We start from the raw sequence: 284,616 nt of genomic DNA, 5'->3' as shown, positions 1-284,616 counted from the left end.
TTATTACAGCATTATGGCCACATGTTGAAAGAGCTGTAAATTGAAAACTCCTAGTTTCCACAGACTCATTTCACTTCTCACTGATAGATAACCACCTGGTGATGTCACAAAAACAGTTTCAGATAAATGTGATGTGGAATTTCAAAATAAAATCCCAGTGAAATCTGTTATTACAGCATTATTGCCATATGTTGACAAAGCTGTAAATTGAAAACTCCTAGTTTCCACAGACTCATTTCACTTCTCACTTATAGTATCCCCCCTGGTGATGCCACAAAAAAAGTTTCAGAGGGATCTGATGTGGAATTTCAAAATAAAACCCAATTGAAATCTGTTATGACCGCATTATCGGCACATGTTGAGAGAGCTGTAAATTGAAAACTCCTAGTTTCCACAGAGTCATTTCACTTCTAACTTATAGAGACCCACCTGGAGATGCCATAAAAAAGTTTCATAGGGATCTGATGTGGAATTTCAAAATAAAACCCAATTGAAATCTGTTATGACCGCATTATCGGCACATGTTGAGAGAGCTGTAAATTGAAAACTCCTTGTTTCCACAGAGTCATTTCACTTCTAACTTATAGAGACCCACCTGGAGATGCCATAAAAAAGTTTCATAGGGATCTGATGTGGAATTTCAAAATAAAACCCATTAAAAGTCTGGTAAAAACGCGTTATCGCCATATGTTGACAAAGCTGTAAAATGAAAACTCCTAGTTTCCACAGACTCATTTCACTTCTCACTTATAGTATCCCACCTGGTGAGTTCACAAAAAAAGTTTCTGATAGATCTGATGTGGAATTTCAAAAAAAAAAACCAATTGAAATCTGTTATTACATCGTTATCGTCACATGTTGACAATGGTGTAAATTGAAAACTCCTAGTTTCCACAGACTCATTTCACTTCTCACTTATAGTATCCCACCTGGTGAGGTCACAAAATAAGTTTCAGCACGATCTGATGTGGAATTTCAAAATAAAACCCAATTGAATTCTGTTATTACAGCATTATCGCCACATGTTGACAATGGTGTTAATTCAAAACTCCTAGTTTCCACAGAGTCATTTCACTTCTCACTTATAGTATCCCACCTGGTGATGCCTCAAAATAAGTTTCAGATGGATCTGATGTGGAATTTCAAAATAAAACCCAATTGAAATCTGTTATGACCGCATTATCGGCACATGTTGAGAGAGCTGTAAATTGAAAACTCCTAGTTTCCACAGACTCATTTCACTTCTCACTTATAGTATCCCACCTGGTGAGTTCACAAAAAAGGTTTCAGATAGATGTGATGTGGAATTTCAAAATAAAACCCAATTGAAATCTGTTATTACAGCATTATGGCCAAATGTTGACAGAGCTGTAAAATGAAAACTCCTAGTTTCCACAGAGTCATTTCACTTCTCACTTATAGTATCCCACCTGGTGAGGTCACAAAAAAAGTTTCTGATAGATCTGATGTGGAATTTCAAAATAAAACCCAATTGAAATCTGTTATTACAGCATTATTGCCACATGTTGACAAAGCTGTAAATTGAAAACTCCTAGTTTCCACAGACTCATTTCACTTCTCACTTATAGTATCCCACCTGGTGAGGCCACAAAATAAGTTTCAGCACGATCTGATGTGGAATTTCAAAATAAAACCCAATTGAAATCTGTTATGACCGCATTATCGGCACATGTTGAGAGAGCTGTAAATTGAAAACTCCTAGTTTCCACAGACTCATTTCACTTCTCACTTATAGTATCCCACCTGGTGAGTTCACAAAAAAAGTTTCAGATAGATCTGATGTGGAATTTCAAAATAAAACCCAATTGAATTCTGTTATTACAGCATTATCGCCACATGTTGACAATGGTGTTAATTCAAAACTCCTAGTTTCCACAGAGTCATTTCACTTCTCACTTATAGTATCCCACCTGGTGATGCCTCAAAATAAGTTTCAGATGGATCTGATGTGGAATTTCAAAATAAAACCCAATTGAAATCTGTTATTACAGCGTTATTGTCATATGTTGACAATGGTGTAAGATGAAAACTCCTAGTTTCCACAGACTCATTTCACTTTTTACTTATAGTATCCCACCTGGTGAGGTCACAAAATAAGCTTAGATGGATCTGATGTGGAATTTCAAAATAAAACACAATTGAAGTCTGGTATGCACGCGTTATCACCATATGTTGACAGAGCTGTGAAATGAAAACTCCTAGTTTCCACAGAGTCATTTCACTTCTCACTGATAGTATCCCACCTGGTGATGTCACAAAATAAGTTTTAGATGAATCTGATGTGGAATTTCAAAATAAAACCCAATTGAAGTCTGGTATGCACGTGTTATCACCATATGTTGACAGAGCTGTGAAATGAAAACTACTAGTTTCCACAGAGTCATTTCTCTTCACACTGATAGTATCCCTCCTCGTGATGTCACAAAATAAGTTTCAGAGGGATCTGATGTGGAATTTCAAAATAAAACCCAATTAAAATCTATAATAAATGCGTTATCGCCATATGTTGTCAAAGCTGTAAAAGGAAAACTACTAGTTTCCACAGAGTCATTTTACTTTTCACTGATAGTATCCCACCTGGTGATGTCACAAAATAAGTTTCAGAGGGATCTGATATGGAATTTCAAAATACAATCCAATTCTAATCAGTTATAAATGCGTTATTGCCATATGTTGACAATGGTGTAAAATGAAAACTGCTAGTTTCCACAGAGTCATTTACCTTCTCACTTATAGTATCCCACCTGGTGAGGTCACAAAATAAGTTTCAGCACGATCTGATCTGGAATTTCAAAATAAAACCCAATTGAAATCTGTTATGACCGCATTATCAGCCCATGTTGAGAGAGCTGTAAATTGAAAACTCCTAGTTTCCACAGACTCATTTCACTTCTCACTTATAGTATCCCACCTGGTGAGTTCACAAAAAAAGTTTCAGATAGATCTGATGTGGAATTTCAAAATAAAACCCAATTGAATTCTGTTATTACAGCATTATCGCCACATGTTGACAATGGTGTTAATTCAAAACTCCTAGTTTCCACAGACTCATTTCACTTCTCACTTATAGTATCCCACCTAGTGAGGCCACAAAAAAGTTTCAGCAGGAGCTGATGTGGAATTTCAAAATAAAACCCTATTGAAATCTGTTATTACAGCATTATGGCCACATGTTGAAAGAGCTGTAAATTGAAAACTCCTAGTTTCCACAGACTCATTTCACTTCTCACTGATAGATAACCACCTGGTGATGTCACAAAAAAAGTTTCAGATAAATGTGATGTGGAATTTCAAAATAAAATCCCAGTGAAATCTGTTATTACAGCATTATTGCCATATGTTGACAAAGCTGTAAATTGAAAACTCCTAGTTTCCACAGACTCATTTCACTTCTCACTTATAGTATCCCCCCTGGTGATGCCACAAAAAAAGTTTCAGAGGGATCTGATGTGGAATTTCAAAATAAAACCCAATTGAAATCTGTTATGACCGCATTATCGGCACATGTTGAGAGAGCTGTAAATTGAAAACTCCTAGTTTCCACAGAGTCATTTCACTTCTAACTTATAGAGACCCACCTGGAGATGCCATAAAAAAGTTTCATAGGGATCTGATGTGGAATTTCAAAATAAAACCCAATTGAAATCTGTTATGACCGCATTATCGGCACATGTTGAGAGAGCTGTAAATTGAAAACTCCTAGTTTCCACAGAGTCATTTCACTTCTAACTTATAGAGACCCACCTGGAGATGCCATAAAAAAGTTTCATAGGGATCTGATGTGGAATTTCAAAATAAAACCCATTAAAAGTCTGGTAAAAACGCGTTATCGCCATATGTTGACAAAGCTGTAAAATGAAAACTCCTAGTTTCCACAGACTCATTTCACTTCTCACTTATAGTATCCCACCTGGTGAGTTCACAAAAAAAGTTTCTGATAGATCTGATGTGGAATTTCAAAAAAAAAACCAATTGAAATCTGTTATTACATCGTTATCGTCACATGTTGACAATGGTGTAAATTGAAAACTCCTAGTTTCCACAGACTCATTTCACTTCTCACTTATAGTATCCCACCTGGTGAGGCCACAAAATAAGTTTCAGCACGATCTGATGTGGAATTTCAAAATAAAACCCAATTGAAATCTGTTATGACCGCATTATCGGCACATGTTGAGAGAGCTGTAAATTGAAAACTCCTAGTTTCCACAGACTCATTTCACTTCTCACTTATAGTATCCCACCTGGTGAGTTCACAAAAAAAGTTTCAGATAGATCTGATGTGGAATTTCAAAATAAAACCCAATTGAATTCTGTTATTACAGCATTATCGCCACATGTTGACAATGGTGTTAATTCAAAACTCCTAGTTTCCACAGAGTCATTTCACTTCTCACTTATAGTATCCCACCTGGTGATGCCTCAAAATAAGTTTCAGATGGATCTGATGTGGAATTTCAAAATAAAACCCAATTGAAATCTGTTATTACAGCGTTATTGTCATATGTTGACAATGGTGTAAGATGAAAACTCCTAGTTTCCACAGACTCATTTCACTTTTTACTTATAGTATCCCACCTGGTGAGGTCACAAAATAAGCTTAGATGGATCTGATGTGGAATTTCAAAATAAAACACAATTGAAGTCTGGTATGCACGCGTTATCACCATATGTTGACAGAGCTGTGAAATGAAAACTCCTAGTTTCCACAGAGTCATTTCACTTCTCACTGATAGTATCCCACCTGGTGATGTCACAAAATAAGTTTTAGATGAATCTGATGTGGAATTTCAAAATAAAACCCAATTGAAGTCTGGTATGCACGTGTTATCACCATATGTTGACAGAGCTGTGAAATGAAAACTACTAGTTTCCACAGAGTCATTTCTCTTCACACTGATAGTATCCCTCCTCGTGATGTCACAAAATAAGTTTCAGAGGGATCTGATGTGGAATTTCAAAATAAAACCCAATTAAAATCTATAATAAATGCGTTATCGCCATATGTTGTCAAAGCTGTAAAAGGAAAACTACTAGTTTCCACAGAGTCATTTTACTTTTCACTGATAGTATCCCACCTGGTGATGTCACAAAATAAGTTTCAGAGGGATCTGATATGGAATTTCAAAATACAATCCAATTCTAATCAGTTATAAATGCGTTATTGCCATATGTTGACAATGGTGTAAAATGAAAACTGCTAGTTTCCACAGAGTCATTTACCTTCTCACTTATAGTATCCCACCTGGTGAGGTCACAAAATAAGTTTCAGCACGATCTGATCTGGAATTTCAAAATAAAACCCAATTGAAATCTGTTATGACCGCATTATCAGCCCATGTTGAGAGAGCTGTAAATTGAAAACTCCTAGTTTCCACAGACTCATTTCACTTCTCACTTATAGTATCCCACCTGGTGAGTTCACAAAAAAAGTTTCAGATAGATCTGATGTGGAATTTCAAAATAAAACCCAATTGAATTCTGTTATTACAGCATTATCGCCACATGTTGACAATGGTGTTAATTCAAAACTCCTAGTTTCCACAGACTCATTTCACTTCTCACTTATAGTATCCCACCTAGTGAGGCCACAAAAAAGTTTCAGCAGGAGCTGATGTGGAATTTCAAAATAAAACCCTATTGAAATCTGTTATTACAGCATTATGGCCACATGTTGAAAGAGCTGTAAATTGAAAACTCCTAGTTTCCACAGACTCATTTCACTTCTCACTGATAGATAACCACCTGGTGATGTCACAAAAAAAGTTTCAGATAAATGTGATGTGGAATTTCAAAATAAAATCCCAGTGAAATCTGTTATTACAGCATTATTGCCATATGTTGACAAAGCTGTAAATTGAAAACTCCTAGTTTCCACAGACTCATTTCACTTCTCACTTATAGTATCCCCCCTGGTGATGCCACAAAAAAAGTTTCAGAGGGATCTGATGTGGAATTTCAAAATAAAACCCAATTGAAATCTGTTATGACCGCATTATCGGCACATGTTGAGAGAGCTGTAAATTGAAAACTCCTAGTTTCCACAGAGTCATTTCACTTCTAACTTATAGAGACCCACCTGGAGATGCCATAAAAAAGTTTCATAGGGATCTGATGTGGAATTTCAAAATAAAACCCAATTGAAATCTGTTATGACCGCATTATCGGCACATGTTGAGAGAGCTGTAAATTGAAAACTCCTAGTTTCCACAGAGTCATTTCACTTCTAACTTATAGAGACCCACCTGGAGATGCCATAAAAAAGTTTCATAGGGATCTGATGTGGAATTTCAAAATAAAACCCATTAAAAGTCTGGTAAAAACGCGTTATCGCCATATGTTGACAAAGCTGTAAAATGAAAACTCCTAGTTTCCACAGACTCATTTCACTTCTCACTTATAGTATCCCACCTGGTGAGTTCACAAAAAAAGTTTCTGATAGATCTGATGTGGAATTTCAAAAAAAAAACCAATTGAAATCTGTTATTACATCGTTATCGTCACATGTTGACAATGGTGTAAATTGAAAACTCCTAGTTTCCACAGACTCATTTCACTTCTCACTTATAGTATCCCACCTGGTGAGGCCACAAAATAAGTTTCAGCACGATCTGATGTGGAATTTCAAAATAAAACCCAATTGAAATCTGTTATGACCGCATTATCGGCACATGTTGAGAGAGCTGTAAATTGAAAACTCCTAGTTTCCACAGACTCATTTCACTTCTCACTTATAGTATCCCACCTGGTGAGTTCACAAAAAAAGTTTCAGATAGATCTGATGTGGAATTTCAAAATAAAACCCAATTGAATTCTGTTATTACAGCATTATCGCCACATGTTGACAATGGTGTTAATTCAAAACTCCTAGTTTCCACAGAGTCATTTCACTTCTCACTTATAGTATCCCACCTGGTGATGCCTCAAAATAAGTTTCAGATGGATCTGATGTGGAATTTCAAAATAAAACCCAATTGAAATCTGTTATTACAGCGTTATTGTCATATGTTGACAATGGTGTAAGATGAAAACTCCTAGTTTCCACAGACTCATTTCACTTTTTACTTATAGTATCCCACCTGGTGAGGTCACAAAATAAGCTTAGATGGATCTGATGTGGAATTTCAAAATAAAACACAATTGAAGTCTGGTATGCACGCGTTATCACCATATGTTGACAGAGCTGTGAAATGAAAACTCCTAGTTTCCACAGAGTCATTTCACTTCTCACTGATAGTATCCCACCTGGTGATGTCACAAAATAAGTTTTAGATGAATCTGATGTGGAATTTCAAAATAAAACCCAATTGAAGTCTGGTATGCACGTGTTATCACCATATGTTGACAGAGCTGTGAAATGAAAACTACTAGTTTCCACAGAGTCATTTCTCTTCACACTGATAGTATCCCTCCTCGTGATGTCACAAAATAAGTTTCAGAGGGATCTGATGTGGAATTTCAAAATAAAACCCAATTAAAATCTATAATAAATGCGTTATCGCCATATGTTGTCAAAGCTGTAAAAGGAAAACTACTAGTTTCCACAGAGTCATTTTACTTTTCACTGATAGTATCCCACCTGGTGATGTCACAAAATAAGTTTCAGAGGGATCTGATATGGAATTTCAAAATACAATCCAATTCTAATCAGTTATAAATGCGTTATTGCCATATGTTGACAATGGTGTAAAATGAAAACTGCTAGTTTCCACAGAGTCATTTACCTTCTCACTTATAGTATCCCACCTGGTGAGGTCACAAAATAAGTTTCAGCACGATCTGATCTGGAATTTCAAAATAAAACCCAATTGAAATCTGTTATGACCGCATTATCAGCCCATGTTGAGAGAGCTGTAAATTGAAAACTCCTAGTTTCCACAGACTCATTTCACTTCTCACTTATAGTATCCCACCTGGTGAGTTCACAAAAAAAGTTTCAGATAGATCTGATGTGGAATTTCAAAATAAAACCCAATTGAATTCTGTTATTACAGCATTATCGCCACATGTTGACAATGGTGTTAATTCAAAACTCCTAGTTTCCACAGACTCATTTCACTTCTCACTTATAGTATCCCACCTAGTGAGGCCACAAAAAAGTTTCAGCAGGAGCTGATGTGGAATTTCAAAATAAAACCCTATTGAAATCTGTTATTACAGCATTATGGCCACATGTTGAAAGAGCTGTAAATTGAAAACTCCTAGTTTCCACAGACTCATTTCACTTCTCACTGATAGATAACCACCTGGTGATGTCACAAAAAAAGTTTCAGATAAATGTGATGTGGAATTTCAAAATAAAATCCCAGTGAAATCTGTTATTACAGCATTATTGCCATATGTTGACAAAGCTGTAAATTGAAAACTCCTAGTTTCCACAGACTCATTTCACTTCTCACTTATAGTATCCCCCCTGGTGATGCCACAAAAAAAGTTTCAGAGGGATCTGATGTGGAATTTCAAAATAAAACCCAATTGAAATCTGTTATGACCGCATTATCGGCACATGTTGAGAGAGCTGTAAATTGAAAACTCCTAGTTTCCACAGAGTCATTTCACTTCTAACTTATAGAGACCCACCTGGAGATGCCATAAAAAAGTTTCATAGGGATCTGATGTGGAATTTCAAAATAAAACCCAATTGAAATCTGTTATGACCGCATTATCGGCACATGTTGAGAGAGCTGTAAATTGAAAACTCCTAGTTTCCACAGAGTCATTTCACTTCTAACTTATAGAGACCCACCTGGAGATGCCATAAAAAAGTTTCATAGGGATCTGATGTGGAATTTCAAAATAAAACCCATTAAAAGTCTGGTAAAAACGCGTTATCGCCATATGTTGACAAAGCTGTAAAATGAAAACTCCTAGTTTCCACAGACTCATTTCACTTCTCACTTATAGTATCCCACCTGGTGAGTTCACAAAAAAAGTTTCTGATAGATCTGATGTGGAATTTCAAAAAAAAAACCAATTGAAATCTGTTATTACATCGTTATCGTCACATGTTGACAATGGTGTAAATTGAAAACTCCTAGTTTCCACAGACTCATTTCACTTCTCACTTATAGTATCCCACCTGGTGAGGTCACAAAATAAGTTTCAGCACGATCTGATGTGGAATTTCAAAATAAAACCCAATTGAATTCTGTTATTACAGCATTATCGCCACATGTTGACAATGGTGTTAATTCAAAACTCCTAGTTTCCACAGAGTCATTTCACTTCTCACTTATAGTATCCCACCTGGTGATGCCTCAAAATAAGTTTCAGATGGATCTGATGTGGAATTTCAAAATAAAACCCAATTGAAATCTGCTATTACAGCGTTATTGTCATATGTTGACAATGGTGTAAGATGAAAACTCCTAGTTTCCACAGACTCATTTCACTTTTTACTTATAGTATCCCACCTGGTGAGGTCACAAAATAAGCTTAGATGGATCTGATGTGGAATTTCAAAATAAAACACAATTGAAGTCTGGTATGCACGCGTTATCACCATATGTTGACAGAGCTGTGAATTGAAAACTCCTAGTTTCCACAGACTCATTTCACTTCTCACTGATAGATAACCACCTGGTGATGTCACAAAAAAAGTTTCAGATAAATGTGATGTGGAATTTCAAAATAAAATCCCAGTGAAATCTGTTATTACAGCATTATTGCCACATGTTGACAAAGCTGTAAATTAAAAACTCCTAGTTTCCAAAGACTCATTTCACTTCTCACTGACAGTATTCTACCTGGTGAGTTCACAAAATAAGTTTCAGCAGGATGTGATGTGGAATTTCAAAATAAAACCCAATTGAAATCTGTTATGACCGCATTATCGGCACATGTTGAGAGAGCTGTAAATTGAAAACTCCTAGTTTCCACACACTCATTTCACTTCTCACTTATAGTATCCCACCTGGTGAGTTCACAAAAAAGGTTTCAGATAGATGTGATGTGGAATTTCAAAATAAAGCCCAATTGAAATCTGTTATTACAGCATTATGGCCAAATGTTGACAGAGCTGTAAAATGAAAACTCCTACTTTCCACAGAGTCATTTCACTTCTCACTTATAGTATCCCACCTGGTGAGTTCACAAAAAAAGTTTCTGATAGATCTGATGTGGAATTTCAAAATAAAACCCAATTGAAATCTGTTATTACAGCATTATTGCCACATGTTGACAAAGCTGTAAAATAAAAACTCCTAGTTTCCACAGACTCATTTCACTTCTCACTTATAGTATCCCACCTGGTGAGGCCACAAAATAAGTTTCAGCACGATCTGATGTGTAATTTCAAAATAAAACCCAATTGAAATCTGTTATGACCGCATTATCGGCACATGTTGAGAGAGCTGTAAATTGAAAACTCCTAGTTTCCACAGACTCATTTCACTTCTCACTTATAGTATCCCACCTGGTGAGTTCACAAAAAAAGTTTCAGATAGATCTGACGTGGAATTTCAAAATAAAACCCAATTGAATTCTGTTATTACAGCATTATCGCCACATGTTGACAATGGTGTTAATTCAAAACTCCTAGTTTCCACAGAGTCATTTCACTTCTCACTTATAGTATCCCACCTGGTGATGCCTCAAAATAAGTTTCAGATGGATCTGATGTGGAATTTCAAAATAAAACCCAATTGAAATCTGTTATTACAGCGTTATTGTCATATGTTGACAATGGTGTAAGATGAAAACTCCTAGTTTCCACAGACTCATTTCACTTTTTACTTATAGTATCCCACCTGGTGAGGTCACAAAATAAGCTTAGATGGATCTGATGTGGAATTTCAAAATAAAACCCAATTGAAATCTGTTATTACAGCGTTATTGTCATATGTTGACAATGGTGTAAGATGAAAACTCCTAGTTTCCACAGACTCATTTCACTTTTTACTTATAGTATCCCACCTGGTGAGGTCACAAAATAAGCTTAGATGGATCTGATGTGGAATTTCAAAATAAAACACAATTGAAGTCTGGTATGCACGCGTTATCACCATATGTTGACAGAGCTGTGAAATGAAAACTCCTAGTTTCCACAGAGTCATTTCACTTCTCACTGATAGTATCCCACCTGGTGATGTCACAAAATAAGTTTTAGATGGATCTGATGTGGAATTTCAAAATAAAACCCAATTGAAGTCTGGTATGCACGTGTTATCACCATATGTTGACAGAGCTGTGAAATGAAAACTACTAGTTTCCACAGAGTCATTTCTCTTCACACTGATAGTATCCCTCCTCGTGATGTCACAAAATAGGTTTCAGAGGGATCTGATGTGGAATTTCAAAATAAAACCCAATTGAAATCTATAATAAATGCGTTATCGCCATATGTTGTCAAAGCTGTAAAAGGAAAACTACTAGTTTCCACAGAGTCATTTTACTTTTCACTGATAGTATCCCACCTGGTGATGTCACAAAATAAGTTTCAGAGCGATTTGATATGGAATTTCAAAATACAATCCAATTCTAATCAGTTATAAATGCGTTATTGCCATATGTTGACAATGGTGTAAAATGAAAACTGCTAGTTTCCACAGAGTCATTTAACTTCTCACTTATAGTATCCCACCTGGTGAGGTCACAAAATAAGTTTTAATTGGATTTGATGTGGAATTTCAAAATAAAACCCCTTAAAAATCTGGTATACATGTGTCATTGTCATAAGGTGACAAAGTTGTAAAAAGCTGGGTTTTAGTAATTCCACATCAGATCTATGTGAAACTTATTTTGTGATATCACCAGGTGGGATACTATAAGTGAGAAGTGAAATAACTCTGTGGAAACTAGCAGTTTTCATTTTACAGCTTTGTCAACATATTGCGATAACGTATTTATGCCTGAATTCAATTGGGTTTTATTTTGAAATTCCACATCATATCCTGCTGAAACTTTTTTTGTGACATCACCAGGTGGATATCTATCATTGAGAAGTGAAATGAGTCTGTGGAAACTAGGAGTTTTCATTTTACAGCTTTGTTAACATGTGGAAATAATGCTGTAATAACAGATTTCAATTGGGTTTTATTTTGAAATTCCACATCAGATCGTGCTGAAACTTTTTTTGTGGCCTCACAAGGTGGGATACTATAAGTGAGAAGTGAAATGAGTCTGTGGAAACTAGGAGTTTTCAATTTACAGCTTTGTCAACATGTGGCAATAATGCTGTAATAACAGATTTCACTGTGATTTTGTTTTGAAATTCCACATCAGATCTATCAGAAACTTTTTTTGTGGCCTCACCAGGTGGGATACTATAAGTGAGAAGTGAAATGAGTCTGTGGAAACTAGGAGTTTTCAATTTACACCATTGTCAACTTGTGGAAATAATGCGGTCATAACAGATTTCAATTGGGTTTTATTTTGAAATTACACATCAGATTTATCTAAAACTTTTTTTGTGGTCTCACCAGGTGGGATACTATAAGTGAGAAGTGAAATGAGTCTGTGGAAACTAGGAGTTTTTATTTTACAGCTCTGTCAACATATGGCGATAACGCATTTATACCAGACTTCTAATGGGTTTTATTTTTAAATTCCACATCAGATCGTGCTGAAACTTATTTTGTGGCCTCACTAGGTGGGATACTATGAGTGAGAAGTGAAATGAGTCTGTGGAAACTAGGAGTTTTCAATTTACACCATTGTCATTAGTTGGCGATAATGCTGTAATAACAGATTTCGATTAGGTTTTATTTTGAAATTCCACATCAGATCCCTCTGAAACTTATTTTGTGACCTCGCCAGGTAGAATACTGTCAGTGAGAAGTGAAATGAGTCTGTGGAAACTAGGAGTTTTTATTTTACATCTCTGTCCACATTTGGCGATAACGCATTTATACCAGACTTCTAATGGGTTTTATTTTGAAATTCCACATCAGATCCCTCTGAAACTTATTTTGTGACATCACCAGGTTGGATCCTATAAGTGAGAAGTGAAATGAGTCTGTGGAAACTGGGAGTTTTTATTTTACAGCTCTGTCAACATATGGCGATAACGCATTTATACCAGACTTCTAATGGGTTTTATTTTAAAATTCCACATCAGATCCCTATGAAACGTTTTTTATGTAATCTCCAGGTGGGTCTCCATAAGTTAGAAGTGAAATGAGTCTGTGGAAACTAGGAATTTTCAATTTACAGCTCTCTCAACATGTGCCGATAATGCGGTTATAACAGATTTCAATTGGGTTTTATTTTGAAATTCCACATCAGATCCTGCTGAAACTTATTTTGTGACCTCACCAGGTGGGATACTATAAGTGAGAAGTGAAATGACTCTGTGGAAACTAAGAGTTTTCAATTTACAGCTCTCTCAACATGTGCCGATAATGCGGTCATAACAGATTTCAATTGGGTTTTATTTTGAAATTACACATCAGAATTATCTGAAACTTTTTTTGTGAACTCACCAGGTGGGATACTATAAGTGAGAAGTGAAATGAGTCTGTGGAAACTAGGAGTTTTCAATTTACAGCTCTCTCAACATGTGGTGATAATGCTGTAATAACAGATTTCAATTGGGTTTTATTTTGAAATTCCACATCAGATCCTGCTGAAACTTTTTTTGTGACATCACCAGGTGGATATCTTTCATTGAGAAGTAAAATGAGTCTGTGGAAACTAGGAGTTTTCATTTTACAGCTCTGTCAACATGTGCCGATAATGCTGTAATAACAGATTTCAATTGGGTTTTATTTTGAAATTCCACATCAGATCGTGCTGAAACTTTTTTTGTGGCCTCACCAGGTGGGATACTATAAGTGAGAAGTGAAATGAGTCTGTGGAAACTAGGAGTTTTCAATTTACAGCTCTTTCAACATGTGGCCATAATGCTGTAATAACAGATTTCAGATGGGTTTTATTTTGAAATTACACATCAGAATTATCTGAAACTTTTTTGGGAAACTCACCAGGTGGGATACTATAAGTGAGAAGTGAAATGAGTCTGTGGAAACTGGGAGTTTTTATTTTACAGCTCTGTCAACATATGGCGATAACGCATTTATAACAGACTTCTAATGGGTTTTATTTTAAAATTCCACATCAGATCCCTATGAAACGTTTTTTATGGCATCTCCAGGTGGGTCTCCATAAGTTAGAAGTGAAATGAGTCTGTGGAAACTAGGAATTTTCAATTTACAGCTCTCTCAACATGTGCCGATAATGCGGTTATAACAGATTTCAATTGGGTTTTATTTTAAAATTCCACATCAGATCCCTCTGAAACTTCTTTTGTGACCTCACCAGGTGGGATACTATAAGTGAGAAGTGAAATGACTCTGTGGAAACTAGGAGTTTTCAATTTACAGCTCTCTCAACATGTGCCGATAATGCGGTCATAACAGATTTCAATTGGGTTTAATTTATAAATTACACATCAGAATTATCTGAAACTTTCTTTGTGAACTCACCAGGTGGGATACTATAAGTGAGAAGTGAAATGAGTCTGTGGAAACTAGGAGTTTTTATTTTACAGCTTTGTCAACATGTGGTGATAATGCTGTAATAACAGATTTCAATTGGGTTTTATTTTGAAATTCCACATCAGATCCTGCTGAAACTTTTTTTGTGGCCTCACCAGGTGGGATACTATAAGTGAGAAGTGAAATGAGTCTGTGGAAACTAGGAGTTTTCAATTTACAGCTTTGTCAACATGTAGCGATAATGCTGTAATAACAGATTTCAGATGGGTTTTATTTTTAAATTACACATCAGAATTATCTGAAACTTTTTTGGGAAACTCACCAGGTGGGATACTATAAGTGAGAAGTGAAATGAGTCTGTGGAAACTAGGAGTTTTCAATTTACACCATTGTCAACTTGTGGAAATAATGCGGTCATAACAGATTTCAATTGGGTTTTATTTTGAAATTACACATCAGATTTATCTAAAACTTTTTTTGTGGTCTCACCAGGTGGGATACTATAAGTGAGAAGTGAAATGAGTCTGTGGAAACTAGGAGTTTTCAATTTACACCATTGTCATTAGTTGGCGATAATGCTGTAATAACAGATTTCGATTAGGTTTTATTTTGAAATTCCAAATCAGATCCCTCTGAAACTTATTTTGTGACCTCGCCAGGTAGAATACTGTCAGTGAGAAGTGAAATGAGTCTGTGGAAACTAGGAGTTTTTATTTTACATCTCTGTCCACATATGGCGATAACGCATTTATACCAGACTTCTAATGGGTTTTATTTTGAAATTCCACATCAGATCCCTCTGAAACTTATTTTGTGACATCACCAGGTTGGATCCTATAAGTGAGAAGTGAAATGAGTCTGTGGAAACTGGGAGTTTTTATTTTACAGCTCTGTCAACATATGGCGATAACGCATTTATACCAGACTTCTAATGGGTTTTATTTTAAAATTCCACATCAGATCCCTATGAAACGTTTTTTATGTAATCTCCAGGTGGGTCTCCATAAGTTAGAAGTGAAATGAGTCTGTGGAAACTAGGAATTTTCAATTTACAGCTCTCTCAACATGTGCCGATAATGCGGTTATAACAGATTTCAATTGGGTTTTATTTTAAAATTCCACATCAGATCCCTCTGAAACTTTTTTTGTGACCTCACCAGGTGGGATTCTATAAGTGAGAAGTGAAATGACTCTGTGGAAACTAGGAGTTTTCAATTTACAGCTCTCTCAACATGTGCCGATAATGCGGTCATAACAGATTTCAATTGGGTTTTATTTTGAAATTACACATCAGAATTATCTGAAACTTTTTTTGTGAACTCACCAGGTGGGATACTATAAGTGAGAAGTGAAATGAGTCTGTGGAAACTAGGAGTTTTCAATTTACAGCTCTCTCAACATGTGGTGATAATGCTGTAATAACAGATTTCAATTGGGTTTTATTTTGAAATTCCACATCAGATCCTGCTGAAACTTTTTTTGTGACATCACCAGGTGGGATACTATAAGTGAGAAGTGAAATGAGTCTGTGGAAACTAGGAGTTTTCATTTTACAGCTCTGTCAACATGTGCCGATAATGCTGTAATAACAGATTTCAATTGGGTTTTATTTTGAAATTCCACATCAGATCGTGCTGAAACTTTTTTTGTGGCCTCACCAGGTGGGATACTATAAGTGAGAAGTGAAATGAGTCTGTGGAAACTAGGAGTTTTCAATTTACAGCTCTTTCAACATGTGGCCATAATGCTGTAATAACAGATTTCAGATGGGTTTTATTTTGAAATTACACATCAGAATTATCTGAAACTTTTTTGGGAAACTCACCAGGTGGGATACTATAAGTGAGAAGTGAAATGAGTCTGTGGAAACTGGGAGTTTTTATTTTACAGCTCTGTCAACATATGGCGATAACGCATTTATACCAGACTTCTAATGGGTTTTATTTTAAAATTCCACATCAGATCCCTATGAAACGTTTTTTATGGCATCTCCAGGTGGGTCTCCATAAGTTAGAAGTGAAATGAGTCTGTGGAAACTAGGAATTTTCAATTTACAGCTCTCTCAACATGTGCCGATAATGCGGTTATAACAGATTTCAATTGGGTTTTATTTTAAAATTCCACATCAGATCCATCTGAAACTTCTTTTGTGACCTCACCAGGTGGGATACTATAAGTGAGAAGTGAAATGAGTCTGTGGAAACTAGGAGTTTTCAATTTACAGCTCTCTCAACATGTGCCGATAATGCGGTCATAACAGATTTCAATTGGGTTTAATTTATAAATTACACATCAGAATTATCTGAAACTTTCTTTGTGAACTCACCAGGTGGGATACTATAAGTGAGAAGTGAAATGAGTCTGTGGAAACTAGGAGTTTTTATTTTACAGCTTTGTCAACATGTGGTGATAATGCTGTAATAACAGATTTCAATTGGGTTTTATTTTGAAATTCCACATCAGATCCTGCTGAAACTTTTTTTGTGACATCACCAGGTGGATATCTATCATTGAGAAGTAAAATGAGTCTGTGGAAACTAGGAGTTTTTATTTTACAGCTCTGTCAACATGTGCCGATAATGCTGTTATAACAGATTTCAATTGGGTTTTATTTTAAAATTCCACATCAGATCGTGCTGAAACTTTTTTTGTGGCCTCACCAGGTGGGATACTATAAGTGAGAAGTGAAATGAGTCTGTGGAAACTAGGAGTTTTCAATTTACAGCTTTGTCAACATGTGCCGATAATGCTGTAATAACAGATTTCAGATGGGTTTTATTTTGAAATTACACATCAGAATTATTTGAAACTTTTTTGGGAAACTCACCAGGTGGGATACTATAAGTGAGAAGTGAAATGAGTCTGTGGAAAATAGGAGTTTTCATTTTACAGCTCTGTCAACATATGGCGATAACGCATTTATACCAGACTTCTAATGGGTTTTATTTTGAATTTCCACATCAGATCCCTCTGAAACTTATTTTGTGGCCTCACTAGGTGGGATACTATGAGTGAGAAGTGAAATAGATCTGTGGAAACTAGGAGTTTTCAATTTACACCATTGTCATTAGTTGGCGATAATGCTGTAATAACAGATTTCAATTGGGTTTTATTTTGAAATTCCACATCAGATCCTGCTGAAACTTATTTTGTGACCTCACCAGGTGGGATACTATAAGTGAGAAGTGAAATGAGTCTGTGGAAACTAGAAGTTTTCAATTTACAGCTCTGTCCACATATGGCGATAACGCATTTATACCAGACTTCTAATGGGTTTTACTTTGAAATTCCACATCAGATCCCTATGAAACTTTTTTTATGGCATCTCCAGGTGGGTTTCTATAAGTTAGAAGTGAAATGAGTCTGTGGAAACTAGGAGTTTTCAATTTACACTATTGTCATTAGTTGGCGATAATGCTGTAATAACAGATTTCAATTGGGTTTTATTTTGAAATTCCACATCAGATCCTGCTGAAACTTATTTTGTGACCTCACCAGGTGGGATACTATGAGTGAGAAGTGAAATGGATCTGTGGAAACTAGGAGTTTTCAATTTACACCATTGTCATTAGTTGGCGATAATGCTGTAATAACAGATTTCAATTGGGTTTTATTTTGAAATTCCACATCAGATCCTGCTGAAACTTATTTTGTGACCTCACCAGGTGGGATACTATAAGTGAGAAGTAAAATGAGTCTGTGGAAACTAGGAGTTTTTTTCCTAAACATAAGTCAACATTACAGTAAATCCTCTTCAACATATGGTTTTAATTTCGTCTCTAATTGATAATTCACCTGAAACATATACTAAAATATACACATATAAATATATAGTTACATACAGGGAGGGGGGCTTATGTGTAAATATATACATATGAGTATAATGACAGTTTTTACTTTTTGCATTTAATCGAATGAAGGCTTTCTTGCAGTTACCGCAATGTATGTAAAAAAGCGGCACACCGTTTTCGAGAGAGGGCTCACTTGACAGCCGTTCGACGAGAGAGGGCTGGCTTGACACCAGTACATGGAAACATGATTATCAAGCAGAACTCTTTAAAATAATAAACCTGATCTCTCCACATTCTTCGTGTCTACCATCATTGATGCACACATCGCTCCATGCAGCGATCAGACCAGAACTTTAGCTGATAGCTCCGCCCATACGCGACCGCGGTATCAGGCTTTAAAGAACACAATTTCTAAGAGGCGGGGCGGGGCGCTGCACACCCCCAACAATAGGTGACAGTGGCCATTGGGCGTCTCTACCTGGTGCCTTCACGGAGCTTCAGTACATAAGACTCCAACAGCCGCACAGCCTAACGTAGTCCACTATTATATATTCATGAGATATTCATGGCAAAACTGATCCCGCAGAGTTTTTTTTTTTTGCTGCCCGCTCCCGCCCGCAGTACAATTCAAACCGCCCAATCCCGCGAGATTTGCGTTGGGTCCCGCGGGACCCGGCGGGACCCAATCCCAATGCAGCCCTCTAGTTCCAAGTACAAAGGGTTTAATACTCAAACAAAAGCGGACCAGCACAGAGGAAGGCAGAGACATGTATACAAACTGGACTGACGAGACAACGGCGAAAACCATAAGAGGAGATTGGGACTAGGGAAGTAAAAGTCAACACTACGACATGCAGGAAACCTTTAAATTAAAACAGGAAGCAGAACTAATGCAATAAAAAAAAACTAATCCTGACACTCCCACAGTCCAGGAGCATGCTTCATTTATTACTCTAAACTGTCTTTAGGTGTGTGTGTGGCCTGGAACTTCCTGGTCTGGGAGGAAACCAGAGTTCCTGGAGAAAACCCACACATGCACAGGGAGAAAATGCAAACTCCACACAGCAGGGACCTGGCCAGGATTCCACCCAGGGCCTTCTGTCTGAGAGTCACGAGTGCCAACCACTGCACCACCATGCAGCCCACCAATCAATCACTAAAAGAAATATCCTCACAAACTCTGACCCCACATGTCACCCCAGTCAGCATTAATAAAGGGAACGCTTTGATGAATGTTTGCGGCAAAGTGTTCTCATGGAGAACAGCAGAACGCATTTCTGCACATTTATGAGGCAACACCTCAAGTTCACACAGCAAGTTTTAAGCAAAATGCAAAAGCTTTAGCACAACGAAAGCAGCCAAGGTCAGATTAAAAATGGGAAATTCTGCTTCAGCCAGAGGTCCAAAGTTTTCATTAGACTGATGTTTGTGGAGTCCAGAGCAGGTGCAGAGAAAACCAGGCAGCCTTTTCACCTCCTCAGTCGCAGAGGCAGATGCTCAGGGAGACCAAGGGTTTGGGCTGCATGGAGGCCAACACCAGGTTCAATCAAAACACAAGGAAAGCAGTGAGACGGCAGCATTTTAAACACCTTTGAGGGATTTGTTGAGCAGCCTGACCCAATTAGCATGAGTGGGTCACGTGAACACTTGGGTCGTCATTAAAAGGAAAACACTCAAAGAACACAAATAAGAAGGAGGATGTGGGGGCCTCTTCACCCTCTTGAACGTCTTTTGTCATTTCCAGAGCTTTGCCCACTTTTCCCTCTGAACAGACTGTAAAAGAAAGAGTAGTTCCCAATTTTCTGATGTTTCACAGAAGTCCAGGTTTGTGTAGAAATATTTTCATTAGATCAAACAGGAAACGGGACTAGAGCAGATTATCCTCATCATTTTAAATTGTTAATGTGGAGGGTTAGGGTTAACACACGTGTGTGTGTGTTTGTGTTGCGTTGCGTTGTGTGATTCCGCCTTTCCTTTTGGGAACTCAGGCTTTGGTCAAATGAAGGATTGATTATGTTAATTCAGCAGAACTGAGTCCTCCAGCTCAGGTGTGATCCACATGCAGAAGAAAAGCCTCGTGATCCTCATCAGCGGGTCAGAAGAGTTATGGTTCTGTGGGTTTTTGACCTTGGACCCTCATCAGGTGTTGTCCTCTGAACCATAGCTAAACGACCCGCTGGCTGCAAAGACAGACACTGGTTCCTCTATCTTCATCCTGGTTGATCTTCTCTGCAGCCTTCACCAAATCCTCTGGCCGTCTGCTCTCTGTTACTTTGTCATTTGGTTTGCATGGAGAGCACAGTGCTGTGATCGCTTCTCGTTGGTCTTCAGATCAGCTAAGGTGCTGCTGGTTACAGTCTGGCTGGCAGTGAGAACGAAACAATATCTGCCATCTTGTGGTCATTTGAGGAACTGCAGCATCTGAAGCCTCTTAGTTTTGGGTGAAGTTCAGAAACAGAAGGATGACGAATCTGACATATTTAGCAGAACAAGCTCTGATCATCATGCCTGTCTCATGTCAGGCTTTGTGTTTGTGGAGTCTTCTGGCTAACATCAGAGATTGCCTGTACAGTGTTTGTGTGAGTGTGTCGATCATAGACTGTAAATGAGAACTGGACCGAGTGAGTGTGACGTCACCCATAGAAAATGACAGGCTCCAACCAAACGAATTCAGCGGACGTCTCATAATACGGACATTGCCGTGTTGGAACCGGAAATCCTCAGTAAGCAGTGATTGGTCCGAGTTGGTCCGGGTCATCGCTTCTCTGATAACCACTCTCGCCAATCAGGAGTGGGCTTGTTGGAAGTCCACACCCCTACTACTTGAAAGCAGGCTAGACAAAATCTGTCACACCTTTTGAATGTTCTAAGTGAGAACACATTCTGTTAATGGTCAGTTCATAGCTTGCACTACAGAAAAAATATGAACAAATGAGGATTATTATTAAAAAATGTATCAGAGCCACAATGGTTCTTCTGACCAATAGAATAACGGAGTATGAGCTGTTTATTTCTCAATAGACGTCTATGGGATTTGAGCTTTTTGTAGCCAGAGGTTACTCCCCTTTTGGAACTCAAAGGAGGAGGGGGTCACTCAGTCCAGTTCTCCTATACAGTCAACAGTGTTGATGGTACCAACGGAACGATGGGGTGTGTCCGGAAACATCCTCCGAGAGCTCCAAACGTGGACAATTGTCTCCTGGACTCCAGCATTTCAGACTCTGATGCTTCACAGGTCTGTCGGTCTGCGTGTTCTGGTACAAAAGGAAGAAATCCTGGTTTCCGTCTTACGGCACGGGTCTTCTTGCTGGATAACGACCCAAAACAGAGGCAGCTGAAAACACTGAAAAGAACAAAATAGACCGGTCCTCAACCCTGTAGAAGCTGTGTGGACGGAGCTGAAACGTCTATGATTTGATCCATGTCGAGCACAGGCCTCCACGACGGAGACAGACGCTCTGAACAAACATCCAGCGGGAGCACCATCCGCTTTAGAATGACTAGTAATTCTGTTAAACAACTCCAAAGCAATGACTGACTTCCTCTGGCTTTTTTCCCCACAGATTTTATTTATTACATTCATCAGTTTAAAACTTTAGAGACCATTTAGGGTTCTTCCATTGAGCCTGTTTACATGCCCGCTAAAGTCAGATAACTGGGAGTCGACGAACAATAATCAGCTGAAAATCAGAAATGACTTCGTTGGAAAGTTCCAGTCTGTTTGTTTTAATGTTTGTTTGGCAGATCACTGTAAAAGTCGCGAGTTTCAAACCGTTTCTGAGCTCAATGAACTGAACAATCTAAATGATCTGCAGCAGCGTGTCAACGCATCGCTGCTCCGCCAAGACCTTACAGCGGTTGCCATGGATACGCCACATCGCCAGTTCCCTGCGTTCGGTTTACACATGGGCCGATGTGAAACCGATAGAATCGAAGACTCGTGGACGCGCGCCGGACACGAGAACTCAACGTGTTACTCTGGAAAAAAAAAAAAGACACCGGATTATCTGACGACTGTAGAAATCCAATGAGGATCAGACATTTGCTGTTGGTACAAACAGGATCGAGAACTTCTTCGGGTAGTAGATGGATCCAGGAATGCAGTTTAGAAATAAAACTTTCCAACTTCAGAGTCCGGAGAAGTCTGCGTCACACAAGAGGTACGTTTTTAATAGGAGGAGCTCAAACCGGGTTCTTGTTGCTCCTCATGTTCCTGGTCTGAGTCTGTGTGGAGCGGCGCCGCCTCAGAGCGCGTCTCTGGACTTCAGAGCGTCTCGCACCATGGTGCTGTACACAGACCTGTACACCCTTAACACGTCGAGAGCCGAAGGCCGAAGCTTGGGGTCCTCTCTCTTGCACTCATCGTGGACCTGAAAGAGGTGGAAGTGGACCAGGTCTCCTCCTCGTACCGCCCCCATGATGAAGCGGGTCACGTCCGGAACCTTCCAGATGTCGGTCTTCTCGTCATACCCGGGCATGAGCTCATCGGAAAACGTTTTCCCGGTGTTCCTGAAGGGCCACAGCTGCTCTGGAGCCACAAAGTCTCCAGTGAGCTCGTGGTGTCCGCACTTCACCAGCAGGCCTCCGCCCACCTCCACCCTGGGCAGCGCGTCCAGGTCGTTGACCACCAGCCGGAAGTCGCTGGTCAGCAGAAACTGAGAGAGAGTCTTCTCCAGGCTGTTGGAGTCGCACATGACTCGCCGGCCCGCGGGGCTGTTATGGAGGAAGTGCAGGATGGACACGTAGTCCAGCGCCAGCCTCAGACGGATCTGCCACGTGTCGTGGAACCGGAACTGCTCCTGAGCAAAAACCCCCTCCAGGTTCAGCAGGGAGCCGTGAGGGTGGTACTCCGTCACGAAGGTGTGGTCCTCCGCACAAAAGCCCACCAGCTGCACCACTGCTGTGTCCTGCAGGGCCTGGAGCATGCTCAGTCCATGCAGGAAGTCTTCCAGGTAATCCTGAGAGGCCAGTCTGCACAGCGCCACCTTGTGGCCACTCCACTCTGCTAGATACACCTGAGGAGAGACGAGCACATTCAGGGGAGAACGATTCGGAAACCAACTTCCAGGAAAAAGGGAAAGATCCTGCTGCAAATCTGACACTATTGTTTTTTAACGTTAAATATGACGTAATTTACTTCCTGAATTAAAACCTAACCAATATATGCAGTTTATAAAGACTATTTATAAATCCAGTACTGATGGTTTACTAAAAATATTTTTCTTCGTATGAAAAATCGTTCAAACGCAATGCATTGTGGGCTATATTTGCCAATTTAGTTCGGACTGAGGCACACTGGTGTTTCGCAGAGACTTCTGGGAAATTTCTAGGTATATAGTGCACCAAGTAGGAAATCTGAGACAGACTTTGCCTCTTAAATATAAAGTGAACGTTTTTTCGTGATGCACGAAAGCTGGTCAGAAAAGGAAACATCAAAGAAACGTTCAAACTAAGAATTTTTTAAACTGAAACAAAAAAGAGATTTATATGGAAAAGACTGATTGTGACATTAGCATTGACTGTATATGAGAACTGGAATGAGTGAGTGGAAAATGGTTTCCTTCTGGTTCCAACCAGAAGAGGTCAATTCAGACCACATTGTTTAACGATACGGACGCCGCCACGTTGGAGCCGGACGATGTCGGTAAGCAGTCTAGTCTGAGTCAACATTTCTATGGCAACCACTCCATCCAATCAGGAGTGAGTTTGTCGGAAGGCCACACCCCTACCAATTGAAAGTAGCCTAAATGAAATCGGTCAATCAAACGTTTCGAATAATGAAGATGAGACGGCCTACTTTTAGTGAGTGATCTGATTGGTCAATGTATTATTTAGCTGGTCAGTTTATCAGATCCAGGACGGTTCTTCTGACCAATAGAATGACAGATTAACAGATGTTTACTCCTCTATAGAAGTCTGTGGGATTTTGGCTTCTTGGAACCCGCAGGTACTTCCTGTTTGGAATGCCAGGAGGAAGGGCCACTCAGTCCAGATCTCACATACAGTCAGGGGTCATCTGTAAAAATGTTTATTTCCTTTTGTTTTGCAGAAAGGACAAAAAAACCTGATGTTTCTGAGTCGTTACAGATGTTTCACCTGTGATCTCACCTTCTTCACGGCTCCTTGGCCGATCAGCTTCAGCTGCCGGACGTCTGCACGCACCTGGGCACACTGCAGCCAGGCTGCGCAGCTCTTCATGCTGGAGATTTTAAAGTGTCCTGGTCTGCAGGCGGTCTGAGGGTAACCGGCCTGCTCGGCCGCGCCCTGCAGGGAGTCCACATACAGGTAAATCACCCCAGTGCTGACGAGCAAGGCAGCAAGGCAGGTCATGAGTCCAGCCAGACTAAGGGAGGTTCTGCTGCGCTGGCCCGACAGACGGCCCGGCATCCTCTGCAGACACAAAAACAAAAGTAAGTGGAAACCAGAGAACGGAGGCTTAATTCTGACCAATGATTGGCTGCTGTCATCTATTACTCTACTCTTGGAAGGGATTACTGCTCAGCAGACTCTGCTCTCTTACTGAGGTTCTTGTGAACACGTGCACGTGATGTCTCTCTGCAGATGTGATGGCAACACGTGGAAGCTCCGCCCCCTCGGGGCTGCAGCTCCCAGCAGAAGAGGTCACTGCTTTAGAGGAACAACAGCAGTCAGCAGACAGAAAGATTAGGTCCGGCATTCGTAGTGGTCCAACACGAACACATCAGAACCACCAGAACCAGCCTCAACCTGCTGACTCAAACACCCACAAGAATGCTGAGGGTTTCTATCAGAACCATTGAGAGCTGTTCTGCGGGTGAAGCGGACCGTGCAGCTGATCCAGGACCAGATGTGACCTGCAGAAGCAGACTGCATCATTCTACCGCAGTGGCGGTCGGCAGCGAGTCTGCGTCTGCGCAGATGACAGAGGGGTGGATGGATGGATGGATGGATGGCTCCCTGCGGCTCCGCGGAACGACACGCGCTTTCACCGCACAACATCGACGGACATAAATACGCCGTCGCCAGGTAACGCAGTGACGTCACTCACCGCCATGTCAACAGTCTCCTCCCGCTCTTCTCCTCTTCAGTGTGCTCGCACTCCCGATCCAACGTGAGTTTTTCTCCTGGGTCTCTCATGATCCGGAAAGCTCCACGTACGCGCGTGTTTCTGGCATATCTGCCCCCCTCGGCGCGCGCGCTCACGAGCAGCTTCTTTTCTGCTATGGCGCTGGACGCGCGCGGGTTTCTTCGAGGCTGCAGCGCCCCCTGCTGGGCTGGTGGTAGAAGAAAGGCTTCATCCAATGAGCGATATAACTCATTGGCTTCATCCACCTGCACCACCCGGACCAGGGGCAGCCTGTGCCCTGCTTTTAGTCTGAAGGCAGAACATCAGGAACCTCTGGGACATCAAAGAACCTCAGTGTCCACGAGAAATGATAACGTTTACAACAGTTGTGGCAAAGGTGTAAAATCAACAAATGAGAGTCGGAACAGACGGAACAGAAAACATAGCAATGCTAAAGGGTCAATAAGAGAATTCACAGTAGGCCAAGTAAATGCATAATATAAGATAAAAAGGGGATATAACCTATAGACATGACAAGAAGCAGTTACAAATTAGGGATTATCCATAAACTGTAAATGACACATGAAATTTATAGCAGTTTTCTTTTCCATGATGGTAACAAATGAAAAAAGATGGTTTGGTATTAAGGAAACATTTGTGTATGTCCACAAAAACGGCCACTCCACGGTTTGTTCCGGTAGAAACAACATAAAACACGAGTGGAGAAACCATCAAATATGATGAAGAGCTTCGGCGTTTCCTCAGATGGACTGTGACTGTTGTTCATGCAGGAGCTCAAAAAGCTCCACAGATGGTGTTCTCCTCGTTTGCTCTCTTGTGATACAGAGACGGTTTGATTTGACTAAGAACATGAAGAATTTGTTTTTTCCTGCTCTTTGCTGAAACATTGTGATGAAGCTGCGATCCTTCAGTTCATCTCTGCGTTTCCTGGACAACGGCTGCAGTTGTGAGGACGTCTCCTCTATAAAACACGTTTCACCTCCAGAGCAGATGTGGTTTATTCAGCTGTTGTGTAAAGACTGCATGTCATGTGAGGTTTCTCAACCACATTTCTGACTTCTCATCTCAGAGGAGTTGGGAGAGTTAAAATGGTCATGCGAGGTCAGCGATTTGGTTATCAGCTTCCTCGCACACCAACATTGCTAGATAAAGAGGAAGCAGGTGACTTACGCTGCTGTGAGCTGATTGGTTTAGAGGGAACCTTTGGTGATGAAGCAATGACTCAACCAGAAAAACCCAGATGACAATGTGAAAAAAGTATACATTTTTATATCCCTTTCACATGTGTAGATATTTTACAAAACCTTCTCTTTTGCCTGTAGATTTGATTTTCTGTGTTGCTGCCAAATAAACACAAGTCTCTTTATTGTTTTTTCCCTTTTGAGTCGCTATGTTCTTAACCCCCTTGACACCTATTGATGCATATTTCTGCTCCAAAATTACCTTAGTTTAGCATCTACTTGAAAGCATAAACATGTGGTAAAACATCTGGAAAAAAATTCAGGGTTAGGGGCTTAAGCGAAGAGGACATTTCTCTTGCAGAACTGGGACCTCTTTGAAGTCAGTTTTCAAATCCATCTATTCTTTATTTTAACACTATTGCTACTTTTTTTTTGTTTTTCGGTGAAAGAAACGAGTAACGAAACATTCCCCAAAACATAGTAACAGTTCATTTCAGTGTGAATTTTGATTTTTGACAAATCACACTGTAACATTTATGAGAATTAAACTTCACATTCCCAATTTATAGATAAAGAGGTGCATTGTGGACATAGGCTGATTTATTTATTTACTTTACTCATTTAAAATGTCTGAAAATGTCATGGTCTACAATGAAACAAAGATATATGAAAATACAAAATTTTAACATTTTCCTGGATCATATACATTTTCAAAACAGTTGTCATGAATCATTCCAGATTAGAGTCCTTTATCCAATCCAATTATTCAGAACTCGTGCTTTAAATTAAATTTGGATTTAAACATTGAAATCGGTCATGCTTACTAAAGACTACATTTTTAGGTTGTTTTTCTGGTTACAAAAAAAAGCAGAAAATAAGAGGAAAACTGTCAACAAACAGCAAATAAGATGAAAACTGTCAGTTAACTAAATTTCCACAGAAAGTTTCAGACGTTTTGCATGTGAGTGGGTTCCGATCCGACTGAGTGTATTGTATTTTTTTTATTTATTACAGATAATCGAACCATTGTAACTGTGAAATGCTAACGATGCTAGCTAGCACTAGCTGCCGCAGCGGAAGCTGCTTTTATTCTGAAAACAGGAAGTGCTGGCGTCACTGCTGTTTTCAACAGACCGACGTCACAGGCAGAGTGGACGTGTGCGCAGACAGGTATCAGTTTGAACGTGCCTGTGGGACGTTGGTCCTCGAACTGGTTTACAAAGAGGCGCGAGCTCTTGTTCGTTTCCGGTTGCACGGTTCTGTTTAATTATCTGTCAAGAAATCGCGGAAACGACAAACCGAGGAGCTAAACGCTAGCTAACCTTGGGGAGCTACGTCACACAACAGCTCCGCATCCTGATCCTCTCCTCCTCTTCCTCCTCAGGTACGGCTCAGGTGTGTTGCAGCGCGGGTACCGCTTTCTTTTCCCGGGTTATCCCTGCTGATCGTATTTGTTCCGGTCCGGTTTGTTGTGTGTTCTGTGGTGTGGTGGTTGGTTCGGCTCCGGCTCGGTCCCCCCTCCCACTCCCACCCCCCACAGCGATGAGTCACCGAGAAGCGGATCGTGAGAACCGCTCTGCCTTCGGTCCCCATCGATCCTCACTGAGCCTCGCTGTCAGCCTTTCGGGTCCCCGGGGATCGGAAGGTCTGTGGCTGCGGACGACTTCCGGTCATAAACGAAGTTGAACTCCCTGCTGCTGCAGATGTAAACCTACTGTCTGCTGCAGATGTGGACCTGCTGCAGATGTAAACCTACTGTCTGCTGCAGATGTGGCCCTGCTGCAGGAGAAGTATATCCAAAACACAGGAGAAGAGCGTTTGGACTCTCCAGAGATCAGGTTTCGCTGCAGGCAGAACCTCTGAGCTTCTACAGTTTCTTCTCATTCAAGTTCTTCAACAATGAAACAGTCTCTGGAATAAAAAGACCACCTAAGACCATTCTGACACCAAAAAAGACCACAAGAGGAGCAGGACTGGCGGGTCGAGCATTTTGGGTCTGAGACTCCGAGCCTCAAAGGCCTTGAATGAATTATTGACCTCTCACCCTCAGAGGGGGAGCAGAACCCTCCCGCATCACGCTGTGCACAAGCTTCATCCTGTTAAAATGCTCCCAGTTTTCCTTCCTCCCAGATCCTCCTGGAGTTCAGGTAGGTAGGTCCTACCTAGGTAGGTCAGGTGAGACCAGCAGCAGCGTTTCAGGTCCTCAAGTCATGTTCTGCCGAGCTTCAGGCTCCAGGAGCACATCCACATCCACCAGGCTGCATCTGGACCTGCTCCGCTGAGCCGCCTCACGTGTGTGCAGCCGCAGACTTCTGCCGCTCTCAGGAAGTCACGTCGGCCTCCCCAGCTCACCTGTGATCAGGATCTGGTTTTTTCCCCCTTGAACAGGTATGATGGGAGCCTCTGTCCTCTTGGGACTGCTGATGGCCTTCGTCCTCCAGGGACACTGCACAGAAAGTCCCAGCTCCAGAAGGTCAGTAGTTTGTTTTGCATTCCTGAACCCCCTCCCAACCCTCCTGTGTCCCGGTCTAGGTCACCTAGAAAAGTTCTAGACTGATTCCATATAACTTAGGGAACTAACAGCAGAAGTCAGGATTCAGGTTTAATCTTCAGCCTCTCACCAGTTTTCTTTTTTAATCTTTAAAATCCAAAAATGTATGTCTTTCATTCTCTTTGTTTTTTTTGGTGATTTCTTCGCCAGGGGCTGGCGCTGGATCGCGGCTCACAGCCGGTCAGCTCATCCAAACTTTAATGTAATTTTAGGCCCTTGAATTTGGCGGTGCAGCACCTTTTGACACAGTGGCTTCATTTTGTCCCATCATATCATCCCGTACCTCTCAGTTGTGTGAGTTTTGCCGATAAGATGAACGGACATGTGGCAGGAGTGGCTCTGAGCCGTGACGTTCCGCCGCGCCATGGACTTTGGGTCACGGCTTACGCAAAGTCCGTCGCAGCTTTTATCGACTTGGAATGGAGAGGAAACGTCAGACATTCAGAAACAGCCTCTCTCATGCTCAGACCGGACGCATTTACCCCATGGTGTTCACACTGGACAAGCAGGGAGGGGCTTCTTCTTCTTGACAAGAAGAATGCCTTAACTTGTGATTATGTAAAGATAGATAAATTCAGCTCACAATTCTGCTCTCTGATGGCTTTTATTGCTTTTTTAGGGACATTGAATCAGAGATGAAAGCTTTGGTTTGACTAGAACACAAACCCTTTGTTCTGAACCAGAATTGCTCTGCAGATCGGGCTGGTCCTGCATCTTCTCTCACGATCCCACTCCTGTGTCTCCTCCTTTTCTCTCCTGTTCTGATTGTTCAGTTTTTGCACTCACACACAGCGCTTTGATGTTTGGATTATTCTGTCACTGAGACATCACGGCTGCACTTTGGTTCTGTTGTCGTGACGACAAACGGCCGCGTTCAAATGCATCCGGTTATTTATTTTTCATTTTTTATTCGTCTGCTTGTTTTTGTTTGTTTGTTTCTCAGCGCCTCTGCTGGATTGTAAACGTCGGGTTCAGATGGCGTCTAGACTTAAAGCATCGTTTTAGGTTGAGATGCAGCCGGATGCTGATGCAGCTGAGCTGCTCCGACCTCATCAGTCCCTAAAGCAGGAGGAGAGATGCTTCAGCCATCGCTGAGAAACGCATCCTCTCCCTCAGTATCAACTGTCAAGCAGAGTTGATCCCTTAACCTTTATGAGGATCTCTAAACTGCAGAAGTTCAAAATATGGTGTTATTCATTTTAGGGACACCTTTGACTTTATCTTGTTAAAAAGAAATTTAAAAACTGCAGATTTGTCGTTTGTTATCCTGGTCTAGGCCTGCACAATCAATAGCAAATTTATCGTTATCGCAATATCAAGCTGTGCAATATGCATATTGTAAAAGACGGCAAAAATCAAAATAAATGGTAAACTTAAATGTGATAAAACAATCTTATGGTGGCTTGAAATATTTAACCAATCAAATAAATCCATTTATGCATTTGACCAATCGGATGGAGCTCTTCTATGTAGACGAGGGTTAGCTCTTATTTAAATAAAACTGTTGCTGGGAAATGGAAATGATGTTTTTTGTTGTTTCGCTATTTGTTCATGCATCGCAACTTATATCGTCATCGCAATATTGATCACTAATATCGCACACTGCGAGTTTTCCTCATATCGTGCAGCACTATCCTGGTCCACTATCCTGGTTTTAAAATCCAATCAATATGATTGGATTTTAAAACAATATTGTTTCAAAAAGTTTTTAAAGATCACTTTTAATTTTCTAAAAGTGATCTTCAATCATCATCATCCATCAAAATACTAAATCAAATCAATTTGATTTACAATTTGGGTCCATTTCCTGAATATGAATTTTTGAATTAACTTTCATTCTAAGATGAAAAAGAATCATTTAAGAAGATAAATCAAAGTGAATCCATCTTTACATTTCTAAATTGACTTGTAGATGAAGTGAATCTGTGAAATCCTGATGTAGAGGTGGAGGTAGAAGGTAGCTGCAGCTGTAGTGTTTACAGACGTGCAGCATTTACGGGCGTGCAGCGTTAACGGCCAAGCAGCTGCAGTGTTTACGGGCGGGCAGTGTTTACGGGCGTGGAGTGTTTACAGACATGCAGGGTTTACGGGCCTGAAGCGTTTACGGACGTGCAGCGTTTACGGGAATGCAACTGCAGGGTTTCGGACGTGCAGCCTTTACGGGCGTGCAGCGTTTACGGGCGTGCAGCGTTTACGGATGTGTAGCGTTTACGGACGTGTAGCTTTTCCGGGCGTGCAGCTTTTCCGGGCATGCAGCTGCAGAGTTTGTGGGTCATGCAGCTGATGCGTTTACGGACGTGCAGAATTTACGGACATGCAGCATTTATGGGCATGCAGCTGCGATGTTTACGGGCGTGCAGCTTTTACGTGCATGCAGCTGCAATGTTTACGGGCATGCAGCGTTTACGGACGTGGAGTGTTTACAGACATGCAGGGTTTACGGGCCTGAAGCGTTTACGGACGTGCAGCGTTTACGGGAATGCAACTGCAGGGTTTCGGACGTGCAGCCTTTACGGGCGTGCAGCGTTTACGGATGTGTAGCGTTTACGGACGTGTAGCTTTTCCGGGCGTGCAGCTTTTACGTGCATGCAGGTGCAGAGTTTGTGGGCATGCAGCTCCACGTTCTGCTGCATCACTGTGTTCCTGTCATCAGGTTCTGGCTCCAGTTTGTTCCACTCCGTGTAAGGGTGTGCGCTTGTGTCCCTCTGTAGGTTGCAGGAAGGCGATTGCGCCTCCAGGACCAAACCCCCGCTGCTCTTCAACTCCCACAACTTCTCCATGGACCTGCGCATGCCGGGCGTGTCTCCGAGCAACGTGAGTCCGAGCGCCGCCTCTGTGCTCCGTCACACAATGATCATTTTTAGCAGAGATGTCTGTGTTTGGCTGTTCCCATCATCAGACTGTGACGTTAACTCTTTGAATCTTAACTCTGGGTCTCGTCCACGAGGGCATAGTTGTAGGTGGAGTTTAAACACACGGGGATGCTCAGTGTTTCTCCTTTGAGTCACTCTTTGAGGCGTGTGATTCGTGTTTGCGTCACATGTGTCATGTTTGTCAATTTTATGTTACACTGTGCATTTTAAAGAGTCACCAACATCCTGTTCCAACTACTTCAGGACAGTTTTGTTCTTGTTTCTGCTTTGATGTTCTTGTTCTACAGGGTTTCTATTCTCAGCATCTTCTTGCTCAACGTCGTTTGTTACAGCATGTGGAAAGATGCCAGATAAAACCCTTGGTTCCTGTATTTACTGTAAAAACTATATTAATTTTAAGTGGGTTTCAGTGCAGAATCAGGTGTGATCAGAGGTTATGATGGACCTGTAGGTCCTTCAGGAGGTGTAGCGGCTGCGGTGTCCTTCTCTGATCTGTCCTCCCTGCTGTCTTGTGTTCCAGTCGGACACCTACCTCTGCATGGCCTTTCCTGTTCCCACCAATCAAGACTCCTACATCGGTGAGTGTTCAGACGTCCTGCAAGCGTTGCTCCTCACTGCAGATAAGTGATGCACAACAACATGGAGGACAGCTGTTTATATCAGGGGTGCTCATCAGGGGTTGACATAGCCCAGAAATTTGCACTGGCCCACAGGGCCAGTAGTTTTTGAAACTTACTGGCCCTGCCTGAAAGTTACTGGCCCGACACCGCGCATAGCGGGACCCGCCGCTCCGCAGGTGCTGGCAACTTTAGGGGGGTCCGGGGGCATGCCCCCCCGGAAACTTTTAATATGGTGCAATTTGGTGCATTCTGGTGACATCACTTATTTCTACACTTTTCAATGACTGAAAATAGACCATATCAAACTTAAATCTGCTCTAGTCTGTTTCAGATGTTTTGAAGAGAGCACTGCAGTGTAGTAGGTAACACTAGTTCAGAAGTTTTCATGGTGCTTTTAACGGCAAATATCGCAATAAATCATAAACCTTAAATGTGTTAAAACAATCTAATGGCAGCTTGAACCATTTAACGAATCAAATAAATCCCTTAATGCATTTGACCAATCGGATGGACGCCTTCACATTGTTGACCAATCAGATGGAGCCCTGTTATGTTAGATGTTTGTAACCTATGTCAACGTGGGTCATTTGGAGTATAATTTTTAAACCGGGAATGGTTATTTGGTTATTTTGCTGTTTGTTTATATACCGCAAATTATATCGTTATCGCAATTTTAATCTCTGATATCGCATATTGCGAGTTTTCCTCATATTGTGCAGGTCTAACTGAGATCATTCAGCTAACTAGAAATACTTACTGCTTACAGTGTTGTAAAGAAAAACAAAATTAAGTAGTTTAACATTCTACTGCATTTGAGTCTGAGATTCAGGTATTTGGAGTTGCCTTTGATTCTTTGACATTCAGCTTAAAGCTTAGTGCATACAGTTTCATCTTCAATGCATTCATTAAATATCTTGCTGTCCATACTACTAATTATACCCACTACTCCATCCAACATATTCCTTTCTATTCCTGCCATGTCTTCCACATCTCTGACATGCTTCAGTCTCTCTTCAGTGACGGTGTCGGATTTATAATCAAATGTAATAATAACCCACTGGCTTGTGCCTTCGTTGTTGCTGTTTAACATTGTTTTGTATTGAATTGTTACATTCAATAAAGTTTGAAAAAAAAAGTAGTGAGCGCGTGCCGCGTGGTGCTCGGCAGTGAAAGCCGCATGCGCGCAGGCGGGAGAGAAGGAGAAGTGATCAAAGGTTTCCCATAGAAACCCTTGAAGTCTGAACACAGGACTAGCAGAAAAACTAAATTATGAAGACGAGGTAAATCTACACGTTTTCGCAAAATTTACTTTATTGAAAAAGGTGAAGAATGTATAAACCGTTAAATATTTTAGTGGCCCGAGCGGACAAGTGAAAAGTAAAGTCTTGTGGTCCGCACTGCTCGAAAAACAGGACCGGGCCAGCGGACAAATGGCTATGTCGAGCCCTGCTCATGATGTCGATCACAATCAGCAGATCGAACGTGAAGGACGTGGGTAGATTGTGATTGTGAGCCATCAGAGATAAACAACCAGGAAAAAGAAGGAAATACATATGTATAAAAGTTTATCTTTCATGAATGCTTTTATTTTATAATTTTGTTTGTTTTGTGTAGGTAGATTTTTTGGAGTTTGTTGTCTCAAAAATGGCTGTTATGCCAAAAAAGTCTGGGCGCCCCTGGTTTAAATGTTTACAGTCATGCAAATCTGAAATATGTCTCATTTCATATTATTATTATTACACAGAAAAAGGCTCAATAGTAGTGCAGTGTCTTTAGGAATTCTCTATCTTACTGTAAATAAATATGTTCCTCTTTCTACTGACAGATTTATTGTTTACATGCATAATTTCACTTGTTAAGGATGTCATTTCTGTCTCCTGCTACGGTTTTATATCAGTGTTTCTGGCTATAAACATGCTTTCATAGATTTGCGGTGTAGTGGAGGTTTCTGGCGCCCCCCATGCCTCCCCAGAGTGCACAGACCCTTGACCAGTTTTCGTCCTGCTCAGGGACTGATCGACGTGTCATAAAACATAGTGTGTCTTCTCTTCTGCTGCAGTGGACTTCATTCCTCACGCCAGCATGAACACGGTCCATCACATGATCCTGTTCGGCTGCCAAAGCCCCTCCTCCGCCAGCAGCTCTTGGTAACCCCCCCTCTGTACCCAGATTTACTGCATGTGTGTGTGTGTTCACCACATTTACTGGATGTGAGGTCTGGACTCAAATGAATTACTTCCTGTTCCGACCAAATAAGTCAATTCAGCCGCCATGTTTTTAGGATATAAAGGTGGCCATGTTGGAACCAGAAGTTGTCAGGTCCGAGTCGGTCTGAGTCAACACATCTATGGCGACCACTTTCCCTGATCAGGAGTGAGCTCCTCGCCACATCTTATTGAGCAGGAGGCGCCCAAAACCAGCCGAGCTAGCGATATGTTCAGAGACTTCCACAAAACGTTTTAAACTGACAGCAAGTTGTCTTAACGCAAACAACGACCTGCAAATGCATTTTGGCAGAGAAAAGATCAGGTTTTTGGTTTCTTCTGAATGAGAACGGCGCCTTCCTGCTGCCGACAGACAGAAGAGGATTTAAGCCCTTAAGATCCCATCCTTTTTTTGATTTCTCTTTGACCGAGCCGCAGTTTAGCAGAATTATCCGCTGCGGAGACAAAACCCAACGTGAGACGTCCATTCATGTGGACGCCAGGTCCAAAGAGGTTAAAATAAAGAATCCCAGATTCTCTCAAAACAACCAAAATCAGTCAGTGGTTCCATTGATGTGAGCTCTTCATGAATATCATCATCAAATTCATGGAACAAGAAGGATTTTACAAGAAAGTCTTCATTAATATTTAATGAAAATATGAATCATATCTGACTAAACATGTTTAAAAGTTTCTGTAGATACTAAAGCTTCAGTCACCAAACTTTCTCCACATGACTGATCCTCCGGCTAATAGTTAATTATTTTACTTGATTGCTAAAGGTACTTCACAGAAGTGCTCTGTTTAAGTGTTAAACAATAAAATAAGGTTAAAAATCAGTGACAACCTGGATCTGTGAATTAACTTGGTTTATTTTGTAAACGTGTTACAAAAGTAACGGATCGGGACTCGATACCGGCAGAAAATCAAATGACTCGGAATCTGATCAGGCCCAAAAGAAATGATCAGGACATCCTTTGGCTTCTTTCCTGTTTGGAACATTGGGGGGGGGGGGGGGGGTCACTCAGTCCAGTTCTCACATACAGTCAATGGTTCATAATCTCTTTATCTCCGGTTTGTTCAGAGAAAAAGTTCACAAAATAGGTTTTGCTTTACAGTAACCAGTAATCTGATTACAATTATGTTTACCAATACTGAACTTTGTGTATTAGTGATAGGTGATTTGTTTTTGAATGACTTGAAACAATCAATACGTTTATAAATGGGTTTTTCATCTGTCGGTGTGACAGCTGCTGGGATTGTATGTAAACAAACCCAGCTGTTTGCTGTGGGCGTGGCCACATAACCGCACAGACTGTCAGAGTCTTCTCGCCTCTTCATTCGTCCGATCAGCTCTGCTGCATCAGAGAATCTTACTAAAGAACTACACGGAGGAGAAACGGGGGAGGAACCAGGAACCGAGTTTTTTTTAGTTTTTTTTAGAGAACATCTGATGAGAGCAGTTAAAAAAGTCGGATGGACTTCCTGAAACTCTGGTGTGTGACTGGGAAGCAGATCCTGGTGGGATCGGACCTTCAGCCTGTTCGCCTCTGAGTGTTGTGTCTGTGTCTGCAGGGACTGTGGGGGGGCGCTGGGCACCTGCAAAGACGACCCCTCCATCATGTACGCCTGGGCCCGGAATGCTCCGCCCACAAAACTTCCTAAAGGTGAGTTTGGGCTGGTGGTGTCGGTCAGGTCCTTGTAGTGAAAGCAGGAGCTTCTGCCCCCCCGGGGTCACCTCTGACCCGGAGGCAGGGCCCGTCGGGTCTTTGCTACAGAATGTTCTGACATGAAATCTTGACAATGCTGCCCTCACACATGAAGCTGGTGTTTTCTCATCAGATGTGGGGTTCAGAGTTGGGAAAGGTTCTGGGATGTCGTACTTCGTGCTTCAGGTCCATTATGGAGACGTCAGCGCCTTCAGAGGTGAGGAAACCCTCCAGAAACGTGCACGGATGGAAGGACCCCCCCCCCCCCCCCCCCTGGGTGCTGGGTCGTGGTGTTTGTGGAGCTGGGATGTGGATGTTGAATTCTGGTGTTTTGACATGGTTGTGTGTTTGTGCAGACCATCACAGAGACTGCTCTGGACTCACCTTAAGGATGACCTCCAAGCCGTAAGTAGAGGCTGGTTTTGAGATGCATGCTGGGAGTTTTCAGGCCTGAATGAAGTGGACATGATGAGTCTCCTCTCTGTCCTTAAAAGGCAGCCCTTCGTCGCCGGCATTTACCTGCTGATGTCCGTGGACACCGTCATCCCTCCAGGAAAAACCGGTTGGTATTTGACCGTCTGATGCTCCGAAATGTTCAGAGTGAGCAGATCATTGCTGGCTTTTTGACCTTCTGTTTCAGAGCATGACTCGGCATAAAAGCCTGAAATGATTGAAGTGGCTGCAGCAGGGACAGGGTTCAGGGCGGGGCTAATATCAGGGACAGATGTGGTTCTGATCTTCAGCTTTTTGTCTGGACCCTGTTTCACTGATTTCCCCCTAGAAGGACAAACGGGCCTCGGCTCAGCCACTCGCTCTGGTCCTGGCACGGCAGCGGGTCACTGAACAAACAGACGTGTTTGCTCTCATGTGGTGACGCACGTCTTTACGACCTTTCCCATCTCCTCTTAGTTACGAATGCAGACGTGGCCTGTGACTACGCCTCCTACCCCATCTACCCGTTTGCCTTCAGGACTCACACACACCGCCTCGGTGAGTCGCCACCCACCCAACCCCACCCGAGCGTCTGTCTGATGGGACCACCCCTCATAACTCTCTGGATTCTCCCTCTCAGGCAAGGTGGTCAGTGGATACAGGATCCGCAATGGGAAGTGGACCCTGATTGGTCGACAGTCCCCTCAGTTACCACAGGTGAGACCCTGCCCAATGGGGGGCCCCCACCAAGGTCCTTAGAAAGTGAACCAAATTGGAACTAGTTATGCAGATTTTTCTGCATTTTCTGGCTGTATTTGACCACATTCTGGGTATGAAGGCCCTAAAATCTCTTGAAGTAGTTGGTGAATGTCGGTCCTATCTTCGGTTAAAGACCACACTGGCCAGCTGTGTCACCCTCTTACTTTCCGAACGTGTCGGATCAGCAGCAACGTCTCCTGTACTGAGGTCAGATCTGCCTCAGACGTGTGCGTGAGCAGTCTCTGTCCTCCACAGGCTTTCTATCCGGTCAACACGGAGCTGAGTGTGCAGTACGGAGACACCGTCGCCGCCAGGTGTGTGTTCACCGGAGAGGGCAGGACCTCCGAAACGGTCATCGGGTGAGTCTCTGCGGAACCTGTTTTTCTTCTGAGGTCTTTAAAGTTTGTCGATCGTACATAAGACCTCGCCGTGCACCCATGCGTGCTCCAGCTCATACGCATCCTTCCGCACGTTTGAAAGTAACGTGTTTGGTGTCTGCGCCTCCTCCTGCAGCGGCACCTCTGATGACGAAATGTGCAACTTCTACATGATGTACTACATGGACAGAAGGCACGCCGTCCCCTTCATGAGCTGCATGGAGAGCGGCTCCAGGGAGCAGTTCCGACACATTCCTGCGGAGGCCAACGTTCCCATCGCCGTCAGTCCGGATCAGATGAGCTCCATGATGCACATGGGACACGCTGCAGGTACAGTGTGGAACGCACTGCCATCTCTGCTGCCATCTCTGCCCTCCTTTCTTTTTGTCTTTTAGGAAACAAACTTCATTTAAACAAAACACAAAATGAACAGAAAATCAAGATTACAGAGGCTAAAGCAGTAAAAGTCAAAACCACCTGAATAAATGGGCTTCAGGAGCAAACATCACATCATCTAAAATGATCCTCATAAAAATAATTTCTTTTCAGTTCATCGTTCAGAGGAAAAACAGAAAAAAAGATAAAAGTGTCTATTTTTTCTGCTAAGATGACAGTGTGCTGCTGGACAAAAGAAGAGGAGGGCAGGGCGCCGATCAGGGTGAGTGTCATCATCTTTTTATCTATTTTAAAAGCGTTCCCATTGATCTTTTAATTATAATTAGGATGTTTTAGCCAAAATCAAAAAAACCTGTGTCCTTTTCTAGGACATAGTTTCAGCAGAGCGATCTCCCAACGGGACCGTTGGAGCAGAGCAATTCTGGCCCCCCCTTCACCTTCATTTGTTTACACACTCTTCTGCTAGCTTACAGGCCCCCACAATCCCATCCTAACATTAGCAGTGCAACGACAATGGCGACCAATTTAGGAGCTATCCAGCCGTACAGTTTAAATTCAGATTCCTGCTCAGACGAGGAAAACAGAATCCGCTCGAGCAGAGAGCATTACTCAGAAACATAATTTTAAGCTTAATTTTCTTGATACATGTCCTCCATCATCAGAAAAGTGCCACAAAAACACGTTAAAGACACCAAAACACTATCTTATTTTGGAGTGGTTCTTTAAGGTGTGTTATTCACCCTGAGGTGTGTATTTGTGTGTGTAGACTACCACCTGGAGCAGGTGACAGACTGGCCTGAGGGGAACCTGCAGCTGGGTCAGGTGTCGGGTCTGGCACTGGACTCGGACTCCAACCTGGTCATCTTCCACAGAGGAGACCATCACTGGGATCTGGAGTAAGCTTACCACACGTCTGCTGAGAGCTTCTGTTGATGAATAGTCACGTTTAAATACAGAAATGGTAGAACTCTGCTGGTAGGCTCACCTGTTGCAGGTGGTTTTCCAGTTGTTCCACATCAGGGCTCACCCGAAGCAGGTGGTTTTCCAGATGTTCCACATCAGGGCTCACCTGTTGCAAGTGGTTTTCCAGTTGTTCCACATCAGGGCTCGCCTGATGCAGGTGGTTTTCCAGTTGTTCCACATCAGGGCTCACCCGAAGCAGGTGGTTTTCCAGGTGTTCCACATCAGGGCTCGCCTGATGCAGGTGGTTTTCCAGGTGTTCCACATCAGGGCTCACCTGTTGCAGGTGGTTTTCCAGTTGTTCCACATCAGGGCTCACCCGAAGCAAGTGGTTTTCCAGGTGTTTTACATCAGGGCTCGCCTGATACAGGTGGTTTTCCAGGTGTTTTACATCAGGCCTCGCCTGATACAGGTGGTTTTCCAGGTGTTCTACATCAGGGCTCGCATGTTGCAGGGGGTTTTCCAGTTGTTCCACATCAGGGCTCACCTGATGCAGGTGGTTTTCCAGGTGTTCCACATCAGGGCTCACCTGTTGCAAGTGGTTTTCCAGTTGTTCCACATCAGGGCTCGCCTGATGCAGGTGGTTTTCCAGTTGTTCCACATCAGGGCTCACCCGAAGCAGGTGGTTTTCCAGGTGTTCCACATCAGGGCTCGCCTGATGCAGGTGGTTTTCCAGGTGTTCCACATCAGGGCTCACCTGTTGCAGGTGGTTTTCCAGTTGTTCCACATCAGGGCTCACCCGAAGCAGGTGGTTTTCCAGGTGTTCCACATCAGGGCTCGCCTGATGCAGGTGGTTTTCCAGTTGTTCCACATCAGGGCTCACCCGAAGCAGGTGGTTTTCCAGGTGTTCCACATCAGGGCTCACCTGTTGCAGGTGGTTTTCCAGTTGTTCCACATCAGGGCTCACCCGAAGCAAGTGGTTTTCCAGGTGTTTTACATCAGGGCTCGCCTGATACAGGTGGTTTTCCAGTTGTTCCACATCAGGGCTCACCCGAAGCAGGTGGTTTTCCAGATGTTCCACATCAGGGCTCACCTGTTGCAAGTGGTTTTCCAGTTGTTCCACATCAGGGCTCGCCTGATGCAGGTGGTTTTCCAGTTGTTCCACATCAGGGCTCACCCGAAGCAGGTGGTTTTCCAGGTGTTCCACATCAGGGCTCGCCTGTTGCAGGTGGTTTTCCAGGTGTTCCACATCAGGGCTCACCTGTTGCAGGTGGTTTTCCAGTTGTTCCACATCAGGGCTCACCCGAAGCAGGTGGTTTTCCAGGTGTTCCACATCAGGGCTCGCCTGATGCAGGTGGTTTTCCAGTTGTTCCACATCAAATCTCACCCGAAGCAGGTGGTTTTCCAGGTGTTCCACATCAGGGCTCACCTGTTGCAGGTGGTTTTCCAGTTGTTCCACATCAGGGCTCACCCGAAGCAAGTGGTTTTCCAGGTGTTTTACATCAGGGCTCGCCTGATACAGGTGGTTTTCCAGTTGTTCCACATGGGGGCACACCCGAAGCAGGTGGTTTTCCAGGTGTTCCACATCAGGGCTCGCCTGATGCAGGTGGTTTTCCAGGTGTTCCACATCAGGGCTCGCCTGTTGCAGGTGGTTTTCCAGGTGTTCCACATCAGGGCTCACCTGTTGCAGGTGGTTTTCCAGTTGTTCCACATCAGGGCTCACCCGAAGCAGGTGGTTTTCCAGTCCAGGTGTTCCACATCAGGGCTCGCCTGATGCAGGTGGTTTTCCAGTTGTTCCACATCAGGGCTCACCCGAAGCAGGTGGTTTTCCAGGTGTTCCACATCAGGGCTCACCTGTTGCAGGTGGTTTTCCAGTTGTTCCACATCAGGGCTCACCCGAAGCAAGTGGTTTTCCAGGTGTTTTACATCAGGGCTCGCCTGATACAGGTGGTTTTCCAGGTGTTTTACATCAGGGCTCGCCTGATACAGGTGGTTTTCCAGGTGTTCTACATCAGGGCTCGCATGTTGCAGGGGGTTTTCCAGTTGTTCCACATCAGGGCTCACCCGAAGCAGGTGGTTTTCCAGGTGTTCCACATCAGGGCTCGCCTGATGCAGGTGGTTTTCCAGTTGTTCCACATCAGGGCTCACCCGAAGCAGGTGGTTTTCCAGGTGTTCCACATCAGGGCTCACCTGTTGCAGGTGGTTTTCCAGTTGTTCCACATCAGGGCTCACCCGAAGCAAGTGGTTTTCCAGGTGTTTTACATCAGGGCTCGCCTGATACAGGTGGTTTTCCAGTTGTTCCACATCAGGGCTCACCCGAAGCAGGTGGTTTTCCAGATGTTCCACATCAGGGCTCACCCGAAGCAAGTGGTTTTCCAGGTGTTTTACATCAGGGCTCGCCTGATACAGGTGGTTTTCCAGGTGTTTTACATCAGGGCTCGCCTGATACAGGTGGTTTTCCAGGTGTTCTACATCAGGGCTCGCATGTTGCAGGGGGTTTTCCAGTTGTTCCACATCAGGGCTCACCCGAAGCAGGTGGTCTTCCAGGTGTTCCACATCGCCTATTCAATCATTCATGCCGATCTCTTCTTTTTGTGCTTTCCTCAGCTCCTTTGACGGCCGGGCCCGGTACCAGCACAGGTCCCTTGGACCCATCCAGCAGTCTGCCATTCTGGTGGTGGACCCGGCCAAAGGCAGAATCCTCAAAGCCTCAGGCAGGAACATGTAAGAGTCTCTTGTCTTTATTTATTTTAAACAATCAGGTTCTGCTCCGTGAACCAGCTGTGAAGCTCTGGACAGATGTGCAGACAGGTGTGCTTCAGGCGTCGCTTCCTGTCCATGATGTCAGACGTTTTCTTCCTCTGCAGGTTTTATCTGCCTCATGGGATAACTGCTGACAGAGACAACAACTACTGGGTGACCGACGTGGCTCTGCATCAGGTACGTTCTCCCAGCGCACGGCCACCCCTGTACATTTGTTTTTCACCTGTCCATAAACGGACCCCGCCCGTCATCAGGTTCTGAAGGTGAGCAGTGATGGCAGAGACAGAACCTTGCTGGCTCTGGGAGAAGCTTTCACTCCAGGAAGTGACAGCAGCCACTTCTGCCAGCCCACCGACGTGGCCATCGACCCGCACACCGGGAACGTCTTCGTGTCTGACGGATACTGCAACGCCAGGATCCTCAAGTTTTCCGCTGATGGAAAATACCTTTCCCAGTGGGGAGCAGGTACCCATCCCCACACACACAAAAAGGATGGACACAAATGACAAACAGGAAGTTCTCAGAGTTCGAAGAACATCTGAGGACTACGTCAAAATTAAAAAACACAAGACGTATGACTGTAAACGAACCAAACACTACAGAACACACACACACACACTTGTCTTCTTGTCTAACTTGTCTCATGGGTCTAAGGGATGTCTGATTTCTTCAATATGGTTACAAAAACCAGGTTACTAAGGAGGCTGGTGGTAACCAGCTTAGTCAAGATCATGAGAACCCACTGATGTGTTTTTGTAGTTCAACCTGAAAAGAAATGAGGTTTCACCAGAAGAGGTTGAGCTGGGCTTCACTCAGTTTGAAGGTTTTCACCTGGACGTCTGCAGCCGTGATTCTGCAGACTCAGCATGCGCTCTCGTGTGCGGCTGCAGGCTCGCTGGACCGGAGGCAGCGTGCACGTTTCCAGATCCCCCACAGCCTGGCCTTCCTCAGCGACAGAAGAGAGGTGTGCGTGGCTGACAGGGAGAACGGGCGGATCCAGTGCTTCATCGCAGACACCGGAGAGTTCGTCAAAGAGATTAAAAAGGAAGAGTTTGGAGGAAAGGTGTTCGCCATCTCCTACAGCCCTGCTGGAGGTGAGTCAGCTGCTCAGATTCACGAGACGCTGTCAGAGTTTAATCGGGTATCTTCTCTTCTGAAGACAGCAGTGGAGGGCCGCCAGGGCCTTCAAGGGCTTCTCTGAAGGCCTAAAACAGATCTGAATCATGTGTTAATTAGATTTTGTCCATGCATTCTCACTAAATCATTCGATATGGTCTGTCCATTCCTTTTTATTGTGTTTATGATAGTTATGCTGCTTCTAGACAGATGCATTTTCACATTGGAGCATTTAACCAATCACATTTCAGCTGTCCTTTGTTGCCAGGCAGGATAAGGGCCTTCAGCATCAGTTCTGAAGGTCCTGTAATGCAAAATCAATGTCAGACATTCATTTCCTTCAACCAATCAGATTTTGATTTGGTGTCAGCAGGGCCTTCTTGCAGGCTTAGGCAACGTCACAGTATTCAGACCTTCTGATTGGACAGATGGTTCAGGAAGTCACATGCAGCCTTGTCCAGTTTGACATGGAGCCACGGAGCACTTTTTGATCTGTCTCAGTTAAAAACAGAGCTGACTGTAATGTACGCCATGGAGGATTTAGCAGGAAGATCTCCCACTGATGTCCTTGACTTCCTTAATCAGAAAAATCTGAGTGAATCATAAAGCAGCTGCGCAGATTTGTGTTTGGAGCTGACGGTCCACGTATCCACTCCGTCTGTCGACATTTTCAGCTCCAAAGCGGATTAAAACCTACGTAGAAACACAACTGGACAGACTGGGCTCTCAGCACTGATGATGGAATAGAAAAGGACTTCTTGATGGAACTGAAGACGATAATCTGCATGACAGGTTGATGGACTGTTTAAGAGGAAAGAGGAAGATCGATTTTGTCTTCAAATAATCTGAATTTTTAATGAGTGAAACGATAAATATCGTAAGAAAAAATATTGCAAATGTATGGGGTTATTTTCAATGTTTTGTGCTGGCTGTAGTTGCATAATGAGATTTGTCTACTGTTTTATTTTTTTCAGTTTATTTAGAGGCATTTATTGTGGCTACAGGAATTTTCAATATGCAATGCAAAGCTGGTTTCTGCATCACAAAAGTGTTCATGAGGGGTTAAGTGATTCAGACGGAGCACCACTGAAGGCCCAGGTGTGTCATAAATGGTCCACCACTGGAAGAGACTAGACTCTTTAAGCTCCACCCCCAGATTTATCGGATCAGCGTTTGTCTGTAATGTCAGAATCGGCTGGTCTTTGCATATAAAGACCATTTTTGTAAAGCTTTGGCAGTTAAAGTTCTGCTTTGACCGAGCTGCGTTCTTTTTTTGTGGCGTTTGCATGGACTCCTGGTGCATAAGTGGGTTTTCCTCCAGCTTCCTCCCACAGTCCAAAAACATGCTGCATTGATGGATTGGTGACTCTCAAAATTCTTCCCATTTGGAGTGCGAGTGGTTTTCTGTTTCTGCATGTGATGGACCTGTCCAGGGTGCCCCCCACCCCACCCCCACCCCAGCCCCAGTTCTTTGAAAACAGGGACAGGTTGCAGTGACTCCTACAGAATACAGAAGATTGTTGTGAAAAAGCTTCATGTAATAATGAACCTGGAGGGTTTACAATAGTCTCCTGTGCTGCTTTTGTTTTGTAAACCATCTGACGAGTGTGTGTGTGTGTGTGTTTGGTGTGTGTGTGTTTGGTGTGTGTCTCTGTGAAGACGGCCTGATCTATGCGGTGAATGGCGACTCACCGTATCACTCGGCTCCACTTCGAGGTTTCGTCATCAATTACACAAGCAGGGAGATTCTGGACACCTTCAGCCCCAAAAGAAAGGTAACAACCCCCCCACCCCCACCACCACCACCACCCCCAGCTCTGGAGATCAAAAGTCTTTACACAAAAGATTGAGAGCAGATTCAAAAAAAGGGGAATTATGAAAATCAAAAGTAGAAAAATGGCTGCCCATTTTCAGGTTTGCCTTAGGAACTGCTGCAATACTTACTTATGCTTTACTAGGCCCAAAGCACTTTACAGTCACAGTCCTATTCACCCATCAACACACACATATTCATGACTACCCTGGTGCCAATGCAGGGTTTAGTGTCTTGCCCAAGGACACGTTGACACATGGGCAGATTGAGCGGGACCTGAACCTGCAACTTTCTGATCAGAGGTCTACCGGCCCCCCCTGCCTTTAATAAAGTTGTTCTTGATTTTAAAGGTTTTCTTTATCAAAGTTTCTGAAATGTGTGGTTTCTTCAGTTCAGTTCTATGATCAGGATCAACAATCAGAGAGCTGTCTTTGCAAGTTTTTAGCATAACAATTTCAGCCGCTCGTTCAGGACATTCAAAAGAATCTGTTCAACTAAGTCATTAAAAGAACAAGAAAGATGAATGTCATCTGCATAGAAATGCATTTATACAAAAAATGTTTTGACAAACTGTTTCTGGCGCGGCCGTACAGGACAACAAAGATTAAGGAACAAAAACTAACTTAAATTCAGCCAAACCACTGGGTCACATGACCTCCAGCAGGTCACATGACCAAAGGGTTGGTCCACGTTAGGCCTGCACAATATACCGCAAATTTATCGTTATCGCAATATCCAGCTCTGCAATATGCATATCGCAAAAGACGGCGAATATCGCAATAAATCGCAAACCCAAAATCTGTTAAAAAAATCTTCTAGCAGCTTGAAGCATTTAACGAATCAAATAAATCCCTTTATGCTTTGACCAATCAGATGGACGCCTATTATGTTAACCCTGGTCCTGAAGAGCCTCAACCCTGCCTGTTTCCCAGCTCTCCTTAACCAGCTTGCTGTTGATTGGCTGACTCAAGTGATTTCACATCCTGATTGACTGAACACACCTGATTTTGGTTATCATTATCGAGCAGTCTAGGGAGAATTGGAAACGGACAGGGTTGAGGCTCTTGAGGACCAGGGTTAGCCACCCTGACGTTTGTCCCCCATGTCGATGAGGGTCATTTGGAGTATAATTTTTAAACTGTTGCAATGAAATGGGAATGATGTTTTTGTTTATTTTTCTATTTGTTTATTTACCGCAAATTTATCGTTATCGCAATATTGATCACTAATATCGCATATCGCAAGTTTTCCTCATATCGTGCAGCCCTAGTCCACGTCTTTTACAGTCTGTAAGTTCTTGGTTTCCCTGTAAATTGGATTGCAGAGCTTCCAGAGGGCTCTGTGGATCGGCGGGAAAACCAAAGCGAATCAACCAAACAAGGCTCGACAATGACCCAAATGTTTTGAAGTTGAAGCCGTGTTGATGGTTTGGCACAAACGTTACACAGGCAACAAACCACTGAAGCTGCACTTTATACTCCAGGAAACTCTGTAGAGCTTTAGAACAGAAAACCATTCTGGTTCTGGTGAAGCGGGTTTCATCTCCATCCGTCTTCAGCAGGACTTCAAAATGCCTCATGACCTGGTTGGAGGCCCGGACGGGAGCGTCTTTGTTGGAGATGCAGGCAGTGAGGAGGTCTTCAAGTTCTCTGCAGAAAGTGAGTTCTTCTTCGTCTTCACATTTCCTTCACTGAACTTGATCAAATGACTTATAAAGTAACCTTTACTGTTGTGGACCTGTAGACTTCTCCTGAAGCTCTTGTTTTCCCACAGAGTCCCATCGCTCGGTGAAAAAGGCGGGGATCCAGGTTCAGGAGCTGGAGGGTCAGTCCAGAATCCTCAGATCCAGTTTGAGCTGTGTTTCTCCTGAGCTTGCTTGTCTGTGTGCTGCTGCAGACTGTACACATCAATGAGTTGCACATGAACAGCTGAAACATTTAGCCTCATGAAGGCCACACTGTCAGTTCTGGATGCTTTAACTCACAGAGAGACAAACCGGATCAGTGAAACGGAGACTTCTCCATCCTCAGATTCCAGACTCCCAGATGTCTACCGATCTGGTTCTGGGGGGTTCAGCTCCTGCTGTAGACAACACCACAAAGATACGTTATCACCATGAAGAGCGTTCACTCTGCCAGCATGACCTTGTCTAAACAGAGTGCAGTGTCTTCACCTTGAGAAAATCTTTGATGATAAAACCTCAGAAACCTCGGTGGCAGAAAGAAGCTTGAAGTCCCGGGTCCTCAGTAAAAGTAAAGCTCTGACAGGAACTCATGAATCCTGGAAAATGCCTCAAGTCATTTCTTCAAGCTGTGCTTAAACACAAGGAGGCATGAAGGCGTGTAGCAGCAAACATACTTTGAGTTTATTATGTTTCAGGGGGTAAAGGGGGTAAAGCTTTAAGGTCTCCGCCCTCCAAGACTAGCAGACTCGTGATTGTCTCCTTGATACACTTGACACAATAGACACTGACTTTTACTCCAAAATAGAACCATAAATGAAGTTTTTGTTTTAGATTGGTTAAAAGAATTAGATTAAAAAACCTATGTGGTCAAGCATCTTAAATATTACAGATGGAGTCCCACAGGGCTCAGTATCGGGCCCCAAACCCTGAAGACATTTGTGGTTGTAATGTAAAAAAGTGAAATAGTTTTTGTAGATGATGAAAATATTTTTTGCTTCAGAGAATTTGCAGCATTGGTGGGATCTTTTCATGGTTGAACTGAAGAATTTGGAAGTGTGATTTGATTGCAACTAATATCTTTATGCCATTGATATTCAGGAAAAAAAAACAATTTGAGGGAAATTTGTAATCATTGATACAATAACAATTTGTGCGGATGACCTCTGAGGGTTCAATTGACCACAAACTCATATTTCTGTGCAGAAGTGGAAGCATTCATCCAAACCAGGGTGAAGCCGCAGAGGAACACGTCACATGTGGCAGCAGCTGGACCGGAGAAGCAGACGGTGGACAAACCGAGTCTGCCGGTGGTGCAGGAGGAAAAGAAGACGGTGAAGGCCGGCAGGGAGAATGGCGCCATGGCGGCAGTGATCATCACGCTGCTCCTGCTGCCTCTGCTGCTCGTCGTCATTATCGGAGTCTTTGTGTGTTGGAGAAGAAACAGTAAGTCTGCTGCAGGGGGGAGGGCAGTCTTGCTATGGTTCAGCTCTCAGCGCCATATTGATGGACATTTGCAGGACACGGTGATCAGAAAGCAGAACCGCGCTCTGTGGTCGGCATACTGGGAAGAATAAAGGGTGAGTTTTGTTTGCAGCTGCAGTCGCGGGTGTGTTTGTGCAGGTGTGAGGTACTTGTTCTACCAGGTGTGTCTGTGTGTTGCAGTTGTGTTTGTGTGTTCCAGGTGTTGTACAAGGTGTGTTTATGTGTTGTGGTGTTCTCACAGGTGTCTGTGTGTGTTACAGGTGTTCCCACAATTGCATCTGTGTGTAAGTGGTGTTCTTACAGGTGTGTTTGTGTATTGCAGGTGTTCTTACAGGTGTGTTTATGTATTACAGGTGTTCTCACAGGTGTGTTTATGTATTACAGGTGTTCTCACAGGTGTGTTTGTGTGTTACAGGTGTTCTCACAGGTGTGTGTGTGTGTGTTACAGGTGTTCTCACAGGTGTGTGTGTGTGTTACAGGTGTTCTGACAGGTGTGTGTGTGTGTTACAGGTGTTGTCACAGGTGTGTTTGTATGTTACAGGTGTTTTCATATGTGTGTGTGTGTGTGTTACAGGTGTTCTCATATGTGTGTGTGTGTGTGTTACAGGTGTTCTGACAGGTGTGTGTGTGTGTTACAGGTGTTGTCACAGGTGTGTTTGTATGTTACAGGTGTTCTCATATGTGTGTGTGTGTGTTACAGGTGTTCTCACAGGTGTGTGTGTGTGTGTTACAGGTGTTCACAGGTGTGTGTGTGTGTGTTACAGGTGTTCTCATATGTGTGTGTGTGTGTTACAGGTGTTCTCATATGTGTGTGTGTATGTTACAGGTGTTCTCACAGGTGTGTGTGTGTATGTTACAGGTGTTCTGACAGGTGTGTGTGTGTGTTACAGGTGTTCTCATATGTGTGTGTGTGTGTTACAGGTGTTCTCATATGTGTGTGTGTATGTTACAGGTGTTCTGACAGGTGTGTGTGTGTATGTTACAGGTGTTCTGACAGGTGTGTGTGTGTGTGTTACAGGTGTTCTCATATGTGTGTGTGTGTGTTACAGGTGTTCTCATATGTGTGTGTGTATGTTACAGGTGTTCTCACAGGTGTGTGTGTGTGTGTTACAGGTGTTCTCACAGGTGTGTTTGTGTGTTGCAGGTGTTCTGACAGGTGTGTTTTTGTGTTGCAGGTGTTCTGACAGGTGTGTTTGTGTGTTGCAGGTAAGGCGGTCGGAGGCCTAAACCTGGGGAACTTCTTTGCGTCTCACAGAGGTTACACCCGTCAGGGCTTCGATCAGCTGAGCACGGAGGGTAGCGACCAGGAGAGGAACATGGAGGACAGCAGCGACTCGGACAATGAGGAGTACTCCGCCCCCCCGTTGCCCCCTCAGCCCGCCTCCTAGGTGGTCTGCTCTGCTTCCTGTGCTCACATGTGCTTACTCGTCATGTGTGTGACTGTGGTGTCAGCTGCCAGTCCTGCTGTTGTACATATTTCCATGTGTTCGTGTACATAATCAAATTCGTCTGGACTGGTTCCGTCCAGAGGCAGAGGTTTGATTCCCCTCACTGAATACAGACTCCGCCTTAAACAGGAGCAGCGGTCCACTCGCAGGTTTATGCTCAACAGGTGATGGGAGGAGCGTTGATGGAGGCGGAGCCTCTGACCTCAGACCAGCTCACTGCAGTCACAAGGCTCTTAGTGTTGTGCAGACCCCCCTCCCCCTCACCTTCAGGGTCTTGAGGAGAAGTTTTGGGCTCAGACCTGCTGACCACTCTGGGCTCAGAACTCGGTCCATCTCCTCATTCCGAGCCAAAACCCAGTCCAGGGCACTCAGGCGGGTCAGAAACATTTCAGGGCGTCTGGAGGTCATTTAAGTGCAGCTTCTCCAAAACAAAACCTCCTCATTTGGCTTCGTTTCTGCTTATGTGCCTTCAGCTCTGATCTTTTTCCAGAATTAGTCTGCAGAGATCAGACCTGCACAGCTGCTGTTCGCCACAATCTGGATCTGATTCAGGGTCTGCAGCATCTTCTTGGACCAAAAGCATTTTAAATGAAGAAACATTTATCAAGTTCGGCCTCCAACGTCAGCAGCTCAGCGTCCGATGGAGCTGCTTAAAGGAGACTGAATGACAAACGGCGTCTGCTGAGACGAGCTTTTCCACGTTTTGCAGGGATCAAAGCGCTTTGCAGTCACAGTCCGTTCAGAATCCAACCTTCGCTCAGAACCGAAGACTGAGGGGTGACCTTAAGGGTGGAGGAAGTTAAGAAGTCCTAAGTTTAAGTTGGGCGGGGACAGGCGGGTTACCAAGTTGAGAAAGGAATAGTCTGACATTTCATTTGTGGGGGGGGGGTCCTGCACCTAAACGTAAGTTAACTTTATTTAAAATGTAAAGATAATCCGGCCAAAATGAACCCGGCAATCGCAATCATCCGGGACGCTCTGCTCCCTTCCTCACGTGCACGTCATGCGCTCACACAGAAGCTCCCCTCACAGCTGGAATGTGGCAGCTGGCCTTCCTCTTATTTGCTGTTATACTGATTCTGCTGCAAGAGTAATTTTTTCATGGTATTTGTGTAATAAAGTGTTTGCAAAGCATCAGTGTGTCCTGTCATGTTGACTGAAAAACAAAATCTTTAAACAAAACACAGTTATGATCATTTATTTAAAGACTTATATGAGCACAAAAAGAATGTGAACATAAAGGAGAAACATGAAAGTTCTGAATAGGTAACGGTTTGTACAGCCTGAACCTGAACGCACCTCCACTCTCTGGAAACGACGTTCTGCAGCATCGGGCCAGCCGGCGTCGCGCTCAGCTCAGTGAAAATGACAGGAAGTTTTGGATGCGTGCACGAGTCTGTCTGAAAGAATCTTCCACTTCAGGAATTCTAAAAGCTTGAATTAGAGGTTTTTATTTCCACCGTTGGGGTTCATCTGTGCGGATCATTATAGACCTAACCCGCGTTCTAAGTGGGTCGACTTGCAGAATCCGGGCCTGACAAATCCGTTTTTGCTCCACTGTATCCTGGAGTCGCTGTAAGATTTGAACATTCAAACCAACTTCACAGACCAGTTAACCTTTGAAGGAAACGACTTCAGGGGCGGTTCCGGCTCAGACCCGCCCGCCCGCCCACCTCGACATGGATCAGAGGAGAGAGCAGCTCTTCATCAGAGGAAAACTTGAGATGGGAAACTCCAAAATAATCAGCCAGACAAAACACAAGAAGCCGACATGAGGAAACTACATTTAGAAGCAGAACATGAACCGGGATTAAAAGGTCACACAAACATTTATTCAAATCCAAACACAGTTGTGGTTTTAGAAATGTCTGGAGCTTTGGTCTGTGATCTACATTGGGGGGTGTCAGACTTCAGGTCTGAATAACCAACATCCTGCTGGTTATTCAGACACCCAGCCCTACCTGCAGCTGATTACCTGAATCAGGCGAGTTATACAAACAAGGAGCCTTAACGGCAGCCGGAAACATGTTGGACACCAGCCCTCCATGCCTGGAGTTTGGCCCCTGTGATCAAGACAAACCCGTCAAACAGACCGATTTTACACAAGGGCACATTTTCAGACACTTGTTATCCAAAGGATGAAGAACCGAAATGTCAGGGAGTAGAATTTTTGATGATGTGCAACCAGACGTAGAGAAGTTTGGTTCTTTTTGACCAGTAGGAGGTGGAGAGCTAAGCTGCAGGGGTGGATCTCAGTGATGGAGGGATGTGCAGGGGGTCAGGACTGTTGTCTTCTAGAGATACAAGATACTGTTCTCTGAGAGATGAAAACTGAGCGTCATCAGCATAGAACAGGACTTGATGGAGATCAGAGATCCTCTGACATTTTTTTTTCTGAGCAGAAAATGAACAGACTTGTTTTTGTCACATGTAACTTACATGCGTTGATGCTCATACACACACGTACACACACGTACACACACTATCAGCATCCACACAACTGTTTAGGAGTCTTAATCACATTATTCAAATTCACAGAACCTATAGAAGACTTCCTGTCACACAACACTCCGACCGGCCCCTCCTCGTGCACACAGACATGAACATATGGGATTGCAGGGGCAGGGCCATGCAGGGACCCGCCCCTCCCCACCAGGTCTCCCAGGCCCAGACCCAAGCCAACTTTTATGTCGTGTCCTCGATGGGAACCAAACATTTTGCTTTTTTTGTTGCCCTTTGACAACTGTCAGTAATTGTTCACACACACACACGTATGTTCATACACACGCTTCTATTTGAAGCCACGCCCCCCCCCAGAGCAGCTGTTGACTCCGGTTCATCAAAGCGTTTAGGATCAATAAACTAAAAAACAGACTGCTCTCTTCAGAGAGATTTCTTTAATCTAAAGGACCAATCTAAAATTTTAAAATAATCTGCATTAATGGGAGGGCGGGGTAGCAGAGATTGTTCAGTCCAGATCTCCACAGGACGTTTTCTGTCGAGCTCAGCTCCACAGAGGACCAGGATGGAATCACTGAGGAGGATCAGGATGGGGGTGGAGGCAGATGAAGGACGGCGATGCTGCCCGCCTCTCTGTGACCGCCAAGAGCAGAAACGATGAGGATGATGAAGGTCATCAGCCCTTCAGCGCCACCTTTCTGCACTCACTGTTGGTTTGTTGACATCTGTACAAAGACAACTTCCTGTTCTGAGGCAATAAAAGAACCTTAAATTAAACTGTCCTTCAAAATAAAAGACTCCCCCCCCTCCCTTTAAGGGTTACCTTACAGAGACAGTTAAGGGCTTCTGTCCATCATCCAAAGTCACTTTAAGGACTTCCTTAAGTGTAAAACAACTTTTTTTAAAACGCTTTGAAAGTTTCATTTCTAGAAAGAAAAACGTTGACACACTTTGTGTGTGCGTGTCTGTGTGTGAACACGAGTGGGAGGGGACTTCAGGACGCGCCCCCTCTCCAATGGTTTTCAGAAAGTGAACATTTAAAACCATGAAAGCAGCCGGCTGTCCACATAAAAAACGCCGATTGGTCCTCAAACTGGGGATGTGGTTCCACTCCTGTCCTCACGGCGGCGCCCTCAGTCCTCCAGCTGCCACTGCTGCTCCTGGGAGTCGCTGCATATCGCCATGGAGACGTGCCCCTTGGATCCCAGCGGCTGGGACACAGACAGGCACTGACCGACAGAGACCTGGTAGAGCCGGCTCGACTTCTGCGGAGACACGCCCACACGGTCACACAGCTGCGTGCGGGAGCGCCCCCGTCCGCGTGTACATGTGTATCTCACCGCTAAGCTCCACTGCTGGGACCCCCCTGATCCGTGGCACTTCATCAGCCTGGGGGGGTCAAAGGTCCTGACCTCTGACACGTCCAGACACAGCAGACCGGCGAGCACCAGCTGCCCCTCCTCATCGTAGCTCCACTCCTGCACACGAGTCACATGATCCGTTTGAAGCTCCTCCCTAAAACCTGACAGGCTGGGAGCGTACACATGACCTCACCTGTTCAGGGTCTCGGGGGTCGCACGGTCGCACGACAACAGCCCCGCCCTTCTGGCTAGCACGGCCCTGGGCGGTCAGGCAGCGTCCCACCGCCAGGTTACGAAGCTGAAAGACAGACACAGATGTGGGACTCTGAAGGCAGCACAGGAGTTCACATGACACCCACGATGCGTTCAGGTACCCGCCCTCGCTGCAGAACTTTGGGCCGTTTGAGGCCTTTGTTGACAAACAGGGGCGGCGGCCTGTTGCCACTGGCAACAGCCTGCATTTCAGGGTAGACGGTGTCCAGGTACCATCGAAAAGAGCGGCACTGCAACCGCTTCCGGAGCGCCACGCGCTCGCTGATGTCGCCGTAGCTGCGGTTCCGTAGCTCTGGTCGCAGGGAAAGGTACTGCTCCTGGGGGGGGGGCACAAAGAAGGTGCAATCAGAGCAGCCCCGCCTGCACCGGTTTGTCCGCATGTGGGGAGGTGTGTACCTTATACTCGTCCATCCACACGTGGGCCAGTCGAAGCGAGTTGTGCGCCATGGTGTCCTGCCCCCCCGGCGAGCCGTACGGCCGCCTCTTCCTAAAGATGTGTCCCACTCTGGAGCAGGGGATGATGAGCAGCTGACCCCCACACATCCAGATCTGGGAGAGAGAGAGAGAGAGAGACCCCACAGTTAGCGGCAGAGAGCCACGCCTACTGACAGTGAGCCACGCCTTCTGACAGAGAGCCACGCCTTCTGACAGAGAGCCACGCCTTCTGACAGAGAGCCACGCCTTCTGACAGCGGGCCACGCCTTCTGACAGAGGGCCACGCCTACTGACCCCCAGGAAACAACGATTCTCACCCTGAAGGAGATCTCCAAGTTCTCCCCCCCCCAGATGTCCATCCCTGGGTCGTAGCGTCCGAGCTCATTGAAGTACTCGCGGTTCATGGCAAACAGCCCGCCTGCCATGGTGGGGGACCTGTTGGGGGGGGTAGGCATGAGGACTTGTTTCAAGAACAGTTGATTACTAACAGGGGGTGGGGTGGTGTGGGGGGTCACCTAATGGGTCCGGCAGCCCCCTCAGGCCCACTGATCTCAGATGGGGGCACCGGGTCCCATTTGAAGTGCAGTCCCCAGTTGAAGCCCCCCCTCACGATGGGGGAGGACGAGTACGTGAGCGTGTCCGCTGAGATGATGTCGATGATGGGACACACGACGGTGCGGCGGTCCTTCTGGATGGGCGCCAGCAGCGGCTGCAGCCAGTCCTGGTTCACCTCGCAGTGGCTGTCCAGGAAGACCAGCACGTCCCCTGGACACAGACACAGGTAAGCTCCGCCCACGCCGCAGCGCCAGCAGAAGGCGGAGCGGGGATTACCGGTGGCGTGTGCAGCTCCGATCATGCGTCCTCTGATGAGCCCCTCCCTCTTGCGGTTCCTCACCAGCCTGACCTTCCCCTGTAGCTCCTCCCTGACGCAGCGGTCCAGCCCCTCCTTCAGCTCCTCTGAAACCACGCACACACGCACGGATGAGCTCCACGGGAAGCTCCGGGTCAGACTCCATGGGGACTGGGGGGCAGCAGTTACCGAGCTCGCTCTGGTCGTCCACCAGGATGATTTCGTGCAGCAGGTATGCCGGCGTCCGGTCCAGCACGCTGTGCACGGTCCTCAGCAGGGCGGAGAGCGCCTCGTTGAAGAAGCAGATCACTACGCTGGCAGAGGGTAGAGCCTGGGGGTACGAGCGTTTCCGACACCTGAGGGCCAGACCGGACGGTAAGCGTACCACAAACGAGGTCCCGCGCCCCGGCGTGACACGGAGCCCACTTACTGCTTGTCTCTGGTGTCGGGCAGCTCTCTGTGGGAGCCCAGACGGTTGGAGATCAGGACGTTGAAGGCGTGCCGATGGTAACCAGCATCCCTGACCTCCTGATCCGCTTCATTGAAGACCATCCCTGCAATTCAGGGGTGCAATGACTGATCAACTCGGTCAATGGATCAACTTATACTGCTAAAAACCTGCTTTCCTTTTGATTGAAAACAGAACATTTTACAGTTTTTATTTCAAAACTGCGGCTTTTGCACCAGTGGGTGGATGTCCCCCCCGGATCTCAACCACTGCTTCCTGATCCAGTAATGTGTGGAACCACTAGGGGTCTGCTGCCCCTACAGGGTCCCTCAGGATGCAGCATGTGCTGCAGAAGAAGTCTACCACGCTGCTCAGCACATCACTTCTGCCGTGGCTCAGAAGCCGATAACACCGTTTTGGCCTTCTTTAAGTCCATGTCTAATATGTCCATCATTAGATGGTGGAATAATCTACATGCAGATAAAGGTATTTAAGATCAAAAATTCTTGAAGACGCCCCAAACTGATTTCAAAATCCTCCACTGAACAGAATTTGCATCGCTGAGGGTTTCTAGTGGCAACGGATCCAGGAGGTCCTGCGATTATTGCAGTGATGGTTTTATCTGCTACGTTTGACATCATAGATGACAGGATCTTACTGCCCACTTGACCTGTTCAGATCCAATGTGAAGCCAACCGTTTGAACTTCACTTTGGCCTTTGAAAGGGACCGGAACTCCTCTTTTTCCATCAGACTGTCGTCGCTTTGGAGTCTCCGGTTCCAGAACGCTGCTGTTCGTGTCCAGGTTGGAGGTCATCACCTGGGCGACCGTGGTCGTCTGTGCTGTTCCAACATCCTTTGGGATTATTTTAATAGTTCTTTCATCCCCAAATGATCTGGGACCCACATGAAGCTCAGAGGAGAACTAGCCGTTTCTGTTTGGTCGAAGCTGTGGAGCGCTTCACCGCAGAACGTTTAACCACCATCTCAATGTTTAACACCCAACCAGGATTTTGAGGGAAGGGCTGTTCAAATGCTGTTTTTTTTTTTTTTACTTTTGAACCGTTTATTTAAATATCAAATTAAACTTCACGTTTAAAAAACCCACTATTTACATTTTTTTAAAGATTGTTTTTGTATTTTTAAGAATAAAGTTTTTTTTCTGTTAGTTTCATTGCAAAAGTTAATAAAAATATATTAAATGAAATTCCCTCTTAGTTCAGCTTAGATGTCTAATTATGTGAAATAATTCTTGTATTCAAAGTTTGTTCTAAAATGGAAAATGTACCCAATAAATTGACATTTTTACTGATTAAAAGCTAAGAAAGAGAACTGACGGGACGTTCTGATGCTTCCTGCTGTCCTGTTCTTCCTTTTTTTTTTTTTTTTTTTTTTTAACTTGTCCTGTCCAACAGCTAGGCAAACAGATGAGAGCTGAGGGCCTCTTGTGTTGGACATATTTTATTTTAACAAGAGGGGTTATTCATCTTCAGACAAACCAAAGGTATGTCTGAATAAACCCCTTTTGTAATTGAGGCCAAACTTTATTAATTTCAATCATGTTTGAAAATCTTTGGTGTTGGACCGGACGGAAAAGGAAAGAGGGGAAGAAGAGAGAGGGACGTTAGAGAGAGGGGGTGGGTGGTGGTGGGGTGCTCGTCTGGGGCTGTGGGCGTCCCTCTCCGGTGGGGCCCTGCGTTGGGCTCTTCCGGCGCGGCGGGGGGCTGCTTTCCTGGCTGGGCTGGGGCGGCGCTCTCTTTCCCTCTGCGCCTCCCTGCTCTCTGGCTCTGGGGGCCTCGCGGCGGTCCTGCTGGCCCTGGCCTGGGTGGCGGTCTTGGTCGCCCGGGGGGCGGTTGTTCCCTGCCTGTTCCCGTGTGGCGTTGGGGGGGCTCCGGCTGCCGCTGCTGCTGCGGCGGGGGTATGGGTGTGGGGGTGGCTGGGCGCTCCTCCTCCTTCTTTTCACATTCCACCATCCATTTTAGAAGAACATAAACACTCACCTGAGCACAGGTGTTAGCTCACCTTTGCACTAATAGTTTGCATGATTGAATGAATGAAAGATTTCACACTAGTTGGTTTAAAGGCATAGGTATGCGTTCGTGAACACTATCTGTTTTGTGTGCATGTTGACATGTGGACATTTTTGCGGCTAGCAGGTGTGTTGATAATATTTGAGTGTGTGTGAACAGGCCCCGCCCTTTTTGTACTACATTTGAACCGTACCGTAACGATAAACAACCAGTAAACCTGCCTGCTCTATGCTGCTTCATGGTCTTACCCCCCTTCCCCTCCTATTATCACCCTCCTACCCCCCCCCCTCTGTCCTGTTCTTCCACGCCCACATGGTCACTCTGAGATCAATAAGACGTGACGTTTTTGCTCATGCTGCTCTTTTTAGGCACTCACCCATCTCTGGAGGAAGCTTCCCCTCCCTTTTGGGCGGAGCCACGCCCTCAGACAGGCCTCTGGTGATTGGCTGGCTGCGGCGCAGCGGGAGCCGGCCCCGGCCGGGCTCCGCCTCCATGGAGAAGTAGAGGAAGAGGAGGACAGACCACGTGGCGGAGGTGACGAGGCAGCCGTAACAGAAGTACCGCAGGGTGACACTGGCCATGGCGGCCGAGCGAGCATTGCCTCACATTCCAGCACTGCAGGGGGAGAGAGGAGAGGAGGCGTCAGAGATGACAGCGTCCATCTGAGCCTGGGTGTTCAGGTTCTGCCCAAACAGTCGATATAGCCCCTCCCACCCCACCTGGTGCTGGCCCAAGCCCCTCCCACCCCACCTGGTGCTGGCCCAAGCCCCTCCCACACCACCTGCTGCTGGCCCAAGCCCCTCCCACATCACCTGCTGCTGGCGCAAGCCCCTCCCACACCACCTGCTGCTGGCCCAAGCCCCTCCCACATCACCTGCTGCTGGCGCAAGCCCCTCCCACACCACCTGCTGCTGGCCCAAGCCCCTCTCACACCACCTGCTGCTGGCCCAAGCCCCTCCCACACCACCTGCTGCTGGCCCAAGCCCCTCCCACACCACCTGCTGCTGGCGCAAGCCCCTCCCACACCACCTGCTGCTGGCCCAAGCCCCTCCCACATCACCTGCTGCTGGCCCAAGCCCCTCCCACACCCCCTGCTGCTGGCCCAAGCCCCTCCCACATCACCTGCTGCTGGCACAAGCCCCTCCCACATCACCTGCTGCTGGCACAAGCCCCTCCCACATCACCTGCTGCGATCACACGACCTTCAGACTCCGCTTCCAGCTCCTCACATGCCTGGAGTGATGAAGCAGCAGGATAATCATTGGCACGGCAGCTGCTGACTGAGCAGTACTGGAACGGACTCTTCTCTGTTCATTCATAAGTTAACAGCACCTGAGGACAGGTGTCAGGTGACCTGAAGTGAGCAGCGGTCAATTATTGATCTGCAGTTCTGAGCGGGCAGACCGTAAAGTCCTTCAGGCTCCCAAAGGGAAGGCAGGTGAGGATTTTTACATTCACTCACCTCAACCCCAAACCTAAACGGTCAAAACACGAAGAACAAAAAGAGAAGAGCGATTCCTCTGAGGAGATGACAGATAAAGACTTTTCAAAGGTTTTTTTTCGCACTTTTCTTGCTGGATTTAGATTTATAGAAGCAAAGAGGAAGTTTACAAAAATGGAGTAAACGGTCTCTGAAGCAGAAGTGATCTTCTGGTTTAGATTAGAGCTTTGCATCCTAAAAAGTCAGACTTACTCTGAAAAACATCGCTTCTTGGTTTCCAAAACACAAAACAGGACAATCTGCTTGTTTTTAGTAGAATTCTTTTTATCCTTATACACCACCATGAAAAAGAAAAATTACCTACGTGAGAATCAAAAATTATTAAAAGAAAAGAAAATACAAAAGTTTTATATTTAGGAGAAAAAAGTAACATTTTACAAAAATTGAGTTGTACAATTATGAAAACACTTGAAATGAAGAAAGTTGTAATTTTACAGTAAACTTCTCTAAACGATGCATTTAACAACGGATGAGCCTCCAGTTTTTTCTGGCCGATACAATAACCGATATTTCCCAGCAACTGTGGCCGATAGCCGAATATTTGCCGATACGCAACTCTCTACAGTAACACAAAGTTTAGATTTCCTTTTTGTGTCTTTATTAGAAATGCACAACTTTTCTTTTACTGGACAATCCCATCGTACTTGACTTTTCTAACATACAGCAAAGGATCTCATAGGAACAAGGATCCCTTTAAAACTGTCATGTAAATATATCTGAAAGCGTATTGGACATAACTATAAACCATAAGCTCCCCATTGATCTATTAGGACCAACGTGTATCTCTATCAAAAATAACATTTACCTGAAAACAGTCAGTGGCTGTGACTGTAAACAGAAGCTTCCCAATCTATTAGGAACAAGTATAAATTTAAAAAATAAAGTGTTTCTGAAAACAGAAGAATATCTGTAGATCTTACAATTTTATTTATTCGTTTGGCCCAAAAACCGTGTGGTTAATCATCTACAGATTATTAATTTTAAAAGCATTCGTGGAAGCTGCCACTGATCATCACACATCCCATCATGCTCAGCATCAGATACTACATCAACGGTCAGTATTATTAGGAATGTCACGATGAATCGATTTCTATTCCTAGCATCGAACCAGATCGATCTGTCTGAACTTGTTGTACCAAAATAATCTATAATCTATATAGGAGATAACATTTGGGTATATATGACAGGTTAGAATAGTAGTTCAAACCAACCGTTACAGCCCCAGCGGTGTTGTGCTAGTCTGCTCCAGCTGGAAGCAGCGTGGTTGTTTTCTCAGGTGGGACTGACCCTTTCTGGGCATTCCACGAGGGTTACCTGCGGTGCGCGTGCGCAGTAACGGAGCTACGAGGGTTACCTGCGGCGCGCGTGCGCAGTAGCGGAGCAGAGTTTACAGAAGGCAGCAGACTCCTCCGAGCCCGTTTAAAATAGGAGAAGCTGGCATTTTTGAGGCCGTCCGGGTTCGGCTCTGTTCGGTCAGACTCGGCTCGAATCTAAACGGCGGCGACAACAAACGAGCTTAAAACCAGGCCAACGTGAAGGGATTAGCGAGCCGGTTCAGACAGACCGGGCCAAACGAGAGCGGTCCGGTCTGAATGAGAGGTCCAGACTGGACTCCGGACACCCACCTGTCTGTCTGGACCTGACACCTGAGCGAGAGGCAGTGAGGAGCCGCTACAAAACTCTGTCCGACAGTAGAACTCGTTAGCTTAGCAGCTAACTAACAACATTCCTCAGAGATCAACAGTGAGAATCAGAAAACCACCTGAGTATTAACGGATCACATCTCTGACTCCTCCGAAACCCCGGAGTCCCGGTCCGTTAACCGACGTCTGTTTTGCTCAGCGGCACTCCGGTAAGCTGCGGATCATTACTCTCCAGCCACAGCGGCGACATAAAAACCAACACTACCGCGCATGCGCAGCTTCTGCCTTGAAACACGCGTTTGACCCGGTCACGTGAGGTTGTTGCTATCCGCCCCCGCAGCATCCAGCAGCTCACACAGACAGGGGCCTGTTTCAGAAAGGAGGTTAAGTGTAAACTCTGAGTGCATTAACCCTGAAATCAGGGAAACCCTGGGTTTTCCGTTTCAGAATGGGAGGTTTGTTAAACCAGAGAAAGCCGAGTAAGTCAAACCCGTTTCTGAAAGAGAGGTAACTTCTACTCGGAGTCCGTATCCATGGTTACTTATGCTGTGAACCTAACCTGGTCGGGAGCAGGTTTTATTCTCCAAACTCGAAGTTTCTGCTGGTCCCCTCCCCTTTTTAAAGACGAAGCGGTATTTTTCGCTTTAACCTTCGTTGCCCACATTTCCGTCACACAGAGACGGTCTAAGTGACAAGAATGGCTTGTCCTTTTCTGGAGGACCCAGTAGACGAGGAGGCTGCATTAATTCATAGAGAATTATATTTACCTCGTACGAGGATTTTGAGAAGACTCGATTTCTTTTTCACTTTTAGCTGCTGCCATGTTATTTTAATTCCTGCAGGATTGCATCTACATGAAAATGAAATCAGGGACATTGAATTAGATTAATGTAACAATTATTTTATGGAAACACAATTTGCTAGCACTGCTTACTTTCTTAATCCCGTATAAACCTATACCACTTGATCAATACAAGGGTAGTGTTGCAGCCTGTGTGTGCTGAGCGGGGTGCGAGCCACGAGAGACAAGGGGAGGGGCGATTGCAGGTGCAGATGGGGGGGGGGGGGGGTGATCACGAAGCGGAGGTGTGTGCGTTGTATATATTGTGTGTTCGGAGGACGGAGCACTTAGTTAAATAAAGAGAAGGTGTCATTCTCAGAATAACTGTTTTGGAGTCATTCTTAATCCGCTCTGGAGGTTGAGGGTTTCCAACGGGAAGTGAACCCCGAAGGAGAATTCCCTTCGGCCCTGAAGGAAATCTCCCCTGCGCTTCTGACCACGGTCGGTCGGAAAGAAGAGAGAAAAGAAAGGAGAAGTCTTCGCGCAGCGAAAGGTTCAACAGTAGACAAAAGTTCACTTTTAAAAACACAATTGCATGTATTAATATTAAACTGACCAACGTTTGCAAGAGGGGAAGGTTAACAAGAAAGTCCTCTAAACATTACCGACGTTAAAGGCATTTTTCCCCCTGATTGGTTCTGTACACTATGCAGCATTTCATGCAATTACACCAGGAATAACACTTCAAAAGTACTCCTAAATATCACCATTTTTTATTTCACACCGTACGCTATTTAAAAAGTTATTACAGCCAATATTTTATAACAATGATTTAAATGCAAACTTAGGCATTAACTTGAGCAGCTATGTTTTCCACGCTAACTGTCTCTGTTTTGCAGATGCAGCGGTGTTGCTTTTCTTCTGGAATATGTGCTCATATTCACTGTAACTCTGTAGCAGCACGTCAAGTTCAGCTGGCAAAAAATACGCAGACCTCTTTTTTTCCACGGTTGCCATGGTGACTCGTAATATCTGTGCTCCATTGATAATGGCTTCTTATAGTCGCGGTGCGCACGCTTAACTCCGAATCAGTCCACTCAGAGTTGATTGACCTAACGCGGATCAGCTTCTCTGAAACAGAAAACTCAGAGTTGTTAATCTCTCGATTGACCAACTCAGAGTTCAAGTTTAACCTCAGACTTGGTTGAACCTCCTTTCTGAAACAGGCCCCAGGAGTCTCTTTTATGGTAAAACAAGACAACACTCTTCAGACAGAAGCCATAGCCATGAACTTTATAATAATAATAAACAGAAACGTTTTCATCAACAAACTTGTAACTTTCACAAACAAAAACACTGAGGAAACAGTAATGTAAGTAATGTTTAAGTAATGATAGGTATTTTTTATGATTTTACACTGTAATATTCCTTATTTTTTAATGTTTATTGTTCATTGTTTTTAACAATACTTTACTTTTTATGATCATTTTTGTTTCCAGAGCTTCCTCTCCTGCTGCAGCTCTAAACGGGGACCTAAACTGCTGTGGGGAAAAGCTGGGGCCCCACCTATGATGCTGCACTTTGCTGCAGACACGCTTTTACAGTACAGACCAAAGGTTTGGACACACCTTCTCATTCAAAGAGTTTTCTTTATTTTCATGACTATGAAAATTGTAGATTCACACTGAAGGCATCAAAACTGTGAATTAACACATGTGGAATTATATACATAACAAAAAAGTGTGAACAACTGAAAATATGTCATATTGGAGGTTCTTCATAGTCACCACCTTTTGCTTTGATTGCTGCTTTGCACAATATTGTCAGTATTTTTACCACAAAACAAAACAAACAAAAAAATGATGCTGTGTAGACTGTTTCCCCAAATGTTACTTTTTCTTTTTTAAACTGTTTTCCTCATTGTAAAAGTAAAGAAAAGACACATAATCTAGTCACAGAGAGTCACAAACCTGTGCTCTTTACGATGCGGAACATTATTTTTCTTTTGCCTACTTCCATGCTGACATTTTCCGTACGCTGAACCAGAATGCGTGTATATTTACATGATTGGAAAAAAAGCTTTAGATTTGTTTCACATTTTAATAACAGAACAGTATCCAATTAATTATTGGACATTTTTTGTATTAAATGATTGAACTTGTTCACTTTCTAGTAAGAACAAATGAGGATCTTCTGTCTTTTCTTTAATTTGTCTGGTTTTACGAAAAAAGGGAAAAGAAACGTCCCCTTTCCCATCATCCCTTTGTTTACACTCTGTCCCGCTAACGTTCAGCCCCTCACACCCCCAGCCTGACATAATGGTGCAACAAGAATGGTGAGCTCAGACGAGGAAAACAAAGACGCACACAGATCTACTTTACTGCAAGTGGAAGAATCAGAATGGAGCTTGTGGCCCCGCCCACCGTGGCACCTACGTCACCACTACATGCTTTACATTCTCAGAAATGCAATTTTAATCTTAAGATTCTCCATCATCAGAAAAATGCTACAAAAACACGTTTAAAAAACAAACAAACACAATTTTCATTGGAGTGGGTCCTCTGGACTGGACTGGACTGGGTTTTGCCTGCTTTTAACTTGTCAGTTTGTCAAGGACTGTCTAGTATTAGTATATAATCAATGAACTGTTTTCTCTCCACCAGGGAGCCCCCTCCTCTTTGCTCATGACAATAACTGTTAAAAAGTTAAAAAAGAGTGGGACCTAGAATAGAACCTTGTGGTCCACCACATGTCTGTCTGACTCTAACTGAAGAATTTCTCCATTTCAATCAGGAATATAACTTACAAAAAGGATTTTGTGGTCAAACCAATTTTGATGGAACATTGTCTTCCTGTTTGTGGTAATTACTCTGTTGTTCCACAGGGTGGCGCAGTGAGGGGTGAAATTGTGACTAAATATAATTTTCCAGTGGAAAAGTACTTGTTTGTAAAATTCTGAAATCTTAATAGGAAGTTTGGAAATTTCAAAGTCACATCTCAGCAAAAAATCTAATCCACCTACTCATTTGAAGATGTTTTTGGGAATATGAAACCATATTGAGTCAGGAATAGCCATAAATTCTTTTAACCATTTTATTCTAAAGGTTCCAACCATTGATTCAAAATCAGTCATCTTTACACCTCCCAAATTATATTCCTTAATTAGTTGAGATTTTCTAATGTAATGTGTCTTATTTCTCCAAATAAATTTATAAATAACTGAGTAAATTTTTTGACATTCTTTGGGTTAATGTGGAGAGATTGGCATGGATATATTAATTTCGAAATTCCTGCAGATTTGGACAACAAATTTCTTCCAAAAAGTTTTAAATCTCTGATTAACCAATGATTTAATGATTTCTGCATTTGGTTAATTTTTTCCATTATGTTTTTTTCTTCTCTTTCTTTTTCATCTCTAATTAATTTAATTCCTAGATATTTCACTTCGTGTTTTACTGGGATTGAAAACATTTATTTTTCCAGAAAAGATTACAGGGGGCGTAAATTCACATTTTTGTAAGTTTAATCGAAGACCAGAAGCTTTTGAGAAAATGGAAATAATTTGCAGGGCTTTCGTTACCATGTTTTTGTCTTTTAGAAAAAATACTGTGTCATCTGCAAACTGGCTAAGGCGGAACTCAAAATCAAAAACCTTAATGTCTTGAATATTAGGGTTGTTCAGAATTAGGTACGCTAGGAGTTGAGTACATAGAATAAAAATTTTTGGTGATGTTGAACATCCTTGCCTTATTCCACATGTTACATTTATTCTGGGTGTTAATTCTGAGTTAACAGTGATGTAACTGTAAATTTCAGTATAGAACATTCTTATAATTTTTTTCCAAATCAAAAATGTTCCAGCGTTTGAAATGAAAAGTTGTGTTCTACAGAATCAAAGGCTTTGAAATAGTCAATAAATAAAATGAGACTTTCTGTTTCTATCATAGATTGATAATCCAACATGTCCAGAATTAGTCTAACATTATTATATATGTTTCTTCCTTTTATAAAGGCAGATTGAAAACTATCCACTACTTTGTCTAGAACCAGTTTAATCCTGTTTGCATAAACTAGTCACAATAGTTTATAATCATTACACAGCAGGGTGATGGGCCTCCAATTATCTAATTTTGTCAAGTCCTTATTTGGTTTAGGGAGTAAGGTTATCAGTCCAGTTTTCATAGATGGAGTTAGGCAACCTTCACGGATACAATCTTTGAAAGCTTTAATCATTAAATCTTTAATGTCCTGCCAGTCAGTCCATCTATTCCTGGTGATTTTCCATTAGTCATATTTTTCCATGCAATTTCAATTTCTGATTTAGTTACATCTTCTTCTAAACTAATTCTATCAACGTGTTCTATCTTTTGCATGTCTTCTTTAATTTGGGTAAAAAATATGTCACAATTTTCTTGGCAAAAATTTGAGCTATACAAAGTTGAGTAAAATGAAAATATTTCAGATTTTATTTGCTCTGAGTCTTCAATTAATCGTCCATTTTTGTTTATTTTACCTAATTGTTTTTTTTGTGTGTGTCTACATTTTTCTAATCCAAAGTGGAAGAAGATAGAAGTATGTTGTGTTTTTTCTCCCTCTTCAATCCACTTGGCTCTGGATCGTATAAACGCACCGTTTGCTTTTTCTGAATAAATCTCAACAAGTTGTTTTTGGAGCATGTTTAACTCGGCCAGATCATCTTCCTCTGAATGATCAGCCTTGTTGCATAAAATATTCATCTTTCTGACAATTTCATTACTGGCAGCAACATGGCACAGAGTTTCTGTTTGGTATCCATCCCAAGTAAAACCAAAGCAGGCTGTGTCCGAATTACCGCCCTAACCCCTAACTACTAAAACCCTATATAGTGCGGCACTATATAGTTCTCTATATAGTTCTCTGAATTTTCAAAGCAATTCGGACACCCGTGCTCACTAGTTTTCTCTTTCGGGTGTTTTCAAAAGGCGCTCGGCACGAAAACAAAGTGGCGCATTACCGCCACCACCTGGTCTGGAGGGGAACTACTTCTATTTAACGCGGAGAATGACACCCATTTGTCAAATTAAAAATATAATAAATATGAACATTTTATGAAGACTATTTATGAATCTGCTGTGTTCTGATCATGGAAAATGTGGCTGATTTATAAATAATAAAATTATAAACACATTGGTGGTGATTTTATGTATTTGTTGATAAATAACCCCCCATGTTATTACTCCATGGCAATATTTATTTTTGTGCCGCTGAACGATTTACGGACTCTTGCGAGGAGGCATTTTTTCCTGTAGTTTTCTCTTCTACCTTACTGAAAATAGCTTTATATATGAATCTGTCCGTGTTCCTGGCAATAATTCAACCGTTTTTCATGGGATCAAACCAAAAACGAGCAGATATGCAGCATCACAGGACGGCAAGGAGAAGCAGACGTCTCAGAAGATTTCCTCTGGAAGCCCTGGCCAGACATGAACAACCTGTGAGTTAAACTTAAAGTTTTTTTATTAGTTCAATTTAAGCATTTGTTACTAATTGTGCTCAAGGTTACACAGTCTGCTGGGTAAGAGTTAACATTATTTTTCAACACTGGACTATGAACTGTATAGTCTAACTACATGAAACACTTGTGGGATCAAAGTTTAGTATTTTTTATTCAGAGTCAAACCATATCACTTGTTTTAAACAAAAATACTTTAATTTTTAAATATTTATATAAAAATCCAAAAACCCAGCCAAAAAAACCATGAGATTTTCCAGCATTTATAAATACGTCATAAACTAAAATGTAAGACATCAGAATAAAGTGAAACATTCAAAAAAAATCAGATTTAATTTTCTCAATGAAATAATTATTTTTCTATTTTACAGGGTCTTCCACGTCTCTACTGCTTTGCCAACATAAAGGTGTCTGTCGTGGCCCTTCACGCTGACGCTCAGTCCGACACAAAACCAGACCGGCAGACCCGCAGATCGGTTGACCCGCAGGACCATTGAGCATCTGGTGGAGCAGCTTCGGGTTCCTCACACTCTGGGGGGGGCACAGGAGACTGAGGTCCTGGTGTTTCTTTTCTGGCTGGCGTGTGGCACATCATACAGTGTGGTAACCAGAGCTTTTGACATGCCACGGTCCACTGTAAGTGACGTTGTCCACAGACCGCATCCTCCAGCTGATGAGCAGGGTCACCCAGCATCCAGTGGGAATGAACTACCATAAGTCGCCTCAGGTTTTATAGCAGCTTGCTGAGTCTTCCACCTTCCAAAAGGTCGTGGGGAGCATTCAGGGCTGCCACATAAGAATAAAGGTCCTAAAAGAAAATGCAGCTTGTTATTTTAACAGGAAGCTTTTTTATTCCATTCAACTGCAGGCTGTATGTGACTAATGCCAAATTTAGAGATATTTTTGTTGGGAATCAAGGATCAGTCCACAGTTCACAGGTTCTACGTAAAAGCCCAATTTATGTAAATCAAACATTACCCACCTGAAGGATCCTTTTGGGTGATGGTGGGTATCCCTGCATTGGACATCCCATCACGCTGCTGACACCCTGTACAGGGAACCCATGAGGAATGCGGTTCAGGCCCGTTACAACCAGCACCACGCCAAGGCATGCTCTGTGGTGGAGAGAGAGCATTTGGCAAATGAGGAGGAGAGCAATACTTCTGGGGGCACTGGAAGTAAAACCAACCTTTGCAATGAAAATCATTGCCTGCAGTTCAGTTCTGCACAATCTGTGCATCAGCAAAGGGGACTGCTGGGAGCCACAGATGTTGAGCCACACCAGGAACCAGTAGGACGGGTAAAGTGGCGTCCGTCTGCGAGGACAGATCTCTGCTTTCCTTTCAGCTCCAACTGTGACACACATGACTCTAGAAGACCAGGATTATTGTTAAGATGTATAAAAATAAATGTTAACATATAAAACGAAAATGTAAATATGTACATTTGATATTTATATGAAAATCCTTTTGAGATTGTTAAAAATGGCTCAGATTTAAATAATACATGTAAATAATTCATTTTTGTTCATACATTTATTAAACAAATTGCAAAAACAACGACGACGTTACATTTTGTGAACAATATTTTAAACTCAGGTAAGCTTAACAGACTCTCCTGTCACTCTTTGTCCCTTCGTGCTCTTTCCTCCTCTCCTCTTTCAACAACAACCTTTACCCCAACATGACAACGATTACAGTTTAATGATAAATAAATACAAATCTGATCAAGTGTCTCTCTACTCCCATCCGGCACGAGCTTGCCTGATAACAAACAGGCTATCTTTCTCCATCCACAGATGGATCAGATTTTCCTCATCCTCGTCTGTCCCTACATATATAAACACATTTTAAAAATGTGTTAATAACTACGGTTAGAACTCACTGCTTTTTGATGTAATATCAACAGCGTTTGTTTTTAGCCTTCAATGCTAATTCGCGCTAGCGTTAGCTTTAGCATTACCGAAATTGATGAGCTTCAAAACAATGTAGATAGTCGATTGAGGAATATAACATATTAAACAAGTCATCTCACGTATTTACAAATATATTTTACAACATATACAAGATACTTTTAAATATACTTACATTTTTAAGTCTTCTTTCTAGCGCAACCGTCCGCCATCTTTGAATAATTCAAACGCAGTGTATTATGGGTCACACGCAATGCATTCTGGTATGAACGCAGTGCATTCTGGGCAATATTCGCCGATCGAGTGAGCATCGATCCACACTGGTTTTTCGTAGAGAATTCTGGGAAATTTCTAGTGCACATGATTTTTGAACTGTAGATTCGGACAGCACTACAAAATGGCGACCGCACTATATAGTGCACTATATAGGGTTTAGGGCGGTAATTCGGACACAGCCCATGTCTCATAACAACAGAACAAGCTGCCGGCTGCAGTCTTCCTGTTGTCTCTTGCAGAGTAGAGCTGCTCAAAGAGGCTCTGTGTTCTCTGCTGCCAACTAGCGGTCGGAGGGTGAAGTGGACAACAAGAGTCAGACACTGACGGACGCTCAGAAATAATTAAATAAATATCGTCCTGGCAGCATTTTGAATCGATACAATTATCGCCAAATGAACTATCGCGATATTTTACCGAATCGTTTTTTTTATTACACCTCTAGTTGATCTAGTAGATCACGTGATTGTCCTTCTGCGCGACATGACACGCGGATCCAGATTTTGGTGTTCACCTGGTCTTCTTGCTGCCTTGCTTCTGGGCTCCTGGCTGGGGTTCTTCCACAGGTTCTAGTCAAAGGAACTGGGGAACATTGACAATGAGTTCAGTGTTTCTGAATTTAGTAACAAAGAAATACTGAAATATTTCTATGAAAGTCACAGAGCAGCACTTTGTTTGTCTCATTTTCAAACATAATTGCCAGGGGGGTGTTCCAGAAAGCAGGTTATGCTAGCTCCCACGGTAAGTTTGAGGCTAAGGAAGTTGATAACCTCATCTTTCGGTTCCAAAAATGGATGGATGTTTCAGGGTATGTCAAGTTGCCATAGCAACTCATGTTCTGAACATAACCTGGTCTGGAGCAGGTTTAGTTGAAGGTCTGGACGGATTTGGATACAAGTGTAGGTTTTTGTCTAAATATGTTTAGTTGTAGCAGTTTTACTGTGTGTTGCAGAGTTATTTTCCCCTGTTATGTTTAATTCTTTCTGCACCATGAGTGAGAGGATGATGAGTTTATTTAGCACCACTAGTGCAACGTTATGGTATAAGAACTGAAGGTACAGTCAGAGTTATGATTATGAATCCTCGGTATACATTGTATATCCACAGAATCATTTCTTTTAATTTGATAAAAATGAGAAAATCTGCAGCCTCAAACTTAGACATATGAGAGTTCAAGAAGTACAATAAATTAATATGGAAATACATTTAATTGAATTGGAGTAATTTGACATTTAGATAAATATGTAAATTTGAGTTGTAACTACTGAGTTAGATAGACGTAAGAAATTAGGTTGAATAAATTTAACCCAATTACTTTTTACCAATTGAATTAATTCATTTAAGTTTTATAAGTTGTATATATATACCGCACAATGTGCGTTTACTCTGTCTATTCTTTTTCTCCAAGCAGAAACTCTTTTTGCTGATGATGCAGCCGTATTACTTTTTTGATGGGCGTATAATCTTCATACGCCGTCATTAAAATCTCAGCCTCCGTCTCACTGAAGTATAGGGATCTCTTTTGTTCTCCACGCGTTTCCATGGTGACTCGGGATATCGATCTATTGAGAATGTCTTTATGTACATGCTGTGCATGAGCATTAACCCAGGGTTACCAAGTAGAGCGTAATTACGCCAACTCATATCCGGTCTTTTGGAACCGACATTCCCAGAGTAAGCGAGTTCAGGTGGATTTCAGCCAGAGTTCAGGCTTAAAGTCAGGGTACTTTCAACGTGCCTTCTGAGATACCCCTCTGGTTTGACCATGAATGGAAATATTGTGTCTTAGAGACAGTCACTAGAATTGACCTCCAGGTCAGCTTTCTTTGTGCTCTCATCGTTGTTGATGGAATCTTCTTCTCTGTTCAAACCAGATGTAGGGATGTACTGATCAGGCAAAAAAAAAAAGAAATTAACTACTTTGAAAGCACGTTGTGGGCGGTGCCTTGGCAGCCGTGTCACTGCCGTCTGTCCAATTAATTCTCATTAAAAAGAATTTCTTTTTTATTCCTTTGAAGGTTTTTGTTTGAGTTAAGACAATCTAATAGAGACACTTGCTGTCAGTTTTAAATGCTCATTGAAAAGAGTTATTGATCTCGGAAGTTTGAAACTTTGAATATCCGGCTAACTTTACCAAATTGTTTTTATGTGTCTCCCGATCAAGCTAGTGTCGTTTTCCACTGTGTTTTACGGCAATAAATGTCTTGATCTGTTCACTATATGCAGACGTCTACTGGATCTTTTTTTTTTTTTAAATAACAAGCTTGAAGTATACAGCACTGGTTAAAATAAGTTTCAGACTCGATCTGATCCTGATCGAGTCTGAAACTATGTGATCAGGGACGGTTTCTGATCACTTCATCAGATCGGGACATTCCCAGTTTATGACTTTCTGCTGCATTAACTACTATTTGTCTCTCTCAATCTAGGGTCAGTTTAAATTGCATTTCATAGTTTTTATGTATGCTGTTTTTTTTATTACAGTTAGGGATGCGCAGTGTTTGATATTTCCAAACTCATATCATGTGAAAGTGATTTTTAGACTCCCTGTTTTCATTTGCTGAGTATAATATCCATGGCTGTGTCTGAATTCCCACCGTAACTCGTAACTACTAAAAAACTATTTTAGTGCAGCACTATCTAGTGCCCTGGATTTTAAAAGCAATTCGACACCATGCTCACTACTTTTTTTTTTCAAACAGCGGATATGACGTCATCAATTTCATGAAATTAAAATCTAATTAATATGAGTGTTTTACGACAATCATTTATGAGTCCGCTGTCTCTGAAGATAAAAACGTTGATGGTTTATTAAAAAAATACATTTAAACGATTGCTCCAACGCAATGCATTGTGGTCTATATTTGCCAATCTAGTGAGCATCAATGGTTTTTCGCAGAGACTTTTGGTAGATTTCCAGTGCACTCGATTTTGCAGTTGTAGATTCGGACAGCACTAGAAAATGGCCAATGCTCTAAATAGGGAGTAGGGGTGTTAGAAAACAATCACATCCGTGATATATAGCAATAGGTAATTTGGCGATACCCTTTATCGATTCAAAATGCTGTCAGGATGATATTTATTTAATTATTTCTGAGCGTCCTTAAGCGTCTGACTCTTTTTTTCCACTTAAACCTCCGACCACTAGTTGGCAGCAGAGCACACAGAGCCTCTTTGAGCAGCTCTGCACAAAACAACTACGATATTATGATCTCAGCGAGAAGCAGCTTGTTCTGTTGTTATGAGACATGAACCACTTAGTTTGTTGTTGGGATGGATACTGAACTGAAACTCTGTGCCACGTTGCTGCCCGTAATTTATAAAAACGCGGATTGCTGTGCTTTTTAGCAGCTCAGATTAGAACGAGTGAGGCATAGCAGCTGCACAGCAGCTAATAGGCTAAAGCACGGAGCATGGGCCAAAATGCTATGGGCAAGCCAAAGCGGGCCAAAGTTCTACAGAACCTCACAGCAAAAGATCCGGGTTAAGCGTATCGCCAGGCTCACGCCAATACACACCCCTAATAGTGAGTAGTGAAGGAGTTCAGACACAGCCCATGTTGTGCTGTGATCTCCGTGTTGCCTTTTTTCAGACTCCCGAATGACCAACGCTCAAGTTGCACCACAGGACCTCTGATTGCATCTGTATTGGCTTTGCATTGATATTGTGGAGAAGTAATCCACTTGAAAGATGAAGCAAGTAGGCATAACTAAATCGAGTTATTGTGTAATGGTGCATTTTTGGTTCCCAGAGCAGTGGCGGTTTTTGATATGGGCGATGTGGGCGGTCGCCCAGGGCGGCACTTCATAGGGGGCGGCAATTGCCGTGCCTGAGGCGTTACACATAATGTGCTACACACTATATTCAAAGAGGAAGTTTAGAGCTTTTAATTTGAAGTTGCTTCAGTAGCCGACACTTAATGTTTTTATATTAACACATCAGACTCTTAAAAATGTCTTCCTCCTATTTGCTCTTCACACTTATGGTGCAAAAAAAAAAAAAAAGAATACCTCAGAGTGAAACAACGTAAAACAGGCACATGAAAAGGAATTAGGCAGAACAAACATCCGTGCTCAACCCAATTTCGAAAAAAGCAGGCAATGGAGATTATTTCCCACAAGTCTTTGCTCCAACACAGCAGACCCGATGCGCACGTGACCACCGCCCTCTGCTGCAAGACGCTTGCGGCCACACCTCTTTGCGGTAGTCTTTGGAACATTAGTAAAAAAACTCGAGAGGGGAGCGCAACTCGCCGGTGGCTGGCTGAATCACACTAACAGGTGATTGGGAGTCTTTTTCTATCTGACAATCAACTCTGAGCCGCAGCTGCGCCTCCCGTCATAGAGACGGAGCCGCGTGTGTCAGAGGGAAGGGGAGGGGGAGGGGGGATGAGATCAGACCTTTTTTTATGGATTGAGTTTTTTTGGAGGATTTCTACTGTTGGTGTTGCACAAATTTAGGGAAATCCCAAATATTTTTGGAGTAATCCCACTGATGAGTTCTAAGATTTAGTCTTTAATGTTTTATAAGACCTAAACATATTAATCACAATAAGTTTTATTTTTAGATCTAATCCCTCTGATATGTTTCACAAAGACACACACAGGACGTCACACATTAAGAAATTATTGCTAAAAATGAAGCAGGAGTCCAGCTCTAAAAAAAATGCTCTAAAAAATGATGAAAGAGCAAAAAAAATGGAATTATTTGATATGTAATTTCTTATTATTATTTACAGGCTTTCTTTGTTTTGTCCTGCAGCATGTTCATATTTGTATAATTTTGACAGAATATATTTATATGGAGAACTCAACTCAACTCAACTCAACTTTATTTATAAAGCACTTTAAACAGAACAAGGTTCACCAAAGTGCTGAACAATACAAAAATTAATAAAAGCACATAAAAATATAAAGCATAAAACACATAAAATAGGTCCGGATCCCAACTCAGTTAAAAGCCAAAGTGAAAAAATATGTTTTAAGAGCAGATTTAAAAATACTGAGTGAGTTTATCTGTCTGAGGTACAGGGGCAATTCGTTCCAGATTTTTGGTCCGAAGACTGAGAAGGCTCGGTCACCTCTCCGTTTTCTCCTGGTCTTCGAGACGACCAGCTGTGTCTGATTTGTTGACCTAAGGGAGCGGGGGGGATTGTACACCTGAATCAGGTCAAAATATTTCAGGTTATTTAAGGTTTAACTTGAGTTATTCTGGATTAATGTTCCTGTTTTTATTCATATTTATGTTCAAAAAGGTCAGTTTAAAAGGTTTAAAAGTTTAGCTTTAGTGTGTTCAGTAAATGTTTATCTTCTTCGGCCCAAAACCTTAAGCGTGTTTTTAACTTAGGCCCCTGTGTGACTGAGTTTGACCCCCTGTAATACGAGTCTAGAAAATTCATGCATTTTTTGTGTAAAATGGCTAAATAGAAGATAGGGAACACAACAGGATGTTGTCAAATTTTGTATGTGTGCGGGGGGGGGGGCGCTGGTGGGGTTACTCGCCCAGGGAGTAAGTTAGTGTAGAACCGCCACTGCCCCAGAGCTTCGGTACTGATAGCAGAACCATTGAGGTCAGATCTTACGCATACTGCGGTCACGAAGAATGTTGCCCCGGGGCTCGTTCAATACCGGAGCTCGGTACCCATCCCTAGGAAAGGGGCACGGTGGAGAACAATCAGCGAAGCGGTCGCTTTGCATATAGCCAAAGACATGGTACCAAAATATACCGTGGAGAAGACGGGATTTTTTAATTTAATTAAAACCTTAGACCCCAGATATTTGCTGGATTGTTAATCCTTTAGAAAATGGTGCTACTCTCAGGGTGAATGTTTGTCTCCTTTTAGTCTACACTACAACATGTGACTTAAAACACAGCTGGGACTTTGATTCCAAGAGTGTGTTCATTTATTTATTATTCATCCCAGAAATGGGGGTTACATTTGTCTTGGGTTTAATTAAATAAAAGAAAAATTTACTTTACTTACTTACTTACTGTTACCTATTGCTTTCCTTAAGTGGGGGGGGGGGGGGGGGGGGGGGGGGATCGCAAATCGAATTAAATTAAATAAAATCGGAGATTTTATTTTTAGGCCAAGTCGTCCAGCCCTATAAGCAAGGAGTTGTTACATCAAAGACGGCTGACATAGTCACTCATGTTCACGGCACAAATCAATGTTTGCCCACATTTGTAGTCCTACTGTCACAAGAACAGGCAGACGGCTGGTTCCAAGTGCAGCAGGTTTATTAGCTCAGCTAAAAGTCCACAAAGCTGAATCAGGGTCAGGCAGGCAGGAGTCAATGACACGCATGAGAGCATCAGAGGAGAGACGGGTTACCTGCAGAACAGAACCAACCTAAGGATACTCCTGCGCACCCTTGGAGAACCTGTGTTCTCCAACACAGGTTCTCCAAGGTCCGATCTAAAAGCTCTGAGACACTAATGTCGAAGGAAGACTTCTGTTTGTCACATTAAAGCAGTGCTTCTCAATTATTTTTTGCCAGGCCCCCCCTACGAGAAAGAAAATGTTTCGCGCCCCAATAGATTAGGTCAGTATCTATAAACATTGTGTAAGTATACCTAAAATTGTATCTTCTAACATTAAAAAAAGAAAAAAACAAAATAAATCCACTTTCAACAAATATTACATTTATTTACCCACACAGAAACCCTGCTACTGTCTAAAACAGAAACATAGCTTAAAGTGCCTGAAATAAAAAATAATCTGTCATTCATTATTTAAACTAGAAACATTTTGACCAACTGAACCTTTTGATGCAGAGAAAATAATTCAATTAATGAATAATATTAAATCTAAATTGATCTGAGACATGAACAGAGCAGCACCAATAAATTTAACGTTTTTAGTCTGAAGAAATAGGTAAAAACATTGTGTTGATTTTTTCTAAATGATGGATTGTTTATTTTTTGATCTCATAAAGTGCAGCTGTTTTCTTGCATTATCTACTGCCTTTATGTCAAATACTGACACCAACTAAACCACAGGCAGACAAAGAAAACATTGATGGACATTAGGGGTGTAAGAAAGAATCGATTCGGCAAAATATCGCGATAGTTCATTTGGCGATACTTGTATCGATTCAAAATGATGCCATTTAATTATGTAATTATTTCTGAGTGTCCTTCAGTGTCTGACTCTTGTTGTCCACTTCACCCTCTGACCGCTAGTTGCCAGCAGAGAACACAGAGCCTCTTTGAGCAGCAACACACCACAGAAGACAACAGGAAGACTGCAGCCAGAGGCAGCTTGTTCTGTTGTTATGAGACATGAACTATTTTGTTTTTACTTGGGATGGATACCAAACAGAAAATCTGTGCCATTTTGCTGCCAGTAACAAATGAAAACGTGGATTGCTGTGTTTTTTAGCGGCTCAGATAAATACGAGTTAAAATGCTGTCGGCAAAGCGGGCTAAAGTTCTGCAGAACCTCCCAGCAATAGATCCAGTTTAGCAACCTGATGGATCAGAGGGATGTGTATAAGACTCTGAAAAAAGGCCGACATCGTGGCGAGGAGCGTTACCAGTTGTGTGAGAAGCGTGCCTGCAAAGGTGCAGCAGTCAGGGGCAGAGCAGACTGATATTTATGTAAACAAAGCACCTTTGTCACATTAAAGCAACTTTCCTTCGTTCTGTCAAGCTGCCTCATCATCATGCTTTATTATTTCTGGAAAGAATCAGTGTCCCCCCCACGCCACCCCTTCTTTTTGAAGCACCATTCAGGCTCCTGAACCGTTTTAAAGTACTGGAGAAGCTACATTAAGCAATGTTGAAAATAAACAACATTTTATTTCCCCAATAGAAACTTATTGGTTTAGACACATTCATTCTTTGTTTTTTTTATACTGAAAAATATTTGTTGTGGAAATCAGACAATGTTGACTGTTACCTTTCTATATTTTAACTTACCAAAATAAAAGCACTATGAATTTGCTTTGGTAAACGCAACTAATATATGAGATACAGTTGAAGTGCTTAACATTATGATCATTAAATAAACTGAATTTGACCATTTTAATATAGTGGAATACATTGAAATTCAGGTAGAGCTTTTCTAAGTCATATTTTAAAAAAAAGAAAGAAAATATGTTTTGGTAAAATATCGGGATACATATCGTATCGCCAGACTCTTGTCAATACACACCCCTAATGGACAACAAAGACACGTCATCAAAATGTCTACAATAGTTCATAAAGAATGACATTATTAGCATGAGCTGAGTAATCTAACGGCACGCCATGATCCTGCTGTGAGGCAACAGGCAGCGCTTCTAGCGCTCCTCCGTGTGCCCCGTTTCGCCTGGCAGACTGAGCCCACAGCACCCCTCCCCTTTCGTTCTCACACAAGCAGCTGCGCGTGTGACATGAGATGGGAACACGCAGCTGCAGGAACGGGGATTCAACTACTGCCCGCCCCCCCTGGCATCGCATCGGGCGCGCCCCATTATTTGAGAAGCACTACATTAAAGGGATTTGCAGACTGATCTAGACAGACAAGAAAGCGTGTAAAAGATTGTATACAAAAACAGGTTTGATGGGAATCCCTGCTGTGGTTCAGTGATGCGGTGGTCAGAACCTTCTAGGACCAGCAGCAGACGTAGCTGAAGTGCAGATCTGGCTATCAGTCCCTCTGATGGCACGACTCCAGATCAGCAGCTGTAAATAAATCTGAGTTATTGTTATCTGACTTTGAGGTTGAGTCTGCCAGACTGTGGCAAACCAACCACTCAACTGTTTCTGAATAATCAGCTTCCTCTTTTTCCTGCAAGCACAACTGTACAGAGAATGAGAGGCATCGAGTTTTTAGTCTAGGTTTCTGTGACTGGCATTAAGTGTGTTCAGGCGTGCTGCTGCTGCATGTCAGCATCCTCCTGTTTTTGTTCTCTTCAGATTTTCAGAGCCACTTGCTGACGTTGCCACAGAATCCGGTGATTGAGATCGGAACCAACTTCACAGCGACATGCCTGATCTCCAACACAGTGGAGGTCACTGCGGACGATCTGTACTGGAAACTGTCCAATGTGACCATTCCCAGAGATCAGTACCGGAAGGTCAACAGCACTGCCCTGAGCGTGACGGTCCCCATCACAAAAGACATATCAGAGGAGTGGCTGTTCTGTTACTGCAGAAAAAAGTCCAGTTATGTGGTTTTGAACGAAGGAAAGTTCATTCACGGCATCTCACTCGGAACCGGCTGTGAGTTCTCTCTTCTGCATTTCAACATAATAATAGCAAACATCAATGCTGGCTGTGAAATAATGTCAGGTCAAGCACTCTGTGCCCGCCGGGTTTCCACTATCTATGACCATGAGTATCAGAGAGGCTGCAGGAGAGTATCTGATGCAGTGCTGCTGTTTTCTGTGGTTCCAGATCGTCCGGAGAAACCGGAGAACCTAAGCTGCATTTCCTTCCAGAAGGAAGACAAATCCTTCCCGTCCCTGCAGTGTAGCTGGGGAACGACGAGACGTCAGACCCCGACTGTTCCTATACATTTCACACTCAGAGTGATGCAAGTCCTCAGGTGAGTGCAGGTTCCTGCCTAGTAGCTTGACTGGCTCTATGTGCTGTTGGAGGGCAGGTGGGGGCCCCCTTTCACCTGTGGGGGCCACTTCACCTCAGTTTGATAGCATTTGAACCCAACACAAGAGCTGCAGAGACACTGTGGAGGCTTTCATCTGAACGGTCTGATTACAGAGACTACCTGCCCCGGCAGCACGTGTGCAGGGAGGGGAGGGGGCATCATTTTCTGTATTAAATGGTGACGTTGTGGTGGGTTAGTTGGGACAATCCCCAGAGGCCTGTGAGAAAAAATCCTCCCGGTGATCTGACTGAGGCGTCTTCTGTTCACAGCAATCAAACTAGCAGTACCACCACCAATGATCTGAGGTGAAACTCAGCCCCTACCCCTTTCACATGGAGCTGGAGGTCTGGGTGGAGGCAGTGAACCAACTTGGAGCAGCAGAGTCTGTGCACCTCAGAAAAGAAGCTCAGCACTTCTCTGTGTGGAGGAGGAACAGCCCCGTTCAGAAAGCGGTGGTTGTACACTTCTTTAGCCTCAAATTTACCGTGGGAGCTAGCAAAAGCTGCTTTCTGGAATACCCCCCAGGTGTCCGGTAGCAAAACACACAACCACACACAGTAAACAACAGTAAAATGACAGTTCACAAAATAATATCAGTTCATATCAGGCAGGTTCATTAAAGAGCCTGATAGCTGAAGGGACAAATGATTTCTTAAAGCATTCTGTCCTGCAGCGCAGTGACAGAACTGTCACTGTCACTTTAAGCAGCTTTTTTACCTTTAGCTTGCGGTTCTCCTCTCCAGGATCCTGAATTCCCAAATGGGAGGATAACGAGATTTGACGTGAAGGTTGAAAAGCAGAGGGACAGAGCGTGGAACCAAAGCGGGGGCTGGAAGAGCGTCCTGGTGAACCGGTCTGAGGCAGAGGAGGGGGAGACGAGCATCACTCTGCTGGAACAGATCTCTCTGTCTAACCTGGAGTCGGTCAAGGTCTCCGTGGTGGCCGTCAACTCTTTGGGGAGGTCTCCAGAGGCCTCCTTAATCCTCCCTGTCAAACTACCGGGTAGGTGAGGTGTGATTGATCAACAATAGGAAATCTGCTCTGAAGTGTATTTTGTCAGTCATAATTGTGGAAGCACACGGCTGAGGCTCTCCCGGCGCCGCACAGCTCTGATCGTGTTTGTGTCGATCACAGACCACGCCCGTGTGGAGGAACTAAAGGTGTGGCCCCACGAGGGCCAGCTGGTGGTGGAGTGGAAACCCCTCCGCAACAAATTGCTGTCGGGGTATGTGGTGGAGTGGCTGAGTGACGGCAGGCTGGACTGGCGGCGAGTGATCAAGACGAGCAACCGCACACTCACAGGTACCGGCGTCCTGCACACTCAGACTGACACGACCACGTGCACTCTCTTCCCACATGCACGTTCCTAAAATACAGAGATCACGGATGACCAGCTCTGCCGGGTGACGTCTTTGAATAGTGGAGGAAAAGGCAGCAGTAATGGGCGGTTCCTCTCTTTGTGACATCACAATGTGAGGACCCGCCCATTTTTGTGGGTTGGGAGGGGCTGGTCCTCAGAAATCTGTGACTGGATCTTAATATATTTCATGAGGAAATAACATTATAATACATTTAAAAGCTCATAAAAGTGGATTTTGCATGTTATAGGTCCTTTAAAAAAAGAAATGAAATAAGTAAATAAAACAATGATCTCTCCAAGGCAAACTAAAAAAAAAAAAAAGGTTACATTGATATGATCCAGTTGTGAAAAGTCATCATTACATTCATGCTAAAAACGATTATGGAAGAAAGTTCTTGATTTCAATTGTAATGGAGAAATTAAATTAAAAATGGCTCTGAAGATCCTAAAGTCACCAAACTTTATCACCTTACTGCAACAAAGATTTCATAGAGAAAATGTCACTTCTATTAATTAATTTTTATTAATTATTCCAAAAGACCTTTCGTTTTAACGCAAGTTTCCAAACTTTCTCACATAGAAAAAAAAGTCTAGTTGAGAGTTGCAACTATTTTTACTTGATTTTTGAAGCTACTTCACAGAAGTGTTCTGTTTAAGTTTGAAATGATAAAAGAAGAAGAATGAAATAAAAATGGGGAGCAGCCTGGATCGTTTTTTTTAAAACTATCTGATCTGGACTGATTGGGACATCCCTGCTGTAAGAATGTGTAGCAAAATTCAATTAGAAATGTCTACTTTGACAATTAAAATGGATCAACAGAGATGCTTTTTCATTTTCAAAATAAAGCTGCTTTTTTTGACTCAAACTTCAAATGAAAAATCAATACTTCAAATGCTTTTTCATTTTATACTTAAAACCGCTTATACTGTGTCATAATTAAAACGAAAATGCAAAGAGGGGATTGCATTTTCATTTTAACATCCACCCTGCCAACATTGTCGCAATATTCATTTCGAAAAACAATCCAGCGAGGAGGCGGGGCGATGACGTCAGTGCTTTCTCTGTGTGTCCGGCTAATTATGCAGTTTTTTGATAAGTCAGACTGGAAGCAGTGGGTTAACATCTCTTCCCACCCCTCCAGGGAGGCTGGATCCCTTCGTGTGCTACACCGTTTCCGTCTATCCCGTGTTCTCCAGAGGGATCGGGAAGCCGGTTCAGATGTTGGCTTATGTGGAACAAGGAGGTGAGACTTAAAAAAGGTCTGGTGTTTGTTCTGTTTACACAGAGCCGTGATCTGACCTGCTTCAGCCACGGTTGAGCTGGTCAGAGAAAATCCCGATGTTTCTCTGTGGGGAACCGAGCCATTGTCCTGTGGTAGGGGACTGAGGGCTATTTCTTGGGCACTAAGTGGTATGAAGGGCGACACAGGACCTGTTTGCTAAAAACAATTTGACGACATCCTTTTGTGTGCCCTATTTTTATTTGCTCATTTTACACAAAAAATGCATGAATTTTCTAGACTCGTATTACAGGGGGGGTAAAACTCAGTTGCAGAGGGGGCCTACATCCAAAACACACTTTAGGTGGTGGGGCGAACAAGATAAACATTTATTGAACACACTAAAGCTAAACTTTAACTTAACTTTAACTTTTTAAGCGGGTTTGCAATGCGGGCACACGCACACGGACTGGCACAAACGCATTACTTAGCTTTACAACTTTTCAGTCAGAGCAGTTATGAACAGTCTTAACATCGTTAGCTGGAATGTGCGTGGACTTGGCTCTGGGCCAAAGAGATTGAACGTGTTAAATCACCTGTGTGGTCTAAAAGCAGATATAGCTCTACTGCAGGAGACCCATTTATCGAATTCATTGAGTCACCTCATGTGCTGCTTACAATTTCCAGTTATATATTCTGCCAGTTACAACTCCAAACGAGGAGTTGCTGTTTTAAATAATAAAAATCTTAATTTTACTCATAAGGATACAGTTACTGACCCAGAAGGCAGATTTGTAATCATTAATATATCCATTCAGAATAAGGACTTTTGTATAGCGAGTATTTATGGTCCTAATGTTGACGACTCTTCCTTCTTTCACAGATTCTTCACCTCACTCTCAGTTCACTCTGACTTCACAATCATTATCGGAGAAGATGTCAACCTTGTTTTGGACCCTGTACTTGACAGACTCAGCACAGCAGCAAATCAGCGTACATGGCGGTCTGCAAGTATTCTAAAGCAGTACATGAATGATCTGGGTCTCTGCGACGCGTGGCGCTCATGTCATCCAAGCACTAAAGGGTTCACCTTTTTCTCTCCAGTTCACCACTCACACTCCAGTTTACACTATTTATTAATCAGTAACTCTCTTTTAAAAAATATTCAAAGTTCCAATATCCATTCAATTATTATCAGTGATCATGCACCAGTTTCTGTAAATATCTCTAGGGAAAAATCGACACCCTCAGGTACAACCTGGAGGTTTAATACGTCTCTGTTAAAGGACCAGGAATTTCTAGAATTTTTTAAAAAAGAGTGGGCAACCTTTTTAGACTTCAACAATACTCCAGACACCTCACCATGCCTTCTTTGGGAAACAGCAAAGGCAGTCATGAGAGGGAAAATCATTTCTTATTCAACGCACAAAAAACGCAAAGAGAAAGCAGATTTATTAGAATTAGAAAATAAAATCAAAACCCTGGAGACTGCTTATGCTGCTTCTGCACAGGAGCACATTCTGGGAGATCTGAAAAATTTAAAGCTGCAGTTAAATGACATCATTAATAAACAAACACAATTTCAAATACAAAGGCTACGACTTGAAAGATTTGAAAACTCTAATAAATCTGGCAAATTTCTGGCTAATCAGCTTAAAATTAATAGAGAGAAATCATCAATCACCTCTATTATGGACCAAACAGGAAATGTCACTCGCGACCCGGTCAAAATTAATAACGCATTTGAAAACTTTTATAAAAATTTGTACACATCACAGATCAATCCGTCAGAGCAAAGTATTGACTCATTTCTTGATAATGTAAACCTACCCAGGCTAAATGAGGATCAAATCACAAACTTAGATTCTCCGCTCTCGTTGTCTGAGCTTCATGAAGCTCTATTACTTATGCCTAATGGTAAAGCACCAGGGCCTGACGGCTTTCCTGCTGAGTTTTATAAAGAATTCTGGGAACAACTGGCACCAACATTTTATAAAACTGTCACATCTATTAATGAGAGCCAATCAATGCCACCTAACATGAACTCAGCCAACATAATTCTTCTTCTAAAACCAGACAGAGACCCCACTAGTCCTTCAAGCTATCGCCCTATTTCTCTAATCAATGCAGATGTAAAAATTATCTGCAAAGCACTAGCACAGAGAATAGAAAAAATCACTCCTCACATAATTCACTTCGACCAAACTGGATTCATCAAAGGCAGACACTCTGATGACAATGTCCGCAGACTTGTTAATATAATACACTTTGCCACCATTGAAAACCAGGAAATGACGGTACTATCGCTGGATGCTGAAAAAGCCTTTGACAGAGTAAATTGGAAGTTCCTTATTGCTGCCCTCCATAAGTTTGGTTTTGGAGAAGCATTCATCAATTGGATCAAAATATTATATCACAACCCCAATGCATCAGTTAGAACTAATAAACAGACTTCAAACAGGTTTTTTCTTGGTAGAGGAACCAGACAGGGTTGCCCACTCTCTCTTTCTCTTTTTGCTATATTCATTGAGCCTCTAGCTGTAGCAATAAGACAGAATGAGAGCTTTAAAGGAATTAAAACCAAACACAGCCATCATAAAATTAGTCTCTATGCAGATGACATATTACTGTTTTTAAGGAATCTACATTCTGTAAATGAAACAGCAATGATCGTTAATGAATTCTCTTCCATATCAGACTATTCCATTAATTGGAATAAGTCTGTTTTATTACCGCTCAACAGGAATATGGAACAAAGGCTCACAATTCTAGTTAAAACAGGAAATGTCAAATATCTGGGTATTTACTTTTCCCCCAAACTATCAGAACTGGTGCAGCTAAACTACACCCCATTACTGAAAAGCATACAGGACGATCTAACACGCTGGACCAACCTGCCTCTGTCCCTTATGGGCAAGGTAGCCACGGTTAAAATGAAAATCTTACCCAAAGTTAATTATCTCTTCTCAATGATTCCCACACAACCGCCATTAAAATGGTTCAAAACATTAGACTCATCCATATGAAGCTTTTTATGGAACAATAAACCTGCAAGAATTAGTCTAAAAACTTTAAAATCTGCAAAAAGATGTGGAGGATTAGAATTACCTAATTTCCACAAATATTTTCTTGCAAATAGATTACAATACATCTTAAAATGGTTAAAAAATAATCCAGAAACCAACTCATGGTTAGACTTGGAACAGGTGTTATGTGGAAAGATCAACCTCTCAGAGCTACCATTTATTAGCCAAATAGTTAAAAAACAGGATTGTTTCAAAACTATTAATATAAACGCCACTTTAACAGCCTGGTGGGAATTTCTCAAAATATCAAAATCATCCTTGCCCTTCTGCCGTGGTTTGGGGTGGGGGTCGGTGCCTGGCCGGGCGGCGGGGGCTCCGTTGGTCGGGTGGTCGGGTAGTCGGGTGGTCGGGTCCGGTGCCTGGGTGTGGCGGGCTGGGGCGCGGTGTGGTCCTTTGGGCTTGGGTGTGGGGGGGGGGGGCGTGGCCTGGCTTGGCCTGGGGGGGGGGGGGGGGTCCCTTTGCCTGTGCTGGGGGGGGGGGGGGGGTTTGCGGGGGGCCCTGCTCGGGGGGGGGCCCAGCGGGCTGACCATCTACACCTGGGGCTGGGATCGGCCCTTCCCTGGCTCTGGGACGGGACGGGACAACCCTCTTGGGGCCCCCGGTCGCTCTGGGGGTCATCCGCTTCGGCTGCGGGGTCTGGGGTGGGGTGGGGTGGGGGCTTGTCGGCCCTGTCCTGTGGGGGGGGCGTTCTGGGGGAGGAGGGGGAGCCCACTATTGTTACGGGGCCTTGGGGGGTTGCCCCGGCCGGTTGGCTGCCTCGGTCCCGTCGAGGCCTGACCAGAGCTCTTCCAGGGCCGGCGCTTGGGGGGGGGGGGGGGGGGGCTGGGCTTGCTCCAGGGGGGGCGGCGCTTTCTGGCTCCTCTCTCTGTGTGGGGTGGTGGTGCTGGGCCTGGGGTGTCGGCTCCTCGGGGGATGGGGTCCCTGGGCTGGGGTGGCCTGGCCCCTGTGCTGGGGGGGGCTGGGGGACAGCTGTTTGACCACCGGGGGGACAGTCTACCAGCTGTTCCCAACCTACCCCCTTCCTCATACAACCTCATATTAGGGTGAAGGGGTGGGGGGTTTAGCCTGCGATGCGCCTTGGGGGGGAGCTACTTGGCAGTGGTACCCCTCCCATGGTTGCCGTATGGAGTGGGCCCCCCCTCTCTCGGTTTTATTTGCACCTTAGACATGTAGGGCCCCTGGTAGGGGGGGGTGCTTGGAAATCACTGCCAGCAAGCAGCGGATGTCCTCCTAGCACCCTACCTGCCAATTTTAATCGCACATTAGACATTTAGGGCCCCTTGGTGGGGAGGGTGAGGGGACATCACTGTGAGTAATCAGGAGATGTCCCCTCAGTGCCCTAACCGCCAATTTTACTGCACCCCCCTTAGGACACACACCCCTTCCCCCTCAAAATATACACTCCAACACATAACACACACACATGCACACACACACCCCCACAAACACACATACACGCACACACACATTTTGCAAGGAAGGTGGGACCTAGGACCATCTGCCCCCTACCCCTTCTCTGGTGGGGGGTACGGGTCCCTTGGCGGCGGCTGCCGTGTCCCCTGGGTGCCGGTCTCCTGGGCCCGGCGGTGCTCTCTCCGCTCAGGGGGGGGTTCACATTACACCTGAGCCGGGGGTGTCCATGTCCCTGGGGTGGGTTCGGGTCTTTGGCCCTGGGCGCTGGGCCCCGCCAAACTTCCAACAGTGGCCGAGCCTGGTCGGGCCATGTTTTCAACACCCCTTGTGGGCCCCCCTTTTTCCCCGGGGTGCTCCCCTCCGGGGTGAGGGTGGCTGGCCCCTGCCTTGCTCCTCCCTGGACCAACCGTGGGCCGGATGGGTGGCTGCCTGGAGCGCGGAGCGGGTCTCCCTTGGGGGGTCCTGACTCGTACCTGGGGTTGGGGCGGGGGGATGCCCAGAACTCCTGGGTGGTGATGTGGTGCTCGTCTGGGGCTATGGGTGCCCTTCTCGGGTGGGGCCCTGCGTTGGGCTCTTCCGATGCGGCGGGGGGCTGTTCTCCTGGTTGGGCTGGGGCGCCGCTCTCTTTCCCCCGTGCTTCCCTGCTCTCTGGCTCTGGGGGCCTCGTGGCGGTCCTGCTGGTCCTGGCCTGGGTGGCGGATTTGGTCGCCCGGGGGGCGGTTGTCCCCTGCCTGCTGCCATGTGGCGTTGGGGGGTTCCGGCTGCCGCTGCTGCTGCGGCGGGGGTCTGGGTGTGGGGGTGGCTGGGCGCTCCTCCTCCTTCTTTTCACATTCCACCATCCATTTTAGAAGAACATAAACACTCACCTGAGCACAGGTGTTAGCTCACCTTTGCGCTAATAGTTTGCATGATTGAATGAATGAAAGATCTCACACTAGTTGGTTTAAAGGCATAGGTATGCGTGTGTGAACACTATCTATTTTGTGTACATGTTGACATGTGGACATTTTTGCAGCTAGCAGGTGTGTTTATGACATTTCAGTGTGTGTGTGGACAGGCCCCGCCCGTTTGTACTACATTTGAGCCTTGCCGTAATGATAAACAACCAGTAAACTTGTCTGCTCTATGCTGCTTCATGGTCTTATCCCCCCTCCCACTATCACCCCCCCCCCCCCCTCTAACGTCCCTCTCTCTTCTTTCCTCCTTTCCTTTTCCGTCCGGTCCAACACCAAAGATTTTCAAACATAATTGAAATTAATAAAGTTTGGCCTCAATTACAAAAGGGGTTTATTCAGTCATGCCTTTGGTTTGTCTGAAGTTTAATAACCCCTCTTGTTAAAGTAAAATATGTCCAACACAAGAGGCCCTCAGCTCTCATCTTTCTGCCCAGCTGTTGGACAGGACAAGTTAAATTTTTTTTTTAACTTTTTAAGCATAAATATGAATGAAAACAGACAAGAATATTAATCCAGATTAATAAATATATTCTGTCAAAATAATGCAAATATGAACAAACAAAGCCAGGAAATACTAATAATTAGACATAATAAATCAAATTTTTCCATTTTCTTTGCTCTTTTTTCATTTTTTTAGAGCTGAACTCCTAACATCATTTTTAGCAATAAGTTCTGCTTGGTGTGTGATGTTCTGTGTGAGTCTTTGGTCCTGAGTGCGTCTTTGGTCCTGAGTGCGTCTTAGGTCCTGTGTGCGTCTTTGGTCCTGAGTGCGTCTTTGGTCCTGGGTGCGTCTTTGGTCCTGTGTGTGTCTTTGGTCCTGTGTGTGTCTTTGGTCCTGAGTGTGTCTTTGATCCTGTGTGTGTCTTTGTGAAACGTATCAGAGGGATTTGATTATTTGAAAACCTGTTATTTTGAAAATCATATTTAGGTTTCATAAAACGTTAAAAACTAAATTACAGAAACTCATCACTGGGATTACTCCAAAAATATTTGCCATTTTCCTAATTTTGTGCAACACTAACAGTAAAAATCCTCCAAAATTCGCAATATTTTCATAAACAAATGATCTATAGTTTATTTTTGTTCTGAAAAAGTGCAGCTGTTTTCCAGCCTGCATTACTGTCTTTATTTAAACGTTACTAAACGTTACCTAAACGTTACTATCACCAACTAAACAACCGTAAAAATAAATGGATAAGGAAAAAATACAGACCAGTAATAAAAACGTCAGCAATAGTTTGTGAAGAATGACATTATTAGAATGACTGAGTAATTTAAGCCACCCGATGATCCACGTGTTGCGCAATGATCTCCGTGCGCGGTTTTACCTCGCAACCTGCGCCCACAACCCCTCCCCTTCTCCTCACACACACGCACCTCTTTCTCAAAGGTGGGAGCGCCGATTCGCAAGTTTCAGGCCGTTCCATACCCTGCCATATATTTCACGATAGTTAACGATAACTAAAGTGCCACAATAACTAATAGCAAGCACTGAATCATCACCCTCTACTATCCAGGTAAGTACCGTTGCGCCCGAGTCTTAATTCACTATCTATCCTCTTACTTAGTAGTGACCACACTGGACATGTCAGAAACTGCTTCCCGTGCCCCATACAAAGCACAACCCCGGTTTGTTGAGAACGACACTCACATAAGCTAGCAGAAAATCATTTAATTTATTTTGTACACACCCACCACCAGCCAAACAGCATTAACCTCACTTCTGCTCACAGCTCCCTCACTTATGGTTAGCAATTTAACACACCCAAGATTCTCCACTTCCCATGAGTCTTAAAAGCTGAAGGCGGGGCTAACCCCAAGATCGCAGCAATATGTTGATTAGCTATGTGAGCAGTGCTATTTTTGGAGCATTCTCTGCAGGCGCCACAAGGGGTGCTTGAGGGCGCATGGGCGCCCGTGGGCACAGGGTTGGTGACCCCCTGTCCTGTGGGAAGCACAGAAATGGGATGGCGGCGGCACAGAGCTTCGTCATCCTCGGCTCTGTTTACCCTTTGCCAGCTGAGCTGAAGGTTTCTGATGAAGATGTCGTTTGCCTGCAGCTCCCCTGCGGGGCCCGACCGTCAAGCTGAACGGGAAACCCGGACACAACGAGGCGGAGCTGGTGTGGGAGGAGATCCCTCTACGGGACCGACGAGGCTTCATGAACAAGTACACCGTCTTCTACAAATTGGGGGAGGAGATTCGAGGTAGGACCTCTGCTGACCTCTGCAGCTCCAGCTCCCTGCTGGATCAGACTCTGAGCGTGTGCTGTGTTCCCTTCAGAGGTGCCCGTGCCCGCCAACTCCACGTTGCTTAAGTTGGAGTCTCTGATGGAGGACTCCCTATATGAGGCGTGGGTGCAGGCCTCCACCGCGGCCGGCTCTACCAACGGCTCTCACCACTCCTTCATCACCATGAAATAGTCAGACGCTGGCTGAATGTGGACGTTTCTTTACTGTTGGACGGTCTCTACGTGTACGGACGTAGAACATTTCAGCTGATGAGGGAAGCAGCTTCAAATATTACCTCACTTGCTCCAAAAATTGATTAGTTGATTCATGATTTTTCCTAATGTTACATAATTTTGCACATATTTTTAACTTTTGATGCTTGATCATGTTTTTTGCTATGAAAATTTCTGAAACAGTGTTATGTCTATTTTACTGATTTAGTATTATTTTTTAATCATATCAATGACTTTTATAAGTAACATAATCTGCATATATTTTGGATAACTGATCTGCATTTACCATGTTGATTTCTAAAAGTTATTTTTTACATAATTTAAGTAATTCATCTTTGTCATGCATGTGCTTTATTGATACTTCAGGATTCTTAATTCTGTCTGATAAAAGTTATAAACCGGATAATGATAAATCATGTAATAAAATGGTTACATTAGAACCGGGGAGGGACTATATAAATTCACTTCCTTCCAATCACTTTCAAGCAATCTTTATTAATATGTCTAATTATCCAAAGTTTGATACGTCCTTGTATGATTGTATAACTGATGATTGTATTGTTTTTATGTATTATTTTCATTTGATTGCTTGAAATACCATTGCAAATCAAAATCAAAAAATAGAAGAGCCACAAAAAAATACTTGATGATTCTGTCATGAAAAAGTTCTGTTGAGTGTCTTCGTTCTGGACTGTTCTGCCTTGTCAAACCCTCTAGGGGGTTCAGGTTCTGCCGTCCAACAGCCATCCGTCTAAAACCAAATGTTCAGGAAACCTCATTCGGGTGTTTGGTGGGACGGACCACCAAGGCTGCAACATTAGCCAGGGGGAAGGGAGGCGTGGCCAGAATCATGGGGAGATAGCTGGAACTTCCCTCAAGAGTCCTTGCAGGTGTAAAAATGCTAGATCCATCCATCCATCCATCTTCCTCCGTTTATCCGGTCCCGTGTCGCGGGGGCAGCAGACTGAGCAGAGATGCCCAGACTTCCTTCGCCCCAGCCACTTCCTCCAGCTCCTCTGGGGGGACCCTAGGCGTTCCTAGGCCAGAGACGTAGTCTCTCCAGTGTGTCTTGGGTCTTCCCCGGGGCCTCCGCCCAGTGGGACATGCCTGGAACACCTCTCCAGGGAGGCGTTCAGGAGGCATCCGGACTAGATGCCCGAGCCACCTCAACTGGCTCCTTTCGATGTGGAGGAGAAGCGGTTCTACTCTGAGCTCTCCACAGGTGACCGAGCTTCTCACCCTATCTCTAAGGGAGCGCCCCGCCACCCTACGGAGCAAGCTCATTTCAGCCACTTGTATTCGGGACCTCGTTCTTTCGGTGATGAAGCCATATCTCATGACCATAGGTGAGTATTGGAACGAAGATCGACCGGCAAATTGAGAGCTTTGCTTTTCGGCTCAGCTCTCTCTTCACCACAACGGACCATTACAGCGACCGCATAACTACGGACACCACTCCAATTCGCCTGTCGATCTCACGCTCCAGTCTTCCATCAGTCGTGAACAAGACCCCCAGATATTGAAACTCCTCCACCTGGGGCAGGGACACTCCACCCACCGAGAGATGTCAAACTACCTTTTTCCGGTCGAGAACCATGGCCTCAGATTTAGCTGAGCTGACCCTCATCCCAGCCGCTTCACATTCGGCCACAAACTGCCCCAGGGCACGCTGGAGGTCCTGGCTCGATGAAGCCAACAGGACAACATCATCTGCAAAAAGCAGAGATGAAATCCCGTGGTCCCCAAATCAGATCCCCTCCGGCCCCTGGCTGTGCCTAGAAATTCTGTCCATAAAAACTATGAACAGAACCGGTGATAAAGGGCAGCCCTACCGGAGTCCAACGTGGACCGGGAACAGGTCTGACTTACTGCCGGCTATGCGAACCAAGCTCCTACTCCGGTCACACAAAGACCGGACAGCCCTCAGTAAGGCTCCCCGGACCCCATACTCACAGAGCACCTCCCACAGGATACCACGGGGGACGCGGTCGAACGCCTTCTCCAAATCCACAAAACACATATGGACTGGGTAAGCAAACTGGTCCACTGTTCTACGACCAGGACGGAAACCGCACTGTTGTTCCTGAATCCGAGGTGAACCGCCACATTGACGTGGTGGGGGAGTTTGAGAGCCTGAGTGATCCCAGGAGCTAAGCTGTCTGTGGCTTAAGCCCCTGGTAGGGTCTCCCATGGCAGACAGGTCCTGGGTGACGAGCCAGACAAAGAGCGGTTCAGTATCCCCTGATGAAAGGAAAGATCAAGGACCCGATTACGTGGCCCTGATTGGCGTCACCGGGGCCCCACTCTGGAGCCAGGCCCGGGGTTGGGGCTCGCAGGCAGGTGCTTGGTGACCGGGGCTCGGTCGGGCACAGCCTGAAGGAGCGACGTGGGAGCACTCTCCCATGGGCCCACCTCCCGTAGGAGACCTCAAAAGGGGCCGGTGCATTGTGGTTTGGGTGGCAGTCGAGGGCGGGTGCCTCTGCGGCCCCAAACCCCGGTCATGGAACTTGGCTTTTGGGACATGCTAGATCCCTTTTTTTTTTATTCTGCCACATGAGCATTAGAAATGAAATGCTCAACTCAAATCAGCGAGGGGGGGGGCATCCTGCAGACAAACACCTACAAAGAAACTGGCTCACATGTGGACCTCCCCAGGAAAGGAAGACCAAGAGTCACCTCTGCTGCAGAGGATAAGTTCATCCGAGTCAGCAGCCTCAGAAATGGCAGGTTAACAGCAGCCCAGATTAGAGAGCAGGTCAATGGCTAACAGAGTTCTAGCAGCAGACACATCTCTACAACAACTATTCAAAGGAGACTGTGTGAATCAGGACTTCATGGTAGAATATCTGCTAGGAAACCACTGCTAAAGAAAGGCAACAAGCAGAAGAGACTTGTTTGGGCTGAAGAACACAAGGAATGGACATTAGACCAGAGGAAATCTGGCCTTTGGTCTGATGAGTCCAAATTGGAGATTTTTGGTTCCAACCACTGTGTCTTTGTGCGACGCAGAAAAGGTGAACGGATGGACTCTGCATGCCTGGTTCCCACCGTGAAGCATGGAGGAGGAGGTGTGATGATGTGGGGGTTCTTTGCTGGTGACACTGTTGGGGATTTATTCCAAATTGAAGGCATACTGAACCAGCATGGCTACCACAGCATCTTGAAGCGGCATGCTATTCCATCCGGTTTGCGTTTAGTTGGACCATCATTTCTTTTTCAACAGGGCAATGACCTCAACTCACCTCCAGGCTGTGTAAGGGCTATTGATCATCTTGATTATCCTGAGTTTGCACTGTTTGCACTGCTTGCACTACTTATTCTATTTATTGTTCTGACCATTGTGTCATTTTTCAATTTTGCTTACTGTTGTTCATTTTTCTCTATTCTTAAGTGTTTTATGTTGCACATTAGCATTCAATTCTGTGAAACTGCCCTGTTCACCGAAAATGGCAATAAAGAATCCTCGAACCACTTGACCAAGAAGGAGAGTGATGGGGTGCTGCGCCAGATGACCTGGCCTCCACAGTTACCGGACCTGAACCCAATCCAGATGGTTTGGGGTGAGCTGGACCGCAGAGTGAAGACAAAAGGGCCAACAAGTGCTAAGCATTCTGGGAACTCCTTCAAGACTGTTGGAAGACCATTTCAGGTGACTACCTCTAGAAGCTCATCAAGAGGATGCCAAGAGTGTGCAAAGCAGTAATCAAAACAAAAGGTAGCTACTTTGAAGAACCTAGAATATGACATATTTTCAGTTGTTTCACACTTTTTTTATGTATATAATTCCACATGTGTTAATTCATAGTTTTGATGCCTTCAGTGTGAATCTACAATTTTCATAGTGAAAAAAATAAAGAAAACTCTAAAAGAGAAGGTGTGTCCCAACTTTTGGTCTGTACTGTACCTCGAGAGAAGGGGTCTCAACTTAGCATTTCCACCAACCAGCCTTTCAAGTGTTCAGCCTGTTTCCCATTGTTTATCTCCATTGGTTAAAAGGGTGGGAGATGTGTGTATTTTTTAAAATAAACCTGGAGGTTTATTACAGCTCTGCTTAAAGACCAATTCTTTAAAAAAGAGTGGCAACCTCCTTAGAAATTAACAATACTCCTGACTTTTCCTCATGTGTTCTCTGGGAAACAGCAAAAACTAGGATGAGACGGAAAATCAATTTGTATTCAACATATACAAAAAACACAAAGAAAAAGCAGATTTTATTTCAGTTGGAAACTCTGGAGGCTGCTCGTTGCTTCTGCACAGGAACAACTTCTGGAAGACTTAAGCAAGCTAAAGCTTCTGTCAAATGACAAACACCATTTGATAGACAAAGACTTTGACTTGAAAGACTTGAAAACTCAAATAAATCTGCCAAATTTCTAGCAAATCGACTTAAAACCAATAAAGAAAAATCAACAATCACATCTATTATGAACCAGACAGGAAATGTCACTTTTGAACAGGTTAAAATTATTAATGTTTTTAAGACTTTTATAAAAACTTGTAAACATCACAGATCAATCCAGTCAGAGCAAAGTGTTGTCATGTCTCAAGTCTAACTTACCTCTCGTTCCAGACCTTCCCCTTCCTGCCTTGCCTGTTCCCCACACCTGAGTCTGTCTCATTATTTCCTGATCATTCCCACCTGTGCTTCCCTTCCTCATGTATTTATAGCCTGTGTTTCCCTTTGTCCTGTGCCTGTTTGTCTTGTGCTTTAACCAGTCAAACTTAGCCTTTCTCTTGAGCCACAGAATTAAAGTCTCTTTGAAACTCTGCATCTGAGTCCAGTCCTGTGTTCTGCCTTGTCAGTACAAACAGGCCAGAATGGACTCAGCAGAGAGCAGTGGATTAACATCTATCCTGCAACGCCTGGAAGCCCGCCTTTCTCATCAGGAGGACCTCCAGAAGGCCCTGGCGTCCCATATGGGCCAGGTCTCTACCCAAGTTCAAGACCTCCGTTCAAGTTCACTCTGGACCAACCCTCCCCCAACTCCTCCTACTCCCATGCCTGCCAGGAGCCTGGAAATCGAACTCGCTCCTCCCGATCGTTACTCAGGAGAACCTGGACTATGTAAGCCCTTCCTCACTGACTGTTCGATCCATTTTGAACATTCCCCCCATGCCTTTGTTTCTGACAGAGCCAGGATCGCCTTCATGATTTCTCATTTAGCGGGGAGGGCTCGTGCATGGGCCATGGCTGAGTGGGCTCGCGCCTCCCCGCTCTCCTCGTCCCTCGTAGCCTTCCAGGAGGCGCTACAGAACACTTTTGACCCGGTGTCTACCAGCCAGGAAAAAGCCCGTGAGCTCACCTTCATACGCCAAGGTGGGGACTCCGTCTGTGATTACGCCATCCGATTCCGCACCGTAGCGGCTGAGAGCGGGTGGAACTCGGTGGCGCTGTATGATTTTTTTCATGAAGGGGCTGGCTCCGCGCATTCAGGAGCAGCTCATTCCGGTGGACTTACCTCAGGATCTTGACTCCCTGATCGCTCTCGCCATCCGCACGGATAATCGAATCCGTGAACTGGTCTCCCGACGTGGCAGCGGATCATCAGGAGGCGGGTCGGCTCGCAGGGCTGCTTCCACGGAAAGAAGAAACTTCCGCCGCTCCACAGCCGACCTGCATCCCTCCGTCCCCGTGCACGAGGGACGGACACGTCTTTCGGCGGAGGAACGACAGCGACGCCTGCAGGAGGGGCGGTGCTTCTACTGTGGGGAGATCGGTCATCCCGTGATCTCCTGTCCCATGAAAAAAGCCACGTTGGTGAGTCAGATCACCGCTACGGGCAGACGCGCACGGAGCCTCACGTCATTAGTGGTAACCCACCATGGCTCTTCTATGACTCTCGTAGCCCTCATTGACTCCGGGGCTGATGTAAGCCTTATGGACTGGAAGCTGGCCATCAGCTTAGGTCTTAAGCCACAGCCACTAGACAGACCCATCCAGGCTCGGGGCCTTCATGGGAGGGGTCTCTTTGATATCACGCATGTTTCCGAACCTATCAAACTGTCCATAGACAACCATACAGAGGTCATGTCTTTCCACCTGTTTAGGGGCTCCTCTAGGGAGTTGGTTCTGGGATTTCCTTGGCTGTGTGAGCACAGTCCCAGGGTGGACTGGGCGACCGGGAAAATACTGGAGTGGGGGCCAGGATGTGACAGACACAGAATTTCCCATCCCGCAGGTAAACAAACCGTCATGAACAATAACCCTGTCCCTGTTCGTCCTGCTTCAGGTCCAGAGGTCCCTGACCTGAGCACTATACCCTCCTGTTACCATCATCTGGCCGAGGTCTTCAATAAGAACCGGGCTCTGAGCCTCCCGCCTCATCGGCCCTATGACTGCGCCATCGACCTGGTTCCGGGGTCCACCATTCCTAAGGGATACCTGTACTCGATCGCATCTTCGGAACGCCAGGCCCTTAACAAATACATTGACGAATCCCTGGCAGCGGGTCTCATTCGTCCCTCCTCATCTGCAGCTGGTGCCGGGTTCTTCTTTGTCGGGAAAAAGGATGGGACTCTCCGACCCTGCATAGATTACAGCGCGCTCAACAACATAACCGTCAAGAACAGATATCCGTTACCGCTCATGTCCTCTGTTTTTGACCAGCTCCAGCAGGCCCGGGTGTTCACCAAGCTCGATCTCCGTAACGCCTATCATTTGGTCAGGATTAGAGAGGGGGACGAGTGGAAAACAGGGTTCAATACACATAGAGGCCACTATGAATACCTGGTCATGCCCTTTGGACTTACTAACGCCCCCGCCGTTTTTCAGGCCATGATCAATGATGTCCTCAGGGACTTCTTGGATCATTTTGTGTACGTTTATTTGGACGACATCCTGATTTACTCCCCGGACCTGGACTCTCATGTCTCCCATGTCTCTGCAGTCCTCCAGCGACTTCTGGATAACCACCTCTACGTCAAGGCCGAAAAGAGTGAGTTCCACGTCACCACCGTCGCCTTCCTAGGTTTTGTTGTGTCCGCAGGGGCGGTAGAGATGGATCCAGCCAAGGTCAGCGCCGTAAAGGACTGGCCGACACCTGACAGCCGTAAGAAGCTGCAGCAATTCTTAGGCTTTGCGAACTTTTACAGACGCTTTATCCGGGGTTTCAGCTCCATTGCAGCGCCCCTCCATGCCCTCACGTCTCCACGGGTGCAGTACCGGTGGACGCCTGCGGCCGAGGCCGCTTTCCGGGCGCTGAAACACCGCTTCACATCCGCTCCGCTGCTCACTATGCCTGATCCTCACCGTCAGTTCATCGTGGAGGTGGACGCCTCCAATGAAGGGTTAGGGGCTGTCCTCTCGCAGCGGTTGGAGCAGGATGGGAAGGTTCATCCCTGTGCGTTCATGTCCCGGCGTCTCTCTCAGGCGGAACGCAACTATGACATCGGCAATCGGGAGCTGTTGCCGGTCAAGGTGGCTCTGGAGGAGTGGCGCCACTGGCTAGAGGGTGCGGAGCACCCCTTCATTGTCTGGACAGATCACAGAAACCTTAAATATAAGGACTGCCAAGAGACTAAATGCTCGCCAGGCCCGATGGCGGCTTTTTTTTTGATCGTTTTTCTTTCTCCCTTTCTTACAGGCCGGGGTCCAAGAACGTCAAGCCGGATGCCCTGTCTCGTCAGTTCGACCCCGCGCCTGTTGCCAAAGAACCTGAACGTATTCTTCCACTGACTTGTGTGGTTGGAGCGGTATCTTGGCAGAGAGAATCTGAGGTAAGGCAGGCTAACAGTGGGGTGCAGACGCCCAGTGGTTGCCCAAGGAATCGCCTATTTGTACCCCCGACACTGCGCTCAAGGGTGATCCACTGGGCCCACACCTCTCTGCTTTCCTGTCATCCGGGAGTAAGGCGGACCATGCACGCCATCTCTCGGAGGTTCTGGTGGTCTCGCATGGGGCCGGAGGTCCGGGAGTACGTTTCCGCCTGTTCAGTCTGTGCCAGGAACAAGTCTTCCACCAGTCGTCGCATGGGGCTCCTACAACCACTTCCCGTTCCTTCCAGACCGTGGGCAGACATTTCCATGGACTTCGTCACCGGGCTTCCCGTCTCTCGTGGACACACCACGGTTCTAACGGTCATGGACAGGTTCTCCAAGATGGTCCGGTTCATCGCCCTGCCTAGACTGCCTTCAGCTAAAGGTACGGCTGAAGTTATCATGAACCAGATTGTTAGGTACCACGGTTTCCCGAAGGACATTGTGTCGGACCGGGGGCCTCAGTTCATATCCCGGTTCTGGAAGGAGTTCTGCCGGCTCATCGGTGCTACGGTCAGCTTGACCTCGGGATACCATCCTGAATCCAATGGCCAGACTGAACGCCTTAATCAGCAGCTGGAAACCGGCCTCCGGTGCTTGGTCTCTCAGAACCCCTCAACATGGAGCAGGCACTTGATCTGGGTTGAGTACGCGCACAACACCCTGCCCACTTCGGCCACCGGCGTCTCGCCCTTCAAGTGTGTCTTCGGATATGAGCCTCCCCTGTTTTCGGCCTTGGAACCAGAGGTTGCGGTTCCGTCTGTCCACGCCCTGGTCCGCCGCTGCCGTCGGGTCTGGGCGGCAGCCCGGCAGGTTTTGGTTCAGCAACAGAACAGGGTCAAGGCGGCTGCTGACCGCCGGAGGCGTCCCGCCCCCACTTACCGTCCAGGTCAGAAGGTCTGGCTCTCAACCAAGGACCTCAACTTGCACCTTCCTAGCAGAAAGTTGGCTCCAAGATTTGTGGGTCCGTTTCCCGTCACCAAGGTCGTCAACCCTGCAACGGTCCGCCTTCGGCTGCCCCGGTCCCTCCGGATTCACCCCACGTTTCATGTCAGCAAGGTGAAGCTGGTGGTGGACAGTTCCCTGATGCCCCCCTCGGAGCCGCCTCCTCCGCCCAGAATGGTGGGTGGGGGTCCGGTGTACACGGTGCAGAAGATTCTTGCTGTCCGGAAGCGGGGCCGGGGTCGCCAATTCTTAGTGGACTGGAAGGGTTACGGTCTGGAGGAGCGGCAGTGGATACCGGAACACTTTATTGTGGACAGGTCGCTCCTGACAGATTTTTTTAGGTCTGGGGCTCCTGGACCGTCAGGAGTCGGTCCTTGAGGGGGGGGTTCTGTCATGTCTCGTCAAGTTTTCTGTTTTATTTTGAAAGTCTAACTTGCCTCTCGTTCCAGACCTTCCCCTTCCTGCCTTGCCTGTTCCCCACACCTGAGTCTGTCTCATTATTTCCTGATCATTCCCACCTGTGCTTCCCTTCCTCATGTATTTATAGCCTGTGTTTCCCTTTGTCCTGTGCCTGTTTGTCTTGTGCTTTAACCAGTCAAACTTAGCCTTTCTCTTGAGCCACAGAATTAAAGTCTCTTCGAAACTCTGCATCTGAGTCCAGTCCTGTGTTCTGCCTTGTCAAGTGTGAACTCATTCTTTAATAATGTAAACCTTCCCAGGTTAAATGAGGATCAAATCACAAACTTAGACTCACTGCTCTCATTGTCTGATTTTCATGAAGCTCTGTTACTTAATTATAAAATGTTCCCATTTATCAAGCCAATCACTGCCACCCAACATGAATTCAGTGAACATAGTCCTCCTTCTCAAACCAGACAAGGATCCAACAATCTCTTTGAGCTTTAGTCTCATTTCTTTTAACAACAGAGACCTAAAATTCATGTGCATAGCACTCGCACAGATAAAATATAAACAAATCACTCCTCACACAACTCACCTTGATTAAACTGAATTTAGGCCCTAATGGCGGCCCGTTCAGGCCACCCAACAGCAGCTCAGATAGGCTCCAGCAACGCTGTGGAGCCAGGTCAGAAGATCAAACTGGATTTATCAAAGGCAGAAACTCGATTGACAATGTCTGCGGACTTGTTAACAATATAGACTTTTCAACTATTAAAAAGCAGGAAACCACCCTATACCCTTGTTAGATGCTGAAAAAGCCTTTGACAGAATAGACTGGAAGTCTCTTCCCACTCATATGCACACATTTGGGCTTGGAGAATGATCCAGTCAGAAAACAAACAGACTCAATCAGAATGAACCTATGGCTGCTCCTATTGGACAGTAAGAGAGCATGAAAGGAATGACTGGCTCCTCTTGGTCAAGAAGAGTAAATTGGACCTGAAACAAGTCAAGCCTAACATGATTTGGGAGGCTGAACATCTGAAGAAAGAAAATATTATGTGAAAGAGGAAACTATGCTCAGCATGAATCCGCCATCATTGAGCAAAGAGAACCACTGAAAGAACCTAAAGAGGAGAAAAAGGCTCCAATGATTTGAAGAAACGTAGGGGAAAGAAACAGAAAATACCAATAGGAGTTAGAATTTAAAGGAAGAAAAAAGACAACAATGGTCGTCAAAGCTCACGGAAAAGGTTAGTAATGAAGTAATTTATTCAAAATCTGAAAGACCTCCTGCAAGAAATAGATAGAATGGAGAACTCAAAAGGCTAAGAGATGAAAACAGTCTCTGGACAGAACAGATAGGAGAAGTGGAACAAAAGTTCAAAAGGTCTGTTTGCACTAAAACAAGCAACTGCACACAATTCAAATTCTAAGTGATCAGAAAAGCAACTGCACACAGAAAAACAAAATAAACAAAAGCTCAAACTTGTCAAATACTGTTCAAAAAAGGGCTGCATGGTGAAGTTTGCATGTTCATCCCATGGACGAGTGGGTTTACCTCAGGGTGCTGTAGCACCCCCCTTACAGCCAAAATAAGAAACATGTAAATCAAGATCCTGCATGTGATGCTCTGTGGCTTCCCATCAAAGGTCTACAAAAATACAGTCAGTGCAGACACACAGAGGACTTCCACGTCTGCTATCATTCCTTTTAGATCAAATACACGGACTTCTTAAAAAGCAGGATCTGCCTGATGAAATGTACATGCTCCAGTTTACCCCCACCCCCCACCCACCCCTCCTCCACTCAAAAAACCAAGATGCTCCATATACAGCTGCTACGTGGGTCAATTACAGTGACTTTAACTCCAGCATCTTCAAAACTGATGTAAAAAAACAAATTAAAACAATATCAGGTTTACTTAGTAGATATAAACATTTTGATGTTATTGTCAAAAGAACATTATCCTTCAAAAACACTCTTAAAAATGGCCTGCTATCTCGAGTCGTCCACCAGAAGTAAATTTTCAACCAACACTCATCCAGAAACCCAGAAGGGGATCAGTCATATTCAACATAAATATGTAGGAGTTTGCTCCAAAAATCTACATAAATTATAAAAAGGGGAAAGTTTGAGGAAAGGGAACGTTATGGTCCACCTACCTGTCAATCAAAGGAATAGTCCTTATTATTTACAAGCTCTAATTAAACACAGCTGATGATTTCATGATTTGTTTTCTATTTGATAGTAAAATACATCAATAACTACCAAAAACCTTTTGAAAAATGATTGTACATACATTTATGAGTGTGGTAAAGTTGGACCTTTAAACATAAATTCTATTTTCCAATATTTATTAACAGGAGCTGCTTTATTGATTAGATTTTTATGTATGTTTTAAATTGTTTATATAATCAGTACTTAATAGGCAGTTTTGGTGCTTTTATCCACAAAACGTCCATTACAAACAAAGTCGATGGGATAATTGTCAGTATTTTCACCACAAAACAAAACAAACAAAAAAACGATGCTGTGTAGACTGTTTCCCCAAATGTTACTTTTTCTTTTTTAAACTGTTTTCCTCATTGTAAAAGTAAAGAAAAGACACATAATCTAGCCACAGAGAGTCACAAACCTGTGCCCTTTACTATGTGGAACATTATTTTAACATTAAATATACATTAAATAAACACGCATTCTACACTAAAATGCGTGTATATTTACATTATTGGAAAAAAAGCTTTAGATGTTTCACATTTTAATAACAGACCAGTATCCAATTAATTATTGGACATTTATTGTATTAAATTATTGAACTTGTTCATTTTCTAGTAAGAACAAATGAGGATCTTCTGTCTTTTCTTTAATTTGTCTGGTTTTATTAAAAAAGGAAAAGAAACGTCCCCTTTCCCATCATCCCTTTGTTTACACTCTGTCCCGCTAACGTTCAGCCCCTCACACCCCCAGCCTGACATTAATGGTGCAACAAGAATGGTGAGCTCAGACGAGGAAAACAAAGACGCACACAGATCTACTTTACTGCAGGTGGGAGAATCAGAATGGAGCTTGTGGCCCCGCCCACCGTGGCACCTACGTCACCACTGCATTTTTTTCATCTGCTCCTGATTCACACCTATTTAAAATACATTCTCAGAAATGCAATTTTGATCTTAAGGTTCTCCATCATCAGAAAAATGCTACAAAAAGACGTTTAAAAAACAAAAAAACACAATTTTCATTGGAGTGGGTCCTCTGGACTGGACTGGACTGGGTTTTGCCTGCTTTTAACTTGTCAGTTTGTCAAGGACTGTCTAGTATTAGTATATAATCAATGAACTGTTTTCTCTCCACCAGGGAGCCCCCTCCTCTTTGCTCATGACAATAACTGTTGCCGTATACAAGTTAAAAAGAGTGGGACCAAGAATAGAACCTTGTGGTCCACCACATGTCTGTCTGCAACTTTTGGAGGAGCAAGCATTTACATAAAAAGAAAGAAAAAAAAGAAAACATCAGTGATACGACAAAGTGAAAACAGTTCCAGGAAGACTTGAGTGGTTAGAAGAACGGTGTGAACACATGTGTCAGAGGATTCAAACCTTATCCTGTCTGCACTGACTCTGAGGTCACTGCAACCCCGTCCAGTTCCATCTCCGAACCACGACTTGAAACCACAGAGGAACTGAGAAAATATGTGGCTAATGAAGTTAAAATGATTTTGTTGGCTAAAATTTTCTATAGCAAAATCAAAAAAGTAGATATATTGATCTGTGGTTAAAATGTGAAATATCTTAAGTACTCTTCTTCGCAGTGGCTCTGGCCGTCTTTAATTCGGGGATTTTATTGTGAAAAACAATGCAAGCTATCTCTGGATTAGTTCTCTACAGAGCTGGAAGGTTTTGACTGAAATCTGGCAACTTCAACAATTCACCTTTCACCTTTCCTGTCTGCTTCTCTGCCTTTGCTGTGAGTAAAGTGAGCGCGTGCCCGCGTGCCTGTTCCAGTAAACCAGGAGGCGGAGTCAGACCGGAAAACAAGAGTCGAGCGCGTGCGAACTATGACTGTTTTGACTGACAGCAAGTCTGTCCAATGACTGCAAAGGAAGCTCTGTGACAGAAATCAGATCTATAATCGCTGCGGCGCAGTCGCGCGGCTCCGCCCCTATGTCTGCAGCCCATCCGCATGCTGTGAGATCTGCTGTCGTGTTTCTGAGACGGGGGAGTTCAGCCTGACCGGAAAAGGGCGGGTCTGTCCGCGAGGACGGGGCTACGGTGCAGACAGAGAGGGGGTCGCTGTTTTTAGGAATACTCCGAGTTCAGCTGCCATGGTCTCCTTGAGTTTCTGAGGTCAGTTCAGACTATCTGTGTTATGTCTACCGCGGTTCATAGCCGTAAACGGAGCGGCGGGAACTTTTCCTAATGAATTGTAGGTTATCGAATCATCGTGCGCGTGCGAACTTACTCTGTAGCTCGTTCGTGACGAGTTACGCTGTCATATATTTGTTCCACAGTGTCCGTGGAAAGTCCACAGACACTCAGCTTGTGTTGTTCATGAAACAGTTTGTTGGTTTTAACGTATTTGTATTCTTCTGTTTGTCCGTAGTCATCATGGGCGACGTGAGCGCGCTCCCGCTATGCGCGCTCCTCTTCTTGGCCTGTGGGATCCACGCTTATTCCAGTGAGTACCTCCTCACCCCCCCTGCCTTCTAGCTGTTGATCTAGTAGATCACGTGATTGTCCTTCTGCGCGACATGACACGCGGATCCAGATTTTGGTGTTCACCTGGTCTTCTTGCTGCCTTGCTTCTGGGCTCCTGGCTGGGGTTCTTCCACAGGTTCTAGTCAAAGGAACTGGGGAACATTGACAATGAGTTCAGTGTTTCTGAATTTAGTAACAAAGAAATACTGAAATATTTCTATGAAAGTCACAGAGCAGCACTTTGTTTGTCTCATTTTCAAACATAATTGCCAGGGGGGTATTCCAGAAAGCAGGTTATGCTAGCTCCCACGGTAAGTTTGAGGCTAAGGAAGCAGATAACCTCATCTTTCGGTTCCAGAAATGGAGGTATGTTCCAGGGTAGGTCAAGTTGCCATAGCAACTCATGTTCTGAACATAACCTGGTCTGGAGCAGGTTTAGTTGAAGGTTAGTTTGTTTTCAGAGAGGTGAAACAGCATGGCGTGTCCATTTGAAGATGATTTAGTGGATGAAGAAGCTCAGATAATACTTTTTCCACCATGAGAGGGTGATAAGACCACATATGGATGTTGGAAAGATTATTTTACTTTGATCTAACGCAATTATTTGATTCAGTTCAGATTCAAATTAATTCAATTAAGTAGGTGTAACTTTGGTGCTACTGTTAGATCGGCAGCGCAAGGAATTGTGGGATACCATTCCCTTTGCCTGTCTGGATGGATTTGGATACAAGTGTAGGTTTTTGTCTAAATATGTTTAGTTGTAGCAGTTTTACTGTGTGTTGCAGAGTTATTTTCCCCTGTTATGTTTAATTCGTTCTGCGCCATGAGTGAGAGGATGATGAGTATATTTAGCACCACTAGTGCAACGTTATGGTATAAGAAATGAAGGTACAGTCAGAGTTATGATTATGAAACCTTGGGATATATTGTATATCCAGACTATCATTTATTTTAGTATCATTTATTTTAATTTGGTAAAAATGAGAAAATCTGCAGCCTCTAATTTAGACATATGAGAGTTCAAGAAGTACAATAACTTAATATGGAAATACATTTAATTGAATTGGAGTAATTTGACATTTAGATAAACATGTATATTTGAGTTGTAAAAACAACTATTGAGTTGGATAGACGTAAGAAATTAGGTTGAATAAATTTAACTCAATTACTTTTTACCAACTGAATCAATTCATTTAAGTTTTATAATTTGTATATATATATACATCACAATGTAATTGGAAATAAGATCAGAAACTCGTGTGTTTACTTTGTCCGTTCTTTTTCTCCAAGCAGAAACTCTTTCTTTTGATGATGCAGCCATATTACTTTTTTGATGGGCGTATAATCTTCATACGCCGTCAGTTAAATCTCAGCCTCCGTCTCACTGAAGTATAGGGATCTCTTTTTTTCTCTACGCGTTTCCATGGTGACTCGGGATATCGATCTATTGAGAATGTCTTTATGTGCTTGTTTTGCATGTGCATTAACCCAGGGTTACCAAGTGGAGCGTAATTACGCCAACTCATATCCGGTCTTTTGGAACCGACATTCCCAGAGTAAGCAAGTTCAGGCGGATAACTTATAAAAACGCGGATTGCGGTGCTTTTTAGCAACTCGGATCAGAACGAGTGAGGCACTGCAGCTGCACAGCGGCTAATAGGCCGAATGATCTCCTAAACGTGCTTTTATTAATGTTAAGGTTATTATGAAGCGCCTGTTCGCTCATCATTTTAATTTTAATCCGTGTGGTCAGTGCTTTTTCTGTTGAAAAACGAAGCCGGAAGCCAGGATTAGCAGTATGCTAACACGGGCTAACAACATTAGCATGAACATAAATCCATGCGTGAAACGCTACAATCTGCATCTTGGCTGCACGTAAATATGTGGGAATAACATCAGCCTTTATTTTGTCGGGACACGATTGGAAACACAAATGTTTGAATGGTTTCTAAGGACTGAGCGGCCTTTCTGCTTCGAAGCTTACACACTGCGTTAGCTAGCGCTCTGAGCTCTGCCCTGACACACACTTTTACCGCAAGATCCGCTTCTCCTAAATTCCGGTTGCTCGTTCACGTAGAGCTGCGGGACGGATCACAGTCCTAAGTCTCCCACACGTAACAAAGCATCCTTACTTCCCCTCAAACACTAAACTGTAAGTCCGTCTGCTCTGCTAGAGACACGGTCACTCGCTCCACCGGTCTAATCAAACGCAGGGCCGGACCACTTTTCTATTTTTTTTTTTTTAAAAGTCACTTCCCTCAGTTTAGACTGGATCATCGCGGATGAGTCATTATTTGGGAAATAAAATAAAGTAAAATAACGAATAGCAATTATACATGAACGAAAAATTAAAAATAGCCCCCCACCCCCCACCCCCGCCCCACGATATCATCGTCCATCCCGATGGTTGACTGCGAACATCGTCAACTGCCAATTTAGGGGACATCGCCCAACCCTAGTTTCAACCACAGCAAAGACGCCCAGACTGGCTCTGTCACACTACTGTCAGGGCAGCCACATATCATCCAGGCAGGTCAAACCACAGTTCTGGATGGACGTCTGGTCAAAGGGTTGCAAGGCGAAAAAACGGTTCTCCTTGAGCATCCCCAGTCTGGCTCTTTACCCGGTGGGCTCATAGTTAAAAGCTGTCTCGTTAACTTGCCACAACACCGGCCATGTCACCTGCCTGTTGTGGTAAGCAATGAGTCCAGCCATGCCATCCAAATTCCTGCAGATGTCACAATAGCTGAAGCCAGCAACTATCAACATGTCATTTTTAAAGAGCAGAGCACTGCACCAACAATAGAACCAACTTCACAATATAACTTCAAAGACTCACCTATAAGCCCAGAATGGCGACAACTGATAATTAATAAGCTCAACAGCCTCCCTGAAGTCTTCTCAAGACATGATCTTGACTTTGGCAAAACTGAAAAAATTAAACACAAGATCAAACTTTCTGACCCAACGCCATTTAAGCAGAGACCCAGACCCATTCACCACCAAGATGTGGATAGCGTCAGAAACCATTTACAAGATCTGCTGGGATCTGGAATTATCAGAGAATCCACCTCACCATTCGCATCTCCAATTCTTGTTGTGCGTAAGAAGGATAGAGGTGTTCGCCTATGCATTGACTATAGAAAACTAAATTCACAAACATAAAAGATGCATATGCTCTGCCAAAGTTGGAGGACACATTCACTGCCCTCTCTGGGTCAAAATGGTTCACTGTCTTGAATCTAAAGTCTGGGTATTACCAGATAGAAATGGAAGAAGAGGACAAGGAAAAAACAGCTTCCGTGTGCCCCCTAGGGTTATGGGAATTCAATCGCATGCCCCAAGGCATTACCAACGCCCCAAGCACATTTCAACGCCTGATGGAAAAGTGCATGGGAGAACTGAACCTGAGGGAGGTACTTGTTTTCATGGATGATATTATTGATTTTGCTCCAACCCACGAAGAACACGAAGAGAGATTGATAAGAGTTTTAAACAAACTAAAGGAGTATGGTCTTAAACTCTCAATTGATGAATGCATCTTCTTCCAGACCTCTGTCAAATATTTAGGCCATATAGTTTCCCAAGACTGTGTAAGAACAGACCCAGAAAAAACTTCAGCACTCACCAGCTGGCCAGTACCCAAAACCCTGAAGGAGCTACGTTCTTTCCTTGGTTTCGCTGGTTACTACAGGCGATTCGTGAAAGGCTATTCCTTTATTGTTAAGCCTTTGGATGACCTCACTGCCGCATACCCAGCTTCTCAAAAGAGACAGAAACCCCTAATCAAGAAACAAGAATACCACAATCCAAAAGAACCATTTGGAGGTCGTTGGACAGTAAAGTGTCAACAAGCTTTCAACACCATCATCCAGAAGCTCACCTCTGCTCCTGTCCTGGAATTTGCAGACCCCCAGAAGCCCTATCATGAGCATGAGGGGAAGAACAGAGTGGTGGCCTATGCCAGTAGAGGCCTCACCAAAAGTGAATCCAGATACCCACCCCACAAGTTGGAATTCCTGGCCCTCATGTGGGCAGTATCAGAATAATTCAAGGACTACCTGTACGGAGCATCGTTCAAGGTAGTTACGCACAGTAATCCCCTCACTTACCTGCTCACAAGTGCAAAGCTTGATGCCACCAGTTATAGATGGTTGTCTGCTTTGTCCACTTTCGATTTTAAAATTAAGTACAGAGCTGGAAAACGGAACACAGAAGCTGATGAACTGTCGCGTCGACCACACGGTTAACCCTGTGAAGATCCTGTCTCCAACAAAGAGCTATATTGTATTCAGAGGTTCACCCAACATCATGTCAACAGTGACCAGTCCAGCATTGATCAAGCCATCACCAGAGTCATATATGACCGTCACGTGGTTTTTAATACTCTACCAGATCCAGACCGAGCTCTTGTGTTGTCCATTTCCCATAATGCGAACAGTTTGCCAGATGGGTTTACAAATGATTCTCAGTTCACGACCACTGCACTACCCCGGATTTCCACATCTGATCTTGCAGCTAAACAGTGTGCTGACCCTACAATCCAGCATGTCATTGCCCAGCTTGAACACGGACACACGCCACCACCAGCTGTAAAAGACCAACTCCCTGACCTGCCTTTCCTTCGAAGAGAAGTAAACAAAATGGTGCTCCTTAACACCCTTCTCGTAAGAAGACGACAGATCAGAGGGGACATCACCTACCAGCTGGTGCTACAGGAGGAGTTCAGAGCTGTGGTGCTATACCATCTTCATGTCAAGATGGGCCATCTCGGGATTGAAAGGACGCTAGACCTATTTTGCTCCCATTTTTACTGGCCCCGGATGACAGCAGCTGTTATAAATAAGATAGAAACCTGTGAAAGATGTGTCAAGCGGAAGTCACTTATGGAACAAGGTGCACCCCTAGTGAACATCAAAACAACTCATCCACTGGAACTGGTCTGCATGGATTTCCTCTCTCTCGAACCGGATGGAAAGACGAAGGACATCCTTGTAATCACAGACCATTTTACAAAATATGCTGTTGCTGTGCCCACTCCTAACCAGAAGGCCCATACCATTGCCAAGTGTCTGTGGGACAACTTATTTTTTCACTACGGCATCCCGGAGAAGCTTCACAGAAACCAAGGCACAGATTTTGAATGCCCAACCATCCGTGAACTCTGCACAGTGGCAGGAATTCATAAAGTGAGAAAAACGCCCTATTATTCAAGAGGCAACCCAGTGGAAAGGTTCAACTATCACTGTTAGACATGCTCTGAACCTGGTCCACACAAGAGAAACAACACTGGAAAGAATTTGTTAAGCCCCTTGTCCATGCGTGCAATTGTACTAAGAACGACGTTCCAGGATTCTCTCCCTACGAACTGATGTTTGGCTGTCAACCTCGGTTGCCTGTGAACTTGGCTTTTGGCTTGCCCCTGAAGGGGGACTGATCACCCTCCTACAGAGAGTATGTCCAGGTTGCTGAGATCACACCTAGATGAAAACCGACGATTAGCAACTGAGAACACCGCTAAAATCATGCAACGCAACAAAACACGCTTTGACCAACATGTTGTGACTGCAGATCTGGACATCGGAGAAAGGGTCCTCATCAGAAATGTGCGCCAGAGGGGTAAACACAAATTGGCTGACAAGTGGGAGTCAACAGTTTTCATCGTGGTAAGGAAAGCAGAAAACCTCCCTGTTTACACAGTCCGACCCGAAAACCAGCCCAAACCCCTTCGTACCCTACACAGGGATCTTTTACTGCCTGGTGGATTCCTACCCTCACCTCAAGAGAAACTCCCCAAGCAGCGTACCAGAGCACCCTCTGTATCTGCACCTGCCAGATGGGTTTACCAGTAAGCTCCTCAATTCTAGACACACCTGCCATCCAGCAACCAGATGTCAGGTTTGAGCCACCAGAAACAACCTTACCTGCGGAAAACTTGCCAGCTGTCGAGTCAACCGCTTTCTCAATACCCGCTGTTGCCGCTCTGTCACCTGAATCAATTGTACAGACCAACACAGAAGACGAAGTGACAGAACCCAAAGAAGAACATGTGGCTGTAGAAATTGTAAAACCAGACCCTCAATCAGAACCAGTTGACCCTATTGGGATACCAGATGCCATCACACAGATTTTGGATCCCATAAATCAACCTGAAACCCATGCTGAACTCCCCTCACTGTCTGTGTCCGAAACCTCTCAGTCCTGAACAGCCATCTCTCAGGCGGACAGAAGACAGAGACTCCAGAAGACAGCATGTGCAGGGACGTAAATGTGAACGGGTGGGGGGGCGTGTAACCCGGATCAATGTCCCACTTGCATCAACAGATTTGGAACACGAATAAGTCTTCTGTAGATTAGAGCAAGCTAAGCAAGAATTACACTTTGTTCAGACCCCCGAGTGACCAACACTCAAGTTGTGCCAAAGGACCTCTGATTGCGTCTGTACATTGGCTTTGCATTGAAATTGCCCCTGCTGCGCAAATCACATTCGATATGAATGTGACTTTATGGGTGGAGCAGATGATGGCAAACGGTCAACCCTCTGTGGTGCCGTCGACACAGCCCAGCTGTTGTGCTCTAAATGGGAGTTTTGTAGTTTTTCAGCAGATGAAGTTGACGTCTTTGAAGCTTTCTAATGACCCAGCGGACACTGGACCCTTTCCCCAGGATTTGTACATAATTGCAGTTCGGGTTTTTTGAGAATTGGAACCGTTTCCGAGTTCAAGATAGATTTTTCTTAAAAAAATATTTGGGGCTTAGAGTGATGACATCACAGTATAGGGGGGGGGGGGGCTGCCTTTTTTGGAAAGAATAGTAATCTGTAAGAGCTGTTGTTTCTCCAGATCATTTTGTCGTTCATTCAGGATAATTTTGAACGAAATAAAGAAAAAATTACTACCATAAAGCTTTAATTCACAAACATTTCAGAATTAAGTGCCCGTTTACCGCGTTGGCGTGAAGCCTTGGCGAACTGTTACAAACCTGGGGTTCTGCTCCTTTGTGGAGAAGTAATCCACTTGAAAGATGAAGCAAGTAGGCTTGGGCAAAAAAAATCGATTGAATGAATTAATTCAAAATTTTTATTAGGGGGATTTTAAAAAATAGCTAAATCGAGTTATTGTGTAATGGCACATTTTTGGCTCACCAGAGCTTCCGTACCGATAGCAGAACCGTTGATGTCAGATCTTACGCATACTGTGGTCTTGAAGAATGTTGCCCAATACCAGAGCTCGATACCCATCCCTAGGAAAGTGGCGCGGTGGAGAAAAATCACCGAAGCGGTCGCTTTGCATACAGCCAAAGACATGTTACCCATATATACCGTGGAGAAAATGGGGTTTCTTAATTTAATTAAAACCTTAGACCCCAGATATGAGCTGTATTGTTAAGCAAGGAGTTGTTACATCAAAGACGGATTCAGCTGACATAGCCACTCATGTTCATGGCACAAAATCAATGTTTGCCCACATTTGTAGTCCAACTGTGACAAGAACAGGCAGCAGGCAAGTGGGGCACGTTTATTAGCTCAGCTAAAAGTCCATAAAGCTGAATCAGGGTCAGGCAGGCAGGAGTCAATGACACGCATGAGAGCATCAGAGGAGAGACGGGAGTAGTCAGGATCCAGGCGGCCAGCAAACCGAGGCAGAGGCAAAACAGGGTCAGGAAACAGAAGATCAGGTCCAAATACATCGCTCAGTAATGGAGGCATTGCGGCACAAACAATACTTCACACTGAGTGAGGCTCGGGCAGTGCTTAAGTGTGCTGTGAGTGATTTGGCAAATGAGAGTCAGGTGTGCGGCATCCAGGAAGTGCACACTGGGGTTGCTGGGAGATGTAGTGGACAAGTGGAGACGATTCCTGCTGGTGACCAGAGGGGGAGACGGAGCTCTGACTTCTGGCACCTACCTGATGAGCAGCACAGCAACACGCATCAGTACCTGATGTTTATCCAGTCATGCTGCTCAGCCGAGGATCTGAAGGCTCTCAGGGGCCTGATCCAGGCCTGCATCCACCACGATTCCTGCCATGTTTCCCACAACGTTTCTGAGGAGTAAAACCCAGAGAACACATTTAAACACAATGGAACATGGCTGCAAATAGTTACCTACAGAACAGAACCAATTTAGGGATACACCTGCGCACCCTTGGGGAACCTGGTTTCAGACTCCAAGGTCCAATCTAAAAGCTCTGAGACACTAATGTTGAAAGAAGACTTCTGTTTGTCACATTAAAGGGATTTGCAGACTGATCTAGACAGAGAAGAAAGCGTGTAAAAGATGTATACAAAAACAGGTTTGATGGGAATCCCTGCTGTGGTTCAGTGATGCGGTGGTCAGAACCTTCTAGGACCAGCAGCAGACGTAGCTGAAGTGCAGATCTGGCTATCAGTCCGTCTGATGGCACGACTCCAGATCAGCAGCTGTAAATAAATCTGAGTTATTGTTATCTGACTTTGAGGTTGAGTCTGCCAGACTGTGGCAAACCAACCACTCAACTGTTTCTGAATAATCAGCTTCCTCTTTTTCCTGCAAGCACAACTGTACAGAGAATGAGAGGCATCGAGTTTTTAGTCTAGGTTTCTGTGACTGGCATTAAGTGTGTTCAGGCGTGCTGCTGCTGCATGTCAGCATCCTCCTGTTTCTGTTTTCTTCAGATTTTCAGAGCCACTTGCTGACGTTGCCACAGAATCCGGTGATTGAGATCGGAACCAACTTCACAGCGACATGCCTGATCTCCAACACAGTGGAGGTCACTGCGGACGATCTGTACTGGAAACTGTCCAATGTGACCATTCCCAGAGATCAGTACCGGAAGGTCAACAGCACTGCCCTGAGCGTGACGGTCCCCATCACAAAAGACATATCAGAGGAGTGGCTGTTCTGTTACTGCAGAAAAAAGTCCAGTTATGTGGTTTTGAACGAAGGAAAGTTCATTCACGGCATCTCACTCAGAACCGGCTGTGAGTTCTCTCTTCTGCATTTCAACATAATAATAGCAAACATCAATGCTGGCTGTAAAATAATGTCAGGTCAAGCACTCTGTGCCCGCCGGGTTTCCACTATCTATGACCATGAGGATCAGAGAGGCTGCAGGAGAGTATCTGATGCAGTGCTGCTGTTTTCTGTGGTTCCAGATCGTCCGGAGAAACCGGAGAACCTAAGCTGCATTTCCTTCCAGAAGGAAGACAAATCCTTCCCGTCCCTGCAGTGTAGCTGGGGAACGACGAGACGTCAGACCCCGACTGTTCCCGTACATTTCACGCTCAAAGTGATGCAAGTCCTCAGGTGAGTGCAGGTTCCTGCTGAGCAGCTTGACTGGCTCTATGTGCTGTTGGATGGCAGGTGGGGGCCCCCTTTCAACTGTGGAGGCCTTCATCTGAACAGTCTGATTACAGAGACTACCTGCCCCAGCAGCACATGTGCAGGGAGGGGAGGGGGCATTAAATGTTGACGTTGTGGTGGGTTAGTTGGGACAATCCCCAGAGGCCTGTGAGAAAAAATCCTCCCGGTGATCTGACTGAGGCGTCTTCTGTTCACAGCAATCAAACTAGCAGTACCACCACCAAGGATCACTGGGCTGAGGTGAAACTCAGCCCCTACCCCTTTCACATGGAGCTGGAGGTCTGGGTGGAGGCAGTGAACCAACTTGGAGCAGCAGAGTCTGTGCACCTCAGAAAAGAAGCTCAGCACTTTGGTGAGTGATGGTCTCCCTCTTAGTTTCCAACTGTGTGGAGGAGGAACAGCCCCGTTCAGACGTCTGCTCTGCTCCTGTTTCAGTGAAAACAAACCCTCCAGAGGTGACGGTCACCTCAGAGAAAAGCTTTCCCACCTCTCTGCTTCTGAACTGGACTCCCCCCGTTAATCAAGTTTGTGTCAAATTGACGTACCAAATCCGGTTCTGCTCGCCCAAATCTCCCGGCTGGTCCCACGTGAGTATGAGGCGTCAGCCAGAGAAAACAACTTCATTCTGGCTCCAACTAAATGAAGTCAATTCAGTCACCATTTGTTTTCACCGTGATGGAGCCAGGCCATGTCAGCGCGAACTTATTGGTCCAAATCGGTCTTAGTTTCTGTGGCAACTACTCTCACCAATCAGGAGGAAGCTTGTTTAAAGGCCACACCCCTACCACTGGAAAGTGGGTTACATAAGGGCCACATTTAAAAAGGCTCAAAAAGAACCTACACGACGAGACTTGATGGCTAAAATTCCTAAATTCAGAAAAAATCTCTGAAAACATGGATTTTTGATTTCTCTTTAGCAGCATTTATGAAAGTGAATGGAAATATCCTGTGGAGCGCAAACAAAAACTTCTGCAGTGCACCAACCTTTTAATTGCATCACTTCTCCTGTAATTTGAAACTTTGTTTGTCCCATCTGAACGCTCTAAAACATCCAGATGGGACAAATATACTTTAAAGCTTTTTATAATCTTAGTGGTCGCACGGCCGTCGGAGTGGAATCGCCACAGTTGCTGCAGGATGTGAGACCTGCTGGTGACGTAACCCGAGACTAAAATTTTACCGTGGAATCGCGTGCAAACCTAGTCATTTAACCTAAACTGCCGGGCCGTGGACTCGGACCGGTCCGTGGATCAATTGGCACCGGGCCGCAGAAGAAATAATTAATTATACCTGTTGTTGTTTTTTTTTCTCTTTTAAATCTCAACAAACTTTGATTTTGAAAAATCTTTTATTTTGAACAATAATCGGATTCCCTTAGCTACACTTTCAATCACTTGACTACGTCTGAAGGATCTTTTATTCTGAAACGTCGTTAGTTTTGAAGATGACCGGATTAATTTCAGTCACTCAAAGCAAGTGCGGCGGCGTGCAACACGGGAAAAGTTGTACGTGGAACGTTTCTTTGCAAACGGATGAAGGATAAGTGCAGGAACAGAAGAACAGACGGAAGAAGAGCTTTAAAAACAAAGAGGAGAACACTGCTCTGAAAGCTAGCTTAGCTAATGTTTTGATGTCATTTCTAATCAGTTCTTAGTTTTTAGGAATAACGTTCATTTCAATGGCGGTGTCAGAACTACTGTCCACACAAAAAGTCAAGGTGGTTACCGGCGGTCAGTCGTCTCAGAACCAAGTCACTATCCAGCAGCGTGTGGTCCCAGAAACGTCTCGCTGCTTTCCTGTGTCTGCGAGTGCAGGGGGGCTTACTCAGACATGATCTGTGTGTTTTGCAGGTGCCTTTACCAGACATTAATGACCAGACGAACTTCAGACTGCAAGGCCTTCGAGCTTACACGCCATACACGGTTCAGGTCCGCTGCAGAGACGTGGAGAACCTCCACGGTTACTGGAGCGACTGGAGTCAGAACATCACCACCACAACCCCAGAAGACAGTGAGTGCCCCAGCTGCACTTCAAAGCGCCACCCTAACCTCACTCCTCATTCATTTCTCTCCACTTTTGCCGCCGTTTGACCAGAACCATCAAGTACGCCGGATTTGTGGAGAACCGTGGTTTATAACGGCACCAGTGAGCGACTAGTCCAGATCATTTGTAAGGTAAAGCCCCCTGCCGCAGCCCGTCAGAATAATTATGAAGGAATCATGGCTGGAGTCCTCAGTTGAATGCTGGGTAATTGGCCAAAAACTTTGTTGGGAAGTGATTTGAGGAACACGCATGGGTGCAGATCTTCCAGGTGATCGGCAGGCAAAAAAAGGATTTCGGATATTAAAGGATATCGTAATTGACACGCACTTCTGACGCACAGGTGATGCTGCTGTACCTCCCGCTGCACGCGTCTTACTGACCAGGGTGTGCACGTGACACGTTAGTGCCCGTAGGATGTTTGTGACAGTCAGACAACACACAAAGCGCACACACTCGTCACATGAACAGCACCAATGTCCCTGTGCATTGTGCAGGGTTCAGGGGGGGTAGAAAAATGTGTATGACAGGTCTGCGTTTCACCTACTGCCCCCTTACTTACCACGATCTACCTCCACATTTCCTCTGGGCCCATTTTTGCCCCGCAGACAGCCCGTATCCACCCATAAGGGCAGTTGTGACGGAGGCTTTACACAACATTGTGTACTTCTTTAGCTTTTTTTGCAATCTGAAATATATTTTCTTTGCTTTTGGTTCCTTTATTTGAGGTATTTTCGTCTGTCCTCATTTACTCTGCAGAACTCTGTGCAGAAATGCTTCACTTCTGTCTAGCGCAGACCTTATATGGGCTTCCATGCACGTGTGAACACACAAACAGGCACTACCAACACAAATCCAGGCACAATTGTACATGAAGGAGACGCCTGCTGAGTTTCACTCCTGTTATTTTAGAAGTTTTTGCTGCGTTTCCTGTCAGCTCAGGACCTCCAGCACTATTTCCAGGCATAACACACTCCTGTTTGTCTTTGAGAATTTGTTTTGGTGCTGTTATCATTCAAATCTCTTTTTTCTTTTAAATATTAGGTTTTATGAGACGTGCCACTCTATTCTGTTTTTTCTCAGTTAACGTGGCCTTTACTTTGTAACTCTACTTATTCTGCAGCTTCTGGACTTGTGTTTCTGACTGCGCTCAGACTTGTGTGAACTCTTTTGTCCTCAAGCGGCTCTGAGTTTGTCTTTGCTCTGTAATCATTAACAAGCCGACTCACGTCTGGGCTCTACGGTGGCCCAGAGGGGCAAGACACGTTTACATGTAAGATACAACAACAACAAATCCCAGTACAAATGAACAAACATTGAGACACAACAGCAAATGACTGAACACATTACCAACTACTGAATCACCAAAAGCAATCCCGTTACAAATGACCAAATCCAGAACTCCGCAAATCCAGAGACACGGCTTCTAACAGAAAGTTAAAACGTCCTGAATCCTGGAAGTGACGTAATATAAAACCAATTTAGTTTTTTTTTTAAAGTTATTTATGACTGATTTCTTTATGTAGACATTATAAATACATAAAACGGTCGAACTGCATTTTTTTAAATTGGATTACGACAATAAAAATTACAGCAATGTTTAATTAGCAAGGTAAAGGTTTGACGTCTCTTCCATTATTGTTGTAAATTTTATTCTCGTGATACACTTTACAAAAATGCTTTTGGCCTGTTTCGTGTATTTATAATGTCCCCATAAAGAAATCAGTAATAAGTAACTTTTAAAAAAATCATACATGATTGGATTTATATAATGTGCCTTTCTGTTAGAAGCCGTGCCTCCGCTTTCGTTGTTGTGTGTCAGTATTTGTTCATTTGTACTGGGATTTGCTGTTGTTGCTGTGTCTTACCTGTAAATGTGTCTTACACCTCGGGGCCACCGTAGAGCTGTGAGTCAAAAGGACACAAAAAAAAAAGGTTAAAGTCCCGCTCTGATCAACTTTTGATTAATTGTTAAAGCCTTCCCATTGGTGTGGACTTAATCCATCACTTCCCATCATCCATTGGTGAACATCCTCTTCCACTAGCTTACAGCCCCTCACACCCCAACCTAACATTAGTGGCGCAACAAAAATGGCGAGCCATATCAGAGCTTTCCATCCGTCCAGTTCTGATCCAGATTCCAGGTCAGACGAGGAAAAACAAAGACGTTCATGGATCTGTTTGTCTGCTGGTGGATGATCAGAATGGAGAAGAGCAGCCGTGGAGTGGGTTTGCTCTGAAGACTCCTTTAAGCAGCTTTTTTACCTTTAGCTTGCGGTTCTCCTCTCCAGGATCCTGAATTCCCAAATGGGAGGATAACGAGATTTGACGTGAAGGTTGAAAAGCAGAGGGACAGAGCGTGGAACCAAAGCGGGGGCTGGAAGAGCGTCCTGGTGAACCGGTCTGAGGCAGAGGAGGGGGAGACGAGCCTCACTCTGCTGGAACAGATCTCTCTGTCTAACCTGGAGTCGGTCAAGGTCTCCGTGGTGGCCGTCAACTCTTTGGGGAGGTCTCCAGAGGCCTCCTTAATCCTCCCTGTCAAACTACCGGGTAGGTGAGGTGTGATTGATCAACAATAGCAAATCTGCTCTGAAGTGTATTTTGTCAGTCATAATTGTGGAAGCTCTGGTCGATGTTTTTGCATAATGCTTTGAGACTGCCTCGGTTTCATCTGGGACTTCAGAAATATCTCAGAACATGTAGACATGGAGGCTTTTTCATTGGTTCTGCGGTCAGATTTATTTGCTTGTTGCAACTGCGTTCACAGAGAACGCCGTTCGCGCTTGCGTTGACCGCCTCGACTTGGACGCACGGTTAACTCGCTGCTTGACGTCTATCAAAAAATGTGTTCATAAACAAGACGCCTCAGACAAGTGTGGGAGGAGCTACCGCCAAATGCTTTGATCCTGGTTCTTACCTGGAGCGGTGTTTGTGTTTATCTTATTTCCAACGCGTGGAAGGCACGGATGACGTTGATCAGATCAGGTTTACTTATTTGAAAGAATTCTACAAAAGCATCGGTAATCATTCAGAGTCTTGTCCGTCTCTGTGAGCCGGTTTGATGACCTGCTGTCCCGCATTAGTCTGAGGAGGAAAACAATTCAATTCAAACTAGAAGGAGCTGGATTTCCAGAAGAAAATACAGGGTTGAATGGTATGAATGAAAATGAAACTTAAAGGGTAATATTTGGCAAAAAAATAAATAAAGAAATGATTAAAGTTGACCATAAATTAAGTGAAAACATCACAATTACAAAAAAGATATTTCTGTGAGAAATGCCAGAGCCGGTATTGAACCAGCGAGCTTCTGCACCAAGGATTCTCCATGTGTTTCAATGGAGGCAGAAATCCTAGAATATCTTGAAAAGTTCAAGGATTTAAAGAACTAAAAGTCATAGCTGGAAAAAGATTAAAGATCTAAACATTTGAATAGTTGAATGGTTAAAATATCTGTAAAATTGTAAGTTTTTTTTAAGCAGCAAGAAATGGTGCAAGAGACTATAATGAAGAAAGAGAAACTGGAAAACGATGGGTTGAATGTTTCAGCATTTAACCCATTAGAGAATCTTTTTGTTATTTTTATTGTTGTCTTGGACAAGAACAATCAAATTCTCCTCCATGTTGGGTTTGGACTCCACCTACTGATTACATCATCAACACGTCACAGGCCAAAGCGGAGTTCCTGATTGGTTGACGTGTCTTCTTCACCAAAGCTCAGATACTTAAACTCTTGACCAAATTGCACCACGATGGAACGGCCTGCTGCCAGACCGCCGCGCTCGACGCTCAGATCGCACCGCAGGACCTTGGATCCCATCTGCGTATTGACGTAACGTTGACTAGACGCCCCTGATGTGCAAATCACATTCGGTGTGAACGCAGCCTAAGCCTGACATCAGCACTATTATGTGCCTCATGTTTGTTTTATTAAAACCTTTAGACATTTTTGTTGTTGGACGCTTTAATCAGAATAGAAAAGGGTCGATTGGCCTTCAAAGGTGTTGTTTTGGTGAAAAGGAAACTGCAGATTCTGTGAATGAGTGACACGCGGCTGAGGCTCTCCCGGCGCCGCACAGCTCTGATCGTGTTTGTGTCGATCACAGACCACGCCCGTGTGGAGGAACTGAAGGTGTGGCCCCACGAGGGCCAGCTGGTGGTGGAGTGGAAACCCCTCCGCAACAAATTGCTGTCGGGGTATGTGGTGGAGTGGCTGAGTGACGGCAGGCTGGACTGGCGGCGAGTGAGCAAGACGAGCAACCGCACACTCACAGGTACCGGCGTCCTGCACACTCAGACTGACACGACCACGTGCACTCTCTTCCCACATGCACGTTCCTAAAATACAGAGATCACGGATGACCAGCTCTGCCGGGTGACGTCTTTGAATAGTGGAGGAAAAGGCAGCAGTAATGGGCGGTTCCTCACTTTGTGACATCACAATGTGAGGACCCGCCCATTTTTGTGGGTTGGGAGGGGCTGGTGCTGAGAGATCTGTGACTGGATCTAAATATATTTCATGAGGAAATAATATTATAATACATTTAAAAGCTCATAAAAGTGGATTTTGCATGTTATAGGTCCTTTTAAAAAAACTAAAATGAAATAAGTAAATAAAACAATGATCTCTCCAAGGCAAACTGAAAAAATAAATGATTACATTGATATGATCTAGTTGTGAAAAGTCATCATTACATTCATGCTAAAAACGATTATGGAAGAAAGTTCTTGATATCGATTGTAATGGAGAAATTAAATTAAAAATGGCTCTGAAGATCCTAAAGTCACCAAACTTTATCATCTTACTGCAACAAAGATTTCATAGAGAAAATGTCACTTCTATTTAAAGAAACATGGATCATAATTAATCCAAAAGACTTTTAGTTTTAACGCAAGTTTTCAAACTTTCTCACATGACTAATTATCCACTATTTTTACTTCTTTGTAGAAAAAAAAAGTCTGGTTCAGTGTTGCAACTATTTTTACTTGATTGTTGAAGCTACTTCAAAGAGGTGTTCTGTTTTAGTTTGAAATGATAAAAGAAGAAGAATGAAATAAAAATGGGGAGCAGCCTGGATCAGTTTATAATGTTTTTCAAAAACATTATTGGTATCGGTTTGGGACTGATCCCTTTAAGGAGATGGTTGATGCAGACCCATTTCTCTCAGGACCTGGTGCCGTTCTGTGCAGACACTGCCCTCTGCTGGTCGCACGTGGCTTTGATTTTCTGTTTTTCTTTTAAAGCCCTACTCAGATCATCCATTGATCTTTGTTAAAACTGTTCCCAGTGGGTCTTTTAATTATGCAGTTTTAGCCGGTTGGTTGGAGCAGGGCAACCCCACCCCCACTTCCCTTCTCATGGGGGCGGGTCTTTACCAGAACAGCTGACCTCGTGTTTGCCTGTTCTTTGATAAGTCGGACTGGAAGCAGCGGGTTAACATCTCTTCCCACCCCTCCAGGGAGGCTGGATCCCTTCGTGTGCTACACCGTTTCCGTCTATCCCGTGTTCTCCAGAGCGATCGGGAAGCCGGTTCAGATGTTGGCTTATGTGGAACAAGGAGGTGAGACTTAAAAAAAAAGGTCTGGTGTTTGTTCTGTTTACATCTGACCTGCTTCAGCCACAGTTGAGCTGTTCAGAGAAAATCCTGATGTTTCCCTGAGGGGAACCGAGCCGTTGTCCTGTGAGAAACACAGAAATAGGATGGCGGCGGCAGAGAGCCTCGTCATCCTCGGCTCTGTTTACCCTTTGACAGCTGAGCTGAAGGTTTCTGATGAAGATGTCGTTTGGCTGCAGCTCCCCTGCGGGGCCCGACACTCAAGCTGAACGGGAAACCCGGACACAACGAGGCGGAGCTGGTGTGGGAGGAGATCCCCCTACGGGACCGACGAGGCTTCATCACCAATTACACCGTCTTTTACAAATTGGGGGAGGAGATTCGAGGTAGGACCTCTGCTGACCTCTGCAGCTCCAGCTCCCTGCTGGATCAGACTCTGAGTGTGTGCTGTGTTCCCTGCAGAGGTGCCCGTGCCCGCCAACTCCACGTCGCTTAAGTTGGAGTCTCTGATGGGGGACTCCCAATATGAGGCGTGGGTGCAGGCCTCCACCGCGGCCGGCTCTACCAACGGCTCTCACCACTCCTTCATCACCATGAAATACGGTCAGACGCTGGCTGAATGTTCACGTTTCTTTACTGTTGGTCGGTCTCTACGTGTACGGACGTAGAACATCTCAGCTGATGAGGGAAGCAGCTCCAAATAGAAAAGCCACAAAAAATACTTGATGATTCTGTCGTGAAAAAGTTCTGTTGAGTGTCTTGGTTCTGGACTGTACTGCCGTGTCAAACACTCTGGAGGGTTCAGGTTCTGCCGTCCAACAGCCATCCGTCTAAAACAGAATGTTCAGGAAACCTGGAGGGTTCAGGCTCTCATTCGGGTGTTTGGTGGGACGGACCACCAAGGCTGCAACATTAGCCAGGGGGAAGGGAGGCGTGGCCAGAATCACGCCGGTTCTGTAGAAATGCAGAACCCCTCTGGGTCATCGGCTCTTTCGGGCTCCAAACCAGAGAGGGGGGGGGCATCCTGCAGACAAGATCCTGGGGGCATCTATTGAGTCTCTTTTTTCCCCACAGCTGCTGGAACCATCGAGGCCATCTCATTGGGGGCCGGCCTGGTCATTCTTCTGGTTTTCCTGCTCGGCATCTACAAGAGGGAGTTGTAAGTCGTCTTCCACCCCCCCACCCCCCAGCTTTAATTATGATCTTTAGACCAGTGTTTTTCAACCTTTTCTGAGCCACGGCACACTTTAACCTTAAAAAAAATCCCGCGGCACACCAGCATCCAAAAAAAAAAAAAAAAAAGGAGAAACTCATAGTCTGTATTGATCTACAGTCCCTCCACAATCTCACATGCATTTTTGTGATAATTGTGGCAGAAAAAGCTGGAAACTGCAGCTGTTTTTTTTCTAAAAAATGCAATAAAAGTTAAGTTAGAAGATTTAAAAACAGATTGATGTGTGTTTGTTGTTTCAAGACGTTTAACAACAGATCTCCTTGTGCGCTGTCAATCTCATGACCCAATGCATCATGGGAGATGTAGTGCATAAAACGGCCGGAGATCGGTTTTCGGAGCTTCATTGTTTTGTTCACTTGTTCCACGGTCTGATACCGGATTCTGTGCAAAGCTACACCGCTAAAGACGAGCTTTAGCTGCTATTTTTGTTAGAACTGAGCGACTTTACGAGCTAAATCGGGACAAGGAAGTGAAGACTTTAACCACGTCTGATTGGTCAGACTGATGACATGTGATTAAGCTCCCCAAGAATGATTGGTGGAGACAGTTAAAGGGACGGGACTTTTCCAAAATACAGCCGAAGGTGCAGCTGAATCGCGGTACTGTACCGTCATTCTTATCAAAATGTCTTTAATAAAATAAAATAAACGCAAAGAAAATGTATTTTACATCTTTTATATTCCTAACTCCTCAGTGTTTTATCAGGGCCTGTTTGGATGAACAGAGAGCTAAAATCCTGGAGATGGGAAATGTTTTTAGATCAGTTAATGAGGGCAATTTCCCACGGCACACTAGTGTGCCGCGGCACACTGGTTGAAAAACACTGCTTTAGACGTTTGTGCACCTATGTTGGGCCGATGCAGGCGTGCACGGCTCTAATGACCTCTGTTCGCCTGCAGCCTCGTGAAGCGCCTGTGGCCTCGGGTCCCTGACGGCAGACAGAGCTCCATCGGGACCTGGTCTCCGGACTGCTCTATGAAGGTAGAGTCTGACCCGAGGAGACCTGCTGGTTCTGAAGCGGCGGGGGTTTGAAAATACCTCACCAGCTGCTGTCTCCGCCTCCCGACGCTGACGCGAGTCTGTTTGCTCCCCAGGCGGAGCCGCCAAAGGAGAGCTGTGTCTCTGGAATCAGCGTGCTGGTGTCCATGTGCGAGTCCCAGAGCGGCTTCGAGGAGGACAAGGCCAGCCTGTCCCTAAGGAAGGACAAGTACACGTCAGAGGAGCACAGCAGCGGCATTGGCGGCTCGTCCTGCATGTCTTCCCCCCGTCAGAGCGTGTCGGACAGCGACGAGGGCGCCGACATGGCGGACACCACCGCCAGCACCGTGCAGTACTCGTCCGTCGTGGCCTCCAGCGCCTACAAAGGCCAGACGCCCGGCTCTCAGCCGCAGCACTCGGTGTTCTCCCGCTCGGAGTCGACGCAGCCGCTGCTGGATTCCGAGGAGACCGTGGACATGTTTGTGCAGGAGGCGTCCGGACGCTTTGAGCGCCTCGCCCCGCAGGACATCACCTGCTCAGAGGTGTTCGGCCCGCCGGACGGCGAGCAGCTGGACTGCTGTCAGGAAGCAGACGAACTGCAGGCGGACGGGCGGACGGCGCCGTCCAGCTACATGCCACAGCTTGGGGGCTATAAGCCACAGTGAGGACCCCCGCCACTGGCCGGGGGCGTGTGCCTTCCGTGTTTAGCAGCGACAATGACTGCAGACAATGACTTGGCATTTAATCTCACCTTTGACTCAAACTCACCTCATGTGCACGCCGTCAGCCACACCCCGTGGAGGACAACCTTCAATCTGGGACACCGCTGAGCACCGCTGAGCAAGGCATTACTTTTAACCTGCACGGAAGCTTTCTTTCACTTGTAAACACTCCATTTGAGACGTGCTTGCAAAAGATCAATAAAAGGTTCTTTTAGCCATTTTCTGTGCGACTGTGGCAGCGTCAGAGAGGTGGCGCCGCTCCTTCCAGAGGTGAGCGTCTGCTGGGACATACCCGTGCTTCAACCCAGGACGGGGGCAGGTGGAGTGCGCCAAGTAGGTCAGATGAGCTCTGCCTGTAGAGCCTACTTAGCTCCGCCTCCACCTGCTGGTTCTCCAGACCATTGACTGTATGTGAGAACTGGACTGAGGGACCCCTCCACCCTGGCGTTGCAAACAGGAAGTACGCCGACTCTAAGACGCCATAATCCCAAAGACTTGTATAGGGGAATAAACGGCTGTGACTCTTTCTGTTGGTCAGAAGAACCATTCTGGCTCCGATACTTTTTGTCAACGAGTTCTTGATAATCCTCATTTGTTTGTTTTTTATGTAGTGCAAGTTATTCACGTAATAAACCGACCAATCAGGTGCCTCAATAAAAGCATGTGGTCTCGTGTCAAATGTTTGATTGACAGACTCTCCCGAGCCTGCTTGTAGTGGTAGGGGTGTGGCCTTCCAACAAGCTCACTGCTGATTGGCAAGAGTGATCGTCATAGAAACCTTCACTTGGTCCAATCTCTGCTTACTGACGTCCGGTTCCAACATGGCGACATCCTTATCGCAAAAAAAAAATGGCGGCTGATCCGCTGAATGGGTGATGTCACACCCACTCGGTCCAGTTCTCATTTACAGTCAATGGGACTCGAACCATCAACGAAGATGACGAAACCTGGTTTGTCTTTCCTTCAATGGTGTCAGATGTTTCAAAACACAGATTTATTTTTACTGATAAAAAAAATACAGATCAAATCGTTTCACTTGGATGAGAGGAAATCCGGGTTTGAGAGACAAAAGGATCCAAAGTGTGCCGTTATGTACTTTTATTTTATAACGTAATAAGCTGTTATCTAAATTCAGAGAAAGGATCTACAAACTTGTACATCACCTCCTCCCATTGACAGGGGCTCATTGCTTCTGTGGAGTTTGGTTCAAATCCAAAGGGAAAAGCAGCTTCTTACAAACCTTTTAACAAATGTTTAATTTAAACTCTAAAGAAGAATCTGGAGCAGAAACGGTGAAAAATAAGAAATTCAAAAAAATTGATATTTACATTCATAGCTGTGGGTTACAGTTAAAATAAATATTTGAATCTTTTTAAAGCTCCACTCTGATCCTCTTTCGATTAATTTTTCAAAGCGTTCCCCTCCGTCTCTTAATAAGGATTATTACGTTTTTGGCCAAAATAAATAAAAAACTGTCGTTTTCGAGGACATAGTTTCTGCAGAGCGGCAGGAGTTTGTCAGAAATTCACCTCTGAGTTATGGTGGGACCACTGGAATGGAAAACCCCGCCCCTATGCTGAGCAGGGGCTTGTGGTCCACCCAGTTATTTTTCGTCCGCTCCTGGTTCACAACGATTTGAATGTAAATACTCAGACATGAAACTTGAGCTGAATTTTCTTTATGACCTCCATCATGAAAAAAAAAACAGTATGTTAAAAACCCCAACGACGTCCTTTTCATCAGAGTGGCTCTTTAATTGAACGAATATTTTGTAAATAAACAAAAAGTCTGCCTTCTTTTTGAACACGTGGCGAATGACTGAACATCCTCCCACAAACCTGTCCACCGGAACACGCGACTTTAGAAGAGTAATCAGAGTATTTCTGAGAGTAATGGGCTGAACTGGTGAAAGGAGCGCGTGCTTGTTAACAGCTGGAGCAGAAAAACGTGCTCGTTTCTATTTTAAATGTGAGTTAGAAGCTGGAGGCCGCGTGAAGCTCCACGATGCCCTCGCGTGGAGCAGCTTCATCACCGGCTCCGTGGAGGATGCGCGTTGCAGATGTGCGTGACGCGGCTGCGGAGCGCGCAGCTCTCAGTCAGCGCTGACGTCGTGTCTCTGTAACGGAGGGCTTCTCGGGACGGGGAGGAGGGGGGGAGCGGGTTCAGTGAGTTCATTGGGTTCATTCTTGCCAGCACGGATCTGATCGCCGCCGTTAACGAGCCGCTGCGGCGCGGACAGCGGACGGACGATGGAGGGAGGGGTACAGCCGACACGGCCGCACGGTCCAGCTTCACTTAAGCGCGGAGAAGTGAGCGCATGAGTCCGAGGAAGCAGCCATTTGCAGGTGAACGTGCAGCAGCCGCTCCGCCTCTGGAATGGAGAACCCGCTTTGTTCTGCGGTCTGACGGCGGAACCGAACCATGATGGCCGATGGATTCTGCAGGGGCTCGGACAGGAGCAGGGCGAAGCCTTCGGCCGAGCCTGTGCCTAGGCAGGGTTACCCTGGGCCGTTCATGCCGGCTGCGGCGCAGCAGCAGCAGCAGCAGCAGCAGCAGGGGACCGACATCCAGGAGCTGGCCTCGAAGCGCGTCGACATCCAGAAGAAGCGCTTCTACCTGGACGTGAAGCAGAGCGTGCGCGGCCGCTTCCTGAAGATAGCCGAGGTGTGGATCGGGAGAGGCCGCCACGACAACGTGAGGAAGAGCAAGCTGACGCTGTCCATGTCCACGGCCCCCGCTCTGCGCTACTGTCTGGGAGACTTCATCGATTATTACGCGCGCATCGGGCTGCGCGGGCTGGCGGAGGAGCACGGAGAGCGCCGCCGGAAGGCGCCGGAGCAGCCCGCAGCGCTGTCCCCCGTGGGCTCCACGGGTTCCGACGAGCACGGACACCGCGTCCTGAAGAGCGAGTTCATCGAGAGGGACAACAGGAAGTACTTTCTGGACCTTAAGGAGAACCAGCGGGGCCGCTTCCTGCGCATCCGGCAGACCGTGGGCCGGGGCCACGGCACAATGGGGTACTACGGCCAGGGCATCGAGCAGACCATCGTGCTGCCCGCGCAGGGGCTCATCGAGTTCAGGGACGCCCTGTCGCAGCTCATCGAGGATTTTGGCAGCGAGGAGGCGGACGAGCACGGCCGCGCGTCCTCCCGCTGCCGCGCGCACAGCCCCGAGCTCCCGGAGGCTGCGTCCTTCCGCGTGGACAACAAGAGGTTCTACTTCGACGTGGGCTCGAACCGCTATGGCGTGTTCCTGAAAATTAGCGAGGTCCGACAGCCTTACCGGAACACCATCACGGTTCCGCTGAAGGCCTGGGCTCGGTTCGGAGAGAACTTCATCCGTTACGAGGAGGAGATGCGCCGCATCTTCTCCTGCAGCAAGGAGGGAGGAGCGGAAGCAGCCCGGCGGGACAGCACGGAGCATGAGGACTGACGTCAGGCGCGGGTAGCGCGCGCCGCCGTCAACACGCCTTTGGACCGCGCCGCTGAGTCGTGAACCGTCCAGGTCAAACCTGCCAAGAATATCCATCCGTCCACGGCCTTAACACCCCCCCCAACCCCCCCCCCAGCCACTCCGCGCGCCTCAGCCCGTTCTGCACTGGGCCAGGTAGGGCTCTGCAGGCCACGCCCCCTCTTTGCTGTCCAGGATGTGCTGAACATATCGTGTGAAGTTTAGTCCTTAGTTTTCCTTAAAAAACGATTAAAAAGTTAATGAAGACAATCCCAAAATGATGACCCACTTTAAGAATTTCCAATGAGGGGGGACTGATAGGGTTTTGGAGTCCCTTCGTCCCCCACGAACCCCTCCCTCGGATGTGAACGTGGCCTGAACACTGAGGGCAACAACACCTGAGCTCCGTTCTGTTGATGTGAAGGTGGAAGTATTACCCATCAGTCATTCTGGAGGGTTTCTCCTTTTTTGTGTTTCCTAAAAGTCTCTGGGAACGGTGGGGGGGGGGGGGGGGGGGGGGGGGTCCATCTCTAGGAATTTACCTGGAGGTCGTGGTCAGGCGTCTGTTCTCTGCTGCTCAGGCTTTCGGGCTTGGGGGAAAGTTCAGGGCTGTGGTAGGTCTGCAAGTCTACAGGTCTGCAAGTCTACAGGTCTGCAAGTCTACAGGTCTGTAAGTCTACAGGTCTGCTAGTCTACAGGTCTGCAAGTCTACAGGTCTGCTAGTCTACAGGTCTGCTAGTCTACAGGTCTGCAAGTCTACAGGTCTGCTAGTCTACAGGTCTGTAAGTCTACAGGTCTGCAAGTCTACAGGTCTGCTAGTCTACAGGTCTGCAAGTCTACAGGTCTGTAAGTCTACAGGTCTGCTAGTCTACAGGTCTGCAAGTCTACAGGTCTGTAAGTCTACAGGTCTGCAAGTCTACAGGTCTGCAAGTCTACAGGTCTGCAAGTCTACAGGTCTGCAAGTCTACAGGTCTGCTAGTCTACAGGTCTGCAAGTCTACAGGTCTGTAAGTCTACAGGTCTGCTAGTCTACAGGTCTGCAAGTCTACAGGTCTGCTAGTCTACAGGTCTGCTAGTCTACAGGTCTGCAAGTCTACAGGTCTGCTAGTCTACAGGTCTGTAATCTACAGGTCTGCTAGTCTACAGGTCTGCTAGTCTACAGGTCTGCTAGTCTACAGGTCTGCTAGTCTACAGGTCTGCAAGTCTACAGGTCTGCTAGTCTACAGGTCTGCTAGTCTACAGGTCTGCAAGTCTACAGGTCTGCTAGTCTACAGGTCTGTAATCTACAGGTCTGCTAGTCTACAGGTCTGCTAGTCTACAGGTCTGCAAGTCTACAGGTCTGTAAGTCTACAGGTCTGCTAGTCTACAGGTCTGCAAGTCTACAGGTCTGTAAGTCTACAGGTCTGCAAGTCTACAGGTCTGCAAGTCTACAGGTCTGCAAGTCTACAGGTCTGCTAGTCTACAGGTCTGCAAGTCTACAGGTCTGTAAGTCTACAGGTCTGCTAGTCTACAGGTCTGCAAGTCTACAGGTCTGCTAGTCTACAGGTCTGCTAGTCTACAGGTCTGCAAGTCTACAGGTCTGCTAGTCTACAGGTCTGTAATCTACAGGTCTGCTAGTCTACAGGTCTGCTAGTCTACAGGTCTGCTAGTCTACAGGTCTGGAAGTCGGCAGATCTGCAGCTTTCACGTCAGATACACTGATGGTGTGTTTCTGTAGCTCCTGACACCATCAGGCAGGAACCAGTGCCATCCCCAACTGGGTTTGGAACCAGCATCTTTTGATCCACGATGCAGTTTTAGCTTCCGCCTGTGGGGTCTGGAACATCTCAGCTGGTGGTGGGCCTCAGATGTCATAGTACCTGGGGTTTAATCGCGGTTCTGACTTAAGGCTCAGCAGGTCAAATCCACCTGACTGCTTCAGGATTGGGGTGGACCGGTCCTGATCTGGTATCTGCCAATACTCCCCTCACACAGTGTTTCTTGTGTCCTTTCTGATCTGGATCAAGATGTGTGGCATGTCCATTCATTCCCAGTGAACAGAACCACTGGGTTAACATGGTTAGAATAGTGACCTGGTTACTCTGCACAGGGGTCTGGATCAGCGCCACACAGACGGGTTGTTTGCACAAATGTTGCACAGAAGTTAAGACTTATTGTGACCTGGTCGGCAGTCTGGACTGTCTTTAAAGCTGTTGGTTCTGAGTCACATTTACCAGTGCGGGTCAGGCTGGGTCCGAAATATAACTGCTGAGTGTTGGACTTTAGAGCAGCAGAATGTGAACAGTAACCTCCATTTGGTGACTGGACCGACCAGACAGGTTTTTCCCCAATTCCGTCCTGACTCACCTTCTTCATGTACCCATTAGCACGAGCTGCCGGTACCAAACTCCAGCAGAGCGGTCCAGACTGGTTACTTTGGTTCCTGGTTATAATGTGCTGTGATTTGGTGGAAAAAAAGTTCCCAAACTGAACAGATTGGTTTGTCTGGTGTTCAGCAAGCGAAGCAGCTCAAAGCCTCTCACTGTCGCTGGAGCCTATCCTAGCCCTGTTGGACAAAGGCGGGGTACCGTTTGAACGGGTCCCCAGTCCATTGCAGGGTTATCTCAAACACTTGATGGTCAATGTGCAGGACATAATAAACAGTTCAGAACCTGAAACAATGGAGTTTAGTGGACTGACACAATCGGTACACGAGAGCAGAACCTCATAGATGCAGTTTGGGTGGAGCTGGACCTTCGTGCTCTTCTGAACACGACCAGTTCTGCTGACTGATGCATCAGGGGAACAAACAGGGTTTGGTGGGTCAGAGTTGTTTGAGTTAAGCTCTGAGGAAGACACTTTTTCTAATGAGGAAGATGACGGACTTCAGAGCAGGAAGAGCCTGTGGGGCGGAGCTTGAGCACTGACGGTTTATTGATAAACATCACGTTTATCATTGAAAGCACAACTTCCATGACCATGGTGGTGGAGTTTCAAGTGTGTGGGAGCTTCTCAAGGGACAGGTGTGTGTTTGCTAGGGAAGGGGGCGGGGCTTTAGACTGTCACACTTCAAAATAAAAGCACTTTAAAACAAGGCACTTTGACCAGAAGGACTCTCCATCTTAGAGTGCACGGTGACAATCACGGATGCGGGGTCGCTCAGGGTCCGTCATCATTTCCATGTGTGCAGCAGACCACATAAGACTCATGAAACCCCAGAGGGTGAACGGATCCGTTTGACCCGAACCAAGTCTAGGTGAAGTCTGAGGCGGAAACCCAGCCCACAGTTACCTTTAGGTGAACCTGAGTGAGAGACGAGCACAGCGGCGTGCGCGCTGGCAGGGGTCACACGCAGCTCGGAGCTCAGGCGGTCGTCTGCTGAGAGCTGCTCTGAAACCAGGAAAACCCAAAAAAGGAAGCACAGAACCGCTTCTGATTCTTCCCCCCTTATCACAGTTTCTGTGCACAGAGGCTCGTGCGTCAGTCAGGTGTGCCCGCCCGCCGTCCAGCCCCCACATGAAGTGGTGGCGGTCACATCGGGGATGAAACATTCCTCCTTGTCCTCCTCCTTAGGGTTCGGGCTGAATTTGTCTCAGACACTTTCAGCTGAAACGGTTTGTTGTTTGGAATTGGAACCAACTGCAGCATCTCTGCTGGAAACGGAAACAACCGGACTAAACCCAAAAATCATGGTAGCGCGAAAAATCTGTCTGTGTTTCGGAAGTTTGAAAGGGTCAAACCCAAACCTAAAAACCTTCAGAGGCTGGTCCAGATCATCTGGAATCTGAGAATGTCCCCATTTATTCTTCAAACATTCACAGATCCAACAGGTTTATTGAGTCTGCTTTAAACTTAGGAGGGGAGGGGCTCGGGATTTTTTTTTCCGAACTGCTGATCACGCTCAGTCTGGGATTACCCAAAAACTTTTCTCTATAATCTGTTGCAGGAAAATATTCAAACCCAGTTTAGATAAACGGTTCTTAGAAATCTGATGGTTGAAACCAAACTCTAAAAGAACTAACTAGAACTTTCAAACCGGACAGAAGTGTCTTGGTTAACGCCTCCCAGCCCCGGTCTCTGTTCTTGTTTCCCTTGAAGTAAAAGAGTGAGGTGGGTCCTGTGTGTTCGGCACGCTCATGCACGTTCGTGCACGCTGAGAGGTGTCAGTGCTGTGTGGTGTGTTGCCTTCAGTGTTGCACTGGCAGACGTGGAGAGTTTGCATTCTGCCTAAAATGAACTGAAATGTGATTTCCATTCGTGTGGTTTGCTGGTGTGCTTCGTAGTCCCGTGAAGTAAGACTTATGAAACAGAGAAATGTTGTACTCTAGCACTTTCTTTAACGTGTACTGTATCGAGCTCATCTCCATGTAAAGTACTGTATGACTATTCATGACTTGCCTTGTTGAAATGATGATATATTTAGACACGGTAAACAGGAGCAGAGTTCAAAGTGTGTGCATGCTTGTAGTTGGGTGCCAGTATAATAGGGTCAATATGAAAATGGTGCTATGTAATAAAGGTGCTTCAATGGACCCCAGATGAATGCATGTCAACCAGGATCTATAAAGAGAAGACACCGGGTGTCCCACTGCGTCCCAAACAAATCCACCTCAATTTGAACGCAGAATTCATGCTCAGAGGCTCGGCGGTGCCCCCCCTCATCACCACCACGACTGTTCTACAAGCCAGAAACGACGTCTGCCGTGAGACGTTCAGAGGACCGTGCAGGCAGCCATGGCAGCTCTGCGCTCAAACACTGCAGCAGACGTCAGCGGGGCCGGCCTGAAGGACCAGACGTTCCCGCGCAGAGGTCATCTTTCATGCAGCAGTTATGATGCCGCCAACGTCTCGGTCGGTCTGAATCCACGCTGGAAGCTGCTGGTTGTTCTGGTCCATGCTCTTTTTATGGTTTTCATTAAATGTTTTCAGGATGACAGAAGCTCTCCTTCTTCACCGAGTGTCTGTGCTTTATTTGTGCTGCTTTTACTGCCGACGTGGAGAAAGAAACAATTCTGAGGAGAATTGAAGCTCCTGCTAAAGGAAGCATTGGGGTCACAGAGGTCACATCCAAATCAGACCAGAACCGTCTCCACTTCAACCTACCCCCCAACCTGACCTCATTACAGCAACCATTTATGATTAAAGTGAAACAGTTGGGTAACACGCCCCCCCCCCCGCCCCACAATCATCATGTACAGAAAAGAAGCAAAAAAACTAATTAATGATAACGATTTTTTCAAACCAGACTGCTCACAAATTTTGAGTGGGGTGTAAAATTGGACTTTTAGAAGAGGGGTCAGTGGAAATTTGGTGGACAGATCTGGTGGACTTTATGAGAACTAAAACATTTTGTTGACTTTAAATGAGTGAGTGGAAGGTGGGGGTGTGGCCTTATGACATCCTCGTTTTTGAATTGGCAAATTATTAATTGACTAAATTAGGAAATCCTGTGCAGAATGCCATTAAAAACTATTGTTCCACTGAAAACTGCACTGGTTACCTACGGAGCCCCTAAACGGCCAGTGATGACAAAAAAATTGAAGTAAAAAAAAAGTTTTTTGAAGTAAAAAAAAAAAAGAAAAACTGGTGCGCACCTTAAACTAATTGGTGCGCACCAGTTAGTTTTTTTATTTTTATTTTTACTTCAAAAAAGTTTTTTTTACTTAAAATTTTTTTTTTACTGAAAATTTTTTTTCATCTATGGCCTCTTAGGGGCTCCGTAGCAAGCAGCTAAAAGAAGTTTTTTTTTTTTTTATCACAATGTACTTTAAAAAAAAAATAATACTGCACTAATTATAAGGGACTCTGCACAAAAATTTGAAAATGTCATAATACTGGAGAACATGCTCTGTGGAACATTAAATGATCTCGAACAAACTACGTTTTTTGACACAGAGGGCCACACAACCGGGAATATTCCACAACAACTTCAACACTATTTTCAAAGCGTCCCCAGTGGTCTTTTATTTATTAGTATGCTGTTTTTAGCCAAAATCAATAAATCCGTGTCGTTTCCTAGGACATAGTTTCTGCAGAGCAGCAGGAGTTCAGTAGAAATTCACCTCTGAAATCTGGGTGGGACTGTTGGCATGGAGTAAGCCTGCGCTCCTTTCCCATGATCCCTTTGTTTTCACTCTTACCCGCTAGCATACAGCCCCTCACACCCCCAGCCTATAGTGATACAGCAAAATTGTCGACCAATATTGGAGCTATTCCCAAGTACAGTTGGGATCCACCTTCGAGCTTAACTTCTTTATATATGTCCTCAATCATCATAAAAATGCAACAAGAACACGTTATAAATCCCAAGAACAGGATTTTCATTGGAGAGGGTCTTTTCTGACTGGAACCTGAGTGAAAAGCTTCAGGGTGAAAAGGATTTAAAGACCAACACTGAACGTCAGTCCTTTAATTAGGGCCAAAAAAAAGCAGGAAGATCTAACACGGTTACAAGAACACATAAAGAACTTAGGCCCCTTTTAAGCTTTTGACTTATGTGCATTTTTTTTATTAACCCCAGAATCCACAGATGTTCACCTTTCCTCACAGTTTTTTTACAATCGGGGTAAAACCTGCCGCTTAAAAACTTTATAAAGACAGAAATGACCCTAATTATTAAAAAAAAAACACACACACTTAAAACCACATTTTGATGGAATAAAAACTAACTTATGTAAAAACAAAAAATTTACGTCCACCATTAATGTCGTCCGCTCAAAGATGAAATTCCCAGAATGCAACGCCCTGTAAATGTTGAAAAACTGGCACATTGAGATCGACTGCTAAGACTTGTTTGTAGTAAAAAACAATATAATAAAATACTTTTACTATATTTTTGATGAAAGTTTTACATCACTGCCTGTCTAATTTTCGGTTCTCTAGATACGCCTTCACCTGTACACTCATCCGTTGTGACATGGCTGTATGCGGGTACCCGTCACAGATCGGGTAGCACCATCATATCACGCTCTTATCACGTACAGTCACACGCAGGAACGAAACAAGGTTGTGAAATTCAGGATTTTCAGGTAAGGGCGATATCTAGATCTACATCAATCCTGCTACCAGTCCAGTTTTTCCTGTCATTTTCTCTCATTACTGTGTTCTAGCAGTGGGAAATGGGTCCAATTCATTTTCCTCTATTGTGTGACACCAATGGTTTGGTCCTTATAATGTTGAAGACAAACTATTGACAGATTAAAACTCTTTCAAAGGGTTAAATGGTGTCTCTAATGGGGGAAATGCCCCGATGACATCTCGCTATAAAAAGGGAAATAATAAAAAGTTCCTACTTCATAAAATATGGACACTTTCCCCCTTTCCAGTTGGAGATTTCAAGTTTTTTTTTCATTTATGTGTATATTTAGTATTGTTTTTTTTCTAAATGTGTGAAGCACTTTAATTACAATTTGCTTGTAAAGTGTACCATATAATTTAGACTGAACTGGATTCATATTGTGTTATTCAAAGCAGTATTGTTACCAGAAAGACATGAAACCGATGTTCAATTTGTTTATTTGTAATTTTTTTTTTTCAGTGCAAGAATTTTTCTTTTTTTCTGACTCAGATATTACCTCCAAAAGGTCTTTTGGCTCATCTTTTTTTCTCCAGTCTCATATTTATTCTCTGTGTGAATTTTTAGATGATTCTTCTTTTCCAATTTTTTGATCTTCCATCTGTTTCTTGTGACGACAAGAACTGAATTTTCTTAGGAATCACTACACCCCCATGTGTTCTATCACCAAAGAGAGGTTCCAGCCTGTGTGCGGTTCGTGACATGCGGCAAGGGTCACGGCTGGGAGGGCAAGAAAATAGGTCCAAATAACTAAATGACAGACAGTGGCCAAAGTGTCGGAAAAACCACCAAAGCACCAAATATCAACCCGACAGTCCTCAGCCAGAAAAACGTTGCCAAAAGCCCACCAACACTGAAGACCAAAACCCTGAAAACCAGACAGTAACAGTGCAGGCAGCTCTGACAGATCCAAGGTACCAGAACCAGAAGATGGTGGGGAGAGGCCACCTGCAGGAAAACAGAACCAGGAATCAGAATAAAGAACCCAAAAAGCTAAGATGCAAACTACGACATCATAACAGATTTCTTTATATTCTGTGGACATTGTACTGCTGTCTCACTTTGGAAAAACAATGGAACACTCTACACCCTAACTCATTTAGCTAAGGAATTTCACTGCCATCCTCTGGTTTTATAGCCATGTTAGATCAGGAAATGTGAAAACATTGCAAGTTTGACTTCACTGAAATCCTAATGAGCAAGCATCCTTAATACTGTTGTGACATGTAGGTCAGTATTTAACCCCCCACACAGTAGGTGGCAGTATGTACCTCAGTTTGAATTTCACTGTTAAGTGATAAATGGTCAAAAATTTTGTCAGCTCTCTTGTCCTCTCGCTTGTTTTAATGAAAGCCAATTAAAATGTTTGGTTCAATGCCAGCAGTCTGCTGCTGTTGTGTCCTTGGGAATTCCCATCACCTTCCCTGCCTCCAGTGTGGCTCCACTGGTGTGTGGACCATCGGTGATGGTCAGAGGGGCCTCTGTCAGTCAAGTTTGAATGAGGATTGAATGAATAATGGAAACACACTGTGAGCGCTTTGAGCGTCTGGAAAAGCGCAGAAAAATCCAATCCATTATTTTTTAAATGGAAATGTTTTGCCTGTAGCAACAACAACCTACACTCTCTTTGATTGACGAGCTGCTTTGCTAAACTGACACTTGATTTGTCTCTGAGTTTTTACTGCTTCTGTCGTCTTATTCCCAGTAACAAGAAAAGAACCCGACTGTGGCTCACCATCACGCTCTTTAGAGTAATTTAAAGGATTTTCACGGCTTTGTGAAGGTTTGTTCAAAAAAGTACATTTGGTTTATTTATTGCCAAGTGTTCATGGGAGAATGGTAGATAGTTACATCTGCTTTCAGAAGAGTTATACCTACCCTTACCAAAAAATGTCTATTTAAGTATACTACAAGCAAACCAAGTCTATACTAAAAATGAAGTGGGACACTTGAAGTGTACTTTTTCCCACACATTGTGATATATTATATAGTAATATATATACATAGATTTTCAATTTAGTCTGAAGTATTCAGTTATACTTCCCACATGTCATGTACATGGTTTATAGCAGACTTGCTACATTTGCAATAATATTTATCCTAAAGTATAGATAGTACAATAAATGTCAGGTGTGTCACTGTATACAGCGAAGTAAAAATATTTATTAACGTATAATGAATTTACAGAAACAGTAGAAGTCAGTGAAGTTACATGGAACAAGGAAACCTCATCTAATGAGAAAGATTAAAATGATTACATTTCTTGTGGGTGATTCATCACAAAATTTAAAGCTAAAGTTCTGTTTTAAATTAATAAAACCATTTTAGAAAAATTCCAAGAAACGTGAATCAGAATTTAAGGTAAAAGCAGAACATTTAGAGTAAATATCAGGTGTTTAATGCTTGAAGTTTCTTTCCAGAAGGGAAACAATTGGAAAGTGAATTTCGTGTCTTTGACAGGAGTTTGGACCTTCTCGGCCACCGTCAGTGCAAAGTTTTTGTAGCAGCCAATCGGCGTGCTTTGTGCTGTCCCTGGAGGCGTGTCTCCCCGTGGAGGCGTGTCTAGCCGTGTTTGCTGCACAGACCAGACCGGCTAAGAGACGGGCTCGCGGCTGCGAGACGCACCCACGGAAACCGGCGTCGCCTCCTCTGGATTTGAACCGGCGACTCGAACGCAGGACGGTAAGACGCCGCATTGTCCGTCAGTCAAGTCTGTGGGACGCGGGAATCTGCGGTGCCGTCAGGACCGGCTGTTGTTGTTCGGCGGGCGGACTTCAGCTTCGTTCCAGCTAACCTTTTTACCTGAGCGCGTGACCACAACACGGGGCTCGTCTGTTGGTGCTTTTCTCCCGAAAAAAGTTATTTTTCAGAAATGTAGATGTAATATGTTCTCAGGTACGTTTGAGGCGATCACCTGTCCACAGGTAGACTGTTCCGTTTGCTAATAGAAGTGAATGCGCGCGCAGTTAGCGATGCTATTGCAATAAAATATACAGTTGGATTACTCTTTCTGCCACATAAAACCGATACATTGGAGTAATTAAATTACTGCTATATTCAGATCTTAGGAAACTAATCGCCAAAAAATAAAAAAATAAAAACAAAAATAAAATAACCGTGAAACCTCTAGTTTGTCTTCTTGGTCTCTAGTGGTCCTTCATAACTTACAGGTCAGCAACAGAGCAGAACCGGTTCCGATGGGCTTATTTGAAGGGTTCATTTGGCATTTATCCATCTGTGCGTCACTTCACTGGCATTTTCTGTTAATTTTATTGTTTCCTTCCAGTTTTATTTTACACATTTTCAATGAAAAATAATAATAACAACGATGATCGATTAAACATGTAAGGGCGCAGATAACCATCACACATCTGAATCCGGGTTCATTAAACTGTCCGCATGGAAAGTTTCACATGGATCTGAATCCTGAGGAGAAATCACAGCTTTCTGAGAAATCTCCATAGATTTAGGGATACATGTTTTTAGTTTGTGAATCGATTCCTGTAGTTTCTCTGTGTAATTTTATGTATGTGTAGTTTTCTCTCTCTCTCCGGCCCGGTAACTGTCCCAGAGACCAGTACCGGTCCATGGCCCGGGGTTTGGGGACCACTCATTAAAGGAACTGTGTGTTATTCCAGGTTGAATTCAACTTTAAATGCTTATTCCAATAGACTTCCCTGAAATCAGAGCTTTGTGGCTCTCATGATGTGATCTGCAGTTCATGGTGACATTGTGACTTTAGACGGAAAAGTTCTACCGTAGATGGTTCTAACCAGACAGCAGTTCTCCGTGGGGTTTTGGATCGGAGAACCTCAGAAGTGTTTTCACCGACATCACCATCACATTCATCAGGTTTCTGTCTTCCTGAACTTGTTTGTTTAGTGAAAATATAGATATTCTGAGCCGTGACTTGATCCTTGGACCAAACATTTTGATTTTTTTTTTAAGGATCTATTGAACCTTTTAAAAAATAACCATACAGTTTCTTTTTGGATGTATGGTCATTTTCTAGAAACCTTTATGACTCCTCGTCAGAAGCTCTATACAACCTTAAAGTAATAAAAGTCAATAACTGACTCTTGTAACTCAGCCCTCTTTTGTCCAAAACAACAAAGTTTTATTCCCACATACAGTGGCTTGCTTTCGTAAATCACTCATGGTCAATAAAGTTTGTTGGTTTGCGTACTTGTTCATCTTTGGCTGCCATCGCAGCACTGAATCTGTGGATAAGTCTTTATCAGAGTTGTGCACCTGCACACTGGAATGTTGCTCCATTCATCTTTGCAAAACTGCTCCAGTTCTGTCAGGTTGGGTGGAGACCGGGCAGGAACAGCTCCTTAAAGTCCAGCCACACATTCAGGTGTTGGCTTTGACTCGGCCCCTCCAGAACATTAACCTGGTTCTTTTAAAGCCATTCCTGTGTAGCTTTTGCCGTTTGCTTTGGATCATTGTCTTGCTGGAAAATGAACCTCCTCTCACGCCGTAGTTCTCCTGCAGTCTGAAAAAGATTGTCCTCCAAATTTTCAGTGTATTTTGCAGCATTCATTCTGCCCTCTATCTTTACAAGCCTTCCAGTGCCTGCTGCTGCGAAACATCCCCACAGCATGATGCTACCACCACCATGCTTCACGGTGGGGGGATGGTGTATTTTTGATGATATGCAGTCTTTGGTTTCTATCTTGTTTGATGGCCAAGAAGCTCAATTTTGGTCTCATGAGATCAAAGAATCTTCTACCACTTGATCATGGAGTCTTCCATTTGCCTTTTGGTGAACTCTAGTCGAGCTCTAGTCTGTATTTTCTTTAACAGTGGATTTCTCGTTGCCTCTCTACCGTAAAGCTTTGACCGGTGAAGAACCCGGGCAGCAGTTGCTACGTGCAGCGTCTCTCCAGTCTCAGCAGCTGAAGCTTTTATCTCCTTCAAAGTAGCCGTAGGGTCTTGGTGGCGTCTCTAAAGTCTCCTACTTGAACGGTCATTCCGTTAATGAGGGCGGCCTGATCTAGGCAGATTCACACGTGTGCCATAGTCCTTCCATTCCTTGATGATGGAGTTCACTGAACTCCGGGGGATGTTCAATGCCTTGGAAATGTTTTTGTATCCACCCCCTGACTTGTACCTCTCAACAACCCTGTCTCTGAGCTGTTTGTAGGGCTCCTCTGTCTTCATGGTGAAATGGTAGCCGGAAAAACCGCACCACCAGTATCTGGAGCCTTCATAGACAGGTGTTTTATAACCCCCTTGGGACACACCCACTCCACTCAGGTGATCTTCATTCCGTTAATTGATAGACTATTGGCACTAATTGGATGGACTTCTATTGAATTTAAAAGGGCTTGAATAATTATGCAAACAATCATTTCATGTTATTGTTTCATTGACATTACTTTGTAGAAATCTGTTGTCACGTTGACATTAAGGTTTTTTCTGTAGTACATTTTTGTGTGAGGAAAGACTAACTTTATTGACCATGAGTGATTTTTATCTATTTTTTATTTTGGAAGGTTCTGCAAATGATGAAGTGGAATTCCAAGTCTCCGTATCCACATTAACTTCAAGTATTCAGATTTAACACAATACATTCTGTATTAATAATCCTTCTGGGAAATCTCTAGGATTAAAATTCCAAACTCAGACATTTCTTTTTCTTATAATTTCCATGAACATTGTTCTTGTTGGTTCTCTAGTAAAGTGTTTTTCAACTTATTTGAGCCACGGCACACTTTAACCTCGACAGGAATCCTGCGGCACACCAGCATCCAAAAATGAAAAAAAGAAGAAGGAGAAACTCGGTCTGTATTGATCTACAGCCCCTCCACAATCTCACATACATTTTTATGATAATTGTGGCAGAAAAAGCTGGAAGTTGCTGCTGTTTTTTCTAAAAAAATGTAATAAAAGTTAAGTTAAAAGATTTAAAAACTGATGTGGTTTCAAGACGTTTAACAAGTACGACTCATTGTGCGCTGAGACGCTGTCACTTTAACCCAATGCATTATGGGAGATGTAGTGTGTTAACTGCCGCAAAAGGGCAGACACTCTTCTCTGAGCTTCATTGTTTTGTTCACTTGTTCCACGGTCTGACACCGGATTCTGTGGAAAGCTACACCGATAAAGACGAGCTTTAGCTGGTATTTTTGTTGGAACTGAGCGACTTTATGAGCAGAATCAGAACAAGGAAGTGAAGACTTTAACCACTTCTGATTGGTCGGACTGATGACATGTGATTAAGCCTCCAAGAATGATTGGTGGAGACAGTTAAAGGGGCGGGACTTTTCCAAAAACAGCTGAAGCTACGGCTAAATCACGGTACCGTCATTCTTATCAAAATGTCTTTAATAGAATCAAATAAACAGAAAGAAAAAAGTTTTTTATTATGTTTCATATTCCTAACTACTCTGTGTTTTATCAGGGCCTGTTTGGATGAACACAGAGCTGAAATCCTGGAGATGGAAAATGTTTTTAGATCAGTTATTGAGGGCACTTTCCGGATTTCCGCAACCCGGTTGAAAAACACTGCTCTAGCAGACATTAGATGAGAACAAATGACTAATTTTAGTTGTCGTTTAGTCCTTTTCGGGCTATTTAGAATGAAAAGAGGTTACCTTTTGATGCAGTTATTTGAAATTGGACATAAAAATAGAATTTTCTGCAGAAATGTGCGATTGCTTCAGCTGGATCTGAAGATGCGGAAGTTAAGAATAACATGGAAAATGTATTGCTAAAGCAGAAAAATGTGTCAACATTTTCTAATCCCTCAATGGGTATTTAATTGTCTAAAGAAACTGAACACGAATAAAAAAAAAAGATTGCAAATAAGTAATGATATTATCTGGGAAAGTGACCAAATCTGCTGCTCAAAAATGTTTGGTTATCGGTGCGCGAAAAGTCCCATATATAGTCAAATCTGCAAAAGAACAACTAAAAATGTGTCTGATATCATTCAGGAGAAGTGGTTAAAGCGTGAAGGTGAACTCCTGGATCAGAAGGTTCTTGACATGACGGCAGTCAAAGCAGTTCTGTCAAATGATCTTCCCTCTCAGTTGAGTCCATCCCAGAAGCAGCATTCATCCTCTCCATTCACTCTTCTGCCATCAGAGCAGAACCCACTGACCCGCCTAAGACCCGCCTCCGAGTCCCGGGCGACGGCGGCGGCGACGGCGTTCACTGTGGAGACGACCTCTGCCGCGGACAGACGGGAAGCGGAGCTTCAAACGTCCACTTAGACTCTTTTCCAAAGTGAGTGAAGTAGAAAAGCAAACACCGAGCGGTGAACCAAATCTGAGAGCTGAGCTGTAAGCAGAAGTGGAACAGCAGAAGCACTGAAAGCAGAAGCAGAGCACAGCGTTTACAGAGAGCCCTGCAGAAACCAGCCTGTGCACAAACCCTCACTCCTGTCCTCATCCAGGGCCCAGATACTGGTTGGAGCTTCTGCACACGCGTGTTGGTTCTCCCAACCGTCAGTGGTCACCTCAACCCCCCCGCCCTTCTGGAAGAAGCTCTTTTTTTTTGCTCTCAGAGCGTTTTGGCTGCAGGTTGAGTCTGTGCTGCAGAATATTTGAGGTCTGCTCTGTTTTTTTGTTTTATCTTTGCAGCATCTTAAAACTGTATGTGTCTGGGTTGCACAGCGGTGTAGCGGTCAGCACTTCTGCCGGGTTTGAATCTTGCCTGAATTTGCATGTTCTCCTTGTGCACGTGTGGATTTTCTCTAAGCAAAACATGCTTGATAGAGTAATATGGGTTATTAAAGACCCACTCCGATAAAAACGGTGTGTTTAACATGTTCTTGTGGCATTTTTCTATTGATGGAGGACATGTTTAAAGAAAAAAAAGAATAAACTACATTTCTGAGTGGATCAAACAAATTAAGTTTAAAGAAGATTGTATTGGTGACGTACAAAAATACGCTGGACGGGCCACAAGCTCCCTGCTCTGCTCCATTCTCATGGATCCACTGTCAGGTAAACAGATCCATGAAGGTCTTTGTTTTCCTGGTAGCTCTGATACTGCTCGCTATTTTTGTTGCCGGTAATGTTAGGTTGGGGTTCTGAGGGGCTGTAAGCTAGCAGGAGAGCATGTAAACGGAGAGCGGTCAGTAACGGGGAGGTTGAACTCTGAGGTGAATTCCTGCCGGTCTGCAGAAACTACGTCCTAGAAAAAACAAAATGTTTCCTGATTTATTTATTATTTTTTTTAGTTAAAAAGGCCAAATCATTAAAAGACCACTAGGAAGACACATGGGAGTGGGACTTTAAGTGTGAGCCTGTGTCCCTGTGATGGACTGAGGACCTCAGTAATCTGGATTCTTCCTCTGACTTTGCAGAACAGCAGAGGGACGTTTGTGTCTTTGCTTTGCCGCTGCGGTGCTGCACATTTGTGGTCACGATCTTCAGAATTGGCAGGTTTGGTCCTGGTTCACGCAGATCTGGCTTCCTCTGATGGTCCTTCTGTGAGGAAGACGCACAGGCGTAGTGTGAATGTGACGAAGCGGGAACCCTTAAAGGCCTTCTCGGTTACCGTGGCGATTAGCTGCCAGTGATTCCTCAGTAGTCTGACGGGACGCAGCTTTTCTTCTTCCTCCTAGTGGGAGCTCGTCTCAGAGGGTAGCGCCACCTAATGAGCAGTTGTTGGAACTGCAGGATTTTTAGCCAGTCTGGCTCATGACCAACTGGGGAGGGGGGGGGGGGGGGTATTCATCATCCACAGAACTGACCCAGGAACCGCTTCACTGTTTGTGTGCAGCAGGTGATGAGAGCTGGGAGGCTTCAGCTGAAGGCGTGATCATGGAGGAGGAAGGCCGGCCTCTGCTGAGCTCGCAGCACGCCGCCGACTCCCCCCAAGCCTCTGCGGGATCGGTGGACGCCAGGGCCAAAAGGTGGGACCGCCAGTCGTCTTTTCCCTTCACGCCAGACCCCCCCCCCCCCAGTGTGCTTCAGTGTTTGTGTTTCAGATGTTCCCTTCAGACTTTACAGCTGTTCAACGGTCACTCCCTCCATGTGACTTCGGTGGGATTGATGGGAAAATGGGATCGACCCTTGACCCCCCCCTCCCCCCGCTTCATCAGATCATTTTCTGTCCTCCATCAGCTGTTCTCTCTGACTCCACCCACTGTCACACTCCTGTGTTTTCTTAACATGAATACTGGTATTTGGGGGGGGGGGTCACATACAGGCTGACAGATTTTGTGGAGTTAAATGTTCCACTCTGAGCCCCCCCCCCCCCCCCCCACTCCTCTGGTCAGCTTCCTAGTGTTCACTTTGAGCGTGTACGCTAAGACTCAAGCCCCCCCAGCCTGGCCCCCACATAAGCAGTTTATGTGAATATCAAAGCTGTTTGGTATTTCACAGAGACTAGCAACCCCCCCCCCCCACACACACACACACACACACCCACCCCATTAACATCCTGCCACTGAAGAGGACGTTCCATGTTTGTGTTGTCATTTCTGTGAATCCATGTTGTTGATGCTGCAGTGGGGGGGGGGTGGATGATAATAGAGGCTGATGCTGCATATTTTCTCCTGGGGGGGGCAGATTTTTCTCCATGACTGGAAGAACTCTGTGCTCTGCATTTGTGGAAAAGCTGTGGGATCCAGGAAGAGGCGAGTCTAAAGGAAATGTTTCCGTTTTGTCTGCAGGTTTTCAGTCGGGCTGAAGCCAGAAATGAAGCTTTGATACGTTTTTATTCAGGTTCAAACACGGTTCCTAAACAAAACACATCTAAATAGCAAAGTCCCAATTCCTTTTTTTTTTTTTTTAAATAAAAGTGAACTTCTAAACAAAAAAGGCATAAATATAAAACGATACATGTCAGAAAATAAAAATTAAAAGTTTAATTTTTGTAAATGGGATTAACCCTTGTGCTATCTTAGCACATTAAACGGAACATTTTTTATATCAATGCGCTGTCTTCAAAGTCCCAATCTGATCATGTTTTGGTTTGGTTCCCAGTGGTCCCAGCCAAAATAGAAAAACTTGTTGTTTTCTAGGACATAGTCTCTGCAGAGCGGCAGGTGTTTGTCAGAAATTCCCCTCTGAGTTGTGGGCGGGCCCGTTGGTGCAGAGCCTCCCCACCAACCCTTATCAGTCTCCGAGGGCTCTCTGTTTACATTTTCTCCCGCTATCTTACAGCCCCTCACATTAGCGGCCTACATCACTAATGAGCTCTTTTTCTAAATGTAATTTTCTTCATCTGCTTCCAATTCACAGCGATAAATACTCATAAATGCAGTTTAGAGCTTCATTTTCTTTACAGTGTAAATATCCTCCATCGTCAGAAAATGTTGGAAACCCAAAAACAGCCTTATCATCACAGTGGGTCTATAAAAGCTAAACTTGGTTTCATTCTCAATTTCTTGACTCTTAATCTTTTTAAGTCATCTCCAGCTTTGGTGGATCATCATGTAGCTTCAGACACAAACCTGCTGAGAACTTAAAGTCGTCCCCCCCCCCAAGCAAGTGGTGGGACTGAAACCACCGGAACGCTGAAGTCATGAGAAACTCCAGGAAAAAGCTGAAGTGGAAGCCAGACTGTCTGACTGAAACGAGGTGCAGCACAGGACAGGCAGGAGTTCTAGGTGGAGGTTTAAAGCAGAACGACGCATGGGATGGGGTTTAAGGTGGTAGGACAGACGAGGCCGAGGTTTAAGGCGGAATGACGGATGTTGGTGACTCTGTCAGAATAAAAACAGATGTGTCAGAACCATAAACAGCTGCTTGGTCCGTGTGTCTCTCCAGCCTAACGTTATTGCAGCTGTAAAGCTGACGCTGCACAGGAAGATGTCCTCTGTCACGCTGACTCAGGAAACTTTACCCGTCTGAGCTGCTGACTCTGCAGAAGGTGTCTAAATAAGGGTTTCTTGTGCTCCCGCAGGCCTTTCTATGTGGAGCCTCGAAACATCGTGGACCACGACCCTCAGGAGAGGATCTCTGCCGAAGCCGCCATCCTCAACAGCAGACTGCACTACTACAGCCGGCTGACGGGCTCCTCTGACCCGCTGCTGGTGGGTTTGCTGGCACCACCAGAAAGATCAGGATCTCCGTCCTGACAGCTGCTCTAAAAACGCTTCGATGCACATTTGATCCCTTGTGCCATCTTGTGGGGTCCAGATGACCCCAGTCCCAACGTTAACGTGCCTCGGAGGCACGTTAACGTTGGGACTGGGGTCATCTGGACCCCACTAGACAGTGCGCTGAACCTTTTTTCTTCAATGATTTGTGATCTTTACTGGTGTCCATGGATTACATGAAATCTTTCCACCTTTATCCACCTTTGTCATGGTAGGGAGAACACGTCAATGTAAAGGTGGGGTCAATTTGACCCCGCAAGATAGCACAAGGGTTATAGCAGGAGTCGGTGTTTGTATGGAAAAGAGCTCATGAAGGAGAGATTTGTAGGGTTGAAGTCCACAAAACGACCCCCTGAAATCTTTTCAGCGTTCAGAAAATGTGCAGTTGATGTTAGAAACTCCACAGAAATGGAAGGAAGTGAAATCCCTTCAGTGTCCGGTGGGTCTGGGTCAGGAGGAAGACTCTCTGTCTGTGGCAGCTCTTCCTGGAGGACGCAGAGGTGTTCCTCAGCCAGACGTGGAAGTGCAGCTTCACGCCTGACTCACATTCCTCATCCGCCTCATTTTTTTACAGTTTTACAAAATCCTTCTCGCTTAAAAACTACAAATAATCGCCATATTCTTTATGTCTATGGAAGGGTTTTTGTAGCATAATTAAAAACAAGTCAATACCAGAAATGCTTTTTTATTTTCAAAATGAAGCTGCATATTTTTAACTTAAAATTGAAATGAAAAAACAATTATAGCATTAGGCTAATATTTGCTAAAAATATTAGCCGTGGAGGAACTTAAAACTCCGTGCGGGCAATGAGCATCATGGACGTAAATATGTGGGACTTGCATACATCAGCCTTTATTTTGTCTGGACACCACTGGAAACCCAAATTCATGTGATGGTTTAGAGCAGGGGTCGGGAACCTATGGCTCGCGAGCCATATATGGCTCTTTTGATGGTCACATGTGGCTCGCAGACAAATCTTTAATTATACTTTTTTATTCATTAGACCAGTCCTTCTGGGGCGCGATGCGATGCCAGAGGCGCGCAGTAGTAGCGGTGCTTGGAGAACAAAATCTACACCAGCACTATCAGTTACTATTATCTATTATTTCACAGAGTTTGTACCAGCCGGAAACCTGTGAATTGCCGTGCCTAAAACTGGGCGCTCCCGTCTTTGAGAAAGAGCGCGCAGATGCTGGGACGGGATGTGTGAGGAAGAAAGCAGGGGCGGGGGGCACGGCCAGTAAGGTGAACCGCGCAGGGAACCTTAAAAGAGGTTAAGTCTCCGTGCCTCAGTGTGGGAAAGGGACACTACATTAATGTATGGCTCTTTCGAAATTACATTTCAAAATATGTGGCGTTTCTTGGCCAAAAAGGTTCCCGACCCCTGGTTTAGAGTATCTCAGATCTGCGTAGCAGCACTTCCGTTCGGCGATCCGGCTGCCGGTCCGAAGACAAAGCTAGTCCTGGGGAAAGTTTCGACGGAACGCGGTGCGTCTGAAGGCAGAAATGCTGCGACGTAGTCCTGAGAAGCTGTGTAAATTCATCAGGAGTTCACAACCGTCACAGCTCCTCTGCCGCTAACACAAAGCTACAAGCCTGGCCGCACTGCTCCTCGCATAAGTCTCTTAGCAGCCGGACACACGGTTATAGCACTGACGTCATCGCCCCGCCTCCCCTCCGGAAATGCTAAGTCGACTGAATTATGCAACACTATTCGCAGGGTGGATGTGAAAATGAAAATGCGATCCCCTCTTTGCATTTTCGCTTTAATTATGACACAGAATAAGCGGTTTTTAAGTAGAAAATGAAAAAGCATTTTGAAGTATTGACTTTTATTTTTAATTATGCTACAGAATCGCTTCCATGTGTGTCAGAGTATTAAAACAAGATGACATTTTTTCTGGTCGTTGTTTCTTATGCTGATGTCAGGATGCTGTCAGATCACAGAGACAGAAAATCATGATGACTTTACAGCTTTCAAAGGCTCATCAATATCAGTTTGGCTCCAACTGACCCCCCACCCCCTCTGCTGATGTTTTTCCCAGAGCCCCCCAAACCATGTGGTCCCACAGCCTGAGGAGATCTACATCTACAGTCCTCTTGGTATCGCTTTCAAGATCCCAGAAGGAGATCAGACTTCCAAGAACTCCAGCCTCATATCCATGTGAGCCCCCCCCCCTCCCCCCCCGCCCCCCCCCCTCCCCCCCCCCCCCCGCCCCCCCAAGCGCCATATTCCTCCTCCCACAGCTCTGATGTTCCTTCTGGTTTTGCAGCTTCGCCATCTGGAACACGATGATGGGGACGTCCATTCTCAGCATACCGTGGGGCATCAAACAGGTGACGTCTTTTAGTTCCACCCCATGGAGCGGCTTGTGCCGTCTGAGCGCGCTCAGCAGCTGGAAACCTGTTTCTGTTCTGCACGCCTGAAGGCTTCCTGTCTGTCTGAACTCTGCTTGCAGGCTGGCTTCACGCTGGGAGTCGTCATCCTGGTGCTCACAGGGCTGCTCACTCTGTACTGCTGCTACATCGTCCTCAAGTCGCCAAGGACCATCAGTGAGTCAGGCCCCCCCCCCCCGTCAGCATTCAGGCCAGACTGTGATCAGATGCTAGATGTTTGATTTTATTTGTTTGGTTCAGAAATAGTCCAAAGTACAAACAAAGAAACTCCAACCTTTCTCTGTTTTCACCACGAGTCGAACGCCAAAACGGAGAAATCCTAAAACCCAGAAAAAAAAGTTAATTTTCTAAAAGAAACCAAATTTAAAGCCTCTTTTTCCAAGTGAATCTGTTTATTTAAACCCACAGATCAGTTCTACTTGGAGTTCTGTTCATTTTGGAAAATATTCCTTTGGTGGAAGCCTAATGGATCCAGTAAAACATTTGAGGGGGGGTTTGTCCTCATAAAGTTTAGCCCGTATGTCGGTGCCAAACGCTTCATCACCAAATTCAACACCTAATTCTGAAATTCTGATAAACATTGTCATTGAAAAAATAAACAAAAACAGGTTTGACATTTTTGTTTAATGGATCCAGCACTGATTTGATGACGATACCAACCAAAAAAAAAGGCCAGATGGATAGATGGGTGGGATTTAAAGAACATTTTTCAACATCAAAATACCCCCCCGGCCCGCCCCCAATAATATTCTGTACATGGCTCAACAGAGCTGCAACATTTGGCGGTTCTGGTAGTTGAGAATGGAGGGGGGGGGGCTTAAAGAAAGTCCTCAACAGCTGCTGTCTCAGATGAAAATCATGACGGTTCTACAGGATTTGGGCCTGAATGCTCGTCAGAGCAGATGCTGCCTGACAGTCTTAGGATTTTCCTCACCTTTCAGGTCCTTGAATCGGATGTTTTCCACGTGAAATGGCAGACCTTTGTTTTTCAGAAAGCGTGGATACCACAGACTGGGAATTTCCGGACGTGTGTCGGCACTACTTTGGAAAGTTTGGCCAGTGGTCCAGCCTCCTCTTCTCCCTGGTGTCGCTCTTAGGAGCCATGGTGGTTTACTGGGTCCTCATGTCCAACTTCTTGTTCAACACGGGGCAGTTTATCTACAGTGAGTGTCACACACACACACACACACACACACACACACACACACACACACACACACACACACACACACACACACACACACACAAATAAACAAAATAATAATATCAAAGTTTCCTGCAGGCGGAGAAAGTTTCTGCCGTTAGAATGGTTCTATGCTGGGATGGTTTTCTAGGTGCTGAAGTTCTTCACATCCTTTCTTGTTGTCATGGTAATTCTGTACCTTGTGGGGGCGGGGTGGGGGCTGGCCTTCCACGTTTACCTTTAGGCCTCATCGTGTTTTTCTGTGGTAGAAAGCAGATTTCCTGTGTCGTCTGCAGATCAGGCTCACAACATCAACGTGTCAGATTCTCAGTTTGGAAACAACGGCTCCGATCAAGGTAAGCGTTCCTTTTGAACGGCTAAATCATCGTTACATGAATCTTACTTAGTGGCATTGACTGTCATTTGTTTTTCTTTGGAATATTTTCTGATAGTTTTGATTATTAGTATGGACTTCCTTTGTTTTAAAAACTCATTTTCTGGTACTTTTCAAAAATAAAACGTCCTTTAGGATCAGATAAGACAAAACAAACATGTTACTTTTTTCTCTCTGCTGCCGTGTCCTTTGGACCGGTACCGGTCCGCTGGCTGACTGCGTCTGCTTGGACTGATGCGGTATCCCGTTGTTTTTGGTTTGCAGTCATCTGTCCGTACCCGGTCATACACCCGGAGGGGGACGACTGCGGCAGCGGCGGCGGCGATGCCGGAAACGACATCTCCTTTGGGCGCTACTGGAGTAAAACCAACACGGTCCCGCTCTACCTCATCGTTCTGCTCCTCCCACTGCTCAGCTTCCGCTCCGCCTCCTTCTTCGCCCGCTTCACCTTCCTGGGTAAGACAGATCCAGATCCATGGGGTTAGCTGGAGCGGGTTTCCCTCAGACTTTATGTGGAGCAGACATGGAGGAAGCGTGGCGTTTATCCGTTCAGACCTGCTTTTTCTGATGCTGAGCGGAGTCTAACGGGTCAGAGGGACGTCGTTTCAGTTGTTTGGTTGGAGGCTAGCCAGGTGACGGCTTCATCACTTCACATCGTCTCTTCCAGGAACCATTTCTGTCGTCTACCTGATTGTTCTGGTCACCATCAAAGCTGTGCGCCTCGGCTTTCACCTGGAGTTCCACTGGTTTGACCCCACCCACTTCTATGTTCCAGGTAAATCCTGTGCAGATGATGGAACGCTCTTTTATGTCTCCTGAACGGAGATCGCGCCTCTCCCTCTGGCGTGGAGGAGACGTTTTTATTTATTTATTTGTTTTATATATTTTATAGACAAAATGTCAGACAAGCAAAACAAGTAGTTCAGGTGCTCTTTTGACCATTACAAGACAGAATGAATAAAGAACAGTAAATATTTAATTGCCAGTGACATTCTATTTAATATGTTTGATCAGGCCGCCCAACCTTTTGGAGCACTGTGGTGGTCCTGAAGCTGATGTGGGGTCTCTCCTCCTCCTGTTTCAGAGTTCAGGGCGCTCTTCCCACAGCTGACCGGCGTCCTCACTCTGGCCTTCTTCATCCACAACTGCATCATCACACTGATGAAGAACAACAAGCATCAGGAGAACAACGTGAGCCGTCTCCGTCATCAAAGTCCTTGAAAACAAACCTATTGAATAAGTCTAGGCTGTAACTGCAGTTATTTAGGGACAGTAGGCCTCCCCGATCAGTAAGTAGCTGTTGGATGAATCTAATAACCTTTCTCTCTATTAACGTCTACAGACTCAGACAGATTTGGGTCAGACTGGACAGACGGATCATTTCATTCTATAGCTGCGTCTACATGGACAAAAGTAATCGGAATGAACGCCTGATCGGAAGGAAAATGCGTCATGTAAACACAGTGTTCGGAATACTCTGCTCCGATCAGACTCGTTTGGATCAAAATTCTTTCAGATAGGTGGGTTATGCCGACCGTTGATCATGTAAACGGTTCATTCCGAGCGTGTGTCACTGCTGCTCTGGTTTTACGTCACGCAGAGACGATCCTCCAGAGAAAGCTTTGGAGCGCAAACAGGACCGACCGGCTGGTCCGTGCGACTGAACCGCGTCTGTGAGCTCAGCAGCCGGACTTACAGCTTTGTGCTTACGGGCAGGGGGGGGGGCTTAGTCCTTAGAAACCGTTTCTAGTCGTGTCCTGACAAAATAAAGGATGATGTTATTCCCACCTATTTACATGCAGCCAAGATGCAGAGTGCTGCATTTCCCGCATGGATTTATGTTCATCGAAGGCTAAATGTTGTTGTTAGCGCCTGTTAGCCTTCAACTAACCCTTCTTCCAGCTCTGTTCCGCCACAAAAAAAGCACCGACCACAGGGATTACAAATAAATTGATGAGCGAACAGGCGCTTCAACATTAAAACCACGTTTAGAGGATCAATCTTTGATCGGATCAAGTTATTTCTTGCATGTAACCGTGGCTTATGATGAGGTTTTTTTTAAAAAATTTTAAAATTTCTTTTTGATGAGGTCTTTAAAGCCTGTCTGGAGTAACATGCAAACGGCGTTCCTATCCCAATTAACATTTTGAAAGTTTTTCTCAGTGTAGTTTTGCTTGCTTTTTTAATGTTTTTATTATTTTTTTTAATTTTGCTGCATCCCTGACTCTGTCATCTTTAAAGTCCACACTCTGGACTCTGTGTGTCGGTGCGTAAATGTTCTTCTCTGAGTGTTACTTTAGCGCCACCTTGAGGACCCAGAAAGAAATTCAGTTAATTTGAGATGGAAATGTGTCCAGACTGGACAGAAATGCAGAAAATCATGTTGACGGTGTTTGTAGATCCTGATAGTTTGGAATGCTCCTGTCTGTTCATGCTTCAGGTTCGGGACTTGTCTGTGGCGTATCTCCTGGTGGGGCTGACATACCTCTACGTGGGGGTGTTGATCTTTGGCTCCTTTCCTTCACCGCCTCTCGTCAAAGACTGCATCCAGCCGGTACGTTTTTTTTAGAGTCGTGGAAAAACGCACAGAGGTTGGTCAGATTTCCAGCAGACGGTCCAGCGCTGAGGGGCTGAAGGGGGGGACACCAGCTGCACACGGACCTCATTCTGGATGGAGACCCAAGGTTTCCCATGATCCTCCAAATCATTGCATTGTTAACCACCAAGAAAAGCTTTAGACCCTTAAACTGTTGAAGGTTCGCGTGGTTTTCAGCCTCCCCACATGCAGCTTTTCAGAACAGTTCCACAGTTCTGCTGGTGTCGGTTCTGTTGGTGCTGGAGCCTTTAATGGTATTCTGTATTATGTGTGAGGGTACCATAGTCTAGAGCAGCGGCTCTTTCCACATAGCTACATTCAGTAGCCAGCTAGTGAGAAATGATGAACTAAAATCAGGCCTTTTTCAAAAATCTCCAAACTTTTTTTTTTTTCCATTTGTCTGACTGAACATAGTTTTGCATTGACCAGTGGGTTTGCTAATAATTCAAAACAATTGAATACATCTAACACCTTTGTTTTAGCGGTGGGGTAAGAAAGTTTATGTATTTTCCAGATTCTGCAGCTTGTTCCGTGTCAAAAACCGAGTTTGGTCGGAAATGTTCATCATACAAACACTTCAACTATGAGAGACAGAATGTGGTAAAAGAATCCAGGATTTTAAATAATTTATTTGTATAAAGGTGAAGAAAATTGATATTTATCTCCCACAAACAGACAAGGATTCTGTTCCTCACAGACCTGTTTCTTATTTTATAAGAGGCTCTGCCTGTATTCATGTCACCAGTTAGAACTGGGTATCTGTATAAAGACAGCTGTCCACACCCTTAACCAGTCAGACTGTTGCCTCTCCACCACGACCAAAGAGCTGTCAAAGGACGCCAGGAACTAGACTGTAGATCTGGACGAGACTCGATGAACCAATCTACAATAAAACAAGCAGCTTGGAGAGAAGAGATCAAGGCAGAATCCAGATTCTTCCTCTGCTTCTACCCACCCCCTACATTTAGCCCTCCAAACGGAGAGTTATGGAAAAAAAAGGTGTCTTCTAATTCGGACGCCACTCTCTCTTGATGACGTCATCAATAGTCGCAGGTCATCCACATTGTGGCGTAGCTGCCAGCGCTCGGAAAATGCATAACCACATCGGTTTTATAACGGTAAAAAGTCTTGCTAAAACAAAAAAGTGATGACTTGCATTTAAATGTAAACTTCAGTGCTTCAGAGCAAACCCACATGAAGAAATGCGTTTGTCCTCCACGGCACAGCAACGCCGCAGAGGTTTGCTATTAAAAAAGCTATTTCGGACACCCCAATCCTTCTTGATACCCCTGCAGTTGAGGATAGGGAGAACCCGAAGGGGAAGAGTTCTGATTCGGCCCAAGAGTTGGAGCAATTATTAGAAAATGGAGGATCACAGACAATCTCCCTCCACCTGGAGCTCCGTTAAGATCTCACCTGGTGGAGAATAAATGAGAACGGTGGGGAAACGGCCCAGAGCGATGACCTGAAGAGAGCTGGGATCACGTGTAACAAAGGGCACTATTGCTGCTCCTTGAAAAGAAAAAAAAAAGCATGCTTATTTTCTGCACCGTTATACAAAGAAATTCTTTCCTGGATATTTTTTTTACATCTTTCATCTCTCAGACAAACAGACCAAACTCAGCTCTTTGTGTGGGAACTCCTGCAGAATGTGGGACTCAAATACTTTTTAGCTCCATTGTAGAGGAACCTGAAGTCACTGTGGTTTCCACCTTTTTTTATTTTTACTACGTCAAAATGCTGCTGCTGAACACTCACACACGTGGGAAAAAAGGTATCTTTAACCTCATTCAGGGCGTTTCATGATCAGCACGTGGTTTGATCTATTCTGACTGTGTAACAAACGCAGAGCGGTCAGAGTTTTTCAGCAGACTCCTGGCCGGTGTAAACACCGTCTGATGTGAGGAGCAGACCGCAGTCTGTTCCTGAACCATATGGACTTCAACCAAAGTAGTGTTCAGGACGGACGGACGGGTCGGAAGCAGAGAGAACCAGGTTCATTTTCAGGATCAGAGCTCAGACCGGATCTTTGTCTTCCAGAACTTCCTGGATAACTTTCCCAGCAACGATGTTCTGGTCTTCGTGGCTCGGATGTGCCTGCTGTTCCAGATGGTCACGGTCTATCCTATGCTGGGGTACTTGGTGAGGGTTCAGGTCATGGGTCAGTTCTTTGGAAACCATTACCCCAGGTACGATGCTGTCAGAGACCATGATGTTTGGTTTTCTGCTTCACTTAATAATAAATTCTCTGTGTCGTCATGAAAAGAAACCCAGTTAAAGCAAAGCTCTGAACAGAACCCGAATAATGTCATGTCAGAGGAACATGAGACCATTAACAGAGTTATATAAATAATGTCTGATAGTGGTTCTGCATTCTCTCCTCAGCTTCTTCCACGTTCTGGTTCTAAACATCTTCATAGTGGGGCTGGGCGTTCTCATGGCCAAGTTTTATCCCAACATTGGATCCATCATCCGGTGAGTTCTGATGAACGTGAACGCTCCCGGCTCAAAGCGAGGCCTCTGAGGGTCTCAACAAGTTCAGATGTTGATAAAAATGTTGTTTTTTATGGTTGTTTTTGCCCTTTTTTATTAAACCTCTCTAGTCTCCTGGAGATGGAGGGAGGGGGGGGGGGGGATATTCTTTCTTAGATTTGATGGGAAGTTCGTCCTCAAGTTCAGGGAAAAAAGACTGTAAAAGGTCAAAAGAAAGTAGTTAAGAAGGTCAATACTCTTCCTTTTATTAAATCAGTGGAAAGACAAAAATAATTCTAAAATAAGGCAAAAGTTGTTTCCAAATAATAAAATGTAAATGTTCAAACTGAGCATCTTTTGTTTACAGTCTTCGAGGTCAAACAGTAATCAGAGTAAATGTAACTGAGGGTAGAGGATCTTCATCATCTGTCTTCTTGAATGACAGAATCCTGAACCGTATTTAGCCCCTCCCTCCTCCATATGGGGAGCCGCTCAGCCGCCTCCATGTGGGTCCGGTCTGCGGTCCTGCAGGAAGATGCGCTGGAGGTCCCGGCCTCCGTCGTCTGCACGCTCTGAGGCCAGCAGCCCTCAACCCCCCCCCGAGCAGCAGGACCTCCACCGGGCCGCAGGTCCGCGTGCGTTTAGGGCGGGTCCAGCGGGATGCTGACGCCTCTCTCTCTCTCTTTCTCGCTCTCCTGCAGGTTCTCTGGCGCCATCTGCGGCCTGGCTCTGGTCTTCGTGTTTCCCGCTCTAGTCCACATGATCCCCCTGAAGCGGGAGGGCCGGCTCACCTGGCTGTCTGCCGTCCTCCACAGTTTTCTCATTGTGATCGGCGTGGCCAATGTGGTCGCTCAGTTCCTCATGTGAAAGGCCGTCAGACCCCCCCTCCCCCCGCCCCCTCTAGTCAGTTATGAACTAGGACTTTGAAGAGGAGAAGGGTTGTGATGAAGATCGAGTAACTTCGGAGCTTGATTCATATTTACGTTTGTCTTTGGTTGCTACACGCCGTTTAACAAAACCGTGCACGCCTCACATGCACACCTCACGAGCACATCACTGGCGTGACCTAACAGGAAAAGAGGCGGGACTCGGCGTGAATGCGTCTCCACTGAGAGGTTCTGAGCTCGTGTCCTCATCCGACCCGCTGAGGTCCTGCTGGACGGTTCTGAGAGGAGCTGCGTTCACCGTCACCACCGAGGACCCCGGGAAGACGACCTGTTGGCCTTTTTCAGGTCTGACCTTCTGCGTTTGTTTGAGGCCCGTTCATCCAATGAACCGTCCTCCCCGAGTTTTATGTTAGGATTGAAAAAAGGGAATTTTGTGAGAAAATAAAAAGTTAGACTTTAATAGACTAAGCGTCCTCATTTCCACTCAGACCATCAAGGTGAAGTTCAGCTCGGCTGGATCAGAAATGATTCCCTGGAAGGATCAAGTCGGACAAACATCGGTGTGACAGGAATCTTTTCTAACGTGCTTACTTTTGGAAATGTCCTGAATTCTCATAAAAACGTCATTGGTGAGGCAAACACTACTCCAACTCATCACAAGGGGGCGCCTGTGGACTGAGGTACTTTGAAGCTTTCATCCTATAACCCTTGTGCTATCTTGTGGGGTCCAGATGACCAGGAGTGGGATCATCTGGACCCCACAAGATAGCACAAGGGTTAAAGGGGATCTACCAAGTCAATGAATTTCAATTATTGTTTTATAATTGACGTTTTCTTATCGCTCTAGTAAATACATTAAAATTCCACCCGATGATCTATTTTCACCTCATTTCCCATCATCCCGTTATTTGCGCTCATTCCCACTAGCTATTTTTACGTTAAACATGTTAAAAACACTATTTTCATCAGAGTTGGTTTAAGACGATGTTATCATCCAGAAAATAAATTACAAAATATAATTAGAGATGCAGTTTTGACCCCAAATAAATTCCTTTGAACCTTTTAACTATTTGCACTGAGACTAAAGGAAGCTCTGGAGGTCAATACAACATGGAATTTGACTGAGAATCAACATTTAAATGAACATTTTTGTTTGAATTAAACAGTTGTGGAGATTAATCATGTGGCTCCACTGATTCTCAGGATTCTGAAAAGACTAAAAAACATTTCTCCTCCGAGCTGGACTTCAAAACCTGATCAATAACTCAGATTTTCTTCTAAAAAGGAATCATTTATAAGTATGTGGTTCACTTCCTCGGCCCTCCAGAGAACCGACACGCACACATTGTAGTTCAACAGCTAAAAGGAGTTAGAAGAGCCACAGGTTTCCCGTTATCTGCTCAACGGGACACAGCGCCCCCGTGTGTGTGAAAAGGGAAATGCATGTCACCGAGTTTTTTTTTCTTTCTTGGTTTGACATTTGCAGATTTTACAATAAAAAAGGTCAGGAATTGGCAGATGTTCGGGTCCAGACTGTCTTCATCTATTCAGCGGAACAAGAACACTTTGGGTCAACGGATGCGTTTCATGAACCAAGTTTGCAACCAGGCAGATACTCGCCCAAAATGCAAATGATAAACTTTTTATTTAAGACACTTTTGAACATGAATTTTTTTATTATGTTTTGAAAAAAACTGTTTCGAATGTAAGCTATAAAATATAAAGTCTAAATATTTTAATTTTTAATAATAGCATCTTTTTACTGTAGTGTATTACAAAAAATGGCTGAAGTGAATGAAGATAATGATGTATCTGCTAATTCATAGTAATTATTATTAAATGTTAAATTAATGTCAAAATAACACATTTGAATCGTGGACCTGCTGTTTAGGCGACACTTTGACCCACTAAGCTAGTTTGATCTCATCACTTTGTGTTCATATGTTGTGTCGCGACTTCATGTCATTTTTAGTCAGGAAGCTTCTAGTCCACGTGTCAAACTCGAGGCCCGCGGGCCAAATGTGGCCCGCCGTGTCATTTTATGTGGGGGCGCAGGAGTTTTTAATTTCTTAAAATAGAAAATAAAAATTGGTGTGTATTTATTCATATCTAGGGGGAAATGGACTTGAAATATCAGATTGGGCAATTTATACTTTAGGACTTAAACACTGTTCATATAACCTAACCTGACAGAATCAAATGTAAAAGGATTTATGCTAAAGTAACAAGCAAACATATGTTTTCCATGCAACTGTAATTTAAAAAGTTATAATAAATAAATAATGAGTTATTTAACATTAAGGAGTAGCTACCTTTATTTTTCATTACATTTAGTTACATGTATAAGTGATATCTGGTCCTTTGAGGACAGACACTATGCTGATGTGGCCCTCAGTGAAAATGAGTTTGACACCCCTGCTCCAATCTGTAAAAAGCTGGATTTCAAAATAAAATACCTGTTGGAATAGCTGCTCTTAAAATTTGCAAACACTGATCACAGTTGAAGCAAAACAAAAAAAACACCTAATATCGATAAAAGTGGGAAAACACGTTATATTGACAACAAGATCACATTAAACATCAACTAATTAACTACAATACAGGTTTTACATGTTCTTTTTTTTACAGTTTTAAACATATTTGTTCCATCATTAAGTTTTAAATAAAGGATCAGAGCAGAAGATGAAGCTGCACTGAAAGCTGACAGCAGAAACACAACGATACAGTTTCAACTAAACTAAAACGGACAAGAAAAGTTACACAAACACACTTTTCGGGGGGAAAGTCAATTTTAAACTTATTCCAGTTCAAACACTGTTTTTTCTGACTGCTGGACAGAAGGTTGAAAAATAAAAACTTGACATGAAACTGTATTTTCACAGCTTTTCAGAGACAGAACCGAAAACTGGAGGATCAGCTGATAAACAGCGTGGTGGATCCTCTGAGCCAGCAGGGTTCTGCAGAACTGTTGATAGAACAATGTCTGCCTCCTGCTTTGACATGCAGAGGAGCGGCTCTGAGGCGCTGAAGGGGTCATCATGGAGCTGCGTGGGGTCGGTTCTCACTCTTTGAGGGGAGGCCGTGGGGATTGGACGGGACGTCCACAGTCTGTGTTCTCTGAAGGACGTGTCCTCATGAGGAACTTCTGCCATTGGCAGCTGCAAACGACCCCCTAGTGGTGGTTTAAGGAACTCCAAAAGGTGCAGATGTTTTGCCTCCTGGAAAACATCAACATTTGTTTTAAACTTTCGTTTCCTGTAAAGAGGACCGAGTCTTGGTGTCGCGTTTGACAGAAGAATGTTGGTTCTTACCTGTAAAAGTTGCCTCATTTCTGGTCATCGCTGAAGCTGCAGAAGATCCGGAATGAGGCAGCCCATCCGGGTTTGGGTTTCTGTTTCCTCTGGAGTGGTCCCAAACATCTCAGCATCTCCTCTCCTCGTCTTGTGAAGTCACGGTAGAGGATCCGCCTCTCCTCCAGGAAACAGAAACGTGCCTCTGTAACGATTTGATTCATTCACAGAGACATTGGGTTTGTGCTGCTGACACGGTTGTCCAGGTTTGTTGTGTTGGAGCATGTGGAGCCAGACCGAGGGCTGAGGAAGGTCTGGAGCCGCTGAGAACCATGAACGAGAGGAACTCGCCATCTGTTGAGCTGGAAGGAAAGCTTTGTGACAAACGCACAGGTTCAGGACTTTGTTGGTCAGAAACCAAAGTTCTCTACTTTGCATATGAAGCATCTGGAACTGAGACGGGTTTGTGGTCAAAGTTCAGATAAAAGTTTGTCACCAAACTCAGCCTCCAGTGATGGAAGATCTCCTGGTTTGAGTTCAAACCTGCTTCACTCTCACTTTCCAACACTAACCTGAAGCAGAAAACAGAAAAATGCATTTTCTTATGTGTTTATATGGCTGAAAATGCGTTTTTATTGCTACTTTCCTTTGGATCCGTTTGAACTTGAACAGCTGAAGGATGGCGTGAAGGATGAAGGAGGATGATGATACAGGATGCTGTCAAGAGGAGCTAGAACACTGCTCCTCTGCACACAAACAGACTCCAGCTGGTCTGCTCGGTTCTGCTGGAGGCTCAGACCTGTGGAAATGGAGAACAAGGTAGAATTGGAAAAGTCGTCTCTGCTTCTTTAAATGTTTTACAATCTTTAAGCAGAAATAGAACGGCGGTGCTACAGCCTGGAGCTCACCATGACTGGGATCCAGGGTCTTTGATTGATTGATGAAGCCTTTGGGAACTGAGACAAAACTCTCATTCATTAGAAACATGGAACTTCCTGCGTATTTGAGTCTGTTGGGATTTCAAAATAAAGGCTGCCGTACTTACAGCATATTTCCAAGATGGAGTCATTTCTGCAGTGTTGGTGTTCACTTCACCAACACAGAGGACAAAAAGAGAACAAATCACAAAATATCTCCTTAATGATTATGAACACAATAACAGCAAAACCATTTCAAAATAAAAGCTACACGTTTGCAATGAAAAGGTTGAAAGAAATGGTGTTTCTACTTACTATTACTTGGTTAGTCTCATTCCAAATAGTAAATATGAACAACAACAAATAGTTCAAAAGGTTCACGTTAGTCATTTGAATGCAAAAAGGAAAAAACAAGAGTTTATTCTGAAAATGTTCCAAGTTATTAAACACATTCATTTCTAAGTTCCTGCATGAACAACAATAATTCTGATGATAATGCTGCATGATAAAAAAGACAAAACCAAAACTTTTTCTGTTATTCATCTATGTAAATTATTCAAGTTTGCCTCACCTTAATCCTGAAGAACTTTTAGTATGAAAAATAATTTGTCATTTTTGTTCTTTTTGTTTGTTATTTTGCACAAGTTTTCTTAAGGTTACAGAGAAGGGAACTTACTGTTTTTTTTAAATGAGTTTGTGTTTCTGCTACTCAACAGGAAAATATGGAGAATAATTAGTTTGAAAAAGAAAAGTTCACATAACCTAGAGGAAAAAACTACTTACTTTTTTGAGAATAAAAGGCAATCTACAAACTAAAAACTTCAAAAGTAATTAAAAATAAAATGGAAATAAATAAGGAAAACTTAAAAAATAAAAAAAAATCTTATTTCTCAGAGGAAAATGAAATAGGTAAAAGATATGTTGTTTTTTTATTCCCATTTTTTTAAGAAAAACCTAATAGACTAAAAGTAAAAAAAAACAAAAAACGTCGTCTTCATTCTCTTAATAGACTTGGAAAAACAGAAGTTATTTAAGAAAATAAAGTCAAATGTAAAAAGTGATTTTGTGTGTGTGTGTGTGTGTGTGTGTGGGTGTGCTTGTAGGCATGTTTATGATGTGTGTGTGTAGGTGGGTGTGGGTGTGTGCATGTGTGTTACATCTCCGAGTTGTATGGAGAGTCAGTCAGCCATCCCATAATCGACTCCTGAATGACCTGTACAGCGGAGTCGGACAACAGCGGAGGTTGGGGAGCGGCGGGCTGAACGTTCTCCTCGGGCTCCTGGAGGACCGGAGGCGGAGCCTTTGACAGACAGAGGAGGAGGAGTCAGAACATCCTTCACCTGCAGCAGGTGGAGGTGTGTGTGAAATCAAAGAACTCTTCCACAAACATCTGGATTGCTCACATCTGGCTCTGGAGCAGCGGCACTCGGACGCGGCCGTCTCTCTGGAGGTTGGTCTTCCCTTCCTGAGCTGCCGTCCTGCTGCTTCCGCCGTCTCTGGAAGACAAACCAACACAAAGATGGGATCTCAGAGAAAAACCACAGACAGATCTGGAAGTCAGAGGGTTTGGGAATCTCATCTAAACAATCGGATCACTGTGGGTCAACAAGGGAACAAATTTCAGACAGATAATGGGACTTTGTCACGAGTGAAACGCAGACTGCAGAGAAACAAACGGCAGGTTCAATGAACTAGAAAAGGTCAAATGTCAGAGCTGCTTCCAATCGAGACGCAGGAACGTTTTTACATAAATGTGCTGAGAAATGAGACAATCATCTTGGAAATTTTGAACCTAAAGTTACTCAAACACAGCTGGTCTTCCTGAAGATCTAACATGCACTAACCCACAGTGAGATCCAGCCAATAGCACAGAGATTCTGGGGCTTGATTAGTAACATTCAGCATCATTTCTGCCCTTTTCTCAACAGCAGATGTCTGTTTACCTTCCACCGCGGCCTCCTGCAGTAGCTGTGGTCCTGAAGATGAGGAAGAACTGGACACATCTGGAAAGATTGGCATGTAGAAGAGAAGAAAAGTACAGAATTAGCAAACGTTTCTGAATTTTAACAACTGTTTTCATCCACATAGAAACGCAAACGTTACCTTCTTCTCTTCAGCCAAGTCCTTTAAAAAGGTTTAGCACAAATCGATCAAGAAAAGCTCTTGAACTGATTAATGTGCGACCAGATATGTCAAATTAAGATCATGAAGTTAATGTGTAATATTATCAAAAGTAACGATAAAATATATCTAACATTATCTGAGCTGAATGCCCAGAAAGTTAAAAAAAAAAGAAGAAACTACAGACAGAAAAAAGCTCTAAACTCACCTTTCAGGTCTGAATCACTTCCTTCAGAAACTTAGGGAATAAATCTCTCAAGTCGCTTTTTGTGCCGTCTTTAGCAAAGTCTCAGCACAAAATAAAGTTAACCGATAACCGATTCCTTAAACCAATATAAAATGCGGTCACCGTGGCAACCAGTAGTTTGTCAGAAAACAAATTCACTCCAAACTGTTACAGAATAGAACAGCATAGAACGAACAGATTCTAGTGTATTCAATTCTATATCGAAATATCACGTGGTCACCGTGGATACCGATATTTTTTAAGTTAGCTAAGTAATTCTCATGTTCCGTTTGAGCTATTGTGTTGTTTTTTTTCATATTTGTGTCCCAGAAGTTATTTAGTGAGGAACTTTTCTGAGTAAATATGACGGAAACATCCACCTGTCTTTGGATTTCTTAAAACGTTATTTTTGATTTATTTTACCTGTAATTCAACTGGTGTTGATGAAGATTAAAAAAAATGTATTCAAATTTAATTCAGCGCAGAAGGAGGCTTATTTAAAGTCTTCACCTCATAAATTTGCACAAAGGGTTCAGAGATCTCAGAAAAAAAGATCGGTAACACTTTATAATAAGATTCCTTTACAAGCTTTGTTAACGCATTAACAAGCATTATAAATGAATTTTTAGGGTGTTAGTAAGACATTATTAGTACAAGAAGTCTAATAAGATTTATTAAATTACTTAGTTAGCACATTTGTGAGTGTTAATGAGCTTAATAAGATTTATTAACAAACTTTGTTAACAAATCAAGAAGTATTATTAATGTGTAAGATGCTAGAAAGATATTTTTTAGCATTATAGATGTCTTGCAAATACCTGATAGTATTAATAAGATTCATTAACATCTAAAGTCTTCAAAGTCCATATTACTAAACTGTTTACAAGCTTAACAAGTGTATTAATTAACTTTGGTAGCAGTTTATTGAATGTTTGGCTTATTTTAAACAAACCAGAGGTTGAAAGTCTGTGGAAAATGCAGCTTTTTTCTCCATGGAAACAATCTGTTTTGCTGCCCTGAATTTGATCGACGAATAAGAAATTAAGGAAGATGAGAAACTAAAGAACTACAAGTTGAGTGAGAAAGTTCTGTGGATTAACTGTAAACTATGTTGTCAACTCTCAGCAGGAATGTTCCCCTCACTAAAAAAAGTATTTTGTACGTAAAAACACACCAAATAAAATACTCATGTCACAAATAGTGAGAATTTGAAGTCGTGGGGCAGATGAAGTGTGTAACTCTGATGTGTGAACATGTTAACATTGTGAGAGAGTGATGCTTTTGCTGTGGGCGGGGCTTCCTCTGCAGGGAGTTCTTCTCCATGCAAAGCTGTAAATGTGGTTCTTGGCAAATGTGTCTCTATTATGAAGGTTGTTTGTACATATTGCATGTGATTCACCTTCCCGAATTAAAAAATCCATTATATTTATTCACAGACCCCTTCATCCTGTCACATCAAAAACCTCTTAGTCCTCTGAAATTCCCTGAAAAAAACAAACAAAATGTTTAGCAGACTTCCCCAAAGGAAGAACAAATTCCTCATTTCTTAATGTTTCTAAAATATCTTTGGTTGTTAACTGTTTTTTCCCCAGCTAATGCCTTTATCTGTTTTTCCTCATGTTTTAGTCCAGGAACAATTGCATACTTGCTGAATCAGTCATCAGGATGAATTGAACATTTGCTGGCGGTGTGTGTGAGTGTCTGCAGAGTGGATGGGTTGGCCTGAGCTGCCACATCTCTCTGACTCCCAACGGCGCCGTCTCTGTGACGGAGACCTGCTGCCCATAGACAGCAATGTGCCCAGCTTTCTAGAAAACTGCAGCAGAGTCAGAACCTGTATCCAGAACAGGAGTATTTTTGTCCTTCAGTGCTTCTGTTCTAGTCTTAGGAATCGGTCAGAAGAGCTCTGGTTCTCGACCTTTCCTGCTCCTGACACGTTCCTGCTGGTTCTCAGGCTAAGTTCCCTCATGGAATCCACCACTTGGAGAACACAGACCAGGGGTCTGTAACCTTTAGCCGTCAAAGAGCCATTTGGATCAGTTTCCCAAAGAAAGGAAAACAGAGAGCTGCAGCAGCCTTTGGAAAGACAGTGAACAGCATCATTTTACTGGTTTTAAAGTTTTCACTCGTTCATTCAACATGTAGCGTCTTCAGAGGCGGTCCTGGCTAGTTTGACGCCACGGGCGAAACAAAATATCATGTATTTTACTTTGTTATTAACATAAGTAGAACATACTTGTATAGTTGAATTCACAATTAAGACATCGTGTGTAGTTAGTTCACATTTAACATGCATCCATTTGTGTTTTCTTTTTGAAGGCTGGCTGGTTCTGGTGAAAACTGCCACATTTTTCGGATCTTTTTTTCTTGATCTGAATACAACCCTGAATTAATTAATTCCGGTCATTTCCGTTGGCTTCATGAATGAACATCAGTGGAAACTAAAGGATATATTCTGCTGGTTTCAGGGCTCCAGACTAACTTTTTTCACTAGGAGCACAGTGGCCCCTAACTGAAAATTTTAGGGGCACAACCAGAAAATTTAGGGGCGCATACCGTAAATCAACATGCTAACCAAATCTACTAATTTCCACTGTATTACTAATAAATACTTTAATAATAGATGCAGAAATTACAATGTGCTGTTTCAAATTCAGTGTCACATTTTAATCTGCACTTTTGAAGATGCAACAACAAGATAAACTAACAGCACCAACGCTGTCATGACAGAACAAATAGTAAAGAAAACTGATGGAAATTTATCTTGGTGACACCAAATAGGTGCAGCCAAGATGCACAATAACCGTGTTTGAGATCACCCAGGTGAACTCAACGCTGTGCAGATCACCTGGTGTGTGACATATATTTTTGTTTTTGCTCCAACATTAACTGTCAATTATCACAAAAATATCGCAAGAAAGGGGTGGGAGCAAGGGGCAAACCTACCCGGACACAGCTGAAAATTTAGTACTGAACTGACTGAAAGCTGCCCTGATGACTACAAAACAATGCATTATGGGACATGTGTCCTGATGGTTTTTGTAGTTAAGTGAGAAATTCAAATAATTTAAAATACCAATTCATTAAAAAAAGGCTACATACATTAAAAAACATTAAAATAATCATAAAATATATAATAACACAGATCATACTAAGGGGGAGAAGAATATTAAAACTAAATTGAATGTTAAGGACAACTCCAACTGTTGTCCTTCAGTCTTGCTGCAGGTTGACCTTCATCTCAACCCCCCCCCCCCCCCCCCCGCCTGGTCTCCCCAACGATCCAGGCGCGGCGCCGGTTCATGTCAAGCACGTCTATCGTTGCATTTTCCCCACGTATTTTCAGTGTGTCTAAAACTAATGTTGTTGTTGCTCGAGCGTGTTTAAAGTTCGAGCCCCGTTAGCTGTCACGCATGTAGGTGTGGGACATTTATTCTCCTCAGCTGACCCGACTCCCGCGGGAGCGGTGTGCTGCCGTAACCCGTTTGATCATGCGCCGTCGTAACCAAAACCTAAACCTTCCTACGGGTCTGTGTGACCCAGAGAAAAGTTCAGCACGGACTGCATGTATTTAGAAAATTACAAGCGAATAGATACGTTCTAAAAAAGAAAGTAAGGAACCCTCAAGAGTCATTTACCCCACTGTGATTGGTTAGTGATCACGACGATGAAAAAGTGTCATTCATACAAACTGGCGGCCTGCACTGCAGTAACATTAAACTTTCATATTAAGGCGGGGGCCGCAAAATATCATCTTGGAGACCGCAAATAGCCCGCGGGCCGCGAGTTTGAGACCCCTGCTGTAGTTCTGGCACTGGTCCACTAGCCGTAGGTCGGAAGAATGAATCAATAGTTCACTTACTCATAGTTCAGACGCACATATCAGGTTGTGACATTTGTCTCAGTTTCCTTCCCACAGATGTTTACGGCGCTCGATTATCTCTAGCCCCCCCCCCCCCCCCACACACACACGCATTTTAGCCACTTACAGTGGCTTTCCCTTTCTTCTCACACGCAGTGGCCGCCTCACAGACAGGTATGTGCGCGAGTGTGTGTGTCTGCCTGCGTGCGTGTGCGCTCGCGTCTCATTGATTATTTCATTGATCATTGACGTGCCCCATTCTACGTTTGATGTATAAAAAATACGGAAGGTGGGGGAGGCAAATTTACTGGTCGCACATGTGCGACTGGATATAAAATTCAGTCGCACACTCTCAAATTTTGGTCGCAAAATGCGACCAATTGCTCGCAGTCTGGAGCCCTGGGTTTTTGTGTCACATAAAACTGAACAGAAAAAGACAAATGATTGTGTTCATTGCATCTGAAGCATTGACTGTGTATGAGAACAGAGAAGCTCAGATGAAATCCACCAATGAGCTAATTAACAAGACTACTTTAAGTGGAAACCTTCATTAGCCAAATGTTGCTCAAACTGTTACTCCTCCAACAGTAAATTTGGTCGTATTCAGCACCTAGCAAGTTTAAATATTGTACACCGCCTGCATTCATTTATCTTTGGAGTGTTTTCTTCTTTCTAAACTGGATGCTGATGTTTCCTTTGATCTTTTGTCCATTTTCAACAACCTTGAAAAGACTTTTCTGTCTGTCAAACACAGAGTTTAGATGAGTGAGAAGATGGAAACAAATTCACTTTGAGGTAGACTCCTTTCTATTTTTTTCTTTAACTTTTCATAAAATCCAGTAAACCCAATAAAGTGTATTAAATTAAATAAGCAGACAAGATTTATCTTCAACCCACTCCTTTTAAACCACTGTGTGTGTTGATTTTTCATTTGTGTTTGAAATAAACTAAACTGAAATTTATGGATAACAACTATCTTGTATTAGTTTGTTGCGGGGTCTGGAACCATAAGAGGTGAGTCTAAGAAAATTGCGGCGGGGGTGGAATAAAAAACTGGCCTTTTACTGTGGGGGGTGGACAGAAATCCCATAATAGACTCTGGTCCACGTTCACAGCCGCAGACACGCCCCCTCTGCGTGTTCACGCTGCTCTTTTGCACATTCCGGGGGTGTTAACTCTTGTGTTATCTTAGATGACCCCCCCTTCCATTGACGTGTTCTCCCTACCATGACAAAGGTGGATAAAGGTGGAAAGATCTCATGTAATCCATGGACACCAGTGAAGATCACAAATCATTGAAGAAAAAGGCTTTAACACACTGTCTAGTGGGTCTAGATGACCCAACTCCCAACTCCCAACGTTAAAGTGTCTAGGATTAGTGTTAGGATTGTTAGTGCTAGGATTAGTTAGCACTAGTGTTAAAGGCACCACTGTGGTGCATCGCTGCCATCTTAGAACAACATAGTTCTTTTACAAAACCACAGAGAGCCGCAACTCAGGGATGAAAGAGCCGCATGGTGAACATTGGGTTTGAACAGGAGGTGTGTGACGGGGGGGGGGCGCTGCTCTGCGACAGACAGTCAGACTCTCACTGATAAGTGTCTGACAGACAGATAAACCATTAAAAACAGAGAATAAACAGGACAGAGTGTGATTGCTGCAGCCTTGGTGATCTGAGGCCTCAAAGGTTTTCCGCTGCAATAAAAACCTTTTCTCTCTTTGCACCATGTTTTCCCCCTCCTCTGTTAACCTCCACCGGCTGCATATCTATGATGTCCATCTCCCGTTCCACCACATCCCAAAGTTTCTGTATTGGGTTTTGGTGACTGTGGAGGCCGTTTGAGTCCAGAGAACTCATTGTCATGTTCTACAAAACCAGTCTGAGATGATTCCAGCTTTATGCGCCTTATCCTGCTGGAAGTAGCATCAGAAGATGGTCCACTGTGGTCAGAAAGGGATGGACATGGTAAGCAATAATACTTAGGTAGGCTGTGGCGTTGGAACCATGTTCCCACACCATGACATCACCACCACCAGCCTGAACTGTTGATAGATGGCAGGATGGATCCATGCTTTAATGATGTTGACACCCAATTCTGACCCTATCATCCAAATTTGGCAGCAGAAATGGAGACTCATCAGACCAGACAACGTTTTTCCATCTTCTATGGTCCAGTTTTGGTGAGTCTGTGTGAATTGTAGCCTCAGTTTCCTGTTCTTAGCTCACAGCAGTGGTACCCGGTGTGGTCTTCTGCTGCTGTAGTCCATCTGCCTCCAGGTTGGACGTGTTGTTCAGAGATGATCTTCCACAGACCTCGGTTGGAACCAGTGGTTCTTTGAGTTCCTGTTGTAGATTGAAAGCCCAGTAAAACCAGCTGACAGTAGAAAAAGAAAGAATGATGTGCTGAGCCTGTTCTTTCCAGCAGGTGGCAGTACCAACCTTATGTGTCAAAGAGCAGGAAGGAACTGATGGGAAAGAACCAGAAGACATCCCAACCAGACCACATGGATGCTTATTATGCTGTTATTAGTAGTTTTGATCAAAAAAACCTTTACTCGTATTATTTTCTATACATTTTTACAGTTTCTAACTGTAACTGAGGAGGAAATAAAAGTTACAACCAAAAGCTGAATCACATTAACTTTAGTACTGTGATCAGTGGCTGTTGAGGCTAAATCTTTGATTTTAGAGCCACCAGATCTGCAACTATTCTGAAAATATCAAGAGCTAGAAAAGAAGAAACTGCTTTAAAATGTATTGATTGTACACCTCCCCCCCTGCTGAAACAGAAATCTGAACCCTCTACCTGAGCGCATCAGCAGCATACCTGTCTGAGATGACGCAACAGATGCAGCCGCCGGCATTTGCAGCACACGTCAGTCGGATTGACGTCAATCATACAACTTTATTTTTAGAATTCAGTTGTAAGCAGAAAACCTTGCTGCCTCTGCCTGGGGGGTGGGGACTCCCCTGTTTTCCTCCTCCAGAATTCTTTTTCCAGCTAAACCTCATCGCCTTAGTAAAAATGTGTCCTTCAGGCATTTCCTGGGTCACTGGCTCAGAGGCAGGAAACCCTGAGAAGGTAATCAATACGTTGACCGCTAATTCAGAGGCCTGACAGGAAGTACACCCCCCACCCCCCACCCCCCTCCGGATAGCATTACTGGCATTAATTTTGTCTGAGGGTGGAAAGGGTCAGAAGAGTGTCAGAGCTCGGAGACCTGACCTTTCTGACTGTCCTCATCTCGTTTAACCCCCCCCCCCCCAACTCCCCCCACAGCAGCTGGATCACCTTGGATTGTTGTCCGGCCTGTTTGCCAGTGCGGGTGGGGGCTGGGAGGTTAATAGTCTTAATGATGGTCTGGGGGGGGGCTTGGTGTCGCATCTCGTAGAGGAGCCGTGACTTCTGAGACCAGTATAACCAGTTTAACCAACACCCTCGAGGACAGACTGGACACTAAGATTATTACCTTGGGGGAGGCTAAAGCTTAAGGGCGGGAGGGTTGGGTGAGGGGTGTTGAGACCACATCTGCTGCTCGGGATGTCCACCTATGTTTGATGGGGGAGATGTGACAGTTGTGGTTCAGAACTGAAGCTCAGACTCTGAGCACACGTGGAGTCACACCCTTACATGTTTCTGCATTCGTACACAAACTCCGGCTTCAGGAATGCCAATGCTTCAAGCTTTGAACTATTACAATAGAAATCCAGACAGATCCAACCATTCATCTTCTTAACCCGCTGAATCCCTTTTGGGGTCACGGGAGCCAAGCCCGCTAGATGAAGGTGGGGGGGAACCCTGGACAGGTCGCCACACAATCAATTAAAAATCATCAATTAACCCGGGAAGCATGTTTTTGGACTGTGGGAGGAAGCCAGAGGGCACGGAGAAAGCCCACACATGTACACAGATAACGAGCAGACCCCACACAGAGAGGATCCAGCTGGGATTTGAACCCCTGTGAGTCAAGAGTGCTAACCACTACACCACCGTGCAACTGTAACCGGATCACTTCTGCGTTGTGTTTGAGGAGTCAAAAGATGTTGGGACACAGCTGCACCCTTGGAGACCACCTCCATTTATTGCGGATCTGACAATTTTCTGAAAAGAAAATAGAAACCCGCATTAGCCCCTACATGAGGATGAGAGGCAGAGGGGGCTCAGCCAATTCCTCCACAGAAATAAACAGTCAACATCTACAAAGTCTTTGTATTTTTCATATCAGATTTCAAACAATAACAATATGTTGGACATAACTGACATAAAACGAGGATTCTCATTGCTAACGTTACAGGACACCCACCTCTCCTGCTGGACAATAATACAGAAAGGGGAGAGGGAAAGCAAGCAGCAAACAAATAAAGGGAAAACCAGCGAAGAAGAACACATTAAGGAGGAGCTACCAACCCAACACTGAATACAGGGGGGAAAGAAACTTAGGGACAACCAATATTTTGTGTAATTAAAACAAAAAGAAAGATCTCGTCCCGTCACACGACCATTTTACCACATCAGTGCTACCACACCTGATTATCTCTAGAGTTTTATCTTTGCCTTTCGGGAGCCGATCCTCCTGGAATTAAGTCCTGCAGCAGTTTGTATCCGCATGACTCCTGTCTGAACACACTCAGAATAATCCACAAGCACACGTCCAGATCGGGCCGATAACCTGGTTCCTGAGGGAATCAGCTCACAGCAGTAACCAGATTTCTTCACCGATCATTAGGATCGCACATCCTCTCTTTGTTCTGTGTAAAGTCTGTCTGGATTCACACTCAAGTGAAGCACACCAGGGTTCATCTGCAAGTAAACCGAGACTCGTGCCCTCAAACCAGAGGTCAGGTGAGATGTACACCTGAAAAACCAAGAGGACATCAGAGGAAGCCAGCTCTTGGTAGGATCAAACAAACCCTCACATGACAGGTCAACGCTGAAGAAGCTGGTTGGACATCGAGTGCTGCGTCCAGGTAGAACCACAACGAAAGCAAAATATGGTAGAAAAGGGGAACATCAGGAGAAATACATGCAGGATGAATCATCCATCCATCTTCTGAACTCACTCAATCCCTTTAGGGGTCAAGGGGTTGCTGGAGCCTATTCCGGCTGATATTGGGTAAAAGGTTGCCGTTGTGTCGCTGGGCCAAAGGATGAATTAAAGGTCATGAATTAACTTTGGAGGGATAAAGAGTAGTGGAGCTTTCTGCACTTATAACGTTGAGATTCTCCTCTTTTCCAGGACCAGGGGCCTCATTTATAAAAGTTTGCGCAGGATTTGCGTCAGAAGTGGCGTACGGATTAAATTTAGGACGTGCGTACGCACAGAAATATTCGGATTTATAAAACCGTGCGAACGCACATCCTACGATGTGTCACCCGGTGCCAGATGCACCGGGTGACAAGCGTGGTTCCTCCGAGTGCTCCTCTGTCCAAAAGCCCGCAGAGGTCCAACAGGACGGCTGGAGGAAGTCGGAACCGGCTCATAAGCCACTCGTCTTCGTTTGCCAGCAAGTCTTCTTGCTGTCTAAAGATGCGTTCTCTCCGAATTCTTCCATTTGCCACATCTTCCAAGAGCGCAAGATCAGCCATTGTGCGTCATTACGCATTGTGATGGGGCATTTTATTTCCATCCATTTAATTACATCTGACAAGCTACAGATGTCGGTAATAATCGACGTGGAAATGGGAAATTGATCAGCGCAAATGTAATTTCTTGTTGCTTTCTGAATGGTTGAGACATACGCCATACATTGTTTTATCAAAAATAAAACACTAAAGGCATATGCATGAATACCATAATTCCGTAGCTTATGAAGAAATGTTTTAATATGAAAACAACTTTCCCCAGTGGACAATTAGTGCGTCTGTCCGTCTGTCTGTCTGTCTGTCTGTCTGTCTAATTGCACCTATATCTGCTCCGCCAAACGGACACACTGACGAGAATATCAGTTTTGTACATTATTTTGTTCTGTTAACTATATTATTTGATTTGAATTTTTGATTTGAAATGGTTTATTTCAAGCAATCAAATAGAAATAATACACAAAAACAATATAATCATCAGTTATACATTCATACAGTAACTAATCAAACTTAGGATAATTAGACATAATTAATAAATATTGCTTGAAAGGGAGTGGAAAGAAGCGAACTTATATAATCCCACCCCGTTTTACTATAACCATTTTATTACATGATTTATCAATGTAATAATAATAATGTAATAAATAATTATTTATGAGGATGAATTGCACAACATGCCAATATTGCAGAACATATTTCACTTTTCTTTCTGCAAATAAGTGTTCATTTGAATTTCTGTTGTAATTTTCGTTTGATTTTTTTGTTTGTTTCACTGCTGATCGGTCAAGCGGGTGTTCGTGTAGGCTGTTCATTGTAAGACTTGCTTTGTGAAGTCTTCATGTTATTTATGAGAGGCAGTATTGTCATTTTCACTTTCACGTGTTTCTTCCATCTACCGACGGTGTCGCCGTTTCTCATTTCACCCGTTTTTGTGCGTACGCCTGGGTCAGAGCTTGCGTGAAGGACCGCCCATTTTCCCGTCAAGTTTGCTTTTTATAAATCTCAACTATTGCGTAGAGAGTGGCGTACGCCTTCTTTTGTGCGTACGCAACGTTTATAAATGAGGCCCCTGATCATCAGCTCTCATTCATGAAGATAGTTCTGCATGGATTGAGGACTTTTTATTAACCTTTTGCAGCTGAAACATTTGCTATGGGGAGATTTTTTTTATTTGCTTAGTTAAACCTGGATGCTGATTTTCTTTAAAACGTTGGTAGAAACCATTATTTGTGTGATAAATCTGTATAATTCTGAAGTTTTACTTTTTAAACCAAATGAATGTAAAAAAAATCAATTTTTCGGTTCAAATGTATTGAGATGCTCCTGTGCACACCCATGCATGAACGTTTCTGTTCTCACAAAGACCAACTATGTATGAGTAACAGTTACGTTTTTTTTTTTGGCCCAAACACATCAAAGTCTGTTTTTTAGAGGTTAAAAGTTAGTTTAGAAAGATGGAGGATGAGGGGCTGAAACCTGCACTGTCAGTGGAAAATCCCCACATCCATCTGAAATCCCCTGCAGTTCCCTCAGAAACAAAATTATTTTACTCCGTTCTGCGTCGGTGACTGACGGTTTCATCCCTTCTTGGCGGACGCTGTGGCCTGGTCCTGATGTTTGTCTGGAGCCAGAACCCGTTTGGGTCTCTGGTCCCGTAGCAGATGTGCTTCCTTTGCTCCTCCGTCTGACAGAAAACACTCCCTTCGGCCTAATCAATGGGGAGTGGTGCTGGAGGGGGCGGCTCCAGCAGCGGGCCTGCTGCTGATTCGCTGACGTGCGCTCTAATTGGATCAGTCAGGAAGTTGCTGAGCTTAATGCTTTGTGCGTGGAGGGCAGCAGCCTGTGTGCAGAGACAGCGAGGGAGGAGGCCAGCCTTCTTCAGCACTTTGAGAGGAGGAGTGAGGCAGGAAAAAGGGGAGTACTCAGCCTCCTCTGACCCTGTGTGCTGCAGCAGCCCCCCCCTCCCTTCCTCTGTGAAGCTCCTTCTTTCTCTTTCTCCTTACTCATCTGTTTCTGGGGCTGCACTGAGAAGAAGGACACCTGCCGCTCCCTGATGATTCAGCCTTTCTGCAGGTTGGGGCTCTTCACTCGAGGCAGCATGTCCCCCCTGATGCTGCAGTGCTCGGCCATCCTGTCCTTGAAGACGCATCTGCGACAGCCGGCCCACCACGCCACCACCGCCCCGCCTGTCTCCGTGTTCAGGTGAGTGCTGCAGCAACGCTGCGCGGGACTGCAGGCGCCGCACTCCCCTCATCGTCTCTCTCCCCACAGGCTGTCCGCCCCCCTCCTGCGGAGCCTCCAGGCTGAGCCTCTCTGAACGTTTTCCTCACCGCTTCAGGATGGAAAACCTCCTCTTGGACTCTGGAGGCAGAACCCCCCTCCTGTAATGTTCTGTTTTACTAGTTGAAGCTTCGTTCGTCCGTCAGTTCGAGAGCATGACTGAGGGAATGGAGGACATCTCTGCCGGGCCCGCTCCTTCTTCTGGAACAACCTCCCCCTCCTGCCCTGCTGCCGATGTCGGCTGCGTCCCAGAGGAGAAAGCTGAGGAGGCAGAGGCAGCTGGGGAGAGGGCAGAGGAGGCCGTCGAGGGAATTGAGGAGGGAGGAGGCGGTGGTTGCGATGGGGAGCAGGCGGGGGCTTTGGGAGTTGTGGCCCTGCCTGGGACCTGCTGCGTGTGCGTCGAGGAGGAGCGGATCAACCAGTGCCTGCACTCAGAGAAGATCTGCATCCTGCCCATCCTGGCCTGCCTGGTCAGCTTAGCTCTCTGCACCGCTGGCATCAAGTGGGTCTTCGTGGACAAGATCTTTGAGTACGAACGCCCCACCCACTTTGACCCCAAACCTATTGGACAGGACCAGATCATCATATCTGTCGACCCCACGCTGGGAATCACCGTCTCCATCCCTCATGCAGCTCCCTCGGCGGTCTCCCTCACCACCACCATCGCCATCTCCCCAGAGGTTTTATTGGAGGAGAAATCCACGAGCAGGCCGTACGCTCCGCTCCCCCCTCGAGTCACATACCCGTCCGTCACGCTTAAGTACAACGCTGAACGTCCAGCTCCTCCGAAGCAGAGTCCCCGCCCACAAGCCACGCAGGAGCTCAGCAACGACATCCAAACTGTCAGTGAGTATTCAGCACAGTTCTGGATGAAAATGACCCCGCCAACATGAAAAGCGGTTTGGTTGATACTGAAAACAGTTCTTCCCTGTGAAAAGTTTTAGACTTGGGTGTTTAAATATCAAGGTGACACCTATGAGAAGGTCATCTGCCTCCTCTGTGGGGTTCTGATGCGGTTCTAGGCTGCAGTCTGCAGGTCACTGCAGAGAGGCTCCATGTGAACGCACCTCCATCTTTACTTTATCACCTCAGATTGTGTTCACTCCCCTGTCATGTCTGCAACTGTTGTCCAACACGGCGCTGAGTTTTGCCTCAAGGACACAGTCAAGGGCCCAAAATCCAACCTTTTTGCGCAGACGGCTGCTCTTTCTGTACAGATGCAGAGGAGCAGCTCACTCTAAAAGATTCAAACATAAACCATCGTCTGCAGAGCTTCAGTTACTGTGCATAAAAATGATCCCTGTTTGGCTTTCAGCTTCAACAGAGTGAGATTTCCGTTTTTAAAAAGATCCAATAATCTTTGCTTCTGCTGGTCTGGACTGGCCTTCCGTCTGTCCTTCTACCATCATCTTTGTGACTCAGCGGTCGTGAAGCTCCGCCTTCAGCTGCCCATTTTTGTTGAGTAGTTTTCCCCTTAGAGCCTCAGAGCTGCCAGGTTCTGTCCAGCCCTGAAAACGTCCCTCCTTTTGTCCTCAGAATAAAGTTTCACAGTGGATCCACTCCTAGAGCAGCTTCATTTATTATTTACATCCTGTAACGAGTCGCTGTGGTCAAACGCAGCCTTTTCCTGCGTGCCACCCAGCTTTGGCGTCTGCTCCAGCAGAACCACGAGCCCCTCGTGTTCACAAAGCCAGGACATGAACGCCAAACTCCAAACCAAATCCTCAGCAAGTGACTGCAGGAAGTGGGCGTGTGACCTCCTTTAGTGTTCATTCATTTCTTCAGTGAAGAAGAAAAAACAGTATGTAGGCACGGCTATGGAGCCGTACAAACACAGAACACAATGGAAACCCTGCAGCTCAATATTGCTGATCAAATTTCTGCAGTGCATGCATGTGCACGTGCACGTGCCAAATGCAGAGAGGCTCAGCTTCAGGACCAGTGGAGATGCTGGGAATCTTAGATGAAGAGTTTTAGAGGACGAACACAAGCTCGGATTCAGGCTCTGTGGGTCAGAGCGCCTGCAGGCGCACACCCCCCCACACACACACCCACACACGCACACACACACACCCACACACAGACACATGCACACACACCGGTGTAGAGAACTACAGTGAACAGTGTGAAGCACATTTGTGGCGGTATGAATAAATGAAAATCAATAAATAATGCATGACACACCGAAACTCAGCTTTGATACACAGGGACTTCCTGTTTCCTGCCTTTGCTCCATTTCAAGGTCAGAGCTTGCTGGAGGCTAATTGATGACACCCCCCCCAGCCCCCACCTCATTGCCGCCAGGAAAAGTAACCTGCTATTACAGCGTGTCTGGCTGTGGCTCGCCACCGTAATGCTTGGGCTGTGGTCTCATGTGTGATTTACTGCCCTCTTACTGTCTGCTGGTTAGCTAATCTACTGTGATGGTTTCAGGTGTGCGTGTGTGTGTGTGTGTGTGTGTGGGGGGGGTCAAACTCCTATTATTACTATCATAATTCATTCTACTTGCTATGATGTAGAATGAATTAATGAAAACAGATTTTAGCTGAACTGAGAAGTCAACGGGATTCTCTTCCTGAACTCTCCACAGTTCTGATTACTTTACGTTTACAGACAGTATATACGAAGTATGCTAAAGGAAAAGTCAGAAAGCCACCAAGAAGACACCTTAGAAGCATTTTTACAGTTGAGATGTGTTTCTTAGGTTAGCGGCTGGATGGCTCAGGTGGCTGCATGTGGGACTCTGGTGCATGGGACATCAGGGTTCGGTTCCCAGGAGGCACGATGAGCTCAATCTAGTGTGGGATCTTGGGCAAGACCCTTCGCACTACTGCCTAACTATACGTACCCACAAGGGGACCCCGGTCTGGGCCCCCCAAGCCGGTTCTCAGTTTGGATTAGATACAGGGTTGTTTCAGGAAGGGCATCCGGCATGGAAATCTCTGCTGAACCACCTGTGAGAATGAATGAGAGATGATCCGCTGAACAACCAGATACGTTTCTGAGGATCTTCCACCTTCATAGCTACAACACTGTGATGCGTTTTTAGTTCTGCTGTGACCCGTTTGGACTGTGAAGTGCTCACAGCCCGACAGCATCTGAGCATCACTGTCAGTTTATTGAACAAAGAAAAGTTAGACTGCCTCATGTTCACCTCAACCTCTGATCCATTCATCAATCCTCTGAACCCATTGAATGCCTTTTGGGGTCACTGGCTACTGTTGGTTAAAGACAGAGTACACCCAGTCTGTCCCATCTAGGGACATCAAATGACCTAGAGGGCATGTTTTTGGACTGGGGGAGGAAGTCTGAGAAAACCCACACATTCACTAGGAGAACACGCAAACTCCACACAGTAAGGTTTAACTGGGATTTGAACCAGGGCCTTCTCACTGTGAGGACAGGGTGAAAACCTCTACCCCACTGTCCAGCCTCTTAATTTATGACGTTGATCAAATTGTAGACTTTAGAGAAAGTTGTGGTAAAACACCGGTCTGTCATATTTATATGGAGCCATCTGACTCGTTTTCATGTTTAATCACAGGAGTTTGCTCTGATTGAAGCTGGCGAGGCCTTCACTGCTTCACTGGTGTCTTCTCATAACAACAGGGAATCAGGTGCTTCATTCCCCTCTTTGAACTGTCAGAGTGTCATATGCTGAAGGTCTCAAAGCATGCTGGGATGCTGCTTGGTGAAACTCCTGGATGAAGGCTAATCATGGCGCTGAAATCCACACACCTGGGGTTAGAGCTGTTTAGGGTGACGGCTAGGGGGCCTATCACCCAGTCAGTCTCCAGTCACTCTGAACAGAACAGAAATAAACAAACTAACTTTGACTCAAACCCTTTTATCACTTTTCTGCTAAGACTGTGATACCTGTACAAGAGGTGAAATTTTATGAACGTCATGATTCTGAGTCATGTTTGATATCAACATTTAGCTTAATAAGATGGACCTTCTGATTGACAGGTGATTTTTCAGCTCTAAAATAACATAAATGACAAATACAGCCTGACCCATCCAATTAAAAAAAAACAATAGGTCACATGACCTCATTTTGGGTCCAGACTGTGTTTGTCTGTGGTCCAGACAGGGAGAGACCAGCACAAATAAATGTGTCCTGACTGACTCCATATCAGGTTCTCCTCCTGACAGAAGTGGAGTTTCAGTTTTGCTGGGTTTGGTCGACAGTTGCACTGAGACTGCTGACTTTGTGAGCACAGACGGGGGGCAGATTGTGTTTCGAAAGGATGGCAAAAGGTTTACATAAATTTGAATCCCTGACCCCTGACTTTGCAGTTCATTCCCCCTGGAACTGCAGAGATTTGATTTGTTCTTATCTACCGGTCCAGTAGCTTTAATCAGCGTTATGTGTTTGAGGCTTCTAGAGCTGTTTTTGAATCGCACTTGCTGAAAATCAGAGGCATCTCTGCATTTTTATACTCAGGCTCCTTTGCAAAGGGAAAGATTCAAACATAACTGAGTGCAGTTCATGGTTGTTGACACACAAACACTGGACTGACATTTATTTTGGGAGCAAAATTGAACTTTTTTACTTGGTAATCAGTGGAAACTGCTCACTACTGAACCACTCCTAGTGCTTATGGAATGTGGGGCTGCTTATTCTGAAGCAGAGTTTCTTTTTTAAAGAAGCTGAGTATGCAGCAACATGCATGTAAACTATTGGAGAAAGTAATGGCTGCTCCTGATTACCTGGATCAGGTGCCAATAAGCTTCAATGGCCGGTTAGTTGGAAATCATGTAGGACACCGGCCCTCTAAGTCTGGAGTTTGAGATATGTATACTGAAGTATCTGACAGTCACGTCACAACTTTGTAACCATTGTGCTATCCTAGACACTTTAACGCTGGGAGTTGGGTCATCTAGACCCACTAGACAGTGCACTGAACCTTTTTTCTTCAATGATTTGTGATCTTCACTGGTGTCCATGGATTACATGAAATCTCTCCACCTTTATCCACCTTTGTCATGGTAGGGAGAACACGTCAATGTGAGGGTGGGGTCATCTAAGATAGCACAAGGGTTAAAAAGTTTCCATTGTGATTTGGTAACACAACCTAAACACAAACACTAGCATCCAGAACTAGCTCTCACCTTCACTTTCACAATACAGATTCCCACTGAGCTTGATGTCACTGCAAACATAAAGATAATTGTTACAATTTGACATCAATTTGGGTCCTACATAAAAGTCACCAAGTAGTTATTTATTCATAAATGAATAATTTTGATCTAAAGGAAAATCAATTAATGGATTGGATGAGTCATCTATTTTTTTCCCAAATTAAAATGTCAAAGTATTGATTTTCTAAATCCAGTCCCCTTATGAGAACGCAGGTGCTGGAAATGATTTACATGAAACTAAATGTTTATATTATTGTATCTATTTTCCTTTATATTTTTAGAGGGGACTGAATTACATTTTAAACAAAATCTTTGTAAATCTAATGTGTAAGCAGTTATCGTCGAGCACAGCTTTACCCTCCAGCTTAGTCCTCATGACTAAAAGCTGTTAATTACCCAGCTCACCTGGATGGAAAGGTGGCTTCATGACAACCAATAGTCCTTCTGCGATAAATGTTTTGCCTTTAAAAGTCTGTGTTACATAAAGCATCTCTCCATAACCACACACAGCTGGTATGATGAAGCGTCTGCAGAGACATTTCCTCCTTTTAGGGTTGCTGATCCAACTATGAGGCACTGCAGAAAGGAAACCATCACCTCCAATGACATTTTCTGTGGAATGTATTGTTTTTTTTTAAATTACGTTTCATATTTATAACACCGTTCTTAATGGTTTTTAACATCTTTAAATGCAAAATAGCATTAAATAACACAGCAGGGATGAGTCTTTACTGTTCCTTTAGTGACTCAGTGAAACTCGTGCTCAGATTTAGCCTTTTCTTCAAGTCCAGAGCACAAAGAATAACGTCAACTTCCCAATGTGATCTGAAAGCGATGCACAGGCGATGATTTCTTTGCTTCAATAATGTCTTCATACAGCAATTCTGATTCCTCTTCTGCAGCTACCACCAGCACCTCCACCACCACCAAAACCTCCAGCCACATCACGCGCTGCAGCGACAGCCAGAGGAACTACTGTGTGAACGGAGGCGAGTGCTTCACCCTGGAAATCATGCCGGGAAGCACAAAGTTTCTGTGCAGGTAGGATGTGGACCCCCTCATACCATCTATCTATCTATCTATCTATCTATCTATCTATCTATCTATCTATCTATCTATCTATCTATCTATCTATCTATCTATCTATCTATCTATCTATCTATCTATCTATCTATCTATCTATCTATCTATCTATCTATCTATCTATCTATCTATCTATCTATCTATCTATCTATCTATCTATCTATCTATCTATCTATCTATCTCTGTCTTTCACTTCTGTCTCAAAAAACAAGAACAGCTGATTCGTCGAAATGCCTGAAATCCGTCTGATAAAAGAGAAAGACCTCTGACCTTTAGGACCACCTGGGTTGGTTCTGTCTCCAAACCCTCATGAAAGCGATTTGAATGTTACTTTATGTTTTTTCCGCTAGACTTTTTCTGCAGTGGCTCATTTGGTGGCCCTATTGCCCAAAACAAGCTCTGACCAGGATGTAAAAAGCTATTCCTGACTGTCATATGGTTTAATCAGATACTGCAGCTCCTCGCGCCGCCACTTTTACCCAGCAGACATTTTCAAACCTTTTCAGGATCCCTGCTTCTTCAGATTCACTCTGTGGCTGTTTTGCTTCTCCTCCAAACACACAGAGCTTACAGCATGTCCTATCTGTGGTTCTCTTGATCTTTTTGGTTTGTGGAAAGTCCGCCTGCATTCACACAGAAGTGAACCACACCAGAGTTCATTTGCAAATAAACAAAGACCCTCGTTATCAACAAAAGCTTTCACGCCTGCCAAACCAAGAGGAGCATTGGAGGAGACCAGCTCTGGATCAGAACAGAACCAGACCTCCAGAGTTGATGAATATTTCCGTTTGGTTCACAAGTGAGGCAGAGGCTGTGAGTGGGCATGGCTGACGGATTGGTGCGGCGTCTGCAGTGACTTTGCAGGGTCTGTTCTGATAAAGAGAGAGCTGAGTCTGAAAACAGAGCTATTAATCTATGATCACAGCCGGGGATTTTTTATCTCAAATATCCCGAGGACGCGTCAGTGTCTGTCGTGGACGACCAGGACAAGGTGACTGTGGGAAGGGAGGTCTGGAGCTGCTGCGTCCATGGCCTATGTAACCTGAACCACGACAGGTGGCAGATGGGGGACAGAATAGATAAATGGATGGTTGTCTATGAGTGTTTAAATCCCGAGTTCCTTATATCTATAGAAAAAGGTTGTTGAGGTTTTAGTCTTTTAAATCTAAGAGTTGGTTTTGTGCTGAGGGAGGTGGGGCAGCAGTAGAGGGTTAAGTTGAACAGACCATAGAGTAGTTATCCTACGGCCATCTATTGACTTCTGTTTTGTTTCTGGTTTTTATGAACTCTTTATTCATTTACTTGTGGAGCTCACACTTTTGCCATCACACATTAGACAGGTATATAGTGATGCAGGTTTTAGAGGATTTAAAGCCTCAAACATCAACCCATGCCATTTCAGACACAGCAATTCTGAAGCTGCAGAAAAAACAATCATTTCCTGGGACTTCACTCGAATCTTCTCTTTGTCTGGCAGTACTCCCCACACTGTGACATTATACTTATCTTGCTGTTTTTTTGAATAAATCATTTCAAGTGAAGATGGTAAATTACAGGATGGTGCCCTTTAGTTTGTTTTTCAGGAGTTTTCTTGGTTTGTCATGTTCTGTTTTCAGGTTTTGTGTTTGTCGCTGTCAGTCACACCAGGATCTTCCACAGCGGCCTTCATTTAGTTTTTTTTATCCTCATTGTGTTTAAGTGTCTGCTTTTCAGTTCTGCATTGTCATGTCATCTGTTTGCCTCTTCCCTGTTGCTCCCTAGATTCAAAAACTAATTATTAAATGTTAAAGTTCTTGCCACTGCGCTTGGTCTCCTACATATTGTGTTCTTCACAAGTGGCTCCTGAAACTTGATATAATCTGTTTCCCTGCTCTTCCTTTCACTTCACCCTTTGCCGCTGGCAACACCCAAATAACGCAACCTCTCTTACTGTAACTCTTCAACCGTTTCCGTGATCAACGTCAATCAGCTGATTGTTCTGACGTGGAAAAAAAGCAGCTCTTCACATCGGCTTTGCGCTGACATGCAACACATTAGTGACGTGAAGGAGTGTCAAACTCCAGAGCTGGAGGGCCGGCGTCCAACGTGTTTTCCAATTATCCTGCAATTGAAACACACCTGATCCAGGTGACCAGACGCAACTAATGCAGAGTTTCTGGAGAACCAGCAGGAGGCCGTCCCTCGAAGCCTGGAGTCTGACACCCCTGCCGTAAACACGTCATTACTGTAAAGTGTTACATGTCGGCACAAGGCTGCTTTACTCCGCTTCAGAATCTGCCTGAATTACGGTCATTGCATAAAGGGTTGCAGAGTTACGCTACTTGAAAGAATGTAAACACTAGACAAAAAGCTCAGGTGTTAAAGGGTTACCACAAGAGCATTTGCTGAGTGACTAAGTTATGAAAGAGATTTTTAATGTCGATGCTTCTTGTTTCCTGGTTAATTAGCCGTTGAGAGCCGTCACGCCGGCTTTTAATTCTTCATCCATCCATTTTTTGAACCCACTGAATTCCTATTGTCATGGGGTTGCTGGAGCCTATCCCAGCTACTGTTGGGTGAAGGCGGCGAACACCCTGTGCAGGTCCCCAGTCTGTTGCTCGGCCACACAATCAAACACACACACCTAGGGACAATTTAGAATCATGAGCTAACCTATGAAGGAGGTTTTTGGACTGTGGGAGGAAACACACACGTGCACGAGGAGAACAAGCAAAATCCACACAGAAAGGATCCAACTGGGATTCAAACCATGCCAGTCTCGATGTGAGGTGAGAATGCTAACCACTACCCCACAGTGCAGCCCAGTTTCTACACAGACCAAAAATATAAACCCAACACTTTTGTTACTGCTCCCATTTTTTATGGTATGAACTCAAAGATGTGAAACGTTTTTCAAAGACACAAAATAATCAGTTCTCTGAAATATTGTTCACAAATCTGTATAAATCTGTGATAGTGAGCACTTCTCCTTTGCCAAGACAATCCATCCCACCTTGCAGGTGTGCCATATCAAGATGCTGATTAGACAGCATGATTATTGCACAGGTGTGCCTTGGACTGGCCACAAGAAAATGCACGTTCAGGTCCTTTGTATCCTGACCTTTCTTTCAGTAACCTCAGATGAAGGACCCAATTTGCAGAAGACTAGGATTGGTGAATAAAAACCTTTTAGTTTAAGTCAAAAACACTGTCTGTCCGTGGCTCTTTTCCTCATATTAGCCTTTCATGACAGAATTTCACCTCTTTACAGAGGAAGAATGCCTCAGAACTTTTCCAGCAGCTTAACATCTATCAGCAATGACAAAAACGTTGCCATGAATGCTTTTTGTGGGTGAAGGGATAATCGTGCAGTTCTACTGTCAGGATTGTAAAGGACACAGTTTGCAGCTGTGTCTCCAAAAGACCCACCTTTTCAGGTCACTGGCTGATGAAAATGCCCACCATTGGGTGTCCTTTGTGCTGTGTTGTGTTGGTGTGCACGTGCTGGCTCTTCTGTATGTAACATGTAGGTGCTGTTCTTCTCTCTTTCCTTGTGTCCAACACCCAGATGCTTGGCAGGATTCACTGGGCACCGGTGTGAACAGGCTGTGCTTAAGAAAGTCTCAGATCCAAAACGTATGTGAACTCGCTGAACTCAGCCCCACATGTCACTGCTGGTGTTTTACTTCTGTCATGCTTCCTCTGAGAAATATTGCAGTGTTGAAGTCAAAGCCTTCAGGTCTGAAGACCTCTCCTTTGCAGAGTTGGGCACTGAATTTTGCATGCACTTCACTTCTCATCATGATTCATCTTGGAGGTCCAGACCAGTAATCCATGACTCTAAAGGGCTTGTTGTGTTCTGGAGCTAAGACTAACTATCGATCTTTCATTCAACCTAACCCCCATCTTCTGTGAACCCCCTCTGGTGGAGTTTTCTTTGAGAAGGCGTGGATGGTGACTCGTGCAAACGTTAGTCTTTGCAGAGTGAGAGTCCCGGCTGGAGCTTCTGTGCAGACAGAACCTCCCAGATCCTTCATTAGAACGATTAATGCATGAAGGCCTGGGATGATTGACGGCCTCACCTGCTCAGGCCAATTCTCCTGACACCAGTAATGACTGTTGGGGGTTTTCTGCTAATCCCGACTGAACTAACCCCCCACCTCTCCTCCTGTCTGCTCTGTTTCCCATCCAGGTGTCCAAATGAATTTACTGGTGATCGCTGCCAAAACTATGTGATGGCCAGCTTCGTCAGTACGTCTTTTATGTCCTCTTCTCATCTTAATCCTCCTTGTCCATGATGCTGTTCTGTTTTATTGTTATTTGGAGAGATCATTGACTGTATATGAGAACTGGACTGAGTGATCCCTTCCCTCTGGCGTTCCAAACAGGAAGTACCTGCTGGTCCCAAGAAGCCAGAATCCCATAGACTTCTGTAGAGAAATAAACAGCTGTTACTCAGTCGTTCCTTTGGTCAGAAGAACCAAACCATTCCTGATCTGATACATTTTTTTTTCAACATTTTCTTGATAATTCTAATTTTTTTCAGCGTTTTTTTTCTGTGAATGAAAGTTATTCAAGTTATCTATCAGACACCTCAACAGAAGCACGTGGTCTCATGTTGAACGTTTAAAATGTTTGATTGACAGATTCTCCTGATCCCGGTTTCAAGTGGTAGGGGTGTGGCCCTTCCAACTACCTCACTCCTCATTAGCTAGAGCGGTTGTAATAGAAGCGATCACCCAGACCAACTCTGACCAATCACCACTGAAAGCCATGTCACACAGCCGCTACGTACATTTTGCCCATTTTCCACGAGTGAAATTTCAGTCTTTTGTGATCCATGTGTGACGTACGTAGTTCATAAGTGTTTCTTGCCTTCGTCATTCGTCGTTGTGCGCAGATGTCCCTCCAGGGTTTCGGCCGACAAATCTTGACATAAATTCAGTTTTTAGCTGTCCAAAGTTTTTGGATGGTTGAGAATTACGCAGTTAATTTGGTTGGTGGGAATAGCCATTCTAGTTCGGGTCCATTTTATTACATGTCCTTAATAGTCCATATTTTCTTCATGATATACTTTCTGCTGTGCAAATTATTCAAGTTGTAAACTGATCAATCAGATGCCTCAACAAAAGTTTTTGGTGTCATGTTGAACATTTAAAATGTTTGAAACGTTCAACGTTTCTATGTCGCCCCTGGAAACCATTTTCCACGTGTGACATCGCACTTAGTCCGGCTCTCTCATACAGTCAATGTTGAAAATACATGTTGAAAATTTAACAAATTCTATCAATCTAAGATGAATTATTGTAAAAAACAGCCATTCTGTCTCAGTCAGTGGCTTCCTGTAAATTCTTGGGTGTGAATGACTTGATTTGACTGAAACGTTTTACAGTGAATGCTGCATTCAGCTTCTGTAAAGCTGATGATGTTAGACTGAGGAAGTGTCAGTGTTTCGATGAACAGGTGTGTGCCTGCATCGTTTATGACACTTGCAGCATCTCTCCTGTGTTTCAGAGACTGAGGGGTTGTATGAAAAACGCATTTTAACCATCACAGGAATCTGCATCGCCCTGCTCGTCGTGGGAATCATGTGTGTGGTCGCCTACTGCAAAACGAAGTAAATGCATCCACCCTTCACATTACAGAACCAGAACCACTCTTTTCTAAATCCCTCTGAAAGGTTGGGAATATTCCCGAATGGCCCAGAGGGTCAGGAAGAGTTTTGGATGTGGTGGTCTGGAAGGATTTTTGAATAATTCTTAAACTAATTGATTCTAAATGATCCAGGATCTTCTAGAGTGGTTCCTAAATTTGTTTATAAACAATGTAAGACTTGCATTGTTAGTCTTGAATTATTCTGATCGGTTCTTCTGGGTCCACAATGGTTCTAAACGTGTGTTTTGTTTTGGGACCATCAGTTTTGCTGTCTTTCTTGTTTTTACACAATCAGGAAACAAAGAAAGAAACTTCGTGAGCGCCTGAGGCAGAGCCAGAGGCATAAAAGGAAGTCCAGTACCAAGGCCGGTACCGGCTCCAAACCGGACAGCTCTGCCGCAGGACGCCGCCTTTCTAACGTGCCTCTTCAAGACCTTAAGATCAGCAAAGTAAGCTGCAGGGGTGAAACGGACGTCCTGAAACCTGGAACCTGAAGAAGTACTCAGTCTGTGTCTTTCCTTTGCAGTCGTGTAATGGGATGAAGATGCTGTACACAGATGACGACACGGAGGCCACCTTTCCCACGAGCAAAGACGCACCAGAACCCACCACCCTCACTCAAGTCTCCAGCCAAAGGTACGCTCTCTGGTGCAGCTTTGACTCCAGTGGTGTTTCCAGACCGTTTTGGTTTTGGACGCCATCGTGGCGAGCATGTGAAAACACAGAGTTGACTGCTGATGGACGTGAAAGTTTCCCCATCTGCTGCAGTGATCAGCTTTACTCTGTTAGTCAGGAATGATGGACGCTCTGTGCTCCATCCTGGGGGAACAGCTCAAGCACAGCAGCTTCACTGCTGCTTCAAATGACCTCCGAATCCAAAAACTTCCTATCCAGAAATGAACATCTCCCTGAGGTGTGACAACTTTTTCAACCCAGGATGTGATTCTTGACCTCCACTCATCATGGTTAAAATCAGAATTAAACGACTATATAATAAAACAAAAACTACGTCAATGTCAGTCATTCATGAGGTCTGCTGTGGTGCAGGTGGTATTGAACACCCCCGTCTGACAGGCTTTGAATGGTACACTCCAGAATGTCTCTTTAACAGGATTTAGATCACAGAATGTGGGATTCAAAAGCTGCTCTCTCAGCTAAAAGCACAGCTGCTTCACTGGGTTAAATAGACTAGGGGGCTTTTCTGCGAGCTGCCCCCCTGTAAATAACCCCCTCCCTGTCTCAACAGTTGGAGTGAGGATTGGAGTGTTCCCTCTGTCACTGAGTCTTTCTCTGTGCTGACAGAGAATAGCCAACGTGCAGCACCGGGCATCCGGGGTCGTCTCAATGCCACGGGGGGCACAAGTGACTTAAGTGTTTGTTGAGCCCCGCCCAACTCCAACAGGAGTTTCCTAAAAGCTGAAGGTAACCCAAAAGTTCATCAAAGGTGTAGAACACAAGGGAAGCAGTGAGAACCAGTGCTCCAGTAGAAAGAAGTTATTTTAAAAAGTATTCAAAGTGCTGGGTACCTTGTTACTTTATAGTAAATTTAATGAGAACAAGTTTATTTTTATTTTTGATCAAAAATTGTAAACTTTCAAAAGACTCACAAAAGTTTTATCATCTCTTTTTTAAACTAATAAAAAAATGGACAGAAATTCAGCTTAGAAACAATCCAAAATACCTGCGTAAGCCTGATGCCAAAACTTGTTCAAGTGACTTTTTTTGATTTGTCTTTGATTTATTGATAAACTGTTTGGTTTTAGGACGAGCGCGGCTGACCTCTGGGCCAGGTCGCCCTTGAAAGATACATTTTCAACTCAATGAATCTTTATCTGGTTGAAAAAAATGAAAGAAATAAAGCTGTGCACACACTGGCATACATATTTCTTATATTTCACTGAAGTAAACCTGTCATTCTTAAAAACATTAATGTAATATTTTAGACATTTAACCCTTTGAACAACAATCTAATTATATGAAAATGTCTGCATTTGTTAAATAATAAATAATAAATACTAGGTAGGACTTTGGACATAATTAGAGACATAAGTTTTAGAAAGGTCAACATCAAAATAGATTTGATTGGATCACTGGTTGGTCCTGTTTTTTACAGAGCACTAAATCCTCCCCTTGGATCCCTCAGTGGACAGAAAGACTACATGACTGGCGTGTACACCTTGTTTGTAACAATAATGAATAGATGATCATTTCTGTCTGGAATACTTTAAAGACCTTTTCAACCCCACTAAGAAGCAGAGCCGGTTAAATCAATTTAGAGCGGGGGCTGAAGATGTTTAGATATTGCAGGACGAACGCCGTGTGGACAGTGGGGGCAGCACCTCTGGTAACTCTAGATTGATACATTGGTTCCCCTCTTCGGAGAAGGTGTGTTCTCTGTTGGAGTGTATGTTGGACTCAGCAGGAAGTCGGACTCGTTGCGGAGGAGAGTTGGACTTTACTCGGGCTCTGTTGAAAGTAGACTAGATTTCTCTACAAAACCAAATGATGGAGGGGTTTGGCTTTGGGAGCCTTTCAGTCCTGCTGTTTGCAGATGATGTACCCGTAATCTTTTTCAACTTCTTCAACAGCAGAACTGTTGGCGTGAAGAAAAACCTTGCCCCCCCCTTTCCCTCTCAGTTGCTGAGAACTTGGAGCAGGAAGGTTGTGGCCTGTCCAGCACATTTTCTACACTACAAATAAGCTCTTCTTCACACGACCCTCAGTTTGAGTAACCCTTGTGCTATCTTAGATGACCCCACCCTTACATGACAAAGGTGGATAAAGGTGGAAAGATTTCATGTAATCCATGGACACCAGTGAAGATCACAAATCATTGAAGAAAAAAGGTTCAGAGCACTGTCTAGTGGGTCTAGATGACCCAACTCCCAACGTTAAAGTGCCTAGGACAGCACAAGGGTTAAAGAAACACTGTTATTGTAAGCTTAATTTTCTTTATATATGTCCTCAGTCATCAGAAAAATGCTACAAGAACGTGTTAAAAAACCCAAAGTCTTGACCAATGACTGTAGATGTTAAATGTAAAGTCACCAAAAAATGACTTACTTCCAGCTCTAAACCATGCAGTCACAATTTTATGCGATACAGAAGCTGCCATGTTGGAGCCCGATGACTTCAGTAAGCATTGATTGATATGGGTCAACATTTCTATGGCAACCACCTTCCAATCAGGAGTGAGCTTGTTGGAAGCCCAAACTCTTATCACTTGACAGCGGGAACACTAGGGGGGAGGGTCTCTCAGTCCAGTTCTCACATTCAGCCAATGGTCTAAAGACAAAGTCCTTCATTTTACCGGTTTATCTTTGTTCCCACTCTTACCTTTACCGATTAGCTGCGGGTTTTGATCAAACTGAGCCTCCTTTGCGTTGTGGCTCTCTCTGTGATCGTGCACAACGCTCGACCACCTGGGAAGTTTGGGTGTCTTTACCCAGAATGCCGGACAGCTGAAAAGCACTGGTTGAGAAGGAACCCTGTCACACTGATGTTGTTCAGCACTTGCCCTTGAACTCAGCGCTCGCTCCATAACCCCGACGCCGTCTGTCATCGGCTGGCTCCTCATTTTCTCCCGTTCCTGTTCCCTGTGTTTTTGCAGGCCGTCAGCCATAAGGAACTGGACTCCGCCTTCCGAGTCACAAACTGGTCCGACGTCTCCAGGCTCCCCTCGGTCAGAGATGTCGGCCCCCCTGTCCAGCCTGGCACTCTCCGTCCCGTCAGTCGCTTTGAGCCCCTTTACGGAGGAGGACCGGCCCCTGCTGCTGTCGAGAACCAGTCAGACTCCCTCATCCTCCAGGGCAGAGGAGCAGAGACGATGCTTCTCCCACTACAACCACGGCCTCATGGCGCACAGCTTACCCCCCAGCCCGCTGCTCCACGTGGAGAAGGGGAGCTCTGCACCCGCGGGGGAGCAGAGCACCTTTGCTGCCGGCCCTCACCTCTCTGAGTCCAGCAGTGAGGGCATGCCAGGGAGCGACACTGAAGATCCTCAGGAGGAGGAGGAGGAGGAGGAAGAGGAGGAAGAGGCAGGCTTCCTTTCCACAGACAGCTCTGCGGCACTCTGGACTCTGAAAAGCTGCAGGACTAACCTGGCATCAGCAAACCTCAGCCTGCAAGTGAAACCGTCAAACCCGTCCTCCATCAAACCAGATCCAATTGCTGTGTAACAAAGAACGGAGATTTGTGTTGAGGGAAAGAAAGGAGTTTCATGTGTAAAGACTGTTGACGAAACTTATTTTAAACGCCGTAGCATAAAGGTTTTATAGTAACAAATGTGTTTGAGGTAAAGTGCCATACGCTTGTCTGCAGCAGCGGCTCCCAGCTAATTCAGAGCAGAAAAACATCAACGTGCCTTTCCTTTGCTAGACAGGAACTTGTGTTAGATTCGACGTGCTTCCTGCAGGACCCGCTCAGATGACAGAACAAACACGATGAGGTTTTTATCACAGACGGCTCTGTCACAGCGTCACTCACCGAGACCCTTCTGAGGCAGAAACGGAGCTGCACACCTGCACTGATGCTTCTAACTTCACCCTCCAAGTCTTCACCTGCACCCGCGGCGATTTCAGAGAGGAGGTCCCTCCTGGACTCTGTAAATAAGCTTTGACATAAACGTGCAATCACCGGACTGATCATCCGATGCTCAGAAGCATAACACATCCCTCATTTAAATATGTACTAACAGTTTCAGATCCTGTCAATTATTCTAGAGGAGGCGCCCCCTGGAGGGCAGAAAGGTTTTAAAAAACTTTTTGAAAATACAGTTGCTGCTGCATCAGAAGGAGAAATCACAGAGGAGCTGGACTTTGTTTTTTTTTTCAGAGAAAATCAAGGAAAGAGGAGTTTGTAGATGTGTGCGATTAAACGTCCAAACACAACCCACAGTTTCATCGAGCACTTTGTTAATGTGAGAAGGACACGCTGTGGTCCACCTTTTGATTTAACCACGATAATGTAGTAAACAATATAAACAGGTTTTCACTGGGCTCTCCTTTAAATTAGAGGAGTAGATTGCTTGACATGTCAAATGATTCTTCCTGAAGGAAATCCGTTCACTGCTCCGATTAGAGCGTCCCCGAAAAGCTAGCATTAGCATTTAGCTCCCTCTTCACTTTTTCAAGGTTTCCTCCTCTTTCTTGACTTTTCAGATCACAGCGTTGTTACCCCATCCCGGTCAGAACCCTGTTGGTGCTTTTGGGTCCTCTGCTCTGAGACCCACCCCCCACCCCCACCCCAACAGATGACTGACGTTGAGCTTTGGAGAAGACCCGACTGTTTGTAGAGACTGAATCTTTCTGCAGCTGCTACCTACAGGACCCAGAAATGTATCTTCACATCTACGTATTTTTATTTTGGGGGATTGACAGGAATCCTTAAGACCCCCCCCCCTCCCCCTGGTTTTGACATTCTGTTCTGGATCACATCCAGGTCGGCGCTAACAACACACGACCCCGAAGTGTCGATGGAATCGGGTGCACCTTCCTTTTAGAAACGCACCCCCCCACCTTATGAGTGCGTGATAAGGTGTTGTTGGCTGCCCCTCCCTCACTTTTTTCACAGGTATCTTTTTTTTGTGTGTGAATGTTTTCAGCTGATGTTTGTTTCTGCAGCTGAAACTGTTGCTTCAACTTTAGTTGGTGGGGGAGAGAAGGTTTTATTGCGTTTTTCTTTCATAGGAAATGTTGCGGCTCACAAGAACCCCCTGGTAAACAGGTCAGGAGTCTTTGTCAGATTTTTCTCCCCATTCGGCTTGAACAGCTTGTGTAGTGTCATTGCGTGTACAAAATGAGTTATAACGGCATCTTCTGATTGTTTCCTAAACGTTTTCCCAGGACAGATTGAGGCAGTGTTTTTCAACCGGTGTGCCGCGGCACACTTGTGTACCGTGAGATGGTCCGGTATTCACTGATCTAAAAGGCCCTGATAAAACACTGAGTAGTTAGGAATATGAAAGATCATGAAATACTTTTTTCTTTGTGTTTTTTTTATTCTTTTAAAGACATTTTGATAAGAACGACGGTACCGTGATTAAGCCGTAGCTTCAGCTGTTTTCGGTAAAGTCCCGCCCCTTTAACTGTCTCCACTAATCATTCTTGGAGGCTTAATCACATGTCATCAGTCAGACCAATCAGAAGTGCTTAAAGTCTTCACTTCCTTGTTCCGATTTAACTCATAAAGTCTCTCAGTTCCAACAAAAATACCAGCTTAAGCTCGTCTTTAGCGGTGTAGCTTTCCACAGAATCCGGTATCAGACCGTGGAACAAGTGAACAAAACAATGAAGCTCAGAGAAGCAAGTCTGTCTGCGATCGGGTGCTGTTTGCACTACATCTCCCATGATGCATTGTGTTAAAGTGACAGCATCTCAGCGTACAATGAGTCTTCCCTGTTAAACGTCTTTAAACCACAATGAACACACAAACAGTTTTGAAATTTTCTTGATGAAATCCGAGGTCAACAGTTTAGTTCTTCTTCATGGTTTGTGTTTATTAACAGCCAAACGTCCCAGAGTTTGGCCCAAGTCATCTTCTAACTGAAACACTTTTCTAATAATGTCTGGATTATTTTAGATGTTAAACTTGAGAAGAAGTAATAACAACATATAAGAAAACAGGATTAAGGTGAAATTGCCAACAGATACATTTAAACTAAATTGAAACAATTTAATCTAAAAAGAAAAAAAAACATTTTTGTTAAAGTTTTCAAAGACTTCATCTTAGATTAAGACAATAAAAAACTAATAAAACTTCAACATCTTCATTTTTTGTGTAGAAAACAAAAATATAATTTTAGTCTTTTTGTGTAAATTTTAACAAACATATTGTGATCATATTGTTCAGAAACTACAGTTGCCTTTGCACCAACATTTAAAAAATAAATCACAATTTAGAAAGAATATCTTCGTTCTTTTGTGAGTTTACATAAAATTGCATGTTAATAAACTGAAGGGAAAAACAACTACCAGGGTAAAATTTCAAATAATTTAGTTAAAAATTATTACATAAAACTAACTCAATTTTTCTTATATCTTCTAGAAAAAACAGCTGCAACTTCCAGCTTTTCTTGCCACAATTATCAAAAAATGCAGGTGAGATTGCAGAGGGACTGTATATCAATACAGAATATAGAGTTTCTCCTTTTTTCAATTTTTGGATGCTGGTGTGCCGCGGGATCTTTGTCAAGAATAAAGTGTGTCTTGGCTTAAAAAAGGTTGAAAAACACTGGATTAAGGTAACGGAAATGTACGAGATTTTTAAAAAGGAATCACAGTTGGTAAATGTGCGTAGAATCAGATAATAGTGCTTCCTGCTGACTTTGTATCTTATTTAGAAGAATGTTTCTTCTCAGTCAGAAGGATGGGGAAAATGTTTTTGCTCAAAGATGAGTCGGAACTTGTCTGCTCTGTGATTTTCTGGTTTCTCCTGAAAAAACGTATATATTCAGCACTTCGATGCTTTTGCTTTTGCTTTTAGATCTGGAGTATCTTAAAATGATGTAAAAACACCATTAAAGCCTCCAATGCTGCTGTTTCACATGAAAAACTCTCATGTCTGTGTTTTTTTTAACAATGAGGCCTTCATTCAGTCTGGATTTTATCTAGAGAAGTAAACTCAGTAAATGTTACAAAGCAGATCCTCGTGCAAAACTCGGTGCTGAAATGACGTAGGTTTGTGTCTCTTCCCGCATAAAAAGGTCTTGGGTGTGACCAGATGAAAAAATAAGTAGAGACACAAAAACATGAAGATTTTTAAAAGTGTGGGGTGTTTGCTTTCACCCTGTTTGTGAAGGCAGGTGCAATGTTCTCACAAGCCCCTCCCTCATTTTTCAAAAGGGCCCAGAATTTCAAAACAACTGAAAAAATATTATTTTCTTTTCATGAAGTAGAAATACAAAGACATGTAGTGAATACAACATAAATATTACAACTTTAGAATGTTACACCTTCATGAAAAGAAAGGAGCAGCTTGAAGAATATGAAAACTTTATTAAGATTTTGTGAAAGATTTTCAAATTTTCTTCTTTTTTATGTGACATTTTAAAATGATAATTTAATTTTGGTCAGGTTTTTTTCTAAATTAACATTTTCAATTGTTTTTGAGACATAAACACATTAAAAAGAGAAATTAACTCAGCCTCGGATCCTTCCTTAAACTGGGATCAGAATGATCCTAATTTTCAGGATGAAAGTGATCAAGAATTCAATCCAAGGTTTTGGAATACCTAACAAAGGCATTTAATACGGATTACAAGTGAGATTGGATCACAAAATCTGAACAACAATCTTCAGAATTGAGTTTGGTTTTAAATACCCAATTTGAGATCAGGATTAAATCCCAGACTGTTTATTTATATTTATAAGCAGGTTTTTGTCAGCCAATCAGGAAACAGGCACTGGAGACATTGTCTGAAAGAAGAGCCAGGTCAGTGTGGGAAGTTAAGGAGTGGCTGTAACCCTTGTGCTGTCCTAGGCACTTTACCATTGGGAGTTGGCTCATCTAAACCCACTAGACAGTGCGTTATACCTTTTTCCTTCAATTATTTGTGATCTTCACTGGTGTCCATGGATTACAGGAAATCCTCTTCACCTTTATCCACCTTTGTCATGGTAGGAAGAACACGTCAATGGAATTATGTAAATTTAACGCAGTATATGCAGCGTATATGCGATATAAAAGTTACACATCAGTGGTTCTTGCGTGAAAAGTGGAAGTCGTGGAAAGACACAAATTTGTGTGTGGATGTCACAAAAATCATGCACCATTGCGTAAGATTAACATAATTATTGCATATAAAATATGCTGCATACGCATAAAATGCCTAATTCTCAACCGACCACAAATTTTGAACAGCTGAAAACTGAATTCACATAAGGTCAAATCCCTCGACAGACATCTGCGTACATCAACAAATGAAGAACGCAAGAAGCACTTATGAGTTACGTATGTCACGCATGTATCACCAAAGACCAAAATGACATACGTGGAAAATGTGCAAAACGTAAAAACTGATACACGGCCTTCAGTTTGGAGTGGTTGTGGAGGCTGACACAGTTGATATTTTTCTCCACTTTACTGGATCACGACTCAAGGATAAAAAATGACCATTCTGTGCCAGTTTGTCATCAGGCTGCAATGTGCAGCTTCATTGTTTGAAACCCAGACAGGTCTGATCTAAAGCAGTCATCAGTCTAAATCTGAAATGTCAAAAACTATTTCTTTAGATGTGTGACATATCAAACAAAATGTCCTCTGGTTCAGTGTCACTCTTTCAGCTTTCAGCCTGTCAGGTCAGTGACGGCTGAATAATATTTGCTGTGTCTTTTATCACGTTAATAAAAACTGAAAACTGAATAAGTTGTAAAAAAAAAAGGGGCAAGTGTCATGTGGTTAAGCCATCTATGTCGTCTTTGGACAGATTTATCAGCAGATTTCTTATGCTCCATCCTCACAGTCTGGTATGCATTACTGCCTTCATAACTTTACTGTAATAAGTTACAATAGTCCACTTCTACTCTCAGGTGTGTCATAAGGTTCTTAACCAAGAATGTTCTGAAGAGGAGCAGGAGCGCCCAATAATAAACACTGATGTTTTCCAACAATCTGTGCAGCAGCACAGACAGGAGCTGTCCGCGGTGCTGAATTCTCCACCAGGAGTCACTCAGCGAACATTGAAACGGAGCCGTCAGGTCAACAACGGCCCCACAACTACCACAGGGAAATTAAACCTATGGAGTCAATAGTGCCTCACCAAAACCCTCGTAGGGTGATGGTAGAGGTTTTTCAGGGTTTTAATATCCTATGGCTAAGCCTCTTGGGTTGAAAAGGAATTATAGAGTGGCCTACCTAAGAATAGGTTCATGTAACTTATTCAGTATAGCTTAATTGTATGGCAACCATGGCTGTGAAATAAAAATAAAGAATACTAAATACGCATGAATAAGAATACGTGTCCATGGTGTGTGGTAAGGATCCAGCTGGCGCCCCTTTTGATTTAAAAGAAGCAAAAAAGCAAAAAGCAAAAGCAAAACCAAAAGCAAAAAAACCGCCCCAATGCACGCTGGAGGTCCTGGCTCGATGAAGCCAACAGGACAACATCATCTATGAAAAGCAGAGAGGAAATCCTGTCCCCAAACCAGATCCCCTCCGGCCCCTGGCTGCGCCTAGAAATTCTGTTCATAGTTTTTATGAACAGAATTTCTGGAACCCTGTGATAAAGGGCAGCCCTGCCAGAGTCCAACGTGGACCGGGAACAGGTCTAGAGCAGTGTTTTTCAACCAGTGTGCCGCAGCACACTAGTGTGCCGTGGGACATGGCCAAGTGTGCCGTGGGAAATTGCCCTCATTAACTGATCTAAAAACATTTCCCATCTCCAGGATTTTAGCTCTCTGTTCATCCAAACAGGCCCTGATAAAACACTGAGGAGTTAGGACTATAAAAGATCGTAAAATACCTTTTCTTTGCGTTTATTTAATTTTATTAAAGACATTTTGATAAGAATGACGTACCGCGATTCAGCTGCACCTTCGGCTGTATTTTGGAAAAGTCCCGTGTTGGGGGGGTTAATCACATGTCATCGGTCTGACCAATCAGAAGTGCTTAAAGTCTTCACTTCCTTGTCCCGATTTAGCTCGTAAAGTCGCTCAGTTCTAACAGAAATACCAGCTAAAGCTCGTCTTTAGCGGTGTAGCTTTCCACAGAATCCGGTATCAGACCGTGGAACAAGTGAACAAAACAATGAAGCTCCGAAAACCGATCTTCGGACGTTTTATGCACTACATTTCCCATGATGCATTGGGTTGTGAGAGTGACAGCGCAAAAGGAGATCTGTTGTTAAACGTCTTGAAACTAACGAACACACAAACTGTTTTTAAATCTTCTAACTTAACTTTTATTGCATCTTTTAGAAAAAAACAGCTGCAGTTTCCAGCTTTTTCTGTAACAATTATCTCAAAAATGCATGTGAGATTGTAGAGGGGCTGTAGATCAATACAGACTATGAGTTTCTCCTTTTTTTTTATTTTTGGATGCTGGTGTGCCGCGGGATTTTTGTTAAGGTTAAAGTGTGCCGTGGCTCAGAAAAGGTTGAAAAACACTGGTCTAGAGAACTGCTTTCCCCTCCTGAGGCGCCGGATGGTTTGCCAGAATCTCTTCAAAGCCAACTGATAGTCCTTTTCCATGGCCTCACCGAACTCCTCCCAGGACCAAGTTTTTGCCTCTGCAACAGTCCGTGCCGCAGCTCACTTAGACTACCGATACCTGTCAGCTGCCTCTGGAGTCCCACAAGCCAGCCAGGCCTGGTAGGACTCTCACCATGAGCAACTCCAGAATAGTAGAGAGTCCAACCCCTCTCTAAGGACTGAGTTTCAGAGCCCAGGTTATGTGTGGAGGTGAGCCCGACTATGTCTAGACGGTCTCTCAACCTCTCGCACCAGCTCAGGTTCCTTCCCTCCAAGAGAGCTGATTTTCCATGTCCCAAAAGCCAAGTTCCATGACCGCGGTTTGGGCCGCCGAGGCACTCGTTCGACTGCCACCCAAACCACATTGCACCAGCGCCTTTTGAGGTCTCCTAAGGGTGGTGGGCCCATGGGAGAGTGGTCCCACGTCGCCCCTTCAGGCTGAGCCCGACTGGGGCCCGTGGGGAGAGCCCTGGTCATCAGGCGCTCACCTGCGAGCCCCAACCCCAGGCCTGGCTCCAGAGTGGGGCCCAGGTTGTCATGATTTTTTTTTTTTTCTTTACTTGTCCTGTCCAACAGCTAGGCAGGCAGATGAGAGCTGAGGGCCTCTTGTGTTGGACATATTTTACTTTAACAAGAGGGTTATTAATCTTCAGACAAACCAAAGGTGTGACTGAACAAACCCCTTTCGTAATTGAGGCCAAACTTTATTCATTTCAACCATGATTGAAAATCTTTGGTGTTGGACCGGACGGAAAAGGAAAGAAGGGAAGAAGAGGGAGGGATGTTAGGGGGGGGGGGGGGTGATAGTGAGAGGGGGGGGGTAAGACCATGAAGAAGCATAGAGCAGACAGGTTTACTGGTTGTTAATCATTATGGTACAGTTCAAATGTAGTACAAAAAGGGCGGGGCCTGTTCACACACACTCAAATATTATCAACACACCTGCTAGCTGCAAAAAATGTTCACATGTCAACATGTACACAAAACAGATAGTGTTCACGAACGCATACCTATGCCTTTAAACCAACTAGTGTGAAATCTTTCATTCATTCAATCATGCAAACTATAAGTGCAAAGGTGAGCTAACACCTGTGCTCAGGTGAGAGTTTATGTTCTTCTAAAATGGATGCTGAAATGTGAAAAGAAGGAGGAGGAGCGCCCAGCCACCCCCACACGCAGACCCCCGCCGCAGCAGCAGCGGCAGTTGGAATTCCCCCAACGCCACACGGGAACAGGCAGGGAGCGACCGCCCCCCGGGCGACCAAGACCGCCACCCAGGCCAGGGCCAGCAGGACCGCCGCGAGCCCCCCAGAGCCAGAGAGCAGGGAGGCGCAGAGGGAAAGAGAGCACCACCCCAGCCCAGCCAGGAAAGCAGCCCCCTCGCCGCGCCGGAAGAGCCCAACGCAGGGCCCCACCAGAGAAGGACGCCCACAGCCCCAGACGAGCACCCCACCACCACCAAGGAGTTCCGGGCATCCCCCCGCCCCAACCCCAGGTACGAGCCAGGACCCCCCAAGGGAGACCCGCTCCGCACTCCAGCCAGCCACCCACCCGGCCCACGGTTGGTCCAGGGAGGAGCAAGGCAGGGGCCCGCCGCCCCCGCCCAGGAGGGGGGAACCCCGGGGAAAAAACGGTGGCCCACAAGAGGTGTTATAAATATGGCCCGACCAGGCTCGGCCATGTTGGAAGTTTGGCGGGGCCCAGCGCTCAGGGGCAAGGACCAGGACCCAGCCCCCAGGGACACGAACACCCCCGGCTCAGGTGTAATGTGAACCCCCCCCACCGTGCGGAGAGAGCACCGCCGGGCCCAGGGAGCCGGCACCCAAGGGACACGGCCGCCATCGCCAAGAGGCCTGCACCCCCCACCAGGGAAGGGGTAGGGGACAGATGGACCCAGGTCCCACCTTCCTTGCAAAATGTGTGTGTGTGTATGTGTGTTTGAGAGGGTGTGTGTGTGCATGTGTGTGTGCTTATGTTGGAATGTATATATTGAAGGGGGAGGGGTGTGTGTACTAAGGGGGGTGCAGTTAAAATTGGCGAGTAGGGCACTAAGGGGACATCTCCTGATTACTCACAGTGATGTGCCCTCACCCAAGGGGCCCTAAATGTCTAAGGTGCGGTTAAAATTGGCGGGTAGGGTGCCAGGAGGACATCTGCTGCTTGCTTGCAGTGATGTCCAAGCACCCCCCCTACCAAGGACCCTACATGTCTAAGGTGCAAATAAAACCGAAAGCGGGGGGGCCCACTCCATACGGCAACCATAGGAGGGGGGCCACTGCCAAGTAGCCCCCCCCAAGGCGCATCGCAGGCTAGACCCCTATGGGGTTATATGAGGAAAGGGGTAAGTTGGGGACAGCTGGTAGACTGTCCCCCGGTGGTCAAACAGCTGTCCCCCAGCCCCCCCCCCCCAGCAAAGGGGCCAGGCCCACCCAGCCCAGGGGCCCCAGCCCCGGAGGCGCCGACACCCCAGGCCCGGCACCACCCACCCCACACAGAGAGAGAGGAGCCAGAAAGCATCGCCCCCCCGGAGCAAGCCCAGGCCCCCACCCCCAGACGCCGGCCCTAGAGGAGCTCTGGTCAGGCCTTGACGGGACCGAGGAGGCCAACCGGCCGAGGCAACCACTGATTGCCTCAGCGGAGACCCCGACCCGTTAGCCCCCCTGACCCGTACCAATAATGGCCCCCCCCTCCCCCCCAGAACGCCCCCCCACAGGACAGGGCCGACAAGCCCCCCACCCCACCCCAGACCCCGCAGCCGAAGCGGATGACACCCAGAGCGACCGGGGGCCCCGAGAGGGTTGTCCCGTCCCGTCCCAGAGCCAGGGAAGGGCCGATCCTAGCCCCAGGTGCCAATGGGAAGCCCATCCGGTGCTGCTGCCCCCCCCCCCCCCCCCCCGAGCAGGGCCCCCCGCCAACCCCCCCATCACAGGCAAAGGGACCACCCCCCCAAGCCAAGCCAGACCACCACCCCACACCCCCACCACGCACCCCCACACCCAAGCCCAGAGGACCACGCAGCGCCCCAGCCCGCCCCACCCAGGCACCGGACCCGACCCCCCGATCAATGGAGCCCCCACCGCCCCCGCCAGGCACCGGAGGCCCCGACCCCCACCCCAAACTACGGCAGAAGGGCAAGGAGCAGCGACGACCAAGCCCCCCCACCCCCTAAGTCATGGAGTCAACCACAGGAGACCAGAGAGATCGAATTCTTTCAAAGTTACTTGAACTTTGGGCTGACGTTTTTTCCAAGCTGATATGATCAAACAGCAGATTTCTGTGTTGACTTATGTTTATATTTTTCTTGTTTTTCCAATTTATTAAAATAGTTTTTTTGGCAATACAAAGAGTTATGAAAATGATAGATGCTAATCCTTCTTCTATATCGATGGCACTCATGTCACCAAGCACACAAAGTGACGGTGAGGCCGTGATTGAAACCTTAAGCCAGACTGATAAATCGGCACATACCTGCTGCCAGAGAGCCTGGACAGGAGTGCAGAACCACAGTGCGTGCATGTAGCTGTCGGGTAGATTATTATCACAGTGCTCGCAAATGTCTGAGTTACTGAGACCCATCTTGAACATCCTCTGTCCAGTGTAGTAAATTCTGTGAAGAGTTTTGAGATGGATTAGCTGCAGATTTGGACTTTTTGTCAGTTTAAAGGTGTTTAGACAGAGTTCTGACCAGAAGCTTTCATCTGTGCTGATGCTCGAATCTGCATCCCATTTTTTTGTTGGAAGGGCAATATTGTTATCTAAATTACATAAAAGTTTGTATATTTTGGAGAGAGTTCTATTCATTGAAAAATTAATCAGAGTGGTAACTACATCTGGTAGCTTTAAATCGTCGTCTTTAAATTTATACCTTTTAGTAATACTTGATTTAAGTTGCTGATATTCCAAGAAGTTATTTATTCCATGTTTGTCTTGAAGTTCCTGGGGAGTTATGAATCTTCTATCAATAATTACGTGCTCTAGTTGTTTTATGCCCCCTGCTTGCCAAGCTGGAAAGTGAATCATTTTTTTGTTAATAAAGATGTCCGGGTTGTTCCAGATGGGTGTCATTTTGCACGGTTGAATTGATGATTTTGATATTTTGAGAAATTCAGGTTGTCATGATTTGACGTAAGTTTAGAGTGACCCAATCGCTGGAACCCGGAAGGAGACTCGGACATGAAGTAAGTTTAGATGGTTTAATGTAGAGAAAGATAAGTATGGCTTCTTTCCAGGAGGAGGCGTGGCAGCTGGCTGGAGGAGTATTGCTGTGGAAATCCAAGGGCGAAAACACAGGAGACCAGAGGACTACGACCAGGTGAGTATCCGAGGAGGTTTTTTCCTGAGACAGAGCGAAAAGCACAACAAGTAAAGCGAAATGTGGCAACATTCAGGAACATGAGTTGACCAGACTATGCCCCATATGAGTAACAACGAACTGGCGTTGAATGATGATCCAGGTGCTCCTGAAGAAGGCGGCGGAGATGATGAGGTAAGTGAAAGCAGCTGGTCGCATCCAGAACAGAGAAAAAGGGGGAAGGCGAGAGTAGCTGACACGCAACATGTCAGTACCCCCCCCTCGGTCCAAGCCGACGGTCCGGATGGGCACGGTAGAAGTCGTCAATGAGGGTATGGTCCAGAATAAGGGAACAGGAGATCCATGAACGTTCGTCTGGACCATACCCTTCCCAATCCACCAGGAACTGCACCCCCTGACCACGACGCCGAACGTCCAAAATCTTGTCGACGGTGAAAGCAGGGGCGCCATCGATGGTACGGGCGGGTGGTGCGGAAGTGGACAGTGGGCACAACGGACTCTCGGTGACTGGCTTGATTTGGGAAACGTGAAACGTGGGATGAACCTTGAGGGCTGCTGGGAGACGTAGCCTGACACACAGGGTTGATGACACGGTCAATAGTGTAGGGCCCAATAAACTTAGGAGACAGCTTGCGTGACGAAGCCTGGAGAGGAATATTCTGGCCAGGCTGGTAACTGGGACTCACCCCGCTGTGGCAGTTGGCTATCTGGCAGTTGCTCTCCTTAGTGCGGATTAGAGCCACCCTGGTCTGCAGCCAGATGTCCCAACACCGTTGAAGGTGGAGCTGGATTGAGGGCACTGCCAGATCCAATTCCTGAGAAGGAAACAAAGGGGGTGAGTAACCCAGGGAGGCTTCAAAAGGAAACAAGCCGGTAGCTGTAGAGGAATGGGTGTTGTGGGCATATTCCTCCTACACCAGATACTTTGACCAGTCTGCGTGGTTTTGAGCTGCCAGACACCGGAGAGCCGCTTCAAGTTCTTCGTTAGCACGCTCCGCCTGTCCATTAGCTTGAGGATGGTATCCCGAAGTTAAACTGACCGTGGCTCCGAGGGCGGAGCAGAAGGCCTTCCAGACTTGCGATGTGAACTGAGGGCCACGATCGGATACGATGTCACTGGGTATCCCATGATGCCGGAAGAAATGATGGACGAGAGTGTCGGCAGTTTCAGTAGCTGTGGGTAGCTGAGGCAGAGGGATAAATTGAGCGGCTTTAGAAAAACGGTCGATGACGGTAAGAATAACCTTATGGCCCTGGGACGGTGGGAGCCCAGTAACGAAATCCATAGCTATGTGGGACCAGGGACGGCTTGGCGTGGGCAAGAGTAAAAACAGTCCGGAGGGGGGCCGGTTAGAGGTTTTGGAATGGGCGCAAGTACTGCAGGCCGCGATGTACTCCTTAACGTCCCGCTCCAACGTGGGCCAGAAAAACCGACGTTTGAGGAGCTGGATGGTCCGGTAAACTCCCCCATGGCAGGCAATGCGGGAGGTATGCCCCCAGGCGAGGACTTCAGATCTTAGGGCGTCCGGGACATAAAGGTGCCTGGAGAGCAGGAGGCACAGGTGGGGATCTCACCTTGGGCCAGTTGAACCTTGTTTTCGATTTCCCAAGTGAGGTTGCCTACGAAGCATGATGTAGGTAGGATGGGCGAGTCAGTGGAGGTTTCCATGACGGTGTATTTGCGTGACAGAGCATCAGGTTTGACATTTTGACTGCCTGGGCGGTATGTGTTGGCAAAATTGAAACGGTCGAAAAATAAACACCACGGGGCCTGACGGGAGTTGAGACGCTTGGAACTACGAAGATAAGCCAGGTTCTTGTGGTAGGTCCACACTATGAATTGTTGTTCCGCTCCCTCCAGCCAGTGGCGCCATTCTTCAAGTGCGAGCTTGATGATCAGTAACTCCCGGTTGCCAACATCGCAATTTTGTTCCGCTGGACTCAATTGACGAAAAAAAAAGCGCATGGTTTGAGTTTCCCCGAGCCCTCCTCACGTTGAGATAAAACTGCCCCCACTCCGGAATCAGAGGCGTCCACCTCCACTATGAACTGTTTGGAGACATCTGGTTGAATGAGGATGGGAGCAGACACAAACAGGGACTTGAGTTTCTTGAACGCGGCGTCCGCCACAGGGTTTCAGGTGAATGAACAATTGATGGAGGTGAGTGGTGTGAGGGGGGCAGCGATGCTGCTGTAATCACGGATGAAGCAACGATAGAAGTTCGCGAACCCCAGGAACTGTTGGAGTTTCTTGCGAGTCCTGGGAATTTCCCACTGGGCGACAGCCTCGATCTTAGCGGGATCAGGACGGATATTGCCTGCTTCGATAATTTACCCCAAGAAGGGAACGGAGGACACGTGAAATTCACATTTCTCGGCCTTAACATATAACTGATTTTCGAGCAGTCTCTCAAAGACCAGGGGGACGTGATGTTCATGTTGGGAAGGAGAAAACGAGGATATCGTCCAGATAAACGAAGACGAACCTATCTAAGAAGTCCCTGAGGACGTCATTTACTAGGCGCTGGAACACAGCGGGGGCGTCAGTGAGCCCGAACGACATGACCAGGTATTCGTAATGCCCTAACGGAGTGTTAAACACTGTTTTCGATTCATCACCTTCACGCATGCGTACAAGGTGGTATGCGCTCCTAAGGTATAGTTTGGTAAAGAACTTAACTTGCTGGAACGAGTCAAAAACTGATTCAAGTAAAGGCAGGGAGTATTTATCTTTGACAGTGATTTGATTTAACTCACGAAAGCCGCAACACCTTATCCTTCTTCTCCACAAAGAAAAACCTGGCGCCGACAGGGGATGATGAAGGGGGAATATGACCCAGAGAGAGAGCTTCCTGTATATAATTCTCCATGGAGATTTTTTCGGGACCCGAGAGATTAAATAATTTACTCTTGGGAAGGGGAGCTCCATTTAAGAGTTCGATGGAACAACCATAGGGTCAATGAGGTGGCAAAGCGCAGGCCTTAGATTTACAAAACATGGAACGAAGATCATGGTAACAGGTGGGAATATTAGAAAGATTGATTTCTTTCTACTGACTAGAGTCTGGAACATTGGTGATAGGAATGGCTGAATGCAGGCAGTTAGCCATACAATAAGTGCTCCAATTATCGATGCAAGACGAGCACCAGTCAATATGGGGATTGTGAGTCTGGAGCCTCGAGTACCCCAGGATTAAGGGTGTTTGCTGACACTGAGTGATGAAAAACTGATGGTATTCACGGTGGTTACCGGAAGTGAGAACGAGGACCGGACCGGTGCGCTTAGTGATGCAAGATAGTTGTTTACCCCCTAGACCCGCAGCGTTCACAGGATTGGCGAGGGTTTCAACAGGAAGCGAGAGATCGTGCACGAGACGCTGATCCATAAGACTGTGCTCGGCCCCAGAATTTATGAGAGCCTTGAGTTCAAAAACTAGGTTTTTAATACAGATCTTGACAGGAACAAATAGGAACTTGGAAACTTGAACGAGTTCTAAATTATCCCCCCGTGGCCTGTCACTTAACGGGGGGCTCAGGAGTTTAAAAGAACGCTACAGTGAGAGACCAGATGACCCGCCTGACCACAATAAAAACATAACCCCTCGTCACGACGTTACTTTCTTTTACTTTCTGAAAAATGAGTTGACACTGGAGCAGGAACCCTCCGCAGGTTTCAACATCACGTAAAAAGGTTCCGGCTGTAGACGGACATTTTCCGGGGTGAAGGCGGAAACGGAAGTGGGGTTGTTGCCGGAAATGGAGGCTTGAGCCGCGACTGCGGGAATAGTAGCTTGACCGGTTAGTTCCATCAACGTTTGCGTGATGCCGTCGATGCGGCGAAATAGATCCTGCTGGGCTGTGGACATCTGAGTCCTAAGTCGTCCGCTTGACGACTCTGGACTCTGGACTCTGGGGGCCTCGCGGCGGTTCTGCTGGTCCTGGCCTGGGTGGCGGATTTGGTCGGCTGGGGGGCGGTTGTCCCCTGCCTGCTGCCGTGTGGCGTTGGGGGGTTCCGGCTGCCGCTGCTGCTGCGGCGGGGGTCTGGGTGTGGGGGTGGCTGGAAGCTCCTCCTCCTTCTTTTCACATTCCACCGTCCATTTTAGAAGAACATAAACACTCACCTGAGCACAGGTGTTAGCTCACCTTTGCACTAATAGTTTGCATGATTGAATGAATGAAAGATCTCACACTAGTTGGTTTAAAGGCATAGGTATGCGTGTGTGAACACTATCTGCTTTGTGTACAAGTTGACATGTTGACATTTTTGCAGCTAGTAGGTGTGTTGAAAACATTTCAGTGTGTGTGTGGACAGGCCCAGCCCTTTTTGTACTACATTTGAGCCTTGCCGTAATGATAAACAACCAGTAAACTTGTCTGCTCTATGCTTCTTCATGGTCTTATCCCCCCCTTCCCACTATCACCCCCCCCTCTCTAACGTCCCTCTCTTTTCTTCCCCCCTTTCCTTTTCCGTCCGGTCCAACACCAAAGATTTTCAAACATAATTGAAATTAATAAAGTTTGGCCTCAATTACAAAATGGGTTTATTCAGTCATACCTCTGGTTTGTCTGAAGATTAATAATCCCTACTGTTAAAGTAAAATATGTCCAACACAAGAGGTCCTCAGCTCTCATCTGTCTGCCCAGCTGTTGGACAGGACAAGTTAAAAAAAATAAATAAATAAGTAAAGCGAAACATGGCAACATTCAGGAACATGAGTTGACCAGACTATGCCCCATATGAGGAACAACGAACTGGCGTCGAATGATGATCCAGGTGCTCCTGAAGATGGCGGCGGAGATGATGAGGTAAGTGAAGGCAGCTGGTCGCATCCAGAACGGAAAGGGGGGGGGGGGGGGGGGGAGTAGCTGACAGACAACATGACACCAGTGACGCCAATCCGGGCGACGTAATTGGGTCCTTGATATTACTCTTCATCAGAGGCTTCTGTACGGTGGCCCAGAAGGGTCACAACACAACATTGTGTGGTAACATTAACTTACCACACAACATATTAACTCACAACACAACACATTAACTTACCACACAACACATTAACTTACAACACAACACATTAACTTACCACACAACACATTTACTCACAACACAATAACTGACAACACAACACATTAACTCACAACGGAAGTAAAGCTGCAGTGGAGGTGCTTTTATTCTGAAATTTCCACTGGGCTGAGCGGCTAACTAGCTAACAGAAAGTAACGTCACAGTGAGCTGTGGAGGGAGCATGTTGTTTCTACAAGAGAAGCTAACAGCAGTGTTGCCAGATTGGGCGGTTAAAAAGTTTGATAAACACAGACACCGCACCATGTAGCAATCAGACCATAGCTTTAGCTGGTAGCTCCTCCCACACGCAGCCCCAGTGTCAGGCTTTAAAAAACACAATTTCTAGAAGGTGGGGCAGGGCGTTGCACACCCCCAACAACAGGTTAGATGACAAAGCCCAGTCCATTAAGCGCAGACCACAAATTTAGACCCAAAACCGCCCAATCTGGCAACACTGCTGTTAGCTTCTCTTGTAGAAAAAACATGCTCCCTCCACAGCTCACTGTGACGTTACTTTCTGTTAGCTAGTTAGCGGCTCAGCCCAGTGGAAATGTCAGAATAAAAGCACTTCCATTGCAGCTTTACTTCCGTTGTGAGTTAATGTGTTGTGTTGTGAGTTAATGTGTTGTGAGTTAATGTGTTGTGAGTTATTGTGTTGCGTGGTAAGTTATTGTGTTGTGTTGTGAGTTAATGTGTTGCGTGGTAAGTTAATGTGTTGTGAGTTAATGTGTTGCGTGGTAAGTTATTGTGTTGTGTTGTGAATTAATGTGTTGTGTTGTGACCCTTTCTTCTAGGCCACCTTACTTCTGAACCGCTCTTTGTCTGACTCATCACCGAGGACCTGTTTGCCATGGGAGACCCTACCAGGGGCTTAAGCCCCAGACAGCTTAGCTCCTGGGATCACTCGAGCTCTCAAACTCCCCCACCACGTTAAGGTGGCAGTTCAGGGGGGATTATTATTATCATTATTTTATTTCTGTAAAGGAAATTGTTTTATTATTATCACTGTTTAAATGTATTTGTTTAAATGTATGCTTAAATGTTAACTCAGATTGACCTTTTTACCTTTTTAGAAAACAGTTGTGTGTTTGTTAATCTGCTTCCATCCCCAACAAGGATGAGGAGGTTTTACGACACACTGTCCTGAGTTGATAAGGAATACTGTTTGAAATTAGAATCCACCAAAATGGGTCATTATACGACAGCCCCTAATTAACTTTTCTCTTTGTCTTGAATTTGTATCCTCCCACTTGTGTTCTTAATAAAAGCAGCGCGAGGAGAAACAGACCTCTGAGAAGAGAAGCGTGTTGGACGTTTTCTGTCACACTTGCTTTTCTCCCTCGTGCATGAGAAACTTGATTCTTGTTGTGGTCTGTTGTTTATTTGTGTTTTTCTTTAATGTCTAGATGCATTTATCTGACAATTTCCTGTTGGGACCTGTTGGGACCTCTCCTCTCAGGGAGGGGGCATGCCTCTGCCCTGTGCTGGGTCTCCCATGGCCCGTGCTGAAGTCTCAATGCCACCTACAAGACTCTTAGTCTACAAGGACGCAGGAAGTGTCTTACAGGAAGTGCTCTACACAAACATCATATAGGTGTCATGGTAAGTTGGACGAGGCAGACCCCGACGCTGAAAACCCGGAAGGAAACTCAGGCGAGTAGCGAAGTGCAAAGAGTCTTTAATTTCCAAGCAGGAAATAAACAGTTCAGTTTGTTTGTTACTTCTAGCTTGGAGCTCAGGAGATGCGTCGGCGTAGCAGCAGCTCGTAGCGTCTTGAGAGCTAGGCTGAGAGCGTGGCGTGGCTGGAGTGGAGCGAGATGTGCGGAGAGAATCACCGCGGACTGCCTGATGTCTTGGGGCCCGTGGCGAGCGAGGAGCGAGGCGTGACTTGAGGCGAGACTGGAGCGAATAGTGAGGAAGATCTCCCAGGTGGACTCGTGGAATGGGAAACCTGAAGGCGGATCGAATAAGCAAGGTAAGTAGAAGGCCAGAACATGAATCAGAACTTTAACTTGAGATTCAACATGCACCGAGGTAGGCAACGGACTGGCGATGAATGCTGGGCTGGATCTCCTTATGAAGGCAGAGGTGATGAGCAGAGTGTCCACAGCTGGCTCCAATCTTCAGGTGCACAGAGAGAGGGGAGGGGAGGAGCACTGACAGAAGCCACCATGACAATAGGGCTCCTTTGGTCACTAGCTCGTCCTTTGTCTTCCATGCCAGACAGATCATCAGTCTTCCTCTGCTTTAATAATCAATGCCTGTGAATAACACACTTAAACGTCCTTCCAAAAAGCCTACTGTGCTTTTTTGCTTTTCATTTACAGACCTGTTACATGCAGGAGTTTTTCATTGTCTTTCTTTTGTTTCCTTCCTCTGCATGTGCTTCAAGTGCTGAGTGAAGTCACCTGATGGAGACCTGACGAGCTCTGCAATCAGGCCCCAGAGCCAACCACCAGGCCTGCATGTAAGCTCCCGTGGATCACTTTGGAGGGAGCTCTTTCTGGATCACAACCCAGATGAATGTGAACAGCTCTTTATGTTGGATATTGTGGGAGGTTTGTGGACAGGTCAGACAAGGTATCCTGCACACCTCATGTAGCTAGCTTTCTGTCATGCACACTAGGTAAGTTGGTTGGTGCCACCTCTTGTACATTTTGATACCTTTTTTGTAGATAAGTCAGTGAGACTTTTGTTTTCTTGTTTTAGTTTTAGAGCTGTGATAGCCAGGCTGGGTTTTGTTCTATTTATTTCAGTCCTTTGGCCCAAGCTTAGTCCCTACCTCCCCTCCTCCTCGTTTAATAAAAACCTTTAAAAATCATAAATTGTGTGTGTTTATGTTAGGTACACTCCAGTCCTAGACCTGTACGTTTGTGGACGTAACCGACCCTTTACCAATAATAGAATATCATAGGAAAGCGTATTAATTTCCATAATAACATTCAAAAAATTTAACTCGACATGAACAGGAAAGGAATGATATACAGTCCCTGACAAAAGTCTTGTCGTTTATCCATTTTGTAGAAACAAAAGCGTATAACCTCACTTTTAATCAATCCATTGGTTTTGGAAATGTCTCATATGACAGCTAAAACCCTCCTACATTATGTTCATATACTAAAATAAAATGGCTTCACTGAAGAAAGATTGATCATTTCATGAACACAGGTCACATTTTGGCAAGACAAAAGTTTTGTCGCTTTGTCATATGATGCCTAGATTACAGCCTCACCTGTGATCAATTACTGATCAATCAATTAGTGGGTGTGTATAAAAAGAACCCCAGCACACCAGGCCTTCACATCAACTGCAACTTGACCTCTGACAACATGCTTAAGATTCACCCTGAGACCAAAGCGTTGATTATCAAGAGGCTGAAGACCAGATCCACTGCTGAGGTGGCTGCCACCTTCAATGTGTCTCAGCGTCAAGTACAAAGAATAAGAAAAAGATTTGACAAGACTGGAGATGTTTTTGACAAGCCCAGGTCCGGCAGACCCCGCAAGACAACTGCTCGGGAGGACCGTTTGTTGGTTGGAAAATCCAAGGCCAGCCCCTTTTCCACTGCAGCAGAGCTCCACCAGGCCTGGTCACCTCAAGTCCCTGTGTCAACCAAAACAGTTTGTAGAATTCTGTCTCAAAATCGAATCAGTGCCCAGAAACCAGCACTAAACAAAAGGCAATTGAAAAAACATGTGGCATTTGCCAAGGCCTACAGCCTGCTAAAAGGATGGACGCTGGAAAAGTGGCAGAAGGTGGATTTCTCAGATGAGTCTTCAGTTGAATTACATCACAGCCGCCGCAAATTTTGCAGGAGACCAACTGGAGCCCGCGTGGACCCAAAATTCACCCAGAAAACAGTTAAGTTTGGTGGCGGAAAAATCATGGTCTGGGGTTACATCCAGTATGAGGGTGTGCGAAACATTTTCAGGGTGGAAGGCAATATCAATGGCCTAAAATATCAAGAAGTATTAGCTACCTCTTACATTCCCAACCATAAAAGGGGTCAAATTCTGCAGCAGGATGGTGCTCCATGGCATACTTCCATCTCTACATCAAAGTTCCTCAAGGCAAAGAATGATTTCATGTTATGATTTCAGTCAGACAACTCATGCAGTTAAGACTTTTATTTTCACATTCTTTTAGTTTGGCATAAGGTTCCATTCATTTACATAAGACAAGATCTCCATAAACCTTTTGGGTAATAAACTACCCCTAACGGAGTTCACAGGTGGAAGCTGGGGAGGAGGGAGGGGCGACGAATGCAGCGCTTGCGGTAAAGGAAGAGAAGGAAAAACTTGCACACCTGGACTTAAGGATGCTGAACAGGTGAGTTGATTAACTGAGCTGCCCAGGGAGGAGTAACCGAAGTAAACAGACTGATAGAGTTGTCTACCTGAAATGCTCTCAAGGCCGCACACTTCTTTTATTTGAAAGCACCTTTTAAAAATAAAGGACACAGTACATAGTTAAAAAAAACTAAATATATAAAATAAAACAACAGACCAACAAGACCATATGACAGAAAATGAACAGTGAAATCAGAGATAAAGGCCGATTCAAACAGATAAGTTCTGTGTTTGGATTTGATGGCAAGAGAACATGAGTAAGGAGATCAGGAGGAAGAGAATTCCAGAGTTTTCCTTGTTACTGAGCTGAGCCAGGTGGACGGAGAGCTAAACAGATGAAGAGGTCTGGAGAGAACGAGAGAGTGTATTGATATGGAGAAGGTTGGAAAGATAAGGCCTCAGGTTATGAAAGACCCTGAAAGTAAACAGGAGTTTAAGAAAGTCTATAAATTGAGCCAGTTTTTGATTTCAGACAGGAGAAGAGGGTGAATGGTGAAAGAGAGGGGTCAGGTTTACTAGACAAACAGAACTGGATGTCATCTGTGAAAACTGATGTTTAATTACTGCCAAGGGGTTGGAAGTTAGCGATGAAAAGAAGAGGATGGAGGACTGAAACGCCAAGTACACCAGAAGAAACAGATGAGGGTTGGGATGATAAATGGCAAATGTCAGCAATAATGGTCTATATACTTACCATACCCATGTGTGTACTTAAGAGGAGTAACAATTCATTTTAATAACAATTTAATTCATATCATAATGATTTAGTGATTTACGGTCGATCCAGGAAATCTTTAGCCAAAACTCTAACCAGTGTGACTCAGAGAGAAATACCTGCTGCTGAACGTTTTCCAGATTCCTTGGGTTTTTTGAAAATTAATTAAGTGTAAATTTAAAATGTATACAAAAAAAGAACCAAACAAGAATTAATGTCAAATCCATTCACAAGTTAGTTTCCTGTTGTTTTACCACATCCAAAGAATCCAAAGGGAACATTCTTAGAACATTCTAGACACTGGATGGTCACATGACTTTGTTAAATTCAAAGTGTTTCCACACATTGGTTGTCCACTGTGATGCATTTGGTCGTTTTTACCTTATATCAAAATAAACCCACTGCACTTCAATCCAAATGCTAGTTTCTGTCCGATACATACATATATATGTCGCCCCTCTCACTCTCCTCCAAGCTTGAGGGTCCAGCGCAGTATCTTAGCTGTTCCTAGCATATATATATACATATACATATATTATATTATATATATATGTTTTTGTTTATTTATATATATATATATATATATATATATATATATATATATATATATATATATATATATATATATATATATATATATATATATATATATATATATATATTTATGTAATTCATTTTGGCATAGGTTGATTTGATTGACAACTTGCGTTAGGAAACATAGTTTACAGTAAGGTAAGCAGGAGCTTTTGCACATCACTTCACACACTCAGAGCACGCACGTGTTAGAGCACAACCAAACATCAAAGAGGTCTTGATAAAATGTAGTTATGCGTCATCATTTGGAATGTGCGTTGGCAGTGCTTTTGGGAAAAGAAGCAGAAGTTATGAATAACTTGGAAGATCTAAATACAGATCCAGTTTTGCTGCAAGAGCTGATCGTCTCCTGCTCTATCCAGTTTTTCCATGACATACTCTTTAAGTTTCTTTTTCCTTTCTTTTATTGTTGTTACTTTTATATTTGTCCCGTTTATCCTGATAATGTTTTTTGCAATAACTAATAACACATAAAGTACAATTCTCTGTTCCCCCTTAAAGATGTCATAGGAATCACACCAAAAAGTTATGACAGTATAAATGAAAGCACTACCTTTAAAGAATTTTTTCAACTTTTTCTTCAACTCTGAACCAATAATCTTTACACCTTTGGGTTTTACTAAATTCAGAGACCAAACGCACACATTTTGGGACTGCCCCAGTATTCAAAATTCCATGTATGTGTTTATACAAATAGTAGTTGCTGACTTTTAATACTTTTATAGCAGGTTGCACACAATTCCCATTTGATTTTGACTACATATGTTATGGATAGTTCACAAGGCTACCGGGTAATCTTTTATTTGAATTGAAGGTAAGATATTAAGGAGGAATATGTTTTTCTAAAACTGATTTTAAATGCTGCTATGCTGTGTAACCCTTGTGCTATCCTAGGCACTTTAACATTGGGAGTTGGGTCATCTAGACCCACTAGACAGTGCTCTGAACCTTTTTTCTTCAATGATTTGTGATCTTCACTGGTGTCCATGGATTACATGAAATCTTTCCACCTTTATCCACCTTTGTCATGGTAGGAAGAACACGTCAATGTAAGGGTGGAGTCATCTAAGATAGCACAAGGGTCAAAGTTTTGTTGATTATTTTTTTTGCCCCTGATATTTTCACATTTGTATTAAAGTTTCTGGTTTGTAAGTACCTGTAAAAGTCTTTTCAAGGGGGAGTGTACTGTTCTTGTAACTGAGAAAAAGATTTTATTAAAACAACAACTTAATCTGCCCATCTCTTTCAGATCTACTCTAATAAAAGTTGTGTTTTTGGTGTTTTTAGGATGTTGTTGTGGCGTCTTTCTGATAATGGAGGACATTTATTAAGAAAATTCATCTCAAAATTGCATTTTTGAGTATTTCGTTATTCAAATCACTGTGAATCGGAAGCTGAAAAAACCATGCCGTTTGAAAAAGCTCATAAGCGTGGCCTAGGACCTAAAACAGCGGCCCACGAACTTCCTGCTCTTCTCCATTCTGATGCATCCACTTCTAGACAAATAAATCCATGAACATCTTTGTTTTCCTTTACATGAGCTGGAATCTGGATCTAAACTGTACAACTTGATAGCTTTGAGATTGACCACCGTTTTTGTTGCATTGGTAATTTTAGGTTGGGCTGTAAGCTAGCTGGAGAGACTGTCAACAAAAAGATGATGGGAAATAAGGGTAAATGGGAATCTCACCTGCAACTCAGATGTGAATTTCTGATAAGCTCCTGGCACTCTACAGAAACTATGTCCAAGAAAACAACATCATTTGTTGTTTTTTTATTTAGACCAGGGGTCAGCAACGTTTTTGACACAAAGAGCCAATTCCAAATTTTCTCCTTAAAATCTGCGCCATCACCAACTATAATGTGATGGTTGGTAATATAATGCGTAACAAAGAAATACAAAAACATTTCCAATATGTCTGAAATGTCATTAAATTCACAAACAGGTGAAGTAGATTTTGCCATTAACTCCAAAAATGTCACTATGTCTGTTTGAAACCAAAAGTACTGCATTTGGGGTTTGTCATACCTGCAGCAATAGGAATGGAAACATTAGAACAAAACACAATGTCACGAAGGGGGGTAGAGGGAGTACCCAGGCGCAGAGAGGTGGCAGGAGGTTCCAGGTGTCTTTAATAACCCAAAGAAAGCTAAAACCCAAATTCACTGCAGCGCGGGCAAGACAAATCCGAAACTTGAAACACTCGAAATGGGGAACATCAGGCTATGGATCAGCACAGAAGGAAGGGAGGGACAGGACGTAAATACTTACAGACAAACGAGACACAAGTGACAACAATAAGGGCAGATGGGGACCAAAAGTAAAACTCGATACTACAACGAAACAACAAAACCTTTAAAAAAAAACACAGGAATCTGAAACTCAAAACATGACAGAACAAAAAGAGAAACTAAACACAAAAGCAAAAAAACTAAAACTGTAACACACCATCAATATTTCTAAGAACTTCACAATCAGTAAAATAAAAAAAAGCATATCTTGGCTTATTGACCTTTTGTTCCACGATGAGACATGGCCTGAGTAACTTAATGTTGATTCTTTGATGGCGCTTTTATTGTATGTATATTAAATGTTTTACTTTCTTTTTAGTGTGTTAGATATCGCAATATACATTCTCTGTAGTTGGACAGGCATTTTTTTTTTTTTTTTGGAGAGGCGATAGTTGTATTATTCATTTTAAAACTTGTTCACATTTCATTTTGACATTCGGCAGAACAGAAAGAAAGTCTGGGTTTAATCTGATCTTGTTTGGTCATTATTCAACAAACTGAACTTATAACTCCATAAACATCAACCGCTGCAACGCCAAAAGCATGAAAGGAAAAAAAACAGCTGCGCAGTCCTAAACTATGGGGTTCCGTTTGCGCCAAATATGAACATGTGTTTTTGCGTACTGTCTATGCCTTTGGTCCATTGTCTATGTCTTCTGAATGAGTTGATTGAACACTGGTTCATGTCTATGTACTACTAAGAAATATCTTCTGCGCCTCCATGCTTATTTTATTGTTACTTTGTGATGTTCACGCTTGTTTTATGTTTAAAACTTTGTGTTTGTCGTTGTTATTGCTGTCACTCCATGTCGTCTCACTACGTGGTCAGGAAAGTCCTTAGCAACTGTTGCTAGTGTCGTCAGGTACGTCTTTTCCCAATGTCATCTATTAGAAACAAATACCTCTTTGCTCCAAAATGGTTTGAAAATGGAATTTGGTCCTTAATGCATCTATTTATTGACAATGCCCCCATGTCTTTTGATGATTTCAAAGCTAAATGTGGTTCACAAATAAATAGAAAAGATTTTGAAAAAATGATTAAGGCCATCCCTCAAAATGTTGTAAACTCAGTTTCCGATCTGTTTCATAATATCATTTACAGACATCCTACTATCCCCAAGCTTCTGATTAATGGACATAATAAATCTACTGCCAAACTCCCTAACCATCAAATTAGAGAATATTTTAACGAAACGTCCTTTCTCTACAAATCCAAATTATCTCACCAATTTTTGAATTATTTAGAAAAGAAACAAATACAAACTAAATATTTAAAACTTCACAAACCTCCTAAAGCCAAGGAAGTCCACTTTAAATAATTTTCAGGTATATCCCCTTCCAAAGAATTGCTTAGAAAATGGTTTAGAATTCCTGAAAATTGTTGTTCTTTTTGTAATGAGGATGTTGAGGTTGTCAAGTCTGTATTGAACTGAACCAACTTAATTTTCATATGTTTCATATATATATGTTTGGCTGAGCAGGCATTTAAAGAGTTAATCTGAATATTAATAGTCAAACTTAAGTTGAACTAAGACAGAAGGAGCAGAAGTTTGGCTGGAAGGTCTTTGTCTGTGCTTGTTTTCGCCTCAGCTCGTAGGGAAATGTGGCCTGCTGCCAAGGGGGGTGGCAGGAAGGGTACACCTTTCTGTCTTTCTTAGATCATGGAGGTGTGGTACAGCTTCTAGAGAAAAGAAAAACTATAAATAATTTTATCTGTTGCCTCACATCAGTCTGTCTCACCTCCCTTCTGCTACAATCCTGGGGGCGGGGGTATTTTCCCTCAGGCCTGTCTATTACGGTAACTGAATTGTCTACAAATAATCTGTAAAAATTTGTGGACTAAATCCAAGTCAGTTTATTTAATCAATGATGATATCCCTGTCATAATGTTTGAGTTTCAGTCAAATAGAAGGGAAACCACCACCTGAGTTGCTTCATCCCACCAACCTTTGTGTGTCTGAGGAAGCAGAGACTGTGGATCCAGGGGTGTTAGGGGTTTTAGGCAGAGTGTAAAGTGTAAATTAAATATGTGTACAAACAAACAGGCAAATAAGAATTGGTGTGGCGTAAGACACCAAGGTTTTCAAAAAACAATAACATAAACTAACATAAAAGTCAATGGCAAGAATCTTTAGATTCTATGGGACATTCATGGCCAAAACATCTCTGGAACATCTCATGAAGGAACCTCTCTGCTTGTCAGGATGTCTACATGCTGTATAAGTGTGTCTTTCGGGGGGGTGGGGGGAACCTGGGATGTTGTACAGGTTGATGTGCATTTTCACATCTGCTAGGAAGTGAGTCTTGTCATTTTGTTGTAGTTTCATAAATACAGCCATTGCCTGGATCGCTCTTTAAGGCTTTAAGGTACAAGGAAATACAGTGTTTTCATATATTGGGCTGGAATGATGGACTGATTCTTTTTTTTTTCTGCATCACGTGTGTGTTGTTCGCTGTGAGGCACTTTTACGCTTTAGTACACCAAAATCTCAATCAAAATGTTATTTTCCAAGATTGAAAGGATTATCAATTTATCTGATTTTGAAACAATTTCTAATGGTTTTGTTCGATTAAATTCTGCCTCAGACAGATCGATCTGGTTGGATCATTGGAATAGAATTGTATTAATTGTCACACCCGTATTTACCGATGGGCAACTGGTGTGAAGGGTTTCAATGACCTTTAATTAGGTATACTGTCAACACCCCCTCCGGGCCTGTAAGTCCCCGATTGGGTCCATCCCAGAGAAACGTTGTGGGATCACTGAAAAGATTCAGTGATTTTCAAGTTTTTCACGATTCAAAGATTCAAGATTTTAATCTTGAAAAAACAGTCGGTGAGGTTCGCAGTAGCAATGTCTCAACAGAGCTCGTGAGCTCGTGTTTGTTCCTCATTTGTCACTGATGATTACGGAACTGTCTATTAAAGTCTGTAAAATTTACCTTGGTGTTTTTTTGGGCATCAAATTTCATGAAAAGTAAAGTTTATCTTTTCTGATTTTTCCTCTTCATTTCCATCAATAATTGGATCAATGTGAAGCTAAAAGCAAAGATTATGGTAACTGGGTTAGGTTCATGATGTGGGACACATGTTTCATGGATAATTATTTGAAATTTTTTAATATATATAGTAGAGGACCCAAGCTTGGAGGAGAAACCACCCGCGGAGGGTGAGAGGGTGGTTTGTCACCCAAGGCCTCCTCTACCATAGTCCTGGGAGCTTGAGGTCTTTCCAGGTATCTGTTGTAGCCACTCCTCCACTGCCCCGAGTGCTCCAATTACCACAGGCACCACTGTCACCTTCACTTTCCAGGCTTTCTCCTCTGAGTCTCTGGTATTTCTCCAGTTTCTCATGTTCCTTCTTCCTGATGTTCCCATTGCTTGGCACTACCACACCCACCACAACGGCTTTCCTGTGTTCTTTGTCCACCACTACAATGTCTGGTTGGTTCTCTATTACCATCCTATCAGTCTAGATCTGGAAGTCCTACAGGATCTTTGCCCTCTCATTCTCACCTTCGGAGGTGTTTCCCATTTTGACTGTGGGGTTTCCAGTCCATATTCTGCACACATGTTCCTGTATATTATTCCAGCCACTTGATTGTGGCGCTCCATGTATGCTTTACCTGCCAGCATCTTACACCCTGCAGTTATGTGCTGGATTGTTTCAGGCGCTTCTTTGCACAGTCTACACCTTAGGTCTTGTCTGGTGTGGTAGATCTGAGCCTCTATGGCTCTGGTGCTCAGGGCTTGTTCCTGAGCTGCCAGGATGAGCGCTTCAGTACTGTCCTGTAGGCCAGCCTTTTCTAGCCATTGGTAGGACTTCTATGATATCAGCCACTTCAGTTATGGTCCGGTGGTACATCCCATGCAGGGGTTTGTCCTCCCATGAGGATCTGTCCTCCAGCACTGTATCCTCTGCTCCTTATTCCCTGAGACATTCACTGAGCACACTGTCAGTTGGGGGCTTGAGCTTGATGTATTCATGCATCTTGGATGTTTCATCCACACTGAAAAAAAAGACCTGTTGGATTGACATAAAAAAATCATGGACATCGGTTGCGCGCAAAAAAATCATGTTGAACCAATATAATTATTGCACATAATAAAATCATGTTCTACCGTAATGAATGCTTCTTTGTTTCTGCACCTAATAATTTTACATAAACAAACAAGATTTTATTATGTCATTTACCATAATTTTTTCAAACATTTAAAACACTATTATTTGTTTGAAATTACCTACATAGTTCATTTAATTTATAAATTATTTTAAAAACATTTAAATTGAAAAATAAAATTGCAATTGCAGATTATTATTTAAAGCAAATACTTTCTTGTGCATTATGACAATCCAATGAACATATGACACTGAACACAAATTTCAGATTTAACTTTTTTATTATCTAAACTTGAAAAATATGTTTACAGTGTAGCAAAAAATGACAAATCAAAATAAATTGGGCTTGCTATTTTTATTAAACAGAAGATAACAGAGCCAAAGCAAACAGCTGGAATCCCTTCTTAGGAAAAAGTTAAACTATTTAAAGGTCATTTTATTCAAAGAGTCGGATCTTTAAGCCTGAAACCTTAGACACCACTTTGCCTTACAACTCTAATACAGTTTTTTTTTGATTACCTCAAAGGTGTGTGACGGAATGTCCAAGGGAGAGAACCCAAGAGCAGGAAGAACGACCCAAATCCAATAGTTCACTCGAAGGGCCTTAATGCCAGAGAACCATAACACCAGAGCGTAGAACGAAGACGCTCCGACACAGAAACAAGATCAGACACTGCATAAATAGACAAACCAATCAACATAATACAGAACACCTGTGACCAGCGGGAGAGCTCAAGAAGGGAAGGGCCTCCAGGAGATCATAGCAGGAGCAAAGTCACGGCCCCATGACAAGGTGTTTCTGAGATGAGGATGGTAATCAGATTTGTGCTGTAAATAAGGCCAAAAAAGCCTTGGCATCTGCCACTCAGACACTTGGTGGGTCGACCACCACAGCCTGGGAGATGTGGACCACGAGAATGTCCTCTTCCTCACCACTGCCAGTTTCCATTAGGAGGGAAATTCCCACCGTGGTGTCCTCGATTGCCTCCTGGATTGCTGCATGGTCTTCATTCTAAAGAACACAGAAGATATTTGTGTGCACAGTTCACATTTGAAGTTTAGTTAAAGCGTCTAGATTACACAACTCACCTGTACTTTGAATAAACCCCTGAACTTGCTTATATTGGCGAGAAGTTCAGCAGTCTGAAATACAAAGAGTCAAAAAATTTTAAATTCACATGAAAACTTTGGAAAAATACAATTCTTACCCTTGGCTCATCAATAAATGTTATAGTTACTGTGTTAACAAAATCATTATATCCTTAGTGTCATGTTAACAGAGGTAGTGGGATAACTGATCAACCATCAATTTCATTATTTATTATGTATGTATCTCTCTGCATAAAAGGTGCGTGTAAAGAGTAGGGCTGGCAATCTTGGTTACCTCCCGATTCTATGACAATCCAGGAGACAATAATTCCAATAATATATAGTAAATGCATGGTGACCCACCTGACTCAGTGAAGACTGGAGCCCAGCATGATCAGGGAGGAGCAGTTGGAAGTGTTGTGTGATGAGCTCTGTAATCAGGACAGAGGTTTATTAGTTAAATTTCAAATATATAGAGAGAGAGTGACACTTCCACAGCTTTGTTGTATCATTTTAATAACTAAACATGCATTGGTTTGAAATCAATAGCTGCAAAAATATTCTGAAGAAATTAGACCAGAAAGAACATTAGACAGCTCCTCCCCCCACAGGATTCAAACCACGCTTGTGAGAACCCGCGAATTTTGAAATGGAAACTGCAAAACTAAACTAGCAGATCGGGAGTAGATAATCCCCCCCACCCATAAAGGATTCCCATATGAATTTATCACAAATGGGAGGAATATGTGAAGTAGGATTACAGACATTATTATAAGGCTGTAAACTTTTTACTACACATTATACACTTGTTCCAAAAGGACATGAATATTTTCACTCCATTAAACTCTCAAAGCTAAAATAAAAATATGTTCAGCATCATAGAATGAAAACAAAGCTCTGATTGAAACCAAAGATTTATGTAAACTGGACACACCAAACGCATTCTGTGCACGAGACGCGCACGGAGAATGATTGACAGCTGACTGAAACAGAAGTGCGGTGCTGTTTGCTGGTCAAATAATGCCGTCCTTAAACTAGCTCATGGTGGAACGGTATGGAAAAACTAAATAATGACAATAGTAATGATAGCTTTTCACATTTTCCTTCAATTTCGGTCTCCACAACGCAGAATATAGCAAAAAGAAATCCACTTAGTGACGATGAAAATTCCCCTGGCAGAGTTTCTGCCTGTGGAAAAAAAAACGCCGTGCCCGCCAGCGCCCACTGCCCTCTGTCAAAAGCGAATTCCTACGGCATAACTACTCACCACTCTTCCTCGTACATCATTTGAAATCACCGCGTTTACAGCTGAATTTGCCTGCGACGTGAAAGTACAATGTACCGCGCACACACACCTCCCCCCTACCTGCCGTCCGACTCCGAGGGCTGCGGCCGGCAGGGACAAAAGTGGCGCGCAGAGCCTTAACTTTGATAACTACGACAAAAGTGGATTACAAAGCTCTTCCCCGTGGAAAAAAAATAACACTAATGATACATTTACGCCTTCCACTTTCTTAAATTAATTTGTTAGAGTAAATTAACTTACCTTTTTTAAGTTCCTCCAGCCAGAGCAGGTGCTTGTAGCTTCTCTAAAATGGCTGACTGCAAAGTTTCCCCTCCTGGAATTCTTCTTCACCGATGGGGTTTACTGATGCAAAATTAAGGGGCAAAGGATCAAGCATAACTATTTCATGTTTTGTCAACATGATTTAAATATATAAAAGTAACACAGCAAGAAATGATGTGTGATTTTCAAGATTATATTCTGTTTCGAAGGTAAACATAATTTGTTCATATTAAACAAACATGTTTACTATTTGTAAATTGAACAACCCCACTTTTCCCGTTTTTTCAGTGCAGGATAGTGGCTTCTACGCTCACTAGTCCTCGGCCTCTTTCCTTGTGGCTAGCATACAGTCTCAGGGTGCTGGATTTGGGATGGGACCCTCCATGCATAGTGAGGAGCTTTCGTGCTTTAACATCCGTGGTCTGTATCTCTTCCTTTGGCCATCTTATTATTCCTGCAGGGTATCTGATAACTGGCAGTGCGTAGCTGTTTATTGCCCCGGTCTTATTCTTGCCATTTAGCTGGCTTCTCAGGACTTGCCTTACTCGTTGGAGGTATTTAGCTGTTGCAGCTTTCCTTGTTGCCTGCTTCAGGTTGCCATTTGCCTGCGGAATTCCGAGGTACTTGTAACTGTCCTTGATGTCTGCTATTGTTCCTTCTGGGAGTGAGACCCCTCCTGTGTGTACTACCTTGCCTCTCTTTGTCACCATCTGGCTGCATTTCTCGAGCCCGAATGACATCCCAAAGTCAGTACTGTAGATCCTGGTGGTGTGGATCAGGGAGTCAATGTCACGGTCGCTCTTAGCATATAGCTTGATGTCATCAATGTAGAGGAGGTGACTGATGTTGGCCCATTTCTGAGTTGGTATCCATAGCCAGTCTTGTTGATTATTTGGCTGAGGGGGTTCAGACCTATGCAGAACAGCAGTGGGAACAGAGCATCACCTTGGTATATCCCACATTTGATGGACACTTGTGCAAGTGGCTTCCCATTGGCTTCAAGGGTGGTTTTCCACAGTTTCACTGAGTTTCCTATGAAGGCTCTTGGAGTCCTGTTGATGTTGTACAGCTCCAAGCATTCAGTGAACCACGTGTGTGGCATTGAGTCATATATATGACTGAGTCTTTCCGGGAGGCAGAATGAACAATTAAGGGCAAGCAATGGTAATGGGCCAATTACCATAACAATGGTGAGCAATTTACATCTATCTACCTCACAACATGAGAGACAATGAACCATATGTCACGCCGGCTCAGACGTCGCCCTGCAAAACAAGGTCTGCGTCAGGTGCTGAGGGCAACCTACGGTTGCTACTGGAACAAGATGGAAATGGACTAGATGTGAGAACAAGGTTTATGTTAGAATGCTATTACTCAAGTCATCCCACCCAGAGGGGTTACATGCAGAGAATGTAGAATGAATGGATGCTTCAAAACCCACAATCAAGGCTAACTGCCAAACAACTGGTAGCACAATGTTCTAACATCCACAAATGGAAACTCCTATCCCACCTTGAGATTGAAGCGGTACAATACAATACAATTGCATTACCACGGGAGAGCCAGAACAGCAGGTCAAAAAGCAGGTCAGAGAAGAGGCTATACCACACTCCCACCCTGAGCTTGGGTGCACAGCCCAAACAACCACAGATACGCAAAGCGAGGCAGCAACTGACCTGAAAGACAAGATCATGTCTAGAATGACCACTAGGTAACCCCAACACCAGCTACAATGGTTAAGTGATGTACCGCCTGACAGTGTCCTAGAAACTTTGAATGAAGCATTGAGGGCAATTCCTACCACAACCATCACAGAAACCAATGAACTGGTTTACCTTTCAGCAGCAGTGGTCCTCAACCTTTTTGACGCCACGGACCGGTATGACATCACACAAATTGCCACGGACCGGTCATTCGAAATTAGGCGAGGGTGATTTTAATAGCAATACTACGAAGAAGGAAGAAACGTGACAACCCAAAACCCGAGCTTTTATCTTGACACGCACAACATCGTTCATCGCACAGGCGTCATCCTCCTCTCCTGTTCCCAGACTCATGGTGCAAGAAAGAAGTACTGTCTCAAATGTAGCTTTCTTTTTTTGGAAGTCAGTGGCTCCTCTTCTGTCTCCAGGCTCAGCATTTTCTGCTGGCAAGGCTGGCCTCATCAGCAGCCTTTTCTCCGCCCTTAAAGTCAGCGTTCTGATGGCACGTCTCTGTTAACATTGAGTCCTGCCGTCAGACATGAAGTGAAGCGCTCCGGAGCCTCAGCCGGAGTTTCCGCTCCGTATGACATCACACAACACTTAAATTCAGCAATTTTAATCTCAGAAACTGTGGTAATCGTGTCGAGTTGACTAAAAAAATGTATCTTTAACACGGATCAGTGGAAAATAATCAGTAGAAGTTTTAGGCACGGACATTATGGGCAATTGCCCGGGGCACAAATTTCAAGGGGGGTGGCATCCACATGCTTGGAAGAAAACAGAAATTGCACCACTATCGCTCTTCTATTATCTATTATTTCACAGCTTTCACTGTATTATTTCGCAACACCTGGATCATCGGGTGCTGTTGGATCAGCTCATGTTACTAACGTCATTATTTACTAACTATTGAAGACATTTTTATTACGTGTATTTTTATGTTGTTTAGTTGTTTTCAGTATTTGACATAAAGGCAGCAGGTTCTTCAGGAAGTAAAACAGCTGCCCTTTTTGAGATCATAAAGAAACAATTGATCATTTGTTTATGAAAGGATGGAGGTTTTTGGAGGATTTTTTACTGTTGGTGTTGCACAAAATTAGAAAAAATTACAAATATTATTGGATTAATCCCCGTTATATGATCTAGTTTTGAATGTTTTATAAGATCTAAAAATGATATTCACAATAACAGGTTTACAAAGACACATACAGGACATCACATAACAAGCAGAAACAAACTTATTGCTAAAAATGATGCCAGGAGTCCAGCTCTAACAAAATGTACTAAAGAGAAAAGAAAACGGAATGATTTGAATTATTTTTTCCTATTAATACTTCCAGGCTTTGTTTTTTTTTATCTGCATCATGTTCATTTTTGTATAAGTTTAACAGAATCTATTTTTATGGAGAGCAAAATATTATACGTTATTTAAGGTTTAACTTGGTTAATTCTGGATTAATATTCCTCTTTTCATTCATATTTATGTTCAAAAAGTTACGTTTTAAAGGTTTAAAAGTTTCGCTTTAGTGTGTTTAATAAATATTTATCTAGTCGGCCCGCAAACTAAAGTGTGTTTTGGATTGAGGCCCCCTGGGGGATTGAGTTTGACCCCCCCCTGTAAAACAAGTTTAGAAAATTCATGCATTTTTGTGTAACATGGCTAAATAAAGATAGATAGGGAACACTAAAGGATGTCGTCACATTTGTATATGTGTGTGTGTGTGTGGGGGGTGAGGGGTGGAGAAAGTTAGTGTAGAACCAACACGTTTCTCTTTTTTGTCACACAGACAGGTGAGGCTGAGCCTCGTTTGGCTCTTCTGACCGACCGCACGTCACTGTGCCAAACCCTCTTTTCAGCTTTTGAACAAATTATACAAAAAGCTTCCTGAATACTTTTTGCCCAGCAGAACTTTTACTTTGAAGTGTTAAACAAACAGTTCTTTTACTCGAGTGCACTGTTTTTTACTTTGATCCTTATCTCTTACTCACCAGGAAAGTCCCATCTGGTCCCACAACTGTTTTTAGAAAAAAATGCAAGCTCCTCCTCCTCCCTCCCTCCTCTCTCTTTCCTTCCAATCAAAAGGAGTCATTGTTAAAGTTTTGCACAATGAGTCTCAATAAAAGTGCATGGAAGCAAAGCACTTAGCACGACCAACCATCACAAACCATAACCATGAGCTGCACAGAGCAGAAGGTGGACATCTGTCCAGAGGAGTCTGCGGACGCTCTGCTGAAGCAGTGTCAGGACAGGAAGTGGCAGGGGACGCTGCTCAGGGTGGGGATTCTGCTGCTGCTCCTCTTCTGCACGTCGCTCGCCCTCCTCAGCTACAGCACTGCGTTTGGACGCTCCAGGCAGCAGGTGAGTCACAGATGTTAGACCTTCTGCTTTGGCATCTGAGGAACTCAAAGACCAGAGAGGCCCATGATGCAGCTCTCCATAGACAGGTCCCATCAGCTGAGAGCTCCGTTCTCTGGATTCTTATCCCACTTTTCCATAGAAAAGAATTCAAGGTTTAAATTATGGTTTTTAGAGCCACACATGGACACACTTCTGAGTATATTTCTGACCTTTTAACTCCCACACTCCTGCATGTTCTTCGAGATCCACAGATAAGAATTTCTGTGCGTTCCTAAAACTTCTTTTAAAAGCCACATTAAGACGTTTTTATTTAGAAGAGCATTTAGCTGACTTAGCTGACTGAACTTTTTACCCTGCAGCCTTGCTACTTTTCATGTTAGAGCATGTTTTATGGTGTTTGTGTCAGCGGCCTGTATTAGTTCTTTGGTTTTTTATCTTGTTTTAACTCTGTGAAGCACTTTGTGAGTTACTCTTAGTGAAAGGTGCTACACAAATAAAAACATCTTTTATGATCATGTTGTTGCCATAAAGCAGTCACTCTGTCAACATCTGGAATCAGCTGATCCAGGAATCCAGTTGGGAAGGAACAGCTGGAAAACAGAAGGAGGGCTTCACTCCTGGGAAGCATTAACTTTACCTGAGGGCGTGGTCAGCTGTTAGATGTTCCTGTAATAAGCCTATCTCCGCCCCAAATACTCCTGCAGGATTCTGATATTTGAAGTGGCATGCTGTGTGCACTGAAGTAATCTGAAGATTTTTTTCTTGTGTGTGCTAAAAATGCATGGAAGAAATAAAAGAAATCAGCTTTACATTTTTCAAAGTTCACTTCTTGACCTGCAAGAATGCATGCAAAGGCTGTTTTGATTATCAGGTAGTCTGAACGCTTTGTTTTCTCTCCTTCCTACAGAATGAACCTGGACAGAGTCTGCAGAACATGCACATCCGTCTCAGTAAGTGTTCCTCTCCTCTTCTAATGCTTCTTTTTGTTTACGTGAGGGATGTAAATGATCGACAAATTGACCAAGTACGAGCAGGATCGATTGTAAATCGCAGCAATGAACCCGGTTATGTTGGTTAAAAGGTATTAAGTCAGTCAGGAGGTCAAAAATCCCACAGTGAGGGAAATCTGAACTATGTTGTCATTTTTATTTAAAATCAGTGAAAAGTTTTGCTGTTTATTTTGGTAATGCTTGTTTTTCTTTTACTAACGACAACTACTCTTTTGTCACATCTCATAAAAACAGTCAATCAAATGTAGCCTGTTACTCTTTTCAGAGAAATAAACTAATAAGGCCAGGAATGAGACAAGTATTCACAGAAATCAGAGTTTTGGCAGATCCCTGACAGATGAAACCAAATACTCATGTGATCCTCTTTTCTTGTCCTGCAGTTCTTGAAACCAAAAACGGTTCCCATGATTGCAAGCACCTCGAGTGGTATCCTCATTTCAATTCCAGCATCACCTATGAGAATTCCTCCATCATGGTTCCTGAGACAGGAGTTTACTTCGTCTACGTGAGGTTCATCCTGGGCTGCTATGAGAGCAACACCAACTTCCGGATAAAGTTGGAGAGATGGAATGAAGGCTACACAGAATATCCTAACCTGATGACAGCAAAATGGAGCCTCACATGTTCTAGCAGTCACAATGTGTTTATTGGTGAGCTATTTGAACTGATTAAAGGAGACCAACTAAAGGTCAAGGTCGAAGAAGGATGTGACGTGATCCTAGAATCTACGTTTGGAGCTTTTTTCCAGTAAAGAACTTATCTTCTCTTTTTTTATGACATTCAGTCGGCAGCAGGTCATCTGCCTCAACCTCCAAAGTTCTTCTTCTTGTCTTTGTGTTTTTGGACTGCAAACCCACTCCGCTGGCTTTCCTAAAACTCAACAGAAACCTTTGGATAAAAAGACATTTTGCCTGAAAAACACTGAAGAGGACGCGTTGTCACAAGACAATCATAGCTGCAGGCTCTCACTTTCTGCTCCACATGTAAAAGACGCACATGTCAGTATGTGCATTCATGCACTGAAAAGCTGTTTTTATTGGTTCTAGGTAAAAACACTGTGTTTTGTGTCAAATCATTTCTATTTTTTTGACTGCAATGTTTCCAGCGTTAGGTAACAGTGTCAAGAATAATTGTAAAAATGATTCGTTTCAAGCTGTTTTATAAGTTTTAATTTATTTTAAATAATAATAACATATATGTTTCAAATGTTGTAAAGAATATTTGTCTGTAAGTTTAAACAGTAAAACTGTGTTTTAAGGTTATTCCACATGGAAATAAGTGTCAGAGTCTGTTTGACTGAGAATAAAAGTAGAAGGGTGACCTTCAAAATGCCATCATCTCTGCTGTTCCCTTCACACACCGAGATGCACATGGGGATGACGTTAGATTATTTCAAACATTCACACGTCCTGCATGACGATCCCAGCTCCTACCCTGCCGTCCCGGAATCTCTTAGTCAAGCTCCCGCATGTGCTTGCCTGTTTCTCCTCCAGGTGCTCCTCATTTCCCACATCTGCCTTCATATTATCTAAAAAAATCAGAGATTAACAGGCTTAAAATTCTCTCCAGCTCAATTCATTTGATTAATACGTCAAAAATGCTGTTGCGTCTTAATTTGAGTAACACAAACACTCCAGGGTTCTCTTTGGTCCAGTTGAGACGCTCTGGCGTTTGGTTTGATAGGTCGAGGGTCAGCAACTCCCAACAATAAAAGAACTGTTCAGGCCAATTTCCCACTGATCAAAACCCAGGAGGAGCTGCAAAGCCTCACCACAGCTTTTAGAAAAATGCAACCCTGCTGTTTATTGATGCTTTTATCATGATGGGGATTGTCAGTAATAAAAACTAAAATTTATTGAGTAAATTGTATTTTCTTTTCAGCATTAAAAGGGCTATAACATATTAAATCCACCTTCTGTGCTCTTAAGTGTATTATAATGTTCATCATTTACAAAAACAACAACCCGAAAGCGTTATATGACTCCGTTCAGGCATTTCTGAACATTGTGACATCACAAAGTGAGGAATAGCCCCTTCCAGGAAGAGTCTGTGCTGCCAGCCCCGCCCCCCAGGCTAACAGAAACACCCACTTTGTCTATTGAGTGGTGATCTCATCTTGAGAGTTGACAGCAACAGATTCCAAATGCAAACAGCACACTTCAAAAACTCTGGACTTTTATCTGCTCATTGTAATTGGGATGATGGGGGAGAACACACACCTGGCCATAGAACAGCTGAGAAGCCGATTGGCCCATTACCGCTAATGTTAGGTTGGGGGAGTGAGGGAGTGTAAGCCAGCAGGACAGAATGTAAACAGATGGGAAACGGGTGCTGGCTTAATCTGCGCCAACTGAACAATGCAGAGACGAATTTGTAATATACTCCTGCTGCTCTGCAGAAACTATGTCCTAGAAAATGACACAGATTTTTTGGATTTAGGCTAAAAACGTAACTAAAAGACCGGGACTGGGAACATTTTGAATATATGCCTGAGAGGTCAATGATGACAGTGAAACAGGCTCATACTTATGCAGTCTCTTCATGCAGGCTTCTGGCTCTGAAGTGCAAATCTTACCAACAAATCACTCAACACAAAAGCATTTTAAGGCCCTATATCACATTTTGATGTCACAATGTGAGGAACAGCCCCTTCCAGGAAGAGTCTGCACTCACAGCACCGCCCCCAGGCTAACAGACACACCCACTTTCTTCACGGAGCTAGTGTGTTTGGAGAAAACGCATGTATTTAATTTGCACAATATGCACATCCATCTTTGCAAAAGTTAGAATTTTTTTTATCATGGCGAAACAGGCTTACTGCTGAGGCCGGCTCTAGGTTAATGTCATGAAATGGGCGGCACCCACAAGGAGCGGAAGGCGGGGCCTCAGAGATCGAGTCGTCTTACTTCTGGGTTGGAAAATAACTAATTTTTAATTTAAAAAAATTGTTATTTTGTGTAACACAATATCATATATATGGATATAGTTTTCAATAAAAAACTTAAGAAAAGCATGATATGGACCATTTCAGGATCACAACGACAATTAAAAAAGCAAAAAAAAAATATTGAAAAATCAACATTACATTTTAGAATTCTAAACAAAATTCAAGAAAACAAATCACAATTCCAACAACCTGAAAAAAAAAAAAGAAACGTTCTGGAAAACAAGAGGGACTTTTTAGAAAACAACATAAAATGTTGATACAAATGAAAGACAAGATGAAACCGGAAACAGTAGATGGGACAACACTGATTGGAGGATGACATTGGACTTCTAATGTTTGAGGTTTCTCTTCATTGTCTGCACTTTCTGGATTGATTAGGTTTCTTTGAATTGTGCATGTGCATCCATCCTAAGTATGCATGTGTGGCGACAGGCTGGCGACTTGTGTGTGCACCTCGCCATCGGGTTGGGTCTGGCCGCCCCAGGACCCCAAAAGGGATAAAGCAGGTTAAGAAAATGGAAGGACGATTAGCACGGTTCCATTGTCACTTCATGCAGAATACGTTTCAATTGAAATGATGAACAAACGTCATCATCATATCAGCGACGTCCCATAGTACCTTCCTTTTCTAGTTTCTTCTTTTGTTTTGTTTTCTCAATATTTCATTCAAAATTCAGGAAATTGTTTTTGTTTCCTGAAGTGTTTTTTGCATTTTTATGGAAACTAAAAGAGGAAGGGTATGATGGGACAAGTTTTTCCATTATTTCAACTGAACTGAATTTGGCATGAAGCGACACTGGATATGCTCCGTACTAATCATGAAACTTTTATTAGTATGACGTGACTGAAGAAAACCTCAACAACCAAATGTTGTTGAGGTTTTCCTCAACAACCTATCTAGGGTTTCATTTTTTTAACATGTCAATTTTGATTTTTGGAAATTACGATATTTTTTCCAGAACGTTTCTTTTTTTTTAATCTATGTTTCTGGAATTTTGTTTTGATTTCTAAAATAAAGTGGTGCTGTTTTTTATTATAATTAGTTTTGCCTGTTGTTGTTGTGATGTTTAATATGTTTTATTGGTGGGATTTGCACTTCAGGGCCACCGTAGGCTTCCACTCAATCTCTGTTCATGTTAAGATTTTTCTTTTGGCTCTTAGAGCGTTAAATGGACTGACTGAATACAATCAGGGTCTTCCTCTGGCTGGACTCTTTATTCTGCTCTTTCAGGGTCAGAACCTCCTCAGAACCCAAAACCCATTTCAAACTGAAAGAGGCCTGTCCTGCCTTTCAGATAGTGTAAACAGTTTGTGAGAATTGCGGCATGAGTGAAAGCTATTTCCGTCTGGTTGCAGCCAGATTACAATGAACATGCTGTCACAGGCCTGCGTCATGTTTTTTTGGAACGTGCTACGATGCTGCCTGCATCTGCAGATGCTCAGGCCTGTACTCGTTGTTTTTCTCCTAATAGTAATAGCTTTATTAATTTAAGACTGGGAGGCGAGACTCGATGACGGCGACAAGCGCACCCTTTCATCTGCGTGTCCTCACTTGCTTACTAGCTAGTGACTCAGTCGTATTGTTACCACATTTAACTAGGACGCCCTCGCAATTTCTTTGAGCTATTTTTACTTGTATAATTCCTCTTGTAAGAGCACATGTATGTGGGTCCCATAAATCACAATTTACAAGTGAGTATGGAACGTTGAACACTTTGTGGTGACATACCCAGTTGCAAAAGTCGAGGGAGGACGAGAGTTTCCCGGACGTCATCCCGTGGGAGGTGTTCTGGGCAGGGCGGAAAAGCCAGAGGGCAACTCAGGACCAGCAGACCTGGGAACGCCTCCGGATCCCGCCAGCAGAACTGGAGGAAGTGACCAGGGAAGAAGGTTCTGACATCTTTGCTTAGACTGCTTTGTGGTCCTGAACACACCAAATCAGTATTAGTACCTTTGAAACTGCGGGCTGGTTAACAACATAAGCTCCAATTCCAATGACTATGAAATTGTGCAGATAAGATTTGTAATGGTAAATTTGCCCAATGGAAAATGCGTTGGTTTTGAAACAACTCTCATTCAAGGTTTTTGTGCTTTGAGGAGAAATGGAAATACTTCACCAATCTGCAATGGAAAGACTTTTCTCGAATTAATGAAGTCACGTGACCAACAACTGTGTGACGCTGCAGTTCATGGTAGGAACCAGAGGTCCCGCAGCGTCACACAGCTCATCAAAAGTTGAGCGTCCCATGCAGAATTGCTGGATCCACAGTGCCTCTGTAAACTCACCAACCACCATTTCCCAAAATGGCTTCATCCTACGTGTAAGGAGCTCGCCGCTCCACGCCCTGAATAAGACGCCGATGTCTTCTATGTGTTGTATATATATCGTGGACTAGTGATCAGAAAATCGGGAACGATTCAAGGAGAGAGGAGGCAGAGACTGCAATATTTGCTTTGAAAAAATATTTTGTAATAATTTGAGGAAAAAAACAGACATAACATGCAATAATATGCAAATAGGGAAGCACAAATCCAAGAAATTACAGTCTTCAACTATGTACAAATAATAGTCCTTTTAGTGATCTAGTGTATCTGAATCAGCTCATGCATCGTCCATACAACCCAGACAGGGATTGCTAAATCCAGAGGCAGGTGTCCAGTGAAGGGGAGTGATTGAAGTCTATGAAAATGTCACTGGGTCGTAGGAAGAATGCAAAAAACAAAAAGAAATGAGTCTGTAGGCTACAGGAGCCTCCTACCAGCCCAGACTGAACAATGGGATGAAGAAAGTTCCTAGGTAGGCTCCAATGCTTGGTCTCTTTTCTGGTTCGGGCTTAGCTCGCCATCTATATATGGCCTGGATAAAGAACAGGACCCATATGATCCAAAAATTAATTACATTCTGTGTGCACACAAGATCTTCCTCTAAATACAAAAATATAAATTGTATTACAGTCATGTAAATAAATTCTGTCATTTAAAGTTCCAGCATTGTACAATACACATTCAGTTCATAATTCAATTCATTTCATAATTCAATTTATTGTAATTTAGTTCATATTAAAAACTTTTAAGTGAATCATTAGCACTTGAACAAGCACAAAAGAAAAAGGCACATAAGTGTGTGTTTCCATTCAATGGCATGGCTTCTCAATTTAAAGTGCATTTCAGTTCATAATACACCAGCAAAATAATAAATCAATTTAGTCAAAATAACTAAAGAACCTATACATTAATTAATAATCAATGTGGTTGCATTAACAAAAAAATGTTACCATGAAGTGTAAACATCAATGTTGTAGAAAACAGAAATTTGGCATTGATAGCAGCTGTTAACCGGTCCACGTCATTCATTGACATGACGTTCATGCTAAGCTAACCAAAACAAACAGTAGGAAGTATAGACTCACTGATTTCGCCAAAATGCATCAAATACGCGGCTTATTTGCGGCCGGTTTAAGCTGGTAGTTGGCTCCTACAAGTTAATGAGTCATATGGCAAAGATCAGGACGAGATCGAATGATTTTAAAGTAAATCCGAAGCCAAACATACCTCATAGCGTCATAATCCGGCTCTCCTGTCATGTACTGTGATAGCTTCCGGGGTAGCGGCTTATAAAGCCAACTGATTGGTTGGTCGCGGTCACATGACCCAAGGCACGTAGTACACACGCAACAGGTGAGGAAAATAAATACAATGGCCCAGGTTGGCACCTGTGTTACATTTGGTAGATGATGATGAGCGCTAGTGCCGTGGCAGAAATGTGAATGTATCTGCTGGATCCGTCCCCATGTTTCTGAAGGGCTTATAGCGTCAGTTGGTTTGTGTTTATGCACATAATTATCATTCATGGAAACAGTTAAGGTTTCCGAGGTGTTCCGGGCATGTCCCACTCGGCGGAGCAGCCGGGGAAGACCCAGGCCATCCCAGGCTGGCCTGGGAGCGCCTCGGAGCACCAGAGGAGCTGGAGGAAGTGGCCGGGGCCAGGGAAGTCTAGGGATCTCTGCTTAGACTGCTGTCCCCGCCACCCAGTCCCAGATAAGCGGAGGAAGATGGATGGATGGATGGATGGGCGGACGGATGGATGGACGGGTTGTTGGATGGGTACATGGATGGATGGATGGATGGATGCATTATTGGATGGATGATAAGGTTTTGCGGATGTGTGGAATGGAAATGCAGCTGTAGACATCAAGACATGCAGCACTTTGAAATGTCAAGGTGGTATTGTGACCTCTAGGTGGAGCCACTGACCTTTGCACAATGACACAACTGATGATCACATGACTCAGTGGTCACCTCCATCTTGGCTCTAGTGCGTCCCTCATGGATTTGAAAACTCGCCACAGCAGAGAAACCAGACAGGAACCCTTGTTTTCTGAATGTCATGCAAACAGGAAGTCATGAGCTGGCTCGGTTCGTCAGCAAACTGTGCCTTCAAAATAAAGTGGGTGGGCTATTGATCCTGAGTCCTTTATGACAGCAGTCCACTAAAACTCAAGCTTACACCTCTGTCAAAGACGCAGAGAGGCTGAACGCCATCTGCATTTCAACGATTTCCTAAAGTAGAATAAGGCACAAAAAACATCACAAGTTCTGAAAGATTTCTGTATGCTGTCATTTTTCCTCTTCCTAAAAACAGGCCGTGCTCTCTCTAAACACTGTGTCTCAAGATCTAAAAGTTATTTTAATCAAATATGAAATGGATGTTCCTGCAGGGAGCCGCAGTTTTCCACGCGTGACGCCTCAAAAGTAAAATGATGCCAAATAACCCATGTCACGGCTTTCTAAATTTATTATACCGGAAATTGAGCTAATTATAGCCTCAGCCTTTGGGGCCTGGGCTGAAACTGAGTGAGGACGTGGGAGTTGAGGGAGATTCTCTGATTGTTAACTTGTTTTTTCCACTGAGGAGGAATTCTTTGACTGTGAGTCACTATCTGGGAGTCCCGGCTCTAAAAATAGCTCAACAGGTGAGTCAGCCCTTCTCAGCTGAGGGCAACCCTGCGTCTTTGAGAAAATACTTCTGTCATGGTTTGGCACATCCCTGTCCCTCTGTCTCCCTCTCCTGGTCATATTTCTTTAGTGCTGGATCACTGGCGATGACTCCTGACGCACCTGCAACCTGTCTCTACTCACCCTGACTCCATTTAAGACTGTTTCTGCCAGCGACAAAGCGCTTGTCCATCAGAAAAATCTTGTGGCATGAGCCAACATCCATTAAGTGATTACTCTGGCCTTGTCCTGGTTCCTGATTCTTGTTGTCTCCTCCTTTCAGTCTGATAAACCCCTTGGGAAATCTTCAGCTTTTGGACTCCGCTGACCACCACCCACTAGTGATGGTGAGATGATGCTCCATAAGGCTGAACGACAGACAATAGAGCAATCATGATCGCTGTGGTTCTGATGGAAAGATTGAGATTAAACAAATAATGTAAATGCTTGTGATGTCAACATAAACTAATAAAATGGAATCTCTTCTCATGAAATAAAGGTCAGTGGGAACACATTGGTGATAATGTCGCTGTGTTTGTGTTACTTTAACGCTGTGCTTTTGTGACAATCAGGACAGTGAAACGGGAACATTTTATTCATAAAAACAATACTAGTTTAAAAATAAAAAATACAAAAGATTAAAAAGCATTAAAGTGTCATTCCGCACAACTAAATACAAAATAAATTGATTACTTATTTAAAAGTGAAGTTGGAAAGGTTAAAGCTTTGCTGGTGTTTTTGTTTATTACCTCTGAGATTTATTACCTCTGCAGACTGAGATGGTGTTTTCCTTTGCTTTTACCGCTGTCTGTATGTTTTACCTTTTATGTCCACTAGAGGGAGCTTCAGCCTTACTGTCAGGGATGCACACATCTGTAAAATAACTGGAAAAGAAAAAAATAAACAGGAAGCTGGGGCTTGCAGTAAACAGAATATTTGTAAAAAGAAGCAGCAAAGTCTGTCGTGATAATGTTTTCTGGTCTCTATAAAAGATGCTCATGCAGCTATGTATTTGTGACACAACATTTTTTTTTTCAACTTGTCCTGCTGAGCAAACAGATGAGAGCTGAAAGCCTCTAGCGTTGGACAGATTCTACTGTTATGAATCTTCTGAACCATGAGGTTTATATTTGTATAAAACCCTTTTCTATTTTAGGATAAACTGTATATATGTTATTGTTGTTTTTTTTTGACCAGACGGAAAATTGGGGACGTTGGAGAACGGGAAAAAAAGGATTTAACTCTTGTGCTATCCTAAGGGGTCCGGATGACCCAATCCTTACGTTGGCATGTTCTCCCTTCCACGGCAATGGTGGATAAAGGTGCACAGGATTTCATGTAATCCATGGACACAAGTGAATATCACAAATCATTGAAGAAAAAGGGTTCAGTGCACTGTCTAGTGGGTCTAGACCCAACTCCCAACGTTAAAGTGCCTAGGATAGCACAAGGGATAAAAGACAGGCGATGAAGTAAAGGGGAAAGGTGGGGTTACGGAGGTTGGAGGAGGATTAAACTCAAAATCAAACTTTTTTTATTGGTACAGCGCCTTCCATTTCAGTTAAAAGCCCAAAGTACTTAACATAAAAGCAGTCATAATAAGTGAAAATGATTTAAAAAAGAAAACAAAATACGATCAAGAACAATGCCTCCACCCACCCAGTTTTCCCAGTAGAACGAAGAACTGCAGCATAAAGAAAGGGTCTGGCTTGGTTCTGCTGTGAGGGAACGCTATCATGGGGATCCATTCATTCACAGGCCCGGACCGACCACGGGTACATGGGGGTCATGACCACAGCGCCTGACCACCACAGAGCAGCCGAGGGCCCACTCTACAGCTATTAGACCACAGAGCCGGCCCCCAGCCGGCCCAATGAGAACGAGCACTGCAGCAACAGCTCCCCCTACAGGGGAAGCCAGTAGTGCCCCAGAACAATGGATCCCCAAGAGGAAACACTGGATTATGAAACATCACAATACAAATTATAATAAAATAACAACAATAAAAATAAAATAAGATATATCAATATTATTAAATAAAAAATATGTAAAATGAATAAAACACATTTAATATCATTAATATAATAACAATAATTAAAAACATAAAAATTACAATAATAGTCCTTATATATTTTTTAAAAAGTGTATTAAGTCCAGAAAATAGATCATGGCGAGGCTTCGTAAAACGAAGATTATGAAGAGGGCTGTCCACGTCTTCTACAAGCTCGCTCGTGGCTGAGGAATCCAATATGGGAAAGGCAGACCCTGCAGCAGAGGCTGCAGGTGAAAGTCTGTTCTAGATTCGGTGCAGTCGTGAGGCCGGCTATTCTCCTTTGTCGTTTGTCTTTTAGACTAGTCCGTCGCTTGTCTTCAAAAGAGGAGACAGCGTCTTTGATGTACTGGTGCCAGGTGTCACGATCTTTTGCCAGAGTAGACCACTGACGATGGTCGATGTTGCAAGCACCAAGGGATTTCTTAAGAGAGTCTTTGTATCTCTTTTTTGGTGCCCCTCTATCTCGCTGGCCTGATGCAAGTTCGCCATACAGAGTGATCTTTGGCAGTCGGTGGTCCTCCATCCTTGTACATGTCCAGCCCACCGCAGTTGCGACTTAAGAAGCATGGCCTCCATGCTTTGGATGTGTGCCCTCTCGAGGACTTCGACATTGGTGACAAAGTCGCTCCAATGGATGCCAAGAATGGTGTGTAGACAGCGCTGGTGGAAACGTTCGAGGACTCGCAGGTGGTGCTGGTAGGTGACCCAAGACTCAGAGCCGGAAAGAAGGGTGGTCACCACAACTGCCCTGTAAACACTGATCTTGGTGGGTTTCTTCTGGTGCTTGTTGTTCCACACCCGACTGTGGAGTCTGCCAAAGGCACTATTCGCCTTGGCGAGCCTGTTGTCTAACTCTTTATCTCACCTGGCATCTGAGGTAATTGTGCACCCCAAGTAGGTAAACTGCTGGACAGCTTTCAGTTCTGTCTCTCCGATATAGACATGGGGGGGCTGGTACACTTCCCGAGGTACTGGCTGGTGGAGGACCTCTGTCTTCTTCTTCAGACTAACTTCAAGTCCGAACAGCTTGGCAGCATCTTCGAAGCAGGAAGTTAATCGCTGAAGTGCTCTCTGAGTGTGAGCTAGGAGTGCTGCGTCATCGGCAAAGAGGAGGTCACTGATCATTTGCTCACAGGTCGTGGTGTGAGCCTTCAGTCGTCTCAGGTTGAACAAGCTGCCATCGAGGCGGTAGCGAATGTACACGGCATCCTCGTCATCAGGGCCATCAGTGGCTTGCTTCAGCATCATGCCGAAGAAGATCGTAAAAAGAGTGGGTGCCAAGACATAGCCCTGTTTTACGCCGTTGATGATGGGGAAAGTGTCTGAAAGGTCGCTATTGAACCTGATCTGAGCATTCTGGTCTTCGTGCAGCTGAACAACCATGTTGAGGAATTTGGGTGGGCAGCCGAGACGTTCCATGATCTGCCACAGGCCTTTTCGGCTCACAGTGTCAAACGCGTTGGTCAGGTCGACAAAGTTTACATAGAGTGCCTTGTTCTGCTCACAACACTTTTCTTGATGATAATCAATGTGGTTGCATTAACAAAAAAATGTTACCATGAAGTGTAAACATCAATGTTGTAGAAAACAGAAATTTGGCATTGATAGCAGCTGTTAACCGGTCCACGTCATTCATTGACATGACGTTCATGCTAAGCTAACCAAAACAAACAGTAGGAAGTATAGACTCACTGATTTCGCCAAAATGCATCAAATACGCGGCTTATTTGCGGCCGGTTTAAGCTGGTAGTTGGCTCCTACAAGTTAATGAGTCATATGGCAAAGATCAGGACGAGATCGAATGATTTTAAAGTAAATCCGAAGTCAAACATACCTCATAGCGTCATAATCCGGCTCTCCTGTCATGTATTGTGATAGCTTTCGGGGTAGCGGCTTATAAAGCCAACTGATTGGTTGGTCGCGGTCACATGACCCAAGGCACGTAGTACACACGCAACAGGTGAGGAAAATAAATACAATGGCCCAGGTTGGCACCTGTGTTACATTTGGTAGATGATGATGAGCGCTAGTGCCGTGGCAGAAATGTGAATGTATCTGCTGGATCCGTCCCCATGTTTCTGAAGGGCTTATAGCGTCAGTTGGTTTGTGTTTATGCACATAATTATCATTCATGGAAACAGTTAAGGTTTCCGAGGTGTTCCGGGCATGTCCCACTCGGCGGAGCAGCCGGGGAAGACCCAGGCCATCCCAGGCTGGCCTGGGAGCGCCTCGGGGTACCACCACAGGAGCTGGAGGAAGTGGCCGGGGCCAGGGAAGTCTAGGGATCTCTTCTTAGACTGCTGTCCCCGTGACCCAGTCCCAGATAAGCGGAGGAAGATGGATGGATGGATGGACAGATCCCTGACAGATGAAACCAAATACTCATGTGATCCTCTTTTCTTGTCCTGCAGTTCTTGAAACCAAAAACGGTTCCCATGATTGCAAGCACCTCGAGTGGTATCCTCATTTCAATTCCAGCATCACCTATGAGAATTCCTCCATCATGGTTCCTGAGACAGGAGTTTACTTCGTCTACGTGAGGTTCATCCTGGGCTGCTATGAGAGCAACACCAACTTCCGGATAAAGTTGGAGAGATGGAATGAAGGCTACACAGAATATCCTAACCTGATGACAGCAAAATGGAGCCTCACATGTTCTAGCAGTCACAATGTGTTTATTGGTGAGCTATTTGAACTGATTAAAGGAGACCAACTAAAGGTCAAGGTCGAAGAAGGATGTGACGTGATCCTAGAATCTACGTTTGGAGCTTTTTTCCAGTAAAGAACTTATCTTCTCTTTTTTTATGACATTCAGTCGGCAGCAGGTCATCTGCCTCAACCTCCAAAGTTCTTCTTCTTGTCTTTGTGTTTTTGGACTGCAAACCCACTCCGCTGGCTTTCCTAAAACTCAACAGAAACCTTTGGATAAAAAGACATTTTGCCTGAAAAACACTGAAGAGGACGCGTTGTCACAAGACAATCATAGCTGCAGGCTCTCACTTTCTGCTCCACATGTAAAAGACGCACATGTCAGTATGTGCATTCATGCACTGAAAAGCTGTTTTTATTGGTTCTAGGTAAAAACACTGTGTTTTGTGTCAAATCATTTCTATTTTTTTGACTGCAATGTTTCCAGCGTTAGGTAACAGTGTCAAGAATAATTGTAAAAATGATTCGTTTCAAGCTGTTTTATAAGTTTTAATTTATTTTAAATAATAATAACATATATGTTTCAAATGTTGTAAAGAATATTTGTCTGTAAGTTTAAACAGTAAAACTGTGTTTTAAGGTTATTCCACATGGAAATAAGTGTCAGAGTCTGTTTGACTGAGAATAAAAGTAGAAGGGTGACCTTCAAAATGCCATCATCTCTGCTGTTCCCTTCACACACCGAGATGCACATGGGGATGACGTTAGATTATTTCAAACATTCACACGTCCTGCATGACGATCCCAGCTCCTACCCTGCCGTCCCGGAATCTCTTAGTCAAGCTCCCGCATGTGCTTGCCTGTTTCTCCTCCAGGTGCTCCTCATTTCCCACATCTGCCTTCATATTATCTAAAAAAATCAGAGATTAACAGGCTTAAAATTCTCTCCAGCTCAATTCATTTGATTAATACGTCAAAAATGCTGTTGCGTCTTAATTTGAGTAACACAAACACTCCAGGGTTCTCTTTGGTCCAGTTGAGACGCTCTGGCGTTTGGTTTGATAGGTCGAGGGTCAGCAACTCCCAACAATAAAAGAACTGTTCAGGCCAATTTCCCACTGATCAAAACCCAGGAGGAGCTGCAAAGCCTCACCACAGCTTTTAGAAAAATGCAACCCTGCTGTTTATTGATGCTTTTATCATGATGGGGATTGTCAGTAATAAAAACTAAAATTTATTGAGTAAATTGTATTTTCTTTTCAGCATTAAAAGGGCTATAACATATTAAATCCACCTTCTGTGCTCTTAAGTGTATTATAATGTTCATCATTTACAAAAACAACAACCCGAAAGCGTTATATGACTCCGTTCAGGCATTTCTGAACATTGTGACATCACAAAGTGAGGAATAGCCCCTTCCAGGAAGAGTCTGTGCTGCCAGCCCCGCCCCCCAGGCTAACAGAAACACCCACTTTGTCTATTGAGTGGTGATCTCATCTTGAGAGTTGACAGCAACAGATTCCAAATGCAAACAGCACACTTCAAAAACTCTGGACTTTTATCTGCTCATTGTAATTGGGATGATGGGGGAGAACACACACCTGGCCATAGAACAGCTGAGAAGCCGATTGGCCCATTACCGCTAATGTTAGGTTGGGGGAGTGAGGGAGTGTAAGCCAGCAGGACAGAATGTAAACAGATGGGAAACGGGTGCTGGCTTAATCTGCGCCAACTGAACAATGCAGAGACGAATTTGTAATATACTCCTGCTGCTCTGCAGAAACTATGTCCTAGAAAATGACACAGATTTTTTGGATTTAGGCTAAAAACGTAACTAAAAGACCGGGACTGGGAACATTTTGAATATATGCCTGAGAGGTCAATGATGACAGTGAAACAGGCTCATACTTATGCAGTCTCTTCATGCAGGCTTCTGGCTCTGAAGTGCAAATCTTACCAACAAATCACTCAACACAAAAGCATTTTAAGGCCCTATATCACATTTTGATGTCACAATGTGAGGAACAGCCCCTTCCAGGAAGAGTCTGCACTCACAGCACCGCCCCCAGGCTAACAGACACACCCACTTTCTTCACGGAGCTAGTGTGTTTGGAGAAAACGCATGTATTTAATTTGCACAATATGCACATCCATCTTTGCAAAAGTTAGAATTTTTTTTATCATGGCGAAACAGGCTTACTGCTGAGGCCGGCTCTAGGTTAATGTCATGAAATGGGCGGCACCCACAAGGAGCGGAAGGCGGGGCCTCAGAGATCGAGTCGTCTTACTTCTGGGTTGGAAAATAACTAATTTTTAATTTAAAAAAATTGTTATTTTGTGTAACACAATATCATATATATGGATATAGTTTTCAATAAAAAACTTAAGAAAAGCATGATATGGACCATTTCAGGATCACAACGACAATTAAAAAAGCAAAAAAAAAATATTGAAAAATCAACATTACATTTTAGAATTCTAAACAAAATTCAAGAAAACAAATCACAATTCCAACAACCTGAAAAAAAAAAAAGAAACGTTCTGGAAAACAAGAGGGACTTTTTAGAAAACAACATAAAATGTTGATACAAATGAAAGACAAGATGAAACCGGAAACAGTAGATGGGACAACACTGATTGGAGGATGACATTGGACTTCTAATGTTTGAGGTTTCTCTTCATTGTCTGCACTTTCTGGATTGATTAGGTTTCTTTGAATTGTGCATGTGCATCCATCCTAAGTATGCATGTGTGGCGACAGGCTGGCGACTTGTGTGTGCACCTCGCCATCGGGTTGGGTCTGGCCGCCCCAGGACCCCAAAAGGGATAAAGCAGGTTAAGAAAATGGAAGGACGATTAGCACGGTTCCATTGTCACTTCATGCAGAATACGTTTCAATTGAAATGATGAACAAACGTCATCATCATATCAGCGACGTCCCATAGTACCTTCCTTTTCTAGTTTCTTCTTTTGTTTTGTTTTCTCAATATTTCATTCAAAATTCAGGAAATTGTTTTTGTTTCCTGAAGTGTTTTTTGCATTTTTATGGAAACTAAAAGAGGAAGGGTATGATGGGACAAGTTTTTCCATTATTTCAACTGAACTGAATTTGGCATGAAGCGACACTGGATATGCTCCGTACTAATCATGAAACTTTTATTAGTATGACGTGACTGAAGAAAACCTCAACAACCAAATGTTGTTGAGGTTTTCCTCAACAACCTATCTAGGGTTTCATTTTTTTAACATGTCAATTTTGATTTTTGGAAATTACGATATTTTTTCCAGAACGTTTCTTTTTTTTTAATCTATGTTTCTGGAATTTTGTTTTGATTTCTAAAATAAAGTGGTGCTGTTTTTTATTATAATTAGTTTTGCCTGTTGTTGTTGTGATGTTTAATATGTTTTATTGGTGGGATTTGCACTTCAGGGCCACCGTAGGCTTCCACTCAATCTCTGTTCATGTTAAGATTTTTCTTTTGGCTCTTAGAGCGTTAAATGGACTGACTGAATACAATCAGGGTCTTCCTCTGGCTGGACTCTTTATTCTGCTCTTTCAGGGTCAGAACCTCCTCAGAACCCAAAACCCATTTCAAACTGAAAGAGGCCTGTCCTGCCTTTCAGATAGTGTAAACAGTTTGTGAGAATTGCGGCATGAGTGAAAGCTATTTCCGTCTGGTTGCAGCCAGATTACAATGAACATGCTGTCACAGGCCTGCGTCATGTTTTTTTGGAACGTGCTACGATGCTGCCTGCATCTGCAGATGCTCAGGCCTGTACTCGTTGTTTTTCTCCTAATAGTAATAGCTTTATTAATTTAAGACTGGGAGGCGAGACTCGATGACGGCGACAAGCGCACCCTTTCATCTGCGTGTCCTCACTTGCTTACTAGCTAGTGACTCAGTCGTATTGTTACCACATTTAACTAGGACGCCCTCGCAATTTCTTTGAGCTATTTTTACTTGTATAATTCCTCTTGTAAGAGCACATGTATGTGGGTCCCATAAATCACAATTTACAAGTGAGTATGGAACGTTGAACACTTTGTGGTGACATACCCAGTTGCAAAAGTCGAGGGAGGACGAGAGTTTCCCGGACGTCATCCCGTGGGAGGTGTTCTGGGCAGGGCGGAAAAGCCAGAGGGCAACTCAGGACCAGCAGACCTGGGAACGCCTCCGGATCCCGCCAGCAGAACTGGAGGAAGTGACCAGGGAAGAAGGTTCTGACATCTTTGCTTAGACTGCTTTGTGGTCCTGAACACACCAAATCAGTATTAGTACCTTTGAAACTGCGGGCTGGTTAACAACATAAGCTCCAATTCCAATGACTATGAAATTGTGCAGATAAGATTTGTAATGGTAAATTTGCCCAATGGAAAATGCGTTGGTTTTGAAACAACTCTCATTCAAGGTTTTTGTGCTTTGAGGAGAAATGGAAATACTTCACCAATCTGCAATGGAAAGACTTTTCTCGAATTAATGAAGTCACGTGACCAACAACTGTGTGACGCTGCAGTTCATGGTAGGAACCAGAGGTCCCGCAGCGTCACACAGCTCATCAAAAGTTGAGCGTCTCATGCAGAATTGCTGGATCCACAGTGCCTCTGTAAACTCACCAACCACCATTTCCCAAAATGGCTTCATCCTACGTGTAAGGAGCTCGCCGCTCCACGCCCTGAATAAGACGCCGATGTCTTCTATGTGTTGTATATATATCGTGGACTAGTGATCAGAAAATCGGGAACGATTCAAGGAGAGAGGAGGCAGAGACTGCAATATTTGCTTTGAAAAAATATTTTGTAATAATTTGAGGAAAAAAACAGACATAACATGCAATAATATGCAAATAGGGAAGCACAAATCCAAGAAATTACAGTCTTCAACTATGTACAAATAATAGTCCTTTTAGTGATCTAGTGTATCTGAATCAGCTCATGCATCGTCCATACAACCCAGACAGGGATTGCTAAATCCAGAGGCAGGTGTCCAGTGAAGGGGAGTGATTGAAGTCTATGAAAATGTCACTGGGTCGTAGGAAGAATGCAAAAAACAAAAAGAAATGAGTCTGTAGGCTACAGGAGCCTCCTACCAGCCCAGACTGAACAATGGGATGAAGAAAGTTCCTAGGTAGGCTCCAATGCTTGGTCTCTTTTCTGGTTCGGGCTTAGCTCGCCATCTATATATGGCCTGGATAAAGAACAGGACCCATATGATCCAAAAATTAATTACATTCTGTGTGCACACAAGATCTTCCTCTAAATACAAAAATATAAATTGTATTACAGTCATGTAAATAAATTCTGTCATTTAAAGTTCCAGCATTGTACAATACACATTCAGTTCATAATTCAATTCATTTCATAATTCAATTCATTGTAATTTAGTTCATATTAAAAACTTTTAAGTGAATCATTAGCACTTGAACAAGCACAAGAGAAAAAGGCACATAAGTGTGTGTTTCCATTCAATGGCATGGCTTCTCAATTTAAAGTGCATTTCAGTTCATAATACACCAGCAAAATAATAAATCAATTTAGTCAAAATAACTAAAGAACCTATACATTAATTAATAATCAATGTGGTTGCATTAACAAAAAAATGTTACCATGAAGTGTAAACATCAATGTTGTAGAAAACAGAAATTTGGCATTGATAGCAGCTGTTAACCGGTCCACGTCATTCATTGACATGACGTTCATGCTAAGCTAACCAAAACAAACAGTAGGAAGTATAGACTCACTGATTTCGCCAAAATGCATCAAATACGCGGCTTATTTGCGGCCGGTTTAAGCTGGTAGTTGGCTCCTACAAGTTAATGAGTCATATGGCAAAGATCAGGACGAGATCGAATGATTTTAAAGTAAATCCGAAGCCAAACATACCTCATAGCGTCATAATCCGGCTCTCCTGTCATGTACTGTGATAGCTTCCGGGGTAGCGGCTTATAAAGCCAACTGATTGGTTGGTCGCGGTCACATGACCCAAGGCACGTAGTACACACGCAACAGGTGAGGAAAATAAATACAATGGCCCAGGTTGGCACCTGTGTTACATTTGGTAGATGATGATGAGCGCTAGTGCCGTGGCAGAAATGTGAATGTATCTGCTGGATCCGTCCCCATGTTTCTGAAGGGCTTATAGCGTCAGTTGGTTTGTGTTTATGCACATAATTATCATTCATGGAAACAGTTAAGGTTTCCGAGGTGTTCCGGGCATGTCCCACTCGGCGGAGCAGCCGGGGAAGACCCAGGCCATCCCAGGCTGGCCTGGGAGCGCCTCGGAGCACCAGAGGAGCTGGAGGAAGTGGCCGGGGCCAGGGAAGTCTAGGGATCTCTGCTTAGACTGCTGTCCCCGCCACCCAGTCCCAGATAAGCGGAGGAAGATGGATGGATGGATGGATGGGCGGACGGATGGATGGACGGGTTGTTGGATGGGTACATGGATGGATGGATGGATGGATGCATTATTGGATGGATGATAAGGTTTTGCGGATGTGTGGAATGGAAATGCAGCTGTAGACATCAAGACATGCAGCACTTTGAAATGTCAAGGTGGTATTGTGAGCTCTAGGTGGAGCCACTGACCTTTGCACAATGACACAACTGATGATCACATGACTCAGTGGTCACCTCCATCTTGGCTCTAGTGCGTCCCTCATGGATTTGAAAACTCGCCACAGCAGAGAAACCAGACAGGAACCCTTGTTTTCTGAATGTCATGCAAACAGGAAGTCATGAGCTGGCTCGGTTCGTCAGCAAACTGTGCCTTCAAAATAAAGTGGGTGGGCTATTGATCCTGAGTCCTTTATGACAGCAGTCCACTAAAACTCAAGCTTACACCTCTGTCAAAGACGCAGAGAGGCTGAACGCCATCTGCATTTCAACGATTTCCTAAAGTAGAATAAGGCACAAAAAACATCACAAGTTCTGAAAGATTTCTGTATGCTGTCATTTTTCCTCTTCCTAAAAACAGGCCGTGCTCTCTCTAAACACTGTGTCTCAAGATCTAAAAGTTATTTTAATCAAATATGAAATGGATGTTCCTGCAGGGAGCCGCAGTTTTCCACGCGTGACGCCTCAAAAGTAAAATGATGCCAAATAACCCATGTCACGGCTTTCTAAATTTATTATACCGGAAATTGAGCTAATTATAGCCTCAGCCTTTGGGGCCTGGGCTGAAACTGAGTGAGGACGTGGGAGTTGAGGGAGATTCTCTGATTGTTAACTTGTTTTTTCCACTGAGGAGGAATTCTTTGACTGTGAGTCACTATCTGGGAGTCCCGGCTCTAAAAATAGCTCAACAGGTGAGTCAGCCCTTCTCAGCTGAGGGCAACCCTGCGTCTTTGAGAAAATACTTCTGTCATGGTTTGGCACATCCCTGTCCCTCTGTCTCCCTCTCCTGGTCATATTTCTTTAGTGCTGGATCACTGGCGATGACTCCTGACGCACCTGCAACCTGTCTCTACTCACCCTGACTCCATTTAAGACTGTTTCTGCCAGCGACAAAGCGCTTGTCCATCAGAAAAATCTTGTGGCATGAGCCAACATCCATTAAGTGATTACTCTGGCCTTGTCCTGGTTCCTGATTCTTGTTGTCTCCTCCTTTCAGTCTGATAAACCCCTTGGGAAATCTTCAGCTTTTGGACTCCGCTGACCACCACCCACTAGTGATGGTGAGATGATGCTCCATAAGGCTGAACGACAGACAATAGAGCAATCATGATCGCTGTGGTTCTGATGGAAAGATTGAGATTAAACAAATAATGTAAATGCTTGTGATGTCAACATAAACTAATAAAATGGAATCTCTTCTCATGAAATAAAGGTCAGTGGGAACACATTGGTGATAATGTCGCTGTGTTTGTGTTACTTTAACGCTGTGCTTTTGTGACAATCAGGACAGTGAAACGGGAACATTTTATTCATAAAAACAATACTAGTTTAAAAATAAAAAATACAAAAGATTAAAAAGCATTAAAGTGTCATTCCGCACAACTAAATACAAAATAAATTGATTACTTATTTAAAAGTGAAGTTGGAAAGGTTAAAGCTTTGCTGGTGTTTTTGTTTATTACCTCTGAGATTTATTACCTCTGCAGACTGAGATGGTGTTTTCCTTTGCTTTTACCGCTGTCTGTATGTTTTACCTTTTATGTCCACTAGAGGGAGCTTCAGCCTTACTGTCAGGGATGCACACATCTGTAAAATAACTGGAAAAGAAAAAAATAAACAGGAAGCTGGGGCTTGCAGTAAACAGAATATTTGTAAAAAGAAGCAGCAAAGTCTGTCGTGATAATGTTTTCTGGTCTCTATAAAAGATGCTCATGCAGCTATGTATTTGTGACACAACATTTTTTTTTTCAACTTGTCCTGCTGAGCAAACAGATGAGAGCTGAAAGCCTCTAGCGTTGGACAGATTCTACTGTTATGAATCTTCTGAACCATGAGGTTTATATTTGTATAAAACCCTTTTCTATTTTAGGATAAACTGTATATATGTTATTGTTGTTTTTTTTTGACCAGACGGAAAATTGGGGACGTTGGAGAACGGGAAAAAAAGGATTTAACTCTTGTGCTATCCTAAGGGGTCCGGATGACCCAATCCTTACGTTGGCATGTTCTCCCTTCCACGGCAATGGTGGATAAAGGTGCACAGGATTTCATGTAATCCATGGACACAAGTGAATATCACAAATCATTGAAGAAAAAGGGTTCAGTGCACTGTCTAGTGGGTCTAGACCCAACTCCCAACGTTAAAGTGCCTAGGATAGCACAAGGGATAAAAGACAGGCGATGAAGTAAAGGGGAAAGGTGGGGTTACGGAGGTTGGAGGAGGATTAAACTCAAAATCAAACTTTTTTTATTGGTACAGCGCCTTCCATTTCAGTTAAAAGCCCAAAGTACTTAACATAAAAGCAGTCATAATAAGTGAAAATGATTTAAAAAAGAAAACAAAATACGATCAAGAACAATGCCTCCACCCACCCAGTTTTCCCAGTAGAACGAAGAACTGCAGCATAAAGAAAGGGTCTGGCTTGGTTCTGCTGTGAGGGAACGCTATCATGGGGATCCATTCATTCACAGGCCCGGACCGACCACGGGTACATGGGGGTCATGACCACAGCGCCTGACCACCACAGAGCAGCCGAGGGCCCACTCTACAGCTATTAGACCACAGAGCCGGCCCCCAGCCGGCCCAATGAGAACGAGCACTGCAGCAACAGCTCCCCCTACAGGGGAAGCCAGTAGTGCCCCAGAACAATGGATCCCCAAGAGGAAACACTGGATTATGAAACATCACAATACAAATTATAATAAAATAACAACAATAAAAATAAAATAAGATATATCAATATTATTAAATAAAAAATATGTAAAATGAATAAAACACATTTAATATCATTAATATAATAACAATAATTAAAAACATAAAAATTACAATAATAGTCCTTATATATTTTTTAAAAAGTGTATTAAGTCCAGAAAATAGATCATGGCGAGGCTTCGTAAAACGAAGATTATGAAGAGGGCTGTCCACGTCTTCTACAAGCTCGCTCGTGGCTGAGGAATCCAATATGGGAAAGGCAGACCCTGCAGCAGAGGCTGCAGGTGAAAGTCTGTTCTAGATTCGGTGCAGTCGTGAGGCCGGCTATTCTCCTTTGTCGTTTGTCTTTTAGACTAGTCCGTCGCTTGTCTTCAAAAGAGGAGACAGCGTCTTTGATGTACTGGTGCCAGGTGTCACGATCTTTTGCCAGAGTAGACCACTGACGATGGTCGATGTTGCAAGCACCAAGGGATTTCTTAAGAGAGTCTTTGTATCTCTTTTTTGGTGCCCCTCTATCTCGCTGGCCTGATGCAAGTTCGCCATACAGAGTGATCTTTGGCAGTCGGTGGTCCTCCATCCTTGTACATGTCCAGCCCACCGCAGTTGCGACTTAAGAAGCATGGCCTCCATGCTTTGGATGTGTGCCCTCTCGAGGACTTCGACATTGGTGACAAAGTCGCTCCAATGGATGCCAAGAATGGTGTGTAGACAGCGCTGGTGGAAACGTTCGAGGACTCGCAGGTGGTGCTGGTAGGTGACCCAAGACTCAGAGCCGGAAAGAAGGGTGGTCACCACAACTGCCCTGTAAACACTGATCTTGGTGGGTTTCTTCTGGTGCTTGTTGTTCCACACCCGACTGTGGAGTCTGCCAAAGGCACTATTCGCCTTGGCGAGCCTGTTGTCTAACTCTTTATCTCACCTGGCATCTGAGGTAATTGTGCACCCCAAGTAGGTAAACTGCTGGACAGCTTTCAGTTCTGTCTCTCCGATATAGACATGGGGGGGCTGGTACACTTCCCGAGGTACTGGCTGGTGGAGGACCTCTGTCTTCTTCAGACTAACTTCAAGTCCGAACAGCTTGGCAGCATCTTCGAAGCAGGAAGTTAATCGCTGAAGTGCTCTCTGAGTGTGAGCTAGGAGTGCTGCGTCATCGGCAAAGAGGAGGTCACTGATCATTTGCTCACAGGTCGTGGTGTGAGCCTTCAGTCGTCTCAGGTTGAACAAGCTGCCATCGAGGCGGTAGCGAATGTACACGGCATCCTCGTCATCAGGGCCATCAGTGGCTTGCTTCAGCATCATGCCGAAGAAGATCGTAAAAAGAGTGGGTGCCAAGACATAGCCCTGTTTTACGCCGTTGATGATGGGGAAAGTGTCTGAAAGGTCGCTATTGAACCTGATCTGAGCATTCTGGTCTTCGTGCAGCTGAACAACCATGTTGAGGAATTTGGGTGGGCAGCCGAGACGTTCCATGATCTGCCACAGGCCTTTTCGGCTCACAGTGTCAAACGCGTTGGTCAGGTCGACAAAGTTTACATAGAGTGCCTTGTTCTGCTCACAACACTTTTCTTGATGATAATCAATGTGGTTGCATTAACAAAAAAATGTTACCATGAAGTGTAAACATCAATGTTGTAGAAAACAGAAATTTGGCATTGATAGCAGCTGTTAACCGGTCCACGTCATTCATTGACATGACGTTCATGCTAAGCTAACCAAAACAAACAGTAGGAAGTATAGACTCACTGATTTCGCCAAAATGCATCAAATACGCGGCTTATTTGCGGCCGGTTTAAGCTGGTAGTTGGCTCCTACAAGTTAATGAGTCATATGGCAAAGATCAGGACGAGATCGAATGATTTTAAAGTAAATCCGAAGTCAAACATACCTCATAGCGTCATAATCCGGCTCTCCTGTCATGTATTGTGATAGCTTTCGGGGTAGCGGCTTATAAAGCCAACTGATTGGTTGGTCGCGGTCACATGACCCAAGGCACGTAGTACACACGCAACAGGTGAGGAAAATAAATACAATGGCCCAGGTTGGCACCTGTGTTACATTTGGTAGATGATGATGAGCGCTAGTGCCGTGGCAGAAATGTGAATGTATCTGCTGGATCCGTCCCCATGTTTCTGAAGGGCTTATAGCGTCAGTTGGTTTGTGTTTATGCACATAATTATCATTCATGGAAACAGTTAAGGTTTCCGAGGTGTTCCGGGCATGTCCCACTCGGCGGAGCAGCCGGGGAAGACCCAGGCCATCCCAGGCTGGCCTGGGAGCGCCTCGGGGTACCACCACAGGAGCTGGAGGAAGTGGCCGGGGCCAGGGAAGTCTAGGGATCTCTTCTTAGACTGCTGTCCCCGTGACCCAGTCCCAGATAAGCGGAGGAAGATGGATGGATGGATGGACGGACGGATGGATGGACGGGTTGTTGGATGGGTGCATGGATGGATGGATGGATGGATGCATTATTGGATGGATGATAAGGTTTTGCGGATGTGTGGAATGGAAATGCAGCTGTAGACATCAAGACATGCAGCACTTTGAAATGTAAAGGTGGTATTGTGAGCTCTAGGTGGAGCCACTGACCTTTGCACAATGACACAACTGATGATCACATGACTCAGTGGTCACCTCCATCTTGGCTCTAGTGCATCCCTCATGGATTTGAAAACTCGCCACAGCAGAGAAACCAGACAGGAACCCTTGTTTTCTGAATGTCATGCAAACAGGAAGTCATGAGCTGGCTCGGTTCGTCAGCAAACTGTGCCTTCAAAATAAAGTGGGTGGGCTATTGATCCTGAGTCCTTTATGACAGCAGTCCACTAAAACTCAAGCTTACACCTCTGTCAAAGACGCAGAGAGGCTGAACGCCATCTGCATTTCAACGATTTCCTAAAGTAGAATCAGGCACAAAAAACATCACAAGTTCTGAAAGATTTCTGTATGCTGTCATTTTTCCTCTTCCTAAAAACAGGCCGTGCTCTCTCTAAACACTGTGTCTCAAGATCTAAAAGTTATTTTAATCAAATATGAAATGGATGTTCCTGCAGGGAGCCGCAGTTTTCCACGCGTGACGCCTCAAAAGTAAAATGATGCCAAATAACCCATGTCACGGCTTTCTAAATTTATTATACCGGAAATTGAGCTAATTATAGCCTCAGCCTTTGGGGCCTGGGCTGAAACTGAGTGAGGACGTGGGAGTTGAGGGAGATTCTCTGATTGTTAACTTGTTTTTTCCACTGAGGAGGAATTCTTTGACTGTGAGTCACTATCTGGGAGTCCCGGCTCTAAAAATAGCTCAACAGGTGAGTCAGCCCTTCTCAGCTGAGGGCAACCCTGCGTCTTTGAGAAAATACTTCTGTCATGGTTTGGCACATCCCTGTCCCTCTGTCTCCCTCTCCTGGTCATATTTCTTTAGTGCTGGATCACTGGCGATGACTCCTGACGCACCTGCAACCTGTCTCTACTCACCCTGACTCCATTTAAGACTGTTTCTGCCAGCGACAAAGCGCTTGTCCATCAGAAAAATCTTGTGGCATGAGCCAACATCCATTAAGTGATTACTCTGGCCTTGTCCTGGTTCCTGATTCTTGTTGTCTCCTCCTTTCAGTCTGATAAACCCCTTGGGAAATCTTCAGCTTTTGGACTCCGCTGACCACCACCCACTAGTGATGGTGAGATGATGCTCCATAAGGCTGAACGACGGACAATAGAGCAATCATGATCGCTGTGGTTCTGATGGAAAGATTGAGATTAAACAAATAATGTAAATGCTTGTGATGTCAACATAAACTAATAAAATGGAATCTCTTCTCATGAAACAAAGGTCAGTAGGAACACAATGGTGATAATGTCGCTGTGTTTGTGTTGCTTTAACGCTGTGCTTTTGTGACAATCAGGACAGTGAAACGGGAACATTTTATTCATAAAAACAATACTAGTTTAAAAATAAAAAATACAAAAGATTAAAAAGCATTAAAGTGTCATTCCGCACAACTAGATACAAAATAAATTGATTACTTATTTAAAAGTGAAGTTGGAAAGGTCAAAGCTTTGCTGGTGTTTTTGTTTATTACCTCTGAGATTTATTACCTCTGCAGACTGAGATGGTGTTTTCCTTTGCTTTTACCGCTGTCTGTATGTTTTACCTTTTATGTCCACTAGAGGGAGCTTCAGCCTTACTGTCAGGGATGCACACATTTGTAAAATAACTGGAAAAGAAAAAAATAAACAGGAAGCTGGGGCTTGCAGTAAACAGAATATTTGTAAAAAGAAGCAGCAAAGTCTGTCGTGATAATGTTTTCTGGTCTCTATAAAAGATGCTCATGCAGCTATGTATTTGTGACACAACATATTTTTCTGTTATGAATCTTCTGAACCATGAGGTTTATATTTGTATAAAACCCTTTTGTATTTTAGGGTAAACTGTATTTATATGTTATTGTTGTTTTTTTTGACCAGATGGAAAATTGGGGACGTTGGAGAACGGGAAAAAAGGATTTAACTCTTGTGCTATCCTAAGGGGTCCGGATGACCCAATCCTTACGTTGGCATGTTCTCCCTTCCACGGCAATGGTGGATAAAGGTGTACAGGATTTCATGTAATCCATGGACACAAGTGAATATCACAAATCATTGAAGAAAAAGGGTTCAGTGCACTGTCTAGTGGGTCTAGACCCAACTCCCAACGTTAAAGTGCCTAGGATAGCACAAGGGATAAAAGACAGGCGATGAAGTAAAGGGGAAAGGTGGGGTTACGGAGGTTGGAGGAGGATTAAACACAAAATCAAACTTTTTTTATTGGTACAGCGCCTTCCATTTCAGTTAAAAGCCCAAAGTACTTAACATAAAAGCAGTCATAATAAGTGAAAATGATTTAAAAAAGAAAACAAAATACGATCAAGAACAATGCCTCCACCCACCCAGTTTTCCCAGTAGAACGAAGAACTGCAGCATAAAGAAAGGGTCTGGCTTGGTTCTGCTGTGAGGGAACGCTATCATGGGGATCCATTCATTCACAGGCCCGGACCGACCACGGGTACATGGGGGTCATGACCACAGCGCCTGACCACCACAGAGCAGCCGAGGGCCCACTCTACAGCTATTAGACCACAGAACGGGACCCCAGCCGGCCCAATGAGAACGAGCACTGCAGCAACAGCTCCCCCTACAGGGGAAGCCAGTAGTGCCCCAGAACAATGGATCCCCAAGAGGAAACACTGGATTATGAAACATCACAATACAAATTATAATAAAATAACAACAATAAAAATAAAATAAGATATATCAATATTAGTAAATAAAAAAAAGTAAAATGAATAAAACACAACAATTAATATCATTATTATAATACCAATAAAAATGGTAGTATATTAAAAACATAAAAATCACAATAATAGTCCTCATATATTTAAAAAAAATGTATTAACTCCAGGAAATAGATATAAATAAAGAACAAAACACATAAGCTATTACCAAACGCATGTGAAAGCCAGATTAAAAAGTCTTCAGCCTCTTCTTACAAACCTCTTCAGTCTTTGCGGCATTGAGGTTCTCTGGCAGGCTGATCCACAGGCGGATGGTGGAACGAGGCGTCACTGTGAGTTTTGGTCCTCGCCTTAGGAACAACTAAGAGGCCCGTGCCAGAAGACCTCAGGGTCAACGAGGGCTCATACTTTAAAGTCATATCATTAAAATAAGAAGGCCCAAGACCATTAAAACATTTACAAACCATTAAAAAAAAATCATAAGATCAATTCTGAAACGCACAGGGAGCCATCCATCCATCCATTCATCCATCCATCTTCCCCCGCTTATCCGGAACCGGGTCGCGGGGACAGCAGACTGAGCAGAGATGCCCAGACTTCCCTCACCCCAGCCACTTCCTCCAGCTCCTCTAGGGGGACCCCGAGGCGTTCCCAGGCCAGCCGAGAGACGTAGTCTCTCCAGCGTGTCCTGGGTCTTCCCCAGGGCCTCCGCCCAGTGGGACATGCACGGAACACCTCTCCAGGGAGGCGTCCAGGAGGCATCCGGACTAGATGCCCGAGCCACCTCAACTGGCTCCTTTCGATGTGGAGGAGAAGCGGTTCTACTCCGAGCTCTCCGCGGGTGGCCGAGCTTCTCACCCTATCTCTAAGGGAGCGCCCCGCCACCCTACAGAGGAAGCTCATTTCAGCCACTTGTATTCGGGACCTCGTTCTTTCGGTCATGACCCATAGCTCATGACCATAGGTGAATGTTGGAACCAAGATCAACTGGTAAATTGAGAGCTTTGCTTTTCGGCTCAGCTCTCTCTTCACCACAATGGACCGATACAGTGACCGCATAACTACGGACGCCGCTCCGATCCGCCTGTCGATCTCACGCTCCGGTCTTCCCTCACTCGTGAACAAGACCCCAAGATATTTAAACTCCTCCACCTGGGGCAGGGAAACTCCACCCACCGAGAGACGGCAGACTGCCTTTCTCCCGTCGAGAACCATGGGTTCAGATTTAGCGGCACTGACCCTCATCCCAGCCGCTTCACACTCGGCCGCAAACCGCCCCAATGCACACTGGAGGCTCCGGTTTGATGAAGCCAACAGGACAACATCATCTGCAAAAAGCAGAACCAGTGTTCTGGGTGGCGGGCTTGGTCAGAACCAGAACCAGAACCAGAACCAGAACCAGAACCCCTCCGGCCCCTGGCTGCGCCTAGAAATTCTGTCCATAAAAACTATGAACAAAACCGGTGATAAAGGGCAGCCCTGCCGGGTGTCCAACGTGGACCGGGAACAGGTCTGACTTACTGCCGGCTATGCGAACCAAGCTCCTACTCTGGTCATACAGAGACCGGACAGCCCTCAGTAAGGCTCCCCGGACCCCATACTCCCAGAGCACCCTCCACAGGACACCACGGGGGACGCGGTCGAACACCTTCTCCAAATCCATAAAACACATATGGACTATGTAAGCGAACTCCCACAATCCCTCCAGCACCCTAGATAGTGTATAGAGCTGGTCCACTGTTCCACGACCAGGACGTAAACCGCACAGGGAGCGAATGCAGCTATTTAACACTTGTGGGTTTTTTTAAGTTGAAGGCTCCTCTTCTGTCTCCTGGCTGGAGGTTTTCCCCTTGGCAAAGAAACTTTCCAAAGACGTTTGCTTTTTACTCATTTTGCTAGATCCTGGGTTTTATTTTAGCGGTAACCTAGAGACAGACAGAGACAGGGAGAGCGCCTTGGCCTGCATCAAGAGTGATATAGACAGATGGAACAGAGAATCGAGCAATTTTTCAAAATAAAACATCTTTCAGATTTCGAAATGAATATAACGGAAGTAATGTAAGTTATTTATTCTTTGTGTGCGGCTTGGTAGCACATGACCCACGGACCGGTACCGGTCTGCGGCCTGGGAGGTTGAGGACCGCTGCTGTAGATGATAGTCAAAAGATTCCTGTTGTCTCTATAAAACTTCCCATGTCAAAGTGTACACCACTAACTAGCGGACTGAACACCGGATCCGGACCCAGACGCCAAGTCATGTGGATCCAGACCCGGACCCGTATCCAAACTTGTCCCAAAGCGAATACAATGGGCACCTCTGTTTGAAGGTGCAGCTCTTGTCAATACGCACATTTTCTGACCCCTCCCTGTCACTTTTTTATTTTTTATTTTTTTAACTTGTCCTGTCCAACAGCTGAGCAGACAGATGAGAGCTGAAGGCCTCTTGTGTTGGACAGATTTTACTTTAACAACAGGCGTTGTGAATCTTCAGACAAACCAGCGGTATGTCTGAATAAACCGCTTTTGTAATCGAGGCCAAACGTTATTCAGTTTAATCAAAATCTTTTGTGTTGCACCGGACGGAAAAGAAAAGGAGGGAAGAAGAGAGAGGGGGATGTTAGAATGGGGGGGGGGGGGGGGTAGGAGGTTGATTCAATGAGTTATATCACTAGAGGAGACACGCCCGCTTTAGCAGCCTGGCCGACGGTGGCGGAGCGCGACGCCATCTTGGTGAGGTCGACGATATATAGATACATCATTTGTTGTTGTTAAAGAATAAAAACAGTCAGCATTAAAAGCTCAAACTTTAATGAAAATGCATTGTTGCAGGACTTCTTACAAATAAAAAAATTATTACAAAGAATTTTTAAAAATAATTTCTAAACATTTAGAAGTTTTAGACCTCTTTGACATGTAATTTAAATTATTTAGGAAAACCCAACAATAAGTCAATAATAATAATAATAAATCAATAGTAAGTCAATACAAACAATAAATAAATAAGTCAATAAATAATAATAATAATAATAAAAATAATAATAATAATAATAATAATAATAATAATAATAATAATAATAATAATAATAAATAATAATAAATAATAATAATAAAACATTACAAAGAAGTCCAAAAGTGAACAATAGATTTACCCTAAAAAACAACAACAAAGAAAAACAATAGATTTATACTGATTCATGTGAGTGATCAGTTTGTGTAACACAGATGTTATGGTGTTGGGTTTCAAGTGAACAGTCTGGCCTCTTATCTAAATGTGTTTCCACAAATGTTTTGAACATATCCAGACTGTATTACTAGTTAGTAACCATGGTGATCCATCCTGGGTTAGCTCTTTTTATTGCTAAGATCCACTTCAGTCACTGAGTCAGAAATGTATAAATATATATTACTATAATAGCCTAGTATGCTGTATACAGGTTTAGCAAAATAAAATGTACATTTATGTCGACACCAAAATAAATGTACATCATGCAGCATGTTGATAACAGCCCTGCAGCATCATACATGTCAACATGTGTATGATTAATGAAGCCCCTGCAGCATTAAAAGAAAAAAATTATAGCACTTACCTGTGAAATGATATACCTTCCTCCTTCATGGACTCAGTTCTCTGATTTTGGCAGTTGAAACCCGCAAAATTAAAATGTGTTCACATGCATGCAAAAGCGAAAAGTTGCTGGGTGTTTACCATTTCGGTGAGGTTGAGATGTAATACGAATCTAGAAGGGGCGGGGCCTGTCCACACTCAAATGTTATTAACATACCTTTTTTTTTTTTTTTTTTTTTTTTTTTTTTTTAAACTTGTCCTGTCCAACAGCTGGGCAGACAGATGAGAGCTGAGGGCCTCTTGTGTTGGACATATTTTACTTTAACAAGAGGGGTTATTAATCTTCAGACAAACCAAAGGTATGTCTGAATAAACCCCTTTGTAATTGAGGCCAAACTTTATTAATTTCAATCATGTCTGAAAATCTTTGGTGTTGGACCGGACGGAAAAGGAAAGAGGGGAAGAAGAGAGAGGGACGCTACAGAGAGGGGGGGGGGGGTAGGGGGTGATAATAGGAGGGGAAGGGGGATAAGACCATGAAGCAGCATACAGCAACAAGTTTACTGGTTGTTAATCATTATGGTAAGGTTCAAATGTAGTAAAAAAAAAAAAAAAGGGCGGAGCCTGTCCACACACACACTCAAATGTTATAAACACACCTGCTAGCTGCAAAAATGTCCACCTGTCGACATGTACACAAAACAGATAGTGTCCACACGCATACTTATGCCTTAAAACCAACTAGTGTGAAATATTTCAGTCATTCAATCATGCAAACTGTTAGTGCAAAGGTGAGCTAACACCTGTGCTCAGGTGAGTGTTTATGTTCTTCTAAAATGGATGGTGGAACGTGAAAAGAAGGAAGGAGAGTGCCCAGCCATCCCCACCCCAAGACCCCCACCGCAGCAGCAGCGGCAGCCAGAATCCCCCCAACGCCACACGAGAACCGGCAGGGAACAACCGCCGCCCGAGCGACCAAGCCCGCCACCCAGGCCAGGGCCAGCAGGGCCGCCACAAGGCCCCCAGAGCCAGAGGCCAGGGAGGCACGGAGGGAAAGAGAGCCCAACCAGGAAATTCCCACCAGGCTGTTAAAGTGGCATTTATATTAATACTTTTGAAACAATCCTGTTTTTTTACTATTTGGCTAATAAATGGAAGATCTGACAGGTTGATCTTTCCACATAACGCCTGTTCCAAGTCTAACCATGAACTGTTGGCTCCAAAAATGTCCACATGCCAACATGTTCACAATACAAATAATGTTCACATACGCATTCTTATGCCTTCAAACCAACTAGTGTGAAATATTTCATTCGGTCACGCAAAATATTAGTGCAAAGGTGAGCTAACACCTGTGCTTAAGTGAGTGTTTATGTTCTTCTATATGGATGGTGGAACGTGACAAGAAGGAGGGAGAGTGTCCAGCCATCCCCACACAAAGACCTCTGCCGCAGCAGCAGCGGCAGCCAGAACCCCCCAACGCCACACAGTAGCAGATAGAGAACAACCGCCCCCTGGGGGACCACATCCGCCACCCAGGCCAGGGCCAGCAGGATCGCCACGGGGCCCCCAGAGCCAAAGAGCGGGGAGGCATGGGAGGACAGAGATTGCAGCTCCGGCTCATCCACAGTTGGAAATTTGGTGAGGCCCAGCGTTCAGGGGCAAGGACCAGAACCCACACCACAGGGATACGGACACCCCCCAGCTCAGGGGTGATGTGATCCCCGGCTCTGGGCCTTGCCAGAGAACTCAGGGATCCCTCTCCCTGCGTGGAGAGAGGCCCGCCAGGCCCAGGAAATCAGAACCCAGGGGACACGGCCGCCGTTGCCAAGGGCCCAGTACCCCCTACCAGGGATGGGGTAGGGGACAGATGGTCCTATGTCCCACCGTCCTTGTGAAATGCGTGTGTATGTGTGTGCATGTGTGTGTGTTTATGTCGGAATGTATATTTGGAGGAGTAAAGGGTGTGTGTACTAAGGGGATGCTCTTAAAATTGGCGGGTAGGGCACTGAGGGGACATCTCCTGATTACTCACAGTGATCAGGAGATAGAGGTAGGGCACTAAAGGACATCTGCTGCTTGCTGGCAGTGATGTCCAAACACCCCCCCTACCAAGGGCTCTACATGTCTAAGGTGCAAATAAAACCGAGAGGGGGGGCCTATTCCATACGGCAACCGTGGGAGGGGGACCACTGCCAAGTAGCTCCTCCCCCAAGGTGCATCACAGGGTGAATCCCCCCCCCCTTTCACCCTAATAAGAGATTATATGAGGAAGGGGGTAAGTAGGGGACAGCTGGTATACTGTCCCCCGGTGGTCAAACAGACCCCCCCCAGCTCCCCCCAGCATAGGACCCAGGTGCCCTCAGCCCAGGGGTCCCATCCCCCGAGGCGCCGACCCCCCAGGCCCCACTCCACCCACCCCACACAGAGAGAGAGGAGCCAGAAAGCCCCCCCGGAGCAAGTCCAGGCCCCCGCCCCCAGGCAACGCCCCTGGGAGAGCTCTGGTCAGGTGTCAGGCCTCTACGGGACAGAGAAAGCCATCCAGCCGGGACGAGCGCCGATTGCCTCAGCGAAGACGCCGACCCGTCAAACCTCCAAGGTCCAGTACTCATGGTGGGCCCTCCCTCTCCCCCAGAAAGCCCCCCACAGGACATGGCCAATAAGCCACCCCCAGACCCCACAGCCCCGGTGGATGTCACCCAGAGCGACCGCGGGCCAGAAGAGGGTTGCCCCGCCCCATCCCAGAGCCAAGGAGGGAGTTATCCCAGCCCCAGGTGCGGACGGGCAGCATCTGTGCTGATGCTTAAATCTGCATCCCATTTTGTTATCGGAAGTGAAATATTATTATCTGGGTTGCATAAGAGTTAGTATATTTTGGAGAGAATTTTATTCATTGAAAAATTAATCAGAGAGGTAACTACTTCTGGTGGCTTCCCTCCGTGTCACTTTTGATGTTTGTGTGTCCCCAACTCGTCGTTTTTGTGCTGCCTGTTCCTATTATAAAATCGGGGGCCCCTACAGCTGCAAATATTTGACAGAATGAAGATTTAATCAAATACAGTTTCAAACCCGTTCAAGATGTTTCTGAACTGAGGGAACTTGTAAAAGGGACATTTAGGAATTGTTCCTACAGAAAGACTGAATTAAACAGGAATTTTCCAGTTTTGAAATGCAACCCTGATAGACTGAAAAACTTCCAACATCTGTTCAAACGTCTATTCTTCTAGGGATGTGCCACCAATTCTTGGCTACTTAAACTGGATCTCTTAACATTTTAGTTGAGGACTCCCGACGTACACATTTCAATTTCAGTACACACGCGCATACAAACACACACATGTAAAGCATTTCACTCAGTCACACATACTATTTGTGCAAAGGGAGCTGACACCTGTTCTCAGATGAGTGTTTATGTTCTGCTGAGGTAGAGGATGGAAAGTAAAAAGAGGGAGGATGTTCGGTCACCCGCACACCAAGACCCACGCCAAAGCAGTGGTGGAGCAGGCCCCCCCCGGCGCCTGCGCGCTATGGCAGATGGACGAAATCCACCTGTCGGGCAATCACATATGTCACCCAGACCATGACCAGCAGGACCACCACAGGGGCCCCAAACGGCAGACAGACACAGGAGCACAAAGAGGGCAGGCCCCAGCCCAGCCAGAAGATTACAGATTGGTTTAGCACCACATAAGTCAGGCTTTATCATGCTTTACACTTTACGCATTGTGTCCCAGGGGACAGAAGAGCCAGTGTAGTGTGTGTGGGCTGTAATGGCTTCATGCTACTGTCCAACAGCATAAAGTCACAAAGGCCCTGGGCTGATCCCCAGCCCGGAATATTTTGCATTAATTATTTATTATATTCCGGAATATTATATATAAAGCATATCAGTCAACATACTGTAGGATATTTCAGTATATATTTCAGTATATATCACAGTATATTGCATAGTACATAACCATGTAGGAAAACAGGAATAATTGCAGTATTTTCATATACTAAAAAATATACTACTTCCGAATATGGAACATATTAACAATATATTTTATCTTTTTTTTTTTTTTTTTTAGCCTTTATTTCCCCAGGAATTGTCCCATTGAAATTAGGGATCTCTTTTTCAATGGAGTCCTGGCTAGGGGGAAACAATAAATTACATTTACAATAAAATGTCAACATTAAAAACAAAAAGTAAAAAAATGAGAGCTTAGGTAAAACAGGTACAGTTTTGGTGACTTTAAAAAAGTCACTTAGTTAAAGTGATTATTCTTTCATGAGGGAGGTCTTAGTTGTGGAGGATGATGGCACAGGGGAAAAACCTTATGTGGGTTCAACAACAAATTTTGTATCATTTATCAAACATTTTAACAGTGCTCTTAAAATTGCACACTATGGGCAAGATTGCTGTTAAAAAAAAGTGTGTGTTTTATTGCACAGCAGTAGACATGTAAAATCTCAGAGTTTTGATTATTTTTGTCACTGATTTATTTCCCCAATAGAACACCAGGTGTCTGAAAGGTTTGCACAGCTGAGGTTAGCACTTTTGCATCACAGCAGGAAGGTCCTGGTTTAAATCCCATCTAGGACCTTTCTGTGTGGAGTTTGCATGTTCTCTTTGTGCATGCGTGGTTTTCTGCAAGTACTCCGGTTTCAAGGTTTGTTGGAGACTCTAAATTGCTCCTAGGTGGGAATGTGTGTGTGATTATGTGGCCCTGTGACACACTGATGATCTGTTCAAGCTGTATCACGTATCCCCCCAACAATAGCTGGGATAGGCTCCGGCAACCTTGTGATGCCAATAGAGATTTAACTGGTTCTGAAGTTGGATGGATGGTTGCAGAGTGCTAGTCGGATGGTGCATGCACAAAACCTGATTGCATGTTTTAAGTGGGTTAACAGTTTGAGCACGAACCCTCTATGAAAACACAATGGCTACGTTCACACTGCAGGCTGAAAGACCCAATTCCGATTTTTTTGCCCCTATGCGACCCAATTCCGATCTTTTCATGATAGTCTGAACGACACAGATCCGATCTTTTCAATTGCGACCCAGGCCACTTGGGTTTGCCGTCCTGATTCCGAAACGTATCCGATCTTTCCAATTGCGACCGCCATCTGACCGGCCAGGCGGCTTGTTTCCGAATCGTACGTCATCGATACGCAACAAACGTCATCATTCTGCGTTGAAGTAGGCGGGAACGAGAACATAAACAACAACCATGGCAGACGATAATGCTGAGACCAGTCAGCATCGTCCGATTGGATTAAAATTTGGGGTGACAGCTCTATTCAGGCCAAACTCCAGGGCTCTTTATCGCAACCGGGCGGTTTTTGAAAAAAATTCCAGCTAAATGGCCGAGCGTGGTGTTGAACATTTCCCGCGATGATTTTTTTTTCTTTCTCCCCTTTCCGACCGTGATCAGAAGCGCGGGGGACCCAAGGCGGATCCTCCTCCTCCTCCCTGTTCTGACCCTTAGATTCTCCAGGATTCTCCAGAGCGGGTTAATAAAGAATCAATAGCATATATTCTGGGGGAAACCTTCTATTACCGTTCTCCTTCCTCCGTAGCACACAACATGAATGCGCGCCCACACTGCCCCCCCCCAATTCTCCACCACTGCACGCGCTCTTTTCCTGTCTACGGCGCGCGCGGCCCAAACACAACATACACATCCTTATTCTACTACAGTGGGTACAGACGATCCCGACTCTTAAAATGAGAAGATTGTTATTGTGCTGCTCCTTCGTGAAAATAAATTTAATATTGCAAAAAGAGCTCCGCTGTTGACAACACTGTTGTTGACATCCATTGTTAACGTTGGCTCCGCAAACAACGAGTGACATCGTTCACCGTTGAGTACTCTTAAGTAAATGCTTGAAACAATGTCCAAACATAAAAGAATTTAAATATAGATACAGGAAGATGATCATGGATAAATATGTGCAAATACAAAAAAATACAGAATGTCAGCATTTATAAATCTGCATACTTTGACAATACGTTTTGTTATTCATTTGTATGTTGTTTGGAAATGAAAATTACATGTATATATGTACATATACACTTGGGTAGGGCACTGGACTCTGATGGTGGGAAAGTAAGGGCTTAGGGTAAAGGGGGGTGAGAGTTTATAAGATTTTTCTTCTTCTCACTCCCTTTTGGACTGGTGTTTATATCATTTTGTTTTGTTTTGTTTTGTATAATTTACTTGTCTTTTTCTTGTTTTTGTAAGTTTTGTCTCGTTCTTGTCTTATTCTGTTATTTTACATTTGTTTCACTAGTCCAAAATAAAAAAAGACTACTACTACTAAGACTACTTCTGCGCATGCGGGTCAGTTTTGGGTCGTCTCACGGTCACACTGGAGACCACAAAAGTTCGGATTTACTTGGAAATGTGAACGGTCTTGCAAAAAATTCGGATTTTTTCAAAAAATCCGAATTATGGATTAATTAAAGATGATATTAATAAAGAATTTCTATTTTAATCTTTTTCTCCAAAGTAATGCTTTTCCTTTATTGTTTCTTTAGTGAAAGCTCCTCTCCTCCATCTCTGCGTAAGCATCTGACATAGTATGGGGGGGGGGGGGTTGCGGCATGAACCATGTCAAATTTCAGTGAAAAAAGGCTCAAAAGTTCAAATGAAGACACATTGAAATCTTTCAGCACAAACATCAACTAAAGTTTATTTAGAAAAGGTACAAAAACAGAAAACGCTTAATTAACAAATGAATAATTAAAGGTCTGTAAACAACATTAACTTCATAAACTAGCATCAGTTATTTGTTTTTTCTTGCACATAATAGATGTAGTTATTCTTGCTTTCAGAAATGTCTGTGGATCTGACGCATCACTGGTCTTCATTATTTTGAAGATTGCTCCCAGATATGAGGAAGTGACATGTCAGCTGCAGATTCAGAAGGAGCCGAGCAGGATCCTGCATGAGCTGCAGCGCAGAAGGCACAATCTGGACCCTTCAACACTTGGATGCTGAGATGTTTGTGAAACACTCTGACCTGTTTAAGGAGCTTTCCTTGCAATTGTGTTCAGCTCACTGGAGATTATTTCTCCACACAGTCAGGTCACTCATTCCAGCTCCAGCTCCACTTGGCCCGGCTAATTGAAGCGTCTGAATCCTCTCTGGAGTCAAACTGTGACACGTCCCCATGGAGACGGTGAGTCTGACTTCAGCCTTCATTTACAGCAGGGTGACATTCTGCAGGAAAACAGCACAAAAATGATGGAAAGACGGAAGGAGAACGAGGATGAAGAGGAAGGAAACATCATCCTGGGAAGTCTTTTAATTTGAAAGCTGGGAGAAGTGTCTGTATGGGACCTCCCTCCTCCTCCTCCTCCTGTGGATGAGCCTCCTCCCACTTCTCCTGACTGCAGAAGCTTCTGCTCTCTGCTGCTCAATCTCAGAAGTTCCGCTGAAGCTTCAGCATCTTCAGCATCCTCATCCATCCTCCAGCAGCCAGCCTGCCCCTCCCCCACCAACACCTCCATCTGAGGATCAGTGGCAGCCGGACAGGTACGTCTGACCCTGAAACTCCTGGGATCTGCTGTCATGGAAAAGTAGTCAGAATACATGTTAAAGAGTAGTTATTTTAAGGGAATTAGGTAGAAGTACGATCACTCCCAGTTCAGAGGAAAGTATTTTTTTCCTGTGTAACTAAAAAAAAACTCTCAGATTACTTTAACTGAGGGCGTTCCTCAGAAATGCTGATCTGGTTCAAAAACAACAAGAATTCAAAGAGAATCACAGTGAGGATGAGAAGATGCTCTTAAAGGAGGAGGGACGGCTGCAGCTCTGCAAATGAAGACGAGGGTGGATTTTGCTCTTCATCTGTGGCTCATGTTTGAGTCCTGACATGTTGATTGTGAGACAAGAAAACAAAACAACCTACTTCCTCATAAGATCAGGAAAAGATCAGGCAGACCTTCACGATTCTGATCCAGACTGAGGTGGAGGTCTGTTCTTCTGCTTTGACTTCAGACAAACTTCTTTACACCTTAAAGAACCTCCAAAGAAAGAACTCAGCAGGGGATGATGACGAGACGATGAAGATCAAACAGTTACAGAACAAAAGCTGCCAGATGGATTGTTTGTTTTGGTTGGTTGGTGGATGGTTTCTGCAGAACCATCTTTGTCTAGGTTTTCCTGTCCTCCATGTTTTGCTTGTTTTCTGCTTAAACACACAAGAAAACCCAAATACGGAATCAATGTGAACGCTCTGGTTCTGAAGAGGTCCAAAAGTGACCAACAGTACTGAATCAACATTGGAGCAGTGAAAAAAGTAAAACGTCCAGATCAGATTGACAGAGTGTGTTCTCCAACCAAACGGAAAAACAGGAACCTTTGGTTAAACACTGTGAGGAAACAGTCCCAGCAGGGAGACACCTTTGGTGTTTTGGTTCCTCCAAACATCATCATCTCCATCGTCACAATGCTGTTCCCCATCAGTTATGGTTTTGTTGTAATTTCTATGTACTTCAGCAGCATCTATCTGGAAGCATCAAAAGGAGGGACTGATATTTGATCGACGAAACAACAACCGTCCATCAGGATGCAGCGCATCAGGGAAGGAATCCACATCCGGGCAATGAAGGCCAAGAGGAAAGTGGAGGAGATCTCCAAAGAAGATGTCCAGGCGTTCTTCAAGAAGAACGCCTTTGTGCTCTTCACAGTGGCAGCAGTTGTTCTTGGTGAGTGAGATGAAGCATTCTAGTCTTCCTCAGGTAAGAGCCTGGTCCATGCAACCCATGAACTCTTCTTTCATCATCAGGGGTCATTCTTGGATTTTCACTGCGCCCCTACAAGATGAGCTACCGGGAGGTCAAGTACTTCTCTTTTCCTGGAGAGGTGCTGATGAGGATGCTGCAGATGCTCGTCCTGCCGTTGCTCGTCTCAAGTCTGATTACAGGTCAGCTCCGCCACCGCACCCTTTTAGCTGTCATAGTAACACCAAAGGTTTAGTTTAAGAGTAGAGAACAGAAACCTGGACCAGACTATTGAGATCTGCAGGGTTAGATTAAGACATAGACAGACCACAATCAAATTTAGAGAAGAGGCAGAGGCTTATGATTGGTTGAAAGATTTTACAGTATGATGTCATCACTCAGGAAGAAGGCCATGTTGGCCAAACTTTCTTCCTGTGCTGTGTTTCATGGACTCATATTTTTTTGTCATACACAGTAACAAAAGAGATTGTTGTAACTTTGTCTGCCCTTAACCTCTTCAGTACTTTGAGCCTTTCGGTGGCTGCAGCTCATTATTTCTCTTTTGCATTATTGTTGTCTTCTTTCTCCAACAGGAATGGCAGCTTTGGACAGTAAAGCATCTGGGAAGATGGGCATGAGAGCTGTGATTTACTATATGACCACAACCATCATTGCAGTCTTCATCGGCATACTAATCGTGCTCATCATCCACCCAGGAAAGGGCTCCAAAGCAGAGTTTGGAAAGCAGCAGACCATTGAACAAATCAGCCCCGCGGATGCTTTCCTGGATCTGATCAGGTATTCTGGAAGACGACAGCATTTGAGGTTGAGATGGTGACAGTAATTCCACCCTCTCTTTTCAGAAACATGTTCCCTCCCAACTTGGTCCAAGCTTGCACCCAGCAGGTAAGCATTACACCACAGAAACACTGAAACCAACTAACAGCGAATGACGTCCAGAAAACTGACCCTAAATTACCATTAAGCCTTAGTCACAGCTGCCCCATGGGTGGGTACGGACTGTCTGCGGGTGAAAAAAAGGGCAAATCTTTGCAGGACACGAAATTTTAAGATCATAGACAATATTATATTATCATAAACATGGATATAGTTTACTCTGAAACGCTTAAGAAAAGCAGGATGGAGGCCCTTTAAATGTACTGAATCTTGTATTCTTAACAGTTTAAAACCAAATATGGGAAGCGAACGGTCCACTTGACGGTGACCATCAATGATACATTCTTCAACTCAACCAACAACACTCAGGAGGTCATGGAGATCACCAGGGAGGAGATGATTCCAATCCCCGGTCAGGTCAATGGACTCAACGCTCTCGGGCTGGTGGTCTTTTCTATGTGCTTTGGTCTAATCATTGGGAACATGAAAGAGCAGGGCCAGCTACTCAGAGAATTCTTCGACGGCCTGAATGAAGCCATCATGCAGCTGGTAGCCATCATCATGTGGTAAAACTGATCTGACCTAAGTTAGAGTTAATCAAGTCAAAATCACTGTCACACCGAGCAGTAAGGCTCCTTTTCTCCTTTCAGGTACGCTCCTATTGGTATCCTGTTCCTGATTGCGGGAAAGATAGTTGAGATGGATGACCTCACCCAAATGGGCGGTCAGCTGGGCATGTACACCATCACGGTCATCATCGGCTTGATGATTCATGCCGTTTTGATTCTGCCCATGCTCTATTTTGTCATCACTCGACAGAACCCCTTTGTGTTTATTGCTGGACTGCTCCAAGCTTTGGTAACCGCCTTGGGAACCTCATCCAGGTAAGTAGCAACAACTATCGTGATTAAAGTTGGTTCACAAGGCTAAGCAGCTTAAGACCCCCAATGCCACAGCATGTCCTCTGAGCAGAATTAGGGAAAAACTGTGGATGGATGGATGGATGGATGGATGGATGCATGGATGGATGGATGGATGGATGGATGGATGGATGGATGGATGGATGGATATTTTCATTAGAGAAAACTTAGTTCTTCATTACTTTAGAATTGTTGTGTTGCTAAATGTTTTCACGTAACTTAAAATGATATTTTTAAAAGAATCTTACTTCCTGCATTGCAACATAATCTCATAATCTTAAACGGTTAGTACTTCAATGTTTTGAAAAGATGTTACCTATACATGACTATCAAATCCAAGTCCCTTATTGGTCAAACCTTACCCGGTTTAACTGTCAGCTCGCGTTCAATAGCCTTGTGTTTTGTGTGTAGAGCCTGAAAAATTACACATGTGTAGCCATGGGCGACTGAAAAGGTTTTAAACTAGGAAGATAAAATCACTTATATTAACGTGTTTAAATAGACTTTTCATTGGAAATGGTTGCTTGAACACTTGTTTCTGAGCACAGTGTAGACATAGTATATCATTAATGGCCCAACAAAGCTCTAATGGCTAACCTGAGACAGTTTTGAGTCTATTATTTTGGGACAGTTTTTTATGTTTTGACGTTCATGTTTTCTATAGTGTACTTGACAGTGAGAAATGATGGGATTTTGCAAACCTGTTCCCCTGTTCCTCAGCTCTGCAACACTCCCGGTCACCTTCAAATGTCTAGAGGAAAACAACAAGATTGACAAAAGAATCACACGTTTCGTGCTTCCTGTTGGGGCCACCATAAACATGGACGGAACTGCTTTATACGAGGCATTGGCAGCTATCTTTATCGCTCAGGTCAACAACATGGAGATGAACTTTGGTCAGATCATCACCATCAGGTGAGAATGAGAGAACTTGTTCTGAAGAAGGCTCACAAGTCAGTGTTTGACATGTCTGTCCTTAACGTAAAGCATTACAGCTACTGCAGCCAGCATTGGGGCTGCTGGCATCCCTCAGGCGGGACTGGTCACCATGGTGATTGTTCTGACCTCTGTTGGACTGCCCACTGATGACATCACTCTCATCATTGCTGTTGACTGGTTCTTGTAAGTGTCCTATTTGATGTTAAAGGTGTTGTGCGACGTGTGTCGTCTCAAAGGTCGGGAACAACTCTGTGTCCTGGTGGCACACTTCCCCAGCCTCCCTGGAGTCCTGCGCTACATCTATCCCTCTATACCCAATGTTTTTACAAAGAGTTTCAACATAGAAACATAATTAGGTTTCCCAAATTAAACATTTCAATTAGAGTACCCTTACCAGAAATTACCCAGCTAACTGGGGTAATAAAGGAAACACTTCTCTTTTAACTAGGATGAGCCAAATATGAATGTCTGTTAGAGATGTGTTTCACTGGGAATTTCCTCATAGGAAGAGAAAAACAGTTTTACTCTCATTTTCTATCACTGTATTCTGGATAGCACAGTCATAACACAGGTTCCACCAGTCAAACCATCTCTGCAAGTCATGTTAAAGGCTCAGACAAGTAGACTGCAGGCATGTGTGTTAATTTATTTTGTGCGTGAGTCTACCATGGTAAAATGATAAATGGTGTACACTTATATAGCCCCCTTCTACCTTCCTGGAAGGCTCAAAGCGCCATACAGTCACATTCACCCATTCATATACAATCATGGCAGCTCTGCAGCCAAACACCAACCTTCCACTAGAGGCAAGCTGGGGTCAGCTGTCTTGCCTAAGGAAACTTCGACACATTGGCGGGCGGGGCGAGAATCGAACCCTGCAGTTTCCAATCAGAGGTTGACTACTCTTCCACTGCACCACAGTCGCCCCCATGTGTGAGTTTACCTTGTGGGAGTTTACCATGTAGGTGAATTTACCATATGTGTGAGTTTACCATGTGTGTGAGTTTACCATGCATGTGAATTTACTGTGTGCGAATTTACCATGTGTGTGAGTTTACCATGCGTGTGAATTTACCATGTGGGTGAATTTGCCACGTGTGTGAGTTCACCATGTGTGAGTTTACCGTGTGTGTGAATTTACCATGTTTGTGAAAAGAAATGTGTGTGAGTTTACCGTATGTGAGTTTACCATGTGTGTAAATTTACCATGTGGGAGTTTATCATGTTTGTGAATTTACCATGTGTTTGAATTAACCATGTTTGCGGGAAAAAAAAGGTGTGTGTGTTTACCATTTTTGTGAGTTTACCATTTGTGAATTTACCATGTGTTAGTTTACCAGGTGTAATAATTTAGCATGTTTGTGAAAAGAAAGGTGAGTGAGTTTACCGTGTGTGAATTAACCATGTGTGTGAGTTTACCATGTGTGTGAGTTTACTACGTGTGAGTTTACCATTTGTGAGTTTACTATGTGTTAGTTTACTGTGTGTGTGTGTTTACCATGTGTTTGAGTTTACCATGTGGGTGAGTTTACCATTTGTGGGAGTTTTCCATGTTTGTGTTTACCATGTTTGTGTAAGTCTACAATGTATGTGTGTATGTGTTTTTACCATGGGTGTGTGTTTATCATGCCATGCTTTGCATTTCTTGTGGAAATATTAGAATTACTCCTCAACACACTGGAAAAACAAAACTGGTTTCAAATTTGCAAGTCATCCAGTCGGCTGTAGCTGAAAATTCTAACATATCACAACTTTTACTGCAACTTTGTAGTCAAACTCTTGAACCTCTTGCCATTTTTGCTGCATCAATCCTAAGATAGGTTTAAAAGATCCTGGAGAACGGTTGTATGGCTTGGTCAGGTGATTGTTGAGTCTGTCTGTAGTTTTGCTTGTTGACTTACTCTTGGATTAATTGGTAGTTGGTTGATCGGTCATTTGATTTTTCGTGTCGGTGGCTTATTTTCTGGTTTTGTAGTTCTGTGGGTTGTTATTTTAGTTTTTTATATCACTACTTTTTTTTTGTTTGCTTGGTTGATACATTGGCCAGTCATCTGGGTTTTAGTTTTGATTTTAATGGGTCAGGTTAATCTTTGTTCTCGGCTACAGGGACCGCCTCCGTACCACCACCAATGTTTTGGGAGACTCGATTGGAGCCGGCATCATTGAGTTCCTGTCCCGACATGAACTTCGCAGCAAAGATGTGGAGATGGGAAACGCTGTATTGGAGGAGAAGGAGAGGAAGAAACCTTACAAGCTCATCTCACAGGACAGTGATTTTGAGAATGACAAGCGCACTCACTGTGAGTCCAACATGTAGATCAATCACGACTTGCTTGAGCAGAAAAGTGTTTGCAGGCTTTTCTGTTGACAGGAGCAGGGACCGAACTGTCAATCACGTTTCAGTGTACTTACAGCTCACCTGGTCTTCTTAACATTCCGATTCTGTCATGTCACAGAGCTGGTGAGTCGCCATAATCCTCTTCTTGCATGTGAAACGACAGAAGTCATTTTTAAAAACCTTGTTGTATTTTAAGTATTGCTGCGGATTTCAGTCTTTGTGTTTGCTTTAATTTGCTTTGTCAAGCTCCAGTAAAGTGTAAAAAGTCATTTTTTATTTTTTTCCCAGACTGAAGGGAGAGAAAGATTTTAATAGAAACAACACTATAATGTACTAACAGACATTTGTCTTTTGACTACATGAAGAGAAAACAAGTTATCTTTCAAAACACAGAATCTGAGTGTTGAGTTTTACATGAATCTGTCATTTCACTGTCCTCATGATATTGTCTAATCTTTCTAACTGAATGAGTAACTGTTTCACCTCATAAATTGTGTGAAATGTAATATTGTGTACACAAATGCAGCTTCATAAGCTTTATGTAACTTGCTTGGATTTTTTCATGTGTGCTGATAAAAGTAAAAGCGTAAAATTGTTTGCGTTCCTCTTTCGTTTGTGAATCTGCTGTGAAATAAACAATGTGAACCCTGAATATAGTTTGTTTTTTGCCTGAAACATCACAGCTGGGTTTTCTTTACCACAGCATTTCAGCTGAGAGGCTGTGCTGCACGACAACCAGACCTCAAAGCTCAGAGCTGACCATGAGACAAACCACACAGTTTTTGTGAGTCATGAATTAAAATTAAGAAGCATGGATGTTACATTAAGTATAGATGTTTTGTTTTGTGCAGAGCTGTGTGGGAATTTTGATGCTTAATCCATTACATCACATTAGATCCTTTCTTAGATAAAAATTCAAACTGAAGGAACCTACAGTGAGGAAAGGTTTAAACAGGCATAACAGTGTAAATGACTGCTATAGTCTGTTGTTCCAATACTGTCCTTCTTGGTTAAAAATGTTGAGCGCAATTCAATAAAGAGAATATAAAGAGGCGATAAAGCATTGGTTCTCTTGTATGATAAGGGGAAACAGATGCTGACTGAAAACAGTGTTGTTTCATATGAAAACAGCTCTAGTGAGTGACAATGGACCCTCTGGACAGAATACGTGTCAGACAAGCATTATTGAAGATCTGCTTTAAAGTTGCTGAGTCATTTCCTTTTTGCACAGGATCAAATGTGAAGTTCAAAGACTAAAAAGTTCAAAGACATATTACTGTTTTTAAGTAATATACATTCTGTAAATGAAACGGCAACAATCATTAATGAATTCTCTTCTATATCAGACTATTCCATTAATTGGAATAAATCTGTTTTATTACCACTGAACAGTAATGCGGAGCAAGGACTCACAATACCAGTTAAATCAGGCAATATAAAATATCTAGGTATTTATTTTTCCCCCAAAATATCAGAACTGGTGCAGCTAAACTACACCCCATTACTGAAAAACATACAGGACGATCTAACACGCTGGACCAACCTGCCTTTGTCCCTTATGGGCAAGGTAGCCACGGTTAAAATGAAAATCTTACCCAAAGTTAATTATCTCTTCTCAATGATTCCCACACAACCGCCATTAAAATGGTTCAAAACATTAGACTCATCCATATCAAGCTTTCTATGGAACAATAAACCTGCAAGAATTAGTCTAAAAACTTTAAAATCTGCAAAAAGCTGTGGAGGATTAGAATTACCTAACTTCCACAATTACTTTCTTGCAAATAGATTACAATACATCTTAAAATGGTTAAAAAATAATCCAGAAACCAACTCATGGTTAGACTTGGAACAGGCGTTATGTGGAAAGATCAACCTGTCAGATCTTCCATTTATTAGTCAAATAGTTAAAAAACAGGATTGTTTCAAAAGTATTAATATAAATGCCACTTTAACAGCCTGGTGGGAATTTCTCAAAATATCAAAATCATCAATTCAACCGTGCAAAATGACACCCATCTGGAACAACCCAGACATCCTCATAAACAAAAAAATTATCCACTTCCCAGCTTGGCAAGCAGGGGGCATAAAACAACTAGAGCACATAATTATTGATAGAAGATTCATAACTCCCCAGGAACTTCAAGACAAACATGGAATATATAACTTCTTGGAATATCAGCAACTTAAATCAATTATTACTAAAAAGTTTAAATACAGAGACAACGATTTAAAGCTACCAGATGTAGTTACCACTCTGATCAATTTCTCAATGAATAAAACTCTCTCCAAAATATACAAACTTTTATGTAATTTAGATAACAATATTTCACTTCCGACAACAAAATGGGATGCGGATTTGAGCATCAGCACAGATGAAAGTTTTTGGTCAGAACTTTGTCTAAACACCTTTAAAATGACAAAAAGTCCAAATCTGCAGCTAATCCATTTCAAAACTCTTCACAGAATTTACTACACTGGACAGAGGATGTTCAAGATGGGTCTCAGTAACTCAGACATTTGTCAGCACTGTGACAGTAATCTGCCCGACAATTACATGCATGCACTATGGTTCTGCACGCCTGTCCAGGCTCTCTGGCAGCAGGTATGTGCCGATCTATCAGTCTGGCTTAAGGTTTCAATCACAGCTTCACCGTCACTTTGTGTGCTTGGTGACATGAGTGCCATCGATGTAGAAGGAGGATTAGGCTCTATCATTTTCATAACTCTTTGCATTGCTAAAAAAACTATTTTAATAAATTGGAAAAGCAAAAAAAATATAAATATAAGTCAACACAGAAATCTGCTGCTTGATCATATCAGCTTGGAAAAAATGTAAGCCCAAAGTTCAAGTAACTTTGAAAGAATTCGGTCTCTCTGGTCTCCCATAGCTAACTCCGTGACTTAGGGGGTGGGGGGGGCATGGTCGTCGCTGCTCCTTGCCCTTCTGCCGTGGGCCGGGGTGGGGGTCGGGGCCTGGGTGGGGCGGCCTGGGGCGCTGCGTGGTCCTCTGGGCTTGGGTGTGGGGGTGCGTGGTGGGGGGGTGGGGTGGTGGTCTGGCTTGGCTTGGCTTGGGGGGGGTGGTCCCTTTGCCTGTGCTGGGGGGGGTTGGCGGGGGGCGCTGCTCGGGGGGGGGGGGGGGGCCAGCGGCGCTGGATGGGCTTCCCGTCTACACCTGGGGCTGGGATCGGCCCTTCCCTGGCTCTGGGGCGGGACGGGACAACCCTCTTGGGGCCCCCGGTCGCTCTGGGTGTCATCCGCTTCGGCTGCGGGGTCTGGGGGTGGGGTGGGGTGGGGGTCTTGTCGGCCCTGTCCTGTGGGGGGGCATTCTGGGGGAGGGGGGGGGGGCACTATTGGTACGGGGCAGGGGGGGTTGACGGGTCGGGGTCTCCGCTGAGGCCATCGGCGGTTTCCCCGGCCGGTTGGCTGCCTCGGTCCCGTCGAGGCCTGACCAGAGCTCTTCTAGGGCCAGCGTTTGGGGGTGGGGGCCTGGGCTTGCTCCGGGGGGGGGGGGGCGGCGCTTTCTGGCTCCCCTCTCTCTGTGTGGGGGTGGTGGTGCTGGGGTGTCTGCGCCTCCGGGGGTGGGGCCCCGGGGCTGGGTGGGCCTGGCCCCCTTGCTGGGGGGGGGGGGCGGGGGACGGCTGTTTGACCACCGGGGGACAGTCTATCATCTGTCCCCAACTTACCCCCTTCCTCATATAACCTCATAATAGGGTGAGGGGGTGGGGGGCTTAGCCTGCGATGAGCCTTGGGGGGGGGGTTTACTAGGCAGTGGCCCCCCTCCTGTGGTTGCCGTATGGAGTGGGCCCCCCCTCTTTCGGTTTTATTTGCACCTTAGACATGTAGGGCCCCTGGTAGGGGGGGTGCTTGGACATCACTGCCAGCAAGCAGCGGATGTCCTCCTAGCACCCTACCCGCCAATTTTAACCGCACCTTAGACATTTAGGGCCCCTTGGTGGGGAGGGTGAGGGGACGTCACTGTGAGTAATCAGGAGATGTCCCCTTAGTGCCCTACCCGCCAATTTTAACCGCACCCCCCTTAGTACACACACCCCTCCCCCCTCAATATATACATCCCAACATAAACACACACACATGCACACACACACTCTCTCAAACACACATACACGCACACACATTTTGCAAGGAAAGTGGGACCTAGGACCATCTGTCCCCTGCCTCTTCCCTGGTGGGGGGTACGGGCCCCTTTACAACGGCGGCTGTGTCCCCGGGGTGCCGGCTTCCTGGGCCCGGCGGTGCTCTCTCCGCGCGGTGGGGGGGTTCACATTACATCTGAGCCGGGGGTGTTCGTGTCCCTGGGGGGTGGGTTCTGGTCCTTGCTCCTGAGTGCTGGGCCCCGCCAAATTTCCAACTGTGGCCGAGCCTGGTCGGGCCATATTTACAACACCCCTTGTGGGCCCTCTTTTTTCCCCGGGGTTCCCCCCTCCTGGGCGGGGGCGGCGGGCCCCTGCCTCGCTCCTCCCTGGACCAACCGTGGGCCGGGCGGATGGCTGCCTGGAGTGCGGAGTGGGTCTCCCTTGGGGGGTCCTGGCTCGTACCTGGGGTTGGGGTGGGGGGATGCCCGGAACTCCTGGGTGGTGGTGGGGTGCTCGTCTGGGGCTGTGGGCGTCCTTCTCCGGTGGGGCCCTGCGTTGGGTTCTCCCGGCGCGGCGGGGGGGCTGCTCTCCTGGTTGGGCTGGGGCGGCGCCCTCTTTCCCTCCGTGCCTCCCTGCTCTCTGGCTCTGGGGGCCTTGCGGCGGCCCTGCTGGCCCTGGCCTGGGTGGCGGGCTTGGTCGCCCGGGTGGCGGTTGTTCCCTGCCGGTTCCCGTGTGGCGTTGGGGGGATTCCGGCTGCCGCTGCTGGTGCGGTGGGGGTCTTGGGGTGGGGATGAATTTAATTTTTTAGCTGAGTCTGCAGATATTATGACCGCTGCGGACCAAAATCACAATTGAAAATAAAAAGATCATCTTACTTTTTCCATTCGAGTTTTTCTTTTCCTTTTTTCATTTCTTTTTACATTTACATTGTCTCTTATTCAGCAGCTGTTGGATTTCTCAAAAGTACGCCCAGCTGTGCTGTTCAGAGGAGAAACAGTGGTGATGTTGGGTAAAGGATGCTGAGGTTGGAGCTACCAGGAAAGAGAGCTAGAAGAAGACCAAAGAGGAGGTTCATAGAGAAGGAGAACATAAGGATGTGGTGGAGAGGGTTATATAGAGGCGGATGATTCACTGTGGTGCCCCCTAGAAAAGGAGCAGCCCAAAGGCAAAGAAGAAGGTCAAGCTAATCAAGCAGAAAAAAAAAATGGGACCGGACCAGACGTGATTGATCTACGTCATGCACGTGCAGCATGTTATCCAATCTGCTTCCATGTCTTTGCTTATAGAAAAGCAGAAATTCAGTATCAACTGAGAGAAAATATTCATGACACAGGAAGGTCGGCGTCTGTCCGGTGGAAGTCATTCACTGTCATCGCAGCTCTTGTTTTTTGCTGTAATTAAAAACAATGGGGCGGCCTGCTGAAGGAATCATCTTAGAGGAGAGGAAACGGTGGTTTGCAGATCTGGCGCCACCATGACCTCTGATGAGGGCAGGATAGTCTTTAAATAACATTGAAATGTAAAAGATGGAAAAATCCCTTCATCCGGAATGATGCTCATGAGCTTCCAGCTGACTGTGCCACTGAAATCAGTTTCCAAAATTAGACTCCTTCAATTCTACTTTTAGAGTAATTTTGAGATGGTTGTGTGATGAATTAATTGATTTTCCGGTGTAAAGGATCAAGCAAGCCACACACGAACTTGAAAAACTCCTTCAAAAGCCTCAAGGAAAGATTTTTTAAAGATTATGGAAGAGCGCTGACCTTCTGAGGATGTCTTCATCAATGGGTTCTTAATGGAGCTGAGACAGACTTTCACGGTCAAAGTCATATGACAGCTCTGTGGAAATGATCAGACCACCCTTCTGTATCATGGGCTTTGAAACATGGCCCCTCCGCGGGTGGGGCCTTGTGCTGGGCCCCCCGGATGGAGGGCTGTTCTGTTGCCCCCTGCTCTCTGGCGCTGCGGGCCCCTATGGCAGTTCTGCCGGCCCTGTTCTGGGTGGCTGAAGTTGGGTCGCCCGGTGGGCAGATTCCCTTGATCTACTGTCCCATGTGTAGATCAAGGGAATCATCAGAGGAATTGTTTGTATGCATAGGTACAGTATGTGCGTGTGTAGTTGTATTGTTTACATGTTGGCACGTTTTTGTGTGAAGGTTTTGGGAGACAACCGGTATATTTGTAACACTTGACTGTGTGGACAGGCCCCGCCCCTTTTGACTAACATCTACACCTGACAGTAATGATGATAAACCTCCAGCAACTCTTTGCTTTGTGATCCTACCCCTCCTACTTCTATTCATCCTTCAACTCATTTAACCCCCTTTCTCTCTCCCCTTTCATTTGTACCCTTACCCTTTCATCTCTAGCATCCCACTCTCCTTTTCTATTCTTTTTTCCGTCTGGTCCAACAAAAAATGTATACAAGCATAGTTAATGTAAATACATTTTAGCCTCAAATACAAAAGGGGTTTATTCAAATATACACCTCGTGCGTCAGAAGAGTTATAACCCCATGTTGTATAAGTAAAATCTGTACACATAACAGGCCTTCAGCGCTCATCTGTTGCACAGCTGTCGAACAGGACAAAAAAAAAAGACCAGACCACCTTCAAAATCATAATTATTTTCCAAGTTTTATTAAAAAACAGAAAACAGTTGCATTAAAAACTAAAAGTTTGTCATGTTTTCTGTGAAAGCAGAGGAGGGAAGTCAGAAGGGTCCTTCACCTGAACCCACAAGTCTTTTTTTATTAGATTGACACATTCTAACAATTACTGACAGACCCATCAGCTTTGTGTCTGAGCGAAACAGGATATTAAAAAAAAAAAATCTTCCAAAAACAGTCAAATCTGACTTTTCTGCAGTAAAGAAGCCGCTTGGACGTCTGAAGCTGCAGTCGTCCAACACAAATCCTGAAAAACGCTTCTTTCATGCAGATGAAGGACAGTCTGCTCTGCAGCAGAGAGCGTATATGTGTTCATCGTGGGAAAGTGACCTCCAAATCAAGATACTTTTAAAATACAAGCAGGGCTGTCTCAACTCCTAACTCAGCCAGTGTGAATGTGGGTCCAGAATCTTTTGTCAAGCAGTTTTTTTGAACCACTCACTCTTGTTTAATGTTTGCTGCATTGGTTGATTGAAGTGAGCGCACTGTCTGACAGTGAAAGATGTATTTCTGGGACATCAAGAAATTTCTGACATTACTGATCAGTAATCTGCACACTTGAGATAGTTTGTTTGTTCATTATTTAATGCAAAAACGCTCGTGTCATAGTCAGCTACTGCTAACTATGTCTAAAGAACTCATCACTTTCTGCTGTAATAAACACTCAGTTAAAGTGATAACAGTAAAGAATTGTGGGATTGGATCATATTTTCTCCATTCACAGAGGATCTATTCCAAAGAGAAATAAGACAGAAAGTAGCAGACCTCCTTTATTTTTGTGCTGTATTTCAGTACTGTAACCACCTTATCAAAGGACAGCATGTCCAGGTCATCTTATCTTTTCTGCTCTAAAAGCAGATCACAGCTCAAAGAAAAAAGAAAGTGATCAATCATGCACTGTTTACAAATATTTGGATGGGATATTTTATTTTATTGGTCATATGCACAGGTCTCCACAGCACATGAAATAGCATTTCATAGTAGCAGTAGAACCTCTTCCAGAAACACATTGAGATGACTAGTGTTGTAATATTAGGCTATAAAAATAAAATTGAATTGAACCTGAACAAGACCAGACGGACAGCAGACTTAAGCACACAAGGTTCAAGGTTGACTGCAGAGCAGCCAATAAAAAGTGCTTCTTGCTTATTGTGGGTGGAAATGGGGTACAAGAGGAATTTTAGAGATATTGACATTATAGTCTAATTCAGCCTCCCTCATACATAAAGTGTAATATGTGAACCATCCAAAATGGCACTTTATCATAAGGTGATGCTAAACTTTCATTGGAATATTGTTGGTATTGTTGTACATGATCATCACAGCAAGTTTGAAGAAATTTGACTGAAGAAAATTACAGATATATGTGGGAAGCATAAATTAGTCTGTAATGTCAATATCTTTACTTTTCTCCAGTCAATTTTCTTCAAACCTGCTGAGATGATCATAAACATTATTACCAACAATAATCCAGTGTAATTTTTGCGTCACCTTATATGAAGCAACTTTAGAAAGAGTTGACACGACCAGGTGGGATTTTAAGTGGAGTTTCTTCATTTCTGTTTGATTCCATTCCATGTCATGCTCAGCAACCCACAAAACACTCTTGTCTATGTTAAATCTCACTTTTAGAATCTGTCTGATTATATTTCAGACAAAACACGTAATTTCTGGTAGTTTATTATGGAATGAACAGACATGCAATCTAAATGAATACATTTGTACATCAAATAACAATATAGGGCTTGCAATAACTCATTTATTTCAGAGTACAGTACATGTTATTTGATAATAGGTAACAGTGACATGGGCGATATTAGCGCTTTATACTGTCTTTCCAGCTCGCTGGGCGTGTGTACCGTAAACTATGATGTAAACGCGCATGCAAAAAGTCAGTGACGGCAAGCGAGACCACACTTCCACAGATGTCGGCTCACTTGACCGCGGTAGAGGAGGGTAGGGTTATTGGTGGCAAAAAAAAAAGTGCATCTTCACACTGAATACAATGTCTAGACAAGAAAATACACAATTTTAACCCAGATGCACATAAAAAAAACATCTCCCATTAGCCAGCCGGGGCAGGCAGTGATGGAGGAACACCAAGACAAGGTGAGAAGGGGTTCTTTTTGGCAACCAGTCTCTTTGTCAGGGACTGGTGGTGTAGAGCCCAAAAATGCAGGAGACCAGGCTTGGTGATGGAAACTTAGACATTTAATAAATAAACTTGAAACCGCCAAAACCCACGGAGCAACAAAAAACCGAACAGAACAGATGAGCTGGCAAGGATGACCTAAAACCAGACACTTAAATAGACTGAGGGTAATTAACTGAAATGAAGAGAGCTGTGAATCTTGACAAACCTGAAAATAGTGTGACCGAAGGACAATTCAAAACAGAAAATAGCCAAAAACAAAAACTTAACTGACAAAAACCAAACCAAAGTTCAAAATCCTCACTTTCTCCTTCTTGCTCTGCAACAGAAAGGTTTCTCACCAGTGTCAGTGTGCATAGAAATGAATGTCAGGACAAAGAAAGCATTGGGTTTAGATATGTGCCTCATTGAAAAGCCTGCAGACATCTATAAAAAGAATCAAATTAAAAATTTCGAAGCATGGGTTTTAGCTGAGGGATTCAGCACAGTCATTGAAATGAGGTCCTTTCTTGTGTTTCATTGAAACAGAATTCTGCAGATTCATCCAGCCGTATGCAGATGATATAGTTATGTATTTAACAAGATAATGATCGGCGAGGCTGCAGATCTTGAAGACTGTTCAGTGTTCCTCAACATTTTATTTGTCAAAAAAAAGGCTTAATGAAATCAATATATTTCATATGACATTTGGGCAATAGGATATTTTGAATCAGATCAGATGAGTGTGTAAAGAGCAAGTCACGCAACAACTGAGTCAAGTATTTTACCAAAGCATGAAAAAGTACGGGATAGCTCAGCACTGGAGCTAAAATCTGTGAGGATCAGAGCCTTTTTGGTTCTGTTGTCTTGATTTCTGTTCTCCCTCAGTCACAGACACAACTGGTTTAACCCTTGTGCTATCTTAGATGACCCCCCCCCCCCCCCCCCCCTTACAATGACGTGTTCTCCCTACCATGACAAAGGTGGAAAGATTTCATGTAATCCATGGACACCAGTGAAGACCACAAATCATTGAAGAAAAAATGGTTCAGAGCACTGTCTAGTGGGTCTAGATGACCCAACTCCCAACGTTACAGTGCCTAGGATAGCACAGGGGTTAATGGGACAAACATCTGCAGCTGTTGCGGTTCGTCAGGAAACACTCAGATTATTTTTGAAATCAACATTTCAGGTTTTGTCAGATTCTGTTTTTTTACCACTAAAATGAAAAGATTTTTTAGATCTTTTAGAAAAAGTTCAAAATCAGAGACCACAGAATTGTATTTAAGAGAAACCAGTCATTGTATGAGAGTACTATTTAAATAAAGTTGATCTGACCCCTTTGTCTTTGAAATGTTCAATGACAGATTTTTCACTCACCACCACCTGTCAGGTTGGGGGGAAAGGTGAGCAGGAAGGACCCAGAATGCAGAGACGGGAGGCACACGGTTCCAGGGCAAGGGGTTTAATCACAAACAAAAAGCGCTGCAGAGCAGGAAAACAAAACAAAACTCACTGTGGGCAAACCATGAAGAAGGCAGAAGGGAGTCAGGAACGAAGAGACATTAAGGACGTTAATGGACCAGCACAAGAGGATGGCAGAGACGAGACTTAAATACAGACAGGGCAGACAAGACACAGGTGAACATGATCAGGACAGATTGGGACAAAGGAAGTAAAACTCAAAAACATGACAAAACAGGAAACCTTTCAAAATAAAACCGGAAACAGAACTCAACCATGACAGAACAAGATAGAACGCAAAAACCAATACGAAGAAACCCAAACCATGACACCACCACCACCCCAAAGATCGCTGTACCTCTTCCCAATATGCTGACTTATCTTCCCCTGATATTAGAACAACAGAAAAATGGCCTAATTTCCTCCTGGCAATTAATAAAATGTTAGATTGGGATTAAAATAAATCACTTCCCAAGATCACAAATAAAGGGGGTGGTTTGCTGCGTTTTTTGCAACTTTCATTCATGGTTTGAACACATTCAACGGGATGGTTGTAAATTCCTTATGGCTCCTCAGACTGTGTGGCCCTGTGATGGACTGCTGACCTGTCCAGGCAGACGCTTCCAGCGCCTGAGGCGTGTTGGAGAAGTTCCAGCAACCGCGTGACCCTAATGAGGACAAAATGGTTTTATATGTTAGATGGTTGAATGGTGTTTTTAACAGATGGGCCTACTGTAGTCCACAAACATTGACACCCCTCCAGGGCAGAGCAGTTAGGAGAGCAGAAGTCAGGAGGCTGGAATAGATTTATTTTAGAAACAAACATCATCATTGTTTGTAAATTCATATTTTCCCAAAAACTTTATCATAGGAAAATATTTCAGTCAGAGATGCCCTAGAATTTGAAGGATGCTGACCTTTTTGGGTGGTCTTTTTGAAAATTAGCCTAAATTGTTAAAAATCATCTGCAGGTGTTATTCTGGATGTTTAGACCTTGCAGAGTCCAACTGTCAGTAATTGTATGAGGTGACAGTGGGAACACCAAATGTTGTTCTAATACTACTAATATGGATGGATGGATGGAGTTTTAAACTTATAGCTTTGAGAAAACAAAGGATGTTTGAAAGTTAATGGAATTAACAAACAAAAAAACTGACTTCAAACAAAGATGTCCTGTCTGAATGCGTTTGTGTGTATGAGTTCACAAATGAGAATGTATTTAAATACTTGTAACCCTAAGCTTAGCATCATGGGGACATTGGAACTCTGAAGACTTTTTTGTCTGGGCGATAATGTGAAGGTCTGTTGATGAGGATTGAAATCAAAGGGGCGAAACATAAATGTCCTTCTTCCATGAAACTGGTTTAAAAAAACCAAACCCTTTTGAGTCATGCATTAAAGTAGTTGACAAAAAAATCAGCTGATTTAACTTAGTTTGATTTTGGGATGCGTTTCCCTTCTTTTCCTTTTCAAATCTGAAATACAGTTGTATTGCAGAGCAGGTTTCAGAGCTGGTTTAAAAACTCATAAGAGGGCGTTGAAGACATTACCTCTCATTCCACAGGTGAGGAGAATAATAGACTAACAAAAAGTCAAAGTTGTTTCAAGTCTGTTTATGTGTTTTTGTTCTTAGCTAGGTTGCCAGCAGGCATTTATTAGCAATCAACAGCTTTGTCTGCCCCTCCATGAAACTAGTTAATGGGTTTCAAGAGATGGTTATGGACGGATGTACCATTGTACCTGAGTCCATCATTTCTACTGAAAGAAGGTTTGTCTTTTCTAATAACAATTTCTTCTGTTCCACCTCACTCAAACCATTTTTTCTCTCTAATACAAACTTCACTGTCCTCAAACAAGTGGTTTGTTTCCTTCAGAATCCAGTCCACTAAAGTTGGCCTTTGCAATGTTGGAAAAGTCTCTTAAGTAGTTTAGTTTTCTCAGCATACTGTTGGTTGGAGTCTTCACTGAATGGATGAAATACACCACATTACTCTGTTGCTCAGAATTTTGTCCTTGGGAGGAAGTAGTTTGATTCTAAGTATTGTTGTTCACCTTTTGGCAAATATTTGGCAGGGTTTTACACCGGATGCCCTTCCTGACACTACCCTGTATTATGTCTGAGCTGGGGACCTGCACAGGGGGTCTTGCCCAGGACCCACACTGGATGAAGCTCATTGCACCCCCTGGGAAACAAACCCTTGTTTCCCATGTGCCAGTCCTACACACAGCCAACTGAGCCATCCAGCCTCTAGTTTGTCAATAAGTATTAAAAGGTTTGAAACTAGACGGGATCAGGTGCTGGTCAAAAATCCTTTTTGAGTTTTTCCAGAAATGCATTACATTTTGTTCTTCTTTGCTCTTCATGATTCTTGCTGTGTTTACTTGTTTTCTGGGATCTGGAGAAAGCTGAGTTACAATGTCTGCAAGTTCTGAGAGCTTGACAGATATGCTCCTCTTTCCTCCTACCTTCAGGGCTTGTGGGTACTTCTTAGGCTCTTTGAAGGATCTGATCACACAGAGTTTGTGCCATAGTGGCGGATTGGACCATGTTTCTCCCTGAAAGCACAGAGCTATTATTTATTTCTTTGGAACCTCATTAGCTTCCACAGAGTAGTCCCTAGACCTCCTGGAGTCCATAAGCATAAGTTAAAAACAAATTCATTTTTGTACCATCATATCAAAAACACATACCAGGATATCAACAACATATACATTTCATAACAGCAAATCATACAAATCATTAGTTATTGTAAGTAGTCCATGTATCTTAGTTTTAAAATCTTTTCGAAATGATGTCAGTTTACACTTACAGACACTATGAACTTCATTGAATTATTTTTGAAATGTCGTTTGTTCCTAATAAGCCTTGTCCTCTCAGAAAGCTGATTCCATGCAACAGAACATCTAAATAGCACTGTTCTTCTCATACAATTGGATCTTGAAAAAGGAACAATCAAATCACCAGAGCTTACCTAACAAGTTTGATATTGATGACAATACCCACTGTTTAGTAATTCATTTACCAAAAATTGTGGACATTCGTAGAAAATGACATTATGCATTAAGCATAAAAGACTGAGTTGCAACCTAAAGTGATGTGCATCTCATTCACATTGGTTGTTCTTCCATTAAGATAATGTCTCATCAGTGAAAGAGACAGCTGTGATAATCCATAACATTTGAGCTTTGCCAACAGAATTTAATGGTCGATTACATCAAAAGCAGCTGTGAAATCTAAAAGTAGCACCCACATGTTTTTATCATCCATATGTGTGTTAACCACTGGTCTACCGAATGTACTAATGCCGTTTTGGTTAAATGGCCTGCTTTGTAGGCATGCTGTACACTAGTAAAAAAATCATTTGAGATAAAATAATGTAGCATTTGAGGCTTGAAAGGCTACACGTCATGGTGCACATGACCTTAACTGAACTTGGGGAAAGGATGTACAGCCCTCCACAGGCTGGAGGAGGTTTAAGCACTGGAGCACAAACTGAGATTGGTTGGTATCAGTTTAAAAAAAATGTACACTATCTCACTTTCCCAGTTTGAGTTTTTAAACAAACTCACATGATAAATTCTGAGTATTCAGTAATGATGCGGTGTTTCACTTTCTCCACGATTCGATTTAATGCTGTAACACGGTTCGGTGTTTGATCTAGAATTGTTGCATCCCTAGAATGAACATTCAGACGTCGTTAACAAAGGGATTCTTTGATTTCAGAGAAAAACAAACACTTGATCCTTTTTCTGTCATTCTGCTGAGCATGGATCATCTTGGTTGGACACCATAGCTCTGAAAGCTGTGAGTCAACCTGGTCTGGAGATGGAGCAAGCTGACAAGCATACAGGTGTTCTGGCTCAGAATCACCGATGGAATTATCTTCAAAATCCCAACTGCTGTTCATAGAGGGAATTCTAGCCCTGACATTTACATCAACATGAGTAACTATAGACTTAGAGTAGATCTTTGGATTCAAAAATGTATGTGAGACCCTCTTCAACATTAACCATAATATAAACAAGCATTGTCCATGTCTCACAGAGAACAGCATTTTTGGTTGATCTGTTAGATTCTGCGTTTTTTCATTAGTACCGGACTCAAATAGATACTGTGTATGTTTTTTTCAGGTGTGAGCAAGTTGACAGTCCACCCCCCCTTTCACTGAAGGCAGGCTCTGTAGAATCTGTCAATCAAACGTTCGAGGTGGGGACCGGCAAGCACCACATTGAGGCATCTGATTGGTTAGTTTATACACATGAATAACTTGCAAAACTAATATCATTAAAAAAAGACGATTATCAAGAAGATGTTTAAAAGGTATGATTGCAAGAATGGCTATTCTGACAAATAGAATAACTGAGTGATAGCTGTTTATTTCTCTAGAAGCCTATGACTGTGTCCAAATTCCCTTCCTACTCCCTAACTACTAAAAAACTATATAGTGCGGGACTATGTAGTGCCCAGGATTTTAAGAGCAATTCAGACACAATGCTCTCTACTTTGAGAGGAGGGTGGGGTGACGAACGCTGAGCTTTCGGAAATGGATGAAGAGGGATTGGACCGCACAACTGGAACTTAAGTAGGACGCTGAACAGGTGAGTTGATTAGACTGAACCGCCTGCAGGGAGGAGTAACCAGGTAAACGCACTGCTCAAGTTGCCTGCCTGAAATACTCCCAAGGTCGTTCATTTTATTCAAAAAATACATTAAAATACATTTTCTTTGCAAGAATTGTTCAAACCCAATGGATTGTGGTCTATATTCACCAATCTAGTGAGCCTGAGGCTGTGTCAGAAATGATTCACTACT

At 44.2% G+C, this 284,616-nt stretch overlaps 12 protein-coding genes and 5 long non-coding RNA genes across 44 annotated transcripts; 10 read left to right on the top strand and 7 right to left on the bottom strand.

The window, feature by feature from the left end:
- Positions 1-21,796: 21,796 nt before the first annotated feature.
- On the bottom strand, positions 21,797-27,605 carry pomk (protein O-mannose kinase). Of its 4 annotated transcripts, none has more exons than XM_078955635.1 (4): positions 25,275-27,605; positions 24,768-24,874; positions 24,356-24,637; positions 21,797-23,262 (listed from the first exon to the last, which is right to left on the bottom strand). In XM_078955635.1, exons 3-4 carry the CDS (start codon positions 24,632-24,634, stop codon positions 22,492-22,494), a joined length of 1,050 nt encoding a protein of 349 aa, XP_078811761.1. In that variant the 5' UTR covers positions 24,635-24,637; positions 24,768-24,874; positions 25,275-27,605; the 3' UTR covers positions 21,797-22,491. The 4 variants fall into 4 exon arrangements, with proteins under 4 accessions (XP_078811761.1, XP_004085118.1, XP_011491759.1 ...); XM_004085070.5 differs by having other exon boundaries at positions 24,768-24,871; positions 25,275-25,772; XM_011493457.4 differs by lacking the exon at positions 24,768-24,874 and having other exon boundaries at positions 25,275-25,476.
- On the top strand, positions 25,076-50,755 carry pam (peptidylglycine alpha-amidating monooxygenase). Of its 11 annotated transcripts, none has more exons than XR_013659267.1 (25): positions 25,076-25,252; positions 28,883-28,967; positions 31,757-31,859; positions 32,439-32,496; positions 34,598-34,685; positions 36,318-36,409; positions 36,585-36,668; positions 36,808-36,856; positions 36,946-37,013; positions 37,361-37,441; positions 37,524-37,600; positions 37,898-38,001; positions 38,156-38,349; positions 38,627-38,677; positions 39,182-39,311; positions 41,923-42,039; positions 42,183-42,255; positions 42,333-42,543; positions 42,969-43,172; positions 44,854-44,969; positions 46,566-46,665; positions 46,781-46,831; positions 47,038-48,134; positions 48,209-48,268; positions 49,380-50,755. XR_013659267.1 is itself a non-coding variant. In XM_078955623.1 (25 exons), exons 1-25 carry the CDS (start codon positions 25,168-25,170, stop codon positions 49,559-49,561), a joined length of 2,700 nt encoding a protein of 899 aa, XP_078811749.1. In that variant the 5' UTR covers positions 25,076-25,167; the 3' UTR covers positions 49,562-50,755. The 11 variants fall into 11 exon arrangements, 10 of the variants coding, with proteins under 10 accessions (XP_078811749.1, XP_078811748.1, XP_078811751.1 ...); XM_078955623.1 differs by having other exon boundaries at positions 46,569-46,665; positions 47,895-48,134; XM_078955622.1 differs by having other exon boundaries at positions 47,895-48,134.
- A 676-nt stretch (positions 50,756-51,431) lies between these two features.
- galnt11 (UDP-N-acetyl-alpha-D-galactosamine:polypeptide N-acetylgalactosaminyltransferase 11 (GalNAc-T11)) lies at positions 51,432-60,918 on the bottom strand. 3 transcript variants are annotated; one of them, XM_023960887.2, is made up of 13 exons: positions 60,741-60,877; positions 58,662-58,710; positions 57,854-58,092; positions 55,431-55,554; positions 55,190-55,356; positions 54,982-55,107; positions 54,666-54,915; positions 54,468-54,585; positions 54,112-54,264; positions 53,817-54,032; positions 53,636-53,740; positions 53,422-53,559; positions 51,432-53,346 (listed from the first exon to the last, which is right to left on the bottom strand). In XM_023960887.2, the coding sequence occupies exons 3-13, from the start codon at positions 58,056-58,058 to the stop codon at positions 53,215-53,217; spliced, it is 1,734 nt and encodes a 577-aa protein (XP_023816655.1). In that variant the 5' UTR covers positions 58,059-58,092; positions 58,662-58,710; positions 60,741-60,877; the 3' UTR covers positions 51,432-53,214. The 3 variants fall into 3 exon arrangements, with proteins under 3 accessions (XP_023816655.1, XP_023816652.1, XP_023816653.1); XM_023960884.2 differs by lacking the exon at positions 58,662-58,710 and having other exon boundaries at positions 60,741-60,918; XM_023960885.2 differs by lacking the exons at positions 58,662-58,710; positions 60,741-60,877 and adding an exon at positions 60,190-60,298.
- A 6,955-nt stretch (positions 60,919-67,873) lies between these two features.
- On the bottom strand, positions 67,874-69,119 carry LOC144996271 (uncharacterized). The gene is made up of 3 exons (XR_013659268.1): positions 68,981-69,119; positions 68,083-68,263; positions 67,874-68,008 (listed from the first exon to the last, which is right to left on the bottom strand). It is a non-coding gene; the product is annotated as an uncharacterized LOC144996271 (long non-coding RNA).
- A 542-nt stretch (positions 69,120-69,661) lies between these two features.
- On the top strand, positions 69,662-79,082 carry LOC105357906 (interleukin-6 receptor subunit beta-like). The gene is made up of 4 exons (XM_078955637.1): positions 69,662-69,680; positions 77,983-78,288; positions 78,463-78,613; positions 78,943-79,082. Exons 1-4 carry the CDS (start codon positions 69,677-69,679, stop codon positions 78,980-78,982), a joined length of 501 nt encoding a protein of 166 aa, XP_078811763.1. The 5' UTR covers positions 69,662-69,676; the 3' UTR covers positions 78,983-79,082.
- On the top strand, positions 79,037-89,814 carry LOC101172630 (interleukin-31 receptor subunit alpha-like; the record flags this gene model as incomplete). Its single annotated transcript, XM_078956440.1, has 6 exons — positions 79,037-79,198; positions 79,417-79,675; positions 79,808-79,975; positions 81,176-81,277; positions 88,769-88,915; positions 88,992-89,814. Coding segments are annotated over 6 exons (978 nt in total), but the record flags the coding sequence as incomplete, so codon positions are not given.
- Positions 89,815-102,415: 12,601 nt separating this feature from the next.
- il6st (interleukin 6 cytokine family signal transduce) lies at positions 102,416-123,498 on the top strand. Of its 6 annotated transcripts, none has more exons than XM_011492836.3 (16): positions 102,416-102,620; positions 102,877-102,951; positions 111,626-111,931; positions 112,106-112,256; positions 112,511-112,665; positions 112,749-112,900; positions 114,164-114,323; positions 114,408-114,487; positions 116,645-116,903; positions 118,457-118,624; positions 119,810-119,911; positions 120,145-120,291; positions 120,368-120,508; positions 120,980-121,064; positions 122,039-122,120; positions 122,234-123,498. In XM_011492836.3, the coding sequence occupies exons 2-16, from the start codon at positions 102,882-102,884 to the stop codon at positions 122,780-122,782; spliced, it is 2,607 nt and encodes an 868-aa protein (XP_011491138.1). In that variant the 5' UTR covers positions 102,416-102,620; positions 102,877-102,881; the 3' UTR covers positions 122,783-123,498. The 6 variants fall into 6 exon arrangements, with proteins under 6 accessions (XP_011491138.1, XP_023816470.1, XP_011491140.1 ...); XM_078955632.1 differs by having other exon boundaries at positions 102,550-102,699; XM_023960702.2 differs by lacking the exon at positions 118,457-118,624.
- Positions 123,499-123,929: 431 nt separating this feature from the next.
- Positions 123,930-126,357, top strand: purg (purine-rich element binding protein G). Its single transcript, XM_078955636.1, has one exon. The coding sequence runs from the start codon at positions 125,261-125,263 to the stop codon at positions 126,269-126,271; it is 1,011 nt and encodes a 336-aa protein (XP_078811762.1). The 5' UTR covers positions 123,930-125,260; the 3' UTR covers positions 126,272-126,357.
- Positions 126,358-135,831: 9,474 nt separating this feature from the next.
- On the top strand, positions 135,832-154,797 carry slc38a9 (solute carrier family 38 member 9). Of its 4 annotated transcripts, none has more exons than XM_023960775.2 (16): positions 135,885-136,024; positions 140,438-140,578; positions 142,085-142,214; positions 144,212-144,341; positions 146,454-146,572; positions 146,682-146,745; positions 146,868-146,961; positions 147,798-147,968; positions 148,285-148,344; positions 148,647-148,838; positions 149,050-149,157; positions 149,467-149,573; positions 150,823-150,936; positions 153,019-153,167; positions 153,364-153,453; positions 154,152-154,797. In XM_023960775.2, exons 3-16 carry the CDS (start codon positions 142,123-142,125, stop codon positions 154,315-154,317), a joined length of 1,656 nt encoding a protein of 551 aa, XP_023816543.1. In that variant the 5' UTR covers positions 135,885-136,024; positions 140,438-140,578; positions 142,085-142,122; the 3' UTR covers positions 154,318-154,797. The 4 variants fall into 4 exon arrangements, with proteins under 4 accessions (XP_023816544.1, XP_023816545.1, XP_023816543.1 ...); XM_023960774.2 differs by having other exon boundaries at positions 142,082-142,214; XM_023960776.2 differs by lacking the exon at positions 140,438-140,578 and having other exon boundaries at positions 135,832-136,024; positions 142,082-142,214.
- A 3,106-nt stretch (positions 154,798-157,903) lies between these two features.
- On the bottom strand, positions 157,904-161,010 carry LOC110014199 (uncharacterized). Of its 3 annotated transcripts, XM_078955621.1 has the most exons (8): positions 160,874-161,010; positions 160,488-160,547; positions 159,933-160,040; positions 159,702-159,844; positions 158,673-158,716; positions 158,536-158,583; positions 158,276-158,426; positions 158,059-158,201 (listed from the first exon to the last, which is right to left on the bottom strand). In XM_078955621.1, exons 2-8 carry the CDS (start codon positions 160,545-160,547, stop codon positions 158,195-158,197), a joined length of 561 nt encoding a protein of 186 aa, XP_078811747.1. In that variant the 5' UTR covers positions 160,874-161,010; the 3' UTR covers positions 158,059-158,194. The 3 variants fall into 3 exon arrangements, with proteins under 3 accessions (XP_078811746.1, XP_020556641.1, XP_078811747.1); XM_078955620.1 differs by having other exon boundaries at positions 157,904-158,426; XM_020700982.3 differs by having other exon boundaries at positions 157,904-158,426; positions 159,948-160,040.
- Positions 161,011-172,127: 11,117 nt separating this feature from the next.
- Positions 172,128-192,028, top strand: nrg1 (neuregulin 1). Of its 2 annotated transcripts, XM_023961043.2 has the most exons (9): positions 172,128-172,537; positions 172,607-173,461; positions 178,663-178,801; positions 183,015-183,073; positions 184,337-184,439; positions 184,773-184,926; positions 185,004-185,113; positions 185,724-185,899; positions 188,088-188,495. In XM_023961043.2, exons 2-8 carry the CDS (start codon positions 172,771-172,773, stop codon positions 185,857-185,859), a joined length of 1,392 nt encoding a protein of 463 aa, XP_023816811.1. In that variant the 5' UTR covers positions 172,128-172,537; positions 172,607-172,770; the 3' UTR covers positions 185,860-185,899; positions 188,088-188,495. The 2 variants fall into 2 exon arrangements, with proteins under 2 accessions (XP_023816811.1, XP_023816810.1); XM_023961042.2 differs by lacking the exon at positions 185,724-185,899 and having other exon boundaries at positions 172,145-172,537; positions 188,088-192,028.
- Positions 192,029-206,275: 14,247 nt separating this feature from the next.
- LOC144996458 (uncharacterized) lies at positions 206,276-207,857 on the top strand. The gene is made up of 2 exons (XR_013659400.1): positions 206,276-207,012; positions 207,430-207,857. It is a non-coding gene; the product is annotated as an uncharacterized LOC144996458 (long non-coding RNA).
- LOC144996457 (uncharacterized) lies at positions 206,700-210,083 on the bottom strand. The gene is made up of 2 exons (XR_013659399.1): positions 207,068-210,083; positions 206,700-206,988 (listed from the first exon to the last, which is right to left on the bottom strand). It is a non-coding gene; the product is annotated as an uncharacterized LOC144996457 (long non-coding RNA).
- A 7,285-nt stretch (positions 210,084-217,368) lies between these two features.
- Positions 217,369-219,875, bottom strand: LOC111948374 (uncharacterized). Its single transcript, XR_002874356.2, has 4 exons — positions 219,742-219,875; positions 218,559-218,626; positions 218,196-218,249; positions 217,369-218,118 (listed from the first exon to the last, which is right to left on the bottom strand). It is a non-coding gene; the product is annotated as an uncharacterized LOC111948374 (long non-coding RNA).
- Positions 219,876-223,577: 3,702 nt separating this feature from the next.
- Positions 223,578-226,167, top strand: LOC144996561 (uncharacterized). The gene is made up of 3 exons (XM_078956163.1): positions 223,578-223,824; positions 224,732-224,774; positions 225,215-226,167. Exons 1-3 carry the CDS (start codon positions 223,639-223,641, stop codon positions 225,583-225,585), a joined length of 600 nt encoding a protein of 199 aa, XP_078812289.1. The 5' UTR covers positions 223,578-223,638; the 3' UTR covers positions 225,586-226,167.
- A 36,864-nt stretch (positions 226,168-263,031) lies between these two features.
- LOC101170607 (excitatory amino acid transporter 1) lies at positions 263,032-270,095 on the top strand. Of its 2 annotated transcripts, none has more exons than XM_011482079.3 (10): positions 263,032-263,159; positions 264,129-264,334; positions 264,415-264,552; positions 264,943-265,147; positions 265,213-265,255; positions 265,532-265,812; positions 265,897-266,130; positions 266,887-267,081; positions 267,154-267,288; positions 269,212-270,095. In XM_011482079.3, the coding sequence occupies exons 2-10, from the start codon at positions 264,196-264,198 to the stop codon at positions 269,420-269,422; spliced, it is 1,581 nt and encodes a 526-aa protein (XP_011480381.1). In that variant the 5' UTR covers positions 263,032-263,159; positions 264,129-264,195; the 3' UTR covers positions 269,423-270,095. The 2 variants fall into 2 exon arrangements, with proteins under 2 accessions (XP_011480381.1, XP_020563541.1); XM_020707882.3 differs by having other exon boundaries at positions 263,033-263,159; positions 264,126-264,334.
- Positions 270,096-279,583: 9,488 nt separating this feature from the next.
- Positions 279,584-282,361, bottom strand: LOC144996266 (uncharacterized). The gene is made up of 2 exons (XR_013659266.1): positions 282,270-282,361; positions 279,584-280,471 (listed from the first exon to the last, which is right to left on the bottom strand). It is a non-coding gene; the product is annotated as an uncharacterized LOC144996266 (long non-coding RNA).
- Between the last annotated feature and the right edge of the window lie 2,255 nt (positions 282,362-284,616).

Source organism: Oryzias latipes, chromosome 12 (assembly GCF_053564925.1).
Source record: "Oryzias latipes strain Hd-rR chromosome 12, Olatipes_Hd-rR_3.1".
Classification (NCBI taxonomy): Eukaryota; Metazoa; Chordata; class Actinopteri; order Beloniformes; family Adrianichthyidae; genus Oryzias; species Oryzias latipes.
This window is presented reverse-complemented; position numbering and strand designations above follow the sequence as displayed.

Bases quoted from the DNA above. Each gene is read 5' to 3' on its own strand.
- pomk (XM_020700464.3), bottom strand. From the start codon at position 24,923: ATGCCGGACCTAATCTTTCTGTCTGCTGACTGCTGTTGTTCCTCTAAA. The intron at 24,638-24,767 runs GTAAGAGAGCAG...TTGTGTCTGCAG, and splicing joins ACGTGTTCACAAGAACCTCA to AGGATGCCGGGCCGTCTGTC. The intron at 23,263-24,355 runs GTGAGATCACAG...GTCTCTCCTCAG, and splicing joins GCCAAGGAGCCGTGAAGAAG to GTGTATCTAGCAGAGTGGAG.
- pam (XM_078955622.1), top strand. From the start codon at position 25,168: ATGGATGGATGGCTCCCTGCGGCTCCGCGGAACGACACGCGCTTTCAC. The intron at 28,968-31,756 runs GTCAGTAGTTTG...GTCCCTCTGTAG, and splicing joins GAAAGTCCCAGCTCCAGAAG to GTTGCAGGAAGGCGATTGCG. The intron at 42,544-42,968 runs GTACCCATCCCC...GTGCGGCTGCAG, and splicing joins CCTTTCCCAGTGGGGAGCAG to GCTCGCTGGACCGGAGGCAG.
- galnt11 (XM_023960884.2), bottom strand. From the start codon at position 58,058: ATGGCCAGTGTCACCCTGCGGTACTTCTGTTACGGCTGCCTCGTCACC. The intron at 55,357-55,430 runs GTAAGTGGGCTC...TCTGGCCCTCAG, and splicing joins CCCGACACCAGAGACAAGCA to GTGTCGGAAACGCTCGTACC. The intron at 54,586-54,665 runs GTGACCCCCCAC...CCCCCCCAACAG, and splicing joins GGGGCTGCCGGACCCATTAG to GTCCCCCACCATGGCAGGCG.
- LOC105357906 (XM_078955637.1), top strand. The intron at 78,289-78,462 runs GTGAGTTCTCTC...CTGTGGTTCCAG, and splicing joins CATCTCACTCGGAACCGGCT to ATCGTCCGGAGAAACCGGAG. The intron at 78,614-78,942 runs GTGAGTGCAGGT...TTCTGTTCACAG, and splicing joins AGAGTGATGCAAGTCCTCAG to CAATCAAACTAGCAGTACCA.
- il6st (XM_078955632.1), top strand. The intron at 114,324-114,407 runs GTGAGTGCCCCA...CCGTTTGACCAG, and splicing joins CACCACAACCCCAGAAGACA to AACCATCAAGTACGCCGGAT. The intron at 122,121-122,233 runs GTAGAGTCTGAC...TTTGCTCCCCAG, and splicing joins CTCCGGACTGCTCTATGAAG to GCGGAGCCGCCAAAGGAGAG.
- purg (XM_078955636.1), top strand. From the start codon at position 125,261: ATGATGGCCGATGGATTCTGCAGGGGCTCGGACAGGAGCAGGGCGAAG.
- slc38a9 (XM_023960776.2), top strand. From the start codon at position 142,123: ATGGAGGAGGAAGGCCGGCCTCTGCTGAGCTCGCAGCACGCCGCCGAC. The intron at 147,969-148,284 runs GTGAGTGTCACA...TGTCGTCTGCAG, and splicing joins CACGGGGCAGTTTATCTACA to ATCAGGCTCACAACATCAAC. The intron at 149,574-150,822 runs GTGAGCCGTCTC...TTCATGCTTCAG, and splicing joins ACAAGCATCAGGAGAACAAC to GTTCGGGACTTGTCTGTGGC.
- LOC110014199 (XM_078955620.1), bottom strand. From the start codon at position 160,547: ATGTGTCCAGTTCTTCCTCATCTTCAGGACCACAGCTACTGCAGGAGG. The intron at 159,845-159,932 runs GTTTGTGGAAGA...TGTCTGTCAAAG, and splicing joins CAGATGTGAGCAATCCAGAT to GCTCCGCCTCCGGTCCTCCA. The intron at 158,584-158,672 runs GTAAGTACGGCA...GTTTTGTCTCAG, and splicing joins CTCCATCTTGGAAATATGCT to TTCCCAAAGGCTTCATCAAT.
- nrg1 (XM_023961042.2), top strand. From the start codon at position 172,771: ATGACTGAGGGAATGGAGGACATCTCTGCCGGGCCCGCTCCTTCTTCT. The intron at 173,462-178,662 runs GTGAGTATTCAG...CCTCTTCTGCAG, and splicing joins CAACGACATCCAAACTGTCA to CTACCACCAGCACCTCCACC. The intron at 184,440-184,772 runs GTAAATGCATCC...TTACACAATCAG, and splicing joins GTCGCCTACTGCAAAACGAA to GAAACAAAGAAAGAAACTTC.
- LOC144996561 (XM_078956163.1), top strand. From the start codon at position 223,639: ATGAGCTGCACAGAGCAGAAGGTGGACATCTGTCCAGAGGAGTCTGCG. The intron at 223,825-224,731 runs GTGAGTCACAGA...TCCTTCCTACAG, and splicing joins TTGGACGCTCCAGGCAGCAG to AATGAACCTGGACAGAGTCT. The intron at 224,775-225,214 runs GTAAGTGTTCCT...CTTGTCCTGCAG, and splicing joins GAACATGCACATCCGTCTCA to TTCTTGAAACCAAAAACGGT.
- LOC101170607 (XM_011482079.3), top strand. From the start codon at position 264,196: ATGCAGCGCATCAGGGAAGGAATCCACATCCGGGCAATGAAGGCCAAG. The intron at 264,553-264,942 runs GTCAGCTCCGCC...TTTCTCCAACAG, and splicing joins CGTCTCAAGTCTGATTACAG to GAATGGCAGCTTTGGACAGT. The intron at 266,131-266,886 runs GTAAGTAGCAAC...CCTGTTCCTCAG, and splicing joins GCCTTGGGAACCTCATCCAG to CTCTGCAACACTCCCGGTCA.